Source organism: Lepisosteus platostomus, chromosome 6, assembly GCF_059453375.1.
Source record: "Lepisosteus platostomus isolate fLepPlt1 chromosome 6, fLepPlt1.hap1, whole genome shotgun sequence".
NCBI classification, from domain to species: Eukaryota; Metazoa; Chordata; class Actinopteri; order Semionotiformes; family Lepisosteidae; genus Lepisosteus; species Lepisosteus platostomus.
In genome coordinates this window covers 46,301,755-46,590,112 of record NC_142616.1, presented here as the reverse complement: position 1 = coordinate 46,590,112, position 288,358 = coordinate 46,301,755, and positions in this window count along the sequence as shown.

Sequence of the window (288,358 nt, the reverse complement as noted above, 5' to 3'; positions counted from 1 at the left end):
TATTTCTGCTGAAAAACACGTTCTGACACTTTCTGCACACTGGGGTTAAGATCTGAGTGTGTGGGCTCTTCTGAGCCTTGCTGTTACATGGGGATTCAGTTGTCTGAAAAAACGCGTTTATTTCGGGCTGAAAAACACGTTTTGAAAAGTGTGCATTTACTGACCCATAACTTACATGGGGTTGACCAAACTTGCAGAAACATGTTTATTTCTGCTGAAAAACACGTTTTGACACTTTCTGCACACTGGGGTTAAGATCTGAGTGTCTGGGCTCTTCTGAGCCTTGATGTTACATGGGGATTCAGTTGTCTGAAAAAACGCGTTTATTTCGGGCTGAAAAACACGTTTTGAAAAGTGTGCATTTACTGCCCCATAACTTACATGGGGTTGACCAAACTTGCAGAAACATGTTTATTTCTGCAGAAAAACACGTTCTGACACTTTCTGCACACTGGGGTTAAGAGCTGAGTGTGTGGGCTCTTCTGAGCCTTGATGTTACATGGGGATTCAGTTGTCTGAAAAAACGCGTTTATTTCGGGCTGAAAAACACGTTTTGAAAAGTGTGCATTTACTGCCCCATAACTTACATGGGGTTGACCAAACTTGCAGAAACATGTTTATTTCTGCTGAAAAACACGTTTTGACACTTTCTGCACACTGGGGTTAAGAGCTGAGTGTGTGGGCTCTTCTGAGCCTTGATGTTACATGGGGATTCAGTTGTCTGAAAAAACGCGTTTATTTCGGGCTGAAAAACACGTTTTGAAAAGTGTGCATTTACTGCCCCATAACTTACATGGGGTTGACCAAACTTGCAGAAACATGTTTATTTCTGCTGAAAAACACGTTTTGACACTTTCTGCACACTGGGGTTAAGAGCTGAGTGTGTGGGCTCTTCTGAGCTTTGCTGTTACATGGGGATTCAGTTGTCTGAAAAAACACGTTTATTTCGGTCTGAAAAACACGTTTTGAAAAGTGTGCATTTACTGCCCCATAACTTAGATGGGGTTGACCAAACTTGCAGAAACATGTTTATTTCTGCTGAAAAACACGTTTTGACACTTTCTGCACACTGGGGTTAAGAGCTGAGTGTGTGGGCTCTTCTGAGCCTTGCTGTTACATGGGGATTCAGTTGTCTGAAAAAACGCGTTTATTTCGGGCTGAAAAACACGTTTTGAAAAGTGTGCATTTACTGCCCCATAACTTTCATGGGGTTGACCAAACTTGCAGAAACATGTTTATTTCTGCTGAAAAACACGTTCTGACACTTTCTGCACAATGGGGTTAAGATCTGAGTGTGTGGGCTCTTCTGAGCCTTGCTGTTACATGGGGATTCAGTTGTCTGAAAAAACGCGTTTATTTCGGGCTGAAAAACACGTTTTGAAAAGTGTGCATTTACTGCCCCATAACTTACATGGGGTTGACCAAACTTGCAGAAACATGTTTATTTCTGCTGAAAAACACATTTTGACACTTTCTGCACACTGGGGTTAAGAGCTGAGTGTGTGGGCTCTTCTGAGCCTTGATGTTACATGGGGATTCAGTTGTCTGAAAAAACGCGTTTATTTCGGGCTGAAAAACACGTTTTGAAAAGTGTGCATTTACTGCCCCATAACTTACATGGGGTTGACCAAACTTGCAGAAACATGTTTGTTTCTGCTGAAAAAAACGTTTTGACACTTTCTGCACACTGGGGTTAAGAGCTGAGTGTGTGGGCTCTTCTGAGCTTTGCTGTTACATGGGGATTCAGTTGTCTGAAAAAACGCGTTTATTTCGGGCTGAAAAACACGTTTTGAAAAGTGTGCATTTACTGCCCCATAACTTACATGGGGTTGACCAAACTTGCAGAAACATGTTTATTTCTGCTGAAAAACACGTTTTGACACTTTCTGCACACTGGGGTTAAGAGCTGAGTGTGTGGGCTCTTCTGAGCCTTGCTGTTACATGGAGATTCAGTTGTCTGAAAAAACGCGTTTATTTCGGGCTGAAAAACACGTTTTGAAAAGTGTGCATTTACTGCCCCATAACTTACATGGGGTTGACCAAACTTGCAGAAACATGTTTATTTCTGCTGAAAAACACATTTTGACACTTTCTGCACACTAGGGTTAAGAGCTGAGTGTGTGGGCTCTTCTGAGCCTTGATGTTACATGGGGATTCAGTTGTCTGAAAAAACGCGTTTATTTCGGGCTGAAAAACACGTTTTGAAAAGTGTGCATTTACTGCCCCATAACTTACATGGGGTTGACCAAACTTGCAGAAACATATTTATTTCTGCTGAAAAACACGTTTTGACACTTTCTGCACACTGGGGTTAAGAGCTGAGTGTGTGGGCTCTTCTGAGCTTTGCTGTTACATGGAGATTCAGTTGTCTAAAAAAACGCGTTTATTTCGTGCTGTAAAACACGTTTTGAAAAGTGTGCATTTACTGCCCCATAACTTACATGGGGTTGACCAAACTTGCAGAAACATGTTTATTTCTGCTGAAAAACACATTTTGACACTTTCTGCACACTGGGGTTAAGAGCTGAGTGTGTGGGCTCTTCTGAGCCTTGATGTTACATGGGGATTCAGTTGTCTGAAAAAACGCGTTTATTTCGGGCTGAAAAACACGTTTTGAAAAGTGTGCATTTACTGCCCCATAACTTACATGGGGTTGACCAAACTTGCAGAAACATGTTTGTTTCTGCTGAAAAAAACGTTTTGACACTTTCTGCACACTGGGGTTAAGAGCTGAGTGTGTGGGCTCTTCTGAGCTTTGCTGTTACATGGGGATTCAGTTGTCTGAAAAAACGCGTTTATTTCGGGCTGAAAAACACGTTTTGAAAAGTGTGCATTTACTGCCCCATAACTTACATGGGGTTGACCAAACTTGCAGAAACATGTTTATTTCTGCTGAAAAACACGTTTTGACACTTTCTGCACACTGGGGTTAAGAGCTGAGTGTGTGGGCTCTTCTGAGCCTTGCTGTTACATGGAGATTCAGTTGTCTGAAAAAACGCGTTTATTTCGGGCTGAAAAACACGTTTTGAAAAGTGTGCATTTACTGCCCCATAACTTACATGGGGTTGACCAAACTTGCAGAAACATGTTTATTTCTGCTGAAAAACACATTTTGACACTTTCTGCACACTAGGGTTAAGAGCTGAGTGTGTGGGCTCTTCTGAGCCTTGATGTTACATGGAGATTCAGTTGTCTGAAAAAACGCGTTTATTTCGGGCTGAAAAACACGTTTTGAAAAGTGTGCATTTACTGCCCCATAACTTACATGGGGTTGACCAAACTTGCAGAAACATGTTTATTTCTGCTGAAAAACACGTTCTGACACTTTCTGCACACTGGGGTTAAGATCTGAGTGTGTGGGCTCTTCTGAGCCTTGCTGTTACATGGGGATTCAGTTGTCTGAAAAAACGCGTTTATTTCGGGCTGAAAAACACGTTTTGAAAAGTGTGCATTTACTGACCCATAACTTACATGGGGTTGACCAAACTTGCAGAAACATGTTTATTTCTGCTGAAAAACACGTTTTGACACTTTCTGCACACTGGGGTTAAGATCTGAGTGTCTGGGCTCTTCTGAGCCTTGATGTTACATGGGGATTCAGTTGTCTGAAAAAACGCGTTTATTTCGGGCTGAAAAACACGTTTTGAAAAGTGTGCATTTACTGCCCCATAACTTACATGGGGTTGACCAAACTTGCAGAAACATGTTTATTTCTGCAGAAAAACACGTTCTGACACTTTCTGCACACTGGGGTTAAGAGCTGAGTGTGTGGGCTCTTCTGAGCCTTGATGTTACATGGGGATTCAGTTGTCTGAAAAAACGCGTTTATTTCGGGCTGAAAAACACGTTTTGAAAAGTGTGCATTTACTGCCCCATAACTTACATGGGGTTGACCAAACTTGCAGAAACATGTTTATTTCTGCTGAAAAACACGTTTTGACACTTTCTGCACACTGGGGTTAAGAGCTGAGTGTGTGGGCTCTTCTGAGCCTTGATGTTACATGGGGATTCAGTTGTCTGAAAAAACGCGTTTATTTCGGGCTGAAAAACACGTTTTGAAAAGTGTGCATTTACTGCCCCATAACTTACATGGGGTTGACCAAACTTGCAGAAACATGTTTATTTCTGCTGAAAAACACGTTTTGACACTTTCTGCACACTGGGGTTAAGAGCTGAGTGTGTGGGCTCTTCTGAGCTTTGCTGTTACATGGGGATTCAGTTGTCTGAAAAAACACGTTTATTTCGGTCTGAAAAACACGTTTTGAAAAGTGTGCATTTACTGCCCCATAACTTAGATGGGGTTGACCAAACTTGCAGAAACATGTTTATTTCTGCTGAAAAACACGTTTTGACACTTTCTGCACACTGGGGTTAAGAGCTGAGTGTGTGGGCTCTTCTGAGCCTTGCTGTTACATGGGGATTCAGTTGTCTGAAAAAACGCGTTTATTTCGGGCTGAAAAACACGTTTTGAAAAGTGTGCATTTACTGCCCCATAACTTTCATGGGGTTGACCAAACTTGCAGAAACATGTTTATTTCTGCTGAAAAACACGTTCTGACACTTTCTGCACAATGGGGTTAAGATCTGAGTGTGTGGGCTCTTCTGAGCCTTGCTGTTACATGGGGATTCAGTTGTCTGAAAAAACGCGTTTATTTCGGGCTGAAAAACACGTTTTGAAAAGTGTGCATTTACTGCCCCATAACTTACATGGGGTTGACCAAACTTGCAGAAACATGTTTATTTCTGCTGAAAAACACATTTTGACACTTTCTGCACACTGGGGTTAAGAGCTGAGTGTGTGGGCTCTTCTGAGCCTTGATGTTACATGGGGATTCAGTTGTCTGAAAAAACGCGTTTATTTCGGGCTGAAAAACACGTTTTGAAAAGTGTGCATTTACTGCCCCATAACTTACATGGGGTTGACCAAACTTGCAGAAACATGTTTGTTTCTGCTGAAAAAAACGTTTTGACACTTTCTGCACACTGGGGTTAAGAGCTGAGTGTGTGGGCTCTTCTGAGCTTTGCTGTTACATGGGGATTCAGTTGTCTGAAAAAACGCGTTTATTTCGGGCTGAAAAACACGTTTTGAAAAGTGTGCATTTACTGCCCCATAACTTACATGGGGTTGACCAAACTTGCAGAAACATGTTTATTTCTGCTGAAAAACACGTTTTGACACTTTCTGCACACTGGGGTTAAGAGCTGAGTGTGTGGGCTCTTCTGAGCCTTGCTGTTACATGGAGATTCAGTTGTCTGAAAAAACGCGTTTATTTCGGGCTGAAAAACACGTTTTGAAAAGTGTGCATTTACTGCCCCATAACTTACATGGGGTTGACCAAACTTGCAGAAACATGTTTATTTCTGCTGAAAAACACATTTTGACACTTTCTGCACACTAGGGTTAAGAGCTGAGTGTGTGGGCTCTTCTGAGCCTTGATGTTACATGGGGATTCAGTTGTCTGAAAAAACGCGTTTATTTCGGGCTGAAAAACACGTTTTGAAAAGTGTGCATTTACTGCCCCATAACTTACATGGGGTTGACCAAACTTGCAGAAACATGTTTATTTCTGCTGAAAAACACGTTTTGACACTTTCTGCACACTGGGGTTAAGAGCTGAGTGTGTGGGCTCTTATGAGCCTTGCTGTTACATGGAGATTCAGTTGTCTAAAAAAACGCGTTTATTTCGGGCTGAAAAACACGTTTTGAAAAGTGTGCATTTACTGCCCCATAACTTACATGGGGTTGACCAAACTTGCAGAAACATGTTTATTTCTGCTGAAAAACACATTTTGACACTTTCTGCACACTGGGGTTAAGAGCTGAGTGTGTGGGCTCTTCTGAGCCTTGATGTTACATGGGGATTCAGTTGTCTGAAAAAACGCGTTTATTTCGGGCTGAAAAACACGTTTTGAAAAGTGTGCATTTACTGCCCCATAACTTACATGGGGTTGACCAAACTTGCAGAAACATGTTTATTTCTGCTGAAAAACACGTTTTGACACTTTCTGCACACTGGGGTTAAGATCTGAGTGTGTGGGCTCTTCTGAGCCTTGATGTTACATGGGAATTCAGTTGTCTGAAAAAACGCGTTTATTTCGGGCTGAAAAACACGTTTTGAAAAGTGTGCATTTACTGCCCCATAACTTACATGGGGTTGACCAAACTTGCAGAAACATGTTTATTTCTGCTGAAAAACACGTTCTGACACTTTCTGCACACTGGGGTTAAGATCTGAGTGTGTGGGCTCTTCTGAGCCTTGCTGTTACATGGGGATTCAGTTGTCTGAAAAAACGCGTTTATTTCGGGCTGAAAAACACGTTTTGAAAGTGTGCATTTACTGCCCCATAACTTACATGGGGTTGACCAAACTTGCAGAAACATGTTTATTTCTGCTGAAAAACACATTTTGACACTTTCTGCACACTGGGGTTAAGAGCTGAGTGTGTGGGCTCTTCTGAGCCTTGCTGTTACATGGAGATTCAGTTGTCTGAAAAAACGCGTTTATTTCGGGCTGAAAAACACGTTTTGAAAAGTGTGCATTTACTGCCCCATAACTTACATGGGGTTGACCAAACTTGCAGAAACATGTTTATTTCTGCTGAAAAACACATTTTGACACTTTCTGCACACTGGGGTTAAGAGCTGAGTGTGTGGGCTCTTCTGAGCCTTGATGTTACATGGGGATTCAGTTGTCTGAAAAAACGCGTTTATTTCGGGCTGGAAAACACGTTTTGAAAAGTGTGCATTTACTGCCCCATAACTTACATGGGGTTGACCAAACTTGCAGAAACATGTTTATTTCTGCTGAAAAACACGTTTTGACACTTTCTGCACACTGGGGTTAAGAGCTGAGTGTGTGGGCTCTTCTGAGCCTTGCTGTTACATGGAGATTCAGTTGTCTAAAAAAACGCGTTTATTTCGGGCTGAAAAACACGTTTTGAAAAGTGTGCATTTACTGCCCCATAACTTACATGGGGTTGAACAAACTTGCAGAAACATGTTTATTTCTGCTGAAAAACACATTTTGACACTTTCTGCACACTGGGGTTAAGAGCTGAGTGTGTGGGCTCTTCTGAGCCTTGATGTTACATGGGGATTCAGTTGTCTGAAAAAACGCGTTTATTTCGGGCTGAAAAACACGTTTTGAAAAGTGTGCATTTACTGACCCATAACTTACATGGGGTTGACAAAACTTGCAGAAACATGTTTATTTCTGCTGAAAAACACGTTTTGACACTTTCTGCACACTGGGGTTAAGATCTGAGTGTCTGGGCTCTTCTGAGCCTTGATGTTACATGGGAATTCAGTTGTCTGAAAAAACGCGTTTATTTCGGGCTGAAAAACACGTTTTGAAAAGTGTGCATTTACTGCCCCATAACTTACATGGGGTTGACCAAACTTGCAGAAACATGTTTATTTCTGCTGAAAAACACGTTCTGACACTTTCTGCACACTGGGGTTAAGATCTGAGTGTGTGGGCTCTTCTGAGCCTTGCTGTTACATGGGGATTCAGTTGTCTGAAAAAACGCGTTTATTTCGGGCTGAAAAACACGTTTTGAAAAGTGTGCATTTACTGACCCATAACTTACATGGGGTTGACCAAACTTGCAGAAACATGTTTATTTCTGCTGAAAAACACGTTTTGACACTTTCTGCACACTGGGGTTAAGAGCTGAGTGTGTGGGCTCTTCTGAGCCTTGATGTTACATGGGGATTCAGTTGTCTGAAAAAACGCGTTTATTTCGGGCTGAAAAACACGTTTTGAAAAGTGTGCATTTACTGCCCCATAACTTACATGGGGTTGACCAAACTTGCAGAAACATGTTTATTTCTGCTGAAAAACACGTTCTGACACTTTCTGCACACTGGGGTTAAGATCTGAGTGTGTGGGCTCTTCTGAGCCTTGCTGTTACATGGGGATTCAGTTGTCTGAAAAAACGCGTTTATTTCGGGCTGAAAAACACGTTTTGAAAAGTGTGCATTTACTGCCCCATAACTTAAATGGGGTTGACCAAACTTGCAGAAACATGTTTATTTCTGCTGAAAAACACGTTTTGACACTTTCTGCACACTGGGGTTAAGAGCTGAGTGTGTGGGCTCTTCTGAGCCTTGATCTTACATGGGGATTCAGTTGTCTGAAAAAACGCGTTTATTTCGGGCTGAAAAACACGTTTTGAAAAGTGTGCATTTACTGCCCCATAACTTACATGGGGTTGACCAAACTTGCAGAAACATGTTTATTTCTGCTGAAAAACACGTTTTGACACTTTCTGCACACTGGGGTTAAGAGCTGAGTGTGTGGGCTCTTCTGAGCCTTGCTGTTACATGGGGATTCAGTTGTCTGAAAAAACGCGTTTATTTCGGGCTGAAAAACACGTTTTGAAAAGTGTGCATTTACTGCCCCATAACTTACATGGGGTTGACCAAACTTGCAGAAACATGTTTATTTCTGCTGAAAAACACGTTTTGACACTTTCTGCACACTGGGGTTAAGAGCTGAGTGTGTGGGCTCTTCTGAGCCTTGCTGTTACATGGGGATTCAGTTGTCTGAAAAAACGCGTTTATTTCGGGCTGAAAAACACGTTTTGAAAAGTGTGCATTTACTGCCCCATAACTTACATGGGGTTGACCAAACTTGCAGAAACATGTTTATTTCTGCTGAAAAACACGTTCTGACACTTTCTGCACACTGGGGTTAAGATCTGAGTGTGTGGGCTCTTCTGAGCCTTGCTGTTACATGGGGATTCAGTTGTCTGAAAAAACGCGTTTATTTCGGGCTGAAAAACACGTTTTGAAAAGTGTGCATTTACTGACCCATAACTTACATGGGGTTGACCAAACTTGCAGAAACATGTTTATTTCTGCTGAAAAACACGTTTTGACACTTTCTGCACACTGGGGTTAAGATCTGAGTGTCTGGGCTCTTCTGAGCCTTGATGTTACATGGGGATTCAGTTGTCTGAAAAAACGCGTTTATTTCGGGCTGAAAAACACGTTTTGAAAAGTGTGCATTTACTGCCCCATAACTTACATGGGGTTGACCAAACTTGCAGAAACATGTTTATTTCTGCAGAAAAACACGTTCTGACACTTTCTGCACACTGGGGTTAAGAGCTGAGTGTGTGGGCTCTTCTGAGCCTTGATGTTACATGGGGATTCAGTTGTCTGAAAAAACGCGTTTATTTCGGGCTGAAAAACACGTTTTGAAAAGTGTGCATTTACTGCCCCATAACTTACATGGGGTTGACCAAACTTGCAGAAACATGTTTATTTCTGCTGAAAAACACGTTTTGACACTTTCTGCACACTGGGGTTAAGAGCTGAGTGTGTGGGCTCTTCTGAGCCTTGATGTTACATGGGGATTCAGTTGTCTGAAAAAACGCGTTTATTTCGGGCTGAAAAACACGTTTTGAAAAGTGTGCATTTACTGCCCCATAACTTACATGGGGTTGACCAAACTTGCAGAAACATGTTTATTTCTGCTGAAAAACACGTTTTGACACTTTCTGCACACTGGGGTTAAGAGCTGAGTGTGTGGGCTCTTCTGAGCTTTGCTGTTACATGGGGATTCAGTTGTCTGAAAAAACACGTTTATTTCGGTCTGAAAAACACGTTTTGAAAAGTGTGCATTTACTGCCCCATAACTTAGATGGGGTTGACCAAACTTGCAGAAACATGTTTATTTCTGCTGAAAAACACGTTTTGACACTTTCTGCACACTGGGGTTAAGAGCTGAGTGTGTGGGCTCTTCTGAGCCTTGCTGTTACATGGGGATTCAGTTGTCTGAAAAAACGCGTTTATTTCGGGCTGAAAAACACGTTTTGAAAAGTGTGCATTTACTGCCCCATAACTTTCATGGGGTTGACCAAACTTGCAGAAACATGTTTATTTCTGCTGAAAAACACGTTCTGACACTTTCTGCACAATGGGGTTAAGATCTGAGTGTGTGGGCTCTTCTGAGCCTTGCTGTTACATGGGGATTCAGTTGTCTGAAAAAACGCGTTTATTTCGGGCTGAAAAACACGTTTTGAAAAGTGTGCATTTACTGCCCCATAACTTACATGGGGTTGACCAAACTTGCAGAAACATGTTTATTTCTGCTGAAAAACACATTTTGACACTTTCTGCACACTGGGGTTAAGAGCTGAGTGTGTGGGCTCTTCTGAGCCTTGATGTTACATGGGGATTCAGTTGTCTGAAAAAACGCGTTTATTTCGGGCTGAAAAACACGTTTTGAAAAGTGTGCATTTACTGCCCCATAACTTACATGGGGTTGACCAAACTTGCAGAAACATGTTTGTTTCTGCTGAAAAAAACGTTTTGACACTTTCTGCACACTGGGGTTAAGAGCTGAGTGTGTGGGCTCTTCTGAGCTTTGCTGTTACATGGGGATTCAGTTGTCTGAAAAAACGCGTTTATTTCGGGCTGAAAAACACGTTTTGAAAAGTGTGCATTTACTGCCCCATAACTTACATGGGGTTGACCAAACTTGCAGAAACATGTTTATTTCTGCTGAAAAACACGTTTTGACACTTTCTGCACACTGGGGTTAAGAGCTGAGTGTGTGGGCTCTTCTGAGCCTTGCTGTTACATGGAGATTCAGTTGTCTGAAAAAACGCGTTTATTTCGGGCTGAAAAACACGTTTTGAAAAGTGTGCATTTACTGCCCCATAACTTACATGGGGTTGACCAAACTTGCAGAAACATGTTTATTTCTGCTGAAAAACACATTTTGACACTTTCTGCACACTAGGGTTAAGAGCTGAGTGTGTGGGCTCTTCTGAGCCTTGATGTTACATGGGGATTCAGTTGTCTGAAAAAACGCGTTTATTTCGGGCTGAAAAACACGTTTTGAAAAGTGTGCATTTACTGCCCCATAACTTACATGGGGTTGACCAAACTTGCAGAAACATATTTATTTCTGCTGAAAAACACGTTTTGACACTTTCTGCACACTGGGGTTAAGAGCTGAGTGTGTGGGCTCTTCTGAGCTTTGCTGTTACATGGAGATTCAGTTGTCTAAAAAAACGCGTTTATTTCGTGCTGTAAAACACGTTTTGAAAAGTGTGCATTTACTGCCCCATAACTTACATGGGGTTGACCAAACTTGCAGAAACATGTTTATTTCTGCTGAAAAACACATTTTGACACTTTCTGCACACTGGGGTTAAGAGCTGAGTGTGTGGGCTCTTCTGAGCCTTGATGTTACATGGGGATTCAGTTGTCTGAAAAAACGCGTTTATTTCGGGCTGAAAAACACGTTTTGAAAAGTGTGCATTTACTGCCCCATAACTTACATGGGGTTGACCAAACTTGCAGAAACATGTTTGTTTCTGCTGAAAAAAACGTTTTGACACTTTCTGCACACTGGGGTTAAGAGCTGAGTGTGTGGGCTCTTCTGAGCTTTGCTGTTACATGGGGATTCAGTTGTCTGAAAAAACGCGTTTATTTCGGGCTGAAAAACACGTTTTGAAAAGTGTGCATTTACTGCCCCATAACTTACATGGGGTTGACCAAACTTGCAGAAACATGTTTATTTCTGCTGAAAAACACGTTTTGACACTTTCTGCACACTGGGGTTAAGAGCTGAGTGTGTGGGCTCTTCTGAGCCTTGCTGTTACATGGAGATTCAGTTGTCTGAAAAAACGCGTTTATTTCGGGCTGAAAAACACGTTTTGAAAAGTGTGCATTTACTGCCCCATAACTTACATGGGGTTGACCAAACTTGCAGAAACATGTTTATTTCTGCTGAAAAACACATTTTGACACTTTCTGCACACTAGGGTTAAGAGCTGAGTGTGTGGGCTCTTCTGAGCCTTGATGTTACATGGAGATTCAGTTGTCTGAAAAAACGCGTTTATTTCGGGCTGAAAAACACGTTTTGAAAAGTGTGCATTTACTGCCCCATAACTTACATGGGGTTGACCAAACTTGCAGAAACATGTTTATTTCTGCTGAAAAACACGTTCTGACACTTTCTGCACACTGGGGTTAAGATCTGAGTGTGTGGGCTCTTCTGAGCCTTGCTGTTACATGGGGATTCAGTTGTCTGAAAAAACGCGTTTATTTCGGGCTGAAAAACACGGTTTGAAAAGTGTGCATTTACTGACCCATAACTTACATGGGGTTGACCAAACTTGCAGAAACATGTTTATTTCTGCTGAAAAACACGTTTTGACACTTTCTGCACACTGGGGTTAAGATCTGAGTGTCTGGGCTCTTCTGAGCCTTGATGTTACATGGGGATTCAGTTGTCTGAAAAAACGCGTTTATTTCGGGCTGAAAAACACGTTTTGAAAAGTGTGCATTTACTGCCCCATAACTTACATGGGGTTGACCAAACTTGCAGAAACATGTTTATTTCTGCAGAAAAACACGTTCTGACACTTTCTGCACACTGGGGTTAAGAGCTGAGTGTGTGGGCTCTTCTGAGCCTTGATGTTACATGGGGATTCAGTTGTCTGAAAAAACGCGTTTATTTCGGGCTGAAAAACACGTTTTGAAAAGTGTGCATTTACTGCCCCATAACTTACATGGGGTTGACCAAACTTGCAGAAACATGTTTATTTCTGCTGAAAAACACGTTTTGACACTTTCTGCACACTGGGGTTAAGAGCTGAGTGTGTGGGCTCTTCTGAGCCTTGATGTTACATGGGGATTCAGTTGTCTGAAAAAACGCGTTTATTTCGGGCTGAAAAACACGTTTTGAAAAGTGTGCATTTACTGCCCCATAACTTACATGGGGTTGACCAAACTTGCAGAAACATGTTTATTTCTGCTGAAAAACACGTTTTGACACTTTCTGCACACTGGGGTTAAGAGCTGAGTGTGTGGGCTCTTCTGAGCTTTGCTGTTACATGGGGATTCAGTTGTCTGAAAAAACACGTTTATTTCGGTCTGAAAAACACGTTTTGAAAAGTGTGCATTTACTGCCCCATAACTTAGATGGGGTTGACCAAACTTGCAGAAACATGTTTATTTCTGCTGAAAAACACGTTTTGACACTTTCTGCACACTGGGGTTAAGAGCTGAGTGTGTGGGCTCTTCTGAGCCTTGCTGTTACATGGGGATTCAGTTGTCTGAAAAAACGCGTTTATTTCGGGCTGAAAAACACGTTTTGAAAAGTGTGCATTTACTGCCCCATAACTTTCATGGGGTTGACCAAACTTGCAGAAACATGTTTATTTCTGCTGAAAAACACGTTCTGACACTTTCTGCACAATGGGGTTAAGATCTGAGTGTGTGGGCTCTTCTGAGCCTTGCTGTTACATGGGGATTCAGTTGTCTGAAAAAACGCGTTTATTTCGGGCTGAAAAACACGTTTTGAAAAGTGTGCATTTACTGCCCCATAACTTACATGGGGTTGACCAAACTTGCAGAAACATGTTTATTTCTGCTGAAAAACACATTTTGACACTTTCTGCACACTGGGGTTAAGAGCTGAGTGTGTGGGCTCTTCTGAGCCTTGATGTTACATGGGGATTCAGTTGTCTGAAAAAACGCGTTTATTTCGGGCTGAAAAACACGTTTTGAAAAGTGTGCATTTACTGCCCCATAACTTACATGGGGTTGACCAAACTTGCAGAAACATGTTTGTTTCTGCTGAAAAAAACGTTTTGACACTTTCTGCACACTGGGGTTAAGAGCTGAGTGTGTGGGCTCTTCTGAGCTTTGCTGTTACATGGGGATTCAGTTGTCTGAAAAAACGCGTTTATTTCGGGCTGAAAAACACGTTTTGAAAAGTGTGCATTTACTGCCCCATAACTTACATGGGGTTGACCAAACTTGCAGAAACATGTTTATTTCTGCTGAAAAACACGTTTTGACACTTTCTGCACACTGGGGTTAAGAGCTGAGTGTGTGGGCTCTTCTGAGCCTTGCTGTTACATGGAGATTCAGTTGTCTGAAAAAACGCGTTTATTTCGGGCTGAAAAACACGTTTTGAAAAGTGTGCATTTACTGCCCCATAACTTACATGGGGTTGACCAAACTTGCAGAAACATGTTTATTTCTGCTGAAAAACACATTTTGACACTTTCTGCACACTAGGGTTAAGAGCTGAGTGTGTGGGCTCTTCTGAGCCTTGATGTTACATGGGGATTCAGTTGTCTGAAAAAACGCGTTTATTTCGGGCTGAAAAACACGTTTTGAAAAGTGTGCATTTACTGCCCCATAACTTACATGGGGTTGACCAAACTTGCAGAAACATATTTATTTCTGCTGAAAAACACGTTTTGACACTTTCTGCACACTGGGGTTAAGAGCTGAGTGTGTGGGCTCTTCTGAGCCTTGCTGTTACATGGAGATTCAGTTGTCTAAAAAAACGCGTTTATTTCGTGCTGTAAAACACGTTTTGAAAAGTGTGCATTTACTGCCCCATAACTTACATGGGGTTGACCAAACTTGCAGAAACATGTTTATTTCTGCTGAAAAACACATTTTGACACTTTCTGCACACTGGGGTTAAGAGCTGAGTGTGTGGGCTCTTCTGAGCCTTGATGTTACATGGGGATTCAGTTGTCTGAAAAAACGCGTTTATTTCGGGCTGAAAAACACGTTTTGAAAAGTGTGCATTTACTGCCCCATAACTTACATGGGGTTGACCAAACTTGCAGAAACATGTTTGTTTCTGCTGAAAAAAACGTTTTGACACTTTCTGCACACTGGGGTTAAGAGCTGAGTGTGTGGGCTCTTCTGAGCTTTGCTGTTACATGGGGATTCAGTTGTCTGAAAAAACGCGTTTATTTCGGGCTGAAAAACACGTTTTGAAAAGTGTGCATTTACTGCCCCATAACTTACATGGGGTTGACCAAACTTGCAGAAACATGTTTATTTCTGCTGAAAAACACGTTTTGACACTTTCTGCACACTGGGGTTAAGAGCTGAGTGTGTGGGCTCTTCTGAGCCTTGCTGTTACATGGAGATTCAGTTGTCTGAAAAAACGCGTTTATTTCGGGCTGAAAAACACGTTTTGAAAAGTGTGCATTTACTGCCCCATAACTTACATGGGGTTGACCAAACTTGCAGAAACATGTTTATTTCTGCTGAAAAACACATTTTGACACTTTCTGCACACTAGGGTTAAGAGCTGAGTGTGTGGGCTCTTCTGAGCCTTGATGTTACATGGGGATTCAGTTGTCTGAAAAAACGCGTTTATTTCGGGCTGAAAAACACGTTTTGAAAAGTGTGCATTTACTGCCCCATAACTTACATGGGGTTGACCAAACTTGCAGAAACATATTTATTTCTGCTGAAAAACACGTTTTGACACTTTCTGCACACTGGGGTTAAGAGCTGAGTGTGTGGGCTCTTCTGAGCCTTGCTGTTACATGGAGATTCAGTTGTCTAAAAAAACGCGTTTATTTCGTGCTGTAAAACACGTTTTGAAAAGTGTGCATTTACTGCCCCATAACTTACATGGGGTTGACCAAACTTGCAGAAACATGTTTATTTCTGCTGAAAAACACATTTTGACACTTTCTGCACACTGGGGTTAAGAGCTGAGTGTGTGGGCTCTTCTGAGCCTTGATGTTACATGGGGATTCAGTTGTCTGAAAAAACGCGTTTATTTCGGGCTGAAAAACACGTTTTGAAAAGTGTGCATTTACTGCCCCATAACTTACATGGGGTTGACCAAACTTGCAGAAACATGTTTATTTCTGCTGAAAAACACGTTTTGACACTTTCTGCACACTGGGGTTAAGATCTGAGTGTCTGGGCTCTTCTGAGCCTTGATGTTACATGGGGATTCAGTTGTCTGAAAAAACGCGTTTATTTCGGGCTGAAAAACACGTTTTGAAAAGTGTGCATTTACTGCCCCATAACTTACATGGGGTTGACCAAACTTGCAGAAACATGTTTATTTCTGCAGAAAAACACGTTCTGACACTTTCTGCACACTGGGGTTAAGAGCTGAGTGTGTGGGCTCTTCTGAGCCTTGATGTTACATGGGGATTCAGTTGTCTGAAAAAACGCGTTTATTTCGGGCTGAAAAACACGTTTTGAAAAGTGTGCATTTACTGCCCCATAACTTACATGGGGTTGACCAAACTTGCAGAAACATGTTTATTTCTGCTGAAAAACACGTTTTGACACTTTCTGCACACTGGGGTTAAGAGCTGAGTGTGTGGGCTCTTCTGAGCCTTGATGTTACATGGGGATTCAGTTGTCTGAAAAAACGCGTTTATTTCGGGCTGAAAAACACGTTTTGAAAAGTGTGCATTTACTGCCCCATAACTTACATGGGGTTGACCAAACTTGCAGAAACATGTTTATTTCTGCTGAAAAACACGTTTTGACACTTTCTGCACACTGGGGTTAAGAGCTGAGTGTGTGGGCTCTTCTGAGCCTTGCTGTTACATGGGGATTCAGTTGTCTGAAAAAACGCGTTTATTTCGGGCTGAAAAACACGTTTTGAAAAGTGTGCATTTACTGCCCCATAACTTACATGGGGTTGACCAAACTTGCAGAAACATGTTTATTTCTGCTGTAAAACACGTTTTGACACTTTCTGCACACTGGGGTTAAGATCTGAGTGTGTGGGCTCTTCTGAGCCTTGATGTTACATGGGGATTCAGTTGTCTGAAAAAACGCGTTTATTTCGGGCTGAAAAACACGTTTTGAAAAGTGTGCATTTACTGCCCCATAACTTACATGGGGTTGACCAAACTTGCAGAAACATGTTTATTTCTGCTGAAAAACACGTTCTGACACTTTCTGCACACTAGGGTTAAGATCTGAGTGTGTGGGCTCTTCTGAGCCTTGCTGTTACATGGGGATTCAGTTGTCTGAAAAAACGCGTTTATTTCGGGCTGAAAAACACGTTTTGAAAAGTGTGCATTTACTGACCCATAACTTACATGGGGTTGACCAAACTTGCAGAAACATGTTTATTTCTGCTGAAAAACACGTTTTGACACTTTCTGCACACTGGGGTTAAGAGCTGAGTGTGTGGGCTCTTCTGAGCCTTGATGTTACATGGGGATTCAGTTGTCTGAAAAAACGCGTTTATTTCGGGCTGAAAAACACGTTTTGAAAAGTGTGCATTTACTGCCCCATAACTTACATGGGGTTGACCAAACTTGCAGAAACATGTTTATTTCTGCTGAAAAACACGTTCTGACACTTTCTGCACACTGGGGTTAAGATCTGAGTGTGTGGGCTCTTCTGAGCCTTGCTGTTACATGGGGATTCAGTTGTCTGAAAAAACGCGTTTATTTCGGGCTGAAAAACACGTTTTGAAAAGTGTGCATTTACTGACCCATAACTTACATGGGGTTGACCAAACTTGCAGAAACATGTTTATTTCTGCTGAAAAACACGTTTTGACACTTTCTGCACACTGGGGTTAAGAGCTGAGTGTGTGGGCTCTTCTGAGCCTTGATGTTACATGGGGATTCAGTTGTCTGAAAAAACGCGTTTATTTCGGGCTGAAAAACACGTTTTGAAAAGTGTGCATTTACTGCCCCATAACTTACATGGGGTTGACCAAACTTGCAGAAACATGTTTATTTCTGCAGAAAAACACGTTCTGACACTTTCTGCACACTGGGGTTAAGAGCTGAGTGTGTGGGCTCTTCTGAGCCTTGATGTTACATGGGGATTCAGTTGTCTGAAAAAACGCGTTTATTTCGGGCTGAAAAACACGTTTTGAAAAGTGTGCATTTACTCCCCCATAACTTACATGGGGTTGACCAAACTTGCAGAAACATGTTTATTTCTGCTGAAAAACACGTTTTGACACTTTCTGCACACTGGGGTTAAGAGCTGAGTGTGTGGGCTCTTCTGAGCCTTGCTGTTACATGGGGATTCAGTTGTCTGAAAAAACGCGTTTATTTCGGGCTGAAAAACACGTTTTGAAAAGTGTGCATTTACTGCCCCATAACTTACATGGGGTTGACCAAACTTGCAGAAACATGTTTATTTGTGCTGAAAAACACGTTTTGACACTTTCTGCACACTGGGGTTAAGAGCTGAGTGTGTGGGCTCTTCTGAGCCTTGATGTTACATGGGGATTCAGTTGTCTGAAAAAACGCGTTTATTTCGGGCTGAAAAACACGTTTTGAAAAGTGTGCATTTACTGCCCCATAACTTACATGGGGTTGACCAAACTTGCAGAAACATGTTTATTTCTGCTGAAAAACACGTTCTGACACTTTCTGCACAATGGGGTTGAGATCTGAGTGTGTGGGCTCTTCTGAGCCTTGCTGTTACATGGGGATTCAGTTGTCTGAAAAAACGCGTTTATTTCGGGCTGAAAAACACGTTTTGAAAAGTGTGCATTTACTGCCCCATAACTTACATGGGGTTGACCAAACTTGCAGAAACATGTTTATTTCTGCTGAAAAACACGTTTTGACACTTTCTGCACACTGGGGTTAAGAGCTGAGTGTGTGGGCTCTTCTGAGCCTTGCTGTTACATGGAGATTCAGTTGTCTGAAAAAACGCGTTTATTTCGGGCTGAAAAACACGTTTTGAAAAGTGTGCATTTACTGCCCCATAACTTACATGGGGTTGACCAAACTTGCAGAAACATGTTTATTTCTGCTGAAAAACACATTTTGACACTTTCTGCACACTGGGGTTAAGAGCTGAGTGTGTGGGCTCTTCTGAGCCTTGATGTTACATGGGGATTCAGTTGTCTGAAAAAACGCGTTTATTTCGGGCTGAAAAACACGTTTTGAAAAGTGTGCATTTACTGCCCCATAACTTACATGGGGTTGACCAAACTTGCAGAAACATGTTTATTTCTGCTGAAAAACACGTTTTGACACTTTCTGCACACTGGGGTTAAGAGCTGAGTGTGTGGGCTCTTCTGAGCCTTGCTGTTACATGGAGATTCAGTTGTCTAAAAAAACGCGTTTATTTCGGGCTGAAAAACACGTTTTGAAAAGTGTGCATTTACTGCCCCATAACTTACATGGGGTTGACCAAACTTGCAGAAACATGTTTATTTCTGCTGAAAAACACATTTTGACACTTTCTGCACACTGGGGTTAAGAGCTGAGTGTGTGGGCTCTTCTGAGCCTTGATGTTACATGGGGATTCAGTTGTCTGAAAAAACGCGTTTATTTCGGGCTGAAAAACACGTTTTGAAAAGTGTGCATTTACTGCCCCATAACTTACATGGGGTTGACCAAACTTGCAGAAACATGTTTATTTCTGCTGAAAAACACGTTTTGACACTTTCTGCACACTGGGGTTAAGATCTGAGTGTGTGGGCTCTTCTGAGCCTTGATGTTACATGGGAATTCAGTTGTCTGAAAAAACGCGTTTATTTCGGGCTGAAAAACACGTTTTGAAAAGTGTGCATTTACTGCCCCATAACTTACATGGGGTTGACCAAACTTGCAGAAACATGTTTATTTCTGCTGAAAAACACGTTCTGACACTTTCTGCACACTGGGGTTAAGATCTGAGTGTGTGGGCTCTTCTGAGCCTTGCTGTTACATGGGGATTCAGTTGTCTGAAAAAACGCGTTTATTTCGGGCTGAAAAACACGTTTTGAAAAGTGTGCATTTACTGACCCATAACTTACATGGGGTTGACCAAACTTGCAGAAACATGTTTATTTCTGCTGAAAAACACATTTTGACACTTTCTGCACACTGGGGTTAAGAGCTGAGTGTGTGGGCTCTTCTGAGCCTTGATGTTACATGGGGATTCAGTTGTCTGAAAAAACGCGTTTATTTCGGGCTGAAAAACACGTTTTGAAAAGTGTGCATTTACTGCCCCATAACTTACATGGGGTTGACCAAACTTGCAGAAACATGTTTATTTCTGCTGAAAAACACGTTTTGACACTTTCTGCACACTGGGGTTAAGAGCTGAGTGTGTGGGCTCTTCTGAGCTTTGCTGTTATATGGGGATTCAGTTGTCTGAAAAAACGCGTTTATTTCGGGCTGAAAAACACGTTTTGAAAGTGTGCATTTACTGCCCCATAACTTACATGGGGTTGACCAAACTTGCAGAAACATGTTTATTTCTGCTGAAAAACACGTTTTGACACTTTCTGCACACTGGGGTTAAGAGCTGAGTGTGTGGGCTCTTCTGAGCCTTGCTGTTACATGGAGATTCAGTTGTCTGAAAAAACGCGTTTATTTCGGGCTGAAAAACACGTTTTGAAAAGTGTGCATTTACTGCCCCATAACTTACATGGGGTTGACCAAACTTGCAGAAACATGTTTATTTCTGCTGAAAAACACATTTTGACACTTTCTGCACACTGGGGTTAAGAGCTGAGTGTGTGGGCTCTTCTGAGCCTTGATGTTACATGGGGATTCAGTTGTCTGAAAAAACGCGTTTATTTCGGGCTGGAAAACACGTTTTGAAAAGTGTGCATTTACTGCCCCATAACTTACATGGGGTTGACCAAACTTGCAGAAACATGTTTATTTCTGCTGAAAAACACGTTTTGACACTTTCTGCACACTGGGGTTAAGAGCTGAGTGTGTGGGCTCTTCTGAGCCTTGCTGTTACATGGAGATTCAGTTGTCTAAAAAAACGCGTTTATTTCGGGCTGAAAAACACGTTTTGAAAAGTGTGCATTTATTGCCCCATAACTTACATGGGGTTGACCAAACTTGCAGAAACATGTTTATTTCTGCTGAAAAACACATTTTGACACTTTCTGCACACTGGGGTTAAGAGCTGAGTGTGTGGGCTCTTCTGAGCCTTGATGTTACATGGGGATTCAGTTGTCTGAAAAAACGCGTTTATTTCGGGCTGAAAAACACGTTTTGAAAAGTGTGCATTTACTGACCCATAACTTACATGGGGTTGACAAAACTTGCAGAAACATGTTTATTTCTGCTGAAAAACACGTTTTGACACTTTCTGCACACTGGGGTTAAGATCTGAGTGTCTGGGCTCTTCTGAGCCTTGATGTTACATGGGAATTCAGTTGTCTGAAAAAACGCGTTTATTTCGGGCTGAAAAACACGTTTTGAAAAGTGTGCATTTACTGCCCCATAACTTACATGGGGTTGACCAAACTTGCAGAAACATGTTTATTTCTGCTGAAAAACACGTTCTGACACTTTCTGCACACTGGGGTTAAGATCTGAGTGTGTGGGCTCTTCTGAGCCTTGCTGTTACATGGGGATTCAGTTGTCTGAAAAAACGCGTTTATTTCGGGCTGAAAAACACGTTTTGAAAAGTGTGCATTTACTGACCCATAACTTACATGGGGTTGACCAAACTTGCAGAAACATGTTTATTTCTGCTGAAAAACACGTTTTGACACTTTCTGCACACTGGGGTTAAGAGCTGAGTGTGTGGGCTCTTCTGAGCCTTGATGTTACATGGGGATTCAGTTGTCTGAAAAAACGCGTTTATTTCGGGCTGAAAAACACGTTTTGAAAAGTGTGCATTTACTGCCCCATAACTTACATGGGGTTGACCAAACTTGCAGAAACATGTTTATTTCTGCTGAAAAACACGTTCTGACACTTTCTGCACACTGGGGTTAAGATCTGAGTGTGTGGGCTCTTCTGAGCCTTGCTGTTACATGGGGATTCAGTTGTCTGAAAAAACGCGTTTATTTCGGGCTGAAAAACACGTTTTGAAAAGTGTGCATTTACTGCCCCATAACTTAAATGGGGTTGACCAAACTTGCAGAAACATGTTTATTTCTGCTGAAAAACACGTTTTGACACTTTCTGCACACTGGGGTTAAGAGCTGAGTGTGTGGGCTCTTCTGAGCCTTGATGTTACATGGGGATTCAGTTGTCTGAAAAAACGCGTTTATTTCGGGCTGAAAAACACGTTTTGAAAAGTGTGCATTTACTGCCCCATAACTTACATGGGGTTGACCAAACTTGCAGAAACATGTTTATTTCTGCTGAAAAACACGTTTTGACACTTTCTGCACACTGGGGTTAAGAGCTGAGTGTGTGGGCTCTTCTGAGCCTTGCTGTTACATGGGGATTCAGTTGTCTGAAAAAACGCGTTTATTTCGGGCTGAAAAACACGTTTTGAAAAGTGTGCATTTACTGCCCCATAACTTACATGGGGTTGACCAAACTTGCAGAAACATGTTTATTTCTGCTGAAAAACACGTTTTGACACTTTCTGCACACTGGGGTTAAGATCTGAGTGTGTGGGCTCTTCTGAGCCTTGATGTTACATGGGAATTCAGTTGTCTGAAAAAACGCGTTTATTTCGGGCTGAAAAACACGTTTTGAAAAGTGTGCATTTACTGCCCCATAACTTACATGGGGTTGACCAAACTTGCAGAAACATGTTTATTTCTGCTGAAAAACACGTTCTGACACTTTCTGCACACTGGGGTTAAGATCTGAGTGTGTGGGCTCTTCTGAGCCTTGCTGTTACATGGGGATTCAGTTGTCTGAAAAAACGCGTTTATTTCGGGCTGAAAAACACGTTTTGAAAAGTGTGCATTTACTGACCCATAACTTACATGGGGTTGACCAAACTTGCAGAAACATGTTTATTTCTGCTGAAAAACACGTTTTGACACTTTCTGCACACTGGGGTTAAGAGCTGAGTGTGTGGGCTCTTCTGAGCCTTGATGTTACATGGGGATTCAGTTGTCTGAAAAAACGCGTTTATTTCGGGCTGAAAAACACGTTTTGAAAAGTGTGCATTTACTGCCCCATAACTTACATGGGGTTGACCAAACTTGCAGAAACATGTTTATTTCTGCTGAAAAACACGTTCTGACACTTTCTGCACACTGGGGTTAAGATCTGAGTGTGTGGGCTCTTCTGAGCCTTGCTGTTACATGGGGATTCAGTTGTCTGAAAAAACGCGTTTATTTCGGGCTGAAAAACACGTTTTGAAAAGTGTGCATTTACTGCCCCATAACTTAAATGGGGTTGACCAAACTTGCAGAAACATGTTTATTTCTGCTGAAAAACACGTTTTGACACTTTCTGCACACTGGGGTTAAGAGCTGAGTGTGTGGGCTCTTCTGAGCCTTGATGTTACATGGGGATTCAGTTGTCTGAAAAAACGCGTTTATTTCGGGCTGAAAAACACGTTTTGAAAAGTGTGCATTTACTGCCCCATAACTTACATGGGGTTGACCAAACTTGCAGAAACATGTTTATTTCTGCTGAAAAACACGTTTTGACACTTTCTGCACACTGGGGTTAAGAGCTGAGTGTGTGGGCTCTTCTGAGCCTTGCTGTTACATGGGGATTCAGTTGTCTGAAAAAACGCGTTTATTTCGGGCTGAAAAACACGTTTTGAAAAGTGTGCATTTACTGCCCCATAACTTACATGGGGTTGACCAAACTTGCAGAAACATGTTTATTTCTGCTGAAAAACACGTTTTGACACTTTCTGCACACTGGGGTTAAGATCTGAGTGTGTGGGCTCTTCTGAGCCTTGATGTTACATGGGAATTCAGTTGTCTGAAAAAACGCGTTTATTTCGGGCTGAAAAACACGTTTTGAAAAGTGTGCATTTACTGCCCCATAACTTACATGGGGTTGACCAAACTTGCAGAAACATGTTTATTTCTGCTGAAAAACACGTTCTGACACTTTCTGCACACTGGGGTTAAGATCTGAGTGTGTGGGCTCTTCTGAGCCTTGCTGTTACATGGGGATTCAGTTGTCTGAAAAAACGCGTTTATTTCGGGCTGAAAAACACGTTTTGAAAAGTGTGCATTTACTGACCCATAACTTACATGGGGTTGACCAAACTTGCAGAAACATGTTTATTTCTGCTGAAAAACACGTTTTGACACTTTCTGCACACTGGGGTTAAGAGCTGAGTGTGTGGGCTCTTCTGAGCCTTGATGTTACATGGGGATTCAGTTGTCTGAAAAAACGCGTTTATTTCGGGCTGAAAAACACGTTTTGAAAAGTGTGCATTTACTGCCCCATAACTTACATGGGGTTGACCAAACTTGCAGAAACATGTTTATTTCTGCTGAAAAACACGTTCTGACACTTTCTGCACACTGGGGTTAAGATCTGAGTGTGTGGGCTCTTCTGAGCCTTGCTGTTACATGGGGATTCAGTTGTCTGAAAAAACGCGTTTATTTCGGGCTGAAAAACACGTTTTGAAAAGTGTGCATTTACTGACCCATAACTTACATGGGGTTGACCAAACTTGCAGAAACATGTTTATTTCTGCTGAAAAACACGTTTTGACACTTTCTGCACACTGGGGTTAAGAGCTGAGTGTGTGGGCTCTTCTGAGCCTTGATGTTACATGGGGATTCAGTTGTCTGAAAAAACGCGTTTATTTCGGGCTGAAAAACACGTTTTGAAAAGTGTGCATTTACTGCCCCATAACTTACATGGGGTTGACCAAACTTGCAGAAACATGTTTATTTCTGCAGAAAAACACGTTCTGACACTTTCTGCACACTGGGGTTAAGAGCTGAGTGTGTGGGCTCTTCTGAGCCTTGATGTTACATGGGGATTCAGTTGTCTGAAAAAACGCGTTTATTTCGGGCTGAAAAACACGTTTTGAAAAGTGTGCATTTACTGCCCCATAACTTACATGGGGTTGACCAAACTTGCAGAAACATGTTTATTTCTGCTGAAAAACACGTTCTGACACTTTCTGCACAATGGGGTTAAGATCTGAGTGTGTGGGCTCTTCTGAGCCTTGCTGTTACATGGGGATTCAGTTGTCTGAAAAAACGCGTTTATTTCGGGCTGAAAAACACGTTTTGAAAAGTGTGCATTTACTGCCCCATAACTTACATGGGGTTGACCAAACTTGCAGAAACATGTTTATTTCTGCTGAAAAACACGTTTTGACACTTTCTGCACACTGGGGTTAAGAGCTGAGTGTGTGGGCTCTTCTGAGCCTTGCTGTTACATGGGGATTCAGTTGTCTGAAAAAACGCGTTTATTTCGGGCTGAAAAACACGTTTTGAAAAGTGTGCATTTACTGCCCCATAACTTTCATGGGGTTGACCAAACTTGCAGAAACATGTTTATTTCTGCTGAAAAACACGTTCTGACACTTTCTGCACAATGGGGTTAAGATCTGAGTGTGTGGGCTCTTCTGAGCCTTGCTGTTACATGGGGATTCAGTTGTCTGAAAAAACGCGTTTATTTCGGGCTGAAAAACACGTTTTGAAAAGTGTGCATTTACTGCCCCATAACTTACATGGGGTTGACCAAACTTGCAGAAACATGTTTATTTCTGCTGAAAAACACATTTTGACACTTTCTGCACACTGGGGTTAAGAGCTGAGTGTGTGGGCTCTTCTGAGCCTTGATGTTACATGGGGATTCAGTTGTCTGAAAAAACGCGTTTATTTCGGGCTGAAAAACACGTTTTGAAAAGTGTGCATTTACTGCCCCATAACTTACATGGGGTTGACCAAACTTGCAGAAACATGTTTGTTTCTGCTGAAAAAAACGTTTTGACACTTTCTGCACACTGGGGTTAAGAGCTGAGTGTGTGGGCTCTTCTGAGCTTTGCTGTTACATGGGGATTCAGTTGTCTGAAAAAACGCGTTTATTTCGGGCTGAAAAACACGTTTTGAAAAGTGTGCATTTACTGCCCCATAACTTACATGGGGTTGACCAAACTTGCAGAAACATGTTTATTTCTGCTGAAAAACACGTTTTGACACTTTCTGCACACTGGGGTTAAGAGCTGAGTGTGTGGGCTCTTCTGAGCCTTGCTGTTACATGGAGATTCAGTTGTCTGAAAAAACGCGTTTATTTCGGGCTGAAAAACACGTTTTGAAAAGTGTGCATTTACTGCCCCATAACTTACATGGGGTTGACCAAACTTGCAGAAACATGTTTATTTCTGCTGAAAAACACATTTTGACACTTTCTGCACACTGGGGTTAAGAGCTGAGTGTGTGGGCTCTTCTGAGCCTTGATGTTACATGGGGATTCAGTTGTCTGAAAAAACGCGTTTATTTCGGGCTGAAAAACACGTTTTGAAAAGTGTGCATTTACTGCCCCATAACTTACATGGGGTTGACCAAACTTGCAGAAACATGTTTATTTCTGCTGAAAAACACGTTTTGACACTTTCTGCACACTGGGGTTAAGATCTGAGTGTGTGGGCTCTTCTGAGCCTTGATGTTACATGGGAATTCAGTTGTCTGAAAAAACGCGTTTATTTCGGGCTGAAAAACACGTTTTGAAAAGTGTGCATTTACTGCCCCATAACTTACATGGGGTTGACCAAACTTGCAGAAACATGTTTATTTCTGCTGAAAAACACGTTCTGACACTTTCTGCACAGTGGGGTTAAGATCTGAGTGTGTGGGCTCTTCTGAGCCTTGCTGTTACATGGGGATTCAGTTGTCTGAAAAAACGCGTTTATTTCGGGCTGAAAAACACGTTTTGAAAAGTGTGCATTTACTGACCCATAACTTACATGGGGTTGACCAAACTTGCAGAAACATGTTTATTTCTGCTGAAAAACACATTTTGACACTTTCTGCACACTGGGGTTAAGAGCTGAGTGTGTGGGCTCTTCTGAGCCTTGATGTTACATGGGGATTCAGTTGTCTGAAAAAACGCGTTTATTTCGGGCTGAAAAACACGTTTTGAAAAGTGTGCATTTACTGCCCCATAACTTACATGGGGTTGACCAAACTTGCAGAAACATGTTTATTTCTGCTGAAAAACACGTTTTGACACTTTCTGCACACTGGGGTTAAGAGCTGAGTGTGTGGGCTCTTCTGAGCTTTGCTGTTACATGGGGATTCAGTTGTCTGAAAAAACGCGTTTATTTCGGGCTGAAAAACACGTTTTGAAAGTGTGCATTTACTGCCCCATAACTTACATGGGGTTGACCAAACTTGCAGAAACATGTTTATTTCTGCTGAAAAACACGTTTTGACACTTTCTGCACACTGGGGTTAAGAGCTGAGTGTGTGGGCTCTTCTGAGCCTTGCTGTTACATGGAGATTCAGTTGTCTGAAAAAACGCGTTTATTTCGGGCTGAAAAACACGTTTTGAAAAGTGTGCATTTACTGCCCCATAACTTACATGGGGTTGACCAAACTTGCAGAAACATGTTTATTTCTGCTGAAAAACACATTTTGACACTTTCTGCACACTGGGGTTAAGAGCTGAGTGTGTGGGCTCTTCTGAGCCTTGATGTTACATGGGGATTCAGTTGTCTGAAAAAACGCGTTTATTTCGGGCTGGAAAACACGTTTTGAAAAGTGTGCATTTACTGCCCCATAACTTACATGGGGTTGACCAAACTTGCAGAAACATGTTTATTTCTGCTGAAAAACACGTTTTGACACTTTCTGCACACTGGGGTTAAGAGCTGAGTGTGTGGGCTCTTCTGAGCCTTGCTGTTACATGGAGATTCAGTTGTCTAAAAAAACGCGTTTATTTCGGGCTGAAAAACACGTTTTGAAAAGTGTGCATTTACTGACCCATAACTTACATGGGGTTGACAAAACTTGCAGAAACATGTTTATTTCTGCTGAAAAACACGTTTTGACACTTTCTGCACACTGGGGTTAAGATCTGAGTGTCTGGGCTCTTCTGAGCCTTGATGTTACATGGGAATTCAGTTGTCTGAAAAAACGCGTTTATTTCGGGCTGAAAAACACGTTTTGAAAAGTGTGCATTTACTGCCCCATAACTTACATGGGGTTGACCAAACTTGCAGAAACATGTTTATTTCTGCTGAAAAACATGTTCTGACACTTTCTGCACACTGGGGTTAAGATCTGAGTGTGTGGGCTCTTCTGAGCCTTGCTGTTACATGGGGATTCAGTTGTCTGAAAAAACGCGTTTATTTCGGGCTGAAAAACACGTTTTGAAAAGTGTGCATTTACTGACCCATAACTTACATGGGGTTGACCAAACTTGCAGAAACATGTTTATTTCTGCTGAAAAACACGTTTTGACACTTTCTGCACACTGGGGTTAAGAGCTGAGTGTGTGGGCTCTTCTGAGCCTTGATGTTACATGGGGATTCAGTTGTCTGAAAAAACGCGTTTATTTCGGGCTGAAAAACACGTTTTGAAAAGTGTGCATTTACTGCCCCATAACTTACATGGGGTTGACCAAACTTGCAGAAACATGTTTATTTCTGCTGAAAAACACGTTCTGACACTTTCTGCACACTGGGGTTAAGATCTGAGTGTGTGGGCTCTTCTGAGCCTTGCTGTTACATGGGGATTCAGTTGTCTGAAAAAACGCGTTTATTTCGGGCTGAAAAACACGTTTTGAAAAGTGTGCATTTACTGCCCCATAACTTAAATGGGGTTGACCAAACTTGCAGAAACATGTTTATTTCTGCTGAAAAACACGTTTTGACACTTTCTGCACACTGGGGTTAAGAGCTGAGTGTGTGGGCTCTTCTGAGCCTTGATGTTACATGGGGATTCAGTTGTCTGAAAAAACGCGTTTATTTCGGGCTGAAAAACACGTTTTGAAAAGTGTGCATTTACTGCCCCATAACTTACATGGGGTTGACCAAACTTGCAGAAACATGTTTATTTCTGCTGAAAAACACGTTTTGACACTTTCTGCACACTGGGGTTAAGAGCTGAGTGTGTGGGCTCTTCTGAGCCTTGCTGTTACATGGGGATTCAGTTGTCTGAAAAAACGCGTTTATTTCGGGCTGAAAAACACGTTTTGAAAAGTGTGCATTTACTGCCCCATAACTTACATGGGGTTGACCAAACTTGCAGAAACATGTTTATTTCTGCTGAAAAACACGTTTTGACACTTTCTGCACACTGGGGTTAAGATCTGAGTGTGTGGGCTCTTCTGAGCCTTGATGTTACATGGGAATTCAGTTGTCTGAAAAAACGCGTTTATTTCGGGCTGAAAAACACGTTTTGAAAAGTGTGCATTTACTGCCCCATAACTTACATGGGGTTGACCAAACTTGCAGAAACATGTTTATTTCTGCTGAAAAACACGTTCTGACACTTTCTGCACACTGGGGTTAAGATCTGAGTGTGTGGGCTCTTCTGAGCCTTGCTGTTACATGGGGATTCAGTTGTCTGAAAAAACGCGTTTATTTCGGGCTGAAAAACACGTTTTGAAAAGTGTGCATTTACTGACCCATAACTTACATGGGGTTGACCAAACTTGCAGAAACATGTTTATTTCTGCTGAAAAACACGTTTTGACACTTTCTGCACACTGGGGTTAAGAGCTGAGTGTGTGGGCTCTTCTGAGCCTTGATGTTACATGGGGATTCAGTTGTCTGAAAAAACGCGTTTATTTCGGGCTGAAAAACACGTTTTGAAAAGTGTGCATTTACTGCCCCATAACTTACATGGGGTTGACCAAACTTGCAGAAACATGTTTATTTCTGCTGAAAACACGTTCTGACACTTTCTGCACACTGGGGTTAAGATCTGAGTGTGTGGGCTCTTCTGAGCCTTGCTGTTACATGGGGATTCAGTTGTCTGAAAAAACGCGTTTATTTCGGGCTGAAAAACACGTTTTGAAAAGTGTGCATTTACTGACCCATAACTTACATGGGGTTGACCAAACTTGCAGAAACATGTTTATTTCTGCTGAAAAACACGTTTTGACACTTTCTGCACACTGGGGTTAAGAGCTGAGTGTGTGGGCTCTTCTGAGCCTTGATGTTACATGGGGATTCAGTTGTCTGAAAAAACGCGTTTATTTCGGGCTGAAAAACACGTTTTGAAAAGTGTGCATTTACTGCCCCATAACTTACATGGGGTTGACCAAACTTGCAGAAACATGTTTATTTCTGCTGAAAAACACGTTTTGACACTTTCTGCACACTGGGGTTAAGAGCTGAGTGTGTGGGCTCTTCTGAGCCTTGATGTTACATGGGGATTCAGTTGTCTGAAAAAACGCGTTTATTTCGGGCTGAAAAACACGTTTTGAAAAGTGTGCATTTACTGCCCCATAACTTACATGGGGTTGACCAAACTTGCAGAAACATGTTTATTTCTGCTGAAAAACACGTTCTGACACTTTCTGCACACTGGGGTTAAGATCTGAGTGTGTGGGCTCTTCTGAGCCTTGCTGTTACATGGGGATTCAGTTGTCTGAAAAAACGCGTTTATTTCGGGCTGAAAAACACGTTTTGAAAAGTGTGCATTTACTGCCCCATAACTTACATGGGGTTGACCAAACTTGCAGAACATGTTTATTTCTGCTGAAAAACACGTTTTGACACTTTCTGCACACTGGGGTTAAGAGCTGAGTGTGTGGGCTCTTCTGAGCCTTGCTGTTACATGGAGATTCAGTTGTCTGAAAAAAACGCGTTTATTTCGGGCTGAAAAACACGTTTTGAAAAGTGTGCATTTACTGCCCCATAACTTACATGGGGTTGACCAAACTTGCAGAAACATGTTTATTTCTGCTGAAAAACACGTTTTGACACTTTCTGCACACTGGGGTTAAGAGCTGAGTGTGTGGGCTCTTCTGAGCTTTGCTGTTACATGGGGATTCAGTTGTCTGAAAAAACACGTTTATTTCGGTCTGAAAAACACGTTTTGAAAAGTGTGCATTTACTGCCCCATAACTTAGATGGGGTTGACCAAACTTGCAGAAACATGTTTATTTCTGCTGAAAAACACGTTTTGACACTTTCTGCACACTGGGGTTAAGAGCTGAGTGTGTGGGCTCTTCTGAGCCTTGCTGTTACATGGGGATTCAGTGTCTGAAAAAACGCGTTTATTTCGGGCTGAAAAACACGTTTGAAAAGTGTGCATTTACTGCCCCATAACTTACATGGGGGTTGACCAAACTTGCAGAAACATGTTTATTTCTGCTGAAAAACACGTTCTGACACTTTCTGCACAATGGGGTTAAGATCTGAGTGTGTGGGCTCTTCTGAGCCTTGCTGTTACATGGGGATTCAGTTGTCTGAAAAAACGCGTTTATTTCGGGCTGAAAAACACGTTTTGAAAAGTGTGCATTTACTGCCCCATAACTTACATGGGGTTGACCAAACTTGCAGAAACATGTTTATTTCTGCTGAAAAACACTTTTGACACTTTCTGCACACTGGGGTTAAGAGCTGAGTGTGTGGGCTCTTCTGAGCCTTGATGTTACATGGGGATTCAGTTGTCTGAAAAAACGCGTTTATTTCGGGCTGAAAAACACGTTTTGAAAAGTGTGCATTTACTGCCCCATAACTTACATGGGGTTGACCAAACTTGCAGAAACATGTTTGTTTCTGCTGAAAAAACGTTTTGACACTTTCTGCACACTGGGGTTAAGAGCTGAGTGTGTGGGCTCTTCTGAGCCTTTGCTGTTACATGGGGATTCAGTTGTCTGAAAAAAACGCGTTTATTTCGGGCTGAAAAACACGTTTTGAAAGTGTGCATTTACTGCCCCATAACTTACATGGGGTTGACCAAACTTGCAGAAACATGTTTATTTCTGCTGAAAAACACGTTTTGACACTTTCTGCACACTGGGGTTAAGAGCTGAGTGTGTGGGCTCTTCTGAGCCTTGCTGTTACATGGAGATTCAGTTGTCTGAAAAAACGCGTTTATTTCGGGCTGAAAAACACGTTTTGAAAAGTGTGCATTTACTGCCCCATAACTTACATGGGGTTGACCAAACTTGCAGAAACATGTTTATTTCTGCTGAAAAACACATTTTGACACTTTCTGCACACTAGGGTTAAGAGCTGAGTGTGTGGGCTCTTCTGAGCCTTGATGTTACATGGGGATTCAGTTGTCTGAAAAAACGCGTTTATTTCGGGCTGAAAACACGTTTTGAAAAGTGTGCATTTACTGCCCCATAACTTACATGGGGTTGACCAAACTTGCAGAAACATGTTTATTTCTGCTGAAAAACACGTTTTGACACTTTCTGCACACTGGGGTTAAGAGCTGAGTGTGGGGCTCTTCTGAGCCTTGCTGTTACATGGAGATTCAGTTGTCTGAAAAAACGCGTTTATTTCGGGCTGAAAAACACGTTTTGAAAAGTGTGCATTTACTGCCCCATAACTTACATGGGGTTGACCAAACTTGCAGAAACATGTTTATTTCTGCTGAAAAACACTTTTGACACTTTCTGCACACTGGGGTTAAGAGCTGAGTGTGTGGGCTCTTCTGAGCCTTGATGTTACATGGGGATTCAGTTGTCTGAAAAAACGCGTTTATTTCGGGCTGAAAAACACGTTTTGAAAAGTGTGCATTTACTGCCCCATAACTTACATGGGGTTGACCAAACTTGCAGAAACATGTTTATTTCTGCTGAAAAACACGTTTTGACACTTTCTGCACACTGGGGTTAAGAGCTGAGTGTCTGGGCTCTTCTGAGCCTTGATGTTACATGGGGATTCAGTTGTCTGAAAAAACGCGTTTATTTCGGGCTGAAAAACACGTTTTGAAAAGTGTGCATTTACTGCCCCATAACTTACATGGGGTTGACCAAACTTGCAGAAACATGTTTATTTCTGCTGAAAAACACGTTCTGACACTGTCTGCACAATGGGGTTAAGATCTGAGTGTGTGGGCTCTTCTGAGCATTGCTGTTACATGGGGATTCAGTTGTCTGAAAAAACGCGTTTATTTCGGGCTGAAAAACACGTTTTGAAAAGTGTGCATTTACTGCCCCATAACTTACATGGGGTTGACCAAACTTGCAGAAACATGTTTATTTCTGCTGAAAAACACATTTTGACACTTTCTGCACACTGGGGTTAAGAGCTGAGTGTGTGGGCTCTTCTGAGCCTTGATGTTACATGGGGATTCAGTTGTCTGAAAAAACGCGTTTATTTCGGGCTGAAAAACACGTTTTGAAAAGTGTGCATTTACTGCCCCATAACTTACATGGGGTTGACCAAACTTGCAGAAACATGTTTATTTCTGCTGAAAAACACGTTTTGACACTTTCTGCACACTGGGGTTAAGAGCTGAGTGTGTGGGCTCTTCTGAGCTTTGCTGTTACATGGGGATTCAGTTGTCTGAAAAAACGCGTTTATTTCGGTCTGAAAAACACGTTTTGAAAAGTGTGCATTTACTGCCCCATAACTTACATGGGGTTGACCAAACTTGCAGAAACATGTTTATTTCTGCTGAAAAACACGTTCTGACACTTTCTGCACACTGGGGTTAAGATCTGAGTGTGTGGGCTCTTCTGAGCCTTGCTGTTACATGGGGATTCAGTTGTCTGAAAAAACGCGTTTATTTCGGGCTGAAAAACACGTTTTGAGTTTTGAAAAGTGTGCATTTACTGCCCCATAACTTACATGGGGTTGACCAAACTTGCAGAAACATGTTTATTTCTGCTGAAAAACACGTTTTGACACTTTCTGCACACTGGGGTTAAGATCTGAGTGTGTGGGCTCTTCTGAGCCTTGATGTTACATGGGAATTCAGTTGTCTGAAAAAACGCGTTTATTTCGGGCTGAAAAACACGTTTTGAAAAGTGTGCATTTACTGCCCCATAACTTACATGGGGTTGACCAAACTTGCAGAAACATGTTTATTTCTGCTGAAAAACACGTTCTGACACTTTCTGCACACTGGGGTTAAGAGCTGAGTGTGTGGGCTCTTCTGAGCCTTGATGTTACATGGGGATTCAGTTGTCTGAAAAAACGCGTTTATTTCGGGCTGAAAAACACGTTTTGAAAAGTGTGCATTTACTGCCCCATAACTTACATGGGGTTGACCAAACTTGCAGAAACATGTTTATTTCTGCTGAAAAACACGTTTTGACACTTTCTGCACACTGGGGTTAAGAGCTGAGTGTGTGGGCTCTTCTGAGCTTTGCTGTTACATGGGGATTCAGTTGTCTGAAAAAACGCGTTTATTTCGGGCTGAAAAACACGTTTTGAAAGTGTGCATTTACTGCCCCATAACTTACATGGGGTTGACCAAACTTGCAGAAACATGTTTATTTCTGCTGAAAAACACATTTTGACACTTTCTGCACACTGGGGTTAAGAGCTGAGTGTGTGGGCTCTTCTGAGCCTTGCTGTTACATGGAGATTCAGTTGTCTGAAAAAACGCGTTTATTTCGGGCTGAAAAACACGTTTTGAAAAGTGTGCATTTACTGCCCCATAACTTACATGGGGTTGACCAAACTTGCAGAAACATGTTTATTTCTGCTGAAAAACACATTTTGACACTTTCTGCACACTGGGGTTAAGAGCTGAGTGTGTGGGCTCTTCTGAGCCTTGATGTTACATGGGGATTCAGTTGTCGGAAAAAACGCGTTTATTTCGGGCTGAAAAACACGTTTTGAAAAGTGTGCATTTACTGCCCCATAACTTACATGGGGTTGACCAAACTTGCAGAAACATGTTTATTTCTGCTGAAAAACACGTTTTGACACTTTCTGCACACTGGGGTTAAGATCTGAGTGTGTGGGCTCTTCTGAGCCTTGATGTTACATGGGAATTCAGTTGTCTGAAAAAACGCGTTTATTTCGGGCTGAAAAACACGTTTTGAAAAGTGTGCATTTACTGCCCCATAACTTACATGGGGTTGACCAAACTTGCAGAAACATGTTTATTTCTGCTGAAAAACACGTTCTGACACTTTCTGCACACTGGGGTTAAGATCTGAGTGTGTGGGCTCTTCTGAGCCTTGCTGTTACATGGGGATTCAGTTGTCTGAAAAAACGCGTTTATTTCGGGCTGAAAAACACGTTTTGAAAAGTGTGCATTTACTGACCCATAACTTACATGGGGTTGACCAAACTTGCAGAAACATGTTTATTTCTGCTGAAAAACACATTTTGACACTTTCTGCACACTGGGGTTAAGAGCTGAGTGTGTGGGCTCTTCTGAGCCTTGATGTTACATGGGGATTCAGTTGTCTGAAAAAACGCGTTTATTTCGGGCTGAAAAACACGTTTTGAAAAGTGTGCATTTACTGCCCCATAACTTACATGGGGTTGACCAAACTTGCAGAAACATGTTTATTTCTGCTGAAAAACACGTTTTGACACTTTCTGCACACTGGGGTTAAGAGCTGAGTGTGTGGGCTCTTCTGAGCTTTGCTGTTACATGGGGATTCAGTTGTCTGAAAAAACGCGTTTATTTCGGGCTGAAAAACACGTTTTGAAAGTGTGCATTTACTGCCCCATAACTTACATGGGGTTGACCAAACTTGCAGAAACATGTTTATTTCTGCTGAAAAACACATTTTGACACTTTCTGCACACTGGGGTTAAGAGCTGAGTGTGTGGGCTCTTCTGAGCCTTGCTGTTACATGGAGATTCAGTTGTCTGAAAAAACGCGTTTATTTCGGGCTGAAAAACACGTTTTGAAAAGTGTGCATTTACTGCCCCATAACTTACATGTGGTTGACCAAACTTGCAGAAACATGTTTATTTCTGCTGAAAAACACATTTTGACACTTTCTGCACACTGGGGTTAAGAGCTGAGTGTGTGGGCTCTTCTGAGCCTTGATGTTACATGGGGATTCAGTTGTCTGAAAAAACGCGTTTATTTCGGGCTGGAAAACACGTTTTGAAAAGTGTGCATTTACTGCCCCATAACTTACATGGGGTTGACCAAACTTGCAGAAACATGTTTATTTCTGCTGAAAAACACGTTTTGACACTTTCTGCACACTGGGGTTAAGAGCTGAGTGTGTGGGCTCTTCTGAGCCTTGCTGTTACATGGAGATTCAGTTGTCTAAAAAAACGCGTTTATTTCGGGCTGAAAAACACGTTTTGAAAAGTGTGCATTTACTGCCCCATAACTTACATGGGGTTGAACAAACTTGCAGAAACATGTTTATTTCTGCTGAAAAACACATTTTGACACTTTCTGCACACTGGGGTTAAGAGCTGAGTGTGTGGGCTCTTCTGAGCCTTGATGTTACATGGGGATTCAGTTGTCTGAAAAAACGCGTTTATTTCGGGCTGAAAAACACGTTTTGAAAAGTGTGCATTTACTGACCCATAACTTACATGGGGTTGACAAAACTTGCAGAAACATGTTTATTTCTGCTGAAAAACACGTTTTGACACTTTCTGCACACTGGGGTTAAGATCTGAGTGTCTGGGCTCTTCTGAGCCTTGATGTTACATGGGAATTCAGTTGTCTGAAAAAACGCGTTTATTTCGGGCTGAAAAACACGTTTTGAAAAGTGTGCATTTACTGCCCCATAACTTACATGGGGTTGACCAAACTTGCAGAAACATGTTTATTTCTGCTGAAAAACACGTTCTGACACTTTCTGCACACTGGGGTTAAGATCTGAGTGTGTGGGCTCTTCTGAGCCTTGCTGTTACATGGGGATTCAGTTGTCTGAAAAAACGCGTTTATTTCGGGCTGAAAAACACGTTTTGAAAAGTGTGCATTTACTGACCCATAACTTACATGGGGTTGACCAAACTTGCAGAAACATGTTTATTTCTGCTGAAAAACACGTTTTGACACTTTCTGCACACTGGGGTTAAGAGCTGAGTGTGTGGGCTCTTCTGAGCCTTGATGTTACATGGGGATTCAGTTGTCTGAAAAAACGCGTTTATTTCGGGCTGAAAAACACGTTTTGAAAAGTGTGCATTTACTGCCCCATAACTTACATGGGGTTGACCAAACTTGCAGAAACATGTTTATTTCTGCTGAAAAACACGTTCTGACACTTTCTGCACACTGGGGTTAAGATCTGAGTGTGTGGGCTCTTCTGAGCCTTGCTGTTACATGGGGATTCAGTTGTCTGAAAAAACGCGTTTATTTCGGGCTGAAAAACACGTTTTGAAAAGTGTGCATTTACTGCCCCATAACTTAAATGGGGTTGACCAAACTTGCAGAAACATGTTTATTTCTGCTGAAAAACACGTTTTGACACTTTCTGCACACTGGGGTTAAGAGCTGAGTGTGTGGGCTCTTCTGAGCCTTGATGTTACATGGGGATTCAGTTGTCTGAAAAAACGCGTTTATTTCGGGCTGAAAAACACGTTTTGAAAAGTGTGCATTTACTGCCCCATAACTTACATGGGGTTGACCAAACTTGCAGAAACATGTTTATTTCTGCTGAAAAACACGTTTTGACACTTTCTGCACACTGGGGTTAAGAGCTGAGTGTGTGGGCTCTTCTGAGCCTTGCTGTTACATGGGGATTCAGTTGTCTGAAAAAACGCGTTTATTTCGGGCTGAAAAACACGTTTTGAAAAGTGTGCATTTACTGCCCCATAACTTACATGGGGTTGACCAAACTTGCAGAAACATGTTTATTTCTGCTGAAAAACACGTTTTGACACTTTCTGCACACTGGGGTTAAGATCTGAGTGTGTGGGCTCTTCTGAGCCTTGATGTTACATGGGAATTCAGTTGTCTGAAAAAACGCGTTTATTTCGGGCTGAAAAACACGTTTTGAAAAGTGTGCATTTACTGCCCCATAACTTACATGGGGTTGACCAAACTTGCAGAAACATGTTTATTTCTGCTGAAAAACACGTTCTGACACTTTCTGCACACTGGGGTTAAGATCTGAGTGTGTGGGCTCTTCTGAGCCTTGCTGTTACATGGGGATTCAGTTGTCTGAAAAAACGCGTTTATTTCGGGCTGAAAAACACGTTTTGAAAAGTGTGCATTTACTGACCCATAACTTACATGGGGTTGACCAAACTTGCAGAAACATGTTTATTTCTGCTGAAAAACACGTTTTGACACTTTCTGCACACTGGGGTTAAGAGCTGAGTGTGTGGGCTCTTCTGAGCCTTGATGTTACATGGGGATTCAGTTGTCTGAAAAAACGCGTTTATTTCGGGCTGAAAAACACGTTTTGAAAAGTGTGCATTTACTGCCCCATAACTTACATGGGGTTGACCAAACTTGCAGAAACATGTTTATTTCTGCTGAAAAACACGTTCTGACACTTTCTGCACACTGGGGTTAAGATCTGAGTGTGTGGGCTCTTCTGAGCCTTGCTGTTACATGGGGATTCAGTTGTCTGAAAAAACGCGTTTATTTCGGGCTGAAAAACACGTTTTGAAAAGTGTGCATTTACTGACCCATAACTTACATGGGGTTGACCAAACTTGCAGAAACATGTTTATTTCTGCTGAAAAACACGTTTTGACACTTTCTGCACACTGGGGTTAAGAGCTGAGTGTGTGGGCTCTTCTGAGCCTTGATGTTACATGGGGATTCAGTTGTCTGAAAAAACGCGTTTATTTCGGGCTGAAAAACACGTTTTGAAAAGTGTGCATTTACTGCCCCATAACTTACATGGGGTTGACCAAACTTGCAGAAACATGTTTATTTCTGCAGAAAAACACGTTCTGACACTTTCTGCACACTGGGGTTAAGAGCTGAGTGTGTGGGCTCTTCTGAGCCTTGATGTTACATGGGGATTCAGTTGTCTGAAAAAACGCGTTTATTTCGGGCTGAAAAACACGTTTTGAAAAGTGTGCATTTACTGCCCCATAACTTACATGGGGTTGACCAAACTTGCAGAAACATGTTTATTTCTGCTGAAAAACACGTTCTGACACTTTCTGCACAATGGGGTTAAGATCTGAGTGTGTGGGCTCTTCTGAGCCTTGCTGTTACATGGGGATTCAGTTGTCTGAAAAAACGCGTTTATTTCGGGCTGAAAAACACGTTTTGAAAAGTGTGCATTTACTGCCCCATAACTTACATGGGGTTGACCAAACTGGCAGAAACATGTTTATTTCTGCTGAAAAACACGTTTTGACACTTTCTGCACACTGGGGTTAAGAGCTGAGTGTGTGGGCTCTTCTGAGCCTTGCTGTTACATGGAGATTCAGTTGTCTAAAAAAACGCGTTTATTTCGGGCTGAAAAACACGTTTTGAAAAGTGTGCATTTACTGCCCCATAACTTACATGGGGTTGACCAAACTTGCAGAAACATGTTTATTTCTGCTGAAAAACACGTTTTGACACTTTCTGCACACTGGGGTTAAGAGCTGAGTGTGTGGGCTCTTCTGAGCTTTGCTGTTACATGGGGATTCAGTTGTCTGAAAAAACACGTTTATTTCGGTCTGAAAAACACGTTTTGAAAAGTGTGCATTTACTGCCCCATAACTTAGATGGGGTTGACCAAACTTGCAGAAACATGTTTATTTCTGCTGAAAAACACGTTTTGACACTTTCTGCACACTGGGGTTAAGAGCTGAGTGTGTGGGCTCTTCTGAGCCTTGCTGTTACATGGGGATTCAGTTGTCTGAAAAAACGCGTTTATTTCGGGCTGAAAAACACGTTTTGAAAAGTGTGCATTTACTGCCCCATAACTTTCATGGGGTTGACCAAACTTGCAGAAACATGTTTATTTCTGCTGAAAAACACGTTCTGACACTTTCTGCACAATGGGGTTAAGATCTGAGTGTGTGGGCTCTTCTGAGCCTTGCTGTTACATGGGGATTCAGTTGTCTGAAAAAACGCGTTTATTTCGGGCTGAAAAACACGTTTTGAAAAGTGTGCATTTACTGCCCCATAACTTACATGGGGTTGACCAAACTTGCAGAAACATGTTTATTTCTGCTGAAAAACACATTTTGACACTTTCTGCACACTGGGGTTAAGAGCTGAGTGTGTGGGCTCTTCTGAGCCTTGATGTTACATGGGGATTCAGTTGTCTGAAAAAACGCGTTTATTTCGGGCTGAAAAACACGTTTTGAAAAGTGTGCATTTACTGCCCCATAACTTTCATGGGGTTGACCAAACTTGCAGAAACATGTTTATTTCTGCTGAAAAACACGTTCTGACACTTTCTGCACAATGGGGTTAAGAGCTGAGTGTGTGGGCTCTTCTGAGCTTTGCTGTTACATGGGGATTCAGTTGTCTGAAAAAACGCGTTTATTTCGGGCTGAAAAACACGTTTTGAAAAGTGTGCATTTACTGCCCCATAACTTACATGGGGTTGACCAAACTTGCAGAAACATGTTTATTTCTGCTGAAAAACACGTTTTGACACTTTCTGCACACTGGGGTTAAGAGCTGAGTGTGTGGGCTCTTCTGAGCCTTGCTGTTACATGGAGATTCAGTTGTCTGAAAAAACGCGTTTATTTCGGGCTGAAAAACACGTTTTGAAAAGTGTGCATTTACTGCCCCATAACTTACATGGGGTTGACCAAACTTGCAGAAACATGTTTATTTCTGCTGAAAAACACATTTTGACACTTTCTGCACACTGGGGTTAAGAGCTGAGTGTGTGGGCTCTTCTGAGCCTTGATGTTACATGGGGATTCAGTTGTCTGAAAAAACGCGTTTATTTCGGGCTGAAAAACACGTTTTGAAAAGTGTGCATTTACTGCCCCATAACTTACATGGGGTTGACCAAACTTGCAGAAACATGTTTATTTCTGCTGAAAAACACGTTTTGACACTTTCTGCACACTGGGGTTAAGAGCTGAGTGTGTGGGCTCTTCTGAGCCTTGCTGTTACATGGAGATTCAGTTGTCTAAAAAAACGCGTTTATTTCGGGCTGAAAAACACGTTTTGAAAAGTGTGCATTTACTGCCCCATAACTTACATGGGGTTGACCAAACTTGCAGAAACATGTTTATTTCTGCTGAAAAACACATTTTGACACTTTCTGCACACTGGGGTTAAGAGCTGAGTGTGTGGGCTCTTCTGAGCCTTGATGTTACATGGGGATTCAGTTGTCTGAAAAAACGCGTTTATTTCGGGCTGAAAAACACGTTTTGAAAAGTGTGCATTTACTGCCCCATAACTTACATGGGGTTGACCAAACTTGCAGAAACATGTTTATTTCTGCTGAAAAACACGTTTTGACACTTTCTGCACACTGGGGTTAAGATCTGAGTGTGTGGGCTCTTCTGAGCCTTGATGTTACATGGGAATTCAGTTGTCTGAAAAAACGCGTTTATTTCGGGCTGAAAAACACGTTTTGAAAAGTGTGCATTTACTGCCCCATAACTTACATGGGGTTGACCAAACTTGCAGAAACATGTTTATTTCTGCTGAAAAACACGTTCTGACACTTTCTGCACAGTGGGGTTAAGATCTGAGTGTGTGGGCTCTTCTGAGCCTTGCTGTTACATGGGGATTCAGTTGTCTGAAAAAACGCGTTTATTTCGGGCTGAAAAACACGTTTTGAAAAGTGTGCATTTACTGACCCATAACTTACATGGGGTTGACCAAACTTGCAGAAACATGTTTATTTCTGCTGAAAAACACATTTTGACACTTTCTGCACACTGGGGTTAAGAGCTGAGTGTGTGGGCTCTTCTGAGCCTTGATGTTACATGGGGATTCAGTTGTCTGAAAAAACGCGTTTATTTCGGGCTGAAAAACACGTTTTGAAAAGTGTGCATTTACTGCCCCATAACTTACATGGGGTTGACCAAACTTGCAGAAACATGTTTATTTCTGCTGAAAAACACATTTTGACACTTTCTGCACACTGGGGTTAAGAGCTGAGTGTGTGGGCTCTTCTGAGCCTTGATGTTACATGGGGATTCAGTTGTCTGAAAAAACGCGTTTATTTCGGGCTGGAAAACACGTTTTGAAAAGTGTGCATTTACTGCCCCATAACTTACATGGGGTTGACCAAACTTGCAGAAACATGTTTATTTCTGCTGAAAAACACGTTTTGACACTTTCTGCACACTGGGGTTAAGAGCTGAGTGTGTGGGCTCTTCTGAGCCTTGCTGTTACATGGAGATTCAGTTGTCTAAAAAAACGCGTTTATTTCGGGCTGAAAAACACGTTTTGAAAAGTGTGCATTTACTGACCCATAACTTACATGGGGTTGACAAAACTTGCAGAAACATGTTTATTTCTGCTGAAAAACACGTTTTGACACTTTCTGCACACTGGGGTTAAGATCTGAGTGTCTGGGCTCTTCTGAGCCTTGATGTTACATGGGAATTCAGTTGTCTGAAAAAACGCGTTTATTTCGGGCTGAAAAACACGTTTTGAAAAGTGTGCATTTACTGCCCCATAACTTACATGGGGTTGACCAAACTTGCAGAAACATGTTTATTTCTGCTGAAAAACACGTTCTGACACTTTCTGCACACTGGGGTTAAGATCTGAGTGTGTGGGCTCTTCTGAGCCTTGCTGTTACATGGGGATTCAGTTGTCTGAAAAAACGCGTTTATTTCGGGCTGAAAAACACGTTTTGAAAAGTGTGCATTTACTGCCCCATAACTTACATGGGGTTGACCAAACTTGCAGAAACATGTTTATTTCTGCTGAAAAACACGTTTTGACACTTTCTGCACACTGGGGTTAAGAGCTGAGTGTGTGGGCTCTTCTGAGCCTTGCTGTTACATGGAGATTCAGTTGTCTGAAAAAACGCGTTTATTTCGGGCTGAAAAACACGTTTTGAAAAGTGTGCATTTACTGCCCCATAACTTACATGGGGTTGACCAAACTTGCAGAAACATGTTTATTTCTGCTGAAAAACACATTTTGACACTTTCTGCACACTAGGGTTAAGAGCTGAGTGTGTGGGCTCTTCTGAGCCTTGATGTTACATGGGGATTCAGTTGTCTGAAAAAACGCGTTTATTTCGGGCTGAAAAACACGTTTTGAAAAGTGTGCATTTACTGCCCCATAACTTACATGGGGTTGACCAAACTTGCAGAAACATATTTATTTCTGCTGAAAAACACGTTTTGACACTTTCTGCACACTGGGGTTAAGAGCTGAGTGTGTGGGCTCTTCTGAGCCTTGCTGTTACATGGAGATTCAGTTGTCTAAAAAAACGCGTTTATTTCGTGCTGTAAAACACGTTTTGAAAAGTGTGCATTTACTGCCCCATAACTTACATGGGGTTGACCAAACTTGCAGAAACATGTTTATTTCTGCTGAAAAACACATTTTGACACTTTCTGCACACTGGGGTTAAGAGCTGAGTGTGTGGGCTCTTCTGAGCCTTGATGTTACATGGGGATTCAGTTGTCTGAAAAAACGCGTTTATTTCGGGCTGAAAAACACGTTTTGAAAAGTGTGCATTTACTGCCCCATAACTTACATGGGGTTGACCAAACTTGCAGAAACATGTTTATTTCTGCTGAAAAACACGTTTTGACACTTTCTGCACACTGGGGTTAAGATCTGAGTGTCTGGGCTCTTCTGAGCCTTGATGTTACATGGGGATTCAGTTGTCTGAAAAAACGCGTTTATTTCGGGCTGAAAAACACGTTTTGAAAAGTGTGCATTTACTGCCCCATAACTTACATGGGGTTGACCAAACTTGCAGAAACATGTTTATTTCTGCAGAAAAACACGTTCTGACACTTTCTGCACACTGGGGTTAAGAGCTGAGTGTGTGGGCTCTTCTGAGCCTTGATGTTACATGGGGATTCAGTTGTCTGAAAAAACGCGTTTATTTCGGGCTGAAAAACACGTTTTGAAAAGTGTGCATTTACTGCCCCATAACTTACATGGGGTTGACCAAACTTGCAGAAACATGTTTATTTCTGCTGAAAAACACGTTTTGACACTTTCTGCACACTGGGGTTAAGAGCTGAGTGTGTGGGCTCTTCTGAGCCTTGATGTTACATGGGGATTCAGTTGTCTGAAAAAACGCGTTTATTTCGGGCTGAAAAACACGTTTTGAAAAGTGTGCATTTACTGCCCCATAACTTACATGGGGTTGACCAAACTTGCAGAAACATGTTTATTTCTGCTGAAAAACACGTTTTGACACTTTCTGCACACTGGGGTTAAGAGCTGAGTGTGTGGGCTCTTCTGAGCCTTGCTGTTACATGGGGATTCAGTTGTCTGAAAAAACGCGTTTATTTCGGGCTGAAAAACACGTTTTGAAAAGTGTGCATTTACTGCCCCATAACTTACATGGGGTTGACCAAACTTGCAGAAACATGTTTATTTCTGCTGTAAAACACGTTTTGACACTTTCTGCACACTGGGGTTAAGATCTGAGTGTGTGGGCTCTTCTGAGCCTTGATGTTACATGGGGATTCAGTTGTCTGAAAAAACGCGTTTATTTCGGGCTGAAAAACACGTTTTGAAAAGTGTGCATTTACTGCCCCATAACTTACATGGGGTTGACCAAACTTGCAGAAACATGTTTATTTCTGCTGAAAAACACGTTCTGACACTTTCTGCACACTAGGGTTAAGATCTGAGTGTGTGGGCTCTTCTGAGCCTTGCTGTTACATGGGGATTCAGTTGTCTGAAAAAACGCGTTTATTTCGGGCTGAAAAACACGTTTTGAAAAGTGTGCATTTACTGACCCATAACTTACATGGGGTTGACCAAACTTGCAGAAACATGTTTATTTCTGCTGAAAAACACGTTTTGACACTTTCTGCACACTGGGGTTAAGAGCTGAGTGTGTGGGCTCTTCTGAGCCTTGATGTTACATGGGGATTCAGTTGTCTGAAAAAACGCGTTTATTTCGGGCTGAAAAACACGTTTTGAAAAGTGTGCATTTACTGCCCCATAACTTACATGGGGTTGACCAAACTTGCAGAAACATGTTTATTTCTGCTGAAAAACACGTTCTGACACTTTCTGCACACTGGGGTTAAGATCTGAGTGTGTGGGCTCTTCTGAGCCTTGCTGTTACATGGGGATTCAGTTGTCTGAAAAAACGCGTTTATTTCGGGCTGAAAAACACGTTTTGAAAAGTGTGCATTTACTGACCCATAACTTACATGGGGTTGACCAAACTTGCAGAAACATGTTTATTTCTGCTGAAAAACACGTTTTGACACTTTCTGCACACTGGGGTTAAGAGCTGAGTGTGTGGGCTCTTCTGAGCCTTGATGTTACATGGGGATTCAGTTGTCTGAAAAAACGCGTTTATTTCGGGCTGAAAAACACGTTTTGAAAAGTGTGCATTTACTGCCCCATAACTTACATGGGGTTGACCAAACTTGCAGAAACATGTTTATTTCTGCAGAAAAACACGTTCTGACACTTTCTGCACACTGGGGTTAAGAGCTGAGTGTGTGGGCTCTTCTGAGCCTTGATGTTACATGGGGATTCAGTTGTCTGAAAAAACGCGTTTATTTCGGGCTGAAAAACACGTTTTGAAAAGTGTGCATTTACTCCCCCATAACTTACATGGGGTTGACCAAACTTGCAGAAACATGTTTATTTCTGCTGAAAAACACGTTTTGACACTTTCTGCACACTGGGGTTAAGAGCTGAGTGTGTGGGCTCTTCTGAGCCTTGCTGTTACATGGGGATTCAGTTGTCTGAAAAAACGCGTTTATTTCGGGCTGAAAAACACGTTTTGAAAAGTGTGCATTTACTGCCCCATAACTTACATGGGGTTGACCAAACTTGCAGAAACATGTTTATTTGTGCTGAAAAACACGTTTTGACACTTTCTGCACACTGGGGTTAAGAGCTGAGTGTGTGGGCTCTTCTGAGCCTTGATGTTACATGGGGATTCAGTTGTCTGAAAAAACGCGTTTATTTCGGGCTGAAAAACACGTTTTGAAAAGTGTGCATTTACTGCCCCATAACTTACATGGGGTTGACCAAACTTGCAGAAACATGTTTATTTCTGCTGAAAAACACGTTCTGACACTTTCTGCACAATGGGGTTGAGATCTGAGTGTGTGGGCTCTTCTGAGCCTTGCTGTTACATGGGGATTCAGTTGTCTGAAAAAACGCGTTTATTTCGGGCTGAAAAACACGTTTTGAAAAGTGTGCATTTACTGCCCCATAACTTACATGGGGTTGACCAAACTTGCAGAAACATGTTTATTTCTGCTGAAAAACACGTTTTGACACTTTCTGCACACTGGGGTTAAGAGCTGAGTGTGTGGGCTCTTCTGAGCCTTGCTGTTACATGGAGATTCAGTTGTCTGAAAAAACGCGTTTATTTCGGGCTGAAAAACACGTTTTGAAAAGTGTGCATTTACTGCCCCATAACTTACATGGGGTTGACCAAACTTGCAGAAACATGTTTATTTCTGCTGAAAAACACATTTTGACACTTTCTGCACACTGGGGTTAAGAGCTGAGTGTGTGGGCTCTTCTGAGCCTTGATGTTACATGGGGATTCAGTTGTCTGAAAAAACGCGTTTATTTCGGGCTGAAAAACACGTTTTGAAAAGTGTGCATTTACTGCCCCATAACTTACATGGGGTTGACCAAACTTGCAGAAACATGTTTATTTCTGCTGAAAAACACGTTTTGACACTTTCTGCACACTGGGGTTAAGATCTGAGTGTGTGGGCTCTTCTGAGCCTTGATGTTACATGGGAATTCAGTTGTCTGAAAAAACGCGTTTATTTCGGGCTGAAAAACACGTTTTGAAAAGTGTGCATTTACTGCCCCATAACTTACATGGGGTTGACCAAACTTGCAGAAACATGTTTATTTCTGCTGAAAAACACGTTCTGACACTTTCTGCACACTGGGGTTAAGATCTGAGTGTGTGGGCTCTTCTGAGCCTTGCTGTTACATGGGGATTCAGTTGTCTGAAAAAACGCGTTTATTTCGGGCTGAAAAACACGTTTTGAAAAGTGTGCATTTACTGACCCATAACTTACATGGGGTTGACCAAACTTGCAGAAACATGTTTATTTCTGCTGAAAAACACATTTTGACACTTTCTGCACACTGGGGTTAAGAGCTGAGTGTGTGGGCTCTTCTGAGCCTTGATGTTACATGGGGATTCAGTTGTCTGAAAAAACGCGTTTATTTCGGGCTGAAAAACACGTTTTGAAAAGTGTGCATTTACTGCCCCATATCTTACATGGGGTTGACCAAACTTGCAGAAACATGTTTATTTCTGCTGAAAAACACGTTTTGACACTTTCTGCACACTGGGGTTAAGAGCTGAGTGTGTGGGCTCTTCTGAGCTTTGCTGTTATATGGGGATTCAGTTGTCTGAAAAAACGCGTTTATTTCGGGCTGAAAAACACGTTTTGAAAGTGTGCATTTACTGCCCCATAACTTACATGGGGTTGACCAAACTTGCAGAAACATGTTTATTTCTGCTGAAAAACACGTTTTGACACTTTCTGCACACTGGGGTTAAGAGCTGAGTGTGTGGGCTCTTCTGAGCCTTGATGTTACATGGGGATTCAGTTGTCTGAAAAAACGCGTTTATTTCGGGCTGAAAAACACGTTTTGAAAAGTGTGCATTTACTGACCCATAACTTACATGGGGTTGACAAAACTTGCAGAAACATGTTTATTTCTGCTGAAAAACACGTTTTGACACTTTCTGCACACTGGGGTTAAGATCTGAGTGTCTGGGCTCTTCTGAGCCTTGATGTTACATGGGAATTCAGTTGTCTGAAAAAACGCGTTTATTTCGGGCTGAAAAACACGTTTTGAAAAGTGTGCATTTACTGCCCCATAACTTACATGGGGTTGACCAAACTTGCAGAAACATGTTTATTTCTGCTGAAAAACACGTTCTGACACTTTCTGCACACTGGGGTTAAGATCTGAGTGTGTGGGCTCTTCTGAGCCTTGCTGTTACATGGGGATTCAGTTGTCTGAAAAAACGCGTTTATTTCGGGCTGAAAAACACGTTTTGAAAAGTGTGCATTTACTGACCCATAACTTACATGGGGTTGACCAAACTTGCAGAAACATGTTTATTTCTGCTGAAAAACACGTTTTGACACTTTCTGCACACTGGGGTTAAGAGCTGAGTGTGTGGGCTCTTCTGAGCCTTGATGTTACATGGGGATTCAGTTGTCTGAAAAAACGCGTTTATTTCGGGCTGAAAAACACGTTTTGAAAAGTGTGCATTTACTGCCCCATAACTTACATGGGGTTGACCAAACTTGCAGAAACATGTTTATTTCTGCTGAAAAACACGTTCTGACACTTTCTGCACACTGGGGTTAAGATCTGAGTGTGTGGGCTCTTCTGAGCCTTGCTGTTACATGGGGATTCAGTTGTCTGAAAAAACGCGTTTATTTCGGGCTGAAAAACACGTTTTGAAAAGTGTGCATTTACTGCCCCATAACTTAAATGGGGTTGACCAAACTTGCAGAAACATGTTTATTTCTGCTGAAAAACACGTTTTGACACTTTCTGCACACTGGGGTTAAGAGCTGAGTGTGTGGGCTCTTCTGAGCCTTGATGTTACATGGGGATTCAGTTGTCTGAAAAAACGCGTTTATTTCGGGCTGAAAAACACGTTTTGAAAAGTGTGCATTTACTGCCCCATAACTTACATGGGGTTGACCAAACTTGCAGAAACATGTTTATTTCTGCTGAAAAACACGTTTTGACACTTTCTGCACACTGGGGTTAAGAGCTGAGTGTGTGGGCTCTTCTGAGCCTTGCTGTTACATGGGGATTCAGTTGTCTGAAAAAACGCGTTTATTTCGGGCTGAAAAACACGTTTTGAAAAGTGTGCATTTACTGCCCCATAACTTACATGGGGTTGACCAAACTTGCAGAAACATGTTTATTTCTGCTGAAAAACACGTTTTGACACTTTCTGCACACTGGGGTTAAGATCTGAGTGTGTGGGCTCTTCTGAGCCTTGATGTTACATGGGAATTCAGTTGTCTGAAAAAACGCGTTTATTTCGGGCTGAAAAACACGTTTTGAAAAGTGTGCATTTACTGCCCCATAACTTACATGGGGTTGACCAAACTTGCAGAAACATGTTTATTTCTGCTGAAAAACACGTTCTGACACTTTCTGCACACTGGGGTTAAGATCTGAGTGTGTGGGCTCTTCTGAGCCTTGCTGTTACATGGGGATTCAGTTGTCTGAAAAAACGCGTTTATTTCGGGCTGAAAAACACGTTTTGAAAAGTGTGCATTTACTGACCCATAACTTACATGGGGTTGACCAAACTTGCAGAAACATGTTTATTTCTGCTGAAAAACACGTTTTGACACTTTCTGCACACTGGGGTTAAGAGCTGAGTGTGTGGGCTCTTCTGAGCCTTGATGTTACATGGGGATTCAGTTGTCTGAAAAAACGCGTTTATTTCGGGCTGAAAAACACGTTTTGAAAAGTGTGCATTTACTGCCCCATAACTTACATGGGGTTGACCAAACTTGCAGAAACATGTTTATTTCTGCTGAAAAACACGTTCTGACACTTTCTGCACACTGGGGTTAAGATCTGAGTGTGTGGGCTCTTCTGAGCCTTGCTGTTACATGGGGATTCAGTTGTCTGAAAAAACGCGTTTATTTCGGGCTGAAAAACACGTTTTGAAAAGTGTGCATTTACTGCCCCATAACTTAAATGGGGTTGACCAAACTTGCAGAAACATGTTTATTTCTGCTGAAAAACACGTTTTGACACTTTCTGCACACTGGGGTTAAGAGCTGAGTGTGTGGGCTCTTCTGAGCCTTGATGTTACATGGGGATTCAGTTGTCTGAAAAAACGCGTTTATTTCGGGCTGAAAAACACGTTTTGAAAAGTGTGCATTTACTGCCCCATAACTTACATGGGGTTGACCAAACTTGCAGAAACATGTTTATTTCTGCTGAAAAACACGTTTTGACACTTTCTGCACACTGGGGTTAAGAGCTGAGTGTGTGGGCTCTTCTGAGCCTTGCTGTTACATGGGGATTCAGTTGTCTGAAAAAACGCGTTTATTTCGGGCTGAAAAACACGTTTTGAAAAGTGTGCATTTACTGCCCCATAACTTACATGGGGTTGACCAAACTTGCAGAAACATGTTTATTTCTGCTGAAAAACACGTTTTGACACTTTCTGCACACTGGGGTTAAGATCTGAGTGTGTGGGCTCTTCTGAGCCTTGATGTTACATGGGAATTCAGTTGTCTGAAAAAACGCGTTTATTTCGGGCTGAAAAACACGTTTTGAAAAGTGTGCATTTACTGCCCCATAACTTACATGGGGTTGACCAAACTTGCAGAAACATGTTTATTTCTGCTGAAAAACACGTTCTGACACTTTCTGCACACTGGGGTTAAGATCTGAGTGTGTGGGCTCTTCTGAGCCTTGCTGTTACATGGGGATTCAGTTGTCTGAAAAAACGCGTTTATTTCGGGCTGAAAAACACGTTTTGAAAAGTGTGCATTTACTCCCCCATAACTTACATGGGGTTGACCAAACTTGCAGAAACATGTTTATTTCTGCTGAAAAACACGTTTTGACACTTTCTGCACACTGGGGTTAAGAGCTGAGTGTGTGGGCTCTTCTGAGCCTTGCTGTTACATGGGGATTCAGTTGTCTGAAAAAACGCGTTTATTTCGGGCTGAAAAACACGTTTTGAAAAGTGTGCATTTACTGCCCCATAACTTACATGGGGTTGACCAAACTTGCAGAAACATGTTTATTTGTGCTGAAAAACACGTTTTGACACTTTCTGCACACTGGGGTTAAGAGCTGAGTGTGTGGGCTCTTCTGAGCCTTGATGTTACATGGGGATTCAGTTGTCTGAAAAAACGCGTTTATTTCGGGCTGAAAAACACGTTTTGAAAAGTGTGCATTTACTGCCCCATAACTTACATGGGGTTGACCAAACTTGCAGAAACATGTTTATTTCTGCTGAAAAACACGTTTTGACACTTTCTGCACACTGGGGTTAAGAGCTGAGTGTGTGGGCTCTTCTGAGCCTTGCTGTTACATGGAGATTCAGTTGTCTGAAAAAACGCGTTTATTTCGGGCTGAAAAACACGTTTTGAAAAGTGTGCATTTACTGCCCCATAACTTACATGGGGTTGACCAAACTTGCAGAAACATGTTTATTTCTGCTGAAAAACACATTTTGACACTTTCTGCACACTGGGGTTAAGAGCTGAGTGTGTGGGCTCTTCTGAGCCTTGATGTTACATGGGGATTCAGTTGTCTGAAAAAACGCGTTTATTTCGGGCTGAAAAACACGTTTTGAAAAGTGTGCATTTACTGCCCCATAACTTACATGGGGTTGACCAAACTTGCAGAAACATGTTTATTTCTGCTGAAAAACACGTTTTGACACTTTCTGCACACTGGGGTTAAGAGCTGAGTGTGTGGGCTCTTCTGAGCCTTGCTGTTACATGGAGATTCAGTTGTCTAAAAAAACGCGTTTATTTCGGGCTGAAAAACACGTTTTGAAAAGTGTGCATTTACTGCCCCATAACTTACATGGGGTTGACCAAACTTGCAGAAACATGTTTATTTCTGCTGAAAAACACATTTTGACACTTTCTGCACACTGGGGTTAAGAGCTGAGTGTGTGGGCTCTTCTGAGCCTTGATGTTACATGGGGATTCAGTTGTCTGAAAAAACGCGTTTATTTCGGGCTGAAAAACACGTTTTGAAAAGTGTGCATTTACTGCCCCATAACTTACATGGGGTTGACCAAACTTGCAGAAACATGTTTATTTCTGCTGAAAAACACGTTTTGACACTTTCTGCACACTGGGGTTAAGAGCTGAGTGTGTGGGCTCTTCTGAGCCTTGCTGTTACATGGAGATTCAGTTGTCTAAAAAAACGCGTTTATTTCGGGCTGAAAAACACGTTTTGAAAAGTGTGCATTTACTGCCCCATAACTTACATGGGGTTGACCAAACTTGCAGAAACATGTTTATTTCTGCTGAAAAACACATTTTGACACTTTCTGCACACTGGGGTTAAGAGCTGAGTGTGTGGGCTCTTCTGAGCCTTGATGTTACATGGGGATTCAGTTGTCTGAAAAAACGCGTTTATTTCGGGCTGAAAAACACGTTTTGAAAAGTGTGCATTTACTGCCCCATAACTTACATGGGGTTGACCAAACTTGCAGAAACATGTTTATTTCTGCTGAAAAACACGTTCTGACACTTTCTGCACACTGGGGTTAAGATCTGAGTGTGTGGGCTCTTCTGAGCCTTGCTGTTACATGGGGATTCAGTTGTCTGAAAAAACGCGTTTATTTCGGGCTGAAAAACACGTTTTGAAAAGTGTGCATTTACTGCCCCATAACTTACATGGGGTTGACCAAACTTGCAGAAACATGTTTATTTCTGCTGAAAAACACGTTTTGACACTTTCTGCACACTGGGGTTAAGAGCTGAGTGTGTGGGCTCTTCTGAGCCTTGCTGTTACATGGGGATTCAGTTGTCTGAAAAAACGCGTTTATTTCGGGCTGAAAAACACGTTTTGAAAAGTGTGCATTTACTGCCCCATAACTTACATGGGGTTGACCAAACTTGCAGAAACATGTTTATTTCTGCTGAAAAACACGTTTTGACACTTTCTGCACACTGGGGTTAAGATCTGAGTGTGTGGGCTCTTCTGAGCCTTGATGTTACATGGGAATTCAGTTGTCTGAAAAAACGCGTTTATTTCGGGCTGAAAAACACGTTTTGAAAAGTGTGCATTTACTGCCCCATAACTTACATGGGGTTGACCAAACTTGCAGAAACATGTTTATTTCTGCTGAAAAACACGTTCTGACACTTTCTGCACACTGGGGTTAAGATCTGAGTGTGTGGGCTCTTCTGAGCCTTGCTGTTACATGGGGATTCAGTTGTCTGAAAAAACGCGTTTATTTCGGGCTGAAAAACACGTTTTGAAAAGTGTGCATTTACTCCCCCATAACTTACATGGGGTTGACCAAACTTGCAGAAACATGTTTATTTCTGCTGAAAAACACGTTTTGACACTTTCTGCACACTGGGGTTAAGAGCTGAGTGTGTGGGCTCTTCTGAGCCTTGCTGTTACATGGGGATTCAGTTGTCTGAAAAAACGCGTTTATTTCGGGCTGAAAAACACGTTTTGAAAAGTGTGCATTTACTGCCCCATAACTTACATGGGGTTGACCAAACTTGCAGAAACATGTTTATTTGTGCTGAAAAACACGTTTTGACACTTTCTGCACACTGGGGTTAAGAGCTGAGTGTGTGGGCTCTTCTGAGCCTTGATGTTACATGGGGATTCAGTTGTCTGAAAAAACGCGTTTATTTCGGGCTGAAAAACACGTTTTGAAAAGTGTGCATTTACTGCCCCATAACTTACATGGGGTTGACCAAACTTGCAGAAACATGTTTATTTCTGCTGAAAAACACGTTCTGACACTTTCTGCACAATGGGGTTGAGATCTGAGTGTGTGGGCTCTTCTGAGCCTTGCTGTTACATGGGGATTCAGTTGTCTGAAAAAACGCGTTTATTTCGGGCTGAAAAACACGTTTTGAAAAGTGTGCATTTACTGCCCCATAACTTACATGGGGTTGACCAAACTTGCAGAAACATGTTTATTTCTGCTGAAAAACACGTTTTGACACTTTCTGCACACTGGGGTTAAGAGCTGAGTGTGTGGGCTCTTCTGAGCCTTGCTGTTACATGGAGATTCAGTTGTCTGAAAAAACGCGTTTATTTCGGGCTGAAAAACACGTTTTGAAAAGTGTGCATTTACTGCCCCATAACTTACATGGGGTTGACCAAACTTGCAGAAACATGTTTATTTCTGCTGAAAAACACATTTTGACACTTTCTGCACACTGGGGTTAAGAGCTGAGTGTGTGGGCTCTTCTGAGCCTTGATGTTACATGGGGATTCAGTTGTCTGAAAAAACGCGTTTATTTCGGGCTGAAAAACACGTTTTGAAAAGTGTGCATTTACTGCCCCATAACTTACATGGGGTTGACCAAACTTGCAGAAACATGTTTATTTCTGCTGAAAAACACGTTTTGACACTTTCTGCACACTGGGGTTAAGAGCTGAGTGTGTGGGCTCTTCTGAGCCTTGCTGTTACATGGAGATTCAGTTGTCTAAAAAAACGCGTTTATTTCGGGCTGAAAAACACGTTTTGAAAAGTGTGCATTTACTGCCCCATAACTTACATGGGGTTGACCAAACTTGCAGAAACATGTTTATTTCTGCTGAAAAACACATTTTGACACTTTCTGCACACTGGGGTTAAGAGCTGAGTGTGTGGGCTCTTCTGAGCCTTGATGTTACATGGGGATTCAGTTGTCTGAAAAAACGCGTTTATTTCGGGCTGAAAAACACGTTTTGAAAAGTGTGCATTTACTGCCCCATAACTTACATGGGGTTGACCAAACTTGCAGAAACATGTTTATTTCTGCTGAAAAACACGTTTTGACACTTTCTGCACACTGGGGTTAAGATCTGAGTGTGTGGGCTCTTCTGAGCCTTGATGTTACATGGGAATTCAGTTGTCTGAAAAAACGCGTTTATTTCGGGCTGAAAAACACGTTTTGAAAAGTGTGCATTTACTGCCCCATAACTTACATGGGGTTGACCAAACTTGCAGAAACATGTTTATTTCTGCTGAAAAACACGTTCTGACACTTTCTGCACACTGGGGTTAAGATCTGAGTGTGTGGGCTCTTCTGAGCCTTGCTGTTACATGGGGATTCAGTTGTCTGAAAAAACGCGTTTATTTCGGGCTGAAAAACACGTTTTGAAAAGTGTGCATTTACTGACCCATAACTTACATGGGGTTGACCAAACTTGCAGAAACATGTTTATTTCTGCTGAAAAACACATTTTGACACTTTCTGCACACTGGGGTTAAGAGCTGAGTGTGTGGGCTCTTCTGAGCCTTGATGTTACATGGGGATTCAGTTGTCTGAAAAAACGCGTTTATTTCGGGCTGAAAAACACGTTTTGAAAAGTGTGCATTTACTGCCCCATAACTTACATGGGGTTGACCAAACTTGCAGAAACATGTTTATTTCTGCTGAAAAACACGTTTTGACACTTTCTGCACACTGGGGTTAAGAGCTGAGTGTGTGGGCTCTTCTGAGCTTTGCTGTTATATGGGGATTCAGTTGTCTGAAAAAACGCGTTTATTTCGGGCTGAAAAACACGTTTTGAAAGTGTGCATTTACTGCCCCATAACTTACATGGGGTTGACCAAACTTGCAGAAACATGTTTATTTCTGCTGAAAAACACGTTTTGACACTTTCTGCACACTGGGGTTAAGAGCTGAGTGTGTGGGCTCTTCTGAGCCTTGCTGTTACATGGAGATTCAGTTGTCTGAAAAAACGCGTTTATTTCGGGCTGAAAAACACGTTTTGAAAAGTGTGCATTTACTGCCCCATAACTTACATGGGGTTGACCAAACTTGCAGAAACATGTTTATTTCTGCTGAAAAACACATTTTGACACTTTCTGCACACTGGGGTTAAGAGCTGAGTGTGTGGGCTCTTCTGAGCCTTGATGTTACATGGGGATTCAGTTGTCTGAAAAAACGCGTTTATTTCGGGCTGGAAAACACGTTTTGAAAAGTGTGCATTTACTGCCCCATAACTTACATGGGGTTGACCAAACTTGCAGAAACATGTTTATTTCTGCTGAAAAACACGTTTTGACACTTTCTGCACACTGGGGTTAAGAGCTGAGTGTGTGGGCTCTTCTGAGCCTTGCTGTTACATGGAGATTCAGTTGTCTAAAAAAACGCGTTTATTTCGGGCTGAAAAACACGTTTTGAAAAGTGTGCATTTATTGCCCCATAACTTACATGGGGTTGACCAAACTTGCAGAAACATGTTTATTTCTGCTGAAAAACACATTTTGACACTTTCTGCACACTGGGGTTAAGAGCTGAGTGTGTGGGCTCTTCTGAGCCTTGATGTTACATGGGGATTCAGTTGTCTGAAAAAACGCGTTTATTTCGGGCTGAAAAACACGTTTTGAAAAGTGTGCATTTACTGACCCATAACTTACATGGGGTTGACAAAACTTGCAGAAACATGTTTATTTCTGCTGAAAAACACGTTTTGACACTTTCTGCACACTGGGGTTAAGATCTGAGTGTCTGGGCTCTTCTGAGCCTTGATGTTACATGGGAATTCAGTTGTCTGAAAAAACGCGTTTATTTCGGGCTGAAAAACACGTTTTGAAAAGTGTGCATTTACTGCCCCATAACTTACATGGGGTTGACCAAACTTGCAGAAACATGTTTATTTCTGCTGAAAAACACGTTCTGACACTTTCTGCACACTGGGGTTAAGATCTGAGTGTGTGGGCTCTTCTGAGCCTTGCTGTTACATGGGGATTCAGTTGTCTGAAAAAACGCGTTTATTTCGGGCTGAAAAACACGTTTTGAAAAGTGTGCATTTACTGACCCATAACTTACATGGGGTTGACCAAACTTGCAGAAACATGTTTATTTCTGCTGAAAAACACGTTTTGACACTTTCTGCACACTGGGGTTAAGAGCTGAGTGTGTGGGCTCTTCTGAGCCTTGATGTTACATGGGGATTCAGTTGTCTGAAAAAACGCGTTTATTTCGGGCTGAAAAACACGTTTTGAAAAGTGTGCATTTACTGCCCCATAACTTACATGGGGTTGACCAAACTTGCAGAAACATGTTTATTTCTGCTGAAAAACACGTTCTGACACTTTCTGCACACTGGGGTTAAGATCTGAGTGTGTGGGCTCTTCTGAGCCTTGCTGTTACATGGGGATTCAGTTGTCTGAAAAAACGCGTTTATTTCGGGCTGAAAAACACGTTTTGAAAAGTGTGCATTTACTGACCCATAACTTACATGGGGTTGACCAAACTTGCAGAAACATGTTTATTTCTGCTGAAAAACACGTTTTGACACTTTCTGCACACTGGGGTTAAGAGCTGAGTGTGTGGGCTCTTCTGAGCCTTGATGTTACATGGGGATTCAGTTGTCTGAAAAAACGCGTTTATTTCGGGCTGAAAAACACGTTTTGAAAAGTGTGCATTTACTGCCCCATAACTTACATGGGGTTGACCAAACTTGCAGAAACATGTTTATTTCTGCTGAAAAACACGTTCTGACACTTTCTGCACACTGGGGTTAAGATCTGAGTGTGTGGGCTCTTCTGAGCCTTGCTGTTACATGGGGATTCAGTTGTCTGAAAAAACGCGTTTATTTCGGGCTGAAAAACACGTTTTGAAAAGTGTGCATTTACTGACCCATAACTTACATGGGGTTGACCAAACTTGCAGAAACATGTTTATTTCTGCTGAAAAACACGTTTTGACACTTTCTGCACACTGGGGTTAAGAGCTGAGTGTGTGGGCTCTTCTGAGCCTTGATGTTACATGGGGATTCAGTTGTCTGAAAAAACGCGTTTATTTCGGGCTGAAAAACACGTTTTGAAAAGTGTGCATTTACTGCCCCATAACTTACATGGGGTTGACCAAACTTGCAGAAACATGTTTATTTCTGCAGAAAAACACGTTCTGACACTTTCTGCACACTGGGGTTAAGAGCTGAGTGTGTGGGCTCTTCTGAGCCTTGATGTTACATGGGGATTCAGTTGTCTGAAAAAACGCGTTTATTTCGGGCTGAAAAACACGTTTTGAAAAGTGTGCATTTACTGCCCCATAACTTACATGGGGTTGACCAAACTTGCAGAAACATGTTTATTTCTGCTGAAAAACACGTTCTGACACTTTCTGCACAATGGGGTTAAGATCTGAGTGTGTGGGCTCTTCTGAGCCTTGCTGTTACATGGGGATTCAGTTGTCTGAAAAAACGCGTTTATTTCGGGCTGAAAAACACGTTTTGAAAAGTGTGCATTTACTGCCCCATAACTTACATGGGGTTGACCAAACTTGCAGAAACATGTTTATTTCTGCTGAAAAACACGTTTTGACACTTTCTGCACACTGGGGTTAAGAGCTGAGTGTGTGGGCTCTTCTGAGCCTTGCTGTTACATGGAGATTCAGTTGTCTAAAAAAACGCGTTTATTTCGGGCTGAAAAACACGTTTTGAAAAGTGTGCATTTACTGCCCCATAACTTACATGGGGTTGACCAAACTTGCAGAAACATGTTTATTTCTGCTGAAAAACACGTTTTGACACTTTCTGCACACTGGGGTTAAGAGCTGAGTGTGTGGGCTCTTCTGAGCTTTGCTGTTACATGGGGATTCAGTTGTCTGAAAAAACACGTTTATTTCGGTCTGAAAAACACGTTTTGAAAAGTGTGCATTTACTGCCCCATAACTTAGATGGGGTTGACCAAACTTGCAGAAACATGTTTATTTCTGCTGAAAAACACGTTTTGACACTTTCTGCACACTGGGGTTAAGAGCTGAGTGTGTGGGCTCTTCTGAGCCTTGCTGTTACATGGGGATTCAGTTGTCTGAAAAAACGCGTTTATTTCGGGCTGAAAAACACGTTTTGAAAAGTGTGCATTTACTGCCCCATAACTTTCATGGGGTTGACCAAACTTGCAGAAACATGTTTATTTCTGCTGAAAAACACGTTCTGACACTTTCTGCACAATGGGGTTAAGATCTGAGTGTGTGGGCTCTTCTGAGCCTTGCTGTTACATGGGGATTCAGTTGTCTGAAAAAACGCGTTTATTTCGGGCTGAAAAACACGTTTTGAAAAGTGTGCATTTACTGCCCCATAACTTACATGGGGTTGACCAAACTTGCAGAAACATGTTTATTTCTGCTGAAAAACACATTTTGACACTTTCTGCACACTGGGGTTAAGAGCTGAGTGTGTGGGCTCTTCTGAGCCTTGATGTTACATGGGGATTCAGTTGTCTGAAAAAACGCGTTTATTTCGGGCTGAAAAACACGTTTTGAAAAGTGTGCATTTACTGCCCCATAACTTACATGGGGTTGACCAAACTTGCAGAAACATGTTTGTTTCTGCTGAAAAAAACGTTTTGACACTTTCTGCACACTGGGGTTAAGAGCTGAGTGTGTGGGCTCTTCTGAGCTTTGCTGTTACATGGGGATTCAGTTGTCTGAAAAAACGCGTTTATTTCGGGCTGAAAAACACGTTTTGAAAAGTGTGCATTTACTGCCCCATAACTTACATGGGGTTGACCAAACTTGCAGAAACATGTTTATTTCTGCTGAAAAACACGTTTTGACACTTTCTGCACACTGGGGTTAAGAGCTGAGTGTGTGGGCTCTTCTGAGCCTTGCTGTTACATGGAGATTCAGTTGTCTGAAAAAACGCGTTTATTTCGGGCTGAAAAACACGTTTTGAAAAGTGTGCATTTACTGCCCCATAACTTACATGGGGTTGACCAAACTTGCAGAAACATGTTTATTTCTGCTGAAAAACACATTTTGACACTTTCTGCACACTAGGGTTAAGAGCTGAGTGTGTGGGCTCTTCTGAGCCTTGATGTTACATGGGGATTCAGTTGTCTGAAAAAACGCGTTTATTTCGGGCTGAAAAACACGTTTTGAAAAGTGTGCATTTACTGCCCCATAACTTACATGGGGTTGACCAAACTTGCAGAAACATGTTTATTTCTGCTGAAAAACACGTTTTGACACTTTCTGCACACTGGGGTTAAGAGCTGAGTGTGTGGGCTCTTCTGAGCCTTGCTGTTACATGGAGATTCAGTTGTCTAAAAAAACGCGTTTATTTCGTGCTGTAAAACACGTTTTGAAAAGTGTGCATTTACTGCCCCATAACTTACATGGGGTTGACCAAACTTGCAGAAACATGTTTATTTCTGCTGAAAAACACATTTTGACACTTTCTGCACACTGGGGTTAAGAGCTGAGTGTGTGGGCTCTTCTGAGCCTTGATGTTACATGGGGATTCAGTTGTCTGAAAAAACGCGTTTATTTCGGGCTGAAAAACACGTTTTGAAAAGTGTGCATTTACTGCCCCATAACTTACATGGGGTTGACCAAACTTGCAGAAACATGTTTATTTCTGCTGAAAAACACGTTTTGACACTTTCTGCACACTGGGGTTAAGATCTGAGTGTCTGGGCTCTTCTGAGCCTTGATGTTACATGGGGATTCAGTTGTCTGAAAAAACGCGTTTATTTCGGGCTGAAAAACACGTTTTGAAAAGTGTGCATTTACTGCCCCATAACTTACATGGGGTTGACCAAACTTGCAGAAACATGTTTATTTCTGCAGAAAAACACGTTCTGACACTTTCTGCACACTGGGGTTAAGAGCTGAGTGTGTGGGCTCTTCTGAGCCTTGATGTTACATGGGGATTCAGTTGTCTGAAAAAACGCGTTTATTTCGGGCTGAAAAACACGTTTTGAAAAGTGTGCATTTACTGCCCCATAACTTACATGGGGTTGACCAAACTTGCAGAAACATGTTTATTTCTGCTGAAAAACACGTTTTGACACTTTCTGCACACTGGGGTTAAGAGCTGAGTGTGTGGGCTCTTCTGAGCCTTGATGTTACATGGGGATTCAGTTGTCTGAAAAAACGCGTTTATTTCGGGCTGAAAAACACGTTTTGAAAAGTGTGCATTTACTGCCCCATAACTTACATGGGGTTGACCAAACTTGCAGAAACATGTTTATTTCTGCTGAAAAACACGTTTTGACACTTTCTGCACACTGGGGTTAAGAGCTGAGTGTGTGGGCTCTTCTGAGCTTTGCTGTTACATGGGGATTCAGTTGTCTGAAAAAACACGTTTATTTCGGTCTGAAAAACACGTTTTGAAAAGTGTGCATTTACTGCCCCATAACTTAGATGGGGTTGACCAAACTTGCAGAAACATGTTTATTTCTGCTGAAAAACACGTTTTGACACTTTCTGCACACTGGGGTTAAGAGCTGAGTGTGTGGGCTCTTCTGAGCCTTGCTGTTACATGGGGATTCAGTTGTCTGAAAAAACGCGTTTATTTCGGGCTGAAAAACACGTTTTGAAAAGTGTGCATTTACTGCCCCATAACTTTCATGGGGTTGACCAAACTTGCAGAAACATGTTTATTTCTGCTGAAAAACACGTTCTGACACTTTCTGCACAATGGGGTTAAGATCTGAGTGTGTGGGCTCTTCTGAGCCTTGCTGTTACATGGGGATTCAGTTGTCTGAAAAAACGCGTTTATTTCGGGCTGAAAAACACGTTTTGAAAAGTGTGCATTTACTGCCCCATAACTTACATGGGGTTGACCAAACTTGCAGAAACATGTTTATTTCTGCTGAAAAACACATTTTGACACTTTCTGCACACTGGGGTTAAGAGCTGAGTGTGTGGGCTCTTCTGAGCCTTGATGTTACATGGGGATTCAGTTGTCGGAAAAAACGCGTTTATTTCGGGCTGAAAAACACGTTTTGAAAAGTGTGCATTTACTGCCCCATAACTTACATGGGGTTGACCAAACTTGCAGAAACATGTTTATTTCTGCTGAAAAACACGTTTTGACACTTTCTGCACACTGGGGTTAAGATCTGAGTGTGTGGGCTCTTCTGAGCCTTGATGTTACATGGGAATTCAGTTGTCTGAAAAAACGCGTTTATTTCGGGCTGAAAAACACGTTTTGAAAAGTGTGCATTTACTGCCCCATAACTTACATGGGGTTGACCAAACTTGCAGAAACATGTTTATTTCTGCTGAAAAACACGTTCTGACACTTTCTGCACACTGGGGTTAAGATCTGAGTGTGTGGGCTCTTCTGAGCCTTGCTGTTACATGGGGATTCAGTTGTCTGAAAAAACGCGTTTATTTCGGGCTGAAAAACACGTTTTGAAAAGTGTGCATTTACTGACCCATAACTTACATGGGGTTGACCAAACTTGCAGAAACATGTTTATTTCTGCTGAAAAACACATTTTGACACTTTCTGCACACTGGGGTTAAGAGCTGAGTGTGTGGGCTCTTCTGAGCCTTGATGTTACATGGGGATTCAGTTGTCTGAAAAAACGCGTTTATTTCGGGCTGAAAAACACGTTTTGAAAAGTGTGCATTTACTGCCCCATAACTTACATGGGGTTGACCAAACTTGCAGAAACATGTTTATTTCTGCTGAAAAACACGTTTTGACACTTTCTGCACACTGGGGTTAAGAGCTGAGTGTGTGGGCTCTTCTGAGCTTTGCTGTTACATGGGGATTCAGTTGTCTGAAAAAACGCGTTTATTTCGGGCTGAAAAACACGTTTTGAAAGTGTGCATTTACTGCCCCATAACTTACATGGGGTTGACCAAACTTGCAGAAACATGTTTATTTCTGCTGAAAAACACATTTTGACACTTTCTGCACACTGGGGTTAAGAGCTGAGTGTGTGGGCTCTTCTGAGCCTTGCTGTTACATGGAGATTCAGTTGTCTGAAAAAACGCGTTTATTTCGGGCTGAAAAACACGTTTTGAAAAGTGTGCATTTACTGCCCCATAACTTACATGGGGTTGACCAAACTTGCAGAAACATGTTTATTTCTGCTGAAAAACACATTTTGACACTTTCTGCACACTGGGGTTAAGAGCTGAGTGTGTGGGCTCTTCTGAGCCTTGATGTTACATGGGGATTCAGTTGTCGGAAAAAACGCGTTTATTTCGGGCTGAAAAACACGTTTTGAAAAGTGTGCATTTACTGCCCCATAACTTACATGGGGTTGACCAAACTTGCAGAAACATGTTTATTTCTGCTGAAAAACACGTTTTGACACTTTCTGCACACTGGGGTTAAGATCTGAGTGTGTGGGCTCTTCTGAGCCTTGATGTTACATGGGAATTCAGTTGTCTGAAAAAACGCGTTTATTTCGGGCTGAAAAACACGTTTTGAAAAGTGTGCATTTACTGCCCCATAACTTACATGGGGTTGACCAAACTTGCAGAAACATGTTTATTTCTGCTGAAAAACACGTTCTGACACTTTCTGCACACTGGGGTTAAGATCTGAGTGTGTGGGCTCTTCTGAGCCTTGCTGTTACATGGGGATTCAGTTGTCTGAAAAAACGCGTTTATTTCGGGCTGAAAAACACGTTTTGAAAAGTGTGCATTTACTGACCCATAACTTACATGGGGTTGACCAAACTTGCAGAAACATGTTTATTTCTGCTGAAAAACACATTTTGACACTTTCTGCACACTGGGGTTAAGAGCTGAGTGTGTGGGCTCTTCTGAGCCTTGATGTTACATGGGGATTCAGTTGTCTGAAAAAACGCGTTTATTTCGGGCTGAAAAACACGTTTTGAAAAGTGTGCATTTACTGCCCCATAACTTACATGGGGTTGACCAAACTTGCAGAAACATGTTTATTTCTGCTGAAAAACACGTTTTGACACTTTCTGCACACTGGGGTTAAGAGCTGAGTGTGTGGGCTCTTCTGAGCTTTGCTGTTACATGGGGATTCAGTTGTCTGAAAAAACGCGTTTATTTCGGGCTGAAAAACACGTTTTGAAAGTGTGCATTTACTGCCCCATAACTTACATGGGGTTGACCAAACTTGCAGAAACATGTTTATTTCTGCTGAAAAACACATTTTGACACTTTCTGCACACTGGGGTTAAGAGCTGAGTGTGTGGGCTCTTCTGAGCCTTGCTGTTACATGGAGATTCAGTTGTCTGAAAAAACGCGTTTATTTCGGGCTGAAAAACACGTTTTGAAAAGTGTGCATTTACTGCCCCATAACTTACATGGGGTTGACCAAACTTGCAGAAACATGTTTATTTCTGCTGAAAAACACATTTTGACACTTTCTGCACACTGGGGTTAAGAGCTGAGTGTGTGGGCTCTTCTGAGCCTTGATGTTACATGGGGATTCAGTTGTCTGAAAAAACGCGTTTATTTCGGGCTGGAAAACACGTTTTGAAAAGTGTGCATTTACTGCCCCATAACTTACATGGGGTTGACCAAACTTGCAGAAACATGTTTATTTCTGCTGAAAAACACGTTTTGACACTTTCTGCACACTGGGGTTAAGAGCTGAGTGTGTGGGCTCTTCTGAGCCTTGCTGTTACATGGAGATTCAGTTGTCTAAAAAAACGCGTTTATTTCGGGCTGAAAAACACGTTTTGAAAAGTGTGCATTTACTGCCCCATAACTTACATGGGGTTGAACAAACTTGCAGAAACATGTTTATTTCTGCTGAAAAACACATTTTGACACTTTCTGCACACTGGGGTTAAGAGCTGAGTGTGTGGGCTCTTCTGAGCCTTGATGTTACATGGGGATTCAGTTGTCTGAAAAAACGCGTTTATTTCGGGCTGAAAAACACGTTTTGAAAAGTGTGCATTTACTGACCCATAACTTACATGGGGTTGACAAAACTTGCAGAAACATGTTTATTTCTGCTGAAAAACACGTTTTGACACTTTCTGCACACTGGGGTTAAGATCTGAGTGTCTGGGCTCTTCTGAGCCTTGATGTTACATGGGAATTCAGTTGTCTGAAAAAACGCGTTTATTTCGGGCTGAAAAACACGTTTTGAAAAGTGTGCATTTACTGCCCCATAACTTACATGGGGTTGACCAAACTTGCAGAAACATGTTTATTTCTGCTGAAAAACACGTTCTGACACTTTCTGCACACTGGGGTTAAGATCTGAGTGTGTGGGCTCTTCTGAGCCTTGCTGTTACATGGGGATTCAGTTGTCTGAAAAAACGCGTTTATTTCGGGCTGAAAAACACGTTTTGAAAAGTGTGCATTTACTGACCCATAACTTACATGGGGTTGACCAAACTTGCAGAAACATGTTTATTTCTGCTGAAAAACACGTTTTGACACTTTCTGCACACTGGGGTTAAGAGCTGAGTGTGTGGGCTCTTCTGAGCCTTGATGTTACATGGGGATTCAGTTGTCTGAAAAAACGCGTTTATTTCGGGCTGAAAAACACGTTTTGAAAAGTGTGCATTTACTGCCCCATAACTTACATGGGGTTGACCAAACTTGCAGAAACATGTTTATTTCTGCTGAAAAACACGTTCTGACACTTTCTGCACACTGGGGTTAAGATCTGAGTGTGTGGGCTCTTCTGAGCCTTGCTGTTACATGGGGATTCAGTTGTCTGAAAAAACGCGTTTATTTCGGGCTGAAAAACACGTTTTGAAAAGTGTGCATTTACTGCCCCATAACTTAAATGGGGTTGACCAAACTTGCAGAAACATGTTTATTTCTGCTGAAAAACACGTTTTGACACTTTCTGCACACTGGGGTTAAGAGCTGAGTGTGTGGGCTCTTCTGAGCCTTGATGTTACATGGGGATTCAGTTGTCTGAAAAAACGCGTTTATTTCGGGCTGAAAAACACGTTTTGAAAAGTGTGCATTTACTGCCCCATAACTTACATGGGGTTGACCAAACTTGCAGAAACATGTTTATTTCTGCTGAAAAACACGTTTTGACACTTTCTGCACACTGGGGTTAAGAGCTGAGTGTGTGGGCTCTTCTGAGCCTTGCTGTTACATGGGGATTCAGTTGTCTGAAAAAACGCGTTTATTTCGGGCTGAAAAACACGTTTTGAAAAGTGTGCATTTACTGCCCCATAACTTACATGGGGTTGACCAAACTTGCAGAAACATGTTTATTTCTGCTGAAAAACACGTTTTGACACTTTCTGCACACTGGGGTTAAGATCTGAGTGTGTGGGCTCTTCTGAGCCTTGATGTTACATGGGAATTCAGTTGTCTGAAAAAACGCGTTTATTTCGGGCTGAAAAACACGTTTTGAAAAGTGTGCATTTACTGCCCCATAACTTACATGGGGTTGACCAAACTTGCAGAAACATGTTTATTTCTGCTGAAAAACACGTTCTGACACTTTCTGCACACTGGGGTTAAGATCTGAGTGTGTGGGCTCTTCTGAGCCTTGCTGTTACATGGGGATTCAGTTGTCTGAAAAAACGCGTTTATTTCGGGCTGAAAAACACGTTTTGAAAAGTGTGCATTTACTGACCCATAACTTACATGGGGTTGACCAAACTTGCAGAAACATGTTTATTTCTGCTGAAAAACACGTTTTGACACTTTCTGCACACTGGGGTTAAGAGCTGAGTGTGTGGGCTCTTCTGAGCCTTGATGTTACATGGGGATTCAGTTGTCTGAAAAAACGCGTTTATTTCGGGCTGAAAAACACGTTTTGAAAAGTGTGCATTTACTGCCCCATAACTTACATGGGGTTGACCAAACTTGCAGAAACATGTTTATTTCTGCTGAAAAACACGTTCTGACACTTTCTGCACACTGGGGTTAAGATCTGAGTGTGTGGGCTCTTCTGAGCCTTGCTGTTACATGGGGATTCAGTTGTCTGAAAAAACGCGTTTATTTCGGGCTGAAAAACACGTTTTGAAAAGTGTGCATTTACTGACCCATAACTTACATGGGGTTGACCAAACTTGCAGAAACATGTTTATTTCTGCTGAAAAACACGTTTTGACACTTTCTGCACACTGGGGTTAAGAGCTGAGTGTGTGGGCTCTTCTGAGCCTTGATGTTACATGGGGATTCAGTTGTCTGAAAAAACGCGTTTATTTCGGGCTGAAAAACACGTTTTGAAAAGTGTGCATTTACTGCCCCATAACTTACATGGGGTTGACCAAACTTGCAGAAACATGTTTATTTCTGCAGAAAAACACGTTCTGACACTTTCTGCACACTGGGGTTAAGAGCTGAGTGTGTGGGCTCTTCTGAGCCTTGATGTTACATGGGGATTCAGTTGTCTGAAAAAACGCGTTTATTTCGGGCTGAAAAACACGTTTTGAAAAGTGTGCATTTACTGCCCCATAACTTACATGGGGTTGACCAAACTTGCAGAAACATGTTTATTTCTGCTGAAAAACACGTTCTGACACTTTCTGCACAATGGGGTTAAGATCTGAGTGTGTGGGCTCTTCTGAGCCTTGCTGTTACATGGGGATTCAGTTGTCTGAAAAAACGCGTTTATTTCGGGCTGAAAAACACGTTTTGAAAAGTGTGCATTTACTGCCCCATAACTTACATGGGGTTGACCAAACTGGCAGAAACATGTTTATTTCTGCTGAAAAACACGTTTTGACACTTTCTGCACACTGGGGTTAAGAGCTGAGTGTGTGGGCTCTTCTGAGCCTTGCTGTTACATGGAGATTCAGTTGTCTAAAAAAACGCGTTTATTTCGGGCTGAAAAACACGTTTTGAAAAGTGTGCATTTACTGCCCCATAACTTACATGGGGTTGACCAAACTTGCAGAAACATGTTTATTTCTGCTGAAAAACACGTTTTGACACTTTCTGCACACTGGGGTTAAGAGCTGAGTGTGTGGGCTCTTCTGAGCTTTGCTGTTACATGGGGATTCAGTTGTCTGAAAAAACACGTTTATTTCGGTCTGAAAAACACGTTTTGAAAAGTGTGCATTTACTGCCCCATAACTTAGATGGGGTTGACCAAACTTGCAGAAACATGTTTATTTCTGCTGAAAAACACGTTTTGACACTTTCTGCACACTGGGGTTAAGAGCTGAGTGTGTGGGCTCTTCTGAGCCTTGCTGTTACATGGGGATTCAGTTGTCTGAAAAAACGCGTTTATTTCGGGCTGAAAAACACGTTTTGAAAAGTGTGCATTTACTGCCCCATAACTTTCATGGGGTTGACCAAACTTGCAGAAACATGTTTATTTCTGCTGAAAAACACGTTCTGACACTTTCTGCACAATGGGGTTAAGATCTGAGTGTGTGGGCTCTTCTGAGCCTTGCTGTTACATGGGGATTCAGTTGTCTGAAAAAACGCGTTTATTTCGGGCTGAAAAACACGTTTTGAAAAGTGTGCATTTACTGCCCCATAACTTACATGGGGTTGACCAAACTTGCAGAAACATGTTTATTTCTGCTGAAAAACACATTTTGACACTTTCTGCACACTGGGGTTAAGAGCTGAGTGTGTGGGCTCTTCTGAGCCTTGATGTTACATGGGGATTCAGTTGTCTGAAAAAACGCGTTTATTTCGGGCTGAAAAACACGTTTTGAAAAGTGTGCATTTACTGCCCCATAACTTTCATGGGGTTGACCAAACTTGCAGAAACATGTTTATTTCTGCTGAAAAACACGTTCTGACACTTTCTGCACAATGGGGTTAAGAGCTGAGTGTGTGGGCTCTTCTGAGCTTTGCTGTTACATGGGGATTCAGTTGTCTGAAAAAACGCGTTTATTTCGGGCTGAAAAACACGTTTTGAAAAGTGTGCATTTACTGCCCCATAACTTACATGGGGTTGACCAAACTTGCAGAAACATGTTTATTTCTGCTGAAAAACACGTTTTGACACTTTCTGCACACTGGGGTTAAGAGCTGAGTGTGTGGGCTCTTCTGAGCCTTGCTGTTACATGGAGATTCAGTTGTCTGAAAAAACGCGTTTATTTCGGGCTGAAAAACACGTTTTGAAAAGTGTGCATTTACTGCCCCATAACTTACATGGGGTTGACCAAACTTGCAGAAACATGTTTATTTCTGCTGAAAAACACATTTTGACACTTTCTGCACACTGGGGTTAAGAGCTGAGTGTGTGGGCTCTTCTGAGCCTTGATGTTACATGGGGATTCAGTTGTCTGAAAAAACGCGTTTATTTCGGGCTGAAAAACACGTTTTGAAAAGTGTGCATTTACTGCCCCATAACTTACATGGGGTTGACCAAACTTGCAGAAACATGTTTATTTCTGCTGAAAAACACGTTTTGACACTTTCTGCACACTGGGGTTAAGAGCTGAGTGTGTGGGCTCTTCTGAGCCTTGCTGTTACATGGAGATTCAGTTGTCTAAAAAAACGCGTTTATTTCGGGCTGAAAAACACGTTTTGAAAAGTGTGCATTTACTGCCCCATAACTTACATGGGGTTGACCAAACTTGCAGAAACATGTTTATTTCTGCTGAAAAACACATTTTGACACTTTCTGCACACTGGGGTTAAGAGCTGAGTGTGTGGGCTCTTCTGAGCCTTGATGTTACATGGGGATTCAGTTGTCTGAAAAAACGCGTTTATTTCGGGCTGAAAAACACGTTTTGAAAAGTGTGCATTTACTGCCCCATAACTTACATGGGGTTGACCAAACTTGCAGAAACATGTTTATTTCTGCTGAAAAACACGTTTTGACACTTTCTGCACACTGGGGTTAAGATCTGAGTGTGTGGGCTCTTCTGAGCCTTGATGTTACATGGGAATTCAGTTGTCTGAAAAAACGCGTTTATTTCGGGCTGAAAAACACGTTTTGAAAAGTGTGCATTTACTGCCCCATAACTTACATGGGGTTGACCAAACTTGCAGAAACATGTTTATTTCTGCTGAAAAACACGTTCTGACACTTTCTGCACAGTGGGGTTAAGATCTGAGTGTGTGGGCTCTTCTGAGCCTTGCTGTTACATGGGGATTCAGTTGTCTGAAAAAACGCGTTTATTTCGGGCTGAAAAACACGTTTTGAAAAGTGTGCATTTACTGACCCATAACTTACATGGGGTTGACCAAACTTGCAGAAACATGTTTATTTCTGCTGAAAAACACATTTTGACACTTTCTGCACACTGGGGTTAAGAGCTGAGTGTGTGGGCTCTTCTGAGCCTTGATGTTACATGGGGATTCAGTTGTCTGAAAAAACGCGTTTATTTCGGGCTGAAAAACACGTTTTGAAAAGTGTGCATTTACTGCCCCATAACTTACATGGGGTTGACCAAACTTGCAGAAACATGTTTATTTCTGCTGAAAAACACATTTTGACACTTTCTGCACACTGGGGTTAAGAGCTGAGTGTGTGGGCTCTTCTGAGCCTTGATGTTACATGGGGATTCAGTTGTCTGAAAAAACGCGTTTATTTCGGGCTGGAAAACACGTTTTGAAAAGTGTGCATTTACTGCCCCATAACTTACATGGGGTTGACCAAACTTGCAGAAACATGTTTATTTCTGCTGAAAAACACGTTTTGACACTTTCTGCACACTGGGGTTAAGAGCTGAGTGTGTGGGCTCTTCTGAGCCTTGCTGTTACATGGAGATTCAGTTGTCTAAAAAAACGCGTTTATTTCGGGCTGAAAAACACGTTTTGAAAAGTGTGCATTTACTGACCCATAACTTACATGGGGTTGACAAAACTTGCAGAAACATGTTTATTTCTGCTGAAAAACACGTTTTGACACTTTCTGCACACTGGGGTTAAGATCTGAGTGTCTGGGCTCTTCTGAGCCTTGATGTTACATGGGAATTCAGTTGTCTGAAAAAACGCGTTTATTTCGGGCTGAAAAACACGTTTTGAAAAGTGTGCATTTACTGCCCCATAACTTACATGGGGTTGACCAAACTTGCAGAAACATGTTTATTTCTGCTGAAAAACACGTTCTGACACTTTCTGCACACTGGGGTTAAGATCTGAGTGTGTGGGCTCTTCTGAGCCTTGCTGTTACATGGGGATTCAGTTGTCTGAAAAAACGCGTTTATTTCGGGCTGAAAAACACGTTTTGAAAAGTGTGCATTTACTGACCCATAACTTACATGGGGTTGACCAAACTTGCAGAAACATGTTTATTTCTGCTGAAAAACACGTTTTGACACTTTCTGCACACTGGGGTTAAGAGCTGAGTGTGTGGGCTCTTCTGAGCCTTGATGTTACATGGGGATTCAGTTGTCTGAAAAAACGCGTTTATTTCGGGCTGAAAAACACGTTTTGAAAAGTGTGCATTTACTGCCCCATAACTTACATGGGGTTGACCAAACTTGCAGAAACATGTTTATTTCTGCTGAAAAACACGTTCTGACACTTTCTGCACACTGGGGTTAAGATCTGAGTGTGTGGGCTCTTCTGAGCCTTGCTGTTACATGGGGATTCAGTTGTCTGAAAAAACGCGTTTATTTCGGGCTGAAAAACACGTTTTGAAAAGTGTGCATTTACTGCCCCATAACTTAAATGGGGTTGACCAAACTTGCAGAAACATGTTTATTTCTGCTGAAAAACACGTTTTGACACTTTCTGCACACTGGGGTTAAGAGCTGAGTGTGTGGGCTCTTCTGAGCCTTGATGTTACATGGGGATTCAGTTGTCTGAAAAAACGCGTTTATTTCGGGCTGAAAAACACGTTTTGAAAAGTGTGCATTTACTGCCCCATAACTTACATGGGGTTGACCAAACTTGCAGAAACATGTTTATTTCTGCTGAAAAACACGTTTTGACACTTTCTGCACACTGGGGTTAAGAGCTGAGTGTGTGGGCTCTTCTGAGCCTTGCTGTTACATGGGGATTCAGTTGTCTGAAAAAACGCGTTTATTTCGGGCTGAAAAACACGTTTTGAAAAGTGTGCATTTACTGCCCCATAACTTACATGGGGTTGACCAAACTTGTAGAAACATGTTTATTTCTGCTGAAAAACACGTTTTGACACTTTCTGCACACTGGGGTTAAGATCTGAGTGTGTGGGCTCTTCTGAGCCTTGATGTTACATGGGAATTCAGTTGTCTGAAAAAACGCGTTTATTTCGGGCTGAAAAACACGTTTTGAAAAGTGTGCATTTACTGCCCCATAACTTACATGGGGTTGACCAAACTTGCAGAAACATGTTTATTTCTGCTGAAAAACACGTTCTGACACTTTCTGCACACTGGGGTTAAGATCTGAGTGTGTGGGCTCTTCTGAGCCTTGCTGTTACATGGGGATTCAGTTGTCTGAAAAAACGCGTTTATTTCGGGCTGAAAAACACGTTTTGAAAAGTGTGCATTTACTGACCCATAACTTACATGGGGTTGACCAAACTTGCAGAAACATGTTTATTTCTGCTGAAAAACACGTTTTGACACTTTCTGCACACTGGGGTTAAGAGCTGAGTGTGTGGGCTCTTCTGAGCCTTGATGTTACATGGGGATTCAGTTGTCTGAAAAAACGCGTTTATTTCGGGCTGAAAAACACGTTTTGAAAAGTGTGCATTTACTGCCCCATAACTTACATGGGGTTGACCAAACTTGCAGAAACATGTTTATTTCTGCTGAAAAACACGTTCTGACACTTTCTGCACACTGGGGTTAAGATCTGAGTGTGTGGGCTCTTCTGAGCCTTGCTGTTACATGGGGATTCAGTTGTCTGAAAAAACGCGTTTATTTCGGGCTGAAAAACACGTTTTGAAAAGTGTGCATTTACTGACCCATAACTTACATGGGGTTGACCAAACTTGCAGAAACATGTTTATTTCTGCTGAAAAACACGTTTTGACACTTTCTGCACACTGGGGTTAAGAGCTGAGTGTGTGGGCTCTTCTGAGCCTTGATGTTACATGGGGATTCAGTTGTCTGAAAAAACGCGTTTATTTCGGGCTGAAAAACACGTTTTGAAAAGTGTGCATTTACTGCCCCATAACTTACATGGGGTTGACCAAACTTGCAGAAACATGTTTATTTCTGCAGAAAAACACGTTCTGACACTTTCTGCACACTGGGGTTAAGAGCTGAGTGTGTGGGCTCTTCTGAGCCTTGATGTTACATGGGGATTCAGTTGTCTGAAAAAACGCGTTTATTTCGGGCTGAAAAACACGTTTTGAAAAGTGTGCATTTACTGCCCCATAACTTACATGGGGTTGACCAAACTTGCAGAAACATGTTTATTTCTGCTGAAAAACACATTTTGACACTTTCTGCACACTGGGGTTAAGAGCTGAGTGTGTGGGCTCTTCTGAGCCTTGATGTTACATGGGGATTCAGTTGTCTGAAAAAACGCGTTTATTTCGGGCTGAAAAACACGTTTTGAAAAGTGTGCATTTACTGCCCCATAACTTACATGGGGTTGACCAAACTTGCAGAAACATGTTTGTTTCTGCTGAAAAAAACGTTTTGACACTTTCTGCACACTGGGGTTAAGAGCTGAGTGTGTGGGCTCTTCTGAGCTTTGCTGTTACATGGGGATTCAGTTGTCTGAAAAAACGCGTTTATTTCGGGCTGAAAAACACGTTTTGAAAAGTGTGCATTTACTGCCCCATAACTTACATGGGGTTGACCAAACTTGCAGAAACATGTTTATTTCTGCTGAAAAACACGTTTTGACACTTTCTGCACACTGGGGTTAAGAGCTGAGTGTGTGGGCTCTTCTGAGCCTTGCTGTTACATGGAGATTCAGTTGTCTGAAAAAACGCGTTTATTTCGGGCTGAAAAACACGTTTTGAAAAGTGTGCATTTACTGCCCCATAACTTACATGGGGTTGACCAAACTTGCAGAAACATGTTTATTTCTGCTGAAAAACACATTTTGACACTTTCTGCACACTAGGGTTAAGAGCTGAGTGTGTGGGCTCTTCTGAGCCTTGATGTTACATGGGGATTCAGTTGTCTGAAAAAACGCGTTTATTTCGGGCTGAAAAACACGTTTTGAAAAGTGTGCATTTACTGCCCCATAACTTACATGGGGTTGACCAAACTTGCAGAAACATGTTTATTTCTGCTGAAAAACACGTTCTGACACTTTCTGCACACTGGGGTTAAGATCTGAGTGTGTGGGCTCTTCTGAGCCTTGCTGTTACATGGGGATTCAGTTGTCTGAAAAAACGCGTTTATTTCGGGCTGAAAAACACGTTTTGAAAAGTGTGCATTTACTGCCCCATAACTTACATGGGGTTGACCAAACTTGCAGAAACATGTTTATTTCTGCTGAAAAACACATTTTGACACTTTCTGCACACTGGGGTTAAGAGCTGAGTGTGTGGGCTCTTCTGAGCCTTGATGTTACATGGGGATTCAGTTGTCGGAAAAAACGCGTTTATTTCGGGCTGAAAAACACGTTTTGAAAAGTGTGCATTTACTGCCCCATAACTTACATGGGGTTGACCAAACTTGCAGAAACATGTTTATTTCTGCTGAAAAACACGTTTTGACACTTTCTGCACACTGGGGTTAAGATCTGAGTGTGTGGGCTCTTCTGAGCCTTGATGTTACATGGGAATTCAGTTGTCTGAAAAAACGCGTTTATTTCGGGCTGAAAAACACGTTTTGAAAAGTGTGCATTTACTGCCCCATAACTTACATGGGGTTGACCAAACTTGCAGAAACATGTTTATTTCTGCTGAAAAACACGTTCTGACACTTTCTGCACACTGGGGTTAAGATCTGAGTGTGTGGGCTCTTCTGAGCCTTGCTGTTACATGGGGATTCAGTTGTCTGAAAAAACGCGTTTATTTCGGGCTGAAAAACACGTTTTGAAAAGTGTGCATTTACTGCCCCATAACTTACATGGGGTTGACCAAACTTGCAGAAACATGTTTATTTCTGCTGAAAAACACATTTTGACACTTTCTGCACACTGGGGTTAAGAGCTGAGTGTGTGGGCTCTTCTGAGCCTTGATGTTACATGGGGATTCAGTTGTCTGAAAAAACGCGTTTATTTCGGGCTGAAAAACACGTTTTGAAAAGTGTGCATTTACTGCCCCATAACTTACATGGGGTTGACCAAACTTGCAGAAACATGTTTGTTTCTGCTGAAAAAAACGTTTTGACACTTTCTGCACACTGGGGTTAAGAGCTGAGTGTGTGGGCTCTTCTGAGCTTTGCTGTTACATGGGGATTCAGTTGTCTGAAAAAACGCGTTTATTTCGGGCTGAAAAACACGTTTTGAAAAGTGTGCATTTACTGCCCCATAACTTACATGGGGTTGACCAAACTTGCAGAAACATGTTTATTTCTGCTGAAAAACACGTTTTGACACTTTCTGCACACTGGGGTTAAGAGCTGAGTGTGTGGGCTCTTCTGAGCCTTGCTGTTACATGGAGATTCAGTTGTCTGAAAAAACGCGTTTATTTCGGGCTGAAAAACACGTTTTGAAAAGTGTGCATTTACTGCCCCATAACTTACATGGGGTTGACCAAACTTGCAGAAACATGTTTATTTCTGCTGAAAAACACATTTTGACACTTTCTGCACACTAGGGTTAAGAGCTGAGTGTGTGGGCTCTTCTGAGCCTTGATGTTACATGGGGATTCAGTTGTCTGAAAAAACGCGTTTATTTCGGGCTGAAAAACACGTTTTGAAAAGTGTGCATTTACTGCCCCATAACTTACATGGGGTTGACCAAACTTGCAGAAACATGTTTATTTCTGCAGAAAAACACGTTCTGACACTTTCTGCACACTGGGGTTAAGAGCTGAGTGTGTGGGCTCTTCTGAGCCTTGATGTTACATGGGGATTCAGTTGTCTGAAAAAACGCGTTTATTTCGGGCTGAAAAACACGTTTTGAAAAGTGTGCATTTACTGCCCCATAACTTACATGGGGTTGACCAAACTTGCAGAAACATGTTTATTTCTGCTGAAAAACACATTTTGACACTTTCTGCACACTGGGGTTAAGAGCTGAGTGTGTGGGCTCTTCTGAGCCTTGATGTTACATGGGGATTCAGTTGTCTGAAAAAACGCGTTTATTTCGGGCTGAAAAACACGTTTTGAAAAGTGTGCATTTACTGCCCCATAACTTACATGGGGTTGACCAAACTTGCAGAAACATGTTTGTTTCTGCTGAAAAAAACGTTTTGACACTTTCTGCACACTGGGGTTAAGAGCTGAGTGTGTGGGCTCTTCTGAGCTTTGCTGTTACATGGGGATTCAGTTGTCTGAAAAAACGCGTTTATTTCGGGCTGAAAAACACGTTTTGAAAAGTGTGCATTTACTGCCCCATAACTTACATGGGGTTGACCAAACTTGCAGAAACATGTTTATTTCTGCTGAAAAACACGTTTTGACACTTTCTGCACACTGGGGTTAAGAGCTGAGTGTGTGGGCTCTTCTGAGCCTTGCTGTTACATGGAGATTCAGTTGTCTGAAAAAACGCGTTTATTTCGGGCTGAAAAACACGTTTTGAAAAGTGTGCATTTACTGCCCCATAACTTACATGGGGTTGACCAAACTTGCAGAAACATGTTTATTTCTGCTGAAAAACACATTTTGACACTTTCTGCACACTAGGGTTAAGAGCTGAGTGTGTGGGCTCTTCTGAGCCTTGATGTTACATGGGGATTCAGTTGTCTGAAAAAACGCGTTTATTTCGGGCTGAAAAACACGTTTTGAAAAGTGTGCATTTACTGCCCCATAACTTACATGGGGTTGACCAAACTTGCAGAAACATGTTTATTTCTGCTGAAAAACACGTTTTGACACTTTCTGCACACTGGGGTTAAGAGCTGAGTGTGTGGGCTCTTCTGAGCCTTGCTGTTACATGGAGATTCAGTTGTCTAAAAAAACGCGTTTATTTCGTGCTGTAAAACACGTTTTGAAAAGTGTGCATTTACTGCCCCATAACTTACATGGGGTTGACCAAACTTGCAGAAACATGTTTATTTCTGCTGAAAAACACATTTTGACACTTTCTGCACACTGGGGTTAAGAGCTGAGTGTGTGGGCTCTTCTGAGCCTTGATGTTACATGGGGATTCAGTTGTCTGAAAAAACGCGTTTATTTCGGGCTGAAAAACACGTTTTGAAAAGTGTGCATTTACTGCCCCATAACTTACATGGGGTTGACCAAACTTGCAGAAACATGTTTATTTCTGCTGAAAAACACGTTTTGACACTTTCTGCACACTGGGGTTAAGATCTGAGTGTCTGGGCTCTTCTGAGCCTTGATGTTACATGGGGATTCAGTTGTCTGAAAAAACGCGTTTATTTCGGGCTGAAAAACACGTTTTGAAAAGTGTGCATTTACTGCCCCATAACTTACATGGGGTTGACCAAACTTGCAGAAACATGTTTATTTCTGCAGAAAAACACGTTCTGACACTTTCTGCACACTGGGGTTAAGAGCTGAGTGTGTGGGCTCTTCTGAGCCTTGATGTTACATGGGGATTCAGTTGTCTGAAAAAATGCGTTTATTTCGGGCTGAAAAACACGTTTTGAAAAGTGTGCATTTACTGCCCCATAACTTACATGGGGTTGACCAAACTTGCAGAAACATGTTTATTTCTGCTGAAAAACACGTTTTGACACTTTCTGCACACTGGGGTTAAGAGCTGAGTGTGTGGGCTCTTCTGAGCCTTGATGTTACATGGGGATTCAGTTGTCTGAAAAAACGCGTTTATTTCGGGCTGAAAAACACGTTTTGAAAAGTGTGCATTTACTGCCCCATAACTTACATGGGGTTGACCAAACTTGCAGAAACATGTTTATTTCTGCTGAAAAACACGTTTTGACACTTTCTGCACACTGGGGTTAAGAGCTGAGTGTGTGGGCTCTTCTGAGCTTTGCTGTTACATGGGGATTCAGTTGTCTGAAAAAACACGTTTATTTCGGTCTGAAAAACACGTTTTGAAAAGTGTGCATTTACTGCCCCATAACTTAGATGGGGTTGACCAAACTTGCAGAAACATGTTTATTTCTGCTGAAAAACACGTTTTGACACTTTCTGCACACTGGGGTTAAGAGCTGAGTGTGTGGGCTCTTCTGAGCCTTGCTGTTACATGGGGATTCAGTTGTCTGAAAAAACGCGTTTATTTCGGGCTGAAAAACACGTTTTGAAAAGTGTGCATTTACTGCCCCATAACTTTCATGGGGTTGACCAAACTTGCAGAAACATGTTTATTTCTGCTGAAAAACACGTTCTGACACTTTCTGCACAATGGGGTTAAGATCTGAGTGTGTGGGCTCTTCTGAGCCTTGCTGTTACATGGGGATTCAGTTGTCTGAAAAAACGCGTTTATTTCGGGCTGAAAAACACGTTTTGAAAAGTGTGCATTTACTGCCCCATAACTTACATGGGGTTGACCAAACTTGCAGAAACATGTTTATTTCTGCTGAAAAACACATTTTGACACTTTCTGCACACTGGGGTTAAGAGCTGAGTGTGTGGGCTCTTCTGAGCCTTGCTGTTACATGGAGATTCAGTTGTCTAAAAAAACGCGTTTATTTCGGGCTGAAAAACACGTTTTGAAAAGTGTGCATTTACTGACCCATAACTTACATGGGGTTGACAAAACTTGCAGAAACATGTTTATTTCTGCTGAAAAACACGTTTTGACACTTTCTGCACACTGGGGTTAAGATCTGAGTGTCTGGGCTCTTCTGAGCCTTGATGTTACATGGGAATTCAGTTGTCTGAAAAAACGCGTTTATTTCGGGCTGAAAAACACGTTTTGAAAAGTGTGCATTTACTGCCCCATAACTTACATGGGGTTGACCAAACTTGCAGAAACATGTTTATTTCTGCTGAAAAACACGTTCTGACACTTTCTGCACACTGGGGTTAAGATCTGAGTGTGTGGGCTCTTCTGAGCCTTGCTGTTACATGGGGATTCAGTTGTCTGAAAAAACGCGTTTATTTCGGGCTGAAAAACACGTTTTGAAAAGTGTGCATTTACTGACCCATAACTTACATGGGGTTGACCAAACTTGCAGAAACATGTTTATTTCTGCTGAAAAACACGTTTTGACACTTTCTGCACACTGGGGTTAAGAGCTGAGTGTGTGGGCTCTTCTGAGCCTTGCTGTTACATGGGGATTCAGTTGTCTGAAAAAACGCGTTTATTTCGGGCTGAAAAACACGTTTTGAAAAGTGTGCATTTACTGCCCCATAACTTACATGGGGTTTACCAAACTTGCAGAAACATGTTTATTTCTGCTGAAAAACACGTTTTGACACTTTCTGCACACTGGGGTTAAGATCTGAGTGTGTGGGCTCTTCTGAGCCTTGATGTTACATGGGAATTCAGTTGTCTGAAAAAACGCGTTTATTTCGGGCTGAAAAACACGTTTTGAAAAGTGTGCATTTACTGCCCCATAACTTACATGGGGTTGACCAAACTTGCAGAAACATGTTTATTTCTGCTGAAAAACACGTTCTGACACTTTCTGCACACTGGGGTTAAGATCTGAGTGTGTGGGCTCTTCTGAGCCTTGCTGTTACATGGGGATTCAGTTGTCTGAAAAAACGCGTTTATTTCGGGCTGAAAAACACGTTTTGAAAAGTGTGCATTTACTGACCCATAACTTACATGGGGTTGACCAAACTTGCAGAAACATGTTTATTTCTGCTGAAAAACACGTTTTGACACTTTCTGCACACTGGGGTTAAGAGCTGAGTGTGTGGGCTCTTCTGAGCCTTGATGTTACATGGGGATTCAGTTGTCTGAAAAAACGCGTTTATTTCGGGCTGAAAAACACGTTTTGAAAAGTGTGCATTTACTGCCCCATAACTTACATGGGGTTGACCAAACTTGCAGAAACATGTTTATTTCTGCTGAAAAACACGTTCTGACACTTTCTGCACACTGGGGTTAAGATCTGAGTGTGTGGGCTCTTCTGAGCCTTGCTGTTACATGGGGATTCAGTTGTCTGAAAAAACGCGTTTATTTCGGGCTGAAAAACACGTTTTGAAAAGTGTGCATTTACTGACCCATAACTTACATGGGGTTGACCAAACTTGCAGAAACATGTTTATTTCTGCTGAAAAACACGTTTTGACACTTTCTGCACACTGGGGTTAAGAGCTGAGTGTGTGGGCTCTTCTGAGCCTTGATGTTACATGGGGATTCAGTTGTCTGAAAAAACGCGTTTATTTCGGGCTGAAAAACACGTTTTGAAAAGTGTGCATTTACTGCCCCATAACTTACATGGGGTTGACCAAACTTGCAGAAACATGTTTATTTCTGCAGAAAAACACGTTCTGACACTTTCTGCACACTGGGGTTAAGAGCTGAGTGTGTGGGCTCTTCTGAGCCTTGATGTTACATGGGGATTCAGTTGTCTGAAAAAACGCGTTTATTTCGGGCTGAAAAACACGTTTTGAAAAGTGTGCATTTACTGCCCCATAACTTACATGGGGTTGACCAAACTTGCAGAAACATGTTTATTTCTGCTGAAAAACACGTTCTGACACTTTCTGCACAATGGGGTTAAGATCTGAGTGTGTGGGCTCTTCTGAGCCTTGCTGTTACATGGGGATTCAGTTGTCTGAAAAAACGCGTTTATTTCGGGCTGAAAAACACGTTTTGAAAAGTGTGCATTTACTGCCCCATAACTTACATGGGGTTGACCAAACTTGCAGAAACATGTTTATTTCTGCTGAAAAACACGTTCTGACACTTTCTGCACAATGGGGTTAAGATCTGAGTGTGTGGGCTCTTCTGAGCCTTGCTGTTACATGGGGATTCAGTTGTCTGAAAAAACGCGTTTATTTCGGGCTGAAAAACACGTTTTGAAAAGTGTGCATTTACTGCCCCATAACTTACATGGGGTTGACCAAACTTGCAGAAACATGTTTATTTCTGCTGAAAAACACATTTTGACACTTTCTGCACACTGGGGTTAAGAGCTGAGTGTGTGGGCTCTTCTGAGCCTTGATGTTACATGGGGATTCAGTTGTCTGAAAAAACGCGTTTATTTCGGGCTGAAAAACACGTTTTGAAAAGTGTGCATTTACTGCCCCATAACTTACATGGGGTTGACCAAACTTGCAGAAACATGTTTGTTTCTGCTGAAAAAAACGTTTTGACACTTTCTGCACACTGGGGTTAAGAGCTGAGTGTGTGGGCTCTTCTGAGCTTTGCTGTTACATGGGGATTCAGTTGTCTGAAAAAACGCGTTTATTTCGGGCTGAAAAACACGTTTTGAAAAGTGTGCATTTACTGCCCCATAACTTACATGGGGTTGACCAAACTTGCAGAAACATGTTTATTTCTGCTGAAAAACACGTTTTGACACTTTCTGCACACTGGGGTTAAGAGCTGAGTGTGTGGGCTCTTCTGAGCCTTGCTGTTACATGGAGATTCAGTTGTCTGAAAAAACGCGTTTATTTCGGGCTGAAAAACACGTTTTGAAAAGTGTGCATTTACTGCCCCATAACTTACATGGGGTTGACCAAACTTGCAGAAACATGTTTATTTCTGCTGAAAAACACATTTTGACACTTTCTGCACACTAGGGTTAAGAGCTGAGTGTGTGGGCTCTTCTGAGCCTTGATGTTACATGGGGATTCAGTTGTCTGAAAAAACGCGTTTATTTCGGGCTGAAAAACACGTTTTGAAAAGTGTGCATTTACTGCCCCATAACTTACATGGGGTTGACCAAACTTGCAGAAACATGTTTATTTCTGCAGAAAAACACGTTCTGACACTTTCTGCACACTGGGGTTAAGAGCTGAGTGTGTGGGCTCTTCTGAGCCTTGATGTTACATGGGGATTCAGTTGTCTGAAAAAACGCGTTTATTTCGGGCTGAAAAACACGTTTTGAAAAGTGTGCATTTACTGCCCCATAACTTACATGGGGTTGACCAAACTTGCAGAAACATGTTTATTTCTGCTGAAAAACACATTTTGACACTTTCTGCACACTGGGGTTAAGAGCTGAGTGTGTGGGCTCTTCTGAGCCTTGATGTTACATGGGGATTCAGTTGTCTGAAAAAACGCGTTTATTTCGGGCTGAAAAACACGTTTTGAAAAGTGTGCATTTACTGCCCCATAACTTACATGGGGTTGACCAAACTTGCAGAAACATGTTTGTTTCTGCTGAAAAAAACGTTTTGACACTTTCTGCACACTGGGGTTAAGAGCTGAGTGTGTGGGCTCTTCTGAGCTTTGCTGTTACATGGGGATTCAGTTGTCTGAAAAAACGCGTTTATTTCGGGCTGAAAAACACGTTTTGAAAAGTGTGCATTTACTGCCCCATAACTTACATGGGGTTGACCAAACTTGCAGAAACATGTTTATTTCTGCTGAAAAACACGTTTTGACACTTTCTGCACACTGGGGTTAAGAGCTGAGTGTGTGGGCTCTTCTGAGCCTTGCTGTTACATGGAGATTCAGTTGTCTGAAAAAACGCGTTTATTTCGGGCTGAAAAACACGTTTTGAAAAGTGTGCATTTACTGCCCCATAACTTACATGGGGTTGACCAAACTTGCAGAAACATGTTTATTTCTGCTGAAAAACACATTTTGACACTTTCTGCACACTAGGGTTAAGAGCTGAGTGTGTGGGCTCTTCTGAGCCTTGATGTTACATGGGGATTCAGTTGTCTGAAAAAACGCGTTTATTTCGGGCTGAAAAACACGTTTTGAAAAGTGTGCATTTACTGCCCCATAACTTACATGGGGTTGACCAAACTTGCAGAAACATGTTTATTTCTGCTGAAAAACACGTTTTGACACTTTCTGCACACTGGGGTTAAGAGCTGAGTGTGTGGGCTCTTCTGAGCCTTGCTGTTACATGGAGATTCAGTTGTCTAAAAAAACACGTTCTGACACTTTCTGCACAATGGGGTTAAGATCTGAGTGTGTGGGCTCTTCTGAGCCTTGCTGTTACATGGAGATTCAGTTGTCTGAAAAAACGCGTTTATTTCGGGCTGAAAAACACGTTTTGAAAAGTGTGCATTTACTGCCCCATAACTTACATGGGGTTGACCAAACTTGCAGAAACATGTTTATTTCTGCTGAAAAACACATTTTGACACTTTCTGCACACTAGGGTTAAGAGCTGAGTGTGTGGGCTCTTCTGAGCCTTGATGTTACATGGGGATTCAGTTGTCTGAAAAAACGCGTTTATTTCGGGCTGAAAAACACGTTTTGAAAAGTGTGCATTTACTGACCCATAACTTACATGGGGTTGACCAAACTTGCAGAAACATGTTTATTTCTGCTGAAAAACACGTTTTGACACTTTCTGCACACTGGGGTTAAGAGCTGAGTGTGTGGGCTCTTCTGAGCCTTGATGTTACATGGGGATTCAGTTGTCTGAAAAAACGCGTTTATTTCGGGCTGAAAAACACGTTTTGAAAAGTGTGCATTTACTGCCCCATAACTTACATGGGGTTGACCAAACTTGCAGAAACATGTTTATTTCTGCTGAAAAACACGTTCTGACACTTTCTGCACACTGGGGTTAAGATCTGAGTGTGTGGGCTCTTCTGAGCCTTGCTGTTACATGGGGATTCAGTTGTCTGAAAAAACGCGTTTATTTCGGGCTGAAAAACACGTTTTGAAAAGTGTGCATTTACTGACCCATAACTTACATGGGGTTGACCAAACTTGCAGAAACATGTTTATTTCTGCTGAAAAACACGTTTTGACACTTTCTGCACACTGGGGTTAAGAGCTGAGTGTGTGGGCTCTTCTGAGCCTTGCTGTTACATGGGGATTCAGTTGTCTGAAAAAACGCATTTATTTCGGGCTGAAAAACACGTTTTGAAAAGTGTGCATTTACTGCCCCATAACTTACATGGGGTTGACCAAACTTGCAGAAACATGTTTATTTCTGCTGAAAAACACATTTTGACACTTTCTGCACACTGGGGTTAAGAGCTGAGTGTGTGGGCTCTTCTGAGCCTTGATGTTACATGGGGATTCAGTTGTCGGAAAAAACGCGTTTATTTCGGGCTGAAAAACACGTTTTGAAAAGTGTGCATTTACTGCCCCATAACTTACATGGGGTTGACCAAACTTGCAGAAACATGTTTATTTCTGCTGAAAAACACGTTTTGACACTTTCTGCACACTGGGGTTAAGATCTGAGTGTGTGGGCTCTTCTGAGCCTTGATGTTACATGGGAATTCAGTTGTCTGAAAAAACGCGTTTATTTCGGGCTGAAAAACACGTTTTGAAAAGTGTGCATTTACTGCCCCATAACTTACATGGGGTTGACCAAACTTGCAGAAACATGTTTATTTCTGCTGAAAAACACGTTCTGACACTTTCTGCACACTGGGGTTAAGATCTGAGTGTGTGGGCTCTTCTGAGCCTTGCTGTTACATGGGGATTCAGTTGTCTGAAAAAACGCGTTTATTTCGGGCTGAAAAACACGTTTTGAAAAGTGTGCATTTACTGACCCATAACTTACATGGGGTTGACCAAACTTGCAGAAACATGTTTATTTCTGCTGAAAAACACGTTTTGACACTTTCTGCACACTGGGGTTAAGAGCTGAGTGTGTGGGCTCTTCTGAGCCTTGATGTTACATGGGGATTCAGTTGTCTGAAAAAACGCGTTTATTTCGGGCTGAAAAACACGTTTTGAAAAGTGTGCATTTACTGCCCCATAACTTACATGGGGTTGACCAAACTTGCAGAAACATGTTTATTTCTGCTGAAAAACACGTTCTGACACTTTCTGCACACTGGGGTTAAGATCTGAGTGTGTGGGCTCTTCTGAGCCTTGCTGTTACATGGGGATTCAGTTGTCTGAAAAAACGCGTTTATTTCGGGCTGAAAAACACGTTTTGAAAAGTGTGCATTTACTGACCCATAACTTACATGGGGTTGACCAAACTTGCAGAAACATGTTTATTTCTGCTGAAAAACACGTTTTGACACTTTCTGCACACTGGGGTTAAGAGCTGAGTGTGTGGGCTCTTCTGAGCCTTGATGTTACATGGGGATTCAGTTGTCTGAAAAAACGCGTTTATTTCGGGCTGAAAAACACGTTTTGAAAAGTGTGCATTTACTGCCCCATAACTTACATGGGGTTGACCAAACTTGCAGAAACATGTTTATTTCTGCTGAAAAACACGTTCTGACACTTTCTGCACACTGGGGTTAAGATCTGAGTGTGTGGGCTCTTCTGAGCCTTGCTGTTACATGGGGATTCAGTTGTCTGAAAAAACGCGTTTATTTCGGGCTGAAAAACACGTTTTGAAAAGTGTGCATTTACTGACCCATAACTTACATGGGGTTGACCAAACTTGCAGAAACATGTTTATTTCTGCTGAAAAACACGTTTTGACACTTTCTGCACACTGGGGTTAAGAGCTGAGTGTGTGGGCTCTTCTGAGCCTTGATGTTACATGGGGATTCAGTTGTCTGAAAAAACGCGTTTATTTCGGGCTGAAAAACACGTTTTGAAAAGTGTGCATTTACTGCCCCATAACTTACATGGGGTTGACCAAACTTGCAGAAACATGTTTATTTCTGCAGAAAAACACGTTCTGACACTTTCTGCACACTGGGGTTAAGAGCTGAGTGTGTGGGCTCTTCTGAGCCTTGATGTTACATGGGGATTCAGTTGTCTGAAAAAACGCGTTTATTTCGGGCTGAAAAACACGTTTTGAAAAGTGTGCATTTACTGCCCCATAACTTACATGGGGTTGACCAAACTTGCAGAAACATGTTTATTTCTGCTGAAAAACACGTTCTGACACTTTCTGCACAATGGGGTTAAGATCTGAGTGTGTGGGCTCTTCTGAGCCTTGCTGTTACATGGGGATTCAGTTGTCTGAAAAAACGCGTTTATTTCGGGCTGAAAAACACGTTTTGAAAAGTGTGCATTTACTGCCCCATAACTTACATGGGGTTGACCAAACTTGCAGAAACATGTTTATTTCTGCTGAAAAACACGTTCTGACACTTTCTGCACAATGGGGTTAAGATCTGAGTGTGTGGGCTCTTCTGAGCCTTGCTGTTACATGGGGATTCAGTTGTCTGAAAAAACGCGTTTATTTCGGGCTGAAAAACACGTTTTGAAAAGTGTGCATTTACTGCCCCATAACTTACATGGGGTTGACCAAACTTGCAGAAACATGTTTATTTCTGCTGAAAAACACATTTTGACACTTTCTGCACACTGGGGTTAAGAGCTGAGTGTGTGGGCTCTTCTGAGCCTTGATGTTACATGGGGATTCAGTTGTCTGAAAAAACGCGTTTATTTCGGGCTGAAAAACACGTTTTGAAAAGTGTGCATTTACTGCCCCATAACTTACATGGGGTTGACCAAACTTGCAGAAACATGTTTGTTTCTGCTGAAAAAAACGTTTTGACACTTTCTGCACACTGGGGTTAAGAGCTGAGTGTGTGGGCTCTTCTGAGCTTTGCTGTTACATGGGGATTCAGTTGTCTGAAAAAACGCGTTTATTTCGGGCTGAAAAACACGTTTTGAAAAGTGTGCATTTACTGCCCCATAACTTACATGGGGTTGACCAAACTTGCAGAAACATGTTTATTTCTGCTGAAAAACACGTTTTGACACTTTCTGCACACTGGGGTTAAGAGCTGAGTGTGTGGGCTCTTCTGAGCCTTGCTGTTACATGGAGATTCAGTTGTCTGAAAAAACGCGTTTATTTCGGGCTGAAAAACACGTTTTGAAAAGTGTGCATTTACTGCCCCATAACTTACATGGGGTTGACCAAACTTGCAGAAACATGTTTATTTCTGCTGAAAAACACATTTTGACACTTTCTGCACACTAGGGTTAAGAGCTGAGTGTGTGGGCTCTTCTGAGCCTTGATGTTACATGGGGATTCAGTTGTCTGAAAAAACGCGTTTATTTCGGGCTGAAAAACACGTTTTGAAAAGTGTGCATTTACTGCCCCATAACTTACATGGGGTTGACCAAACTTGCAGAAACATGTTTATTTCTGCTGAAAAACACGTTTTGACACTTTCTGCACACTGGGGTTAAGAGCTGAGTGTGTGGGCTCTTCTGAGCCTTGCTGTTACATGGAGATTCAGTTGTCTAAAAAAACGCGTTTATTTCGTGCTGTAAAACACGTTTTGAAAAGTGTGCATTTACTGCCCCATAACTTACATGGGGTTGACCAAACTTGCAGAAACATGTTTATTTCTGCTGAAAAACACATTTTGACACTTTCTGCACACTGGGGTTAAGAGCTGAGTGTGTGGGCTCTTCTGAGCCTTGATGTTACATGGGGATTCAGTTGTCTGAAAAAACGCGTTTATTTCGGGCTGAAAAACACGTTTTGAAAAGTGTGCATTTACTGCCCCATAACTTACATGGGGTTGACCAAACTTGCAGAAACATGTTTATTTCTGCTGAAAAACACGTTTTGACACTTTCTGCACACTGGGGTTAAGATCTGAGTGTCTGGGCTCTTCTGAGCCTTGATGTTACATGGGGATTCAGTTGTCTGAAAAAACGCGTTTATTTCGGGCTGAAAAACACGTTTTGAAAAGTGTGCATTTACTGCCCCATAACTTACATGGGGTTGACCAAACTTGCAGAAACATGTTTATTTCTGCAGAAAAACACGTTCTGACACTTTCTGCACACTGGGGTTAAGAGCTGAGTGTGTGGGCTCTTCTGAGCCTTGATGTTACATGGGGATTCAGTTGTCTGAAAAAACGCGTTTATTTCGGGCTGAAAAACACGTTTTGAAAAGTGTGCATTTACTGCCCCATAACTTACATGGGGTTGACCAAACTTGCAGAAACATGTTTATTTCTGCTGAAAAACACGTTTTGACACTTTCTGCACACTGGGGTTAAGAGCTGAGTGTGTGGGCTCTTCTGAGCCTTGATGTTACATGGGGATTCAGTTGTCTGAAAAAACGCGTTTATTTCGGGCTGAAAAACACGTTTTGAAAAGTGTGCATTTACTGCCCCATAACTTACATGGGGTTGACCAAACTTGCAGAAACATGTTTATTTCTGCTGAAAAACACGTTTTGACACTTTCTGCACACTGGGGTTAAGAGCTGAGTGTGTGGGCTCTTCTGAGCTTTGCTGTTACATGGGGATTCAGTTGTCTGAAAAAACACGTTTATTTCGGTCTGAAAAACACGTTTTGAAAAGTGTGCATTTACTGCCCCATAACTTAGATGGGGTTGACCAAACTTGCAGAAACATGTTTATTTCTGCTGAAAAACACGTTTTGACACTTTCTGCACACTGGGGTTAAGAGCTGAGTGTGTGGGCTCTTCTGAGCCTTGCTGTTACATGGGGATTCAGTTGTCTGAAAAAACGCGTTTATTTCGGGCTGAAAAACACGTTTTGAAAAGTGTGCATTTACTGCCCCATAACTTTCATGGGGTTGACCAAACTTGCAGAAACATGTTTATTTCTGCTGAAAAACACGTTCTGACACTTTCTGCACAATGGGGTTAAGATCTGAGTGTGTGGGCTCTTCTGAGCCTTGCTGTTACATGGGGATTCAGTTGTCTGAAAAAACGCATTTATTTCGAGCTGAAAAACACGTTTTGAAAAGTGTGCATTTACTGCCCCATAACTTACATGGGGTTGACCAAACTTGCAGAAACATGTTTATTTCTGCTGAAAAACACATTTTGACACTTTCTGCACACTGGGGTTAAGAGCTGAGTGTGTGGGCTCTTCTGAGCCTTGATGTTACATGGGGATTCAGTTGTCGGAAAAAACGCGTTTATTTCGGGCTGAAAAACACGTTTTGAAAAGTGTGCATTTACTGCCCCATAACTTACATGGGGTTGACCAAACTTGCAGAAACATGTTTATTTCTGCTGAAAAACACGTTTTGACACTTTCTGCACACTGGGGTTAAGATCTGAGTGTGTGGGCTCTTCTGAGCCTTGATGTTACATGGGAATTCAGTTGTCTGAAAAAACGCGTTTATTTCGGGCTGAAAAACACGTTTTGAAAAGTGTGCATTTACTGCCCCATAACTTACATGGGGTTGACCAAACTTGCAGAAACATGTTTATTTCTGCTGAAAAACACGTTCTGACACTTTCTGCACACTGGGGTTAAGAGCTGAGTGTGTGGGCTCTTCTGAGCCTTGCTGTTACATGGAGATTCAGTTGTCTGAAAAAACGCGTTTATTTCGGGCTGAAAAACACGTTTTGAAAAGTGTGCATTTACTGCCCCATAACTTACATGGGGTTGACCAAACTTGCAGAAACATGTTTATTTCTGCTGAAAAACACATTTTGACACTTTCTGCACACTAGGGTTAAGAGCTGAGTGTGTGGGCTCTTCTGAGCCTTGATGTTACATGGGGATTCAGTTGTCTGAAAAAACGCGTTTATTTCGGGCTGAAAAACACGTTTTGAAAAGTGTGCATTTACTGCCCCATAACTTACATGGGGTTGACCAAACTTGCAGAAACATGTTTATTTCTGCTGAAAAACACGTTTTGACACTTTCTGCACACTGGGGTTAAGAGCTGAGTGTGTGGGCTCTTCTGAGCCTTGCTGTTACATGGAGATTCAGTTGTCTAAAAAAACGCGTTTATTTCGTGCTGTAAAACACGTTTTGAAAAGTGTGCATTTACTGCCCCATAACTTAGATGGGGTTGACCAAACTTGCAGAAACATGTTTATTTCTGCTGAAAAACACGTTTTGACACTTTCTGCACACTGGGGTTAAGAGCTGAGTGTGTGGGCTCTTCTGAGCCTTGCTGTTACATGGGGATTCAGTTGTCTGAAAAAACGCGTTTATTTCGGGCTGAAAAACACGTTTTGAAAAGTGTGCATTTACTGCCCCATAACTTTCATGGGGTTGACCAAACTTGCAGAAACATGTTTATTTCTGCTGAAAAACACGTTCTGACACTTTCTGCACAATGGGGTTAAGATCTGAGTGTGTGGGCTCTTCTGAGCCTTGCTGTTACATGGGGATTCAGTTGTCTGAAAAAACGCATTTATTTCGGGCTGAAAAACACGTTTTGAAAAGTGTGCATTTACTGCCCCATAACTTACATGGGGTTGACCAAACTTGCAGAAACATGTTTATTTCTGCTGAAAAACACATTTTGACACTTTCTGCACACTGGGGTTAAGAGCTGAGTGTGTGGGCTCTTCTGAGCCTTGATGTTACATGGGGATTCAGTTGTCGGAAAAAACGCGTTTATTTCGGGCTGAAAAACACGTTTTGAAAAGTGTGCATTTACTGCCCCATAACTTACATGGGGTTGACCAAACTTGCAGAAACATGTTTATTTCTGCTGAAAAACACGTTTTGACACTTTCTGCACACTGGGGTTAAGATCTGAGTGTGTGGGCTCTTCTGAGCCTTGATGTTACATGGGAATTCAGTTGTCTGAAAAAACGCGTTTATTTCGGGCTGAAAAACACGTTTTGAAAAGTGTGCATTTACTGCCCCATAACTTACATGGGGTTGACCAAACTTGCAGAAACATGTTTATTTCTGCTGAAAAACACGTTCTGACACTTTCTGCACACTGGGGTTAAGATCTGAGTGTGTGGGCTCTTCTGAGCCTTGCTGTTACATGGGGATTCAGTTGTCTGAAAAAACGCGTTTATTTCGGGCTGAAAAACACGTTTTGAAAAGTGTGCATTTACTGACCCATAACTTACATGGGGTTGACCAAACTTGCAGAAACATGTTTATTTCTGCTGAAAAACACGTTTTGACACTTTCTGCACACTGGGGTTAAGAGCTGAGTGTGTGGGCTCTTCTGAGCCTTGATGTTACATGGGGATTCAGTTGTCTGAAAAAACGCGTTTATTTCGGGCTGAAAAACACGTTTTGAAAAGTGTGCATTTACTGCCCCATAACTTACATGGGGTTGACCAAACTTGCAGAAACATGTTTATTTCTGCTGAAAAACACGTTCTGACACTTTCTGCACACTGGGGTTAAGATCTGAGTGTGTGGGCTCTTCTGAGCCTTGCTGTTACATGGGGATTCAGTTGTCTGAAAAAACGCGTTTATTTCGGGCTGAAAAACACGTTTTGAAAAGTGTGCATTTACTGACCCATAACTTACATGGGGTTGACCAAACTTGCAGAAACATGTTTATTTCTGCTGAAAAACACGTTTTGACACTTTCTGCACACTGGGGTTAAGAGCTGAGTGTGTGGGCTCTTCTGAGCCTTGATGTTACATGGGGATTCAGTTGTCTGAAAAAACGCGTTTATTTCGGGCTGAAAAACACGTTTTGAAAAGTGTGCATTTACTGCCCCATAACTTACATGGGGTTGACCAAACTTGCAGAAACATGTTTATTTCTGCTGAAAAACACGTTCTGACACTTTCTGCACACTGGGGTTAAGATCTGAGTGTGTGGGCTCTTCTGAGCCTTGCTGTTACATGGGGATTCAGTTGTCTGAAAAAACGCGTTTATTTCGGGCTGAAAAACACGTTTTGAAAAGTGTGCATTTACTGACCCATAACTTACATGGGGTTGACCAAACTTGCAGAAACATGTTTATTTCTGCTGAAAAACACGTTTTGACACTTTCTGCACACTGGGGTTAAGAGCTGAGTGTGTGGGCTCTTCTGAGCCTTGATGTTACATGGGGATTCAGTTGTCTGAAAAAACGCGTTTATTTCGGGCTGAAAAACACGTTTTGAAAAGTGTGCATTTACTGCCCCATAACTTACATGGGGTTGACCAAACTTGCAGAAACATGTTTATTTCTGCAGAAAAACACGTTCTGACACTTTCTGCACACTGGGGTTAAGAGCTGAGTGTGTGGGCTCTTCTGAGCCTTGATGTTACATGGGGATTCAGTTGTCTGAAAAAACGCGTTTATTTCGGGCTGAAAAACACGTTTTGAAAAGTGTGCATTTACTGCCCCATAACTTACATGGGGTTGACCAAACTTGCAGAAACATGTTTATTTCTGCTGAAAAACACGTTCTGACACTTTCTGCACAATGGGGTTAAGATCTGAGTGTGTGGGCTCTTCTGAGCCTTGCTGTTACATGGGGATTCAGTTGTCTGAAAAAACGCGTTTATTTCGGGCTGAAAAACACGTTTTGAAAAGTGTGCATTTACTGCCCCATAACTTACATGGGGTTGACCAAACTTGCAGAAACATGTTTATTTCTGCTGAAAAACACGTTCTGACACTTTCTGCACAATGGGGTTAAGATCTGAGTGTGTGGGCTCTTCTGAGCCTTGCTGTTACATGGGGATTCAGTTGTCTGAAAAAACGCGTTTATTTCGGGCTGAAAAACACGTTTTGAAAAGTGTGCATTTACTGCCCCATAACTTACATGGGGTTGACCAAACTTGCAGAAACATGTTTATTTCTGCTGAAAAACACATTTTGACACTTTCTGCACACTGGGGTTAAGAGCTGAGTGTGTGGGCTCTTCTGAGCCTTGATGTTACATGGGGATTCAGTTGTCTGAAAAAACGCGTTTATTTCGGGCTGAAAAACACGTTTTGAAAAGTGTGCATTTACTGCCCCATAACTTACATGGGGTTGACCAAACTTGCAGAAACATGTTTGTTTCTGCTGAAAAAAACGTTTTGACACTTTCTGCACACTGGGGTTAAGAGCTGAGTGTGTGGGCTCTTCTGAGCTTTGCTGTTACATGGGGATTCAGTTGTCTGAAAAAACGCGTTTATTTCGGGCTGAAAAACACGTTTTGAAAAGTGTGCATTTACTGCCCCATAACTTACATGGGGTTGACCAAACTTGCAGAAACATGTTTATTTCTGCTGAAAAACACGTTTTGACACTTTCTGCACACTGGGGTTAAGAGCTGAGTGTGTGGGCTCTTCTGAGCCTTGCTGTTACATGGAGATTCAGTTGTCTGAAAAAACGCGTTTATTTCGGGCTGAAAAACACGTTTTGAAAAGTGTGCATTTACTGCCCCATAACTTACATGGGGTTGACCAAACTTGCAGAAACATGTTTATTTCTGCTGAAAAACACATTTTGACACTTTCTGCACACTAGGGTTAAGAGCTGAGTGTGTGGGCTCTTCTGAGCCTTGATGTTACATGGGGATTCAGTTGTCTGAAAAAACGCGTTTATTTCGGGCTGAAAAACACGTTTTGAAAAGTGTGCATTTACTGCCCCATAACTTACATGGGGTTGACCAAACTTGCAGAAACATGTTTATTTCTGCTGAAAAACACGTTTTGACACTTTCTGCACACTGGGGTTAAGAGCTGAGTGTGTGGGCTCTTCTGAGCCTTGCTGTTACATGGAGATTCAGTTGTCTAAAAAAACGCGTTTATTTCGTGCTGTAAAACACGTTTTGAAAAGTGTGCATTTACTGCCCCATAACTTACATGGGGTTGACCAAACTTGCAGAAACATGTTTATTTCTGCTGAAAAACACATTTTGACACTTTCTGCACACTGGGGTTAAGAGCTGAGTGTGTGGGCTCTTCTGAGCCTTGATGTTACATGGGGATTCAGTTGTCTGAAAAAACGCGTTTATTTCGGGCTGAAAAACACGTTTTGAAAAGTGTGCATTTACTGCCCCATAACTTACATGGGGTTGACCAAACTTGCAGAAACATGTTTATTTCTGCTGAAAAACACGTTTTGACACTTTCTGCACACTGGGGTTAAGATCTGAGTGTCTGGGCTCTTCTGAGCCTTGATGTTACATGGGGATTCAGTTGTCTGAAAAAACGCGTTTATTTCGGGCTGAAAAACACGTTTTGAAAAGTGTGCATTTACTGCCCCATAACTTACATGGGGTTGACCAAACTTGCAGAAACATGTTTATTTCTGCAGAAAAACACGTTCTGACACTTTCTGCACACTGGGGTTAAGAGCTGAGTGTGTGGGCTCTTCTGAGCCTTGATGTTACATGGGGATTCAGTTGTCTGAAAAAACGCGTTTATTTCGGGCTGAAAAACACGTTTTGAAAAGTGTGCATTTACTGCCCCATAACTTACATGGGGTTGACCAAACTTGCAGAAACATGTTTATTTCTGCTGAAAAACACGTTTTGACACTTTCTGCACACTGGGGTTAAGAGCTGAGTGTGTGGGCTCTTCTGAGCCTTGATGTTACATGGGGATTCAGTTGTCTGAAAAAACGCGTTTATTTCGGGCTGAAAAACACGTTTTGAAAAGTGTGCATTTACTGCCCCATAACTTACATGGGGTTGACCAAACTTGCAGAAACATGTTTATTTCTGCTGAAAAACACGTTTTGACACTTTCTGCACACTGGGGTTAAGAGCTGAGTGTGTGGGCTCTTCTGAGCTTTGCTGTTACATGGGGATTCAGTTGTCTGAAAAAACACGTTTATTTCGGTCTGAAAAACACGTTTTGAAAAGTGTGCATTTACTGCCCCATAACTTAGATGGGGTTGACCAAACTTGCAGAAACATGTTTATTTCTGCTGAAAAACACGTTTTGACACTTTCTGCACACTGGGGTTAAGAGCTGAGTGTGTGGGCTCTTCTGAGCCTTGCTGTTACATGGGGATTCAGTTGTCTGAAAAAACGCGTTTATTTCGGGCTGAAAAACACGTTTTGAAAAGTGTGCATTTACTGCCCCATAACTTTCATGGGGTTGACCAAACTTGCAGAAACATGTTTATTTCTGCTGAAAAACACGTTCTGACACTTTCTGCACAATGGGGTTAAGATCTGAGTGTGTGGGCTCTTCTGAGCCTTGCTGTTACATGGGGATTCAGTTGTCTGAAAAAACGCATTTATTTCGGGCTGAAAAACACGTTTTGAAAAGTGTGCATTTACTGCCCCATAACTTACATGGGGTTGACCAAACTTGCAGAAACATGTTTATTTCTGCTGAAAAACACATTTTGACACTTTCTGCACACTGGGGTTAAGAGCTGAGTGTGTGGGCTCTTCTGAGCCTTGATGTTACATGGGGATTCAGTTGTCGGAAAAAACGCGTTTATTTCGGGCTGAAAAACACGTTTTGAAAAGTGTGCATTTACTGCCCCATAACTTACATGGGGTTGACCAAACTTGCAGAAACATGTTTATTTCTGCTGAAAAACACGTTTTGACACTTTCTGCACACTGGGGTTAAGATCTGAGTGTGTGGGCTCTTCTGAGCCTTGATGTTACATGGGAATTCAGTTGTCTGAAAAAACGCGTTTATTTCGGGCTGAAAAACACGTTTTGAAAAGTGTGCATTTACTGCCCCATAACTTACATGGGGTTGACCAAACTTGCAGAAACATGTTTATTTCTGCTGAAAAACACGTTCTGACACTTTCTGCACACTGGGGTTAAGATCTGAGTGTGTGGGCTCTTCTGAGCCTTGCTGTTACATGGGGATTCAGTTGTCTGAAAAAACGCGTTTATTTCGGGCTGAAAAACACGTTTTGAAAAGTGTGCATTTACTGACCCATAACTTACATGGGGTTGACCAAACTTGCAGAAACATGTTTATTTCTGCTGAAAAACACGTTTTGACACTTTCTGCACACTGGGGTTAAGAGCTGAGTGTGTGGGCTCTTCTGAGCCTTGATGTTACATGGGGATTCAGTTGTCTGAAAAAACGCGTTTATTTCGGGCTGAAAAACACGTTTTGAAAAGTGTGCATTTACTGCCCCATAACTTACATGGGGTTGACCAAACTTGCAGAAACATGTTTATTTCTGCTGAAAAACACGTTCTGACACTTTCTGCACACTGGGGTTAAGATCTGAGTGTGTGGGCTCTTCTGAGCCTTGCTGTTACATGGGGATTCAGTTGTCTGAAAAAACGCGTTTATTTCGGGCTGAAAAACACGTTTTGAAAAGTGTGCATTTACTGCCCCATAACTTACATGGGGTTGACCAAACTTGCAGAAACATGTTTATTTCTGCTGAAAAACACGTTTTGACACTTTCTGCACACTGGGGTTAAGAGCTGAGTGTGTGGGCTCTTCTGAGCCTTGCTGTTACATGGAGATTCAGTTGTCTGAAAAAACGCGTTTATTTCGGGCTGAAAAACACGTTTTGAAAAGTGTGCATTTACTGCCCCATAACTTACATGGGGTTGACCAAACTTGCAGAAACATGTTTATTTCTGCTGAAAAACAAATTTTGACACTTTCTGCACACTGGGGTTAAGAGCTGAGTGTGTGGGCTCTTCTGAGCCTTGCTGTTACATGGGGATTCAGTTGTCTGAAAAAACGCGTTTATTTCGGGCTGAAAAACACGTTTTGAAAAGTGTGCATTTACTGCCCCATTACTTACATGGGGTTGACCAAACTTGCAGAAACATGTTTATTTCTGCTGAAAAACACGTTTTGACACTTTCTGCACACTGGGGTTAAGAGCTGAGTGTGTGGGCTCTTCTGAGCCTTGATGTTACATGGGGATTCAGTTGTCTGAAAAAACGCGTTTATTTCGGGCTGAAAAACACGTTTTGAAAAGTGTGCATTTACTGACCCATAACTTACATGGGGTTGACCAAACTTGCAGAAACATGTTTATTTCTGCTGAAAAACACGTTCTGACACTTTCTGCACACTGGGGTTAAGAGCTGAGTGTGTGGGCTCTTCTGAGCCTTGCTGTTACATGGGGATTCAGTTGTCTGAAAAAACGCGTTTATTTCGGGCTGAAAAACACGTTTTGAAAAGTGTGCATTTACTGCCCCATAACTTACATGGGGTTGACCAAACTTGCAGAAACATGTTTATTTCTGCTGAAAAACACGTTTTGACACTTTCTGCACACTGGGGTTAAGATCTGAGTGTGTGGGCTCTTCTGAGCCTTGATGTTACATGGGGATTCAGTTGTCTGAAAAAACGCGTTTATTTCGGGCTGAAAAACACGTTTTGAAAAGTGTGCATTTACTGCCCCATAACTTACATGGGGTTGACCAAACTTGCAGAAACATGTTTATTTCTGCTGAAAAACACGTTCTGACACTTTCTGCACACTGGGGTTAAGATCTGAGTGTGTGGGCTCTTCTGAGCCTTGCTGTTACATGGGGATTCAGTTGTCTGAAAAAACGCGTTTATTTCGGGCTGAAAAACACGTTTTGAAAAGTGTGCATTTACTGCCCCATAACTTACATGGGGTTGACCAAACTTGCAGAAACATGTTTATTTCTGCTGAAAAACACGTTTTGACATTTTCTGCACACTGGGGTTAAGAGCTGAGTGTGTGGGCTCTTCTGAGCCTTGCTGTTACATGGGGATTCAGTTGTCTGAAAAAACGCGTTTATTTCGGGCTGAAAAACACGTTTTGAAAAGTGTGCATTTACTGCCCCATAACTTTCATGGGGTTGACCAAACTTGCAGAAACATGTTTATTTCTGCTGAAAAACACGTTTTGACACTTTCTGCACACTGGGGTTAAGAGCTGAGTGTGTGGGCTCTTCTGAGCCTTGATGTTACATGGGGATTCAGTTGTCTGAAAAAACGCGTTTATTTCGGGCTGAAAAACACGTTTTGAAAAGTGTGCATTTACTGCCCCATAACTTACATGGGGTTGACCAAACTTGCAGAAACATGTTTATTTCTGCTGAAAAACACGTTCTGACACTTTCTGCACAATGGGGTTAAGATCTGAGTGTGTGGGCTCTTCTGAACCTTGCTGTTACATGGGGATTCAGTTGTCTGAAAAAACGCGTTTATTTCGGGCTGAAAAACACGTTTTGAAAAGTGTGCATTTACTGCCCCATAACTTACATGGGGTTGACCAAACTTGCAGAAACATGTTTATTTCTGCTGAAAAACACATTTTGACACTTTCTGCACACTGGGGTTAAGAGCTGAGTGTGTGGGCTCTTCTGAGCCTTGATGTTACATGGGGATTCAGTTGTCTGAAAAAACGCGTTTATTTCGGGCTGAAAAACACGTTTTGAAAAGTGTGCATTTACTGCCCCATAACTTACATGGGGTTGACCAAACTTGCAGAAACATGTTTATTTCTGCTGAAAAACACGTTTTGACACTTTCTGCACACTGGGGTTAAGAGCTGAGTGTGTGGGCTCTTCTGAGCTTTGCTGTTACATGGGGATTCAGTTGTCTGAAAAAACGCGTTTATTTCGGGCTGAAAAACACGTTTTGAAAAGTGTGCATTTACTGCCCCATAACTTACATGGGGTTGACCAAACTTGCAGAAACATGTTTATTTCTGCTGAAAAACACGTTTTGACACTTTCTGCACACTGGGGTTAAGAGCTGAGTGTGTGGGCTCTTCTGAGCCTTGCTGTTACATGGAGATTCAGTTGTCTGAAAAAACGCGTTTATTTCGGGCTGAAAAACACGTTTTGAAAAGTGTGCATTTACTGCCCCATAACTTACATGGGGTTGACCAAACTTGCAGAAACATGTTTATTTCTGCTGAAAAACACATTTTGACACTTTCTGCACACTGGGGTTAAGAGCTGAGTGTGTGGGCTCTTCTGAGCCTTGCTGTTACATGGAGATTCAGTTGTCTGAAAAAACGCGTTTATTTCGGGCTGAAAAACACGTTTTGAAAAGTGTGCATTTACTGCCCCATAACTTACATGGGGTTGACCAAACTTGCAGAAACATGTTTATTTCTGCTGAAAAACACATTTTGACACTTTCTGCACACTAGGGTTAAGAGCTGAGTGTGTGGGCTCTTCTGAGCCTTGATGTTACATGGGGATTCAGTTGTCTGAAAAAACGCGTTTATTTCGGGCTGAAAAACACGTTTTGAAAAGTGTGCATTTACTGCCCCATAACTTACATGGGGTTGACCAAACTTGCAGAAACATGTTTATTTCTGCTGAAAAACACGTTTTGACACTTTCTGCACACTGGGGTTAAGAGCTGAGTGTGTGGGCTCTTCTGAGCCTTGCTGTTACATGGAGATTCAGTTGTCTAAAAAAACGCGTTTATTTCGTGCTGTAAAACACGTTTTGAAAAGTGTGCATTTACTGCCCCATAACTTACATGGGGTTGACCAAACTTGCAGAAACATGTTTATTTCTGCTGAAAAACACATTTTGACACTTTCTGCACACTGGGGTTAAGAGCTGAGTGTGTGGGCTCTTCTGAGCCTTGATGTTACATGGGGATTCAGTTGTCTGAAAAAACGCGTTTATTTCGGGCTGAAAAACACATTTTGAAAAGTGTGCATTTACTGCCCCATAACTTACATGGGGTTGACCAAACTTGCAGAAACATGTTTATTTCTGCTGAAAAACACGTTTTGACACTTTCTGCACACTGGGGTTAAGATCTGAGTGTCTGGGCTCTTCTGAGCCTTGATGTTACATGGGGATTCAGTTGTCTGAAAAAACGCGTTTATTTCGGGCTGAAAAACACGTTTTGAAAAGTGTGCATTTACTGCCCCATAACTTACATGGGGTTGACCAAACTTGCAGAAACATGTTTATTTCTGCAGAAAAACACGTTCTGACACTTTCTGCACACTGGGGTTAAGAGCTGAGTGTGTGGGCTCTTCTGAGCCTTGATGTTACATGGGGATTCAGTTGTCTGAAAAAACGCGTTTATTTCGGGCTGAAAAACACGTTTTGAAAAGTGTGCATTTACTGCCCCATAACTTACATGGGGTTGACCAAACTTGCAGAAACATGTTTATTTCTGCTGAAAAACACGTTTTGACACTTTCTGCACACTGGGGTTAAGAGCTGAGTGTGTGGGCTCTTCTGAGCCTTGATGTTACATGGGGATTCAGTTGTCTGAAAAAACGCGTTTATTTCGGGCTGAAAAACACGTTTTGAAAAGTGTGCATTTACTGCCCCATAACTTACATGGGGTTGACCAAACTTGCAGAAACATGTTTATTTCTGCTGAAAAACACGTTTTGACACTTTCTGCACACTGGGGTTAAGAGCTGAGTGTGTGGGCTCTTCTGAGCTTTGCTGTTACATGGGGATTCAGTTGTCTGAAAAAACACGTTTATTTCGGTCTGAAAAACACGTTTTGAAAAGTGTGCATTTACTGCCCCATAACTTAGATGGGGTTGACCAAACTTGCAGAAACATGTTTATTTCTGCTGAAAAACACGTTTTGACACTTTCTGCACACTGGGGTTAAGAGCTGAGTGTGTGGGCTCTTCTGAGCCTTGCTGTTACATGGGGATTCAGTTGTCTGAAAAAACGCGTTTATTTCGGGCTGAAAAACACGTTTTGAAAAGTGTGCATTTACTGCCCCATAACTTTCATGGGGTTGACCAAACTTGCAGAAACATGTTTATTTCTGCTGAAAAACACGTTCTGACACTTTCTGCACAATGGGGTTAAGATCTGAGTGTGTGGGCTCTTCTGAGCCTTGCTGTTACATGGGGATTCAGTTGTCTGAAAAAACGCATTTATTTCGGGCTGAAAAACACGTTTTGAAAAGTGTGCATTTACTGCCCCATAACTTACATGGGGTTGACCAAACTTGCAGAAACATGTTTATTTCTGCTGAAAAACACATTTTGACACTTTCTGCACAATGGGGTTAAGAGCTGAGTGTGTGGGCTCTTCTGAGCCTTGATGTTACATGCGGATTCAGTTGTCGGAAAAAACGCGTTTATTTCGGGCTGAAAAACACGTTTTGAAAAGTGTGCATTTACTGCCCCATAACTTACATGGGGTTGACCAAACTTGCAGAAACATGTTTATTTCTGCTGAAAAACACGTTTTGACACTTTCTGCACACTGGGGTTAAGATCTGAGTGTGTGGGCTCTTCTGAGCCTTGATGTTACATGGGAATTCAGTTGTCTGAAAAAACGCGTTTATTTCGGGCTGAAAAACACGTTTTGAAAAGTGTGCATTTACTGCCCCATAACTTACATGGGGTTGACCAAACTTGCAGAAACATGTTTATTTCTGCTGAAAAACACGTTCTGACACTTTCTGCACACTGGGGTTAAGATCTGAGTGTGTGGGCTCTTCTGAGCCTTGCTGTTACATGGGGATTCAGTTGTCTGAAAAAACGCGTTTATTTCGGGCTGAAAAACACGTTTTGAAAAGTGTGCATTTACTGACCCATAACTTACATGGGGTTGACCAAACTTGCAGAAACATGTTTATTTCTGCTGAAAAACACGTTTTGACACTTTCTGCACACTGGGGTTAAGAGCTGAGTGTGTGGGCTCTTCTGAGCCTTGATGTTACATGGGGATTCAGTTGTCTGAAAAAACGCGTTTATTTCGGGCTGAAAAACACGTTTTGAAAAGTGTGCATTTACTGCCCCATAACTTACATGGGGTTGACCAAACTTGCAGAAACATGTTTATTTCTGCTGAAAAACACGTTCTGACACTTTCTGCACACTGGGGTTAAGATCTGAGTGTGTGGGCTCTTCTGAGCCTTGCTGTTACATGGGGATTCAGTTGTCTGAAAAAACGCGTTTATTTCGGGCTGAAAAACACGTTTTGAAAAGTGTGCATTTACTGCCCCATAACTTACATGGGGTTGACCAAACTTGCAGAAACATGTTTATTTCTGCTGAAAAACACGTTTTGACACTTTCTGCACACTGGGGTTAAGAGCTGAGTGTGTGGGCTCTTCTGAGCCTTGCTGTTACATGGAGATTCAGTTGTCTGAAAAAACGCGTTTATTTCGGGCTGAAAAACACGTTTTGAAAAGTGTGCATTTACTGCCCCATAACTTACATGGGGTTGACCAAACTTGCAGAAACATGTTTATTTCTGCTGAAAAACAAATTTTGACACTTTCTGCACACTGGGGTTAAGAGCTGAGTGTGTGGGCTCTTCTGAGCCTTGCTGTTACATGGGGATTCAGTTGTCTGAAAAAACGCGTTTATTTCGGGCTGAAAAACACGTTTTGAAAAGTGTGCATTTACTGCCCCATTACTTACATGGGGTTGACCAAACTTGCAGAAACATGTTTATTTCTGCTGAAAAACACGTTTTGACACTTTCTGCACACTGGGGTTAAGAGCTGAGTGTGTGGGCTCTTCTGAGCCTTGATGTTACATGGGGATTCAGTTGTCTGAAAAAACGCGTTTATTTCGGGCTGAAAAACACGTTTTGAAAAGTGTGCATTTACTGACCCATAACTTACATGGGGTTGACCAAACTTGCAGAAACATGTTTATTTCTGCTGAAAAACACGTTCTGACACTTTCTGCACACTGGGGTTAAGAGCTGAGTGTGTGGGCTCTTCTGAGCCTTGCTGTTACATGGGGATTCAGTTGTCTGAAAAAACGCGTTTATTTCGGGCTGAAAAACACGTTTTGAAAAGTGTGCATTTACTGCCCCATAACTTACATGGGGTTGACCAAACTTGCAGAAACATGTTTATTTCTGCTGAAAAACACGTTTTGACACTTTCTGCACACTGGGGTTAAGATCTGAGTGTGTGGGCTCTTCTGAGCCTTGATGTTACATGGGGATTCAGTTGTCTGAAAAAACGCGTTTATTTCGGGCTGAAAAACACGTTTTGAAAAGTGTGCATTTACTGCCCCATAACTTACATGGGGTTGACCAAACTTGCAGAAACATGTTTATTTCTGCTGAAAAACACGTTCTGACACTTTCTGCACACTGGGGTTAAGATCTGAGTGTGTGGGCTCTTCTGAGCCTTGCTGTTACATGGGGATTCAGTTGTCTGAAAAAACGCGTTTATTTCGGGCTGAAAAACACGTTTTGAAAAGTGTGCATTTACTGCCCCATAACTTACATGGGGTTGACCAAACTTGCAGAAACATGTTTATTTCTGCTGAAAAACACGTTTTGACATTTTCTGCACACTGGGGTTAAGAGCTGAGTGTGTGGGCTCTTCTGAGCCTTGCTGTTACATGGGGATTCAGTTGTCTGAAAAAACGCGTTTATTTCGGGCTGAAAAACACGTTTTGAAAAGTGTGCATTTACTGCCCCATAACTTTCATGGGGTTGACCAAACTTGCAGAAACATGTTTATTTCTGCTGAAAAACACGTTTTGACACTTTCTGCACACTGGGGTTAAGAGCTGAGTGTGTGGGCTCTTCTGAGCCTTGATGTTACATGGGGATTCAGTTGTCTGAAAAAACGCGTTTATTTCGGGCTGAAAAACACGTTTTGAAAAGTGTGCATTTACTGCCCCATAACTTACATGGGGTTGACCAAACTTGCAGAAACATGTTTATTTCTGCTGAAAAACACGTTCTGACACTTTCTGCACAATGGGGTTAAGATCTGAGTGTGTGGGCTCTTCTGAACCTTGCTGTTACATGGGGATTCAGTTGTCTGAAAAAACGCGTTTATTTCGGGCTGAAAAACACGTTTTGAAAAGTGTGCATTTACTGCCCCATAACTTACATGGGGTTGACCAAACTTGCAGAAACATGTTTATTTCTGCTGAAAAACACATTTTGACACTTTCTGCACACTGGGGTTAAGAGCTGAGTGTGTGGGCTCTTCTGAGCCTTGATGTTACATGGGGATTCAGTTGTCTGAAAAAACGCGTTTATTTCGGGCTGAAAAACACGTTTTGAAAAGTGTGCATTTACTGCCCCATAACTTACATGGGGTTGACCAAACTTGCAGAAACATGTTTATTTCTGCTGAAAAACACGTTTTGACACTTTCTGCACACTGGGGTTAAGAGCTGAGTGTGTGGGCTCTTCTGAGCTTTGCTGTTACATGGGGATTCAGTTGTCTGAAAAAACGCGTTTATTTCGGGCTGAAAAACACGTTTTGAAAAGTGTGCATTTACTGCCCCATAACTTACATGGGGTTGACCAAACTTGCAGAAACATGTTTATTTCTGCTGAAAAACACGTTTTGACACTTTCTGCACACTGGGGTTAAGAGCTGAGTGTGTGGGCTCTTCTGAGCCTTGCTGTTACATGGAGATTCAGTTGTCTGAAAAAACGCGTTTATTTCGGGCTGAAAAACACGTTTTGAAAAGTGTGCATTTACTGCCCCATAACTTACATGGGGTTGACCAAACTTGCAGAAACATGTTTATTTCTGCTGAAAAACACGTTTTGACACTTTCTGCACACTGGGGTTAAGATCTGAGTGTCTGGGCTCTTCTGAGCCTTGATGTTACATGGGAATTCAGTTGTCTGAAAAAACGCGTTTATTTCGGGCTGAAAAACACGTTTTGAAAAGTGTGCATTTACTGCCCCATAACTTACATGGGGTTGACCAAACTTGCAGAAACATGTTTATTTCTGCTGAAAAACACGTTCTGACACCTTCTGCACACTGGGGTTAAGATCTGAGTGTGTGGGCTCTTCTGAGCCTTGCTGTTACATTGGGATTCAGTTGTCTGAAAAAACGCGTTTATTTCGGGCTGAAAAACACGTTTTGAAAAGTGTGCATTTACTGACCCATAACTTACATGGGGTTGACCAAACTTGCAGAAACATGTTTATTTCTGCTGAAAAACACGTTTTGACACTTTCTGCACACTGGGGTTAAGAGCTGAGTGTGTGGGCTCTTCTGAGCCTTGATGTTACATGGGGATTCAGTTGTCTGAAAAAACGCGTTTATGTCGGGCTGAAAAACACGTTTTGAAAAGTGTGCATTTACTGCCCCATAACTTACATGGGGTTGACCAAACTTGCAGAAACATGTTTATTTCTGCTGAAAAACACGTTCTGACACTTTCTGCACACTGGGGTTAAGATCTGAGTGTGTGGGCTCTTCTGAGCCTTGCTGTTACATGGGGATTCAGTTGTCTGAAAAAACGCGTTTATTTCGGGCTGAAAAACACGTTTTGAAAAGTGTGCATTTACTGCCCCATAACTTACATGGGGTTGACCAAACTTGCAGAAACATGTTTATTTCTGCTGAAAAACACGTTTTGACACTTTCTGCACACTGGGGTTAAGAGCTGAGTGTGTGGGCTCTTCTGAGCCTTGCTGTTACATGGGGATTCAGTTGTCTGAAAAAACGAGTTTATTTCGGGCTGAAAAACACGTTTTGAAAAGTGTGCATTTACTGCCCCATAACTTACATGGGGTTGACCAAACTTGCAGAAACATGTTTATTTCTGCTGAAAAACACGTTTTGACACTTTCTGCACACTGGGGTTAAGAGCTGAGTGTGTGGGCTCTTCTGAGCCTTGCTGTTACATGGGGATTCAGTTGTCTGAAAAAACGCGTTTATTTCGGGCTGAAAAACACGTTTTGAAAAGTGTGCATTTACTGCCCCATAACTTACATGGGGTTGACCAAACTTGCAGAAACATGTTTATTTCTGCTGAAAAACACGTTTTGACACTTTCTGCACACTGGGGTTAAGAATTGAGTGTGTGGGCTCTTCTGAGCCTTGATGTTACATGGGAATTCAGTTGTCTGAAAAAACGCATTTATTTCGGGCTGAAAAACACGTTTTGAAAAGTGTGCATTTCCTGCCCCATAACTTACATGGGGTTGACCAAACTTGCAGAAACATGTTTATTTCTGCTGAAAAACACGTTCTGACACTTTCTGCACACTGGGGTTAAGATCTGAGTGTGTGGGCTCTTCTGACCCTTGCTGTTACATGGGGATTCAGTTGTCTGAAAAAACGCGTTTATTTCGGGCTGAAAAACACGTTTTGAAAAGTGTGCATTTACTGACCCATAACTTACATGGGGTTGACCAAACTTGCAGAAACATGTTTATTTCTGCTGAAAAACACGTTTTGACACTTTCTGCACACTGGGGTTAAGAGCTGAGTGTGTGGGCTCTTCTGAGCCTTGATGTTACATGGGGATTCAGTTGTCTGAAAAAACGCGTTTATTTCGGGCTGAAAAACACGTTTTGAAAAGTGTGCATTTACTGCCCCATAACTTACATGGGGTTGACCAAACTTGCAGAAACATGTTTATTTCTGCTGAAAAACACGTTTTGACACTTTCTGCACACTGGGGTTAAGAGCTGAGTGTGTGGGCTCTTCTGAGCCTTGCTGTTACATGGAGATTCAGTTGTCTGAAAAAACGCGTTTATTTCGGGCTGAAAAACACGTTTTGAAAAGTGTGCATTTACTGCCCCATAACTTACATGGGGTTGACCAAACTTGCAGAAACATGTTTATTTCTGCTGAAAAACACGTTTTGACACTTTCTGCACACTGGGGTTAAGATCTGAGTGTCTGGGCTCTTCTGAGCCTTGATGTTACATGGGAATTCAGTTGTCTGAAAAAACGCGTTTATTTCGGGCTGAAAAACACGTTTTGAAAAGTGTGCATTTACTGCCCCATAACTTACATGGGGTTGACCAAACTTGCAGAAACATGTTTATTTCTGCTGAAAAACACGTTCTGACACCTTCTGCACACTGGGGTTAAGATCTGAGTGTGTGGGCTCTTCTGAGCCTTGCTGTTACATGGGGATTCAGTTGTCTGAAAAAACGCGTTTATTTCGGGCTGAAAAACACGTTTTGAAAAGTGTGCATTTACTGACCCATAACTTACATGGGGTTGACCAAACTTGCAGAAACATGTTTATTTCTGCTGAAAAACACGTTTTGACACTTTCTGCACACTGGGGTTAAGAGCTGAGTGTGTGGGCTCTTCTGAGCCTTGATGTTACATGGGGATTCAGTTGTCTGAAAAAACGCGTTTATGTCGGGCTGAAAAACACGTTTTGAAAAGTGTGCATTTACTGCCCCATAACTTACATGGGGTTGACCAAACTTGCAGAAACATGTTTATTTCTGCTGAAAAACACGTTCTGACATTTTCTGCACACTGGGGTTAAGATCTGAGTGTGTGGGCTCTTCTGAGCCTTGCTGTTACATGGGGATTCAGTTGTCTGAAAAAACGCGTTTATTTCGGGCTGAAAAACACGTTTTGAAAAGTGTGCATTTACTGCCCCATAACTTACATGGGGTTGACCAAACTTGCAGAAACATGTTTATTTCTGCTGAAAAACACGTTTTGACATTTTCTGCACACTGGGGTTAAGAGCTGAGTGTGTGGGCTCTTCTGAGCCTTGCTGTTACATGGGGATTCAGTTGTCTGAAAAAACGCGTTTATTTCGGGCTGAAAAACACGTTTTGAAAAGTGTGCATTTACTGCCCCATAACTTTCATGGGGTTGACCAAACTTGCAGAAACATGTTTATTTCTGCTGAAAAACACGTTTTGACACTTTCTGCACACTGGGGTTAAGAGCTGAGTGTGTGGGCTCTTCTGAGCCTTGATGTTACATGGGGATTCAGTTGTCTGAAAAAACGCGTTTATTTCGGGCTGAAAAACACGTTTTGAAAAGTGTGCATTTACTGCCCCATAACTTACATGGGGTTGACCAAACTTGCAGAAACATGTTTATTTCTGCTGAAAAACACGTTCTGACACTTTCTGCACAATGGGGTTAAGATCTGAGTGTGTGGGCTCTTCTGAACCTTGCTGTTACATGGGGATTCAGTTGTCTGAAAAAACGCGTTTATTTCGGGCTGAAAAACACGTTTTGAAAAGTGTGCATTTACTGCCCCATAACTTACATGGGGTTGACCAAACTTGCAGAAACATGTTTATTTCTGCTGAAAAACACATTTTGACACTTTCTGCACACTGGGGTTAAGAGCTGAGTGTGTGGGCTCTTCTGAGCCTTGATGTTACATGGGGATTCAGTTGTCTGAAAAAACGCGTTTATTTCGGGCTGAAAAACACGTTTTGAAAAGTGTGCATTTACTGCCCCATAACTTACATGGGGTTGACCAAACTTGCAGAAACATGTTTATTTCTGCTGAAAAACACGTTTTGACACTTTCTGCACACTGGGGTTAAGAGCTGAGTGTGTGGGCTCTTCTGAGCTTTGCTGTTACATGGGGATTCAGTTGTCTGAAAAAACGCGTTTATTTCGGGCTGAAAAACACGTTTTGAAAAGTGTGCATTTACTGCCCCATAACTTACATGGGGTTGACCAAACTTGCAGAAACATGTTTATTTCTGCTGAAAAACACGTTTTGACACTTTCTGCACACTGGGGTTAAGAGCTGAGTGTGTGGGCTCTTCTGAGCCTTGCTGTTACATGGAGATTCAGTTGTCTGAAAAAACGCGTTTATTTCGGGCTGAAAAACACGTTTTGAAAAGTGTGCATTTACTGCCCCATAACTTACATGGGGTTGACCAAACTTGCAGAAACATGTTTATTTCTGCTGAAAAACACGTTTTGACACTTTCTGCACACTGGGGTTAAGATCTGAGTGTCTGGGCTCTTCTGAGCCTTGATGTTACATGGGAATTCAGTTGTCTGAAAAAACGCGTTTATTTCGGGCTGAAAAACACGTTTTGAAAAGTGTGCATTTACTGCCCCATAACTTACATGGGGTTGACCAAACTTGCAGAAACATGTTTATTTCTGCTGAAAAACACGTTCTGACACCTTCTGCACACTGGGGTTAAGATCTGAGTGTGTGGGCTCTTCTGAGCCTTGCTGTTACATTGGGATTCAGTTGTCTGAAAAAACGCGTTTATTTCGGGCTGAAAAACACGTTTTGAAAAGTGTGCATTTACTGACCCATAACTTACATGGGGTTGACCAAACTTGCAGAAACATGTTTATTTCTGCTGAAAAACACGTTTTGACACTTTCTGCACACTGGGGTTAAGAGCTGAGTGTGTGGGCTCTTCTGAGCCTTGATGTTACATGGGGATTCAGTTGTCTGAAAAAACGCGTTTATGTCGGGCTGAAAAACACGTTTTGAAAAGTGTGCATTTACTGCCCCATAACTTACATGGGGTTGACCAAACTTGCAGAAACATGTTTATTTCTGCTGAAAAACACGTTCTGACACTTTCTGCACACTGGGGTTAAGATCTGAGTGTGTGGGCTCTTCTGAGCCTTGCTGTTACATGGGGATTCAGTTGTCTGAAAAAACGCGTTTATTTCGGGCTGAAAAACACGTTTTGAAAAGTGTGCATTTACTGCCCCATAACTTACATGGGGTTGACCAAACTTGCAGAAACATGTTTATTTCTGCTGAAAAACACGTTTTGACACTTTCTGCACACTGGGGTTAAGAGCTGAGTGTGTGGGCTCTTCTGAGCCTTGCTGTTACATGGGGATTCAGTTGTCTGAAAAAACGAGTTTATTTCGGGCTGAAAAACACGTTTTGAAAAGTGTGCATTTACTGCCCCATAACTTACATGGGGTTGACCAAACTTGCAGAAACATGTTTATTTCTGCTGAAAAACACGTTTTGACACTTTCTGCACACTGGGGTTAAGAGCTGAGTGTGTGGGCTCTTCTGAGCCTTGCTGTTACATGGGGATTCAGTTGTCTGAAAAAACGCGTTTATTTCGGGCTGAAAAACACGTTTTGAAAAGTGTGCATTTACTGCCCCATAACTTACATGGGGTTGACCAAACTTGCAGAAACATGTTTATTTCTGCTGAAAAACACGTTTTGACACTTTCTGCACACTGGGGTTAAGAATTGAGTGTGTGGGCTCTTCTGAGCCTTGATGTTACATGGGAATTCAGTTGTCTGAAAAAACGCATTTATTTCGGGCTGAAAAACACGTTTTGAAAAGTGTGCATTTCCTGCCCCATAACTTACATGGGGTTGACCAAACTTGCAGAAACATGTTTATTTCTGCTGAAAAACACGTTCTGACACTTTCTGCACACTGGGGTTAAGATCTGAGTGTGTGGGCTCTTCTGACCCTTGCTGTTACATGGGGATTCAGTTGTCTGAAAAAACGCGTTTATTTCGGGCTGAAAAACACGTTTTGAAAAGTGTGCATTTACTGACCCATAACTTACATGGGGTTGACCAAACTTGCAGAAACATGTTTATTTCTGCTGAAAAACACGTTTTGACACTTTCTGCACACTGGGGTTAAGAGCTGAGTGTGTGGGCTCTTCTGAGCCTTGATGTTACATGGGGATTCAGTTGTCTGAAAAAACGCGTTTATTTCGGGCTGAAAAACACGTTTTGAAAAGTGTGCATTTACTGCCCCATAACTTACATGGGGTTGACCAAACTTGCAGAAACATGTTTATTTCTGCTGAAAAACACGTTTTGACACTTTCTGCACACTGGGGTTAAGAGCTGAGTGTGTGGGCTCTTCTGAGCCTTGCTGTTACATGGAGATTCAGTTGTCTGAAAAAACGCGTTTATTTCGGGCTGAAAAACACGTTTTGAAAAGTGTGCATTTACTGCCCCATAACTTACATGGGGTTGACCAAACTTGCAGAAACATGTTTATTTCTGCTGAAAAACACGTTTTGACACTTTCTGCACACTGGGGTTAAGATCTGAGTGTCTGGGCTCTTCTGAGCCTTGATGTTACATGGGAATTCAGTTGTCTGAAAAAACGCGTTTATTTCGGGCTGAAAAACACGTTTTGAAAAGTGTGCATTTACTGCCCCATAACTTACATGGGGTTGACCAAACTTGCAGAAACATGTTTATTTCTGCTGAAAAACACGTTCTGACACCTTCTGCACACTGGGGTTAAGATCTGAGTGTGTGGGCTCTTCTGAGCCTTGCTGTTACATGGGGATTCAGTTGTCTGAAAAAACGCGTTTATTTCGGGCTGAAAAACACGTTTTGAAAAGTGTGCATTTACTGACCCATAACTTACATGGGGTTGACCAAACTTGCAGAAACATGTTTATTTCTGCTGAAAAACACGTTTTGACACTTTCTGCACACTGGGGTTAAGAGCTGAGTGTGTGGGCTCTTCTGAGCCTTGATGTTACATGGGGATTCAGTTGTCTGAAAAAACGCGTTTATGTCGGGCTGAAAAACACGTTTTGAAAAGTGTGCATTTACTGCCCCATAACTTACATGGGGTTGACCAAACTTGCAGAAACATGTTTATTTCTGCTGAAAAACACGTTCTGACATTTTCTGCACACTGGGGTTAAGATCTGAGTGTGTGGGCTCTTCTGAGCCTTGCTGTTACATGGGGATTCAGTTGTCTGAAAAAACGCGTTTATTTCGGGCTGAAAAACACGTTTTGAAAAGTGTGCATTTACTGCCCCATAACTTACATGGGGTTGACCAAACTTGCAGAAACATGTTTATTTCTGCTGAAAAACACATTTTGACACTTTCTGCACACTGGGGTTAAGAGCTGAGTGTGTGTGCTCTTCTGAGCCTTGCTGTTACATGGGGATTCAGTTGTCTGAAAAAACGCGTTTATTTCGGGCTGAAAAACACGTTTTGAAAAGTGTGCATTTACTGCCCCATAACTTACATGGGGTTGACCAAACTTGCAGAAACATGTTTATTTCTGCTGAAAAACACGTTTTGACACTTTCTGCACACTGGGGTTAAGATCTGAGTGTGTGGGCTCTTCTGAGCCTTGATGTTACATGGGAATTCAGTTGTCTGAAAAAACGCGTTTATTTCGGGCTGAAAAACACGTTTTGAAAAGTGTGCATTTCCTGCCCCATAACTTACATGGGGTTGACCAAACTTGCAGAAACATGTTTATTTCTGCTGAAAAACACGTTCTGACACTTTCTGCACACTGGGGTTAAGATCTGAGTGTGTGGGCTCTTCTGAGCCTTGCTGTTACATGGGGATTCAGTTGTCTGAAAAAACGCGTTTATTTCGGGCTGAAAAACACGTTTTGAAAAGTGTGCATTTACTGACCCATAACTTACATGGGGTTGACCAAACTTGCAGAAACATGTTTATTTCTGCTGAAAAACACGTTTTGACACTTTCTGCACACTGGGGTTAAGAGCTGAGTGTGTGGGCTCTTCTGAGCCTTGATGTTACATGGGGATTCAGTTGTCTGAAAAAACGCGTTTATTTCGGGCTGAAAAACACGTTTTGAAAAGTGTGCATTTACTGCCCCATAACTTACATGGGGTTGACCAAACTTGCAGAAACATGTTTATTTCTGCTGAAAAACACGTTCTGACACTTTCTGCACACTGGGGTTAAGATCTGAGTGTGTGGGCTCTTCTGAGCCTTGATGTTACATGGGGATTCAGTTGTCTGAAAAAACGCGTTTATTTCGGGCTGAAAAACACGTTTTGAAAAGTGTGCATTTACTGCCCCATAACTTACATGGGGTTGACCAAACTTGCAGAAACATGTTTATTTCTGCTGAAAAACACGTTCTGACACTTTCTGCACACTGGGGTTAAGATCTGAGTGTGTGGGCTCTTCTGAGCCTTGCTGTTACATGGGGATTCAGTTGTCTGAAAAAACGCGTTTATTTCGGGCTGAAAAACACGTTTTGAAAAGTGTGCATTTAATGCCCGATAACTTACATGGGGTTGACCAAACTTGCAGAAACATGTTTATTTCTGCTGAAAAACACGTTTTGACACTTTCTGCACACTGGGGTTAAGAGCTGAGTGTGTGGGCTCTTCTGAGCCTTGCTGTTACATGGGGATTCAGTTGTCTGAAAAAACGAGTTTATTTCGGGCTGAAAAACACGTTTTGAAAAGTGTGCATTTACTGCCCCATAACTTACATGGGGTTGACCAAACTTGCAGAAACATGTTTATTTCTGCTGAAAAACACGTTTTGACACTTTCTGCACACTGGGGTTAAGAGCTGAGTGTGTGGGCTCTTCTGAGCCTTGCTGTTACATGGGGATTCAGTTGTCTGAAAAAACGCGTTTATTTCGGGCTGAAAAACACGTTTTGAAAAGTGTGCATTTACTGCCCCATAACTTACATGGGGTTGACCAAACTTGCAGAAACATGTTTATTTCTGCTGAAAAACACGTTTTGACACTTTCTGCGCACTGGGGTTAAGATCTGAGTGTGTGGGCTCTTCTGAGCCTTGATGTTACATGGGAATTCAGTTGTCTGAAAAAACGCGTTTATTTCGGGCTGAAAAACACGTTTTGAAAAGTGTGCATTTCCTGCCCCATAACTTACATGGGGTTGACCAAACTTGCAGAAACATGTTTATTTCTGCTGAAAAACACGTTCTGACACCTTCTGCACACTGGGGTTAAGATCTGAGTGTGTGGGCTCTTCTGAGCCTTGCTGTTACATGGGGATTCAGTTGTCTAAAAAAACGCGTTTATTTCGGGCTGAAAAACACGTTTTGAAAAGTGTGCATTTACTGACCCATAACTTACATGGGGTTGACCAAACTTGCAGAAACATGTTTATTTCTGCTGAAAAACACGTTTTGACACTTTCTGCACACTGGGGTTAAGAGCTGAGTGTGTGGGCTCTTCTGAGCCTTGATGTTACGTGGGGATTCAGTTGTCTGAAAAAACGCGTTTATGTCGGGCTGAAAAACACGTTTTGAAAAGTGTGCATTTACTGCCCCATAACTTACATGGGGTTGACCAAACTTGCAGAAACATGTTTATTTCTGCTGAAAAACACGTTCTGACACTTTCTGCACACTGGGGTTAAGATCTGAGTGTGTGGGCTCTTCTGAGCCTTGCTGTTACATGGGGATTCAGTTGTCTGAAAAAACGCGTTTATTTCGGGCTGAAAAACACGTTTTGAAAAGTGTGCATTTACTGCCCCATAACTTACATGGGGTTGACCAAACTTGCAGAAACATGTTTATTTCTGCTGAAAAACACGTTTTGACACTTTCTGCACACTGGGGTTAAGAGCTGAGTGTGTGGGCTCTTCTGAGCCTTGCTGTTACATGGGGATTCAGTTGTCTGAAAAAACGAGTTTATTTCGGGCTGAAAAACACGTTTTGAAAAGTGTGCATTTACTGCCCCATAACTTACATGGGGTTGACCAAACTTGCAGAAACATGTTTATTTCTGCTGAAAAACACGTTTTGACACTTTCTGCACACTGGGGTTAAGAGCTGAGTGTGTGGGCTCTTCTGAGCCTTGCTGTTACATGGGGATTCAGTTGTCTGAAAAAACGCGTTTATTTCGGGCTGAAAAACACGTTTTGAAAAGTGTGCATTTACTGCCCCATAACTTACATGGGGTTGACCAAACTTGCAGAAACATGTTTATTTCTGCTGAAAAACACGTTTTGACACTTTCTGCACACTGGGGTTAAGATCTGAGTGTGTGGGCTCTTCTGAGCCTTGATGTTACATGGGAATTCAGTTGTCTGAAAAAACGCGTTTATTTCGGGCTGAAAAACACGTTTTGAAAAGTGTGCATTTCCTGCCCCATAACTTACATGGGGTTGACCAAACTTGCAGAAACATGTTTATTTCTGCTGAAAAACACGTTCTGACACTTTCTGCACACTGGGGTTAAGATCTGAGTGTGTGGGCTCTTCTGAGCCTTGCTGTTACATGGGGATTCAGTTGTCTGAAAAAACGCGTTTATTTCGGGCTGAAAAACACGTTTTGAAAAGTGTGCATTTACTGACCCATAACTTACATGGGGTTGACCAAACTTGCAGAAACATGTTTATTTCTGCTGAAAAACACGTTTTGACACTTTCTGCACACTGGGGTTAAGAGCTGAGTGTGTGGGCTCTTCTGAGCCTTGATGTTACATGGGGATTCAGTTGTCTGAAAAAACGCGTTTATTTCGGGCTGAAAAACACGTTTTGAAAAGTGTGCATTTACTGCCCCATAACTTACATGGGGTTGACCAAACTTGCAGAAACATGTTTATTTCTGCTGAAAAACACGTTCTGACACTTTCTGCACACTGGGGTTAAGATCTGAGTGTGTGGGCTCTTCTGAGCCTTGATGTTACATGGGGATTCAGTTGTCTGAAAAAACGCGTTTATTTCGGGCTGAAAAACACGTTTTGAAAAGTGTGCATTTACTGCCCCATAACTTACATGGGGTTGACCAAACTTGCAGAAACATGTTTATTTCTGCTGAAAAACACGTTCTGACACTTTCTGCACACTGGGGTTAAGATCTGAGTGTGTGGGCTCTTCTGAGCCTTGCTGTTACATGGGGATTCAGTTGTCTGAAAAAACGCGTTTATTTCGGGCTGAAAAACACGTTTTGAAAAGTGTGCATTTAATGCCCCATAACTTACATGGGGTTGACCAAACTTGCAGAAACATGTTTATTTCTGCTGAAAAACACGTTTTGACACTTTCTGCACACTGGGGTTAAGAGCTGAGTGTGTGGGCTCTTTAGAGCCTTGCTGTTACATGGAGATTCAGTTGTCTAAAAAAACGCGTTTATTTCGGGCTGAAAAACACGTTTTGAAAAGTGTGCATTTACTGCCCCATAACTTACATGGGGTTGACCAAACGTGCAGAAACATGTTTATTTCTGCTGAAAAACACATTTTGACACTTTCTGCACACTGGGGTTAAGAGCTGAGTGTGTGGGCTCTTCTGAGCCTTGCTGTTACATGGGGATTCAGTTGTCTGAAAAAACGCGTTTATTTCGGGCTGAAAAACACGTTTTGAAAAGTGTGCATTTACTGCCCCATAACTTACATGGGGTTGACCAAACTTGCAGAAACATGTTTATTTCTGCTGAAAAACACGTTTTGACACTTTCTGCACACTGGGGTTAAGATCTGAGTGTGTGGGCTCTTCTGAGCCTTGATGTTACATGGGAATTCAGTTGTCTGAAAAAACGCGTTTATTTCGGGCTGAAAAACACATTTTGAAAAGTGTGCATTTACTGCCCCATAACTTACATGGGGTTGACCAAACTTGCAGAAACATGTTTATTTCTGCTGAAAAACACGTTCTGACACTTTCTGCACACTGGGGTTAAGATCTGAGTGTGTGGGCTCTTCTGAGCCTTGATGTTACATGGGGATTCAGTTGTCTGAAAAAACGCGTTTATTTCGGGCTGAAAAACACGTTTTGAAAAGTGTGCATTTACTGCCCCATAACTTACATGGGGTTGACCAAACTTGCAGAAACATGTTTATTTCTGCTGAAAAACACGTTTTGACACTTTCTGCACACTGGGGTTAAGAGCTGAGTGTGTGGGCTCTTCTGAGCCTTGCTGTTACATGGAGATTCAGTTGTCTGAAAAAACGCGTTTATTTCGGGCTGAAAAACACGTTTTGAAAAGTGTGCATTTACTGCCCCATAACTTACATGGGGTTGACCAAACTTGCAGAAACATGTTTATTTCTGCTGAAAAACACGTTTTGAAAAGTGTGCATTTACTGCCCCATAACTTACATGGGGTTGACCAAACTTGCAGAAACATGTTTATTTCTGCTGAAAAACACGTTTTGACACTTTCTGCACACTAGGGTTAAGAGCTGAGTGTGTGGGCTCTTCTGAGCCTTGATGTTACATGGGGATTCAGTTGTCTGAAAAAACGCGTTTATTTCGGGCTGAAAAACACGTTTTGAAAAGTGTGCTGTTACTGCCCCATAACTTACATGGGGTTGACCAAACTTGCAGAAACATGTTTATTTCTGCTGAAAAACACGTTTTGACATTTTCTGCACACTGGGGTTAAGAGCTGAGTGTGTGGGCTCTTCTGAGCCTTGCTGTTACATGGGGATTCAGTTGTCTGAAAAAACGCGTTTATTTCGGGCTGAAAAACACGTTTTGAAAAGTGTGCATTTACTGCCCCATAACTTTCATGGGGTTGACCAAACTTGCAGAAACATGTTTATTTCTGCTGAAAAACACGTTTTGACACTTTCTGCACACTGGGGTTAAGAGCTGAGTGTGTGGGCTCTTCTGAGCCTTGATGTTACATGGGGATTCAGTTGTCTGAAAAAACGCGTTTATTTCGGGCTGAAAAACACGTTTTGAAAAGTGTGCATTTACTGCCCCATAACTTACATGGGGTTGACCAAACTTGCAGAAACATGTTTATTTCTGCTGAAAAACACGTTCTGACACTTTCTGCACAATGGGGTTAAGATCTGAGTGTGTGGGCTCTTCTGAACCTTGCTGTTACATGGGGATTCAGTTGTCTGAAAAAACGCGTTTATTTCGGGCTGAAAAACACGTTTTGAAAAGTGTGCATTTACTGCCCCATAACTTACATGGGGTTGACCAAACTTGCAGAAACATGTTTATTTCTGCTGAAAAACACATTTTGACACTTTCTGCACACTGGGGTTAAGAGCTGAGTGTGTGGGCTCTTCTGAGCCTTGATGTTACATGGGGATTCAGTTGTCTGAAAAAACGCGTTTATTTCGGGCTGAAAAACACGTTTTGAAAAGTGTGCATTTACTGCCCCATAACTTACATGGGGTTGACCAAACTTGCAGAAACATGTTTATTTCTGCTGAAAAACACGTTTTGACACTTTCTGCACACTGGGGTTAAGAGCTGAGTGTGTGGGCTCTTCTGAGCTTTGCTGTTACATGGGGATTCAGTTGTCTGAAAAAACGCGTTTATTTCGGGCTGAAAAACACGTTTTGAAAAGTGTGCATTTACTGCCCCATAACTTACATGGGGTTGACCAAACTTGCAGAAACATGTTTATTTCTGCTGAAAAACACGTTTTGACACTTTCTGCACACTGGGGTTAAGAGCTGAGTGTGTGGGCTCTTCTGAGCCTTGCTGTTACATGGAGATTCAGTTGTCTGAAAAAACGCGTTTATTTCGGGCTGAAAAACACGTTTTGAAAAGTGTGCATTTACTGCCCCATAACTTACATGGGGTTGACCAAACTTGCAGAAACATGTTTATTTCTGCTGAAAAACACGTTTTGACACTTTCTGCACACTGGGGTTAAGATCTGAGTGTCTGGGCTCTTCTGAGCCTTGATGTTACATGGGAATTCAGTTGTCTGAAAAAACGCGTTTATTTCGGGCTGAAAAACACGTTTTGAAAAGTGTGCATTTACTGCCCCATAACTTACATGGGGTTGACCAAACTTGCAGAAACATGTTTATTTCTGCTGAAAAACACGTTCTGACACCTTCTGCACACTGGGGTTAAGATCTGAGTGTGTGGGCTCTTCTGAGCCTTGCTGTTACATGGGGATTCAGTTGTCTGAAAAAACGCGTTTATTTCGGGCTGAAAAACACGTTTTGAAAAGTGTGCATTTACTGACCCATAACTTACATGGGGTTGACCAAACTTGCAGAAACATGTTTATTTCTGCTGAAAAACACGTTTTGACACTTTCTGCACACTGGGGTTAAGAGCTGAGTGTGTGGGCTCTTCTGAGCCTTGATGTTACATGGGGATTCAGTTGTCTGAAAAAACGCGTTTATGTCGGGCTGAAAAACACGTTTTGAAAAGTGTGCATTTACTGCCCCATAACTTACATGGGGTTGACCAAACTTGCAGAAACATGTTTATTTCTGCTGAAAAACACGTTCTGACACTTTCTGCACACTGGGGTTAAGATCTGAGTGTGTGGGCTCTTCTGAGCCTTGCTGTTACATGGGGATTCAGTTGTCTGAAAAAACGCGTTTATTTCGGGCTGAAAAACACGTTTTGAAAAGTGTGCATTTACTGCCCCATAACTTACATGGGGTTGACCAAACTTGCAGAAACATGTTTATTTCTGCTGAAAAACACGTTTTGACACTTTCTGCACACTGGGGTTAAGAGCTGAGTGTGTGGGCTCTTCTGAGCCTTGCTGTTACATGGGGATTCAGTTGTCTGAAAAAACGAGTTTATTTCGGGCTGAAAAACACGTTTTGAAAAGTGTGCATTTACTGCCCCATAACTTACATGGGGTTGACCAAACTTGCAGAAACATGTTTATTTCTGCTGAAAAACACGTTTTGACACTTTCTGCACACTGGGGTTAAGAGCTGAGTGTGTGGGCTCTTCTGAGCCTTGCTGTTACATGGGGATTCAGTTGTCTGAAAAAACGCGTTTATTTCGGGCTGAAAAACACGTTTTGAAAAGTGTGCATTTACTGCCCCATAACTTACATGGGGTTGACCAAACTTGCAGAAACATGTTTATTTCTGCTGAAAAACACGTTTTGACACTTTCTGCACACTGGGGTTAAGATCTGAGTGTGTGGGCTCTTCTGAGCCTTGATGTTACATGGGAATTCAGTTGTCTGAAAAAACGCGTTTATTTCGGGCTGAAAAACACGTTTTGAAAAGTGTGCATTTCCTGCCCCATAACTTACATGGGGTTGACCAAACTTGCAGAAACATGTTTATTTCTGCTGAAAAACACGTTCTGACACTTTCTGCACACTGGGGTTAAGATCTGAGTGTGTGGGCTCTTCTTAGCCTTGCTGTTACATGGGGATTCAGTTGTCTGAAAAAACGCGTTTATTTCGGGCTGAAAAACACGTTTTGAAAAGTGTGCATTTACTGACCCATAACTTACATGGGGTTGACCAAACTTGCAGAAACATGTTTATTTCTGCTGAAAAACACGTTTTGACACTTTCTGCACACTGGGGTTAAGAGCTGAGTGTGTGGGCTCTTCTGAGCCTTGCTGTTACATGGAGATTCAGTTGTCTGAAAAAACGCGTTTATTTCGGGCTGAAAAACACGTTTTGAAAAGTGTGCATTTACTGCCCCATAACTTACATGGGGTTGACCAAACTTGCAGAAACATGTTTATTTCTGCTGAAAAACACGTTTTGACACTTTCTGCACACTGGGGTTAAGATCTGAGTGTCTGGGCTCTTCTGAGCCTTGATGTTACATGGGAATTCAGTTGTCTGAAAAAACGCGTTTATTTCGGGATGAAAAACACGTTTTGAAAAGTGTGCATTTACTGCCCCATAACTTACATGGGGTTGACCAAACTTGCAGAAACATGTTTATTTCTGCTGAAAAACACGTTCTGACACCTTCTGCACACTGGGGTTAAGATCTGAGTGTGTGGGCTCTTCTGAGCCTTGCTGTTACATGGGGATTCAGTTGTCTGAAAAAACGCGTTTATTTCGGGCTGAAAAACACGTTTTGAAAAGTGTGCATTTACTGACCCATAACTTACATGGGGTTGACCAAACTTGCAGAAACATGTTTATTTCTGCTGAAAAACACGTTTTGACACTTTCTGCACACTGGGGTTAAGAGCTGAGTGTGTGGGCTCTTCTGAGCCTTGATGTTACATGGGGATTCAGTTGTCTGAAAAAACGCGTTTATGTCGGGCTGAAAAACACGTTTTGAAAAGTGTGCATTTACTGCCCCATAACTTACATGGGGTTGACCAAACTTGCAGAAACATGTTTATTTCTGCTGAAAAACACGTTCTGACACTTTCTGCACACTGGGGTTAAGATCTGAGTGTGTGGGCTCTTCTGAGCCTTGCTGTTACATGGGGATTCAGTTGTCTGAAAAAACACGTTTATTTCGGGATGAAAAACACGTTTTGAAAAGTGTGCATTTACTGCCCCATAACTTACATGGGGTTGACCAAACTTGCAGAAACATGTTTATTTCTGCTGAAAAACACGTTTTGACACTTTCTGCACACTGGGGTTAAGAGCTGAGTGTGTGGGCTCTTCTGAGCCTTGCTGTTACATGGGGATTCAGTTGTCTGAAAAAACGAGTTTATTTCGGGCTGAAAAACACGTTTTGAAAAGTGTGCATTTACTGCCCCATAACTTACATGGGGTTGACCAAACTTGCAGAAACATGTTTATTTCTGCTGAAAAACACGTTTTGACACTTTCTGCACACTGGGGTTAAGATCTGAGTGTGTGGGCTCTTCTGAGCCTTGATGTTACATGGGAATTCAGTTGTCTGAAAAAACGCGTTTATTTCGGGCTGAAAAACACGTTTTGAAAAGTGTGCATTTCCTGCCCCATAACTTACATGGGGTTGACCAAACTTGCAGAAACATGTTTATTTCTGCTGAAAAACACGTTCTGACACTTTCTGCACACTGGGGTTAAGATCTGAGTGTGTGGGCTCTTCTGAGCCTTGCTGTTACATGGGGATTCAGTTGTCTGAAAAAACGCGTTTATTTCGGGCTGAAAAACACGTTTTGAAAAGTGTGCATTTACTGACCCATAACTTACATGGGGTTGACCAAACTTGCAGAAACATGTTTATTTCTGCTGAAAAACACGTTTTGACACTTTCTGCACACTGGGGTTAAGAGCTGAGTGTGTGGGCTCTTCTGAGCCTTGATGTTACATGGGGATTCAGTTGTCTGAAAAAACGCGTTTATTTCGGGCTGAAAAACACGTTTTGAAAAGTGTGCATTTACTGCCCCATAACTTACATGGCGTTGACCAAACTTGCAGAAACATGTTTATTTCTGCTGAAAAACACGTTCTGACACTTTCTGCACACTGGGGTTAAGATCTGAGTGTGTGGGCTCTTCTGAGCCTTGATGTTACATGGGGATTCAGTTGTCTGAAAAAACGCGTTTATTTCGGGCTGAAAAACACGTTTTGAAAAGTGTGCATTTACTGCCCCATAACTTACATGGGGTTGACCAAACTTGCAGAAACATGTTTATTTCTGCTGAAAAACACGTTCTGACACTTTCTGCACACTGGGGTTAAGATCTGAGTGTGTGGGCTCTTCTGAGCCTTGCTGTTACATGGGGATTCAGTTGTTTGAAAAAACGCGTTTATTTCGGGCTGAAAAACACGTTTTGAAAAGTGTGCATTTAATGCCCCATAACTTACATGGGGTTGACCAAACTTGCAGAAACATGTTTATTTCTGCTGAAAAACACGTTTTGACACTTTCTGCACACTGGGGTTAAGAGCTGAGTGTGTGGGCTCTTTAGAGCCTTGCTGTTACATGGAGATTCAGTTGTCTAAAAAAACGCGTTTATTTCGGGCTGAAAAACACGTTTTGAAAAGTGTGCATTTACTGCCCCATAACTTACATGGGGTTGACCAAACTTGCAGAAACATGTTTATTTCTGCTGAAAAACACGTTTTGACACTTTCTGCACACTGGGGTTAAGAGCTGAGTGTGTGGGCTCTTCTGAGCTTTGCTGTTACATGGGGATTCAGTTGTCTGAAAAAACGCGTTTATTTCGGGCTGAAAAACACGTTTTGAAAAGTGTGCATTTACTGCCCCATAACTTACATGGGGTTGACCAAACTTGCAGAAACATGTTTATTTCTGCTGAAAAACACGTTTTGACACTTTCTGCACACTGGGGTTAAGAGCTGAGTGTGTGGGCTCTTCTGAGCCTTGCTGTTACATGGAGATTCAGTTGTCTGAAAAAACGCGTTTATTTCGGGCTGAAAAACACGTTTTGAAAAGTGTGCATTTACTGCCCCATAACTTACATGGGGTTGACCAAACTTGCAGAAACATGTTTATTTCTGCTGAAAAACACGTTTTGACACTTTCTGCACACTGGGGTTAAGATCTGAGTGTCTGGGCTCTTCTGAGCCTTGATGTTACATGGGAATTCAGTTGTCTGAAAAAACGCGTTTATTTCGGGCTGAAAAACACGTTTTGAAAAGTGTGCATTTACTGCCCCATAACTTACATGGGGTTGACCAAACTTGCAGAAACATGTTTATTTCTGCTGAAAAACACGTTCTGACACCTTCTGCACACTGGGGTTAAGATCTGAGTGTGTGGGCTCTTCTGAGCCTTGCTGTTACATGGGGATTCAGTTGTCTGAAAAAACGCGTTTATTTCGGGCTGAAAAACACGTTTTGAAAAGTGTGCATTTACTGACCCATAACTTACATGGGGTTGACCAAACTTGCAGAAACATGTTTATTTCTGCTGAAAAACACGTTTTGACACTTTCTGCACACTGGGGTTAAGAGCTGAGTGTGTGGGCTCTTCTGAGCCTTGATGTTACATGGGGATTCAGTTGTCTGAAAAAACGCGTTTATGTCGGGCTGAAAAACACGTTTTGAAAAGTGTGCATTTACTGCCCCATAACTTACATGGGGTTGACCAAACTTGCAGAAACATGTTTATTTCTGCTGAAAAACACGTTTTGACACTTTCTGCACACTGGGGTTAAGAGCTGAGTGTGTGGGCTCTTCTGAGCCTTGCTGTTACATGGGGATTCAGTTGTCTGAAAAAACGAGTTTATTTCGGGCTGAAAAACACGTTTTGAAAAGTGTGCATTTACTGCCCCATAACTTACATGGGGTTGACCAAACTTGCAGAAACATGTTTATTTCTGCTGAAAAACACGTTTTGACACTTTCTGCACACTGGGGTTAAGAGCTGAGTGTGTGGGCTCTTCTGAGCCTTGCTGTTACATGGGGATTCAGTTGTCTGAAAAAACGCGTTTATTTCGGGCTGAAAAACACGTTTTGAAAAGTGTGCATTTACTGCCCCATAACTTACATGGGGTTGACCAAACTTGCAGAAACATGTTTATTTCTGCTGAAAAACACGTTTTGACACTTTCTGCACACTGGGGTTAAGATCTGAGTGTGTGGGCTCTTCTGAGCCTTGATGTTACATGGGAATTCAGTTGTCTGAAAAAACGCGTTTATTTCGGGCTGAAAAACACGTTTTGAAAAGTGTGCATTTACTGCCACATAACTTACATGGGGTTGACCAAACTTGCAGAAACATGTTTATTTCTGCTGAAAAACACGTTCTGACACTTTCTGCACACTGGGGTTAAGATCTGAGTGTGTGGGCTCTTCTGAGCCTTGCTGTTACATGGGGATTCAGTTGTCTGAAAAAACGCGTTTATTTCGGGCTGAAAAACACGTTTTGAAAAGTGTGCATTTACTGACCCATAACTTACATGGGGTTGACCAAACTTGCAGAAACATGTTTATTTCTGCTGAAAAACACGTTTTGACACTTTCTGCACACTGGGGTTAAGATCTGAGTGTCTGGGCTCTTCTGAGCCTTGATGTTACATGGGAATTCAGTTGTCTGAAAAAACGCGTTTATTTCGGGCTGAAAAACACGTTTTGAAAAGTGTGCATTTACTGCCCCATTACTTACATGGGGTTGACCAAACTTGCAGAAACATGTTTATTTCTGCTGAAAAACACGTTCTGACACCTTCTGCACACTGGGGTTAAGATCTGAGTGTGTGGGCTCTTCTGAGCCTTGCTGTTACATGGGGATTCAGTTGTCTGAAAAAACGCGTTTATTTCGGGCTGAAAAACACGTTTTGAAAAGTGTGCATTTACTGACCCATAACTTACATGGGGTTGACCAAACTTGCAGAAACATGTTTATTTCTGCTGAAAAACACGTTTTGACACTTTCTGCACACTGGGGTTAAGAGCTGAGTGTGTGGGCTCTTCTGAGCCTTGATGTTACATGGGGATTCAGTTGTCTGAAAAAACGCGTTTATGTCGGGCTGAAAAACACGTTTTGAAAAGTGTGCATTTACTGCCCCATAACTTACATGGGGTTGACCAAACTTGCAGAAACATGTTTATTTCTGCTGAAAAACACGTTCTGACACTTTCTGCACACTGGGGTTAAGATCTGAGTGTGTGGGCTCTTCTGAGCCTTGCTGTTACATGGGGATTCAGTTGTCTGAAAAAACGCGTTTATTTCGGGATGAAAAACACGTTTTGAAAAGTGTGCATTTACTGCCCCATAACTTACATGGGGTTGACCAAACTTGCAGAAACATGTTTATTTCTGCTGAAAAACACGTTTTGACACTTTCTGCACACTGGGGTTAAGAGCTGAGTGTGTGGGCTCTTCTGAGCCTTGCTGTTACATGGGGATTCAGTTGTCTGAAAAAACGAGTTTATTTCGGGCTGAAAAACACGTTTTGAAAAGTGTGCATTTACTGCCCCATAACTTACATGGGGTTGACCAAACTTGCAGAAACATGTTTATTTCTGCTGAAAAACACGTTTTGACACTTTCTGCACACTGGGGTTAAGAGCTGAGTGTGTGGGCTCTTCTGAGCCTTGCTGTTACATGGGGATTCAGTTGTCTGAAAAAACGCGTTTATTTCGGGCTGAAAAACACGTTTTGAAAAGTGTGCATTTACTGCCCCATAACTTACATGGGGTTGACCAAACTTGCAGAAACATGTTTATTTCTGCTGAAAAACACGTTTTGACACTTTCTGCACACTGGGGTTAAGATCTGAGTGTGTGGGCTCTTCTGAGCCTTGATGTTACATGGGAATTCAGTTGTCTGAAAAAACGCGTTTATTTCGGGCTGAAAAACACGTTTTGAAAAGTGTGCATTTCCTGCCCCATAACTTACATGGGGTTGACCAAACTTGCAGAAACATGTTTATTTCTGCTGAAAAACACGTTCTGACACTTTCTGCACACTGGGGTTAAGATCTGAGTGTGTGGGCTCTTCTGAGCCTTGCTGTTACATGGGGATTCAGTTGTCTGAAAAAACGCGTTTATTTCGGGCTGAAAAACACGTTTTGAAAAGTGTGCATTTACTGACCCATAACTTACATGGGGTTGACCAAACTTGCAGAAACATGTTTATTTCTGCTGAAAAACACGTTTTGACACTTTCTGCACACTGGGGTTAAGAGCTGAGTGTGTGGGCTCTTCTGAGCCTTGATGTTACATGGGGATTCAGTTGTCTGAAAAAACGCGTTTATTTCGGGCTGAAAAACACGTTTTGAAAAGTGTGCATTTACTGCCCCATAACTTACATGGGGTTGACCAAACTTGCAGAAACATGTTTATTTCTGCTGAAAAACACGTTCTGACACTTTCTGCACACTGGGGTTAAGATCTGAGTGTGTGGGCTCTTCTGAGCCTTGATGTTACATGGGGATTCAGTTGTCTGAAAAAACGCGTTTATTTCGGGCTGAAAAACACGTTTTGAAAAGTGTGCATTTACTGCCCCATAACTTACATGGGGTTGACCAAACTTGCAGAAACATGTTTATTTCTGCTGAAAAACACGTTCTGACACTTTCTGCACACTGGGGTTAAGATCTGAGTGTGTGGGCTCTTCTGAGCCTTGCTGTTACATGGGGATTCAGTTGTCTGAAAAAACGCGTTTATTTCGGGCTGAAAAACACGTTTTGAAAAGTGTGCATTTAATGCCCCATAACTTACATGGGGTTGACCAAACTTGCAGAAACATGTTTATTTCTGCTGAAAAACACGTTTTGACACTTTCTGCACACTGGGGTTAAGAGCTGAGTGTGTGGGCTCTTTAGAGCCTTGCTGTTACATGGAGATTCAGTTGTCTGAAAAAACGCGTTTATTTCGGGCTGAAAAACACGTTTTGAAAAGTGTGCATTTACTGCCCCATAACTTACATGGGGTTGACCAAACTTGCAGAAACATGTTTATTTCTGCTGAAAAACACGTTTTGACACTTTCTGCACACTGGGGTTAAGATCTGAGTGTCTGGGCTCTTCTGAGCCTTGATGTTACATGGGAATTCAGTTGTCTGAAAAAACGCGTTTATTTCGGGCTGAAAAACACGTTTTGAAAAGTGTGCATTTACTGCCCCATAACTTACATGGGGTTGACCAAACTTGCAGAAACATGTTTATTTCTGCTGAAAAACACGTTCTGACACCTTCTGCACACTGGGGTTAAGATCTGAGTGTGTGGGCTCTTCTGAGCCTTGCTGTTACATGGGGATTCAGTTGTCTGAAAAAACGCGTTTATTTCGGGCTGAAAAACACGTTTTGAAAAGTGTGCATTTACTGACCCATAACTTACATGGGGTTGACCAAACTTGCAGAAACATGTTTATTTCTGCTGAAAAACACGTTTTGACACTTTCTGCACACTGGGGTTAAGAGCTGAGTGTGTGGGCTCTTCTGAGCCTTGATGTTACATGGGGATTCAGTTGTCTGAAAAAACGCGTTTATGTCGGGCTGAAAAACACGTTTTGAAAAGTGTGCATTTACTGCCCCATAACTTACATGGGGTTGACCAAACTTGCAGAAACATGTTTATTTCTGCTGAAAAACACGTTCTGACACTTTCTGCACACTGGGGTTAAGATCTGAGTGTGTGGGCTCTTCTGAGCCTTGCTGTTACATGGGGATTCAGTTGTCTGAAAAAACGCGTTTATTTCGGGATGAAAAACACGTTTTGAAAAGTGTGCATTTACTGCCCCATAACTTACATGGGGTTGACCAAACTTGCAGAAACATGTTTATTTCTGCTGAAAAACACGTTTTGACACTTTCTGCACACTGGGGTTAAGAGCTGAGTGTGTGGGCTCTTCTGAGCCTTGCTGTTACATGGGGATTCAGTTGTCTGAAAAAACGAGTTTATTTCGGGCTGAAAAACACGTTTTGAAAAGTGTGCATTTACTGCCCCATAACTTACATGGGGTTGACCAAACTTGCAGAAACATGTTTATTTCTGCTGAAAAACACGTTTTGACACTTTCTGCACACTGGGGTTAAGAGCTGAGTGTGTGGGCTCTTCTGAGCCTTGCTGTTACATGGGGATTCAGTTGTCTGAAAAAACGCGTTTATTTCGGGCTGAAAAACACGTTTTGAAAAGTGTGCATTTACTGCCCCATAACTTACATGGGGTTGACCAAACTTGCAGAAACATGTTTATTTCTGCTGAAAAACACGTTTTGACACTTTCTGCACACTGGGGTTAAGATCTGAGTGTGTGGGCTCTTCTGAGCCTTGATGTTACATGGGAATTCAGTTGTCTGAAAAAACGCGTTTATTTCGGGCTGAAAAACACGTTTTGAAAAGTGTGCATTTCCTGCCCCATAACTTACATGGGGTTGACCAAACTTGCAGAAACATGTTTATTTCTGCTGAAAAACACGTTCTGACACTTTCTGCACACTGGGGTTAAGATCTGAGTGTGTGGGCTCTTCTGAGCCTTGCTGTTACATGGGGATTCAGTTGTCTGAAAAAACGCGTTTATTTCGGGCTGAAAAACACGTTTTGAAAATTGTGCATTTACTGACCCATAACTTACATGGGGTTGACCAAACTTGCAGAAACATGTTTATTTCTGCTGAAAAACACGTTTTGACACTTTCTGCACACTGGGGTTAAGAGCTGAGTGTGTGGGCTCTTCTGAGCCTTGATGTTACATGGGGATTCAGTTGTCTGAAAAAACGCGTTTATTTCGGGCTGAAAAACACGTTTTGAAAAGTGTGCATTTACTGCCCCATAACTTACATGGGGTTGACCAAACTTGCAGAAACATGTTTATTTCTGCTGAAAAACACGTTCTGACACTTTCTGCACACTGGGGTTAAGATCTGAGTGTGTGGGCTCTTCTGAGCCTTGATGTTACATGGGGATTCAGTTGTCTGAAAAAACGCGTTTATTTCGGGCTGAAAAACACGTTTTGAAAAGTGTGCATTTACTGCCCCATAACTTACATGGGGTTGACCAAACTTGCAGAAACATGTTTATTTCTGCTGAAAAACACGTTCTGACACTTTCTGCACACTGGGGTTAAGAGCTGAGTGTGTGGGCTCTTTAGAGCCTTGCTGTTACATGGAGATTCAGTTGTCTAAAAAAACGCGTTTATTTCGGGCTGAAAAACACGTTTTGAAAAGTGTGCATTTACTGCCCCATAACTTACATGGGGTTGACCAAACTTGCAGAAACATGTTTATTTCTGCTGAAAAACACATTTTGACACTTTCTGCACACTGGGGTTAAGAGCTGAGTGTGTGGGCTCTTCTGAGCCTTGCTGTTACATGGGGATTCAGTTGTCTGAAAAAACGCGTTTATTTCGGGCTGAAAAACACGTTTTGAAAAGTGTGCATTTACTGCCCCATAACTTACATGGGGTTGACCAAACTTGCAGAAACATGTTTATTTCTGCTGAAAAACACGTTTTGACACTTTCTGCACACTGGGGTTAAGATCTGAGTGTGTGGGCTCTTCTGAGCCTTGATGTTACATGGGAATTCAGTTGTCTGAAAAAACGCGTTTATTTCGGGCTGAAAAACACGTTTTGAAAAGTGTGCATTTACTGCCCCATAACTTACATGGGGTTGACCAAACTTGCAGAAACATGTTTATTTCTGCTGAAAAACACGTTCTGACACTTTCTGCACACTGGGGTTAAGATCTGAGTGTGTGGGCTCTTCTGAGCCTTGCTGTTACATGGGGATTCAGTTGTCTGAAAAAACGCGTTTATTTCGGGCTGAAAAACACGTTTTGAAAAGTGTGCATTTACTGCCCCATAACTTACATGGGGTTGACCAAACTTGCAGAAACATGTTTATTTCTGCTGAAAAACACGTTTTGACACTTTCTGCACACTGGGGTTAAGAGCTGAGTGTGTGGGCTCTTCTGAGCCTTGCTGTTACATGGAGATTCAGTTGTCTGAAAAAACGCGTTTATTTCGGGCTGAAAAACACGTTTTGAAAAGTGTGCATTTACTGCCCCATAACTTACATGGGGTTGACCAAACTTGCAGAAACATGTTTATTTCTGCTGAAAAACACATTTTGACACTTTCTGCACACTGGGGTTAAGAGCTGAGTGTGTGGGCTCTTCTGAGCCTTGCTGTTACATGGGGATTCAGTTGTCTGAAAAAACGCGTTTATTTCGGGCTGAAAAACACGTTTTGAAAAGTGTGCATTTACTGCCCCATTACTTACATGGGGTTGACCAAACTTGCAGAAACATGTTTATTTCTGCTGAAAAACACGTTTTGACACTTTCTGCACACTGGGGTTAAGAGCTGAGTGTGTGGGCTCTTCTGAGCCTTGATGTTACATGGGGATTCAGTTGTCTGAAAAAACGCGTTTATTTCGGGCTGAAAAACACGTTTTGAAAAGTGTGCATTTACTGACCCATAACTTACATGGGGTTGACCAAACTTGCAGAAAAATGTTTATTTCTGCTGAAAAACACGTTTTGACACTTTCTGCACACTGGGGTTAAGAGCTGAGTGTGTGGGCTCTTCTGAGCCTTGCTGTTACATGGGGATTCAGTTGTCTGAAAAAACGCGTTTATTTCGGGCTGAAAAACACGTTTTGAAAAGTGTGCATTTACTGCCACATAACTTACATGGGGTTGACCAAACTTGCAGAAACATGTTTATTTCTGCTGAAAAACACGTTCTGACACTTTCTGCACACTGGGGTTAAGAGCTGAGTGTGTGGGCTCTTCTGAGCCTTGCTGTTACATGGGGATTCAGTTGTCTGAAAAAACGCGTTTATTTCGGGCTGAAAAACACGTTTTGAAAAGTGTGCATTTACTGCCCCATAACTTACATGGGGTTGACCAAACTTGCAGAAACATGTTTATTTCTGCTGAAAAACACGTTTTGACACTTTCTGCACACTGGGGTTAAGATCTGAGTGTGTGGGCTCCTCTGAGCCTTGATGTTACATGGGGATTCAGTTGTCTGAAAAAACGCGTTTATTTCGGGCTGAAAAACACGTTTTGAAAAGTGTGCATTTACTGCCCCATAACTTACATGGGGTTGACCAAACTTGCAGAAACATGTTTATTTCTGCTGAAAAACACGTTCTGACACTTTCTGCACACTGGGGTTAAGATCTGAGTGTGTGGGCTCTTCTGAGCCTTGCTGTTACATGGGGATTCAGTTGTCTGAAAAAACGCGTTTATTTCGGGCTGAAAAACACGTTTTGAAAAGTGTGCATTTACTGCCCCATAACTTACATGGGGTTGACCAAACTTGCAGAAACATGTTTATTTCTGCTGAAAAACACGTTTTGACACTTTCTGCACACTAGGGTTAAGAGCTGAGTGTGTGGGCTCTTCTGAGCCTTGATGTTACATGGGGATTCAGTTGTCTGAAAAAACGCGTTTATTTCGGGCTGAAAAACACGTTTTGAAAAGTGTGCTGTTACTGCCCCATAACTTACATGGGGTTGACCAAACTTGCAGAAACATGTTTATTTCTGCTGAAAAACACGTTTTGACACTTTCTGCACACTGGGGTTAAGAGCTGAGTGTGTGGGCTCTTCTGAGCCTTGCTGTTACATGGGGATTCAGTTGTCTGAAAAAACGCGTTTATTTCGGGCTGAAAAACACGTTTTGAAAAGTGTGCATTTACTGCCCCATAACTTTCATGGGGTTGACCAAACTTGCAGAAACATGTTTATTTCTGCTGAAAAACACGTTTTGACACTTTCTGCACACTGGGGTTAAGAGCTGAGTGTGTGGGCTCTTCTGAGCCTTGATGTTACATGGGGATTCAGTTGTCTGAAAAAACGCGTTTATTTCGGGCTGAAAAACACGTTTTGAAAAGTGTGCATTTACTGCCCCATAACTTACATGGGGTTGACCAAACTTGCAGAAACATGTTTATTTCTGCTGAAAAACACGTTCTGACACTTTCTGCACAATGGGGTTAAGATCTGAGTGTGTGGGCTCTTCTGAACCTTGCTGTTACATGGGGATTCAGTTGTCTGAAAAAACGCGTTTATTTCGGGCTGAAAAACACGTTTTGAAAAGTGTGCATTTACTGCCCCATAACTTACATGGGGTTGACCAAACTTGCAGAAACATGTTTATTTCTGCTGAAAAACACGTTTTGACACTTTCTGCACACTGGGGTTAAGAGCTGAGTGTGTGGGCTCTTCTGAGCCTTGCTGTTACATGGGGATTCAGTTGTCTGAAAAAACGCGTTTATTTCGGGCTGAAAAACACGTTTTGAAAAGTGTGCATTTACTGCCCCTTAACTTACATGGGGTTGACCAAACTTGCAGAAACATGTTTATTTCTGCTGAAAAACACGTTTTGACACTTTCTGCACACTGGGGTTAAGATCTGAGTGTGTGGGCTCTTCTGAGCCTTGATGTTACATGGGAATTCAGTTGTCTGAAAAAACGCGTTTATTTCGGGCTGAAAAACACGTTTTGAAAAGTGTGCATTTCCTGCCCCATAACTTACATGGGGTTGACCAAACTTGCAGAAACATGTTTATTTCTGCTGAAAAACACGTTCTGACACTTTCTGCACACTGGGGTTAAGATCTGAGTGTGTGGGCTCTTCTGAGCCTTGCTGTTACATGGGGATTCAGTTGTCTGAAAAAACGCGTTTATTTCGGGCTGAAAAACACGTTTTGAAAATTGTGCATTTACTGACCCATAACTTACATGGGGTTGACCAAACTTGCAGAAACATGTTTATTTCTGCTGAAAAACACGTTTTGACACTTTCTGCACACTGGGGTTAAGAGCTGAGTGTGTGGGCTCTTCTGAGCCTTGATGTTACATGGGGATTCAGTTGTCTGAAAAAACGCGTTTATTTCGGGCTGAAAAACACGTTTTGAAAAGTGTGCATTTACTGCCCCATAACTTACATGGGGTTGACCAAACTTGCAGAAACATGTTTATTTCTGCTGAAAAACACGTTCTGACACTTTCTGCACACTGGGGTTAAGATCTGAGTGTGTGGGCTCTTCTGAGCCTTGATGTTACATGGGGATTCAGTTGTCTGAAAAAACGCGTTTATTTCGGGCTGAAAAACACGTTTTGAAAAGTGTGCATTTACTGCCCCATAACTTACATGGGGTTGACCAAACTTGCAGAAACATGTTTATTTCTGCTGAAAAACACGTTCTGACACTTTCTGCACACTGGGGTTAAGAGCTGAGTGTGTGGGCTCTTTAGAGCCTTGCTGTTACATGGAGATTCAGTTGTCTAAAAAAACGCGTTTATTTCGGGCTGAAAAACACGTTTTGAAAAGTGTGCATTTACTGCCCCATAACTTACATGGGGTTGACCAAACTTGCAGAAACATGTTTATTTCTGCTGAAAAACACGTTTTGACACTTTCTGCACACTGGGGTTAAGATCTGAGTGTGTGGGCTCTTCTGAGCCTTGATGTTACATGGGAATTCAGTTGTCTGAAAAAACGCGTTTATTTCGGGCTGAAAAACACGTTTTGAAAAGTGTGCATTTACTGCCCCATAACTTACATGGGGTTGACCAAACTTGCAGAAACATGTTTATTTCTGCTGAAAAACACGTTCTGACACTTTCTGCACACTGGGGTTAAGATCTGAGTGTGTGGGCTCTTCTGAGCCTTGCTGTTACATGGGGATTCAGTTGTCTGAAAAAACGCGTTTATTTCGGGCTGAAAAACACGTTTTGAAAAGTGTGCATTTACTGCCCCATAACTTACATGGGGTTGACCAAACTTGCAGAAACATGTTTATTTCTGCTGAAAAACACGTTTTGACACTTTCTGCACACTGGGGTTAAGAGCTGAGTGTGTGGGCTCTTCTGAGCCTTGCTGTTACATGGAGATTCAGTTGTCTGAAAAAACGCGTTTATTTCGGGCTGAAAAACACGTTTTGAAAAGTGTGCATTTACTGCCCCATAACTTACATGGGGTTGACCAAACTTGCAGAAACATGTTTATTTCTGCTGAAAAACACATTTTGACACTTTCTGCACACTGGGGTTAAGAGCTGAGTGTGTGGGCTCTTCTGAGCCTTGCTGTTACATGGGGATTCAGTTGTCTGAAAAAACGCGTTTATTTCGGGCTGAAAAACACGTTTTGAAAAGTGTGCATTTACTGCCCCATTACTTACATGGGGTTGACCAAACTTGCAGAAACATGTTTATTTCTGCTGAAAAACACGTTTTGACACTTTCTGCACACTGGGGTTAAGAGCTGAGTGTGTGGGCTCTTCTGAGCCTTGATGTTACATGGGGATTCAGTTGTCTGAAAAAACGCGTTTATTTCGGGCTGAAAAACACGTTTTGAAAAGTGTGCATTTACTGACCCATAACTTACATGGGGTTGACCAAACTTGCAGAAAAATGTTTATTTCTGCTGAAAAACACGTTTTGACACTTTCTGCACACTGGGGTTAAGAGCTGAGTGTGTGGGCTCTTCTGAGCCTTGCTGTTACATGGGGATTCAGTTGTCTGAAAAAACGCGTTTATTTCGGGCTGAAAAACACGTTTTGAAAAGTGTGCATTTACTGCCACATAACTTACATGGGGTTGACCAAACTTGCAGAAACATGTTTATTTCTGCTGAAAAACACGTTCTGACACTTTCTGCACACTGGGGTTAAGAGCTGAGTGTGTGGGCTCTTCTGAGCCTTGCTGTTACATGGGGATTCAGTTGTCTGAAAAAACGCGTTTATTTCGGGCTGAAAAACACGTTTTGAAAAGTGTGCATTTACTGCCCCATAACTTACATGGGGTTGACCAAACTTGCAGAAACATGTTTATTTCTGCTGAAAAACACGTTTTGACACTTTCTGCACACTGGGGTTAAGATCTGAGTGTGTGGGCTCCTCTGAGCCTTGATGTTACATGGGGATTCAGTTGTCTGAAAAAACGCGTTTATTTCGGGCTGAAAAACACGTTTTGAAAAGTGTGCATTTACTGCCCCATAACTTACATGGGGTTGACCAAACTTGCAGAAACATGTTTATTTCTGCTGAAAAACACGTTCTGACACTTTCTGCACACTGGGGTTAAGATCTGAGTGTGTGGGCTCTTCTGAGCCTTGCTGTTACATGGGGATTCAGTTGTCTGAAAAAACGCGTTTATTTCGGGCTGAAAAACACGTTTTGAAAAGTGTGCATTTACTGCCCCATAACTTACATGGGGTTGACCAAACTTGCAGAAACATGTTTATTTCTGCTGAAAAACACGTTTTGACACTTTCTGCACACTAGGGTTAAGAGCTGAGTGTGTGGGCTCTTCTGAGCCTTGATGTTACATGGGGATTCAGTTGTCTGAAAAAACGCGTTTATTTCGGGCTGAAAAACACGTTTTGAAAAGTGTGCTGTTACTGCCCCATAACTTACATGGGGTTGACCAAACTTGCAGAAACATGTTTATTTCTGCTGAAAAACACGTTTTGACACTTTCTGCACACTGGGGTTAAGAGCTGAGTGTGTGGGCTCTTCTGAGCCTTGCTGTTACATGGGGATTCAGTTGTCTGAAAAAACGCGTTTATTTCGGGCTGAAAAACACGTTTTGAAAAGTGTGCATTTACTGCCCCATAACTTTCATGGGGTTGACCAAACTTGCAGAAACATGTTTATTTCTGCTGAAAAACACGTTTTGACACTTTCTGCACACTGGGGTTAAGAGCTGAGTGTGTGGGCTCTTCTGAGCCTTGATGTTACATGGGGATTCAGTTGTCTGAAAAAACGCGTTTATTTCGGGCTGAGAAACACGTTTTGAAAAGTGTGCATTTACTGCCCCATAACTTACATGGGGTTGACCAAACTTGCAGAAACATGTTTATTTCTGCTGAAAAACACGTTCTGACACTTTCTGCACAATGGGGTTAAGATCTGAGTGTGTGGGCTCTTCTGAACCTTGCTGTTACATGGGGATTCAGTTGTCTGAAAAAACGCGTTTATTTCGGGCTGAAAAACACGTTTTGAAAAGTGTGCATTTACTGCCCCATAACTTACATGGGGTTGACCAAACTTGCAGAAACATGTTTATTTCTGCTGAAAAACACATTTTGACACTTTCTGCACACTGGGGTTAAGAGCTGAGTGTGTGGGCTCTTCTGAGCCTTGATGTTACATGGGGATTCAGTTGTCTGAAAAAACGCGTTTATTTCGGGCTGAAAAACACGTTTTGAAAAGTGTGCATTTACTGCCCCATAACTTACATGGGGTTGACCAAACTTGCAGAAACATGTTTATTTCTGCTGAAAAACACGTTTTGACACTTTCTGCACACTGGGGTTAAGAGCTGAGTGTGTGGGCTCTTCTGAGCTTTGCTGTTACATGGGGATTCAGTTGTCTGAAAAAACGCGTTTATTTCGGGCTGAAAAACACGTTTTGAAAAGTGTGCATTTACTGCCCCATAACTTACAAGGGGTTGACCAAACTTGCAGAAACATGTTTATTTCTGCTGAAAAACACGTTTTGACACTTTCTGCACACTAGGGTTAAGAGCTGAGTGTGTGGGCTCTTCTGAGCCTTGCTGTTACATGGAGATTCAGTTGTCTGAAAAAACGCGTTTATTTCGGGCTGAAAAACACGTTTTGAAAAGTGTGCATTTACTGCCCCATAACTTACATGGGGTTGACCAAACTTGCAGAAACATGTTTATTTCTGCTGAAAAACACGTTTTGACACTTTCTGCACACTGGGGTTAAGATCTGAGTGTGTGGGCTCTACTGAGCCTTGCTGTTACATGGGGATTCAGTTGTCTGAAAAAACGCTTTTATTTCGGGCTGAAAAACACGTTTTGAAAAGTGTGCATTTACTGCCCCATAACTTACATGGGGTTGACCAAACTTGCAGAAACATGTTTATTTCTGCTGAAAAACACGTTTTGACACTTTCTGCACACTGGGGTTAAGAGCTGAGTGTGTGGGCTCTTCTGAGCCTTGTTGTTACATGGAGATTCAGTTGTCTGAAAAAACGCGTTTATTTCGGGCTGAAAAACACGTTTTGAAAAGTGTGCATTTACTGCCCCATAACTTACATGGGGTTGACCAAACTTGCAGAAACATGTTTATTTCTGCTGAAAAACACGTTCTGACACTTTCTGCACACTGGGGTTAAGATCTGAGTGTGTGGGCTCTTCTGAGCCTTGATGTTACATGGGGATTCAGTTGTCTGAAAAAACGCGTTTATTTCGGGCTGAAAAACACGTTTTGAAAAGTGTGCATTTACTGCCCCATAACTTACATGGGGTTGACCAAACTTGCAGAAACATGTTTATTTCTGCTGAAAAACACGTTCTGACACTTTCTGCACACTGGGGTTAAGATCTGAGTGTGTGGGCTCTTCTGAGCCTTGCTGTTACATGGGGATTCAGTTGTCTGAAAAAACGCGTTTATTTCGGGCTGAAAAACACGTTTTGAAAAGTGTGCATTTAATGCCCCATAACTTACATGGGGTTGACCAAACTTGCAGAAACATGTTTATTTCTGCTGAAAAACACGTTTTGACACTTTCTGCACACTGGGGTTAAGAGCTGAGTGTGTGGGCTCTTTAGAGCCTTGCTGTTACATGGAGATTCAGTTGTCTGAAAAAACGCGTTTATTTCGGGCTGAAAAACACGTTTTGAAAAGTGTGCATTTACTGCCCCATAACTTACATGGGGTTGACCAAACTTGCAGAAACATGTTTATTTCTGCTGAAAAACACGTTTTGACACTTTCTGCACACTGGGGTTAAGATCTGAGTGTCTGGGCTCTTCTGAGCCTTGATGTTACATGGGAATTCAGTTGTCTGAAAAAACGCGTTTATTTCGGGCTGAAAAACACGTTTTGAAAAGTGTGCATTTACTGCCCCATAACTTACATGGGGTTGACCAAACTTGCAGAAACATGTTTATTTCTGCTGAAAAACACGTTCTGACACCTTCTGCACACTGGGGTTAAGATCTGAGTGTGTGGGCTCTTCTGAGCCTTGCTGTTACATGGGGATTCAGTTGTCTGAAAAAACGCGTTTATTTCGGGCTGAAAAACACGTTTTGAAAAGTGTGCATTTACTGACCCATAACTTACATGGGGTTGACCAAACTTGCAGAAACATGTTTATTTCTGCTGAAAAAATCGTTTTGACACTTTCTGCACACTGGGGTTAAGAGCTGAGTGTGTGGGCTCTTCTGAGCCTTGATGTTACATGGGGATTCAGTTGTCTGAAAAAACGCGTTTATGTCGGGCTGAAAAACACGTTTTGAAAAGTGTGCATTTACTGCCCCATAACTTACATGGGGTTGACCAAACTTGCAGAAACATGTTTATTTCTGCTGAAAAACACGTTCTGACACTTTCTGCACACTGGGGTTAAGATCTGAGTGTGTGGGCTCTTCTGAGCCTTGCTGTTACATGGGGATTCAGTTGTCTGAAAAAACGCGTTTATTTCGGGATGAAAAACACGTTTTGAAAAGTGTGCATTTACTGCCCCATAACTTACATGGGGTTGACCAAACTTGCAGAAACATGTTTATTTCTGCTGAAAAACACGTTTTGACACTTTCTGCACACTGGGGTTAAGAGCTGAGTGTGTGGGCTCTTCTGAGCCTTGCTGTTACATGGGGATTCAGTTGTCTGAAAAAACGAGTTTATTTCGGGCTGAAAAACACGTTTTGAAAAGTGTGCATTTACTGCCCCATAACTTACATGGGGTTGACCAAACTTGCAGAAACATGTTTATTTCTGCTGAAAAACACGTTTTGACACTTTCTGCACACTGGGGTTAAGAGCTGAGTGTGTGGGCTCTTCTGAGCCTTGCTGTTACATGGGGATTCAGTTGTCTGAAAAAACGCGTTTATTTCGGGCTGAAAAACACGTTTTGAAAAGTGTGCATTTACTGCCCCATAACTTACATGGGGTTGACCAAACTTGCAGAAACATGTTTATTTCTGCTGAAAAACACGTTTTGACACTTTCTGCACACTGGGGTTAAGATCTGAGTGTGTGGGCTCTTCTGAGCCTTGATGTTACATGGGAATTCAGTTGTCTGAAAAAACGCGTTTATTTCGGGCTGAAAAACACGTTTTGAAAAGTGTGCATTTCCTGCCCCATAACTTACATGGGGTTGACCAAACTTGCAGAAACATGTTTATTTCTGCTGAAAAACACGTTCTGACACTTTCTGCACACTGGGGTTAAGATCTGAGTGTGTGGGCTCTTCTGAGCCTTGCTGTTACATGGGGATTCAGTTGTCTGAAAAAACGCGTTTATTTCGGGCTGAAAAACACGTTTTGAAAAGTGTGCATTTACTGACCCATAACTTACATGGGGTTGACCAAACTTGCAGAAACATGTTTATTTCTGCTGAAAAACACGTTTTGACACTTTCTGCACACTGGGGTTAAGAGCTGAGTGTGTGGGCTCTTCTGAGCCTTGATGTTACATGGGGATTCAGTTGTCTGAAAAAACGCGTTTATTTCGGGCTGAAAAACACGTTTTGAAAAGTGTGCATTTACTGCCCCATAACTTACATGGGGTTGACCAAACTTGCAGAAACATGTTTATTTCTGCTGAAAAACACGTTCTGACACTTTCTGCACACTGGGGTTAAGATCTGAGTGTGTGGGCTCTTCTGAGCCTTGATGTTACATGGGGATTCAGTTGTCTGAAAAAACGCGTTTATTTCGGGCTGAAAAACACGTTTTGAAAAGTGTGCATTTACTGCCCCATAACTTACATGGGGTTGACCAAACTTGCAGAAACATGTTTATTTCTGCTGAAAAACACGTTCTGACACTTTCTGCACACTGGGGTTAAGATCTGAGTGTGTGGGCTCTTCTGAGCCTTGCTGTTACATGGGGATTCAGTTGTCTGAAAAAACGCGTTTATTTCGGGCTGAAAAACACGTTTTGAAAAGTGTGCATTTAATGCCCCATAACTTACATGGGGTTGACCAAACTTGCAGAAACATGTTTATTTCTGCTGAAAAACACGTTTTGACACTTTCTGCACACTGGGGTTAAGAGCTGAGTGTGTGGGCTCTTTAGAGCCTTGCTGTTACATGGAGATTCAGTTGTCTAAAAAAACGCGTTTATTTCGGGCTGAAAAACACGTTTTGAAAAGTGTGCATTTACTGCCCCATAACTTACATGGGGTTGACCAAACTTGCAGAAACATGTTTATTTCTGCTGAAAAACACATTTTGACACTTTCTGCACACTGGGGTTAAGAGCTGAGTGTGTGGGCTCTTCTGAGCCTTGCTGTTACATGGGGATTCAGTTGTCTGAAAAAACGCGTTTATTTCGGGCTGAAAAACACGTTTTGAAAAGTGTGCATTTACTGCCCCATAACTTACATGGGGTTGACCAAACTTGCAGAAACATGTTTATTTCTGCTGAAAAACACGTTTTGACACTTTCTGCACACTGGGGTTAAGATCTGAGTGTGTGGGCTCTTCTGAGCCTTGATGTTACATGGGAATTCAGTTGTCTGAAAAAACGCGTTTATTTCGGGCTGAAATACACGTTTTGAAAAGTGTGCATTTACTGCCCCATAACTTACATGGGGTTGACCAAACTTGCAGAAACATGTTTATTTCTGCTGAAAAACACGTTCTGACACTTTCTGCACACTGGGGTTAAGATCTGAGTGTGTGGGCTCTTCTGAGCCTTGCTGTTACATGGGGATTCAGTTGTCTGAAAAAACGCGTTTATTTCGGGCTGAAAAACACGTTTTGAAAAGTGTGCATTTACTGCCCCATAACTTACATGGGGTTGACCAAACTTGCAGAAACATGTTTATTTCTGCTGAAAAACACGTTTTGACACTTTCTGCACACTGGGGTTAAGAGCTGAGTGTGTGGGCTCTTCTGAGCCTTGCTGTTACATGGAGATTCAGTTGTCTGAAAAAACGCGTTTATTTCGGGCTGAAAAACACGTTTTGAAAAGTGTGCATTAACTGCCCCATAACTTACATGGGGTTGACCAAACTTGCAGAAACATGTTTATTTCTGCTGAAAAACACATTTTGACACTTTCTGCACACTGGGGTTAAGAGCTGAGTGTGTGGGCTCTTCTGAGCCTTGCTGTTACATGGGGATTCAGTTGTCTGAAAAAACGCGTTTATTTCGGGCTGAAAAACACGTTTTGAAAAGTGTGCATTTACTGCCCCATTACTTACATGGGGTTGACCAAACTTGCAGAAACATGTTTATTTCTGCTGAAAAACACGTTTTGACACTTTCTGCACACTGGGGTTAAGAGCTGAGTGTGTGGGCTCTTCTGAGCCTTGATGTTACATGGGGATTCAGTTGTCTGAAAAAACGCGTTTATTTCGGGCTGAAAAACACGTTTTGAAAAGTGTGCATTTACTGACCCATAACTTACATGGGGTTGACCAAACTTGCAGAAAAATGTTTATTTCTGCTGAAAAACACGTTTTGACACTTTCTGCACACTGGGGTTAAGAGCTGAGTGTGTGGGCTCTTCTGAGCCTTGCTGTTACATGGGGATTCAGTTGTCTGAAAAAACGCGTTTATTTCGGGCTGAAAAACACGTTTTGAAAAGTGTGCATTTACTGCCCCATAACTTACATGGGGTTGACCAAACTTGCAGAAACATGTTTATTTCTGCTGAAAAACACGTTCTGACACTTTCTGCACACTGGGGTTAAGATCTGAGTGTGTGGGCTCTTCTGAGCCTTGCTGTTACATGGGGATTCAGTTGTCTGAAAAAACGCGTTTATTTCGGGCTGAAAAACACGTTTTGAAAAGTGTGCATTTACTGCCCCATAACTTACATGGGGTTGACCAAACTTGCAGAAACATGTTTTTTTCTGCTGAAAAACACGTTCTGACACCTTCTGCACACTGGGGTTAAGATCTGAGTGTGTGGGCTCTTCTGAGCCTTGCTGTTACATGGGGATTCAGTTGTCTGAAAAAACGCGTTTATTTCGGGCTGAAAAACACGTTTTGAAAAGTGTGCATTTACTGACCCATAACTTACATGGGGTTGACCAAACTTGCAGAAACATGTTTATTTCTGCTGAAAAAATCGTTTTGACACTTTCTGCACACTGGGGTTAAGAGCTGAGTGTGTGGGCTCTTCTGAGCCTTGATGTTACATGGGGATTCAGTTGTCTGAAAAAACGCGTTTATGTCGGGCTGAAAAACACGTTTTGAAAAGTGTGCATTTACTGCCCCATAACTTACATGGGGTTGACCAAACTTGCAGAAACATGTTTATTTCTGCTGAAAAACACGTTCTGACACTTTCTGCACACTGGGGTTAAGATCTGAGTGTGTGGGCTCTTCTGAGCCTTGCTGTTACATGGGGATTCAGTTGTCTGAAAAAACGCGTTTATTTCGGGATGAAAAACACGTTTTGAAAAGTGTGCATTTACTGCCCCATAACTTACATGGGGTTGACCAAACTTGCAGAAACATGTTTATTTCTGCTGAAAAACACGTTTTGACACTTTCTGCACACTGGGGTTAAGAGCTGAGTGTGTGGGCTCTTCTGAGCCTTGCTGTTACATGGGGATTCAGTTGTCTGAAAAAACGAGTTTATTTCGGGCTGAAAAACAGGTTTTGAAAAGTGTGCATTTACTGCCCCATAACTTACATGGGGTTGACCAAACTTGCAGAAACATGTTTATTTCTGCTGAAAAACACGTTTTGACACTTTCTGCACACTGGGGTTAAGAGCTGAGTGTGTGGGCTCTTCTGAGCCTTGCTGTTACATGGGGATTCAGTTGTCTGAAAAAACGCGTTTATTTCGGGCTGAAAAACACGTTTTGAAAAGTGTGCATTTACTGCCCCATAACTTACATGGGGTTGACCAAACTTGCAGAAACATGTTTATTTCTGCTGAAAAACACGTTTTGACACTTTCTGCACACTGGGGTTAAGATCTGAGTGTGTGGGCTCTTCTGAGCCTTGATGTTACATGGGAATTCAGTTGTCTGAAAAAACGCGTTTATTTCGGGCTGAAAAACACGTTTTGAAAAGTGTGCATTTCCTGCCCCATAACTTACATGGGGTTGACCAAACTTGCAGAAACATGTTTATTTCTGCTGAAAAACACGTTCTGACACTTTCTGCACACTGGGGTTAAGATCTGAGTGTGTGGGCTCTTCTGAGCCTTGCTGTTACATGGGGATTCAGTTGTCTGAAAAAACGCGTTTATTTCGGGCTGAAAAACACGTTTTGAAAAGTGTGCATTTACTGACCCATAACTTACATGGGGTTGACCAAACTTGCAGAAACATGTTTATTTCTGCTGAAAAACACGTTTTGACACTTTCTGCACACTGGGGTTAAGAGCTGAGTGTGTGGGCTCTTCTGAGCCTTGATGTTACATGGGGATTCAGTTGTCTGAAAAAACGCGTTTATTTCGGGCTGAAAAACACGTTTTGAAAAGTGTGCATTTACTGCCCCATAACTTACATGGGGTTGACCAAACTTGCAGAAACATGTTTATTTCTGCTGAAAAACACGTTCTGACACTTTCTGCACACTGGGGTTAAGATCTGAGTGTGTGGGCTCTTCTGAGCCTTGATGTTACATGGGGATTCAGTTGTCTGAAAAAACGCGTTTATTTCGGGCTGAAAAACACGTTTTGAAAAGTGTGCATTTACTGCCCCATAACTTACATGGGGTTGACCAAACTTGCAGAAACATGTTTATTTCTGCTGAAAAACACGTTCTGACACTTTCTGCACACTGGGGTTAAGATCTGAGTGTGTGGGCTCTTCTGAGCCTTGCTGTTACATGGGGATTCAGTTGTCTGAAAAAACGCGTTTATTTCGGGCTGAAAAACACGTTTTGAAAAGTGTGCATTTAATGCCCCATAACTTACATGGGGTTGACCAAACTTGCAGAAACATGTTTATTTCTGCTGAAAAACACGTTTTGACACTTTCTGCACACTGGGGTTAAGAGCTGAGTGTGTGGGCTCTTTAGAGCCTTGCTGTTACATGGAGATTCAGTTGTCTAAAAAAACGCGTTTATTTCGGGCTGAAAAACACGTTTTGAAAAGTGTGCATTTACTGCCCCATAACTTACATGGGGTTGACCAAACTTGCAGAAACATGTTTATTTCTGCTGAAAAACACATTTTGACACTTTCTGCACACTGGGGTTAAGAGCTGAGTGTGTGGGCTCTTCTGAGCCTTGCTGTTACATGGGGATTCAGTTGTCTGAAAAAACGCGTTTATTTCGGGCTGAAAAACACGTTTTGAAAAGTGTGCATTTACTGCCCCATAACTTACATGGGGTTGACCAAACTTGCAGAAACATGTTTATTTCTGCTGAAAAACACGTTTTGACACTTTCTGCACACTGGGGTTAAGATCTGAGTGTGTGGGCTCTTCTGAGCCTTGATGTTACATGGGAATTCAGTTGTCTGAAAAAACGCGTTTATTTCGGGCTGAAAAACACGTTTTGAAAAGTGTGCATTTACTGCCCCATAACTTACATGGGGTTGACCAAACTTGCAGAAACATGTTTATTTCTGCTGAAAAACACGTTCTGACACTTTCTGCACACTGGGGTTAAGATCTGAGTGTGTGGGCTCTTCTGAGCCTTGCTGTTACATGGGGATTCAGTTGTCTGAAAAAACGCGTTTATTTCGGGCTGAAAAACACGTTTTGAAAAGTGTGCATTTACTGCCCCATAACTTACATGGGGTTGACCAAACTTGCAGAAACATGTTTATTTCTGCTGAAAAACACGTTTTGACACTTTCTGCACACTGGGGTTAAGAGCTGAGTGTGTGGGCTCTTCTGAGCCTTGCTGTTACATGGAGATTCAGTTGTCTGAAAAAACGCGTTTATTTCGGGCTGAAAAACACGTTTTGAAAAGTGTGCATTTACTGCCCCATAACTTACATGGGGTTGACCAAACTTGCAGAAACATGTTTATTTCTGCTGAAAAACACATTTTGACACTTTCTGCACACTGGGGTTAAGAGCTGAGTGTGTGGGCTCTTCTGAGCCTTGCTGTTACATGGGGATTCAGTTGTCTGAAAAAACGCGTTTATTTCGGGCTGAAAAACACGTTTTGAAAAGTGTGCATTTACTGCCCCATTACTTACATGGGGTTGACCAAACTTGCAGAAACATGTTTATTTCTGCTGAAAAACACGTTTTGACACTTTCTGCACACTGGGGTTAAGAGCTGAGTGTGTGGGCTCTTCTGAGCCTTGATGTTACATGGGGATTCAGTTGTCTGAAAAAACGCGTTTATTTCGGGCTGAAAAACACGTTTTGAAAAGTGTGCATTTACTGACCCATAACTTACATGGGGTTGACCAAACTTGCAGAAAAATGTTTATTTCTGCTGAAAAACACGTTTTGACACTTTCTGCACACTGGGGTTAAGAGCTGAGTGTGTGGGCTCTTCTGAGCCTTGCTGTTACATGGGGATTCAGTTGTCTGAAAAAACGCGTTTATTTCGGGCTGAAAAACACGTTTTGAAAAGTGTGCATTTACTGCCACATAACTTACATGGGGTTGACCAAACTTGCAGAAACATGTTTATTTCTGCTGAAAAACACGTTCTGACACTTTCTGCACACTGGGGTTAAGAGCTGAGTGTGTGGGCTCTTCTGAGCCTTGCTGTTACATGGGGATTCAGTTGTCTGAAAAAACGCGTTTATTTCGGGCTGAAAAACACGTTTTGAAAAGTGTGCATTTACTGCCCCATAACTTACATGGGGTTGACCAAACTTGCAGAAACATGTTTATTTCTGCTGAAAAACACGTTTTGACACTTTCTGCACACTGGGGTTAAGATCTGAGTGTGTGGGCTCCTCTGAGCCTTGATGTTACATGGGGATTCAGTTGTCTGAAAAAACGCGTTTATTTCGGGCTGAAAAACACGTTTTGAAAAGTGTGCATTTACTGCCCCATAACTTACATGGGGTTGACCAAACTTGCAGAAACATGTTTATTTCTGCTGAAAAACACGTTCTGACACTTTCTGCACACTGGGGTTAAGATCTGAGTGTGTGGGCTCTTCTGAGCCTTGCTGTTACATGGGGATTCAGTTGTCTGAAAAAACGCGTTTATTTCGGGCTGAAAAACACGTTTTGAAAAGTGTGCATTTACTGCCCCATAACTTACATGGGGTTGACCAAACTTGCAGAAACATGTTTATTTCTGCTGAAAAACACGTTTTGACACTTTCTGCACACTAGGGTTAAGAGCTGAGTGTGTGGGCTCTTCTGAGCCTTGATGTTACATGGGGATTCAGTTGTCTGAAAAAACGCGTTTATTTCGGGCTGAAAAACACGTTTTGAAAAGTGTGCTGTTACTGCCCCATAACTTACATGGGGTTGACCAAACTTGCAGAAACATGTTTATTTCTGCTGAAAAACACGTTTTGACACTTTCTGCACACTGGGGTTAAGAGCTGAGTGTGTGGGCTCTTCTGAGCCTTGCTGTTACATGGGGATTCAGTTGTCTGAAAAAACGCGTTTATTTCGGGCTGAAAAACACGTTTTGAAAAGTGTGCATTTACTGCCCCATAACTTTCATGGGGTTGACCAAACTTGCAGAAACATGTTTATTTCTGCTGAAAAACACGTTTTGACACTTTCTGCACACTGGGGTTAAGAGCTGAGTGTGTGGGCTCTTCTGAGCCTTGATGTTACATGGGGATTCAGTTGTCTGAAAAAACGCGTTTATTTCGGGCTGAAAAACACGTTTTGAAAAGTGTGCATTTACTGCCCCATAACTTACATGGGGTTGACCAAACTTGCAGAAACATGTTTATTTCTGCTGAAAAACACGTTCTGACACTTTCTGCACAATGGGGTTAAGATCTGAGTGTGTGGGCTCTTCTGAACCTTGCTGTTACATGGGGATTCAGTTGTCTGAAAAAACGCGTTTATTTCGGGCTGAAAAACACGTTTTGAAAAGTGTGCATTTACTGCCCAATAACTTACATGGGGTTGACCAAACTTGCAGAAACATGTTTATTTCTGCTGAAAAACACATTTTGACACTTTCTGCACACTGGGGTTAAGAGCTGAGTGTGTGGGCTCTTCTGAGCCTTGATGTTACATGGGGATTCAGTTGTCTGAAAAAACGCGTTTATTTCGGGCTGAAAAACACGTTTTGAAAAGTGTGCATTTACTGCCCCATAACTTACATGGGGTTGACCAAACTTGCAGAAACATGTTTATTTCTGCTGAAAAACACGTTTTGACACTTTCTGCACACTGGGGTTAAGAGCTGAGTGTGTGGGCTCTTCTGAGCTTTGCTGTTACATGGGGATTCAGTTGTCTGAAAAAACGCGTTTATTTCGGGCTGAAAAACACGTTTTGAAAAGTGTGCATTTACTGCCCCATAACTTACAAGGGGTTGACCAAACTTGCAGAAACATGTTTATTTCTGCTGAAAAACACGTTTTGACACTTTCTGCACACTAGGGTTAAGAGCTGAGTGTGTGGGCTCTTCTGAGCCTTGCTGTTACATGGATATTCAGTTGTCTGAAAAAACGCGTTTATTTCGGGCTGAAAAACACGTTTTGAAAAGTGTGCATTTACTGCCCCATAACTTACATGGGGTTGACCAAACTTGCAGAAACATGTTTATTTCTGCTGAAAAACACGTTTTGACACTTTCTGCACACTGGGGTTAAGATCTGAGTGTGTGGGCTCTTCTGAGCCTTGCTGTTACATGGGGATTCAGTTGTCTGAAAAAACGCTTTTATTTCGGGCTGAAAAACACGTTTTGAAAAGTGTGCATTTACTGCCCCATAACTTACATGGGGTTGACCAAACTTGCAGAAACATGTTTATTTCTGCTGAAAAACACGTTTTGACACTTTCTGCACACTGGGGTTAAGAGCTGAGTGTGTGGGCTCTTCTGAGCCTTGTTGTTACATGGAGATTCAGTTGTCTGAAAAAACGCGTTTATTTCGGGCTGAAAAACACGTTTTGAAAAGTGTGCATTTACTGCCCCATAACTTACATGGGGTTGACCAAACTTGCAGAAACATGTTTATTTCTGCTGAAAAACAAATTTTGACACTTTCTGCACACTGGGGTTAAGAGCTGAGTGTGTGGGCTCTTCTGAGCCTTGCTGTTACATGGGGATTCAGTTGTCTGAAAAAACGCGTTTATTTCGGGCTGAAAAACACGTTTTGAAAAGTGTGCATTTACTGCCCCATTACTTACATGGGGTTGACCAAACTTGCAGAAACATGTTTATTTCTGCTGAAAAACACGTTTTGACACTTTCTGCACACTGGGGTTAAGAGCTGAGTGTGTGGGCTCTTCTGAGCCTTGCTGTTACATGGGGATTCAGTTGTCTGAAAAAACGCGTTTATTTCGGGCTGAAAAACACGTTTTGAAAAGTGTGCATTTACTGCCCCATAACTTACATGGGGTTGACCAAACTTGCAGAAACATGTTTATTTCTGCTGAAAAACACGTTCTGACACTTTCTGCACACTGGGGTTAAGAGCTGAGTGTGTGGGCTCTTCTGAGCCTTGCTGTTACATGGGGATTCAGTTGTCTGAAAAAACGCGTTTATTTCGGGCTGAAAAACACGTTTTGAAAAGTGTGCATTTACTGCCCCATAACTTACATGGGGTTGACCAAACTTGCAGAAACATGTTTATTTCTGCTGAAAAACACGTTTTGACACTTTCTGCACACTGGGGTTAAGATCTGAGTGTGTGGGCTCTTCTGAGCCTTGCTGTTACATGGGGATTCAGTTGTCTGAAAAAACGCTTTTATTTCGGGCTGAAAAACACGTTTTGAAAAGTGTGCATTTACTGCCCCATTACTTACATGGGGTTGACCAAACTTGCAGAAACATGTTTATTTCTGCTGAAAAACACGTTTTGACACTTTCTGCACACTGGGGTTAAGAGCTGAGTGTGTGGGCTCTTCTGAGCCTTGCTGTTACATGGGGATTCAGTTGTCTGAAAAAACGTGTTTATTTCGGGCTGAAAAACACGTTTTGAAAAGTGTGCATTTACTGCCCCATAACTTACAAGGGGTTGACCAAACTTGCAGAAACATGTTTATTTCTGCTGAAAAACACGTTTTGACACTTTCTGCACACTAGGGTTAAGAGCTGAGTGTGTGGGCTCTTCTGAGCCTTGCTGTTACATGGAGATTCAGTTGTCTGAAAAAACGCGTTTATTTCGGGCTGAAAAACACGTTTTGAAAAGTGTGCATTTACTGCCCCATAACTTACATGGGGTTGACCAAACTTGCAGAAACATGTTTATTTCTGCTGAAAAACACGTTTTGACACTTTCTGCACACTGGGGTTAAGATCTGAGTGTGTGGGCTCTTCTGAGCCTTGCTGTTACATGGGGATTCAGTTGTCTGAAAAAACGCTTTTATTTCGGGCTGAAAAACACGTTTTGAAAAGTGTGCATTTACTGCCCCATAACTTACATGGGGTTGACCAAACTTGCAGAAACATGTTTATTTCTGCTGAAAAACACGTTTTGACACTTTCTGCACACTGGGGTTAAGAGCTGAGTGTGTGGGCTCTTCTGAGCCTTGTTGTTACATGGAGATTCAGTTGTCTGAAAAAACGCGATTATTTCGGGCTGAAAAACACGTTTTGAAAAGTGTGCATTTACTGCCCCATAACTTACATGGGGTTGACCAAACTTGCAGAAACATGTTTATTTCTGCTGAAAAACAAATTTTGACACTTTCTGCACACTGGGGTTAAGAGCTGAGTGTGTGGGCTCTTCTGAGCCTTGCTGTTACATGGGGATTCAGTTGTCTGAAAAAACGTGTTTATTTCGGGCTGAAAAACACGTTTTGAAAAGTGTGCATTTACTGCCCCATAACTTACAAGGGGTTGACCAAACTTGCAGAAACATGTTTATTTCTGCTGAAAAACACGTTTTGACACTTTCTGCACACTAGGGTTAAGAGCTGAGTGTGTGGGCTCTTCTGAGCCTTGCTGTTACATGGAGATTCAGTTGTCTGAAAAAACGCGTTTATTTCGGGCTGAAAAACACGTTTTGAAAAGTGTGCATTTACTGCCCCATAACTTACATGGGGTTGACCAAACTTGCAGAAACATGTTTATTTCTGCTGAAAAACACGTTTTGACACTTTCTGCACACTGGGGTTAAGATCTGAGTGTGTGGGCTCTTCTGAGCCTTGCTGTTACATGGGGATTCAGTTGTCTGAAAAAACGCTTTTATTTCGGGCTGAAAAACACGTTTTGAAAAGTGTGCATTTACTGCCCCATAACTTACATGGGGTTGACCAAACTTGCAGAAACATGTTTATTTCTGCTGAAAAACACGTTTTGACACTTTCTGCACACTGGGGTTAAGAGCTGAGTGTGTGGGCTCTTCTGAGCCTTGTTGTTACATGGAGATTCAGTTGTCTGAAAAAACGCGTTTATTTCGGGCTGAAAAACACGTTTTGAAAAGTGTGCATTTACTGCCCCATAACTTACATGGGGTTGACCAAACTTGCAGAAACATGTTTATTTCTGCTGAAAAACAAATTTTGACACTTTCTGCACACTGGGGTTAAGAGCTGAGTGTGTGGGCTCTTCTGAGCCTTGCTGTTACATGGGGATTCAGTTGTCTGAAAAAACGCGTTTATTTCGGGCTGAAAAACACGTTTTGAAAAGTGTGCATTTACTGCCCCATTACTTACATGGGGTTGACCAAACTTGCAGAAACATGTTTATTTCTGCTGAAAAACACGTTTTGACACTTTCTGCACACTGGGGTTAAGAGCTGAGTGTGTGGGCTCTTCTGAGCCTTGCTGTTACATGGGGATTCAGTTGTCTGAAAAAACGCGTTTATTTCGGGCTGAAAAACACGTTTTGAAAGGTGTGCATTTACTGCCCCATAACTTACATGGGGTTGACCAAACTTGCAGAAACATGTTTATTTCTGCTGAAAAACACGTTCTGACACTTTCTGCACACTGGGGTTAAGAGCTGAGTGTGTGGGCTCTTCTGAGCCTTGCTGTTACATGGGGATTCAGTTGTCTGAAAAAACGCGTTTATTTCGGGCTGAAAAACACGTTTTGAAAAGTGTGCATTTACTGCCCCATAACTTACATGGGGTTGACCAAACTTGCAGAAACATGTTTATTTCTGCTGAAAAACACGTTTTGACACTTTCTGCACACTGGGGTTAAGATCTGAGTGTGTGGGCTCTTCTGAGCCTTGATGTTACATGGGGATTCAGTTGTCTGAAAAAACGCGTTTATTTCGGGCTGAAAAACACGTTTTGAAAAGTGTGCATTTACTGCCCCATAACTTACATGGGGTTGACCAAACTTGCAGAAACATGTTTATTTCTGCTGAAAAACACGTTCTGACACTTTCTGCACACTGGGGTTAAGATCTGAGTGTGTGGGCTCTTCTGAGCCTTGCTGTTACATGGGGATTCAGTTGTCTGAAAAAACGCGTTTATTTCGGGCTGAAAAACACGTTTTGAAAAGTGTGCATTTACTGCCCCATAACTTACATGGGGTTGACCAAACTTGCAGAAACATGTTTATTTCTGCTGAAAAACACGTTTTGACACTTTCTGCACACTAGGGTTAAGAGCTGAGTGTGTGGGCTCTTCTGAGCCTTGCTGTTACATGGGGATTCAGTTGTCTGAAAAAACGCGTTTATTTCGGGCTGAAAAACACGTTTTGAAAAGTGTGCATTTACTGCCCCATAACTTTCATGGGGTTGACCAAACTTGCAGAAACATGTTTATTTCTGCTGAAAAACACGTTTTGACACTTTCTGCACACTGGGGTTAAGAGCTGAGTGTGTGGGCTCTTCTGAGCCTTGATGCTACATGGGGATTCAGTTGTCTGAAAAAACGCGTTTATTTCGGGCTGAAAAACACGTTTTGAAAAGTGTGCATTTACTGCCCCATAACTTACATGGGGTTGACCAAACTTGCAGAAACATGTTTATTTCTGCTGAAAAACACGTTCTGACACTTTCTGCACAATGGGGTTAAGATCTGAGTGTGTGGGCTCTTCTGAACCTTGCTGTTACATGGGGATTCAGTTGTCTGAAAAAACGCGTTTATTTCGGGCTGAAAAACACGTTTTGAAAAGTGTGCATTTACTGCCCCATAACTTACATGGGGTTGACCAAACTTGCAGAAACATGTTTATTTCTGCTGAAAAACACATTTTGACACTTTCTGCACACTGGGGTTAAGAGCTGAGTGTGTGGGCTCTTCTGAGCCTTGATGTTACATGGGGATTCAGTTGTCTGAAAAAACGCGTTTATTTCGGGCTGAAAAACACGTTTTGAAAAGTGTGCATTTACTGCCCCATAACTTACATGGGGTTGACCAAACTTGCAGAAACATGTTTATTTCTGCTGAAAAACACGTTTTGACACTTTCTGCACACTGGGGTTAAGAGCTGAGTGTGTGGGCTCTTCTGAGCTTTGCTGTTACATGGGGATTCAGTTGTCTGAAAAAACGCGTTTATTTCGGGCTGAAAAACACGTTTTGAAAAGTGTGCATTTACTGCCCCATAACTTACATGGGGTTGACCAAACTTGCAGAAACATGTTTATTTCTGCTGAAAAACACGTTCTGACACTTTCTGCACACTGGGGTTAAGATCTGAGTGTGTGGGCTCTTCTGAGCCTTGCTGTTACATGGGGATTCAGTTGTCTGAAAAAACGCGTTTATTTCGGGCTGAAAAACACGTTTTGAAAAGTGTGCATTTACTGACCCATAACTTACATGGGGTTGACCAAACTTGCAGAAACATGTTTATTTCTGCTGAAAAACACGTTTTGACACTTTCTGCACACTAGGGTTAAGAGCTGAGTGTGTGGGCTCTTCTGAGCCTTGCTGTTACATGGGGATTCAGTTGTCTGAAAAAACGCGTTTATTTCGGGCTGAAAAACACGTTTTGAAAAGTGTGCATTTACTGCCCCATAACTTTCATGGGGTTGACCAAACTTGCAGAAACATGTTTATTTCTGCTGAAAAACACGTTTTGACACTTTCTGCACACTGGGGTTAAGAGCTGAGTGTGTGGGCTCTTCTGAGCCTTGATGCTACATGGGGATTCAGTAGTCTGAAAAAACGCGTTTATTTCGGGCTGAAAAACACGTTTTGAAAAGTGTGCATTTACTGCCCCATAACTTACATGGGGTTGACCAAACTTGCAGAAACATGTTTATTTCTGCTGAAAAACACGTTCTGACACTTTCTGCACAATGGGGTTAAGATCTGAGTGTGTGGGCTCTTCTGAACCTTGCTGTTACATGGGGATTCAGTTGTCTGAAAAAACGCGTTTATTTCGGGCTGAAAAACACGTTTTGAAAAGTGTGCATTTACTGCCCCATAACTTACATGGGGTTGACCAAACTTGCAGAAACATGTTTATTTCTGCTGAAAAACACATTTTGACACTTTCTGCACACTGGGGTTAAGAGCTGAGTGTGTGGGCTCTTCTGAGCCTTGATGTTACATGGGGATTCAGTTGTCTGAAAAAACGCGTTTATTTCGGGCTGAAAAACACGTTTTGAAAAGTGTGCATTTACTGCCCCATAACTTACATGGGGTTGACCAAACTTGCAGAAACATGTTTATTTCTGCTGAAAAACACGTTTTGACACTTTCTGCACACTGGGGTTAAGAGCTGAGTGTGTGGGCTCTTCTGAGCTTTGCTGTTACATGGGGATTCAGTTGTCTGAAAAAACGCGTTTATTTCGGGCTGAAAAACACGTTTTGAAAAGTGTGCATTTACTGCCCCATAACTTACATGGGGTTGACCAAACTTGCAGAAACATGTTTATTTCTGCTGAAAAACACGTTCTGACACTTTCTGCACACTGGGGTTAAGATCTGAGTGTGTGGGCTCTTCTGAGCCTTGCTGTTACATGGGGATTCAGTTGTCTGAAAAAACGCGTTTATTTCGGGCTGAAAAACACGTTTTGAAAAGTGTGCATTTACTGACCCATAACTTACATGGGGTTGACCAAACTTGCAGAAACATGTTTATTTCTGCTGAAAAACACGTTTTGACACTTTCTGCACACTGGGGTTAAGAGCTGAGTGTGTGGGCTCTTCTGAGCCTTGATGTTACATGGGGATTCAGTTGTCTGAAAAAACGCGTTTATTTCGGGCTGAAAAACACGTTTTGAAAAGTGTGCATTTACTGCCCCATAACTTACATGGGGTTGACCAAACTTGCAGAAACATGTTTATTTCTGCTGAAAAACACGTTCTGACACTTTCTGCACACTGGGGTTAAGATCTGAGTGTGTGGGCTCTTCTGAGCCTTGCTGTTACATGGGGATTCAGTTGTCTGAAAAAACGCGTTCATTTCGGGCTGAAAAACACGTTTTGAAAAGTGTGCATTTACTGACCCATAACTTACATGGGGTTGACCAAACTTGCAGAAACATGTTTATTTCTGCTGAAAAACACGTTTTGACACTTTCTGCACACTGGGGTTAAGAGCTGAGTGTGTGGGCTCTTCTGAGCCTTGATGTTACATGGGGATTCAGTTGTCTGAAAAAACTCGTTTATTTCGGGCTGAAAAACACGTTTTGAGAAGTGTGCATTTACTGCCCCATAACTTACATGGGGTTGACCAAACTTGCAGAAACATGTTTATTTCTGCTGAAAAACACGTTCTGACACTTTCTGCACACTGGGGTTAAGAGCTGAGTGTGTGGGCTCTTCTGAGCCTTGCTGTTACATGGAGATTCAGTTGTCTGAAAAAACGCGTTTATTTCGGGCTGAAAAACACGTTTTGAAAAGTGTGCATTTACTGCCCCATAACTTACATGGGGTTGACCAAACTTGCAGAAACATGTTTATTTCTGCTGAAAAACACATTTTGACACTTTCTGCACACTGGGGTTAAGAGCTGAGTGTGTGGGCTCTTCTGAGCCTTGCTGTTACATGGGGATTCAGTTGTCTGAAAAAAACGCGTTTATTTCGAGCTGAAAAACACGTTTTGAAAAGTGTGCATTTACTGCCCCATTACTTACATGGGGTTGACCAAACTTGCAGAAACATGTTTATTTCTGCTGAAAAACACGTTTTGACACTTTCTGCACACTGGGGTTAAGAGCTGAGTGTGTGGGCTCTTCTGAGCCTTGATGTTACATGGGGATTCAGTTGTCTGAAAAAACGCGTTTATTTCGGGCTGAAAAACACGTTTTGAAAAGTGTGCATTTACTGACCCATAACTTACATGGGGTTGACCAAACTTGCAGAAACATGTTTATTTCTGCTGAAAAACACGTTTTGACACTTTCTGCACACTGGGGTTAAGAGCTGAGTGTGTGGGCTCTTCTGAGCCTTGCTGTTACATGGGGATTCAGTTGTCTGAAAAAACGCGTTTATTTCGGGCTGAAAAACACGTTTTGAAAAGTGTGCATTTACTGCCCCATAACTTACATGGGGTTGACCAAACTTGCAGAAACATGTTTATTTCTGCTGAAAAACACGTTCTGACACTTTCTGCACACTGGGGTTAAGAGCTGAGTGTGTGGGCTCTTCTGAGCCTTGCTGTTACATGGGGATTCAGTTGTCTGAAAAAACGCGTTTATTTCGGGCTGAAAAACACGTTTTGAAAAGTGTGCATTTACTGCCCCATAACTTACATGGGGTTGACCAAACTTGCAGAAACATGTTTATTTCTGCTGAAAAACACATTTTGACACTTTCTGCACACTGGGGTTAAGAGCTGAGTGTGTGGGCTCTTCTGAGCCTTGCTGTTACATGGGGATTCAGTTGTCTGAAAAAACGCGTTTATTTCGGGCTGAAAAACACGTTTTGAAAAGTGTGCATTTACTGCCCCATTACTTACATGGGGTTGACCAAACTTGCAGAAACATGTTTATTTCTGCTGAAAAACACGTTTTGACACTTTCTGCACACTGGGGTTAAGAGCTGAGTGTGTGGGCTCTTCTGAGCCTTGATGTTACATGGGGATTCAGTTGTCTGAAAAAACGCGTTTATTTCGGGCTGAAAAACACGTTTTGAAAAGTGTGCATTTACTGACCCATAACTTACATGGGGTTGACCAAACTTGCAGAAACATGTTTATTTCTGCTGAAAAACACGTTTTGACACTTTCTGCACACTGGGGTTAAGAGCTGAGTGTGTGGGCTCTTCTGAGCCTTGCTGTTACATGGGGATTCAGTTGTCTGAAAAAACGCGTTTATTTCGGGCTGAAAAACACGTTTTGAAAAGTGTGCATTTACTGCCCCATAACTTACATGGGGTTGACCAAACTTGCAGAAACATGTTTATTTCTGCTGAAAAACACGTTCTGACACTTTCTGCACACTGGGGTTAAGAGCTGAGTGTGTGGGCTCTTCTGAGCCTTGCTGTTACATGGGGATTCAGTTGTCTGAAAAAACGCGTTTATTTCGGGCTGAAAAACACGTTTTGAAAAGTGTGCATTTACTGCCCCATAACTTACATGGGGTTGACCAAACTTGCAGAAACATGTTTATTTCTGCTGAAAAACACGTTTTGACACTTTCTGCACACTGGGGTTAAGATCTGAGTGTGTGGGCTCTTCTGAGCCTTGATGTTACATGGGGATTCAGTTGTCTGAAAAAACGCGTTTATTTCGGGCTGAAAAACACATTTTGAAAAGTGTGCATTTACTGCCCCATAACTTACATGGGGTTGACCAAACTTGCAGAAACATGTTTATTTCTGCTGAAAAACACGTTCTGACACTTTCTGCACACTGGGGTTAAGATCTGAGTGTGTGGGCTCTTCTGAGCCTTGCTGTTACATGGGGATTCAGTTGTCTGAAAAAACGCGTTTATTTCGGGCTGAAAAACACGTTTTGAAAAGTGTGCATTTACTGCCCCATAACTTACATGGGGTTGACCAAACTTGCAGAAACATGTTTATTTCTGCTGAAAAACACGTTTTGACACTTTCTGCACACTAGGGTTAAGAGCTGAGTGTGTGGGCTCTTCTGAGCCTTGATGTTACATGGGGATTCAGTTGTCTGAAAAAACGCGTTTATTTCGGGCTGAAAAACACGTTTTGAAAAGTGTGCTGTTACTGCCCCATAACTTACATGGGGTTGACCAAACTTGCAGAAACATGTTTATTTCTGCTGAAAAACACGTTTTGACACTTTCTGCACACTGGGGTTAAGAGCTGAGTGTGTGGGCTCTTCTGAGCCTTGCTGTTACATGGGGATTCAGTTGTCTGAAAAAACGCGTTTATTTCGGGCTGAAAAACACGTTTTGAAAAGTGTGCATTTACTGCCCCATAACTTTTATGGGGTTGACCAAACTTGCAGAAACATGTTTATTTCTGCTGAAAAACACGTTTTGACACTTTCTGCACACTGGGGTTAAGAGCTGAGTGTGTGGGCTCTTCTGAGCCTTGATGTTACATGGGGATTCAGTTGTCTGAAAAAACGCGTTTATTTCGGGCTGAAAAACACGTTTTGAAAAGTGTGCATTTACTGCCCCATAACTTACATGGGGTTGACCAAACTTGCAGAAACATGTTTATTTCTGCTGAAAAACACGTTCTGACACTTTCTGCACAATGGGGTTAAGATCTGAGTGTGTGGGCTCTTCTGAACCTTGCTGTTACATGGGGATTCAGTTGTCTGAAAAAACGCGTTTATTTCGGGCTGAAAAACACGTTTTGAAAAGTGTGCATTTACTGCCCAATAACTTACATGGGGTTGACCAAACTTGCAGAAACATGTTTATTTCTGCTGAAAAACACATTTTGACACTTTCTGCACACTGGGGTTAAGAGCTGAGTGTGTGGGCTCTTCTGAGCCTTGATGTTACATGGGGATTCAGTTGTCTGAAAAAACGCGTTTATTTCGGGCTGAAAAACACGTTTTGAAAAGTGTGCATTTACTGCCCCATAACTTACATGGGGTTGACCAAACTTGCAGAAACATGTTTATTTCTGCTGAAAAACACGTTTTGACACTTTCTGCACACTGGGGTTAAGAGCTGAGTGTGTGGGCTCTTCTGAGCTTTGCTGTTACATGGGGATTCAGTTGTCTGAAAAAACGCGTTTATTTCGGGCTGAAAAACACGTTTTGAAAAGTGTGCATTTACTGCCCCATAACTTACATGGGGTTGACCAAACTTGCAGAAACATGTTTATTTCTGCTGAAAAACACGTTTTGACACTTTCTGCACACTGGGGTTAAGAGCTGAGTGTGTGGGCTCTTCTGAGCCTTGCTGTTACATGGAGATTCAGTTGTCTGAAAAAACGCGTTTATTTCGGGCTGAAAAACACGTTTTGAAAAGTGTGCATTTACTGCCCCATAACTTACATGGGGTTGACCAAACTTGCAGAAACATGTTTATTTCTGCTGAAAAACACGTTCTGACACTTTCTGCACACTGGGGTTAAGATCTGAGTGTGTGGGCTCTTCTGAGCCTTGCTGTTACATGGGGATTCAGTTGTCTGAAAAAACGCGTTTATTTCGGGCTGAAAAACACGTTTTGAAAAGTGTGCATTTACTGCCCCATAACTTTCATGGGGTTGACCAAACTTGCAGAAACATGTTTATTTCTGCTGAAAAACACGTTTTGACACTTTCTGCACACTGGGGTTAAGAGCTGAGTGTGTGGGCTCTTCTGAGCCTTGATGTTACATGGGGATTCAGTTGTCTGAAAAAACGCGTTTATTTCGGGCTGAAAAACACGTTTTGAAAAGTGTGCATTTACTGCCCCATAACTTACATGGGGTTGACCAAACTTGCAGAAACATGTTTATTTCTGCTGAAAAACACGTTCTGACACTTTCTGCACACTGGGGTTAAGATCTGAGTGTGTGGGCTCTTCTGAGCCTTGCTGTTACATGGGGATTCAGTTGTCTGAAAAAACGCGTTTATTTCGGGCTGAAAAACACGTTTTGAAAAGTGTGCATTTACTGACCCATAACTTACATGGGGTTGACCAAACTTGCAGAAACATGTTTATTTCTGCTGAAAAACACGTTTTGACACTTTCTGCACACTGGGGTTAAGAGCTGAGTGTGTGGGCTCTTCTGAGCCTTGATGTTACATGGGGATTCAGTTGTCTGAAAAAACGCGTTTATTTCGGGCTGAAAAACACGTTTTGAAAAGTGTGCATTTACTGCCCCATAACTTACATGGGGTTGACCAAACTTGCAGAAACATGTTTATTTCTGCAGAAAAACACGTTCTGACACTTTCTGCACACTGGGGTTAAGAGCTGAGTGTGTGGGCTCTTCTGAGCCTTGATGTTACATGGGGATTCAGTTGTCTGAAAAAACGTGTTTATTTCGGGCTGAAAAACACGTTTTGAAAAGTGTGCATTTACTGCCCCATAACTTACATGGGGTTGACCAAACTTGCAGAAACATGTTTATTTCTGCTGAAAAACACGTTTTGACACTTTCTGCACACTGGGGTTAAGAGCTGAGTGTGTGGGCTCTTCTGAGCCTTGATGTTACATGGGGATTCAGTTGTCTGAAAAAACGAGTTTATTTCGGGCTGAAAAACACGTTTTGAAAAGTGTGCATTTACTGCCCCATAACTTACATGGGGTTGACCAAACTTGCAGAAACATGTTTATTTCTGCTGAAAAACACGTTTTGACACTTTCTGCACACTTGGGTTAAGAGCTGAGTGTGTGGGCTCTTCTGAGCCTTGCTGTTACATGGGGATTCAGTTGTCTGAAAAAACGCGTTTATTTCGGGCTGAAAAACACGTTTTGAAAAGTGTGCATTTACTGCCCCATAACTTACATGGGGTTGACCAAACTTGCAGAAACATGTTTATTTCTGCTGAAAAACACGTTTTGACACTTTCTGCACACTGGGGTTAAGATCTGAGTGTGTGGGCTCTTCTGAGCCTTGATGTTACATGGGAATTCAGTTGTCTGAAAAAACGCGTTTATTTCGGGCTGAAAAACACGTTTTGAAAAGTGTGCATTTACTGCCCCATAACTTACATGGGGTTGACCAAACTTGCAGAAACATGTTTATTTCTGCTGAAAAACACGTTCTGACACTTTCTGCACACTGGGGTTAAGATCTGAGTGTGTGGGCTCTTCTGAGCCTTGCTGTTACATGGGGATTCAGTTGTCTGAAAAAACGCGTTTATTTCGGGCTGAAAAACACGTTTTGAAAAGTGTGCATTTACTGACCCATAACTTACATGGGGTTGACCAAACTTGCAGAAACATGTTTATTTCTGCTGAAAAACACGTTTTGACACTTTCTGCACACTGGGGTTAAGAGCTGAGTGTGTGGGCTCTTCTGAGCCTTGATGTTACATGGGGATTCAGTTGTCTGAAAAAACGCGTTTATTTCGGGCTGAAAAACACGTTTTGAAAAGTGTGCATTTACTGCCCCATAACTTACATGGGGTTGACCAAACTTGCAGAAACATGTTTATTTCTGCTGAAAAACACGTTCTGACACTTTCTGCACACTGGGGTTAAGATCTGAGTGTGTGGGCTCTTCTGAGCCTTGCTGTTACATGGGGATTCAGTTGTCTGAAAAAACGCGTTTATTTCGGGCTGAAAAACACGTTTTGAAAAGTGTGCATTTACTGACCCATAACTTACATGGGGTTGACCAAACTTGCAGAAACATGTTTATTTCTGCTGAAAAACACGTTTTGACACTTTCTGCACACTGGGGTTAAGAGCTGAGTGTGTGGGCTCTTCTGAGCCTTGATGTTACATGGGGATTCAGTTGTCTGAAAAAACTCGTTTATTTCGGGCTGAAAAACACGTTTTGAGAAGTGTGCATTTACTGCCCCATAACTTACATGGGGTTGACCAAACTTGCAGAAACATGTTTATTTCTGCAGAAAAACACGTTCTGACACTTTCTGCACACTGGGGTTAAGAGCTGAGTGTGTGGGCTCTTCTGAGCCTTGATGTTACATGGGGATTCAGTTGTCTGAAAAAACGCGTTTATTTCGGGCTGAAAAACACGTTTTGAAAAGTGTGCATTTACTGCCCCATAACTTACATGGGGTTGACCAAACTTGCAGAAACATGTTTATTTCTGCTGAAAAACACGTTTTGACACTTTCTGCACACTGGGGTTAAGAGCTGAGTGTGTGGGCTCTTCTGAGCCTTGATGTTACATGGGGATTCAGTTGTCTGAAAAAACGCGTTTATTTCGGGCTGAAAAACACGTTTTGAAAAGTGTGCATTTACTGCCCCATAACTTACATGGGGTTGACCAAACTTGCAGAAACATGTTTATTTCTGCTGAAAAACACGTTCTGACACTTTCTGCACAATGGGGTTAAGATCTGAGTGTGTGGGCTCTTCTGAACCTTGCTGTTACATGGGGATTCAGTTGTCTGAAAAAACGCGTTTATTTCGGGCTGAAAAACACGTTTTGAAAAGTGTGCATTTACTGACCCATAACTTACATGGGGTTGACCAAACTTGCAGAAACATGTTTATTTCTGCTGAAAAACACGTTTTGACACTTTCTGCACACTGGGGTTAAGAGCTGAGTGTGTGGGCTCTTCTGAGCCTTGATGTTACATGGGGATTCAGTTGTCTGAAAAAACGCGTTTATTTCGGGCTGAAAAACACGTTTTGAAAAGTGTGCATTTACTGCCCCATAACTTACATGGGGTTGACCAAACTTGCAGAAACATGTTTATTTCTGCAGAAAAACACGTTCTGACACTTTCTGCACACTGGGGTTAAGAGCTGAGTGTGTGGGCTCTTCTGAGCCTTGATGTTACATGGGGATTCAGTTGTCTGAAAAAACGTGTTTATTTCGGGCTGAAAAACACGTTTTGAAAAGTGTGCATTTACTGCCCCATAACTTACATGGGGTTGACCAAACTTGCAGAAACATGTTTATTTCTGCTGAAAAACACGTTTTGACACTTTCTGCACACTGGGGTTAAGAGCTGAGTGTGTGGGCTCTTCTGAGCCTTGATGTTACATGGGGATTCAGTTGTCTGAAAAAACGAGTTTATTTCGGGCTGAAAAACACGTTTTGAAAAGTGTGCATTTACTGCCCCATAACTTACATGGGGTTGACCAAACTTGCAGAAACATGTTTATTTCTGCTGAAAAACACGTTTTGACACTTTCTGCACACTTGGGTTAAGAGCTGAGTGTGTGGGCTCTTCTGAGCCTTGCTGTTACATGGGGATTCAGTTGTCTGAAAAAACGCGTTTATTTCGGGCTGAAAAACACGTTTTGAAAAGTGTGCATTTACTGCCCCATAACTTACATGGGGTTGACCAAACTTGCAGAAACATGTTTATTTCTGCTGAAAAACACGTTTTGACACTTTCTGCACACTGGGGTTAAGATCTGAGTGTGTGGGCTCTTCTGAGCCTTGATGTTACATGGGAATTCAGTTGTCTGAAAAAACGCGTTTATTTCGGGCTGAAAAACACGTTTTGAAAAGTGTGCATTTACTGCCCCATAACTTACATGGGGTTGACCAAACTTGCAGAAACATGTTTATTTCTGCTGAAAAACACGTTCTGACACTTTCTGCACACTGGGGTTAAGATCTGAGTGTGTGGGCTCTTCTGAGCCTTGCTGTTACATGGGGATTCAGTTGTCTGAAAAAACGCGTTTATTTCGGGCTGAAAAACACGTTTTGAAAAGTGTGCATTTACTGACCCATAACTTACATGGGGTTGACCAAACTTGCAGAAACATGTTTATTTCTGCTGAAAAACACGTTTTGACACTTTCTGCACACTGGGGTTAAGAGCTGAGTGTGTGGGCTCTTCTGAGCCTTGATGTTACATGGGGATTCAGTTGTCTGAAAAAACGCGTTTATTTCGGGCTGAAAAACACGTTTTGAAAAGTGTGCATTTACTGCCCCATAACTTACATGGGGTTGACCAAACTTGCAGAAACATGTTTATTTCTGCTGAAAAACACGTTTTGACACTTTCTGCACACTGGGGTTAAGAGCTGAGTGTGTGGGCTCTTCTGAGCTTTGCTGTTACATGGGGATTCAGTTGTCTGAAAAAACGCGTTTATTTCGGGCTGAAAAACACGTTTTGAAAAGTGTGCATTTACTGCCCCATAACTTACATGGGGTTGACCAAACTTGCAGAAACATGTTTATTTCTGCTGAAAAACACGTTTTGACACTTTCTGCACACTGGGGTTAAGAGCTGAGTGTGTGGGCTCTTCTGAGCCTTGCTGTTACATGGAGATTCAGTTGTCTGAAAAAACGCGTTTATTTCGGGCTGAAAAACACGTTTTGAAAAGTGTGCATTTACTGCCCCATAACTTACATGGGGTTGACCAAACTTGCAGAAACATGTTTATTTCTGCTGAAAAACACGTTTTGACACTTTCTGCACACTGGGGTTAAGATCTGAGTGTCTGGGCTCTTCTGAGCCTTGATGTTACATGGGAATTCAGTTGTCTGAAAAAACGCGTTTATTTCGGGCTGAAAAACACGTTTTGAAAAGTGTGCATTTACTGCCCCATAACTTACATGGGGTTGACCAAACTTGCAGAAACATGTTTATTTCTGCTGAAAAACACGTTCTGACACTTTCTGCACACTGGGGTTAAGATCTGAGTGTGTGGGCTATTCTGAGCCTTGCTGTTACATGGGGATTCAGTTGTCTGAAAAAACGCGTTTATTTCGGGCTGAAAAACACGTTTTGAAAAGTGTGCATTTACTGCCCCATAACTTTCATGGGGTTGACCAAACTTGCAGAAACATGTTTATTTCTGCTGAAAAACACGTTTTGACACTTTCTGCACACTGGGGTTAAGAGCTGAGTGTGTGGGCTCTTCTGAGCCTTGATGTTACATGGGGATTCAGTTGTCTGAAAAAACGCGTTTATTTCGGGCTGAAAAACACGTTTTGAAAAGTGTGCATTTACTGCCCCATAACTTACATGGGGTTGACCAAACTTGCAGAAACATGTTTATTTCTGCTGAAAAACACGTTCTGACACTTTCTGCACACTGGGGTTAAGATCTGAGTGTGTGGGCTCTTCTGAGCCTTGCTGTTACATGGGGATTCAGTTGTCTGAAAAAACGCGTTTATTTCGGGCTGAAAAACACGTTTTGAAAAGTGTGCATTTACTGCCCCATAACTTACATGGGGTTGACCAAACTTGCAGAAACATGTTTATTTCTGCTGAAAAACACGTTTTGACACTTTCTGCACACTAGGGTTAAGAGCTGAGTGTGTGGGCTCTTCTGAGCCTTGATGTTACATGGGGATTCAGTTGTCTGAAAAAACGCGTTTATTTCGGGCTGAAAAACACGTTTTGAAAAGTGTGCTGTTACTGCCCCATAACTTACATGGGGTTGACCAAACTTGCAGAAACATGTTTATTTCTGCTGAAAAACACGTTTTGACACTTTCTGCACACTGGGGTTAAGAGCTGAGTGTGTGGGCTCTTCTGAGCCTTGATGTTACATGGGGATTCAGTTGTCTGAAAAAACGCGTTTATTTCGGGCTGAAAAACACGTTTTGAAAAGTGTGCTGTTACTGCCCCATAACTTACATGGGGTTGACCAAACTTGCAGAAACATGTTTATTTCTGCTGAAAAACACGTTCTGACACTTTCTGCACAATGGGGTTAAGATCTGAGTGTGTGGGCTCTTCTGAACCTTGCTGTTACATGGGGATTCAGTTGTCTGAAAAAACGCGTTTATTTCGGGCTGAAAAACACGTTTTGAAAAGTGTGCATTTACTGCCCAATAACTTACATGGGGTTGACCAAACTTGCAGAAACATGTTTATTTCTGCTGAAAAACACATTTTGACACTTTCTGCACACTGGGGTTAAGAGCTGAGTGTGTGGGCTCTTCTGAGCCTTGATGTTACATGGGGATTCAGTTGTCTGAAAAAACGCGTTTATTTCGGGCTGAAAAACACGTTTTGAAAAGTGTGCATTTACTGCCCCATAACTTACATGGGGTTGACCAAACTTGCAGAAACATGTTTATTTCTGCTGAAAAACACGTTCTGACACTTTCTGCACACTGGGGTTAAGATCTGAGTGTGTGGGCTCTTCTGAGCCTTGCTGTTACATGGGGATTCAGTTGTCTGAAAAAACGCGTTTATTTCGGGCTGAAAAACACGTTTTGAAAAGTGTGCATTTACTGACCCATAACTTACATGGGGTTGACCAAACTTGCAGAAACATGTTTATTTCTGCTGAAAAACACGTTTTGACACTTTCTGCACACTGGGGTTAAGAGCTGAGTGTGTGGGCTCTTCTGAGCCTTGATGTTACATGGGGATTCAGTTGTCTGAAAAAACTCGTTTATTTCGGGCTGAAAAACACGTTTTGAGAAGTGTGCATTTACTGCCCCATAACTTACATGGGGTTGACCAAACTTGCAGAAACATGTTTATTTCTGCAGAAAAACACGTTCTGACACTTTCTGCACACTGGGGTTAAGAGCTGAGTGTGTGGGCTCTTCTGAGCCTTGATGTTACATGGGGATTCAGTTGTCTGAAAAAACGCGTTTATTTCGGGCTGAAAAACACGTTTTGAAAAGTGTGCATTTACTGCCCCATAACTTACATGGGGTTGACCAAACTTGCAGAAACATGTTTATTTCTGCTGAAAAACACGTTTTGACACTTTCTGCACACTGGGGTTAAGAGCTGAGTGTGTGGGCTCTTCTGAGCCTTGATGTTACATGGGGATTCAGTTGTCTGAAAAAACGCGTTTATTTCGGGCTGAAAAACACGTTTTGAAAAGTGTGCATTTACTGCCCCATAACTTACATGGGGTTGACCAAACTTGCAGAAACATGTTTATTTCTGCTGAAAAACACGTTCTGACACTTTCTGCACAATGGGGTTAAGATCTGAGTGTGTGGGCTCTTCTGAACCTTGCTGTTACATGGGGATTCAGTTGTCTGAAAAAACGCGTTTATTTCGGGCTGAAAAACACGTTTTGAAAAGTGTGCATTTACTGCCCAATAACTTACATGGGGTTGACCAAACTTGCAGAAACATGTTTATTTCTGCTGAAAAACACATTTTGACACTTTCTGCACACTGGGGTTAAGAGCTGAGTGTGTGGGCTCTTCTGAGCCTTGATGTTACATGGGGATTCAGTTGTCTGAAAAAACGCGTTTATTTCGGGCTGAAAAACACGTTTTGAAAAGTGTGCATTTACTGCCCCATAACTTACATGGGGTTGACCAAACTTGCAGAAACATGTTTATTTCTGCTGAAAAACACGTTTTGACACTTTCTGCACACTGGGGTTAAGAGCTGAGTGTGTGGGCTCTTCTGAGCTTTGCTGTTACATGGGGATTCAGTTGTCTGAAAAAACGCGTTTATTTCGGGCTGAAAAACACGTTTTGAAAAGTGTGCATTTACTGCCCCATAACTTACATGGGGTTGACCAAACTTGCAGAAACATGTTTATTTCTGCTGAAAAACACGTTTTGACACTTTCTGCACACTGGGGTTAAGATCTGAGTGTCTGGGCTCTTCTGAGCCTTGATGTTACATGGGAATTCAGTTGTCTGAAAAAACGCGTTTATTTCGGGCTGAAAAACACGTTTTGAAAAGTGTGCATTTACTGCCCCATAACTTACATGGGGTTGACCAAACTTGCAGAAACATGTTTATTTCTGCTGAAAAACACGTTCTGACACTTTCTGCACACTGGGGTTAAGATCTGAGTGTGTGGGCTCTTCTGAGCCTTGCTGTTACATGGGGATTCAGTTGTCTGAAAAAACGCGTTTATTTCGGGCTGAAAAACACGTTTTGAAAAGTGTGCATTTACTGCCCCATAACTTTCATGGGGTTGACCAAACTTGCAGAAACATGTTTATTTCTGCTGAAAAACACGTTTTGACACTTTCTGCACACTGGGGTTAAGAGCTGAGTGTGTGGGCTCTTCTGAGCCTTGATGTTACATGGGGATTCAGTTGTCTGAAAAAACGCGTTTATTTCGGGCTGAAAAACACGTTTTGAAAAGTGTGCATTTACTGCCCCATAACTTACATGGGGTTGACCAAACTTGCAGAAACATGTTTATTTCTGCTGAAAAACACGTTCTGACACTTTCTGCACACTGGGGTTAAGATCTGAGTGTGTGGGCTCTTCTGAGCCTTGCTGTTACATGGGGATTCAGTTGTCTGAAAAAACGCGTTTATTTCGGGCTGAAAAACACGTTTTGAAAAGTGTGCATTTACTGCCCCATAACTTACATGGGGTTGACCAAACTTGCAGAAACATGTTTATTTCTGCTGAAAAACACGTTTTGACACTTTCTGCACACTAGGGTTAAGAGCTGAGTGTGTGGGCTCTTCTGAGCCTTGATGTTACATGGGGATTCAGTTGTCTGAAAAAACGCGTTTATTTCGGGCTGAAAAACACGTTTTGAAAAGTGTGCTGTTACTGCCCCATAACTTACATGGGGTTGACCAAACTTGCAGAAACATGTTTATTTCTGCTGAAAAACACAATTTGACACTTTCTGCACACTGGGGTTAAGAGCTGAGTGTGTGGGCTCTTCTGAGCCTTGATGTTACATGGGGATTCAGTTGTCTGAAAAAACGCGTTTATTTCGGGCTGAAAAACACGTTTTGAAAAGTGTGCTGTTACTGCCCCATAACTTACATGGGGTTGACCAAACTTGCAGAAACATGTTTATTTCTGCTGAAAAACACGTTCTGACACTTTCTGCACAATGGGGTTAAGATCTGAGTGTGTGGGCTCTTCTGAACCTTGCTGTTACATGGGGATTCAGTTGTCTGAAAAAACGCGTTTATTTCGGGCTGAAAAACACGTTTTGAAAAGTGTGCATTTACTGCCCAATAACTTACATGGGGTTGACCAAACTTGCAGAAACATGTTTATTTCTGCTGAAAAACACATTTTGACACTTTCTGCACACTGGGGTTAAGAGCTGAGTGTGTGGGCTCTTCTGAGCCTTGATGTTACATGGGGATTCAGTTGTCTGAAAAAACGCGTTTATTTCGGGCTGAAAAACACGTTTTGAAAAGTGTGCATTTACTGCCCCATAACTTACATGGGGTTGACCAAACTTGCAGAAACATGTTTATTTCTGCTGAAAAACACGTTTTGACACTTTCTGCACACTGGGGTTAAGAGCTGAGTGTGTGGGCTCTTCTGAGCTTTGCTGTTACATGGGGATTCAGTTGTCTGAAAAAACGCGTTTATTTCGGGCTGAAAAACACGTTTTGAAAAGTGTGCATTTACTGCCCCATAACTTACATGGGGTTGACCAAACTTGCAGAAACATGTTTATTTCTGCTGAAAAACACGTTTTGACACTTTCTGCACACTGGGGTTAAGAGCTGAGTGTGTGGGCTCTTCTGAGCCTTGCTGTTACATGGAGATTCAGTTGTCTGAAAAAACGCGTTTATTTCGGGCTGAAAAACACGTTTTGAAAAGTGTGCATTTACTGCCCCATAACTTACATGGGGTTGACCAAACTTGCAGAAACATGTTTATTTCTGCTGAAAAACACGTTTTGACACTTTCTGCACACTGGGGTTAAGATCTGAGTGTCTGGGCTCTTCTGAGCCTTGATGTTACATGGGAATTCAGTTGTCCGAAAAAACGCGTTTATTTCGGGCTGAAAAACACGTTTTGAAAAGTGTGCATTTACTGCCCCATAACTTACATGGGGTTGACCAAACTTGCAGAAACATGTTTATTTCTGCTGAAAAACACGTTCTGACACTTTCTGCACACTGGGGTTAAGATCTGAGTGTGTGGGCTCTTCTGAGCCTTGATGTTACATGGGGATTCAGTTGTCTGAAAAAACGCGTTTATTTCGGGCTGAAAAACACGTTTTGAAAAGTGTGCATTTACTGCCCCATAACTTTCATGGGGTTGACCAAACTTGCAGAAACATGTTTATTTCTGCTGAAAAACACGTTTTGACACTTTCTGCACACTGGGGTTAAGAGCTGAGTGTGTGGGCTCTTCTGAGCCTTGATGTTACATGGGGATTCAGTTGTCTGAAAAAACGCGTTTATTTCGGGCTGAAAAACACGTTTTGAAAAGTGTGCATTTACTGCCCCATAACTTACATGGGGTTGACCAAACTTGCAGAAACATGTTTATTTCTGCTGAAAAACACGTTCTGACACTTTCTGCACACTGGGGTTAAGATCTGAGTGTGTGGGCTCTTCTGAGCCTTGCTGTTACATGGGGATTCAGTTGTCTGAAAAAACGCGTTTATTTCGGGCTGAAAAACACGTTTTGAAAAGTGTGCATTTACTGCCCCATAACTTACATGGGGTTGACCAAACTTGCAGAAACATGTTTATTTCTGCTGAAAAACACGTTCTGACACTTTCTGCACAATGGGGTTAAGATCTGAGTGTGTGGGCTCTTCTGAACCTTGCTGTTACATGGGGATTCAGTTGTCTGAAAAAACGCGTTTATTTCGGGCTGAAAAACACGTTTTGAAAAGTGTGCATTTACTGCCCCATAACTTACATGGGGTTGACCAAACTTGCAGAAACATGTTTATTTCTGCTGAAAAACACGTTTTGACACTTTCTGCACACTGGGGTTAAGATCTGAGTGTGTGGGCTCTTCTGAGCCTTGCTGTTACATGGGGATTCAGTTGTCTGAAAAAACGCGTTTATTTCGGGCTGAAAAACACGTTTTGAAAAGTGTGCTGTTACTGCCCCATAACTTACATGGGGTTGACCAAACTTGCAGAAACATGTTTATTTCTGCTGAAAAACACGTTTTGACACTTTCTGCACACTGGGGTTAAGAGCTGAGTGTGTGGGCTCTTCTGAGCCTTGCTGTTACATGGGGATTCAGTTGTCTGAAAAAACGCGTTTATTTCGGGCTGAAAAACACGTTTTGAAAAGTGTGCATTTACTGCCCCATAACTTTCATGGGGTTGACCAAACTTGCAGAAACATGTTTATTTCTGCTGAAAAACACGTTTTGACACTTTCTGCACACTGGGGTTAAGAGCTGAGTGTGTGGGCTCTTCTGAGCTTTGCTGTTACATGGGGATTCAGGTGTCTGAAAAAACGCGTTTATTTCGGGCTGAAAAACACGTTTTGAAAAGTGTGCATTTACTGCCCCATAACTTACATGGGGTTGACCAAACTTGCAGAAACATGTTTATTTCTGCTGAAAAACACGTTTTGACACTTTCTGCACACTGGGGTTAAGAGCTGAGTGTGTGGGCTCTTCTGAGCCTTGCTGTTACATGGAGATTCAGTTGTCTGAAAAAACGTGTTTATTTCGGGCTGAAAAACACGTTTTGAAAAGTGTGCATTTACTGCCCCATAACTTACATGGGGTTGACCAAACTTGCAGAAACATGTTTATTTCTGCTGAAAAACACATTTTGACACTTTCTGCACACTGGGGTTAAGAGCTGAGTGTGTGGGCTCTTCTGAGCCTTGATGTTACATGGGGATTCAGTTGTCTGAAAAAACGCGTTTATTTCGGGCTGAAAAACACGTTTTGAAAAGTGTGCATTTACTGCCCCATAACTTACATGGGGTTGACCAAACTTGCAGAAACATGTTTATTTCTGCTGAAAAACACGTTTTGACACTTTCTGCACACTGGGGTTAAGAGCTGAGTGTGTGGGCTCTTCTGAGCTTTGCTGTTACATGGGGATTCAGTTGTCTGAAAAAACGCGTTTATTTCGGGCTGAAAAACACGTTTTGAAAAGTGTGCATTTACTGCCCCATAACTTACATGGGGTTGACCAAACTTGCAGAAACATGTTTATTTCTGCTGAAAAACACGTTTTGACACTTTCTGCACACTGGGGTTAAGAGCTGAGTGTGTGGGCTCTTCTGAGCCTTGCTGTTACATGGAGATTCAGTTGTCTGAAAAAACGCGTTTATTTCGGGCTGAAAAACACGTTTTGAAAAGTGTGCATTTACTGCCCCATAACTTACATGGGGTTGACCAAACTTGCAGAAACATGTTTATTTCTGCTGAAAAACACGTTTTGACACTTTCTGCACACTGGGGTTAAGATCTGAGTGTCTGGGCTCTTCTGAGCCTTGATGTTACATGGGAATTCAGTTGTCCGAAAAAACGCGTTTATTTCGGGCTGAAAAACACGTTTTGAAAAGTGTGCATTTACTGCCCCATAACTTACATGGGGTTGACCAAACTTGCAGAAACATGTTTATTTCTGCTGAAAAACACGTTCTGACACTTTCTGCACACTGGGGTTAAGATCTGAGTGTGTGGGCTCTTCTGAGCCTTGATGTTACATGGGGATTCAGTTGTCTGAAAAAACGCGTTTATTTCGGGCTGAAAAACACGTTTTGAAAAGTGTGCATTTACTGCCCCATAACTTTCATGGGGTTGACCAAACTTGCAGAAACATGTTTATTTCTGCTGAAAAACACGTTTTGACACTTTCTGCACACTGGGGTTAAGAGCTGAGTGTGTGGGCTCTTCTGAGCCTTGATGTTACATGGGGATTCAGTTGTCTGAAAAAACGCGTTTATTTCGGGCTGAAAAACACGTTTTGAAAAGTGTGCATTTACTGCCCCATAACTTACATGGGGTTGACCAAACTTGCAGAAACATGTTTATTTCTGCTGAAAAACACGTTCTGACACTTTCTGCACACTGGGGTTAAGATCTGAGTGTGTGGGCTCTTCTGAGCCTTGCTGTTACATGGGGATTCAGTTGTCTGAAAAAACGCGTTTATTTCGGGCTGAAAAACACGTTTTGAAAAGTGTGCATTTACTGCCCCATAACTTACATGGGGTTGACCAAACTTGCAGAAACATGTTTATTTCTGCTGAAAAACACGTTCTGACACTTTCTGCACAATGGGGTTAAGATCTGAGTGTGTGGGCTCTTCTGAACCTTGCTGTTACATGGGGATTCAGTTGTCTGAAAAAACGCGTTTATTTCGGGCTGAAAAACACGTTTTGAAAAGTGTGCATTTACTGCCCCATAACTTACATGGGGTTGACCAAACTTGCAGAAACATGTTTATTTCTGCTGAAAAACACGTTTTGACACTTTCTGCACACTGGGGTTAAGATCTGAGTGTGTGGGCTCTTCTGAGCCTTGCTGTTACATGGGGATTCAGTTGTCTGAAAAAACGCGTTTATTTCGGGCTGAAAAACACGTTTTGAAAAGTGTGCTGTTACTGCCCCATAACTTACATGGGGTTGACCAAACTTGCAGAAACATGTTTATTTCTGCTGAAAAACACGTTTTGACACTTTCTGCACACTGGGGTTAAGAGCTGAGTGTGTGGGCTCTTCTGAGCCTTGCTGTTACATGGGGATTCAGTTGTCTGAAAAAACGCGTTTATTTCGGGCTGAAAAACACGTTTTGAAAAGTGTGCATTTACTGCCCCATAACTTTCATGGGGTTGACCAAACTTGCAGAAACATGTTTATTTCTGCTGAAAAACACGTTTTGACACTTTCTGCACACTGGGGTTAAGAGCTGAGTGTGTGGGCTCTTCTGAGCTTTGCTGTTACATGGGGATTCAGGTGTCTGAAAAAACGCGTTTATTTCGGGCTGAAAAACACGTTTTGAAAAGTGTGCATTTACTGCCCCATAACTTACATGGGGTTGACCAAACTTGCAGAAACATGTTTATTTCTGCTGAAAAACACGTTTTGACACTTTCTGCACACTGGGGTTAAGAGCTGAGTGTGTGGGCTCTTCTGAGCCTTGCTGTTACATGGAGATTCAGTTGTCTGAAAAAACGTGTTTATTTCGGGCTGAAAAACACGTTTTGAAAAGTGTGCATTTACTGCCCCATAACTTACATGGGGTTGACCAAACTTGCAGAAACATGTTTATTTCTGCTGAAAAACACATTTTGACACTTTCTGCACACTGGGGTTAAGAGCTGAGTGTGTGGGCTCTTCTGAGCCTTGATGTTACATGGGGATTCAGTTGTCTGAAAAAACGCGTTTATTTCGGGCTGAAAAACACGTTTTGAAAAGTGTGCATTTACTGCCCCATAACTTACATGGGGTTGACCAAACTTGCAGAAACATGTTTATTTCTGCTGAAAAACACGTTTTGACACTTTCTGCACACTGGGGTTAAGAGCTGAGTGTGTGGGCTCTTCTGAGCCTTGATGTTACATGGGGATTCAGTTGTCTGAAAAAACGCGTTTATTTCGGGCTGAAAAACACATTTTGAAAAGTGTGCATTTACTGCCCCATAACTTACATGGGGTTGACCAAACTTGCAGAAACATGTTTATTTCTGCTGAAAAACACGTTCTGACACTTTCTGCACACTGGGGTTAAGAGCTGAGTGTGTGGGCTCTTCTGAGCCTTGCTGTTACATGGGGATTCAGTTGTCTGAAAAAACGCGTTTATTTCGGGCTGAAAAACACGTTTTGAAAAGTGTGCATTTACTGACCCATAACTTACATGGGGTTGACCAAACTTGCAGAAACATGTTTATTTCTGCTGAAAAACACGTTTTGACACTTTCTGCACACTGGGGTTAAGAGCTGAGTGTGTGGGCTCTTCTGAGCCTTGATGTTACATGGGGATTCAGTTGTCTGAAAAAACGCGTTTATTTCGGGCTGAAAAACACGTTTTGAAAAGTGTGCATTTACTGCCCCATAACTTACATGGGGTTGACCAAACTTGCAGAAACATGTTTATTTCTGCTGAAAAACACGTTCTGACACTTTCTGCACACTGGGGTTAAGATCTGAGTGTGTGGGCTCTTCTGAGCCTTGCTGTTACATGGGGATTCAGTTGTCTGAAAAAACGCGTTTATTTCGGGCTGAAAAACACGTTTTGAAAAGTGTGCTGTTACTGCCCCATAACTTACATGGGGTTGACCAAACTTGCAGAAACATGTTTATTTCTGCTGAAAAACACGTTCTGACACTTTCTGCACACTGGGGTTAAGAGCTGAGTGTGTGGGCTCTTCTGAGCCTTGCTGTTACATGGAGATTCAGTTGTCTGAAAAAACGCGTTTATTTCGGGCTGAAAAACACGTTTTGAAAAGTGTGCATTTACTGCCCCATAACTTACATGGGGTTGACCAAACTTGCAGAAACATGTTTATTTCTGCTGAAAAACACATTTTGACACTTTCTGCACACTGGGGTTAAGAGCTGAGTGTGTGGGCTCTTCTGAGCCTTGCTGTTACATGGGGATTCAGTTGTCTGAAAAAAACGTGTTTATTTCGAGCTGAAAAACACGTTTTGAAAAGTGTGCATTTACTGCCCCATTACTTACATGGGGTTGACCAAACTTGCAGAAACATGTTTATTTCTGCTGAAAAACACGTTTTGACACTTTCTGCACACTGGGGTTAAGAGCTGAGTGTGTGGGCTCTTCTGAGCCTTGATGTTACATGGGGATTCAGTTGTCTGAAAAAACGCGTTTATTTCGGGCTGAAAAACACGTTTTGAAAAGTGTGCATTTACTGACCCATAACTTACATGGGGTTGACCAAACTTGCAGAAACATGTTTATTTCTGCTGAAAAACACGTTTTGACACTTTCTGCACACTGGGGTTAAGAGCTGAGTGTGTGGGCTCTTCTGAGCCTTGCTGTTACATGGGGATTCAGTTGTCTGAAAAAACGCGTTTATTTCGGGCTGAAAAACACGTTTTGAAAAGTGTGCATTTACTGCCCCATAACTTACATGGGGTTGACCAAACTTGCAGAAACATGTTTATTTCTGCTGAAAAACACGTTCTGACACTTTCTGCACACTGGGGTTAAGAGCTGAGTGTGTGGGCTCTTCTGAGCCTTGCTGTTACATGGGGATTCAGTTGTCTGAAAAAACGCGTTTATTTCGGGCTGAAAAACACGTTTTGAAAAGTGTGCATTTACTGCCCCATAACTTACATGGGGTTGACCAAACTTGCAGAAACATGTTTATTTCTGCTGAAAAACACATTTTGACACTTTCTGCACACTGGGGTTAAGAGCTGAGTGTGTGGGCTCTTCTGAGCCTTGCTGTTACATGGGGATTCAGTTGTCTGAAAAAACGCGTTTATTTCGGGCTGAAAAACACGTTTTGAAAAGTGTGCATTTACTGCCCCATTACTTACATGGGGTTGACCAAACTTGCAGAAACATGTTTATTTCTGCTGAAAAACACGTTTTGACACTTTCTGCACACTGGGGTTAAGAGCTGAGTGTGTGGGCTCTTCTGAGCCTTGATGTTACATGGGGATTCAGTTGTCTGAAAAAACGCGTTTATTTCGGGCTGAAAAACACGTTTTGAAAAGTGTGCATTTACTGACCCATAACTTACATGGGGTTGACCAAACTTGCAGAAACATGTTTATTTCTGCTGAAAAACACGTTTTGACACTTTCTGCACACTGGGGTTAAGAGCTGAGTGTGTGGGCTCTTCTGAGCCTTGCTGTTACATGGGGATTCAGTTGTCTGAAAAAACGCGTTTATTTCGGGCTGAAAAACACGTTTTGAAAAGTGTGCATTTACTGCCCCATAACTTACATGGGGTTGACCAAACTTGCAGAAACATGTTTATTTCTGCTGAAAAACACGTTCTGACACTTTCTGCACACTGGGGTTAAGAGCTGAGTGTGTGGGCTCTTCTGAGCCTTGCTGTTACATGGGGATTCAGTTGTCTGAAAAAACGCGTTTATTTCGGGCTGAAAAACACGTTTTGAAAAGTGTGCATTTACTGCCCCATAACTTACATGGGGTTGACCAAACTTGCAGAAACATGTTTATTTCTGCTGAAAAACACGTTTTGACACTTTCTGCAGACTGGGGTTAAGATCTGAGTGTGTGGGCTCTTCTGAGCCTTGATGTTACATGGGGATTCAGTTGTCTGAAAAAACGCGTTTATTTCGGGCTGAAAAACACGTTTTGAAAAGTGTGCATTTACTGCCCCATAACTTACATGGGGTTGACCAAACTTGCAGAAACATGTTTATTTCTGCTGAAAAACACGTTCTGACACTTTCTGCACACTGGGGTTAAGATCTGAGTGTGTGGGCTCTTCTGAGCCTTGCTGTTACATGGGGATTCAGTTGTCTGAAAAAACGCGTTTATTTCGGGCTGAAAAACACGTTTTGAAAAGTGTGCATTTACTGCCCCATAACTTACATGGGGTTGACCAAACTTGCAGAAACATGTTTATTTCTGCTGAAAAACACGTTTTGACACTTTCTGCACACTAGGGTTAAGAGCTGAGTGTGTGGGCTCTTCTGAGCCTTGATGTTACATGGGGATTCAGTTGTCTGAAAAAACGCGTTTATTTCGGGCTGAAAAACACGTTTTGAAAAGTGTGCTGTTACTGCCCCATAACTTACATGGGGTTGACCAAACTTGCAGAAACATGTTTATTTCTGCTGAAAAACACGTTTTGACACTTTCTGCACACTGGGGTTAAGAGCTGAGTGTGTGGGCTCTTCTGAGCCTTGCTGTTACATGGGGATTCAGTTGTCTGAAAAAACGCGTTTATTTCGGGCTGAAAAACACGTTTTGAAAAGTGTGCATTTACTGCCCCATAACTTTTATGGGGTTGACCAAACTTGCAGAAACATGTTTATTTCTGCTGAAAAACACGTTTTGACACTTTCTGCACACTGGGGTTAAGAGCTGAGTGTGTGGGCTCTTCTGAGCCTTGATGTTACATGGGGATTCAGTTGTCTGAAAAAACGCGTTTATTTCGGGCTGAAAAACACGTTTTGAAAAGTGTGCATTTACTGCCCCATAACTTACATGGGGTTGACCAAACTTGCAGAAACATGTTTATTTCTGCTGAAAAACACGTTCTGACACTTTCTGCACAATGGGGTTAAGATCTGAGTGTGTGGGCTCTTCTGAACCTTGCTGTTACATGGGGATTCAGTTGTCTGAAAAAACGCGTTTATTTCGGGCTGAAAAACACGTTTTGAAAAGTGTGCATTTACTGCCCAATAACTTACATGGGGTTGACCAAACTTGCAGAAACATGTTTATTTCTGCTGAAAAACACATTTTGACACTTTCTGCACACTGGGGTTAAGAGCTGAGTGTGTGGGCTCTTCTGAGCCTTGATGTTACATGGGGATTCAGTTGTCTGAAAAAACGCGTTTATTTCGGGCTGAAAAACACGTTTTGAAAAGTGTGCATTTACTGCCCCATAACTTACATGGGGTTGACCAAACTTGCAGAAACATGTTTATTTCTGCTGAAAAACACGTTTTGACACTTTCTGCACACTGGGGTTAAGAGCTGAGTGTGTGGGCTCTTCTGAGCTTTGCTGTTACATGGGGATTCAGTTGTCTGAAAAAACGCGTTTATTTCGGGCTGAAAAACACGTTTTGAAAAGTGTGCATTTACTGCCCCATAACTTACATGGGGTTGACCAAACTTGCAGAAACATGTTTATTTCTGCTGAAAAACACGTTTTGACACTTTCTGCACACTGGGGTTAAGAGCTGAGTGTGTGGGCTCTTCTGAGCCTTGCTGTTACATGGAGATTCAGTTGTCTGAAAAAACGCGTTTATTTCGGGCTGAAAAACACGTTTTGAAAAGTGTGCATTTACTGCCCCATAACTTACATGGGGTTGACCAAACTTGCAGAAACATGTTTATTTCTGCTGAAAAACACGTTTTGACACTTTCTGCACAATGGGGTTAAGATCTGAGTGTCTGGGCTCTTCTGAGCCTTGATGTTACATGGGAATTCAGTTGTCTGAAAAAACGCGTTTATTTCGGGCTGAAAAACACGTTTTGAAAAGTGTGCATTTACTGCCCCATAACTTACATGGGGTTGACCAAACTTGCAGAAACATGTTTATTTCTGCTGAAAAACACGTTCTGACACTTTCTGCACACTGGGGTTAAGATCTGAGTGTGTGGGCTCTTCTGAGCCTTGCTGTTACATGGGGATTCAGTTGTCTGAAAAAACGCGTTTATTTCGGGCTGAAAAACACGTTTTGAAAAGTGTGCATTTACTGCCCCATAACTTTCATGGGGTTGACCAAACTTGCAGAAACATGTTTATTTCTGCTGAAAAACACGTTTTGACACTTTCTGCACACTGGGGTTAAGAGCTGAGTGTGTGGGCTCTTCTGAGCCTTGATGTTACATGGGGATTCAGTTGTCTGAAAAAACGCGTTTATTTCGGGCTGAAAAACACGTTTTGAAAAGTGTGCATTTACTGCCCCATAACTTACATGGGGTTGACCAAACTTGCAGAAACATGTTTATTTCTGCTGAAAAACACGTTCTGACACTTTCTGCACACTGGGGTTAAGATCTGAGTGTGTGGGCTCTTCTGAGCCTTGCTGTTACATGGGGATTCAGTTGTCTGAAAAAACGCGTTTATTTCGGGCTGAAAAACACGTTTTGAAAAGTGTGCATTTACTGACCCATAACTTACATGGGGTTGACCAAACTTGCAGAAACATGTTTATTTCTGCTGAAAAACACGTTTTGACACTTTCTGCACACTGGGGTTAAGAGCTGAGTGTGTGGGCTCTTCTGAGCCTTGATGTTACATGGGGATTCAGTTGTCTGAAAAAACGCGTTTATTTCGGGCTGAAAAACACGTTTTGAAAAGTGTGCATTTACTGCCCCATAACTTACATGGGGTTGACCAAACTTGCAGAAACATGTTTATTTCTGCAGAAAAACACGTTCTGACACTTTCTGCACACTGGGGTTAAGAGCTGAGTGTGTGGGCTCTTCTGAGCCTTGATGTTACATGGGGATTCAGTTGTCTGAAAAAACGTGTTTATTTCGGGCTGAAAAACACGTTTTGAAAAGTGTGCATTTACTGCCCCATAACTTACATGGGGTTGACCAAACTTGCAGAAACATGTTTATTTCTGCTGAAAAACACGTTTTGACACTTTCTGCACACTGGGGTTAAGAGCTGAGTGTGTGGGCTCTTCTGAGCCTTGATGTTACATGGGGATTCAGTTGTCTGAAAAAACGAGTTTATTTCGGGCTGAAAAACACGTTTTGAAAAGTGTGCATTTACTGCCCCATAACTTACATGGGGTTGACCAAACTTGCAGAAACATGTTTATTTCTGCTGAAAAACACGTTTTGACACTTTCTGCACACTTGGGTTAAGAGCTGAGTGTGTGGGCTCTTCTGAGCCTTGCTGTTACATGGGGATTCAGTTGTCTGAAAAAACGCGTTTATTTCGGGCTGAAAAACACGTTTTGAAAAGTGTGCATTTACTGCCCCATAACTTACATGGGGTTGACCAAACTTGCAGAAACATGTTTATTTCTGCTGAAAAACACGTTTTGACACTTTCTGCACACTGGGGTTAAGATCTGAGTGTGTGGGCTCTTCTGAGCCTTGATGTTACATGGGAATTCAGTTGTCTGAAAAAACGCGTTTATTTCGGGCTGAAAAACACGTTTTGAAAAGTGTGCATTTACTGCCCCATAACTTACATGGGGTTGACCAAACTTGCAGAAACATGTTTATTTCTGCTGAAAAACACGTTCTGACACTTTCTGCACACTGGGGTTAAGATCTGAGTGTGTGGGCTCTTCTGAGCCTTGCTGTTACATGGGGATTCAGTTGTCTGAAAAAACGCGTTTATTTCGGGCTGAAAAACACGTTTTGAAAAGTGTGCATTTACTGACCCATAACTTACATGGGGTTGACCAAACTTGCAGAAACATGTTTATTTCTGCTGAAAAACACGTTTTGACACTTTCTGCACACTGGGGTTAAGAGCTGAGTGTGTGGGCTCTTCTGAGCCTTGATGTTACATGGGGATTCAGTTGTCTGAAAAAACGCGTTTATTTCGGGCTGAAAAACACGTTTTGAAAAGTGTGCATTTACTGCCCCATAACTTACATGGGGTTGACCAAACTTGCAGAAACATGTTTATTTCTGCTGAAAAACACGTTCTGACACTTTCTGCACACTGGGGTTAAGATCTGAGTGTGTGGGCTCTTCTGAGCCTTGCTGTTACATGGGGATTCAGTTGTCTGAAAAAACGCGTTTATTTCGGGCTGAAAAACACGTTTTGAAAAGTGTGCATTTACTGACCCATAACTTACATGGGGTTGACCAAACTTGCAGAAACATGTTTATTTCTGCTGAAAAACACGTTTTGACACTTTCTGCACACTAGGGTTAAGAGCTGAGTGTGTGGGCTCTTCTGAGCCTTGATGTTACATGGGGATTCAGTTGTCTGAAAAAACGCGTTTATTTCGGGCTGAAAAACACGTTTTGAAAAGTGTGCTGTTACTGCCCCATAACTTACATGGGGTTGACCAAACTTGCAGAAACATGTTTATTTCTGCTGAAAAACACGTTTTGACACTTTCTGCACACTGGGGTTAAGAGCTGAGTGTGTGGGCTCTTCTGAGCCTTGCTGTTACATGGGGATTCAGTTGTCTGAAAAAACGCGTTTATTTCGGGCTGAAAAACACGTTTTGAAAAGTGTGCATTTACTGCCCCATAACTTTTATGGGGTTGACCAAACTTGCAGAAACATGTTTATTTCTGCTGAAAAACACGTTTTGACACTTTCTGCACACTGGGGTTAAGAGCTGAGTGTGTGGGCTCTTCTGAGCCTTGATGTTACATGGGGATTCAGTTGTCTGAAAAAACGCGTTTATTTCGGGCTGAAAAACACGTTTTGAAAAGTGTGCATTTACTGCCCCATAACTTACATGGGGTTGACCAAACTTGCAGAAACATGTTTATTTCTGCTGAAAAACACGTTCTGACACTTTCTGCACAATGGGGTTAAGATCTGAGTGTGTGGGCTCTTCTGAACCTTGCTGTTACATGGGGATTCAGTTGTCTGAAAAAACGCGTTTATTTCGGGCTGAAAAACACGTTTTGAAAAGTGTGCATTTACTGCCCCATAACTTACATGGGGTTGACCAAACTTGCAGAAACATGTTTATTTCTGCTGAAAAACACGTTTTGACACTTTCTGCACACTAGGGTTAAGAGCTGAGTGTGTGGGCTCTTCTGAGCCTTGATGTTACATGGGGATTCAGTTGTCTGAAAAAACGCGTTTATTTCGGGCTGAAAAACACGTTTTGAAAAGTGTGCTGTTACTGCCCCATAACTTACATGGGGTTGACCAAACTTGCAGAAACATGTTTATTTCTGCTGAAAAACACGTTTTGACACTTTCTGCACACTGGGGTTAAGAGCTGAGTGTGTGGGCTCTTCTGAGCCTTGCTGTTACATGGGGATTCAGTTGTCTGAAAAAACGCGTTTATTTCGGGCTGAAAAACACGTTTTGAAAAGTGTGCATTTACTGCCCCATAACTTTTATGGGGTTGACCAAACTTGCAGAAACATGTTTATTTCTGCTGAAAAACACGTTTTGACACTTTCTGCACACTGGGGTTAAGAGCTGAGTGTGTGGGCTCTTCTGAGCCTTGATGTTACATGGGGATTCAGTTGTCTGAAAAAACGCGTTTATTTCGGGCTGAAAAACACGTTTTGAAAAGTGTGCATTTACTGCCCCATAACTTACATGGGGTTGACCAAACTTGCAGAAACATGTTTATTTCTGCTGAAAAACACGTTTTGACACTTTCTGCACACTGGGGTTAAGAGCTGAGTGTGTGGGCTCTTCTGAGCTTTGCTGTTACATGGGGATTCAGTTGTCTGAAAAAACGCGTTTATTTCGGGCTGAAAAACACGTTTTGAAAAGTGTGCATTTACTGCCCCATAACTTACATGGGGTTGACCAAACTTGCAGAAACATGTTTATTTCTGCTGAAAAACACGTTTTGACACTTTCTGCACACTGGGGTTAAGAGCTGAGTGTGTGGGCTCTTCTGAGCCTTGCTGTTACATGGAGATTCAGTTGTCTGAAAAAACGCGTTTATTTCGGGCTGAAAAACACGTTTTGAAAAGTGTGCATTTACTGCCCCATAACTTACATGGGGTTGACCAAACTTGCAGAAACATGTTTATTTCTGCTGAAAAACACGTTTTGACACTTTCTGCACAATGGGGTTAAGATCTGAGTGTCTGGGCTCTTCTGAGCCTTGATGTTACATGGGAATTCAGTTGTCTGAAAAAACGCGTTTATTTCGGGCTGAAAAACACGTTTTGAAAAGTGTGCATTTACTGCCCCATAACTTACATGGGGTTGACCAAACTTGCAGAAACATGTTTATTTCTGCTGAAAAACACGTTCTGACACTTTCTGCACACTGGGGTTAAGATCTGAGTGTGTGGGCTCTTCTGAGCCTTGCTGTTACATGGGGATTCAGTTGTCTGAAAAAACGCGTTTATTTCGGGCTGAAAAACACGTTTTGAAAAGTGTGCATTTACTGCCCCATAACTTTCATGGGGTTGACCAAACTTGCAGAAACATGTTTATTTCTGCTGAAAAACACGTTTTGACACTTTCTGCACACTGGGGTTAAGAGCTGAGTGTGTGGGCTCTTCTGAGCCTTGATGTTACATGGGGATTCAGTTGTCTGAAAAAACGCGTTTATTTCGGGCTGAAAAACACGTTTTGAAAAGTGTGCATTTACTGCCCCATAACTTACATGGGGTTGACCAAACTTGCAGAAACATGTTTATTTCTGCTGAAAAACACGTTCTGACACTTTCTGCACACTGGGGTTAAGATCTGAGTGTGTGGGCTCTTCTGAGCCTTGCTGTTACATGGGGATTCAGTTGTCTGAAAAAACGCGTTTATTTCGGGCTGAAAAACACGTTTTGAAAAGTGTGCATTTACTGACCCATAACTTACATGGGGTTGACCAAACTTGCAGAAACATGTTTATTTCTGCTGAAAAACACGTTTTGACACTTTCTGCACACTGGGGTTAAGAGCTGAGTGTGTGGGCTCTTCTGAGCCTTGATGTTACATGGGGATTCAGTTGTCTGAAAAAACGCGTTTATTTCGGGCTGAAAAACACGTTTTGAAAAGTGTGCATTTACTGCCCCATAACTTACATGGGGTTGACCAAACTTGCAGAAACATGTTTATTTCTGCAGAAAAACACGTTCTGACACTTTCTGCACACTGGGGTTAAGAGCTGAGTGTGTGGGCTCTTCTGAGCCTTGATGTTACATGGGGATTCAGTTGTCTGAAAAAACGTGTTTATTTCGGGCTGAAAAACACGTTTTGAAAAGTGTGCATTTACTGCCCCATAACTTACATGGGGTTGACCAAACTTGCAGAAACATGTTTATTTCTGCTGAAAAACACGTTTTGACACTTTCTGCACACTGGGGTTAAGAGCTGAGTGTGTGGGCTCTTCTGAGCCTTGATGTTACATGGGGATTCAGTTGTCTGAAAAAACGAGTTTATTTCGGGCTGAAAAACACGTTTTGAAAAGTGTGCATTTACTGCCCCATAACTTACATGGGGTTGACCAAACTTGCAGAAACATGTTTATTTCTGCTGAAAAACACGTTTTGACACTTTCTGCACACTTGGGTTAAGAGCTGAGTGTGTGGGCTCTTCTGAGCCTTGCTGTTACATGGGGATTCAGTTGTCTGAAAAAACGCGTTTATTTCGGGCTGAAAAACACGTTTTGAAAAGTGTGCATTTACTGCCCCATAACTTACATGGGGTTGACCAAACTTGCAGAAACATGTTTATTTCTGCTGAAAAACACGTTTTGACACTTTCTGCACACTGGGGTTAAGATCTGAGTGTGTGGGCTCTTCTGAGCCTTGATGTTACATGGGAATTCAGTTGTCTGAAAAAACGCGTTTATTTCGGGCTGAAAAACACGTTTTGAAAAGTGTGCATTTACTGCCCCATAACTTACATGGGGTTGACCAAACTTGCAGAAACATGTTTATTTCTGCTGAAAAACACGTTCTGACACTTTCTGCACACTGGGGTTAAGAGCTGAGTGTGTGGGCTCTTCTGAGCCTTGCTGTTACATGGGGATTCAGTTGTCTGAAAAAACGCGTTTATTTCGGGCTGAAAAACACGTTTTGAAAAGTGTGCATTTACTGACCCATAACTTACATGGGGTTGACCAAACTTGCAGAAACATGTTTATTTCTGCTGAAAAACACGTTTTGACACTTTCTGCACACTGGGGTTAAGAGCTGAGTGTGTGGGCTCTTCTGAGCCTTGATGTTACATGGGGATTCAGTTGTCTGAAAAAACGCGTTTATTTCGGGCTGAAAAACACGTTTTGAAAAGTGTGCATTTACTGCCCCATAACTTACATGGGGTTGACCAAACTTGCAGAAACATGTTTATTTCTGCTGAAAAACACGTTCTGACACTTTCTGCACACTGGGGTTAAGATCTGAGTGTGTGGGCTCTTCTGAGCCTTGCTGTTACATGGGGATTCAGTTGTCTGAAAAAACGCGTTTATTTCGGGCTGAAAAACACGTTTTGAAAAGTGTGCATTTACTGACCCATAACTTACATGGGGTTGACCAAACTTGCAGAAACATGTTTATTTCTGCTGAAAAACACGTTTTGACACTTTCTGCACACTAGGGTTAAGAGCTGAGTGTGTGGGCTCTTCTGAGCCTTGATGTTACATGGGGATTCAGTTGTCTGAAAAAACGCGTTTATTTCGGGCTGAAAAACACGTTTTGAAAAGTGTGCTGTTACTGCCCCATAACTTACATGGGGTTGACCAAACTTGCAGAAACATGTTTATTTCTGCTGAAAAACACGTTTTGACACTTTCTGCACACTGGGGTTAAGAGCTGAGTGTGTGGGCTCTTCTGAGCCTTGCTGTTACATGGGGATTCAGTTGTCTGAAAAAACGCGTTTATTTCGGGCTGAAAAACACGTTTTGAAAAGTGTGCATTTACTGCCCCATAACTTTTATGGGGTTGACCAAACTTGCAGAAACATGTTTATTTCTGCTGAAAAACACGTTTTGACACTTTCTGCACACTGGGGTTAAGAGCTGAGTGTGTGGGCTCTTCTGAGCCTTGATGTTACATGGGGATTCAGTTGTCTGAAAAAACGCGTTTATTTCGGGCTGAAAAACACGTTTTGAAAAGTGTGCATTTACTGCCCCATAACTTACATGGGGTTGACCAAACTTGCAGAAACATGTTTATTTCTGCTGAAAAACACGTTCTGACACTTTCTGCACAATGGGGTTAAGATCTGAGTGTGTGGGCTCTTCTGAACCTTGCTGTTACATGGGGATTCAGTTGTCTGAAAAAACGCGTTTATTTCGGGCTGAAAAACACGTTTTGAAAAGTGTGCATTTACTGCCCCATAACTTACATGGGGTTGACCAAACTTGCAGAAACATGTTTATTTCTGCTGAAAAACACGTTTTGACACTTTCTGCACACTAGGGTTAAGAGCTGAGTGTGTGGGCTCTTCTGAGCCTTGATGTTACATGGGGATTCAGTTGTCTGAAAAAACGCGTTTATTTCGGGCTGAAAAACACGTTTTGAAAAGTGTGCTGTTACTGCCCCATAACTTACATGGGGTTGACCAAACTTGCAGAAACATGTTTATTTCTGCTGAAAAACACGTTTTGACACTTTCTGCACACTGGGGTTAAGAGCTGAGTGTGTGGGCTCTTCTGAGCCTTGCTGTTACATGGGGATTCAGTTGTCTGAAAAAACGCGTTTATTTCGGGCTGAAAAACACGTTTTGAAAAGTGTGCATTTACTGCCCCATAACTTTTATGGGGTTGACCAAACTTGCAGAAACATGTTTATTTCTGCTGAAAAACACGTTTTGACACTTTCTGCACACTGGGGTTAAGAGCTGAGTGTGTGGGCTCTTCTGAGCCTTGATGTTACATGGGGATTCAGTTGTCTGAAAAAACGCGTTTATTTCGGGCTGAAAAACACGTTTTGAAAAGTGTGCATTTACTGCCCCATAACTTACATGGGGTTGACCAAACTTGCAGAAACATGTTTATTTCTGCTGAAAAACACGTTCTGACACTTTCTGCACAATGGGGTTAAGATCTGAGTGTGTGGGCTCTTCTGAACCTTGCTGTTACATGGGGATTCAGTTGTCTGAAAAAACGCGTTTATTTCGGGCTGAAAAACACGTTTTGAAAAGTGTGCATTTACTGCCCAATAACTTACATGGGGTTGACCAAACTTGCAGAAACATGTTTATTTCTGCTGAAAAACACATTTTGACACTTTCTGCACACTGGGGTTAAGAGCTGAGTGTGTGGGCTCTTCTGAGCCTTGATGTTACATGGGGATTCAGTTGTCTGAAAAAACGCGTTTATTTCGGGCTGAAAAACACGTTTTGAAAAGTGTGCATTTACTGCCCCATAACTTACATGGGGTTGACCAAACTTGCAGAAACATGTTTATTTCTGCTGAAAAACACGTTTTGACACTTTCTGCACACTGGGGTTAAGAGCTGAGTGTGTGGGCTCTTCTGAGCTTTGCTGTTACATGGGGATTCAGTTGTCTGAAAAAACGCGTTTATTTCGGGCTGAAAAACACGTTTTGAAAAGTGTGCATTTACTGCCCCATAACTTACATGGGGTTGACCAAACTTGCAGAAACATGTTTATTTCTGCTGAAAAACACGTTTTGACACTTTCTGCACACTGGGGTTAAGAGCTGAGTGTGTGGGCTCTTCTGAGCCTTGCTGTTACATGGAGATTCAGTTGTCTGAAAAAACGCGTTTATTTCGGGCTGAAAAACACGTTTTGAAAAGTGTGCATTTACTGCCCCATAACTTACATGGGGTTGACCAAACTTGCAGAAACATGTTTATTTCTGCTGAAAAACACGTTTTGACACTTTCTGCACAATGGGGTTAAGATCTGAGTGTCTGGGCTCTTCTGAGCCTTGATGTTACATGGGAATTCAGTTGTCTGAAAAAACGCGTTTATTTCGGGCTGAAAAACACGTTTTGAAAAGTGTGCATTTACTGCCCCATAACTTACATGGGGTTGACCAAACTTGCAGAAACATGTTTATTTCTGCTGAAAAACACGTTCTGACACTTTCTGCACACTGGGGTTAAGATCTGAGTGTGTGGGCTCTTCTGAGCCTTGCTGTTACATGGGGATTCAGTTGTCTGAAAAAACGCGTTTATTTCGGGCTGAAAAACACGTTTTGAAAAGTGTGCATTTACTGCCCCATAACTTTCATGGGGTTGACCAAACTTGCAGAAACATGTTTATTTCTGCTGAAAAACACGTTTTGACACTTTCTGCACACTGGGGTTAAGAGCTGAGTGTGTGGGCTCTTCTGAGCCTTGATGTTACATGGGGATTCAGTTGTCTGAAAAAACGCGTTTATTTCGGGCTGAAAAACACGTTTTGAAAAGTGTGCATTTACTGCCCCATAACTTACATGGGGTTGACCAAACTTGCAGAAACATGTTTATTTCTGCTGAAAAACACGTTCTGACACTTTCTGCACACTGGGGTTAAGATCTGAGTGTGTGGGCTCTTCTGAGCCTTGCTGTTACATGGGGATTCAGTTGTCTGAAAAAACGCGTTTATTTCGGGCTGAAAAACACGTTTTGAAAAGTGTGCATTTACTGACCCATAACTTACATGGGGTTGACCAAACTTGCAGAAACATGTTTATTTCTGCTGAAAAACACGTTTTGACACTTTCTGCACACTGGGGTTAAGAGCTGAGTGTGTGGGCTCTTCTGAGCCTTGATGTTACATGGGGATTCAGTTGTCTGAAAAAACGCGTTTATTTCGGGCTGAAAAACACGTTTTGAAAAGTGTGCATTTACTGCCCCATAACTTACATGGGGTTGACCAAACTTGCAGAAACATGTTTATTTCTGCAGAAAAACACGTTCTGACACTTTCTGCACACTGGGGTTAAGAGCTGAGTGTGTGGGCTCTTCTGAGCCTTGATGTTACATGGGGATTCAGTTGTCTGAAAAAACGTGTTTATTTCGGGCTGAAAAACACGTTTTGAAAAGTGTGCATTTACTGCCCCATAACTTACATGGGGTTGACCAAACTTGCAGAAACATGTTTATTTCTGCTGAAAAACACGTTTTGACACTTTCTGCACACTGGGGTTAAGAGCTGAGTGTGTGGGCTCTTCTGAGCCTTGATGTTACATGGGGATTCAGTTGTCTGAAAAAACGAGTTTATTTCGGGCTGAAAAACACGTTTTGAAAAGTGTGCATTTACTGCCCCATAACTTACATGGGGTTGACCAAACTTGCAGAAACATGTTTATTTCTGCTGAAAAACACGTTTTGACACTTTCTGCACACTTGGGTTAAGAGCTGAGTGTGTGGGCTCTTCTGAGCCTTGCTGTTACATGGGGATTCAGTTGTCTGAAAAAACGCGTTTATTTCGGGCTGAAAAACACGTTTTGAAAAGTGTGCATTTACTGCCCCATAACTTACATGGGGTTGACCAAACTTGCAGAAACATGTTTATTTCTGCTGAAAAACACGTTTTGACACTTTCTGCACACTGGGGTTAAGATCTGAGTGTGTGGGCTCTTCTGAGCCTTGATGTTACATGGGAATTCAGTTGTCTGAAAAAACGCGTTTATTTCGGGCTGAAAAACACGTTTTGAAAAGTGTGCATTTACTGCCCCATAACTTACATGGGGTTGACCAAACTTGCAGAAACATGTTTATTTCTGCTGAAAAACACGTTCTGACACTTTCTGCACACTGGGGTTAAGATCTGAGTGTGTGGGCTCTTCTGAGCCTTGCTGTTACATGGGGATTCAGTTGTCTGAAAAAACGCGTTTATTTCGGGCTGAAAAACACGTTTTGAAAAGTGTGCATTTACTGACCCATAACTTACATGGGGTTGACCAAACTTGCAGAAACATGTTTATTTCTGCTGAAAAACACGTTCTGACACTTTCTGCACACTGGGGTTAAGATCTGAGTGTGTGGGCTCTTCTGAGCCTTGCTGTTACATGGGGATTCAGTTGTCTGAAAAAACGCGTTTATTTCGGGCTGAAAAACACGTTTTGAAAAGTGTGCATTTACTGACCCATAACTTACATGGGGTTGACCAAACTTGCAGAAACATGTTTATTTCTGCTGAAAAACACGTTTTGACACTTTCTGCACACTGGGGTTAAGAGCTGAGTGTGTGGGCTCTTCTGAGCCTTGATGTTACATGGGGATTCAGTTGTCTGAAAAAACTCGTTTATTTCGGGCTGAAAAACACGTTTTGAGAAGTGTGCATTTACTGCCCCATAACTTACATGGGGTTGACCAAACTTGCAGAAACATGTTTATTTCTGCAGAAAAACACGTTCTGACACTTTCTGCACACTGGGGTGAAGAGCTGAGTGTGTGGGCTCTTCTGAGCCTTGATGTTACATGGGGATTCAGTTGTCTGAAAAAACGCGTTTATTTCGGGCTGAAAAACACGTTTTGAAAAGTGTGCATTTACTGCCCCATAACTTACATGGGGTTGACCAAACTTGCAGAAACATGTTTATTTCTGCTGAAAAACACGTTTTGACACTTTCTGCACACTGGGGTTAAGAGCTGAGTGTGTGGGCTCTTCTGAGCCTTGATGTTACATGGGGATTCAGTTGTCTGAAAAAACGCGTTTATTTCGGGCTGAAAAACACGTTTTGAAAAGTGTGCATTTACTGCCCCATAACTTACATGGGGTTGACCAAACTTGCAGAAACATGTTTATTTCTGCTGAAAAACACGTTCTGACACTTTCTGCACAATGGGGTTAAGATCTGAGTGTGTGGGCTCTTCTGAACCTTGCTGTTACATGGGGATTCAGTTGTCTGAAAAAACGCGTTTATTTCGGGCTGAAAAACACGTTTTGAAAAGTGTGCATTTACTGCCCAATAACTTACATGGGGTTGACCAAACTTGCAGAAACATGTTTATTTCTGCTGAAAAACACATTTTGACACTTTCTGCACACTGGGGTTAAGAGCTGAGTGTGTGGGCTCTTCTGAGCCTTGATGTTACATGGGGATTCAGTTGTCTGAAAAAACGCGTTTATTTCGGGCTGAAAAACACGTTTTGAAAAGTGTGCATTTACTGCCCCATAACTTACATGGGGTTGACCAAACTTGCAGAAACATGTTTATTTCTGCTGAAAAACACGTTTTGACACTTTCTGCACACTGGGGTTAAGAGCTGAGTGTGTGGGCTCTTCTGAGCTTTGCTGTTACATGGGGATTCAGTTGTCTGAAAAAACGCGTTTATTTCGGGCTGAAAAACACGTTTTGAAAAGTGTGCATTTACTGCCCCATAACTTACATGGGGTTGACCAAACTTGCAGAAACATGTTTATTTCTGCTGAAAAACACGTTTTGACACTTTCTGCACACTGGGGTTAAGAGCTGAGTGTGTGGGCTCTTCTGAGCCTTGCTGTTACATGGAGATTCAGTTGTCTGAAAAAACGTGTTTATTTCGGGCTGAAAAACACGTTTTGAAAAGTGTGCATTTACTGCCCCATAACTTACATGGGGTTGACCAAACTTGCAGAAACATGTTTATTTCTGCTGAAAAACACGTTTTGACACTTTCTGCACACTGGGGTTAAGATCTGAGTGTCTGGGCTCTTCTGAGCCTTGATGTTACATGGGAATTCAGTTGTCTGAAAAAACGCGTTTATTTCGGGCTGAAAAACACGTTTTGAAAAGTGTGCATTTACTGCCCCATAACTTACATGGGGTTGACCAAACTTGCAGAAACATGTTTATTTCTGCTGAAAAACACGTTCTGACACTTTCTGCACACTGGGGTTAAGATCTGAGTGTGTGGGCTCTTCTGAGCCTTGCTGTTACATGGGGATTCAGTTGTCTGAAAAAACGCGTTTATTTCGGGCTGAAAAACACGTTTTGAAAAGTGTGCATTTACTGCCCCATAACTTTCATGGGGTTGACCAAACTTGCAGAAACATGTTTATTTCTGCTGAAAAACACGTTTTGACACTTTCTGCACACTGGGGTTAAGAGCTGAGTGTGTGGGCTCTTCTGAGCCTTGATGTTACATGGGGATTCAGTTGTCTGAAAAAACGCGTTTATTTCGGGCTGAAAAACACGTTTTGAAAAGTGTGCATTTACTGCCCCATAACTTACATGGGGTTGACCAAACTTGCAGAAACATGTTTATTTCTGCTGAAAAACACGTTCTGACACTTTCTGCACACTGGGGTTAAGATCTGAGTGTGTGGGCTCTTCTGAGCCTTGCTGTTACATGGGGATTCAGTTGTCTGAAAAAACGCGTTTATTTCGGGCTGAAAAACACGTTTTGAAAAGTGTGCATTTACTGCCCCATAACTTACATGGGGTTGACCAAACTTGCAGAAACATGTTTATTTCTGCTGAAAAACACGTTTTGACACTTTCTGCACACTAGGGTTAAGAGCTGAGTGTGTGGGCTCTTCTGAGCCTTGATGTTACATGGGGATTCAGTTGTCTGAAAAAACGCGTTTATTTCGGGCTGAAAAACACGTTTTGAAAAGTGTGCTGTTACTGCCCCATAACTTACATGGGGTTGACCAAACTTGCAGAAACATGTTTATTTCTGCTGAAAAACACGTTTTGACACTTTCTGCACACTGGGGTTAAGAGCTGAGTGTGTGGGCTCTTCTGAGCCTTGATGTTACATGGGGATTCAGTTGTCTGAAAAAACGCGTTTATTTCGGGCTGAAAAACACGTTTTGAAAAGTGTGCTGTTACTGCCCCATAACTTACATGGGGTTGACCAAACTTGCAGAAACATGTTTATTTCTGCTGAAAAACACGTTCTGACACTTTCTGCACAATGGGGTTAAGATCTGAGTGTGTGGGCTCTTCTGAACCTTGCTGTTACATGGGGATTCAGTTGTCTGAAAAAACGCGTTTATTTCGGGCTGAAAAACACGTTTTGAAAAGTGTGCATTTACTGCCCAATAACTTACATGGGGTTGACCAAACTTGCAGAAACATGTTTATTTCTGCTGAAAAACACATTTTGACACTTTCTGCACACTGGGGTTAAGAGCTGAGTGTGTGGGCTCTTCTGAGCCTTGATGTTACATGGGGATTCAGTTGTCTGAAAAAACGCGTTTATTTCGGGCTGAAAAACACGTTTTGAAAAGTGTGCATTTACTGCCCCATAACTTACATGGGGTTGACCAAACTTGCAGAAACATGTTTATTTCTGCTGAAAAACACGTTTTGACACTTTCTGCACACTGGGGTTAAGAGCTGAGTGTGTGGGCTCTTCTGAGCTTTGCTGTTACATGGGGATTCAGTTGTCTGAAAAAACGCGTTTATTTCGGGCTGAAAAACACGTTTTGAAAAGTGTGCATTTACTGCCCCATAACTTACATGGGGTTGACCAAACTTGCAGAAACATGTTTATTTCTGCTGAAAAACACGTTTTGACACTTTCTGCACACTGGGGTTAAGAGCTGAGTGTGTGGGCTCTTCTGAGCCTTGCTGTTACATGGAGATTCAGTTGTCTGAAAAAACGCGTTTATTTCGGGCTGAAAAACACGTTTTGAAAAGTGTGCATGTACTGCCCCATAACTTACATGGGGTTGACCAAACTTGCAGAAACATGTTTATTTCTGCTGAAAAACACGTTTTGACACTTTCTGCACACTGGGGTTAAGATCTGAGTGTCTGGGCTCTTCTGAGCCTTGATGTTACATGGGAATTCAGTTGTCCGAAAAAACGCGTTTATTTCGGGCTGAAAAACACGTTTTGAAAAGTGTGCATTTACTGCCCCATAACTTACATGGGGTTGACCAAACTTGCAGAAACATGTTTATTTCTGCTGAAAAACACGTTCTGACACTTTCTGCACACTGGGGTTAAGATCTGAGTGTGTGGGCTCTTCTGAGCCTTGCTGTTACATGGGGATTCAGTTGTCTGAAAAAACGCGTTTATTTCGGGCTGAAAAACACGTTTTGAAAAGTGTGCATTTACTGCCCCATAACTTTCATGGGGTTGACCAAACTTGCAGAAACATGTTTATTTCTGCTGAAAAACACGTTCTGACACTTTCTGCACACTGGGGTTAAGATCTGAGTGTGTGGGCTCTTCTGAGCCTTGCTGTTACATGGGGATTCAGTTGTCTGAAAAAACGCGTTTATTTCGGGCTGAAAAACACGTTTTGAAAAGTGTGCATTTACTGCCCCATAACTTACATGGGGTTGACCAAACTTGCAGAAACATGTTTATTTCTGCTGAAAAACACGTTCTGACACTTTCTGCACAATGGGGTTAAGATCTGAGTGTGTGGGCTCTTCTGAACCTTGCTGTTACATGGGGATTCAGTTGTCTGAAAAAACGCGTTTATTTCGGGCTGAAAAACACGTTTTGAAAAGTGTGCATTTACTGCCCCATAACTTACATGGGGTTGACCAAACTTGCAGAAACATGTTTATTTCTGCTGAAAAACACGTTTTGACACTTTCTGCACACTGGGGTTAAGATCTGAGTGTGTGGGCTCTTCAGAGCCTTGCTGTTACATGGGGATTCAGTTGTCTGAAAAAACGCGTTTATTTCGGGCTGAAAAACACGTTTTGAAAAGTGTGCTGTTACTGCCCCATAACTTACATGGGGTTGACCAAACTTGCAGAAACATGTTTATTTCTGCTGAAAAACACGTTTTGACACTTTCTGCACACTGGGGTTAAGATCTGAGTGTGTGGGCTCTTCTGAGCCTTGATGTTACATGGGAATTCAGTTGTCTGAAAAAACGCGTTTATTTCGGGCTGAAAAACACGTTTTGAAAAGTGTGCATTTACTGCCCCATAACTTACATGGGGTTGACCAAACTTGCAGAAACATGTTTATTTCTGCTGAAAAACACGTTCTGACACTTTCTGCACACTGGGGTTAAGATCTGAGTGTGTGGGCTCTTCTGAGCCTTGCTGTTACATGGGGATTCAGTTGTCTGAAAAAACGCGTTTATTTCGGGCTGAAAAACACGTTTTGAAAAGTGTGCATTTACTGACCCATAACTTACATGGGGTTGACCAAACTTGCAGAAACATGTTTATTTCTGCTGAAAAACACGTTTTGACACTTTCTGCACACTGGGGTTAAGAGCTGAGTGTGTGGGCTCTTCTGAGCCTTGATGTTACATGGGGATTCAGTTGTCTGAAAAAACGCGTTTATTTCGGGCTGAAAAACACGTTTTGAAAAGTGTGCATTTACTGCCCCATAACTTACATGGGGTTGACCAAACTTGCAGAAACATGTTTATTTCTGCTGAAAAACACGTTCTGACACTTTCTGCACACTGGGGTTAAGATCTGAGTGTGTGGGCTCTTCTGAGCCTTGCTGTTACATGGGGATTCAGTTGTCTGAAAAAACGCGTTTATTACGGGCTGAAAAACACGTTTTGAAAAGTGTGCATTTACTGACCCATAACTTACATGGGGTTGACCAAACTTGCAGAAACATGTTTATTTCTGCTGAAAAACACGTTTTGACACTTTCTGCACACTGGGGTTAAGAGCTGAGTGTGTGGGCTCTTCTGAGCCTTGATGTTACATGGGGATTCAGTTGTCTGAAAAAACTCGTTTATTTCGGGCTGAAAAACACGTTTTGAGAAGTGTGCATTTACTGCCCCATAACTTACATGGGGTTGACCAAACTTGCAGAAACACGTTTATTTCTGCAGAAAAACACGTTCTGACACTTTCTGCACACTGGGGTGAAGAGCTGAGTGTGTGGGCTCTTCTGAGCCTTGATGTTACATGGGGATTCAGTTGTCTGAAAAAACGCGTTTATTTCGGGCTGAAAAACACGTTTTGAAAAGTGTGCATTTACTGCCCCATAACTTACATGGGGTTGACCAAACTTGCAGAAACATGTTTATTTCTGCTGAAAAACACGTTTTGACACTTTCTGCACACTGGGGTTAAGAGCTGAGTGTGTGGGCTCTTCTGAGCCTTGATGTTACATGGGGATTCAGTTGTCTGAAAAAACGCGTTTATTTCGGGCTGAAAAACACGTTTTGAAAAGTGTGCATTTACTGCCCCATAACTTACATGGGGTTGACCAAACTTGCAGAAACATGTTTATTTCTGCTGAAAAACACGTTCTGACACTTTCTGCACAATGGGGTTAAGATCTGAGTGTGTGGGCTCTTCTGAACCTTGCTGTTACATGGGGATTCAGTTGTCTGAAAAAACGCGTTTATTTCGGGCTGAAAAACACGTTTTGAAAAGTGTGCATTTACTGCCCAATAACTTACATGGGGTTGACCAAACTTGCAGAAACATGTTTATTTCTGCTGAAAAACACATTTTGACACTTTCTGCACACTGGGGTTAAGAGCTGAGTGTGTGGGCTCTTCTGAGCCTTGATGTTACATGGGGATTCAGTTGTCTGAAAAAACGCGTTTATTTCGGGCTGAAAAACACGTTTTGAAAAGTGTGCATTTACTGCCCCATAACTTACATGGGGTTGACCAAACTTGCAGAAACATGTTTATTTCTGCTGAAAAACACGTTTTGACACTTTCTGCACACTGGGGTTAAGAGCTGAGTGTGTGGGCTCTTCTGAGCTTTGCTGTTACATGGGGATTCAGTTGTCTGAAAAAACGCGTTTATTTCGGGCTGAAAAACACGTTTTGAAAAGTGTGCATTTACTGCCCCATAACTTACATGGGGTTGACCAAACTTGCAGAAACATGTTTATTTCTGCTGAAAAACACGTTTTGACACTTTCTGCACACTGGGGTTAAGAGCTGAGTGTGTGGGCTCTTCTGAGCCTTGCTGTTACATGGAGATTCAGTTGTCTGAAAAAACGTGTTTATTTCGGGCTGAAAAACACGTTTTGAAAAGTGTGCATTTACTGCCCCATAACTTACATGGGGTTGACCAAACTTGCAGAAACATGTTTATTTCTGCTGAAAAACACGTTTTGACACTTTCTGCACACTGGGGTTAAGATCTGAGTGTCTGGGCTCTTCTGAGCCTTGATGTTACATGGGAATTCAGTTGTCTGAAAAAACGCGTTTATTTCGGGCTGAAAAACACGTTTTGAAAAGTGTGCATTTACTGCCCCATAACTTACATGGGGTTGACCAAACTTGCAGAAACATGTTTATTTCTGCTGAAAAACACGTTCTGACACTTTCTGCACACTGGGGTTAAGATCTGAGTGTGTGGGCTCTTCTGAGCCTTGCTGTTACATGGGGATTCAGTTGTCTGAAAAAACGCGTTTATTTCGGGCTGAAAAACACGTTTTGAAAAGTGTGCATTTACTGCCCCATAACTTTCATGGGGTTGACCAAACTTGCAGAAACATGTTTATTTCTGCTGAAAAACACGTTTTGACACTTTCTGCACACTGGGGTTAAGAGCTGAGTGTGTGGGCTCTTCTGAGCCTTGATGTTACATGGGGATTCAGTTGTCTGAAAAAACGCGTTTATTTCGGGCTGAAAAACACGTTTTGAAAAGTGTGCATTTACTGCCCCATAACTTACATGGGGTTGACCAAACTTGCAGAAACATGTTTATTTCTGCTGAAAAACACGTTCTGACACTTTCTGCACACTGGGGTTAAGATCTGAGTGTGTGGGCTCTTCTGAGCCTTGCTGTTACATGGGGATTCAGTTGTCTGAAAAAACGCGTTTATTTCGGGCTGAAAAACACGTTTTGAAAAGTGTGCATTTACTGCCCCATAACTTACATGGGGTTGACCAAACTTGCAGAAACATGTTTATTTCTGCTGAAAAACACGTTTTGACACTTTCTGCACACTAGGGTTAAGAGCTGAGTGTGTGGGCTCTTCTGAGCCTTGATGTTACATGGGGATTCAGTTGTCTGAAAAAACGCGTTTATTTCGGGCTGAAAAACACGTTTTGAAAAGTGTGCTGTTACTGCCCCATAACTTACATGGGGTTGACCAAACTTGCAGAAACATGTTTATTTCTGCTGAAAAACACGTTTTGACACTTTCTGCACACTGGGGTTAAGAGCTGAGTGTGTGGGCTCTTCTGAGCCTTGATGTTACATGGGGATTCAGTTGTCTGAAAAAACGCGTTTATTTCGGGCTGAAAAACACGTTTTGAAAAGTGTGCTGTTACTGCCCCATAACTTACATGGGGTTGACCAAACTTGCAGAAACATGTTTATTTCTGCTGAAAAACACGTTCTGACACTTTCTGCACAATGGGGTTAAGATCTGAGTGTGTGGGCTCTTCTGAACCTTGCTGTTACATGGGGATTCAGTTGTCTGAAAAAACGCGTTTATTTCGGGCTGAAAAACACGTTTTGAAAAGTGTGCATTTACTGCCCAATAACTTACATGGGGTTGACCAAACTTGCAGAAACATGTTTATTTCTGCTGAAAAACACATTTTGACACTTTCTGCACACTGGGGTTAAGAGCTGAGTGTGTGGGCTCTTCTGAGCCTTGATGTTACATGGGGATTCAGTTGTCTGAAAAAACGCGTTTATTTCGGGCTGAAAAACACGTTTTGAAAAGTGTGCATTTACTGCCCCATAACTTACATGGGGTTGACCAAACTTGCAGAAACATGTTTATTTCTGCTGAAAAACACGTTTTGACACTTTCTGCACACTGGGGTTAAGAGCTGAGTGTGTGGGCTCTTCTGAGCTTTGCTGTTACATGGGGATTCAGTTGTCTGAAAAAACGCGTTTATTTCGGGCTGAAAAACACGTTTTGAAAAGTGTGCATTTACTGCCCCATAACTTACATGGGGTTGACCAAACTTGCAGAAACATGTTTATTTCTGCTGAAAAACACGTTTTGACACTTTCTGCACACTGGGGTTAAGAGCTGAGTGTGTGGGCTCTTCTGAGCCTTGCTGTTACATGGAGATTCAGTTGTCTGAAAAAACGCGTTTATTTCGGGCTGAAAAACACGTTTTGAAAAGTGTGCATGTACTGCCCCATAACTTACATGGGGTTGACCAAACTTGCAGAAACATGTTTATTTCTGCTGAAAAACACGTTTTGACACTTTCTGCACACTGGGGTTAAGATCTGAGTGTCTGGGCTCTTCTGAGCCTTGATGTTACATGGGAATTCAGTTGTCCGAAAAAACGCGTTTATTTCGGGCTGAAAAACACGTTTTGAAAAGTGTGCATTTACTGCCCCATAACTTACATGGGGTTGACCAAACTTGCAGAAACATGTTTATTTCTGCTGAAAAACACGTTCTGACACTTTCTGCACACTGGGGTTAAGATCTGAGTGTGTGGGCTCTTCTGAGCCTTGCTGTTACATGGGGATTCAGTTGTCTGAAAAAACGCGTTTATTTCGGGCTGAAAAACACGTTTTGAAAAGTGTGCATTTACTGCCCCATAACTTTCATGGGGTTGACCAAACTTGCAGAAACATGTTTATTTCTGCTGAAAAACACGTTCTGACACTTTCTGCACACTGGGGTTAAGATCTGAGTGTGTGGGCTCTTCTGAGCCTTGCTGTTACATGGGGATTCAGTTGTCTGAAAAAACGCGTTTATTTCGGGCTGAAAAACACGTTTTGAAAAGTGTGCATTTACTGCCCCATAACTTACATGGGGTTGACCAAACTTGCAGAAACATGTTTATTTCTGCTGAAAAACACGTTCTGACACTTTCTGCACAATGGGGTTAAGATCTGAGTGTGTGGGCTCTTCTGAACCTTGCTGTTACATGGGGATTCAGTTGTCTGAAAAAACGCGTTTATTTCGGGCTGAAAAACACGTTTTGAAAAGTGTGCATTTACTGCCCCATAACTTACATGGGGTTGACCAAACTTGCAGAAACATGTTTATTTCTGCTGAAAAACACGTTTTGACACTTTCTGCACACTGGGGTTAAGATCTGAGTGTGTGGGCTCTTCAGAGCCTTGCTGTTACATGGGGATTCAGTTGTCTGAAAAAACGCGTTTATTTCGGGCTGAAAAACACGTTTTGAAAAGTGTGCTGTTACTGCCCCATAACTTACATGGGGTTGACCAAACTTGCAGAAACATGTTTATTTCTGCTGAAAAACACGTTTTGACACTTTCTGCACACTGGGGTTAAGAGCTGAGTGTGTGGGCTCTTCTGAGCCTTGCTGTTACATGGGGATTCAGTTGTCTGAAAAAACGCGTTTATTTCGGGCTGAAAAACACGTTTTGAAAAGTGTGCATTTACTGCCCCATAACTTTCATGGGGTTGACCAAACTTGCAGAAACATGTTTATTTCTGCTGAAAAACACGTTTTGACACTTTCTGCACACTGGGGTTAAGAGCTGAGTGTGTGGGCTCTTCTGAGCTTTGCTGTTACATGGGGATTCAGGTGTCTGAAAAAACGCGTTTATTTCGGGCTGAAAAACACGTTTTGAAAAGTGTGCATTTACTGCCCCATAACTTACATGGGGTTGACCAAACTTGCAGAAACATGTTTATTTCTGCTGAAAAACACGTTTTGACACTTTCTGCACACTGGGGTTAAGAGCTGAGTGTGTGGGCTCTTCTGAGCCTTGATGTTACATGGGGATTCAGTTGTCTGAAAAAACGCGTTTATTTCGGGCTGAAAAACACATTTTGAAAAGTGTGCATTTACTGCCCCATAACTTACATGGGGTTGACCAAACTTGCAGAAACATGTTTATTTCTGCTGAAAAACACGTTCTGACACTTTCTGCACACTGGGGTTAAGATCTGAGTGTGTGGGCTCTTCTGAGCCTTGCTGTTACATGGGGATTCAGTTGTCTGAAAAAACGCGTTTATTTCGGGCTGAAAAACACGTTTTGAAAAGTGTGCATTTACTGCCCCATAACTTACATGGGGTTGACCAAACTTGCAGAAACATGTTTATTTCTGCTGAAAAACACGTTCTGACACTTTCTGCACACTGGGGTTAAGAGCTGAGTGTGTGGGCTCTTCTGAGCCTTGCTGTTACATGGGGATTCAGTTGTCTGAAAAAACGCGTTTATTTCGGGCTGAAAAACACGTTTTGAAAAGTGTGCATTTACTGCCCCATAACTTACATGGGGTTGACCAAACTTGCAGAAACATGTTTATTTCTGCTGAAAAACACGTTTTGACACTTTCTGCACACTGGGGTTAAGAGCTGAGTGTGTGGGCTCTTCTGAGCCTTGATGTTACATGGGGATTCAGTTGTCTGAAAAAACGCGTTTATTTCGGGCTGAAAAACACGTTTTGAAAAGTGTGCATTTACTGCCCCATAACTTACATGGGGTTGACCAAACTTGCAGAAACATGTTTATTTCTGCTGAAAAACACGTTCTGACACTTTCTGCACACTGGGGTTAAGATCTGAGTGTGTGGGCTCTTCTGAGCCTTGCTGTTACATGGGGATTCAGTTGTCTGAAAAAACGCGTTTATTTCGGGCTGAAAAACACGTTTTGAAAAGTGTGCATTTACTGCCCCATAACTTACATGGGGTTGACCAAACTTGCAGAAACATGTTTATTTCTGCTGAAAAACACGTTTTGACACTTTCTGCACACTGGGGTTAAGAGCTGAGTGTGTGGGCTCTTCTGAGCTTTGCTGTTACATGGGGATTCAGTTGTCTGAAAAAACGCGTTTATTTCGGGCTGAAAAACACGTTTTGAAAAGTGTGCATTTACTGACCCATAACTTACATGGGGTTGACCAAACTTGCAGAAACATGTTTATTTCTGCTGAAAAACACGTTTTGACACTTTCTGCACACTGGGGTTAAGAGCTGAGTGTGTGGGCTCTTCTGAGCCTTGCTGTTACATGGAGATTCAGTTGTCTGAAAAAACGCGTTTATTTCGGGCTGAAAAACACGTTTTGAAAAGTGTGCATTTACTGCCCCATAACTTAGATGGGGTTGACCAAACTTGCAGAAACATGTTTATTTCTGCTGAAAAACACGTTTTGACACTTTTTGCACACTGGGGTTAAGAGCTGAGTGTGTGGGCTCTTCTGAGCCTTGCTGTTACATGGGGATTCAGTTGTGTGAAAAAACGCGTTTATTTCGGGCTGAAAAACACGTTTTGAAAAGTGTGCATTTACTGCCCCATAACTTACATGGGGTTGACCAAACTTGCAGAAACATGTTTATTTCTGCTGAAAAACACGTTTTGACACTTTCTGCACACTGGGGTTAAGAGCTGAGTGTGTGGGCTCTTCTGAGCCTTGCTGTTACATGGAGATTCAGTTGTCTGAAAAAACGCGTTTATTTCGGGCTGAAAAACACGTTTTGAAAAGTGTGCATTTACTGCCCCATAACTTACATGGGGTTGACCAAACTTGCAGAAACATGTTTATTTCTGCTGAAAAACACATTTTGACACTTTCTGCACACTGGGGTTAAGAGCTGAGTGTGTGGGCTCTTCTGAGCCTTGCTGTTACATGGGGATTCAGTTGTCTGAAAAAACGCGTTTATTTCGGGCTGAAAAACACGTTTTGAAAAGTGTGCATTTACTGCCCCATTACTTACATGGGGTTGACCAAACTTGCAGAAACATGTTTATTTCTGCTGAAAAACACGTTTTGACACTTTCTGCACACTGGGGTTAAGAGCTGAGTGTGTGGGCTCTTCTGAGCCTTGATGTTACATGGGGATTCAGTTGTCTGAAAAAACGCGTTTATTTCGGGCTGAAAAACACGTTTTGAAAAGTGTGCATTTACTGACCCATAACTTACATGGGGTTGACCAAACTTGCAGAAACATGTTTATTTCTGCTGAAAAACACGTTTTGACACTTTCTGCACACTGGGGTTAAGAGCTGAGTGTGTGGGCTCTTCTGAGCCTTGCTGTTACATGGGGATTCAGTTGTCTGAAAAAACGCGTTTAGTTCGGGCTGAAAAACACGTTTTGAAAAGTGTGCATTTACTGCCCCATAACTTACATGGGGTTGACCAAAGTTGCAGAAACATGTTTATTTCTGCTGAAAAACACGTTCTGACACTTTCTGCACACTGGGGTTAAGAGATGAGTGTGTGGGCTCTTCTGAGCCTTGCTGTTACATGGGGATTCAGTTGTCTGAAAACACGCGTTTATTTCGGGCTGAAAAACACGTTTTGAAAAGTGTGCATTTACTGCCCCATAACTTACATGGGGTTGACCAAACTTGCAGAAACATGTTTATTTCTGCTGAAAAACACGTTTTGACACTTTCTGCACACTGGGGTTAAGAGCTGAGTGTGTGGGCTCTTCTGAGCCTTGCTGTTACATGGGGATTCAGTTGTCTGAAAAAACGCGTTTATTTCGGGCTGAAAAACACGTTTTGAAAAGTGTGCATTTACTGCCCCATAACTTACATGGGGTTGACCAAACTTGCAGAAACATGTTTATTTCTGCTGAAAAACACGTTTTGACACTTTCTGCACACTGGGGTTAAGAGCTGAGTGTGTGGGCTCTTCTGAGCCTTGCTGTTACATGGGGATTCAGTTGTCTGAAAAAACGCGTTTATTTCGGGCTGAAAAACACGTTTTGAAAAGTGTGCATTTACTGCCCCATAACTTACATGGGGTTGACCAAACTTGCAGAAACATGTTTATTTCTGCTGAAAAACACGTTTTGACACTTTCTGCACACTGGGGTTAAGAGCTGAGTGTGTGGGCTCTTCTGAGCCTTGATGTTACATGGGGATTCAGTTGTCTGAAAAAACGCGTTTATTTCGGGCTGAAAAACACGTTTTGAAAAGTGTGCATTTACTGCCCCATAACTTACATGGGGTTGACCAAACTTGCAGAAACATGTTTATTTCTGCTGAAAAACACGTTCTGACACTTTCTGCACACTGGGGTTAAGATCTGAGTGTGTGGGCTCTTCTGAGCCTTGCTGTTACATGGGGATTCAGTTGTCTGAAAAAACGCGTTTATTTCGGGCTGAAAAACACGTTTTGAAAAGTGTGCATTTACTGCCCCATAACTTACATGGGGTTGACCAAACTTGCAGAAACATGTTTATTTCTGCTGAAAAACACGTTTTGACACTTTCTGCACACTGGGGTTAAGAGCTGAGTGTGTGGGCTCTTCTGAGCTTTGCTGTTACATGGGGATTCAGTTGTCTGAAAAAACGCGTTTATTTCGGGCTGAAAAACACGTTTTGAAAAGTGTGCATTTACTGCCCCATAACTTAGATGGGGTTGACCAAACTTGCAGAAACATGTTTATTTCTGCTGAAAAACACGTTTTGACACTTTTTGCACACTGGGGTTAAGAGCTGAGTGTGTGGGCTCTTCTGAGCCTTGCTGTTACATTGGGATTCAGTTGTCTGAAAAAACGCGTTTATTTCGGGCTGAAAAACACGTTTTGAAAAGTGTGCATTTACTGCCCCATAACTTACATGGGGTTGACCAAACTTGCAGAAACATGTTTATTTCTGCTGAAAAACATGTTTTGACACTTTCTGCACACTGGGGTTAAGAGCTGAGTGTGTGGGCTCTTCTGAGCCTTGCTGTTACATGGGGATTCAGTTGTCTGAAAAAACGCGTTTATTTCGGGCTGAAAAACACGTTTTGAAAAGTGTGCATTTACTGCCCCATAACTTACATAGGGTTGACCAAACTTGCAGAAACATGTTTATTTCTGCTGAAAAACACGTTCTGACACTTTCTGCACACTGGGGTTAAGAGCTGAGTGTGTGGGCTCTTCTGAGCCTTGCTGTTACATGGGGATTCAGTTGTCTGAAAAAACGCGTTTATTTCGGGCTGAAAAACACGTTTTGAAAAGTGTGCATTTACTGCCCCATAACTTACATGGGGTTGACCAAACTTGCAGAAACATGTTTATTTCTGCTGAAAAACACGTTTTGACACTTTCTGCACACTGGGGTTAAGATCTGAGTGTGTGGGCTCTTCTGAGCCTTGCTGTTACATGGGGATTCAGTTGTCTGAAAAAACGCGTTTATTTCGGGCTGAAAAACACGTTTTGAAAAGTGTGCTGTTACTGCCCCATAACTTACATGGGGTTGACCAAACTTGCAGAAACATGTTTATTTCTGCTGAAAAACACGTTTTGACACTTTCTGCACACTGGGGTTAAGAGCTGAGTGTGTGGGCTCTTCTGAGCCTTGCTGTTACATGGGGATTCAGTTGTCTGAAAAAACGCGTTTATTTCGGGCTGAAAAACACGTTTTGAAAAGTGTGCATTTACTGCCCCATAACTTTCATGGGGTTGACCAAACTTGCAGAAACATGTTTATTTCTGCTGAAAAACACGTTTTGACACTTTCTGCACACTGGGGTTAAGAGCTGAGTGTGTGGGCTCTTCTGAGCTTTGCTGTTACATGGGGATTCAGGTGTCTGAAAAAACGCGTTTATTTCGGGCTGAAAAACACGTTTTGAAAAGTGTGCATTTACAGCCCCATAACTTACATGGGGTTGACCAAACTTGCAGAAACATGTTTATTTCTGCTGAAAAACACGTTTTGACACTTTCTGCACACTGGGGTTAAGAGCTGAGTGTGTGGGCTCTTCTGAGCCTTGCTGTTACATGGAGATTCAGTTGTCTGAAAAAACGTGTTTATTTCGGGCTGAAAAACACGTTTTGAAAAGTATGCATTTACTGCCCCATAACTTACATGGGGTTGACCAAACTTGCAGAAACATGTTTATTTCTGCTGAAAAACACATTTTGACACTTTCTGCACACTGGGGTTAAGAGCTGAGTGTGTGGGCTCTTCTGAGCCTTGATGTTACATGGGGATTCAGTTGTCTGAAAAAACGCGTTTATTTCGGGCTGAAAAACACGTTTTGAAAAGTGTGCATTTACTGCCCCATAACTTACATGGGGTTGACCAAACTTGCAGAAACATGTTTATTTCTGCTGAAAAACACGTTTTGACACTTTCTGCACACTGGGGTTAAGAGCTGAGTGTGTGGGCTCTTCTGAGCCTTGATGTTACATGGGGATTCAGTTGTCTGAAAAAACGCGTTTATTTCGGGCTGAAAAACACGTTTTGAAAAGTGTGCATTTACTGCCCCATAACTTACATGGGGTTGACCAAACTTGCAGAAACATGTTTATTTCTGCTGAAAAACACGTTTTGACACTTTCTGCACACTGGGGTTAAGAGCTGAGTGTGTGGGCTCTTCTGAGCTTTGCTGTTACATGGGGATTCAGTTGTCTGAAAAAACGCGTTTATTTCGGGCTGAAAAACACGTTTTGAAAAGTGTGCATTTACTGCCCCATAACTTACATGGGGTTGACCAAACTTGCAGAAACATGTTTATTTCTGCTGAAAAACACGTTTTGACACTTTCTGCACACTGGGGTTAAGAGCTGAGTGTGTGGGCTCTTCTGAGCCTTGCTGTTACATGGAGATTCAGTTGTCTGAAAAAACGTGTTTATTTCGGGCTGAAAAACACGTTTTGAAAAGTGTGCATTTACTGCCCCATAACTTACATGGGGTTGACCAAACTTGCAGAAACATGTTTATTTCTGCTGAAAAACACGTTTTGACACTTTCTGCACACTGGGGTTAAGATCTGAGTGTCTGGGCTCTTCTGAGCCTTGATGTTACATGGGAATTCAGTTGTCTGAAAAAACGCGTTTATTTCGGGCTGAAAAACACGTTTTGAAAAGTGTGCATTTACTGCCCCATAACTTACATGGGGTTGACCAAACTTGCAGAAACATGTTTATTTCTGCTGAAAAACACGTTCTGACACTTTCTGCACACTGGGGTTAAGATCTGAGTGTGTGGGCTCTTCTGAGCCTTGCTGTTACATGGGGATTCAGTTGTCTGAAAAAACGCGTTTATTTCGGGCTGAAAAACACGTTTTGAAAAGTGTGCATTTACTGCCCCATAACTTTCATGGGGTTGACCAAACTTGCAGAAACATGTTTATTTCTGCTGAAAAACACGTTTTGACACTTTCTGCACACTGGGGTTAAGAGCTGAGTGTGTGGGCTCTTCTGAGCCTTGATGTTACATGGGGATTCAGTTGTCTGAAAAAACGCGTTTATTTCGGGCTGAAAAACACGTTTTGAAAAGTGTGCATTTACTGCCCCATAACTTACATGGGGTTGACCAAACTTGCAGAAACATGTTTATTTCTGCTGAAAAACACGTTCTGACACTTTCTGCACACTGGGGTTAAGATCTGAGTGTGTGGGCTCTTCTGAGCCTTGCTGTTACATGGGGATTCAGTTGTCTGAAAAAACGCGTTTATTTCGGGCTGAAAAACACGTTTTGAAAAGTGTGCATTTACTGCCCCATAACTTACATGGGGTTGACCAAACTTGCAGAAACATGTTTATTTCTGCTGAAAAACACGTTTTGACACTTTCTGCACACTAGGGTTAAGAGCTGAGTGTGTGGGCTCTTCTGAGCCTTGATGTTACATGGGGATTCAGTTGTCTGAAAAAACGCGTTTATTTCGGGCTGAAAAACACGTTTTGAAAAGTGTGCTGTTACTGCCCCATAACTTACATGGGGTTGACCAAACTTGCAGAAACATGTTTATTTCTGCTGAAAAACACGTTTTGACACTTTCTGCACACTGGGGTTAAGAGCTGAGTGTGTGGGCTCTTCTGAGCCTTGATGTTACATGGGGATTCAGTTGTCTGAAAAAACGCGTTTATTTCGGGCTGAAAAACACGTTTTGAAAAGTGTGCTGTTACTGCCCCATAACTTACATGGGGTTGACCAAACTTGCAGAAACATGTTTATTTCTGCTGAAAAACACGTTCTGACACTTTCTGCACAATGGGGTTAAGATCTGAGTGTGTGGGCTCTTCTGAACCTTGCTGTTACATGGGGATTCAGTTGTCTGAAAAAACGCGTTTATTTCGGGCTGAAAAACACGTTTTGAAAAGTGTGCATTTACTGCCCAATAACTTACATGGGGTTGACCAAACTTGCAGAAACATGTTTATTTCTGCTGAAAAACACATTTTGACACTTTCTGCACACTGGGGTTAAGAGCTGAGTGTGTGGGCTCTTCTGAGCCTTGATGTTACATGGGGATTCATTTGTCTGAAAAAACGCGTTTATTTCGGGCTGAAAAACACGTTTTGAAAAGTGTGCATTTACTGCCCCATAACTTACATGGGGTTGACCAAACTTGCAGAAACATGTTTATTTCTGCTGAAAAACACGTTTTGACACTTTCTGCACACTGGGGTTAAGAGCTGAGTGTGTGGGCTCTTCTGAGCTTTGCTGTTACATGGGGATTCAGTTGTCTGAAAAAACGCGTTTATTTCGGGCTGAAAAACACGTTTTGAAAAGTGTGCATTTACTGCCCCATAACTTACATGGGGTTGACCAAACTTGCAGAAACATGTTTATTTCTGCTGAAAAACACGTTTTGACACTTTCTGCACACTGGGGTTAAGAGCTGAGTGTGTGGGCTCTTCTGAGCCTTGCTGTTACATGGAGATTCAGTTGTCTGAAAAAACGCGTTTATTTCGGGCTGAAAAACACGTTTTGAAAAGTGTGCATGTACTGCCCCATAACTTACATGGGGTTGACCAAACTTGCAGAAACATGTTTATTTCTGCTGAAAAACACGTTTTGACACTTTCTGCACACTGGGGTTAAGATCTGAGTGTCTGGGCTCTTCTGAGCCTTGATGTTACATGGGAATTCAGTTGTCCGAAAAAACGCGTTTATTTCGGGCTGAAAAACACGTTTTGAAAAGTGTGCATTTACTGCCCCATAACTTACATGGGGTTGACCAAACTTGCAGAAACATGTTTATTTCTGCTGAAAAACACGTTCTGACACTTTCTGCACACTGGGGTTAAGATCTGAGTGTGTGGGCTCTTCTGAGCCTTGCTGTTACATGGGGATTCAGTTGTCTGAAAAAACGCGTTTATTTCGGGCTGAAAAACACGTTTTGAAAAGTGTGCATTTACTGCCCCATAACTTTCATGGGGTTGACCAAACTTGCAGAAACATGTTTATTTCTGCTGAAAAACACGTTCTGACACTTTCTGCACACTGGGGTTAAGATCTGAGTGTGTGGGCTCTTCTGAGCCTTGCTGTTACATGGGGATTCAGTTGTCTGAAAAAACGCGTTTATTTCGGGCTGAAAAACACGTTTTGAAAAGTGTGCATTTACTGCCCCATAACTTACATGGGGTTGACCAAACTTGCAGAAACATGTTTATTTCTGCTGAAAAACACGTTCTGACACTTTCTGCACAATGGGGTTAAGATCTGAGTGTGTGGGCTCTTCTGAACCTTGCTGTTACATGGGGATTCAGTTGTCTGAAAAAACGCGTTTATTTCGGGCTGAAAAACACGTTTTGAAAAGTGTGCATTTACTGCCCCATAACTTACATGGGGTTGACCAAACTTGCAGAAACATGTTTATTTCTGCTGAAAAACACGTTTTGACACTTTCTGCACACTGGGGTTAAGATCTGAGTGTGTGGGCTCTTCAGAGCCTTGCTGTTACATGGGGATTCAGTTGTCTGAAAAAACGCGTTTATTTCGGGCTGAAAAACACGTTTTGAAAAGTGTGCTGTTACTGCCCCATAACTTACATGGGGTTGACCAAACTTGCAGAAACATGTTTATTTCTGCTGAAAAACACGTTTTGACACTTTCTGCACACTGGGGTTAAGATCTGAGTGTGTGGGCTCTTCTGAGCCTTGATGTTACATGGGAATTCAGTTGTCTGAAAAAACGCGTTTATTTCGGGCTGAAAAACACGTTTTGAAAAGTGTGCATTTACTGCCCCATAACTTACATGGGGTTGACCAAACTTGCAGAAACATGTTTATTTCTGCTGAAAAACACGTTCTGACACTTTCTGCACACTGGGGTTAAGATCTGAGTGTGTGGGCTCTTCTGAGCCTTGCTGTTACATGGGGATTCAGTTGTCTGAAAAAACGCGTTTATTTCGGGCTGAAAAACACGTTTTGAAAAGTGTGCATTTACTGACCCATAACTTACATGGGGTTGACCAAACTTGCAGAAACATGTTTATTTCTGCTGAAAAACACGTTTTGACACTTTCTGCACACTGGGGTTAAGAGCTGAGTGTGTGGGCTCTTCTGAGCCTTGATGTTACATGGGGATTCAGTTGTCTGAAAAAACGCGTTTATTTCGGGCTGAAAAACACGTTTTGAAAAGTGTGCATTTACTGCCCCATAACTTACATGGGGTTGACCAAACTTGCAGAAACATGTTTATTTCTGCTGAAAAACACGTTCTGACACTTTCTGCACACTGGGGTTAAGATCTGAGTGTGTGGGCTCTTCTGAGCCTTGCTGTTACATGGGGATTCAGTTGTCTGAAAAAACGCGTTTATTACGGGCTGAAAAACACGTTTTGAAAAGTGTGCATTTACTGACCCATAACTTACATGGGGTTGACCAAACTTGCAGAAACATGTTTATTTCTGCTGAAAAACACGTTTTGACACTTTCTGCACACTGGGGTTAAGAGCTGAGTGTGTGGGCTCTTCTGAGCCTTGATGTTACATGGGGATTCAGTTGTCTGAAAAAACTCGTTTATTTCGGGCTGAAAAACACGTTTTGAGAAGTGTGCATTTACTGCCCCATAACTTACATGGGGTTGACCAAACTTGCAGAAACACGTTTATTTCTGCAGAAAAACACGTTCTGACACTTTCTGCACACTGGGGTGAAGAGCTGAGTGTGTGGGCTCTTCTGAGCCTTGATGTTACATGGGGATTCAGTTGTCTGAAAAAACGCGTTTATTTCGGGCTGAAAAACACGTTTTGAAAAGTGTGCATTTACTGCCCCATAACTTACATGGGGTTGACCAAACTTGCAGAAACATGTTTATTTCTGCTGAAAAACACGTTTTGACACTTTCTGCACACTGGGGTTAAGAGCTGAGTGTGTGGGCTCTTCTGAGCCTTGATGTTACATGGGGATTCAGTTGTCTGAAAAAACGCGTTTATTTCGGGCTGAAAAACACGTTTTGAAAAGTGTGCATTTACTGCCCCATAACTTACATGGGGTTGACCAAACTTGCAGAAACATGTTTATTTCTGCTGAAAAACACGTTCTGACACTTTCTGCACAATGGGGTTAAGATCTGAGTGTGTGGGCTCTTCTGAACCTTGCTGTTACATGGGGATTCAGTTGTCTGAAAAAACGCGTTTATTTCGGGCTGAAAAACACGTTTTGAAAAGTGTGCATTTACTGCCCAATAACTTACATGGGGTTGACCAAACTTGCAGAAACATGTTTATTTCTGCTGAAAAACACATTTTGACACTTTCTGCACACTGGGGTTAAGAGCTGAGTGTGTGGGCTCTTCTGAGCCTTGATGTTACATGGGGATTCAGTTGTCTGAAAAAACGCGTTTATTTCGGGCTGAAAAACACGTTTTGAAAAGTGTGCATTTACTGCCCCATAACTTACATGGGGTTGACCAAACTTGCAGAAACATGTTTATTTCTGCTGAAAAACACGTTTTGACACTTTCTGCACACTGGGGTTAAGAGCTGAGTGTGTGGGCTCTTCTGAGCTTTGCTGTTACATGGGGATTCAGTTGTCTGAAAAAACGCGTTTATTTCGGGCTGAAAAACACGTTTTGAAAAGTGTGCATTTACTGCCCCATAACTTACATGGGGTTGACCAAACTTGCAGAAACATGTTTATTTCTGCTGAAAAACACGTTTTGACACTTTCTGCACACTGGGGTTAAGAGCTGAGTGTGTGGGCTCTTCTGAGCCTTGCTGTTACATGGAGATTCAGTTGTCTGAAAAAACGTGTTTATTTCGGGCTGAAAAACACGTTTTGAAAAGTGTGCATTTACTGCCCCATAACTTACATGGGGTTGACCAAACTTGCAGAAACATGTTTATTTCTGCTGAAAAACACGTTTTGACACTTTCTGCACACTGGGGTTAAGATCTGAGTGTCTGGGCTCTTCTGAGCCTTGATGTTACATGGGAATTCAGTTGTCTGAAAAAACGCGTTTATTTCGGGCTGAAAAACACGTTTTGAAAAGTGTGCATTTACTGCCCCATAACTTACATGGGGTTGACCAAACTTGCAGAAACATGTTTATTTCTGCTGAAAAACACGTTCTGACACTTTCTGCACACTGGGGTTAAGATCTGAGTGTGTGGGCTCTTCTGAGCCTTGCTGTTACATGGGGATTCAGTTGTCTGAAAAAACGCGTTTATTTCGGGCTGAAAAACACGTTTTGAAAAGTGTGCATTTACTGCCCCATAACTTTCATGGGGTTGACCAAACTTGCAGAAACATGTTTATTTCTGCTGAAAAACACGTTTTGACACTTTCTGCACACTGGGGTTAAGAGCTGAGTGTGTGGGCTCTTCTGAGCCTTGATGTTACATGGGGATTCAGTTGTCTGAAAAAACGCGTTTATTTCGGGCTGAAAAACACGTTTTGAAAAGTGTGCATTTACTGCCCCATAACTTACATGGGGTTGACCAAACTTGCAGAAACATGTTTATTTCTGCTGAAAAACACGTTCTGACACTTTCTGCACACTGGGGTTAAGATCTGAGTGTGTGGGCTCTTCTGAGCCTTGCTGTTACATGGGGATTCAGTTGTCTGAAAAAACGCGTTTATTTCGGGCTGAAAAACACGTTTTGAAAAGTGTGCATTTACTGCCCCATAACTTACATGGGGTTGACCAAACTTGCAGAAACATGTTTATTTCTGCTGAAAAACACGTTTTGACACTTTCTGCACACTAGGGTTAAGAGCTGAGTGTGTGGGCTCTTCTGAGCCTTGATGTTACATGGGGATTCAGTTGTCTGAAAAAACGCGTTTATTTCGGGCTGAAAAACACGTTTTGAAAAGTGTGCTGTTACTGCCCCATAACTTACATGGGGTTGACCAAACTTGCAGAAACATGTTTATTTCTGCTGAAAAACACGTTTTGACACTTTCTGCACACTGGGGTTAAGAGCTGAGTGTGTGGGCTCTTCTGAGCCTTGATGTTACATGGGGATTCAGTTGTCTGAAAAAACGCGTTTATTTCGGGCTGAAAAACACGTTTTGAAAAGTGTGCTGTTACTGCCCCATAACTTACATGGGGTTGACCAAACTTGCAGAAACATGTTTATTTCTGCTGAAAAACACGTTCTGACACTTTCTGCACAATGGGGTTAAGATCTGAGTGTGTGGGCTCTTCTGAACCTTGCTGTTACATGGGGATTCAGTTGTCTGAAAAAACGCGTTTATTTCGGGCTGAAAAACACGTTTTGAAAAGTGTGCATTTACTGCCCAATAACTTACATGGGGTTGACCAAACTTGCAGAAACATGTTTATTTCTGCTGAAAAACACATTTTGACACTTTCTGCACACTGGGGTTAAGAGCTGAGTGTGTGGGCTCTTCTGAGCCTTGATGTTACATGGGGATTCAGTTGTCTGAAAAAACGCGTTTATTTCGGGCTGAAAAACACGTTTTGAAAAGTGTGCATTTACTGCCCCATAACTTACATGGGGTTGACCAAACTTGCAGAAACATGTTTATTTCTGCTGAAAAACACGTTTTGACACTTTCTGCACACTGGGGTTAAGAGCTGAGTGTGTGGGCTCTTCTGAGCTTTGCTGTTACATGGGGATTCAGTTGTCTGAAAAAACGCGTTTATTTCGGGCTGAAAAACACGTTTTGAAAAGTGTGCATTTACTGCCCCATAACTTACATGGGGTTGACCAAACTTGCAGAAACATGTTTATTTCTGCTGAAAAACACGTTTTGACACTTTCTGCACACTGGGGTTAAGAGCTGAGTGTGTGGGCTCTTCTGAGCCTTGCTGTTACATGGAGATTCAGTTGTCTGAAAAAACGCGTTTATTTCGGGCTGAAAAACACGTTTTGAAAAGTGTGCATGTACTGCCCCATAACTTACATGGGGTTGACCAAACTTGCAGAAACATGTTTATTTCTGCTGAAAAACACGTTTTGACACTTTCTGCACACTGGGGTTAAGATCTGAGTGTCTGGGCTCTTCTGAGCCTTGATGTTACATGGGAATTCAGTTGTCCGAAAAAACGCGTTTATTTCGGGCTGAAAAACACGTTTTGAAAAGTGTGCATTTACTGCCCCATAACTTACATGGGGTTGACCAAACTTGCAGAAACATGTTTATTTCTGCTGAAAAACACGTTCTGACACTTTCTGCACACTGGGGTTAAGATCTGAGTGTGTGGGCTCTTCTGAGCCTTGCTGTTACATGGGGATTCAGTTGTCTGAAAAAACGCGTTTATTTCGGGCTGAAAAACACGTTTTGAAAAGTGTGCATTTACTGCCCCATAACTTTCATGGGGTTGACCAAACTTGCAGAAACATGTTTATTTCTGCTGAAAAACACGTTCTGACACTTTCTGCACACTGGGGTTAAGATCTGAGTGTGTGGGCTCTTCTGAGCCTTGCTGTTACATGGGGATTCAGTTGTCTGAAAAAACGCGTTTATTTCGGGCTGAAAAACACGTTTTGAAAAGTGTGCATTTACTGCCCCATAACTTACATGGGGTTGACCAAACTTGCAGAAACATGTTTATTTCTGCTGAAAAACACGTTCTGACACTTTCTGCACAATGGGGTTAAGATCTGAGTGTGTGGGCTCTTCTGAACCTTGCTGTTACATGGGGATTCAGTTGTCTGAAAAAACGCGTTTATTTCGGGCTGAAAAACACGTTTTGAAAAGTGTGCATTTACTGCCCCATAACTTACATGGGGTTGACCAAACTTGCAGAAACATGTTTATTTCTGCTGAAAAACACGTTTTGACACTTTCTGCACACTGGGGTTAAGATCTGAGTGTGTGGGCTCTTCAGAGCCTTGCTGTTACATGGGGATTCAGTTGTCTGAAAAAACGCGTTTATTTCGGGCTGAAAAACACGTTTTGAAAAGTGTGCTGTTACTGCCCCATAACTTACATGGGGTTGACCAAACTTGCAGAAACATGTTTATTTCTGCTGAAAAACACGTTTTGACACTTTCTGCACACTGGGGTTAAGAGCTGAGTGTGTGGGCTCTTCTGAGCCTTGCTGTTACATGGGGATTCAGTTGTCTGAAAAAACGCGTTTATTTCGGGCTGAAAAACACGTTTTGAAAAGTGTGCATTTACTGCCCCATAACTTTCATGGGGTTGACCAAACTTGCAGAAACATGTTTATTTCTGCTGAAAAACACGTTTTGACACTTTCTGCACACTGGGGTTAAGAGCTGAGTGTGTGGGCTCTTCTGAGCTTTGCTGTTACATGGGGATTCAGGTGTCTGAAAAAACGCGTTTATTTCGGGCTGAAAAACACGTTTTGAAAAGTGTGCATTTACTGCCCCATAACTTACATGGGGTTGACCAAACTTGCAGAAACATGTTTATTTCTGCTGAAAAACACGTTTTGACACTTTCTGCACACTGGGGTTAAGAGCTGAGTGTGTGGGCTCTTCTGAGCCTTGATGTTACATGGGGATTCAGTTGTCTGAAAAAACGCGTTTATTTCGGGCTGAAAAACACATTTTGAAAAGTGTGCATTTACTGCCCCATAACTTACATGGGGTTGACCAAACTTGCAGAAACATGTTTATTTCTGCTGAAAAACACGTTCTGACACTTTCTGCACACTGGGGTTAAGATCTGAGTGTGTGGGCTCTTCTGAGCCTTGCTGTTACATGGGGATTCAGTTGTCTGAAAAAACGCGTTTATTTCGGGCTGAAAAACACGTTTTGAAAAGTGTGCATTTACTGCCCCATAACTTACATGGGGTTGACCAAACTTGCAGAAACATGTTTATTTCTGCTGAAAAACACGTTCTGACACTTTCTGCACACTGGGGTTAAGAGCTGAGTGTGTGGGCTCTTCTGAGCCTTGCTGTTACATGGGGATTCAGTTGTCTGAAAAAACGCGTTTATTTCGGGCTGAAAAACACGTTTTGAAAAGTGTGCATTTACTGCCCCATAACTTACATGGGGTTGACCAAACTTGCAGAAACATGTTTATTTCTGCTGAAAAACACGTTTTGACACTTTCTGCACACTGGGGTTAAGAGCTGAGTGTGTGGGCTCTTCTGAGCCTTGATGTTACATGGGGATTCAGTTGTCTGAAAAAACGCGTTTATTTCGGGCTGAAAAACACGTTTTGAAAAGTGTGCATTTACTGCCCCATAACTTACATGGGGTTGACCAAACTTGCAGAAACATGTTTATTTCTGCTGAAAAACACGTTCTGACACTTTCTGCACACTGGGGTTAAGATCTGAGTGTGTGGGCTCTTCTGAGCCTTGCTGTTACATGGGGATTCAGTTGTCTGAAAAAACGCGTTTATTTCGGGCTGAAAAACACGTTTTGAAAAGTGTGCATTTACTGCCCCATAACTTACATGGGGTTGACCAAACTTGCAGAAACATGTTTATTTCTGCTGAAAAACACGTTTTGACACTTTCTGCACACTGGGGTTAAGAGCTGAGTGTGTGGGCTCTTCTGAGCTTTGCTGTTACATGGGGATTCAGTTGTCTGAAAAAACGCGTTTATTTCGGGCTGAAAAACACGTTTTGAAAAGTGTGCATTTACTGACCCATAACTTACATGGGGTTGACCAAACTTGCAGAAACATGTTTATTTCTGCTGAAAAACACGTTTTGACACTTTCTGCACACTGGGGTTAAGAGCTGAGTGTGTGGGCTCTTCTGAGCCTTGCTGTTACATGGAGATTCAGTTGTCTGAAAAAACGCGTTTATTTCGGGCTGAAAAACACGTTTTGAAAAGTGTGCATTTACTGCCCCATAACTTAGATGGGGTTGACCAAACTTGCAGAAACATGTTTATTTCTGCTGAAAAACACGTTTTGACACTTTTTGCACACTGGGGTTAAGAGCTGAGTGTGTGGGCTCTTCTGAGCCTTGCTGTTACATGGGGATTCAGTTGTGTGAAAAAACGCGTTTATTTCGGGCTGAAAAACACGTTTTGAAAAGTGTGCATTTACTGCCCCATAACTTACATGGGGTTGACCAAACTTGCAGAAACATGTTTATTTCTGCTGAAAAACACGTTTTGACACTTTCTGCACACTGGGGTTAAGAGCTGAGTGTGTGGGCTCTTCTGAGCCTTGCTGTTACATGGAGATTCAGTTGTCTGAAAAAACGCGTTTATTTCGGGCTGAAAAACACGTTTTGAAAAGTGTGCATTTACTGCCCCATAACTTACATGGGGTTGACCAAACTTGCAGAAACATGTTTATTTCTGCTGAAAAACACATTTTGACACTTTCTGCACACTGGGGTTAAGAGCTGAGTGTGTGGGCTCTTCTGAGCCTTGCTGTTACATGGGGATTCAGTTGTCTGAAAAAACGCGTTTATTTCGGGCTGAAAAACACGTTTTGAAAAGTGTGCATTTACTGCCCCATTACTTACATGGGGTTGACCAAACTTGCAGAAACATGTTTATTTCTGCTGAAAAACACGTTTTGACACTTTCTGCACACTGGGGTTAAGAGCTGAGTGTGTGGGCTCTTCTGAGCCTTGATGTTACATGGGGATTCAGTTGTCTGAAAAAACGCGTTTATTTCGGGCTGAAAAACACGTTTTGAAAAGTGTGCATTTACTGACCCATAACTTACATGGGGTTGACCAAACTTGCAGAAACATGTTTATTTCTGCTGAAAAACACGTTTTGACACTTTCTGCACACTGGGGTTAAGAGCTGAGTGTGTGGGCTCTTCTGAGCCTTGCTGTTACATGGGGATTCAGTTGTCTGAAAAAACGCGTTTAGTTCGGGCTGAAAAACACGTTTTGAAAAGTGTGCATTTACTGCCCCATAACTTACATGGGGTTGACCAAAGTTGCAGAAACATGTTTATTTCTGCTGAAAAACACGTTCTGACACTTTCTGCACACTGGGGTTAAGAGATGAGTGTGTGGGCTCTTCTGAGCCTTGCTGTTACATGGGGATTCAGTTGTCTGAAAACACGCGTTTATTTCGGGCTGAAAAACACGTTTTGAAAAGTGTGCATTTACTGCCCCATAACTTACATGGGGTTGACCAAACTTGCAGAAACATGTTTATTTCTGCTGAAAAACACGTTTTGACACTTTCTGCACACTGGGGTTAAGAGCTGAGTGTGTGGGCTCTTCTGAGCCTTGCTGTTACATGGGGATTCAGTTGTCTGAAAAAACGCGTTTATTTCGGGCTGAAAAACACGTTTTGAAAAGTGTGCATTTACTGCCCCATAACTTACATGGGGTTGACCAAACTTGCAGAAACATGTTTATTTCTGCTGAAAAACACGTTTTGACACTTTCTGCACACTGGGGTTAAGAGCTGAGTGTGTGGGCTCTTCTGAGCCTTGCTGTTACATGGGGATTCAGTTGTCTGAAAAAACGCGTTTATTTCGGGCTGAAAAACACGTTTTGAAAAGTGTGCATTTACTGCCCCATAACTTACATGGGGTTGACCAAACTTGCAGAAACATGTTTATTTCTGCTGAAAAACACGTTTTGACACTTTCTGCACACTGGGGTTAAGAGCTGAGTGTGTGGGCTCTTCTGAGCCTTGATGTTACATGGGGATTCAGTTGTCTGAAAAAACGCGTTTATTTCGGGCTGAAAAACACGTTTTGAAAAGTGTGCATTTACTGCCCCATAACTTACATGGGGTTGACCAAACTTGCAGAAACATGTTTATTTCTGCTGAAAAACACGTTCTGACACTTTCTGCACACTGGGGTTAAGATCTGAGTGTGTGGGCTCTTCTGAGCCTTGCTGTTACATGGGGATTCAGTTGTCTGAAAAAACGCGTTTATTTCGGGCTGAAAAACACGTTTTGAAAAGTGTGCATTTACTGCCCCATAACTTACATGGGGTTGACCAAACTTGCAGAAACATGTTTATTTCTGCTGAAAAACACGTTTTGACACTTTCTGCACACTGGGGTTAAGAGCTGAGTGTGTGGGCTCTTCTGAGCTTTGCTGTTACATGGGGATTCAGTTGTCTGAAAAAACGCGTTTATTTCGGGCTGAAAAACACGTTTTGAAAAGTGTGCATTTACTGCCCCATAACTTAGATGGGGTTGACCAAACTTGCAGAAACATGTTTATTTCTGCTGAAAAACACGTTTTGACACTTTTTGCACACTGGGGTTAAGAGCTGAGTGTGTGGGCTCTTCTGAGCCTTGCTGTTACATTGGGATTCAGTTGTCTGAAAAAACGCGTTTATTTCGGGCTGAAAAACACGTTTTGAAAAGTGTGCATTTACTGCCCCATAACTTACATGGGGTTGACCAAACTTGCAGAAACATGTTTATTTCTGCTGAAAAACATGTTTTGACACTTTCTGCACACTGGGGTTAAGAGCTGAGTGTGTGGGCTCTTCTGAGCCTTGCTGTTACATGGGGATTCAGTTGTCTGAAAAAACGCGTTTATTTCGGGCTGAAAAACACGTTTTGAAAAGTGTGCATTTACTGCCCCATAACTTACATAGGGTTGACCAAACTTGCAGAAACATGTTTATTTCTGCTGAAAAACACGTTCTGACACTTTCTGCACACTGGGGTTAAGAGCTGAGTGTGTGGGCTCTTCTGAGCCTTGCTGTTACATGGGGATTCAGTTGTCTGAAAAAACGCGTTTATTTCGGGCTGAAAAACACGTTTTGAAAAGTGTGCATTTACTGCCCCATAACTTACATGGGGTTGACCAAACTTGCAGAAACATGTTTATTTCTGCTGAAAAACACGTTTTGACACTTTCTGCACACTGGGGTTAAGATCTGAGTGTGTGGGCTCTTCTGAGCCTTGCTGTTACATGGGGATTCAGTTGTCTGAAAAAACGCGTTTATTTCGGGCTGAAAAACACGTTTTGAAAAGTGTGCTGTTACTGCCCCATAACTTACATGGGGTTGACCAAACTTGCAGAAACATGTTTATTTCTGCTGAAAAACACGTTTTGACACTTTCTGCACACTGGGGTTAAGAGCTGAGTGTGTGGGCTCTTCTGAGCCTTGCTGTTACATGGGGATTCAGTTGTCTGAAAAAACGCGTTTATTTCGGGCTGAAAAACACGTTTTGAAAAGTGTGCATTTACTGCCCCATAACTTTCATGGGGTTGACCAAACTTGCAGAAACATGTTTATTTCTGCTGAAAAACACGTTTTGACACTTTCTGCACACTGGGGTTAAGAGCTGAGTGTGTGGGCTCTTCTGAGCTTTGCTGTTACATGGGGATTCAGGTGTCTGAAAAAACGCGTTTATTTCGGGCTGAAAAACACGTTTTGAAAAGTGTGCATTTACAGCCCCATAACTTACATGGGGTTGACCAAACTTGCAGAAACATGTTTATTTCTGCTGAAAAACACGTTTTGACACTTTCTGCACACTGGGGTTAAGAGCTGAGTGTGTGGGCTCTTCTGAGCCTTGCTGTTACATGGAGATTCAGTTGTCTGAAAAAACGTGTTTATTTCGGGCTGAAAAACACGTTTTGAAAAGTATGCATTTACTGCCCCATAACTTACATGGGGTTGACCAAACTTGCAGAAACATGTTTATTTCTGCTGAAAAACACATTTTGACACTTTCTGCACACTGGGGTTAAGAGCTGAGTGTGTGGGCTCTTCTGAGCCTTGATGTTACATGGGGATTCAGTTGTCTGAAAAAACGCGTTTATTTCGGGCTGAAAAACACGTTTTGAAAAGTGTGCATTTACTGCCCCATAACTTACATGGGGTTGACCAAACTTGCAGAAACATGTTTATTTCTGCTGAAAAACACGTTTTGACACTTTCTGCACACTGGGGTTAAGAGCTGAGTGTGTGGGCTCTTCTGAGCCTTGATGTTACATGGGGATTCAGTTGTCTGAAAAAACGCGTTTATTTCGGGCTGAAAAACACGTTTTGAAAAGTGTGCATTTACTGCCCCATAACTTAGATGGGGTTGACCAAACTTGCAGAAACATGTTTATTTCTGCTGAAAAACACGTTTTGACACTTTTTGCACACTGGGGTTAAGAGCTGAGTGTGTGGGCTCTTCTGAGCCTTGCTGTTACATGGGGATTCAGTTGTCTGAAAAAACGTGTTTATTTCGGGCTGAAAAACACGTTTTGAAAAGTGTGCATTTACTGCCCCATAACTTACATGGGGTTGACCAAACTTGCAGAAACATGTTTATTTCTGCTGAAAAACACGTTTTGACACTTTCTGCACACTGGGGTTAAGAGCTGAGCGTGTGGGCTCTTCTGAGCCTTGCTGTTACATGGAGATTCAGTTGTCTGAAAAAAAGCGTTTATTTCGGGCTGAAAAACACGTTTTGAAAAGTGTGCATTTACTGCCCCATAACTTACATGGGGTTGACCAAACTTGCAGAAACATGTTTATTTCTGCTGAAAAACACATTTTGACACTTTCTGCACACTGGGGTTAAGAGCTGAGTGTGTGGGCTCTTCTGAGCCTTGCTGTTACATGGGGATTCAGTTGTCTGAAAAAACGCGTTTATTTCGGGCTGAAAAACACGTTTTGAAAAGTGTGCATTTACTGCCCCATAACTTACATGGGGTTGACCAAACTTGCAGAAACATGTTTATTTCTGCTGAAAAACACGTTTTGACACTTTCTGCACACTGGGGTTAAGAGCTGAGTGTGTGGGCTCTTCTGAGCCTTGATGTTACATGGGGATTCAGTTGTCTGAAAAAACGCGTTTATTTCGGGCTGAAAAACACGTTTTGAAAAGTGTGCATTTACTGCCCCATAACTTACATGGGGTTGACCAAACTTGCAGAAACATGTTTATTTCTGCTGAAAAACACGTTTTGACACTTTCTGCACACTGGGGTTAAGAGCTGAGTGTGTGGGCTCTTCTGAGCCTTGATGTTACATGGGGATTCAGTTGTCTGAAAAAACGCGTTTATTTCGGGCTGAAAAACACGTTTTGAAAAGTGTGCATTTACTGCCCCATAACTTACATGGGGTTGACCAAACTTGCAGAAACATGTTTATTTCTGCTGAAAAACACGTTTTGACACTTTCTGCACACTGGGGTTAAGAGCTGAGTGTGTGGGCTCTTCTGAGCCTTGCTGTTACATGGGGATTCAGTTGTCTGAAAAAACGCGTTTATTTCGGGCTGAAAAACACGTTTTGAAAAGTGTGCATTTACTGCCCCATAACTTACATGGGGTTGACCAAACTTGCAGAAACATGTTTATTTCTGCTGAAAAACACGTTCTGACACTTTCTGCACACTGGGGTTAAGAGCTGAGTGTGTGGGCTCTTCTGAGCCTTGCTGTTACATGGGGATTCAGTTGTCTGAAAAAACGCGTTTATTTCGGGCTGAAAAACACGTTTTGAAAAGTGTGCATTTACTGCCCCATAACTTACATGGGGTTGACCAAACTTGCAGAAACATGTTTATTTCTGCTGAAAAACACGTTTTGACACTTTCTGCACACTGGGGTTAAGAGCTGAGTGTGTGGGCTCTTCTGAGCCTTGATGTTACATGGGGATTCAGTTGTCTGAAAAAACGCGTTTATTTCGGGCTGAAAAACACGTTTTGAAAAGTGTGCTGTTACTGCCCCATAACTTACATGGGGTTGACCAAACTTGCAGAAACATGTTTATTTCTGCTGAAAAACACGTTTTGACACTTTCTGCACACTGGGGTTAAGATCTGAGTGTGTGGGCTCTTCTGAGCCTTGCTGTTACATGGGGATTCAGTTGTCTGAAAAAACGCGTTTATTTCGGGCTGAAAAACACGTTTTGAAAAGTGTGCATTTACTGCCCCTTAACTTTCATGGGGTTGACCAAACTTGCAGAAACATGTTTATTTCTGCTGAAAAACACATTTTGACACTTTCTGCACACTGGGGTTAAGAGCTGAGTGTGTGGGCTCTTCTGAGCCTTGATGTTACATGGGGATTCAGTTGTCTGAAAAAACGCGTTTATTTCGGGCTGAAAAACACGTTTTGAAAAGTGTGCATTTACTGCCCCATAACTTACATGGGGTTGACCAAACTTGCAGAAACATGTTTATTTCTGCTGAAAAACACGTTTTGACACTTTCTGCACACTGGGGTTAAGAGCTGAGTGTGTGGGCTCTTCTGAGCCTTGATGTTACATGGGGATTCAGTTGTCTGAAAAAACGCGTTTATTTCGGGCTGAAAAACACGTTTTGAAAAGTGTGCATTTACTGCCCCATAACTTACATGGGGTTGACCAAACTTGCAGAAACATGTTTATTTCTGCTGAAAAACACGTTCTGACACTTTCTGCACACTGGGGTTAAGATCTGAGTGTGTGGGCTCTTCTGAGCCTTGCTGTTACATGGGGATTCAGTTGTCTGAAAAAACGCGTTTATTTCGGGCTGAAAAACACGTTTTGAAAAGTGTGCATTTACTGCCCCATAACTTACATGGGGTTGACCAAACTTGCAGAAACATGTTTATTTCTGCTGAAAAACACGTTTTGACACTTTCTGCACACTGGGGTTAAGAGCTGAGTGTGTGGGCTCTTCTGAGCTTTGCTGTTACATGGGGATTCAGTTGTCTGAAAAAACGCGTTTATTTCGGGCTGAAAAACACGTTTTGAAAAGTATGCTGTTACTGCCCCATAACTTACATGGGGTTGACCAAACTTGCAGAAATATGTTTATTTCTGCTGAAAAACACGTTTTGACACTTTCTGCACACTGGGGTTAAGATCTGAGTGTGTGGGCTCTTCTGAGCCTTGCTGTTACATGGGAATTCAGTTGTCTGAAAAAACGCGTTTATTTCGGGCTGAAAAACACGTTTTGAAAAGTGTGCTGTTACTGCCCCATAACTTACATGGGGTTGACCAAACTTGCAGAAACATGTTTATTTCTGCTGAAAAACACATTTTGACCCTTTCTGCACACTGGGGTTAAGATCTGAGTGTGTGGGCTCTTCTGAGCCTTGCTGTTACATGGGGATTCAGTTGTCTGAAAAAACGCGTTTGTTTCGGGCTGAAAAACACGTTTTGAAAAGTGTGCTGTTACTGCCCCATAACTTACATGGGGTTGACCAAACTTGCAGAAACATGTTTATTTCTGCTGAAAAACACATTTTGACCCTTTCTGCACACTGGGGTTAAGAGCTGAGTGTGTGGGCTCTTCTGAGCCTTGCTGTTACATGGGGATTCAGTTGTCTGAAAAAACGCGTTTGTTTCGGGCTGAAAAACACGTTTTGAAAAGTGTGCATTTACTGCCCCATAACTTACATGGGGTTGACCAAACTTGCAGAAACATGTTTATTTCTGCTGAAAAACACGTTCTGACACTTTCTGCACACTGGGGTTAAGATCTGAGTGTGTGGGCTCTTCTGAGCTTTGCTGTTACATGGGGATTCAGTTGTCTGAAAAAACGCGTTTATTTCGGGCTGAAAAACACGTTTTGAAAAGTGTGCATTTACTGCCCCATAACTTACATGGGGTTGACCAAACTTGCAGAAACATGTTTATTTCTGCTGAAAAACACGTTTTGACACTTTCTGCACAATGGGGTTAAGAGCTGAATGTGTGGGCTCTTCTGAGCCTTGATGTTACATGGGGATTCAGTTGTCTGAAAAAACGCGTTTATTTCGGGCTGAAAAACACATTTTGAAAAGTGTGCATTTACTGCCCCATAACTTACATGGGGTTGACCAAACTTGCAGAAACATGTTTATTTCTGCTGAAAAACACGTTCTGACACTTTCTGCACACTGGGGTTAAGATCTGAGTGTGTGGGCTCTTCTGAGCCTTGCTGTTACATGGGGATTCAGTTGTCTGAAAAAACGCGTTTATTTCGGGCTGAAAAACACGTTTTGAAAAGTGTGCATTTACTGCCCCATAACTTACATGGGGTTGACCAAACTTGCAGAAACATGTTTATTTCTGCTGAAAAACACGTTTTGACACTTTCTGCACACTGGGGTTAAGAGCTGAGTGTGTGGGCTCTTCTGAGCCTTGCTGTTACATGGGGATTCAGTTGTCTGAAAAAACGCGTTTATTTCGGGCTGAAAAACACGTTTTGAAAAGTGTGCATTTACTGCCCCATAACTTACATGGGGTTGACCAAACTTGCAGAAACATGTTTATTTCTGCTGAAAAACACGTTTTGACACTTTCTGCACACTGGGGTTAAGAGCTGAGTGTGTGGGCTCTTCTGAGCTTTGCTGTTACATGGGGATTCAGTTGTCTGAAAAAACGCGTTTATTTCGGGCTGAAAAACACGTTTTGAAAAGTGTGCATTTACTGCCCCATAACTTAGATGGGGTTGACCAAACTTGCAGAAACATGTTTATTTCTGCTGAAAAACACGTTTTGACACTTTTTGCACACTGGGGTTAAGAGCTGAGTGTGTGGGCTCTTCTGAGCCTTGCTGTTACATGGGGATTCAGTTGTCTGAAAAAACGCGTTTATTTCGGGCTGAAAAACACGTTTTGAAAAGTGTGCATTTACTGCCCCATAACTTAGATGGGGTTGACCAAACTTGCAGAAACATGTTTATTTCTGCTGAAAAACACATTTTGACACTTTTTGCACACTGGGGTTAAGAGCTGAGTGTGTGGGCTCTTCTGAGCCTTGCTGTTACATGGGGATTCAGTTGTCTGAAAAAACGCGTTTATTTCGGGCTGAAAAACACGTTTTGAAAAGTGTGCATTTACTGCCCCATAACTTACATGGGGTTGACCAAACTTGCAGAAACATGTTTATTTCTGCTGAAAAACACGTTTTGACACTTTCTGCACACTGGGGTTAAGAGCTGAGCGTGTGGGCTCTTCTGAGCCTTGCTGTTACATGGAGATTCAGTTGTCTGAAAAAAAGCGTTTATTTCGGGCTGAAAAACACGTTTTGAAAAGTGTGCATTTACTGCCCCATAACTTACATGGGGTTGACCAAACTTGCAGAAACATGTTTATTTCTGCTGAAAAACACGTTTTGACACTTTTTGCACACTGGGGTTAAGAGCTGAGTGTGTGGGCTCTTCTGAGCCTTGCTGTTACATGGGGATTCAGTTGTCTGAAAAAACGTGTTTATTTCGGGCTGAAAAACACGTTTTGAAAAGTGTGCATTTACTGCCCCATAACTTACATGGGGTTGACCAAACTTGCAGAAACATGTTTATTTCTGCTGAAAAACACGTTTTGACACTTTCTGCACACTGGGGTTAAGAGCTGAGCGTGTGGGCTCTTCTGAGCCTTGCTGTTACATGGAGATTCAGTTGTCTGAAAAAAAGCGTTTATTTCGGGCTGAAAAACACGTTTTGAAAAGTGTGCATTTACTAACCCATAACTTACATGGGGTTGACCAAACTTGCAGAAACATGTTTATTTCTGCTGAAAAACACGTTTTGACACTTTCTGCACACTGGGGTTAAGAGCTGAGTGTGTGGGCTCTTCTGAGCCTTGATGTTACATGGGGATTCAGTTGTCTGAAAAAACGCGTTTATTTCGGGCTGAAAAACACGTTTTGAAAAGTGTGCATTTACTGCCCCATAACTTACATGGGGTTGACCAAACTTGCAGAAACATGTTTATTTCTGCTGAAAAACACGTTTTGACACTTTCTGCACACTGGGGTTAAGAGCTGAGTGTGTGGGCTCTTCTGAGCCTTGATGTTACATGGGGATTCAGTTGTCTGAAAAAACGCGTTTATTTCGGGCTGAAAAACACGTTTTGAAAAGTGTGCATTTACTGCCCCATAACTTAGATGGGGTTGACCAAACTTGCAGAAACATGTTTATTTCTGCTGAAAAACACGTTTTGACACTTTTTGCACACTGGGGTTAAGAGCTGAGTGTGTGGGCTCTTCTGAGCCTTGCTGTTACATGGGGATTCAGTTGTCTGAAAAAACGTGTTTATTTCGGGCTGAAAAACACGTTTTGAAAAGTGTGCATTTACTGCCCCATAACTTACATGGGGTTGACCAAACTTGCAGAAACATGTTTATTTCTGCTGAAAAACACGTTTTGACACTTTCTGCACACTGGGGTTAAGAGCTGAGCGTGTGGGCTCTTCTGAGCCTTGCTGTTACATGGAGATTCAGTTGTCTGAAAAAACGCGTTTATTTCGGGCTGAAAAACACGTTTTGAAAAGTGTGCATTTACTGCCCCATAACTTACATGGGGTTGACCAAACTTGCAGAAACATGTTTATTTCTGCTGAAAAACACGTTTTGACACTTTCTGCACACTGGGGTTAAGAGCTGAGTGTGTGGGCTCTTCTGAGCCTTGCTGTTACATGGGGATTCAGTTGTCTGAAAAAACGCGTTTATTTCGGGCTGAAAAACACGTTTTGAAAAGTGTGCATTTACTGCCCCATAACTTACATGGGGTTGACCAAACTTGCAGAAACATGTTTATTTCTGCTGAAAAACACGTTTTGACACTTTCTGCACACTGGGGTTAAGAGCTGAGTGTGTGGGCTCTTCTGAGCTTTGCTGTTACATGGGGATTCAGTTGTCTGAAAAAACGCGTTTATTTCGGGCTGAAAAACACGTTTTGAAAAGTGTGCATTTACTGCCCCATAACTTAGATGGGGTTGACCAAACTTGCAGAAACATGTTTATTTCTGCTGAAAAACACGTTTTGACACTTTTTGCACACTGGGGTTAAGAGCTGAGTGTGTGGGCTCTTCTGAGCCTTGCTGTTACATGGGGATTCAGTTGTCTGAAAAAACGCGTTTATTTCGGGCTGAAAAACACGTTTTGAAAAGTGTGCATTTACTGCCCCATAACTTAGATGGGGTTGACCAAACTTGCAGAAACATGTTTATTTCTGCTGAAAAACACATTTTGACACTTTTTGCACACTGGGGTTAAGAGCTGAGTGTGTGGGCTCTTCTGAGCCTTGCTGTTACATGGGGATTCAGTTGTCTGAAAAAACGCGTTTATTTCGGGCTGAAAAACACGTTTTGAAAAGTGTGCATTTACTGCCCCATAACTTACATGGGGTTGACCAAACTTGCAGAAACATGTTTATTTCTGCTGAAAAACACGTTTTGACACTTTCTGCACACTGGGGTTAAGAGCTGAGCGTGTGGGCTCTTCTGAGCCTTGCTGTTACATGGAGATTCAGTTGTCTGAAAAAAAGCGTTTATTTCGGGCTGAAAAACACGTTTTGAAAAGTGTGCATTTACTGCCCCATAACTTACATGGGGTTGACCAAACTTGCAGAAACATGTTTATTTCTGCTGAAAAACACGTTTTGACACTTTTTGCACACTGGGGTTAAGAGCTGAGTGTGTGGGCTCTTCTGAGCCTTGCTGTTACATGGGGATTCAGTTGTCTGAAAAAACGTGTTTATTTCGGGCTGAAAAACACGTTTTGAAAAGTGTGCATTTACTGCCCCATAACTTACATGGGGTTGACCAAACTTGCAGAAACATGTTTATTTCTGCTGAAAAACACGTTTTGACACTTTCTGCACACTGGGGTTAAGAGCTGAGCGTGTGGGCTCTTCTGAGCCTTGCTGTTACATGGAGATTCAGTTGTCTGAAAAAAAGCGTTTATTTCGGGCTGAAAAACACGTTTTGAAAAGTGTGCATTTACTAACCCATAACTTACATGGGGTTGACCAAACTTGCAGAAACATGTTTATTTCTGCTGAAAAACACGTTTTGACACTTTCTGCACACTGGGGTTAAGAGCTGAGTGTGTGGGCTCTTCTGAGCCTTGATGTTACATGGGGATTCAGTTGTCTGAAAAAACGCGTTTATTTCGGGCTGAAAAACACGTTTTGAAAAGTGTGCATTTACTGCCCCATAACTTACATGGGGTTGACCAAACTTGCAGAAACATGTTTATTTCTGCTGAAAAACACGTTTTGACACTTTCTGCACACTGGGGTTAAGAGCTGAGTGTGTGGGCTCTTCTGAGCCTTGATGTTACATGGGGATTCAGTTGTCTGAAAAAACGCGTTTATTTCGGGCTGAAAAACACGTTTTGAAAAGTGTGCATTTACTGCCCCATAACTTAGATGGGGTTGACCAAACTTGCAGAAACATGTTTATTTCTGCTGAAAAACACGTTTTGACACTTTTTGCACACTGGGGTTAAGAGCTGAGTGTGTGGGCTCTTCTGAGCCTTGCTGTTACATGGGGATTCAGTTGTCTGAAAAAACGTGTTTATTTCGGGCTGAAAAACACGTTTTGAAAAGTGTGCATTTACTGCCCCATAACTTACATGGGGTTGACCAAACTTGCAGAAACATGTTTATTTCTGCTGAAAAACACGTTTTGACACTTTCTGCACACTGGGGTTAAGAGCTGAGCGTGTGGGCTCTTCTGAGCCTTGCTGTTACATGGAGATTCAGTTGTCTGAAAAAAAGCGTTTATTTCGGGCTGAAAAACACGTTTTGAAAAGTGTGCATTTACTGCCCCATAACTTACATGGGGTTGACCAAACTTGCAGAAACATGTTTATTTCTGCTGAAAAACACATTTTGACACTTTCTGCACACTGGGGTTAAGAGCTGAGTGTGTGGGCTCTTCTGAGCCTTGCTGTTACATGGGGATTCAGTTGTCTGAAAAAACGCGTTTATTTCGGGCTGAAAAACACGTTTTGAAAAGTGTGCATTTACTGCCCCATAACTTACATGGGGTTGACCAAACTTGCAGAAACATGTTTATTTCTGCTGAAAAACACGTTTTGACACTTTCTGCACACTGGGGTTAAGAGCTGAGTGTGTGGGCTCTTCTGAGCCTTGATGTTACATGGGGATTCAGTTGTCTGAAAAAACGCGTTTATTTCGGGCTGAAAAACACGTTTTGAAAAGTGTGCATTTACTGCCCCATAACTTACATGGGGTTGACCAAACTTGCAGAAACATGTTTATTTCTGCTGAAAAACACGTTCTGACACTTTCTGCACACTGGGGTTAAGAGCTGAGTGTGTGGGCTCTTCTGAGCCTTGCTGTTACATGGGGATTCAGTTGTCTGAAAAAACGCGTTTATTTCGGGCTGAAAAACACGTTTTGAAAAGTGTGCATTTACTGCCCCATAACTTACATGGGGTTGACCAAACTTGCAGAAACATGTTTATTTCTGCTGAAAAACACGTTTTGACACTTTCTGCACACTGGGGTTAAGAGCTGAGTGTGTGGGCTCTTCTGAGCCTTGATGTTACATGGGGATTCAGTTGTCTGAAAAAACGCGTTTATTTCGGGCTGAAAAACACGTTTTGAAAAGTGTGCTGTTACTGCCCCATAACTTACATGGGGTTGACCAAACTTGCAGAAACATGTTTATTTCTGCTGAAAAACACGTTTTGACACTTTCTGCACACTGGGGTTAAGATCTGAGTGTGTGGGCTCTTCTGAGCCTTGCTGTTACATGGGGATTCAGTTGTCTGAAAAAACGCGTTTATTTCGGGCTGAAAAACACGTTTTGAAAAGTATGCTGTTACTGCCCCATAACTTACATGGGGTTGACCAAACTTGCAGAAATATGTTTATTTCTGCTGAAAAACACGTTTTGACACTTTCTGCACACTGGGGTTAAGATCTGAGTGTGTGGGCTCTTCTGAGCCTTGCTGTTACATGGGAATTCAGTTGTCTGAAAAAACGCGTTTATTTCGGGCTGAAAAACACGTTTTGAAAAGTGTGCTGTTACTGCCCCATAACTTACATGGGGTTGACCAAACTTGCAGAAACATGTTTATTTCTGCTGAAAAACACATTTTGACCCTTTCTGCACACTGGGGTTAAGAGCTGAGTGTGTGGGCTCTTCTGAGCCTTGCTGTTACATGGGGATTCAGTTGTCTGAAAAAACGCGTTTGTTTCGGGCTGAAAAACACGTTTTGAAAAGTGTGCATTTACTGCCCCATAACTTACATGGGGTTGACCAAACTTGCAGAAACATGTTTATTTCTGCTGAAAAACACGTTCTGACACTTTCTGCACACTGGGGTTAAGATCTGAGTGTGTGGGCTCTTCTGAGCTTTGCTGTTACATGGGGATTCAGTTGTCTGAAAAAACGCGTTTATTTCGGGCTGAAAAACACGTTTTGAAAAGTGTGCATTTACTGCCCCATAACTTACATGGGGTTGACCAAACTTGCAGAAACATGTTTATTTCTGCTGAAAAACACGTTTTGACACTTTCTGCACACTGGGGTTAAGAGCTGAGTGTGTGGGCTCTTCTGAGCCTTGCTGTTACATGGAGATTCAGTTGCCTGAAAAAACGCGTTTATTTCGGGCTGAAAAACACGTTTTGAAAAGTGTGCATTTACTGCCCCATAACTTACATGGGGTTGACCAAACTTGCAGAAACATGTTTATTTCTGCTGAAAAACACATTTTGACACTTTCTGCACACTGGGGTTAAGAGCTGAGTGTGTGGGCTCTTCTGAGCCTTGATGTTACATGGAGATTCAGTTGTCTGAAAAAACGCGTTTATTTCGGGCTGAAAAACACATTTTGAAAAGTGTGCATTTACTGCCCCATAACTTACATGGGGTTGACCAAACTTGCAGAAACATATTTATTTCTGCTGAAAAACACATTTTGACACTTTCTGCACACTGGGGTTAAGAGCTGAGTGTGTGGGCTCTTCTGAGCCTTGATGTTACATGGGGATTCAGTTGTCTGAAAAAACGCGTTTATTTCGGGCTGAAAAACACGTTTTGAAAAGTGTGCATTTACTGCCCCATAACTTACATGGGGTTGACCAAACTTGCAGAAACATGTTTATTTCTGCTGAAAAACACGTTCTGACACTTTCTGCACACTGGGGTTAAGATCTGAGTGTGTGGGCTCTTCTGAGCCTTGCTGTTACATGGGGATTCAGTTGTCTGAAAAAACGCGTTTATTTCGGGCTGAAAAACACGTTTTGAAAAGTGTGCATTTACTGCCCCATAACTTACATGGGGTTGACCAAACTTGCAGAAACATGTTTATTTCTGCTGAAAAACACGTTTTGACACTTTCTGCACACTGGGGTTAAGAGCTGAGTGTGTGGGCTCTTCTGAGCCTTGCTGTTACATGGGGATTCAGTTGTCTGAAAAAACGCGTTTATTTCGGGCTGAAAAACACGTTTTGAAAAGTGTGCATTTACTGCCCCATAACTTACATGGGGTTGACCAAACTTGCAGAAACATGTTTATTTCTGCTGAAAAACACGTTTTGACACTTTCTGCACACTGGGGTTAAGAGCTGAGTGTGTGGGCTCTTCTGAGCTTTGCTGTTACATGGGGATTCAGTTGTCTGAAAAAACGCGTTTATTTCGGGCTGAAAAACACGTTTTGAAAAGTGTGCATTTACTGCCCCATAACTTAGATGGGGTTGACCAAACTTGCAGAAACATGTTTATTTCTGCTGAAAAACACGTTTTGACACTTTTTGCACACTGGGGTTAAGAGCTGAGTGTGTGGGCTCTTCTGAGCCTTGCTGTTACATGGGGATTCAGTTGTCTGAAAAAACGCGTTTATTTCGGGCTGAAAAACACGTTTTGAAAAGTGTGCATTTACTGCCCCATAACTTAGATGGGGTTGACCAAACTTGCAGAAACATGTTTATTTCTGCTGAAAAACACGTTTTGACACTTTTTGCACACTGGGATTAAGAGCTGAGTGTGTGGGCTCTTCTGAGCCTTGCTGTTACATGGGGATTCAGTTGTCTGAAAAAACGCGTTTATTTCGGGCTGAAAAACACGTTTTGAAAAGTGTGCATTTACTGCCCCATAACTTACATGGGGTTGACCAAACTTGCAGAAACATGTTTATTTCTGCTGAAAAACACGTTTTGACACTTTTTGCACACTGGGGTTAAGAGCTGAGTGTGTGGGCTCTTCTGAGCCTTGCTGTTACATGGGGATTCAGTTGTCTGAAAAAACGTGTTTATTTCGGGCTGAAAAACACGTTTTGAAAAGTGTGCATTTACTGCCCCATAACTTACATGGGGTTGACCAAACTTGCAGAAACATGTTTATTTCTGCTGAAAAACACGTTTTGACACTTTCTGCACACTGGGGTTAAGAGCTGAGCATGTGGGCTCTTCTGAGCCTTGCTGTTACATGGAGATTCAGTTGTCTGAAAAAAAGCGTTTATTTCGGGCTGAAAAACACGTTTTGAAAAGTGTGCATTTACTAACCCATAACTTACATGGGGTTGACCAAACTTGCAGAAACATGTTTATTTCTGCTGAAAAACACATTTTGACACTTTCTGCACACTGGGGTTAAGAGCTGAGTGTGTGGGCTCTTCTGAGCCTTGCTGTTACATGGGGATTCAGTTGTCTGAAAAAACGCGTTTATTTCGGGCTGAAAAACACGTTTTGAAAAGTGTGCATTTACTGCCCCATAACTTACATGGGGTTGACCAAACTTGCAGAAACATGTTTATTTCTGCTGAAAAACACGTTTTGACACTTTCTGCACACTGGGGTTAAGAGCTGAGTGTGTGGGCTCTTCTGAGCCTTGATGTTACATGGGGATTCAGTTGTCTGAAAAAACGCGTTTATTTCGGGCTGAAAAACACGTTTTGAAAAGTGTGCTGTTACTGCCCCATAACTTACATGGGGTTGACCAAACTTGCAGAAACGTTTATTTCTGCTGAAAAACACGTTTTGACACTTTCTGCACACTGGGGTTAAGATCTGAGTGTGTGGGCTCTTCTGAGCCTTGCTGTTACATGGGGATTCAGTTGTCTGAAAAAACGCGTTTATTTCGGGCTGAAAAACACGTTTTGAAAAGTGTGCATTTACTGCCCCATAACTTTCATGGGGTTGACCAAACTTGCAGAAACATGTTTATTTCTGCTGAAAAACACATTTTGACACTTTCTGCACACTGGAGTTAAGAGCTGAGTGTGTGGGCTCTTCTGAGCCTTGATGTTACATGGGGATTCAGTTGTCTGAAAAAACGCGTTTATTTCGGGCTGAAAAACACGTTTTGAAAAGTGTGCATTTACTGCCCCATAACTTACATGGGGTTGACCAAACTTGCAGAAACATGTTTATTTCTGCTGAAAAACACGTTTTGACACTTTCTGCACACTGGGGTTAAGAGCTGAGTGTGTGGGCTCTTCTGAGCTTTGCTGTTACATGGGGATTCAGTTGTCTGAAAAAACGCGTTTATTTCGGGCTGAAAAACACGTTTTGAAAAGTGTGCATTTACTGCCCCATAACTTACATGGGGTTGACCAAACTTGCAGAAACATGTTTATTTCTGCTGAAAAACACGTTTTGACACTTTCTGCACACTGGGGTTAAGAGCTGAGTGTGTGGGCTCTTCTGAGCCTTGCTGTTACATGGAGATTCAGTTGTCTGAAAAAACGCGTTTATTTCGGGCTGAAAAACACGTTTTGAAAAGTGTGCATTTACTGCCCCATAACTTACATGGGGTTGACCAAACTTGCAGAAACATGTTTATTTCTGCTGAAAAACACATTTTGACACTTTCTGCACACTGGGGTTAAGAGCTGAGTGTGTGGGCTCTTCTGAGCCTTGATGTTACATGGGGATTCAGTTGTCTGAAAAAACGCGTTTATTTCGGGCTGAAAAACACGTTTTGAAAAGTGTGCATTTACTGCCCCATAACTTACATGGGGTTGACCAAACTTGCAGAAACATGTTTATTTCTGCTGAAAAACACGTTTTGACACTTTCTGCACACTGGGGTTAAGAGCTGAGTGTGTGGGCTCTTCTGAGCCTTGATGTTACATGGGGATTCAGTTGTCTGAAAAAACGCGTTTATTTCGGGCTGAAAAACACATTTTGAAAAGTGTGCATTTACTGCCCCATAACTTACATGGGGTTGACCAAACTTGCAGAAACATGTTTATTTCTGCTGAAAAACACGTTCTGACACTTTCTGCACACTGGGGTTAAGATCTGAGTGTGTGGGCTCTTCTGAGCCTTGCTGTTACATGGGGATTCAGTTGTCTGAAAAAACGCGTTTATTTCGGGCTGAAAAACACGTTTTGAAAAGTGTGCATTTACTGCCCCATAACTTACATGGGGTTGACCAAACTTGCAGAAACATGTTTATTTCTGCTGAAAAACACGTTTTGACACTTTCTGCACACTGGGGTTAAGAGCTGAGTGTGTGGGCTCTTCTGAGCTTTGCTGTTACATGGGGATTCAGTTGTATGAAAAAACGCGTTTATTTCGGGCTGAAAAACACGTTTTGAAAAGTATGCTGTTACTGCCCCATAACTTACATGGGGTTGACCAAACTTGCAGAAATATGTTTATTTCTGCTGAAAAACACGTTTTGACACTTTCTGCACACTGGGGTTAAGATCTGAGTGTGTGGGCTCTTCTGAGCCTTGCTGTTACATGGGAATTCAGTTGTCTGAAAAAACGCGTTTATTTCGGGCTGAAAAACACGTTTTGAAAAGTGTGCTGTTACTGCCCCATAACTTACATGGGGTTGACCAAACTTGCAGAAACATGTTTATTTCTGCTGAAAAACACATTTTGACCCTTTCTGCACACTGGGGTTAAGAGCTGAGTGTGTGGGCTCTTCTGAGCCTTGCTGTTACATGGGGATTCAGTTGTCTGAAAAAACGCGTTTGTTTCGGGCTGAAAAACACGTTTTGAAAAGTGTGCATTTACTGCCCCATAACTTACATGGGGTTGACCAAACTTGCAGAAACATGTTTATTTCTGCTGAAAAACACGTTCTGACACTTTCTGCACACTGGGGTTAAGATCTGAGTGTGTGGGCTCTTCTGAGCTTTGCTGTTACATGGGGATTCAGTTGTCTGAAAAAACGCGTTTATTTCGGGCTGAAAAACACGTTTTGAAAAGTGTGCATTTACTGCCCCATAACTTACATGGGGTTGACCAAACTTGCAGAAACATGTTTATTTCTGCTGAAAAACACGTTTTGACACTTTCTGCACACTGGGGTTAAGAGCTGAGTGTGTGGGCTCTTCTGAGCTTTGCTGTTACATGGGGATTCAGTTGTCTGAAAAAACGCGTTTATTTCGGGCTGAAAAACACGTTTTGAAAAGTGTGCATTTACTGCCCCATAACTTACATGGGGTTGACCAAACTTGCAGAAACATATTTATTTCTGCTGAAAAACACATTTTGACACTTTCTGCACACTGGGGTTAAGAGCTGAGTGTGTGGGCTCTTCTGAGCCTTGATGTTACATGGGGATTCAGTTGTCTGAAAAAACGCGTTTATTTCGGGCTGAAAAACACGTTTTGAAAAGTGTGCATTTACTGCCCCATAACTTACATGGGGTTGACCAAACTTGCAGAAACATGTTTATTTCTGCTGAAAAACACGTTTTGACACTTTCTGCACACTGGGGTTAAGAGCTGAGTGTGTGGGCTCTTCTGAGCTTTGCTGTTACATGGGGATTCAGTTGTCTGAAAAAACGCGTTTATTTCGGGCTGAAAAACACGTTTTGAAAAGTGTGCATTTACTGCCCCATAACTTACATGGGGTTGACCAAACTTGCAGAAACATGTTTATTTCTGCTGAAAAACACGTTTTGACACTTTCTGCACACTGGGGTTAAGAGCTGAGTGTGTGGGCTCTTCTGAGCCTTGCTGTTACATGGAGATTCAGTTGTCTGAAAAAACGCGTTTATTTCGGGCTGAAAAACACGTTTTGAAAAGTGTGCATTTACTGCCCCATAACTTACATGGGGTTGACCAAACTTGCAGAAACATGTTTATTTCTGCTGAAAAACACATTTTGACACTTTCTGCACACTGGGGTTAAGAGCTGAGTGTGTGGGCTCTTCTGAGCCTTGATGTTACATGGGGATTCAGTTGTCTGAAAAAACGCGTTTATTTCGGGCTGAAAAACACGTTTTGAAAAGTGTGCATTTACTGCCCCATAACTTACATGGGGTTGACCAAACTTGCAGAAACATGTTTATTTCTGCTGAAAAACACGTTTTGACACTTTCTGCACACTGGGGTTAAGAGCTGAGTGTGTGGGCTCTTCTGAGCCTTGATGTTACATGGGGATTCAGTTGTCTGAAAAAACGCGTTTATTTCGGGCTGAAAAACACATTTTGAAAAGTGTGCATTTACTGCCCCATAACTTACATGGGGTTGACCAAACTTGCAGAAACATGTTTATTTCTGCTGAAAAACACGTTCTGACACTTTCTGCACACTGGGGTTAAGATCTGAGTGTGTGGGCTCTTCTGAGCCTTGCTGTTACATGGGGATTCAGTTGTCTGAAAAAACGCGTTTATTTCGGGCTGAAAAACACGTTTTGAAAAGTGTGCATTTACTGCCCCATAACTTACATGGGGTTGACCAAACTTGCAGAAACATGTTTATTTCTGCTGAAAAACACGTTTTGACACTTTCTGCACACTGGGGTTAAGAGCTGAGTGTGTGGGCTCTTCTGAGCTTTGCTGTTACATGGGGATTCAGTTGTCTGAAAAAACGCGTTTATTTCGGGCTGAAAAACACGTTTTGAAAAGTATGCTGTTACTGCCCCATAACTTACATGGGGTTGACCAAACTTGCAGAAATATGTTTATTTCTGCTGAAAAACACGTTTTGACACTTTCTGCACACTGAGGTTAAGATCTGAGTGTGTGGGCTCTTCTGAGCCTTGCTGTTACATGGGAATTCAGTTGTCTGAAAAAACGCGTTTATTTCGGGCTGAAAAACACGTTTTGAAAAGTGTGCTGTTACTGCCCCATAACTTACATGGGGTTGACCAAACTTGCAGAAACATGTTTATTTCTGCTGAAAAACATATTTTGACCCTTTCTGCACACTGGGGTTAAGAGCTGAGTGTGTGGGCTCTTCTGAGCCTTGCTGTTACATGGGGATTCAGTTGTCTGAAAAAACGCGTTTATTTCGGGCTGAAAAACACGTTTTGAAAAGTGTGCATTTACTGCCCCATAACTTACATGGGGTTGACCAAACTTGCAGAAACATGTTTATTTCTGCTGAAAAACACATTTTGACCCTTTCTGCACACTGGGGTTAAGAGCTGAGTGTGTGGGCTCTTCTGAGCCTTGCTGTTACATGGGGATTCAGTTGTCTGAAAAAACGCGTTTGTTTCGGGCTGAAAAACACGTTTTGAAAAGTGTGCATTTACTGCCCCATAACTTACATGGGGTTGACCAAACTTGCAGAAACATGTTTATTTCTGCTGAAAAACACGTTCTGACACTTTCTGCACAATGGGGTTAAGATCTGAGTGTGTGGGCTCTTCTGAGCCTTGCTGTTACATGGGGATTCAGTTGTCTGAAAAAACGCGTTTATTTCGGGCTGAAAAACACGTTTTGAGAAGTGTGCATTTACTGCCCCATAACTTACATGGGGTTGACCAAACTTGCAGAAACATGTTTATTTCTGCTGAAAAACACGTTTTGACACTTTCTGCACACTGGGGTTAAGAGCTGAGTGTGTGGGCTCTTCTGAGCTTTGCTGTTACATGGGGATTCAGTTGTCTGAAAAAACGCGTTTATTTCGGGCTGAAAAACACGTTTTGAAAAGTATGCTGTTACTGCCCCATAACTTACATGGGGTTGACCAAACTTGCAGAAATATGTTTATTTCTGCTGAAAAACACGTTTTGACACTTTCTGCACACTGGGGTTAAGATCTGAGTGTGTGGGCTCTTCTGAGCCTTGCTGTTACATGGGAATTCAGTTGTCTGAAAAAACGCGTTTATTTCGGGCTGAAAAACACGTTTTGAAAAGTGTGCTGTTACTGCCCCATAACTTACATGGGGTTGACCAAACTTGCAGAAACATGTTTATTTCTGCTGAAAAACACATTTTGACCCTTTCTGCACACTGGGGTTAAGAGCTGAGTGTGTGGGCTCTTCTGAGCCTTGCTGTTACATGGGGATTCAGTTGTCTGAAAAAACGCGTTTGTTTCGGGCTGAAAAACACGTTTTGAAAAGTGTGCATTTACTGCCCCATAACTTACATGGGGTTGACCAAACTTGCAGAAACATGTTTATTTCTGCTGAAAAACACATTTTGACCCTTTCTGCACACTGGGGTTAAGAGCTGAGTGTGTGGGCTCTTCTGAGCCTTGCTGTTACATGGGGATTCAGTTGTCTGAAAAAACGCGTTTGTTTCGGGCTGAAAAACACGTTTTGAAAAGTGTGCATTTACTGCCCCATAACTTACATGGGGTTGACCAAACTTGCAGAAACATGTTTATTTCTGCTGAAAAACACGTTCTGACACTTTCTGCACAATGGGGTTAAGATCTGAGTGTGTGGGCTCTTCTGAGCCTTGCTGTTACATGGGGATTCAGTTGTCTGAAAAAACGCGTTTATTTCGGGCTGAAAAACACGTTTTGAAAAGTGTGCATTTACTGCCCCATAACTTACATGGGGTTGACCAAACTTGCAGAAACATGTTTATTTCTGCTGAAAAACACGTTTTGACACTTTCTGCACACTGGGGTTAAGAGCTGAGTGTGTGGGCTCTTCTGAGCCTTGATGTTACATGGGGATTCAGTTGTCTGAAAAAACGCGTTTATTTCGGGCTGAAAAACACGTTTTGAAAAGTGTGCTGTTACTGCCCCATAACTTACATGGGGTTGACCAAACTTGCAGAATAATGTTTGTTTCTGCTGAAAAACACGTTTTGACACTTTCTGCACACTGGGGTTAAGAGCTGAGTGTGTGGGCTCTTCTGAGCCTTGATGTTACATGGGGATTCAGTTGTCTGAAAAAACGCGTTTATTTCGGGCTGAAAAACACGTTTTGAGAAGTGTGCATTTACTGCCCCATAACTTACATGGGGTTGACCAAACTTGCAGAAACATGTTTATTTCTGCTGAAAAACACGTTCTGACACTTTCTGCACACTGGGGTTAAGATCTGAGTGTGTGGGCTCTTCTGAGCCTTGCTGTTACATGGGGATTCAGTTGTCTGAAAAAACGCGTTTATTTCGGGCTGAAAAACACGTTTTGAGAAGTGTGCATTTACTGCCCCATAACTTACATGGGGTTGACCAAACTTGCAGAAACATGTTTATTTCTGCTGAAAAACACGTTTTGACACTTTCTGCACACTGGGGTTAAGAGCTGAGTGTGTGGGCTCTTCTGAGCTTTGCTGTTACATGGGGATTCAGTTGTCTGAAAAAACGCGTTTATTTCGGGCTGAAAAACACGTTTTGAAAAGTATGCTGTTACTGCCCCATAACTTACATGGGGTTGACCAAACTTGCAGAAATATGTTTATTTCTGCTGAAAAACACGTTTTGACACTTTCTGCACACTGGGGTTAAGATCTGAGTGTGTGGGCTCTTCTGAGCCTTGCTGTTACATGGGAATTCAGTTGTCTGAAAAAACGCGTTTATTTCGGGCTGAAAAACACGTTTTGAAAAGTGTGCTGTTACTGCCCCATAACTTACATGGGGTTGACCAAACTTGCAGAAACATGTTTATTTCTGCTGAAAAACACATTTTGACCCTTTCTGCACACTGGGGTTAAGAGCTGAGTGTGTGGGCTCTTCTGAGCCTTGCTGTTACATGGGGATTCAGTTGTCTGAAAAAACGCGTTTGTTTCGGGCTGAAAAACACGTTTTGAAAAGTGTGCATTTACTGCCCCATAACTTACATGGGGTTGACCAAACTTGCAGAAACATGTTTATTTCTGCTGAAAAACACATTTTGACCCTTTCTGCACACTGGGGTTAAGAGCTGAGTGTGTGGGCTCTTCTGAGCCTTGCTGTTACATGGAGATTCAGTTGTCTAAAAAAACGCGTTTATTTCGGGCTGAAAAACACGTTTTGAAAAGTGTGCATTTACTGCCCCATAACTTACATGGGGTTGACCAAACTTGCAGAAACATGTTTATTTCTGCTGAAAAACACGTTTTGACACTTTCTGCACACTGGGGTTAAGAGCTGAGTGTGTGGGCTCTTCTGAGCCTTGCTGTTACATGGAGATTCAGTTGTCTGAAAAAACGCGTTTATTTCGGGCTGAAAAACACGTTTTGAAAAGTGTGCATTTACTGCCCCATAACTTACATGGGGTTGACCAAACTTGCAGAAACATGTTTATTTCTGCTGAAAAACACATTTTGACACTTTCTGCACACTGGGGTTAAGAGCTGAGTGTGTGGGCTCTTCTGAGCCTTGATGTTACATGGGGATTCAGTTGTCTGAAAAAACGCGTTTATTTCGGGCTGAAAAACACGTTTTGAAAAGTGTGCATTTACTGCCCCATAACTTACATGGGGTTGACCAAACTTGCAGAAACATGTTTATTTCTGCTGAAAAACACGTTTTGACACTTTCTGCACACTGGGGTTAAGAGCTGAGTGTGTGGGCTCTTCTGAGCCTTGATGTTACATGGGGATTCAGTTGTCTGAAAAAACGCGTTTATTTCGGGCTGAAAAACACATTTTGAAAAGTGTGCATTTACTGCCCCATAACTTACATGGGGTTGACCAAACTTGCAGAAACATATTTATTTCTGCTGAAAAACACATTTTGACACTTTCTGCACACTGGGGTTAAGAGCTGAGTGTGTGGGCTCTTCTGAGCCTTGATGTTACATGGGGATTCAGTTGTCTGAAAAAACGCGTTTATTTCGGGCTGAAAAACACGTTTTGAAAAGTGTGCATTTACTGCCCCATAACTTACATGGGGTTGACCAAACTTGCAGAAACATGTTTATTTCTGCTGAAAAACACGTTTTGACACTTTCTGCACACTGGGGTTAAGAGCTGAGTGTGTGGGCTCTTCTGAGCTTTGCTGTTACATGGGGATTCAGTTGTCTGAAAAAACGCGTTTATTTCGGGCTGAAAAACACGTTTTGAAAAGTGTGCATTTACTGCCCCATAACTTACATGGGGTTGACCAAACTTGCAGAAACATGTTTATTTCTGCTGAAAAACACGTTTTGACACTTTCTGCACACTGGGGTTAAGAGCTGAGTGTGTGGGCTCTTCTGAGCCTTGCTGTTACATGGAGATTCAGTTGTCTGAAAAAACGCGTTTATTTCGGGCTGAAAAACACGTTTTGAAAAGTGTGCATTTACTGCCCCATAACTTACATGGGGTTGACCAAACTTGCAGAAACATGTTTATTTCTGCTGAAAAACACGTTTTGACACTTTCTGCACACTGGGGTTAAGAGCTGAGTGTGTGGGCTCTTCTGAGCTTTGCTGTTACATGGGGATTCAGTTGTCTGAAAAAACGCGTTTATTTCGGGCTGAAAAACACGTTTTGAAAAGTGTGCATTTACTGCCCCATAACTTACATGGGGTTGACCAAACTTGCAGAAACATGTTTATTTCTGCTGAAAAACACGTTTTGACACTTTCTGCACACTGGGGTTAAGAGCTGAGTGTGTGGGCTCTTCTGAGCCTTGATGTTACATGGGGATTCAGTTGTCTGAAAAAACGCGTTTATTTCGGGCTGAAAAACACATTTTGAAAAGTGTGCATTTACTGCCCCATAACTTACATGGGGTTGACCAAACTTGCAGAAACATATTTATTTCTGCTGAAAAACACATTTTGACACTTTCTGCACACTGGGGTTAAGAGCTGAGTGTGTGGGCTCTTCTGAGCCTTGATGTTACATGGGGATTCAGTTGTCTGAAAAAACGCGTTTATTTCGGGCTGAAAAACACGTTTTGAAAAGTGTGCATTTACTGCCCCATAACTTACATGGGGTTGACCAAACTTGCAGAAACATGTTTATTTCTGCTGAAAAACACGTTTTGACACTTTCTGCACACTGGGGTTAAGAGCTGAGTGTGTGGGCTCTTCTGAGCTTTGCTGTTACATGGGGATTCAGTTGTCTGAAAAAACGCGTTTATTTCGGGCTGAAAAACACGTTTTGAAAAGTGTGCATTTACTGCCCCATAACTTACATGGGGTTGACCAAACTTGCAGAAACATGTTTATTTCTGCTGAAAAACACGTTTTGACACTTTCTGCACACTGGGGTTAAGAGCTGAGTGTGTGGGCTCTTCTGAGCCTTGATGTTACATGGGGATTCAGTTGTCTGAAAAAACGCGTTTATTTCGGGCTGAAAAACACATTTTGAAAAGTGTGCATTTACTGCCCCATAACTTACATGGGGTTGACCAAACTTGCAGAAACATATTTATTTCTGCTGAAAAACACATTTTGACACTTTCTGCACACTGGGGTTAAGAGCTGAGTGTGTGGGCTCTTCTGAGCCTTGATGTTACATGGGGATTCAGTTGTCTGAAAAAACGCGTTTATTTCGGGCTGAAAAACACGTTTTGAAAAGTGTGCATTTACTGCCCCATAACTTACATGGGGTTGACCAAACTTGCAGAAACATGTTTATTTCTGCTGAAAAACACGTTTTGACACTTTCTGCACACTGGGGTTAAGAGCTGAGTGTGTGGGCTCTTCTGAGCTTTGCTGTTACATGGGGATTCAGTTGTCTGAAAAAACGCGTTTATTTCGGGCTGAAAAACACGTTTTGAAAAGTGTGCATTTACTGCCCCATAACTTACATGGGGTTGACCAAACTTGCAGAAACATGTTTATTTCTGCTGAAAAACACGTTTTGACACTTTCTGCACACTGGGGTTAAGAGCTGAGTGTGTGGGCTCTTCTGAGCCTTGCTGTTACATGGAGATTCAGTTGTCTGAAAAAACGCGTTTATTTCGGGCTGAAAAACACGTTTTGAAAAGTGTGCATTTACTGCCCCATAACTTACATGGGGTTGACCAAACTTGCAGAAACATGTTTATTTCTGCTGAAAAACACATTTTGACACTTTCTGCACACTGGGGTTAAGAGCTGAGTGTGTGGGCTCTTCTGAGCCTTGATGTTACATGGGGATTCAGTTGTCTGAAAAAACGCGTTTATTTCGGGCTGAAAAACACGTTTTGAAAAGTGTGCATTTACTGCCCCATAACTTACATGGGGTTGACCAAACTTGCAGAAACATGTTTATTTCTGCTGAAAAACACGTTTTGACACTTTCTGCACACTGGGGTTAAGAGCTGAGTGTGTGGGCTCTTCTGAGCCTTGATGTTACATGGGGATTCAGTTGTCTGAAAAAACGCGTTTATTTCGGGCTGAAAAACACATTTTGAAAAGTGTGCATTTACTGCCCCATAACTTACATGGGGTTGACCAAACTTGCAGAAACATGTTTATTTCTGCTGAAAAACACGTTCTGACACTTTCTGCACACTGGGGTTAAGATCTGAGTGTGTGGGCTCTTCTGAGCCTTGCTGTTACATGGGGATTCAGTTGTCTGAAAAAACGCGTTTATTTCGGGCTGAAAAACACGTTTTGAAAAGTGTGCATTTACTGCCCCATAACTTACATGGGGTTGACCAAACTTGCAGAAACATGTTTATTTCTGCTGAAAAACACGTTTTGACACTTTCTGCACACTGGGGTTAAGAGCTGAGTGTGTGGGCTCTTCTGAGCTTTGCTGTTACATGGGGATTCAGTTGTCTGAAAAAACGCGTTTATTTCGGGCTGAAAAACACGTTTTGAAAAGTATGCTGTTACTGCCCCATAACTTACATGGGGTTGACCAAACTTGCAGAAATATGTTTATTTCTGCTGAAAAACACGTTTTGACACTTTCTGCACACTGAGGTTAAGATCTGAGTGTGTGGGCTCTTCTGAGCCTTGCTGTTACATGGGAATTCAGTTGTCTGAAAAAACGCGTTTATTTCGGGCTGAAAAACACGTTTTGAAAAGTGTGCTGTTACTGCCCCATAACTTACATGGGGTTGACCAAACTTGCAGAAACATGTTTATTTCTGCTGAAAAACATATTTTGACCCTTTCTGCACACTGGGGTTAAGAGCTGAGTGTGTGGGCTCTTCTGAGCCTTGCTGTTACATGGGGATTCAGTTGTCTGAAAAAACGCGTTTATTTCGGGCTGAAAAACACGTTTTGAAAAGTGTGCATTTACTGCCCCATAACTTACATGGGGTTGACCAAACTTGCAGAAACATGTTTATTTCTGCTGAAAAACACGTTTTGACACTTTCTGCACACTGGGGTTAAGAGCTGAGTGTGTGGGCTCTTCTGAGCCTTGATGTTACATGGGGATTCAGTTGTCTGAAAAAACGCGTTTATTTCGGGCTGAAAAACACATTTTGAAAAGTGTGCATTTACTGCCCCATAACTTACATGGGGTTGACCAAACTTGCAGAAACATGTTTATTTCTGCTGAAAAACACGTTCTGACACTTTCTGCACACTGGGGTTAAGATCTGAGTGTGTGGGCTCTTCTGAGCCTTGCTGTTACATGGGGATTCAGTTGTCTGAAAAAACGCGTTTATTTCGGGCTGAAAAACACGTTTTGAAAAGTGTGCATTTACTGCCCCATAACTTACATGGGGTTGACCAAACTTGCAGAAACATGTTTATTTCTGCTGAAAAACACGTTTTGACACTTTCTGCACACTGGGGTTAAGAGCTGAGTGTGTGGGCTCTTCTGAGCTTTGCTGTTACATGGGGATTCAGTTGTATGAAAAAACGCGTTTATTTCGGGCTGAAAAACACGTTTTGAAAAGTATGCTGTTACTGCCCCATAACTTACATGGGGTTGACCAAACTTGCAGAAATATGTTTATTTCTGCTGAAAAACACGTTTTGACACTTTCTGCACACTGGGGTTAAGATCTGAGTGTGTGGGCTCTTCTGAGCCTTGCTGTTACATGGGAAATCAGTTGTCTGAAAAAACGCGTTTATTTCGGGCTGAAAAACACGTTTTGAAAAGTGTGCTGTTACTGCCCCATAACTTACATGGGGTTGACCAAACTTGCAGAAACATGTTTATTTCTGCTGAAAAACACATTTTGACCCTTTCTGCACACTGGGGTTAAGAGCTGAGTGTGTGGGCTCTTCTGAGCCTTGCTGTTACATGGGGATTCAGTTGTCTGAAAAAACGCGTTTGTTTCGGGCTGAAAAACACGTTTTGAAAAGTGTGCATTTACTGCCCCATAACTTACATGGGGTTGACCAAACTTGCAGAAACATGTTTATTTCTGCTGAAAAACACGTTCTGACACTTTCTGCACACTGGGGTTAAGATCTGAGTGTGTGGGCTCTTCTGAGCTTTGCTGTTACATGGGGATTCAGTTGTCTGAAAAAACGCGTTTATTTCGGGCTGAAAAACACGTTTTGAAAAGTGTGCATTTACTGCCCCATAACTTACATGGGGTTGACCAAACTTGCAGAAACATGTTTATTTCTGCTGAAAAACACGTTTTGACACTTTCTGCACACTGGGGTTAAGAGCTGAGTGTGTGGGCTCTTCTGAGCTTTGCTGTTACATGGAGATTCAGTTGTCTGAAAAAACGCGTTTATTTCGGGCTGAAAAACACGTTTTGAAAAGTGTGCATTTACTGCCCCATAACTTACATGGGGTTGACCAAACTTGCAGAAACATGTTTATTTCTGCTGAAAAACACATTTTGACACTTTCTGCACACTGGGGTTAAGAGCTGAGTGTGTGGGCTCTTCTGAGCCTTGATGTTACATGGAGATTCAGTTGTCTGAAAAAACGCGTTTATTTCGGGCTGAAAAACACATTTTGAAAAGTGTGCATTTACTGCCCCATAACTTACATGGGGTTGACCAAACTTGCAGAAACATATTTATTTCTGCTGAAAAACACATTTTGACACTTTCTGCACACTGGGGTTAAGAGCTGAGTGTGTGGGCTCTTCTGAGCCTTGATGTTACATGGGGATTCAGTTGTCTGAAAAAACGCGTTTATTTCGGGCTGAAAAACACGTTTTGAAAAGTGTGCATTTACTGCCCCATAACTTACATGGGGTTGACCAAACTTGCAGAAACATGTTTATTTCTGCTGAAAAACACGTTTTGACACTTTCTGCACACTGGGGTTAAGAGCTGAGTGTGTGGGCTCTTCTGAGCTTTGCTGTTACATGGGGATTCAGTTGTCTGAAAAAACGCGTTTATTTCGGGCTGAAAAACACGTTTTGAAAAGTGTGCATTTACTGCCCCATAACTTACATGGGGTTGACCAAACTTGCAGAAACATGTTTATTTCTGCTGAAAAACACGTTTTGACACTTTCTGCACACTGGGGTTAAGAGCTGAGTGTGTGGGCTCTTCTGAGCCTTGCTGTTACATGGAGATTCAGTTGTCTGAAAAAACGCGTTTATTTCGGGCTGAAAAACACGTTTTGAAAAGTGTGCATTTACTGCCCCATAACTTACATGGGGTTGACCAAACTTGCAGAAACATGTTTATTTCTGCTGAAAAACACATTTTGACACTTTCTGCACACTGGGGTTAAGAGCTGAGTGTGTGGGCTCTTCTGAGCCTTGATGTTACATGGGGATTCAGTTGTCTGAAAAAACGCGTTTATTTCGGGCTGAAAAACACGTTTTGAAAAGTGTGCATTTACTGCCCCATAACTTACATGGGGTTGACCAAACTTGCAGAAACATGTTTATTTCTGCTGAAAAACACGTTTTGACACTTTCTGCACACTGGGGTTAAGAGCTGAGTGTGTGGGCTCTTCTGAGCCTTGATGTTACATGGGGATTCAGTTGTCTGAAAAAACGCGTTTATTTCGGGCTGAAAAACACATTTTGAAAAGTGTGCATTTACTGCCCCATAACTTACATGGGGTTGACCAAACTTGCAGAAACATGTTTATTTCTGCTGAAAAACACGTTCTGACACTTTCTGCACACTGGGGTTAAGATCTGAGTGTGTGGGCTCTTCTGAGCCTTGCTGTTACATGGGGATTCAGTTGTCTGAAAAAACGCGTTTATTTCGGGCTGAAAAACACGTTTTGAAAAGTGTGCATTTACTGCCCCATAACTTACATGGGGTTGACCAAACTTGCAGAAACATGTTTATTTCTGCTGAAAAACACGTTTTGACACTTTCTGCACACTGGGGTTAAGAGCTGAGTGTGTGGGCTCTTCTGAGCTTTGCTGTTACATGGGGATTCAGTTGTCTGAAAAAACGCGTTTATTTCGGGCTGAAAAACACGTTTTGAAAAGTGTGCATTTACTGCCCCATAACTTACATGGGGTTGACCAAACTTGCAGAAACATGTTTATTTCTGCTGAAAAACACATTTTGACACTTTCTGCACACTGGGGTTAAGAGCTGAGTGTGTGGGCTCTTCTGAGCCTTGATGTTACATGGAGATTCAGTTGTCTGAAAAAACGCGTTTATTTCGGGCTGAAAAACACATTTTGAAAAGTGTGCATTTACTGCCCCATAACTTACATGGGGTTGACCAAACTTGCAGAAACATATTTATTTCTGCTGAAAAACACATTTTGACACTTTCTGCACACTGGGGTTAAGAGCTGAGTGTGTGGGCTCTTCTGAGCCTTGATGTTACATGGGGATTCAGTTGTCTGAAAAAACGCGTTTATTTCGGGCTGAAAAACACGTTTTGAAAAGTGTGCATTTACTGCCCCATAACTTACATGGGGTTGACCAAACTTGCAGAAACATGTTTATTTCTGCTGAAAAACACGTTTTGACACTTTCTGCACACTGGGGTTAAGAGCTGAGTGTGTGGGCTCTTCTGAGCTTTGCTGTTACATGGGGATTCAGTTGTCTGAAAAAACGCGTTTATTTCGGGCTGAAAAACACGTTTTGAAAAGTGTGCATTTACTGCCCCATAACTTACATGGGGTTGACCAAACTTGCAGAAACATGTTTATTTCTGCTGAAAAACACGTTTTGACACTTTCTGCACACTGGGGTTAAGAGCTGAGTGTGTGGGCTCTTCTGAGCCTTGCTGTTACATGGAGATTCAGTTGTCTGAAAAAACGCGTTTATTTCGGGCTGAAAAACACGTTTTGAAAAGTGTGCATTTACTGCCCCATAACTTACATGGGGTTGACCAAACTTGCAGAAACATGTTTATTTCTGCTGAAAAACACATTTTGACACTTTCTGCACACTGGGGTTAAGAGCTGAGTGTGTGGGCTCTTCTGAGCCTTGATGTTACATGGGGATTCAGTTGTCTGAAAAAACGCGTTTATTTCGGGCTGAAAAACACGTTTTGAAAAGTGTGCATTTACTGCCCCATAACTTACATGGGGTTGACCAAACTTGCAGAAACATGTTTATTTCTGCTGAAAAACACGTTTTGACACTTTCTGCACACTGGGGTTAAGAGCTGAGTGTGTGGGCTCTTCTGAGCCTTGATGTTACATGGGGATTCAGTTGTCTGAAAAAACGCGTTTATTTCGGGCTGAAAAACACATTTTGAAAAGTGTGCATTTACTGCCCCATAACTTACATGGGGTTGACCAAACTTGCAGAAACATGTTTATTTCTGCTGAAAAACACGTTCTGACACTTTCTGCACACTGGGGTTAAGATCTGAGTGTGTGGGCTCTTCTGAGCCTTGCTGTTACATGGGGATTCAGTTGTCTGAAAAAACGCGTTTATTTCGGGCTGAAAAACACGTTTTGAAAAGTGTGCATTTACTGCCCCATAACTTACATGGGGTTGACCAAACTTGCAGAAACATGTTTATTTCTGCTGAAAAACACGTTTTGACACTTTCTGCACACTGGGGTTAAGAGCTGAGTGTGTGGGCTCTTCTGAGCTTTGCTGTTACATGGGGATTCAGTTGTCTGAAAAAACGCGTTTATTTCGGGCTGAAAAACACGTTTTGAAAAGTATGCTGTTACTGCCCCATAACTTACATGGGGTTGACCAAACTTGCAGAAATATGTTTATTTCTGCTGAAAAACACGTTTTGACACTTTCTGCACACTGAGGTTAAGATCTGAGTGTGTGGGCTCTTCTGAGCCTTGCTGTTACATGGGAATTCAGTTGTCTGAAAAAACGCGTTTATTTCGGGCTGAAAAACACGTTTTGAAAAGTGTGCTGTTACTGCCCCATAACTTACATGGGGTTGACCAAACTTGCAGAAACATGTTTATTTCTGCTGAAAAACATATTTTGACCCTTTCTGCACACTGGGGTTAAGAGCTGAGTGTGTGGGCTCTTCTGAGCCTTGCTGTTACATGGGGATTCAGTTGTCTGAAAAAACGCGTTTGTTTCGGGCTGAAAAACACGTTTTGAAAAGTGTGCATTTACTGCCCCATAACTTACATGGGGTTGACCAAACTTGCAGAAACATGTTTATTTCTGCTGAAAAACACATTTTGACCCTTTCTGCACACTGGGGTTAAGAGCTGAGTGTGTGGGCTCTTCTGAGCCTTGCTGTTACATGGGGATTCAGTTGTCTGAAAAAACGCGTTTGTTTCGGGCTGAAAAACACGTTTTGAAAAGTGTGCATTTACTGCCCCATAACTTACATGGGGTTGACCAAACTTGCAGAAACATGTTTATTTCTGCTGAAAAACACGTTCTGACACTTTCTGCACAATGGGGTTAAGATCTGAGTGTGTGGGCTCTTCTGAGCCTTGCTGTTACATGGGGATTCAGTTGTCTGAAAAAACGCGTTTATTTCGGGCTTTAAAAACACGTTTTGAGAAGTGTGCATTTACTGCCCCATAACTTACATGGGGTTGACCAAACTTGCAGAAACATGTTTATTTCTGCTGAAAAACACGTTTTGACACTTTCTGCACACTGGGGTTAAGAGCTGAGTGTGTGGGCTCTTCTGAGCTTTGCTGTTACATGGGGATTCAGTTGTCTGAAAAAACGCGTTTATTTCGGGCTGAAAAACACGTTTTGAAAAGTATGCTGTTACTGCCCCATAACTTACATGGGGTTGACCAAACTTGCAGAAATATGTTTATTTCTGCTGAAAAACACGTTTTGACACTTTCTGCACACTGGGGTTAAGATCTGAGTGTGTGGGCTCTTCTGAGCCTTGCTGTTACATGGGAATTCAGTTGTCTGAAAAAACGCGTTTATTTCGGGCTGAAAAACACGTTTTGAAAAGTGTGCTGTTACTGCCCCATAACTTACATGGGGTTGACCAAACTTGCAGAAACATGTTTATTTCTGCTGAAAAACACATTTTGACCCTTTCTGCACACTGGGGTTAAGAGCTGAGTGTGTGGGCTCTTCTGAGCCTTGCTGTTACATGGGGATTCAGTTGTCTGAAAAAACGCGTTTGTTTCGGGCTGAAAAACACGTTTTGAAAAGTGTGCATTTACTGCCCCATAACTTACATGGGGTTGACCAAACTTGCAGAAACATGTTTATTTCTGCTGAAAAACACATTTTGACCCTTTCTGCACACTGGGGTTAAGAGCTGAGTGTGTGGGCTCTTCTGAGCCTTACTGTTACATGGGGATTCAGTTGTCTGAAAAAACGCGTTTGTTTCGGGCTGAAAAACACGTTTTGAAAAGTGTGCATTTACTGCCCCATAACTTACATGGGGTTGACCAAACTTGCAGAAACATGTTTATTTCTGCTGAAAAACACGTTCTGACACTTTCTGCACAATGGGGTTAAGATCTGAGTGTGTGGGCTCTTCTGAGCCTTGCTGTTACATGGGGATTCAGTTGTCTGAAAAAACGCGTTTATTTCGGGCTGAAAAACACGTTTTGAAAAGTGTGCATTTACTGCCCCATAACTTACATGGGGTTGACCAAACTTGCAGAAACATGTTTATTTCTGCTGAAAAACACGTTTTGACACTTTCTGCACACTGGGGTTAAGAGCTGAGTGTGTGGGCTCTTCTGAGCCTTGATGTTACATGGGGATTCAGTTGTCTGAAAAAACGCGTTTATTTCGGGCTGAAAAACACGTTTTGAAAAGTGTGCTGTTACTGCCCCATAACTTACATGGGGTTGACCAAACTTGCAGAATAATGTTTGTTTCTGCTGAAAAACACGTTTTGACACTTTCTGCACACTGGGGTTAAGATCTGAGTGTGTGGGCTCTTCTGAGCCTTGCTGTTACATTTGGATTCAGTTGTCTGAAAAAACGCGTTTATTTCGGGCTGAAAAACACGTTTTGAGAAGTGTGCATTTACTGCCCCATAACTTACATGGGGTTGACCAAACTTGCAGAAACATGTTTATTTCTGCTGAAAAACACGTTTTGACACTTTCTGCACACTGGGGTTAAGAGCTGAGTGTGTGGGCTCTTCTGAGCTTTGCTGTTACATGGGGATTCAGTTGTCTGAAAAAACGCGTTTATTTCGGGCTGAAAAACACGTTTTGAAAAGTATGCTGTTACTGCCCCATAACTTACATGGGGTTGACCAAACTTGCAGAAATATGTTTATTTCTGCTGAAAAACACGTTTTGACACTTTCTGCACACTGGGGTTAAGATCTGAGTGTGTGGGCTCTTCTGAGCCTTGCTGTTACATGGGAATTCAGTTGTCTGAAAAAACGCGTTTATTTCGGGCTGAAAAACACGTTTTGAAAAGTGTGCTGTTACTGCCCCATAACTTACATGGGGTTGACCAAACTTGCAGAAACATGTTTATTTCTGCTGAAAAACACATTTTGACACTTTCTGCACACTGGGGTTAAGAGCTGAGTGTGTGGGCTCTTCTGAGCCTTGCTGTTACATGGGGATTCAGTTGTCTGAAAAAACGCGTTTGTTTCGGGCTGAAAAACACGTTTTGAAAAGTGTGCATTTACTGCCCCATAACTTACATGGGGTTGACCAAACTTGCAGAAACATGTTTATTTCTGCTGAAAAACACATTTTGACCCTTTCTGCACACTGGGGTTAAGAGCTGAGTGTGTGGGCTCTTCTGAGCCTTGCTGTTACATGGAGATTCAGTTGTCTAAAAAAACGCGTTTATTTCGGGCTGAAAAACACGTTTTGAAAAGTGTGCATTTACTGCCCCATAACTTACATGGGGTTGACCAAACTTGCAGAAACATGTTTATTTCTGCTGAAAAACACGTTTTGACACTTTCTGCACACTGGGGTTAAGAGCTGAGTGTGTGGGCTCTTCTGAGCCTTGCTGTTACATGGAGATTCAGTTGTCTGAAAAAACGCGTTTATTTCGGGCTGAAAAACACGTTTTGAAAAGTGTGCATTTACTGCCCCATAACTTACATGGGGTTGACCAAACTTGCAGAAACATGTTTATTTCTGCTGAAAAACACATTTTGACACTTTCTGCACACTGGGGTTAAGAGCTGAGTGTGTGGGCTCTTCTGAGCCTTGATGTTACATGGGGATTCAGTTGTCTGAAAAAACGCGTTTATTTCGGGCTGAAAAACACGTTTTGAAAAGTGTGCATTTACTGCCCCATAACTTACATGGGGTTGACCAAACTTGCAGAAACATGTTTATTTCTGCTGAAAAACACGTTTTGACACTTTCTGCACACTGGGGTTAAGAGCTGAGTGTGTGGGCTCTTCTGAGCCTTGATGTTACATGGGGATTCAGTTGTCTGAAAAAACGCGTTTATTTCGGGCTGAAAAACACATTTTGAAAAGTGTGCATTTACTGCCCCATAACTTACATGGGGTTGACCAAACTTGCAGAAACATATTTATTTCTGCTGAAAAACACATTTTGACACTTTCTGCACACTGGGGTTAAGAGCTGAGTGTGTGGGCTCTTCTGAGCCTTGATGTTACATGGGGATTCAGTTGTCTGAAAAAACGCGTTTATTTCGGGCTGAAAAACACGTTTTGAAAAGTGTGCATTTACTGCCCCATAACTTACATGGGGTTGACCAAACTTGCAGAAACATGTTTATTTCTGCTGAAAAACACGTTTTGACACTTTCTGCACACTGGGGTTAAGAGCTGAGTGTGTGGGCTCTTCTGAGCTTTGCTGTTACATGGGGATTCAGTTGTCTGAAAAAACGCGTTTATTTCGGGCTGAAAAACACGTTTTGAAAAGTGTGCATTTACTGCCCCATAACTTACATGGGGTTGACCAAACTTGCAGAAACATGTTTATTTCTGCTGAAAAACACGTTTTGACACTTTCTGCACACTGGGGTTAAGAGCTGAGTGTGTGGGCTCTTCTGAGCCTTGCTGTTACATGGAGATTCAGTTGTCTGAAAAAACGCGTTTATTTCGGGCTGAAAAACACGTTTTGAAAAGTGTGCATTTACTGCCCCATAACTTACATGGGGTTGACCAAACTTGCAGAAACATGTTTATTTCTGCTGAAAAACACGTTTTGACACTTTCTGCACACTGGGGTTAAGAGCTGAGTGTGTGGGCTCTTCTGAGCTTTGCTGTTACATGGGGATTCAGTTGTCTGAAAAAACGCGTTTATTTCGGGGTGAAAAACACGTTTTGAAAAGTGTGCATTTACTGCCCCATAACTTACATGGGGTTGACCAAACTTGCAGAAACATGTTTATTTCTGCTGAAAAACACGTTTTGACACTTTCTGCACACTGGGGTTAAGAGCTGAGTGTGTGGGCTCTTCTGAGCCTTGATGTTACATGGGGATTCAGTTGTCTGAAAAAACGCGTTTATTTCGGGCTGAAAAACACATTTTGAAAAGTGTGCATTTACTGCCCCATAACTTACATGGGGTTGACCAAACTTGCAGAAACATATTTATTTCTGCTGAAAAACACATTTTGACACTTTCTGCACACTGGGGTTAAGAGCTGAGTGTGTGGGCTCTTCTGAGCCTTGATGTTACATGGGGATTCAGTTGTCTGAAAAAACGCGTTTATTTCGGGCTGAAAAACACGTTTTGAAAAGTGTGCATTTACTGCCCCATAACTTACATGGGGTTGACCAAACTTGCAGAAACATGTTTATTTCTGCTGAAAAACACGTTTTGACACTTTCTGCACACTGGGGTTAAGAGCTGAGTGTGTGGGCTCTTCTGAGCTTTGCTGTTACATGGGGATTCAGTTGTCTGAAAAAACGCGTTTATTTCGGGCTGAAAAACACGTTTTGAAAAGTGTGCATTTACTGCCCCATAACTTACATGGGGTTGACCAAACTTGCAGAAACATGTTTATTTCTGCTGAAAAACACGTTTTGACACTTTCTGCACACTGGGGTTAAGAGCTGAGTGTGTGGGCTCTTCTGAGCCTTGATGTTACATGGGGATTCAGTTGTCTGAAAAAACGCGTTTATTTCGGGCTGAAAAACACATTTTGAAAAGTGTGCATTTACTGCCCCATAACTTACATGGGGTTGACCAAACTTGCAGAAACATATTTATTTCTGCTGAAAAACACATTTTGACACTTTCTGCACACTGGGGTTAAGAGCTGAGTGTGTGGGCTCTTCTGAGCCTTGATGTTACATGGGGATTCAGTTGTCTGAAAAAACGCGTTTATTTCGGGCTGAAAAACACGTTTTGAAAAGTGTGCATTTACTGCCCCATAACTTACATGGGGTTGACCAAACTTGCAGAAACATGTTTATTTCTGCTGAAAAACATATTTTGACCCTTTCTGCACACTGGGGTTAAGAGCTGAGTGTGTGGGCTCTTCTGAGCCTTGCTGTTACATGGGGATTCAGTTGTCTGAAAAAACGCGTTTGTTTCGGGCTGAAAAACACGTTTTGAAAAGTGTGCATTTACTGCCCCATAACTTACATGGGGTTGACCAAACTTGCAGAAACATGTTTATTTCTGCTGAAAAACACATTTTGACCCTTTCTGCACACTGGGGTTAAGAGCTGAGTGTGTGGGCTCTTCTGAGCCTTGCTGTTACATGGGGATTCAGTTGTCTGAAAAAACGCGTTTGTTTCGGGCTGAAAAACACGTTTTGAAAAGTGTGCATTTACTGCCCCATAACTTACATGGGGTTGACCAAACTTGCAGAAACATGTTTATTTCTGCTGAAAAACACGTTCTGACACTTTCTGCACAATGGGGTTAAGATCTGAGTGTGTGGGCTCTTCTGAGCCTTGCTGTTACATGGGGATTCAGTTGTCTGAAAAAACGCGTTTATTTCGGGCTGAAAAACACATTTTGAAAAGTGTGCATTTACTGCCCCATAACTTACATGGGGTTGACCAAACTTGCAGAAACATGTTTATTTCTGCTGAAAAACACGTTCTGACACTTTCTGCACACTGGGGTTAAGATCTGAGTGTGTGGGCTCTTCTGAGCCTTGCTGTTACATGGGGATTCACTTGTCTGAAAAAACGCGTTTATTTCGGGCTGAAAAACACGTTTTGAGAAGTGTGCATTTACTGCCCCATAACTTACATGGGGTTGACCAAACTTGCAGAAACATGTTTATTTCTGCTGAAAAACACGTTTTGACACTTTCTGCACACTGGGGTTAAGAGCTGAGTGTGTGGGCTCTTCTGAGCTTTGCTGTTACATGGGGATTCAGTTGTCTGAAAAAACGCGTTTATTTCGGGCTGAAAAACACGTTTTGAAAAGTATGCTGTTACTGCCCCATAACTTACATGGGGTTGACCAAACTTGCAGAAATATGTTTATTTCTGCTGAAAAACACGTTTTGACACTTTCTGCACACTGGGGTTAAGATCTGAGTGTGTGGGCTCTTCTGAGCCTTGCTGTTACATGGGAATTCAGTTGTCTGAAAAAACGCGTTTATTTCGGGCTGAAAAACACGTTTTGAAAAGTGTGCTGTTACTGCCCCATAACTTACATGGGGTTGACCAAACTTGCAGAAACATGTTTATTTCTGCTGAAAAACACATTTTGACCCTTTCTGCACACTGGGGTTAAGAGCTGAGTGTGTGGGCTCTTCTGAGCCTTGCTGTTACATGGGGATTCAGTTGTCTGAAAAAACGCGTTTGTTTCGGGCTGAAAAACACGTTTTGAAAAGTGTGCATTTACTGCCCCATAACTTACATGGGGTTGACCAAACTTGCAGAAACATGTTTATTTCTGCTGAAAAACACGTTCTGACACTTTCTGCACACTGGGGTTAAGATCTGAGTGTGTGGGCTCTTCTGAGCTTTGCTGTTACATGAGGATTCAGTTGTCTGAAAAAACGCGTTTATTTCGGGCTGAAAAACACGTTTTGAAAAGTGTGCATTTACTGCCCCATAACTTACATGGGGTTGACCAAACTTGCAGAAACATGTTTATTTCTGCTGAAAAACACGTTCTGACACTTTCTGCACAATGGGGTAGATCTGAGTGTGTGGGCTCTTCTGAGCCTTGCTGTTACATGGGGATTCAGTTGTCTGAAAAAACGCGTTTATTTCGGGCTGAAAAACACGTTTTGAAAAGTGTGCATTTACTGCCCCATAACTTACATGGGGTTGACCAAACTTGCAGAAACATGTTTATTTCTGCTGAAAAACACGTTTTGACACTTTCTGCACACTGGGGTTAAGAGCTGAGTGTGTGGGCTCTTCTGAGCCTTGATGTTACATGGGGATTCAGTTGTCTGAAAAAACGCGTTTATTTCGGGCTGAAAAACACGTTTTGAAAAGTGTGCTGTTACTGCCCCATAACTTACATGGGGTTGACCAAACTTGCAGAATAATGTTTGTTTCTGCTGAAAAACACGTTTTGACACTTTCTGCACACTGGGGTTAAGAGCTGAGTGTGTGGGCTCTTCTGAGCCTTGATGTTACATGGGGATTCAGTTGTCTGAAAAAACGCGTTTATTTCGGGCTGAAAAACACGTTTTGAAAAGTGTGCATTTACTGCCCCATAACTTACATGGGGTTGACCAAACTTGCAGAAACATGTTTATTTCTGCTGAAAAACACGTTTTGACACTTTCTGCACACTGGGGTTAAGAGCTGAGTGTGTGGGCTCTTCTGAGCTTTGCTGTTACATGGGGATTCAGTTGTCTGAAAAAACGCGTTTATTTCGGGCTGAAAAACACGTTTTGAAAAGTGTGCATTTACTGCCCCATAACTTACATGGGGTTGACCAAACTTGCAGAAACATGTTTATTTCTGCTGAAAAACACGTTTTGACACTTTCTGCACACTGGGGTTAAGAGCTGAGTGTGTGGGCTCTTCTGAGCCTTGCTGTTACATGGAGATTCAGTTGTCTGAAAAAACGCGTTTATTTCGGGCTGAAAAACACGTTTTGAAAAGTGTGCATTTACTGCCCCATAACTTACATGGGGTTGACCAAACTTGCAGAAACATGTTTATTTCTGCTGAAAAACACATTTTGACACTTTCTGCACACTGGGGTTAAGAGCTGAGTGTGTGGGCTCTTCTGAGCCTTGATGTTACATGGGGATTCAGTTGTCTGAAAAAACGCGTTTATTTCGGGCTGAAAAACACGTTTTGAAAAGTGTGCATTTACTGCCCCATAACTTACATGGGGTTGACCAAACTTGCAGAAACATGTTTATTTCTGCTGAAAAACACGTTTTGACACTTTCTGCACACTGGGGTTAAGAGCTGAGTGTGTGGGCTCTTCTGAGCCTTGATGTTACATGGGGATTCAGTTGTCTGAAAAAACGCGTTTATTTCGGGCTGAAAAACACATTTTGAAAAGTGTGCATTTACTGCCCCATAACTTACATGGGGTTGACCAAACTTGCAGAAACATGTTTATTTCTGCTGAAAAACACGTTCTGACACTTTCTGCACACTGGGGTTAAGATCTGAGTGTGTGGGCTCTTCTGAGCCTTGCTGTTACATGGGGATTCAGTTGTCTGAAAAAACGCGTTTATTTCGGGCTGAAAAACACGTTTTGAAAAGTGTGCATTTACTGCCCCATAACTTACATGGGGTTGACCAAACTTGCAGAAACATGTTTATTTCTGCTGAAAAACACGTTTTGACACTTTCTGCACACTGGGGTTAAGAGCTGAGTGTGTGGGCTCTTCTGAGCTTTGCTGTTACATGGGGATTCAGTTGTCTGAAAAAACGCGTTTATTTCGGGCTGAAAAACAAGTTTTGAAAAGTATGCTGTTACTGCCCCATAACTTACATGGGGTTGACCAAACTTGCAGAAACATGTTTATTTCTGCTGAAAAACACGTTTTGACACTTTCTGCACACTGGGGTTAAGAGCTGAGCGTGTGGGCTCTTCTGAGCCTTGCTGTTACATGGAGATTCAGTTGTCTGAAAAAAAGTGTTTATTTCGGGCTGAAAAACACGTTTTGAAAAGTGTGCATTTACTGCCCCATAACTTACATGGGGTTGACCAAACTTGCAGAAACATGTTTATTTCTGCTGAAAAACACATTTTGACACTTTCTGCACACTGGGGTTAAGAGCTGAGTGTGTGGGCTCTTCTGAGCCTTGATGTTACATGGGGATTCAGTTGTCTGAAAAAACGCGTTTATTTCGGGCTGAAAAACACGTTTTGAAAAGTGTGCATTTACTGCCCCATAACTTACATGGGGTTGACCAAACTTGCAGAAACATGTTTATTTCTGCTGAAAAACACGTTTTGACACTTTCTGCACACTGGGGTTAAGAGCTGAGTGTGTGGGCTCTTCTGAGCTTTGCTGTTACATGGGGATTCAGTTGTCTGAAAAAACGCGTTATTTCGGGCTGAAAAACACGTTTTGAAAAGTGTGCATTTACTGCCCCATAACTTACATGGGGTTGACCAAATTTGCAGAAACATGTTTATTTCTGCTGAAAAACACGTTTTGACACTTTCTACACACTGGGGTTAAGAGCTGAGTGTGTGGGCTCTTCTGAGCCTTGATGTTACATGGGGATTCAGTTGTCTGAAAAAACGCGTTTATTTCGGGCTGAAAAACACGTTTTGAAAAGTGTGCATTTACTGCCCCATAACTTACATGGGGTTGACCAAACTTGCAGAAATATGTTTATTTCTGCTGAAAAACACGTTTTGACACTTTCTGCACACTGGGGTTAAGATCTGAGTGTGTGGGCTCTTCTGAGCCTTGCTGTTACATGGGAATTCAGTTGTCTGAAAAAACGCGTTTATTTCGGGCTGAAAAACACGTTTTGAAAAGTGTGCTGTTACTGCCCCATAACTTACATGGGGTTGACCAAACTTGCAGAAACATGTTTATTTCTGCTGAAAAACACGTTCTGACACTTTCTGCACACTGGGGTTAAGATCTGAGTGTGTGGGCTCTTCTGAGCTTTGCTGTTACATGGGGATTCAGTTGTCTGAAAAAACGCGTTTATTTCGGGCTGAAAAACACGTTTTGAAAAGTGTGCATTTACTGCCCCATAACTTACATGGGGTTGACCAAACTTGCAGAAACATGTTTATTTCTGCTGAAAAAAACGTTCTGACACTTTCTGCACACTGGGGTTAAGATCTGAGTGTGTGGGCTCTTCTGAGCCTTGCTGTTACATGGGGATTCAGTTGTCTGAAAAAACGCGTTTATTTCGGGCTGAAAAACACGTTTTGAAAAGTGTGCATTTACTGCCCCATAACTTACATGGGGTTGACCAAACTTGCAGAAACATGTTTATTTCTGCTGAAAAACACGTTTTGACACTTTCTGCACACTGGGGTTAAGAGCTGAGTGTGTGGGCTCTTCTGAGCTTTGCTGTTACATGGGGATTCAGTTGTCTGAAAAAACGCGTTTATTTCGGGCTGAAAAACACGTTTTGAAAAGTATGCTGTTACTGCCCCATAACTTACATGGGGTTGACCAAACTTGCAGAAATATGTTTATTTCTGCTGAAAAACACGTTTTGACACTTTCTGCACACTGGGGTTAAGATCTGAGTGTGTGGGCTCTTCTGAGCCTTGCTGTTACATGGGAATTCAGTTGTCTGAAAAAACGCGTTTATTTCGGGCTGAAAAACACGTTTTGAAAAGTGTGCTGTTACTGCCCCATAACTTACATGGGGTTGACCAAACTTGCAGAAACATGTTTATTTCTGCTGAAAAACACATTTTGACCCTTTCTGCACACTGGGGTTAAGAGCTGAGTGTGTGGGCTCTTCTGAGCCTTGCTGTTACATGGGGATTCAGTTGTCTGAAAAAACGCGTTTGTTTCGGGCTGAAAAACACGTTTTGAAAAGTGTGCATTTACTGCCCCATAACTTACATGGGGTTGACCAAACTTGCAGAAACATGTTTATTTCTGCTGAAAAACACATTTTGACCCTTTCTGCACACTGGGGTTAAGAGCTGAGTGTGTGGGCTCTTCTGAGCCTTGCTGTTACATGGGGATTCAGTTGTCTGAAAAAACGCGTTTGTTTCGGGCTGAAAAACACGTTTTGAAAAGTGTGCATTTACTGCCCCATAACTTACATGGGGTTGACCAAACTTGCAGAAACATGTTTATTTCTGCTGAAAAACACGTTCTGACACTTTCTGCACACTGGGGTTAAGATCTGAGTGTGTGGGCTCTTCTGAGCTTTGCTGTTACATGAGGATTCAGTTGTCTGAAAAAACGCGTTTATTTCGGGCTGAAAAACACGTTTTGAAAAGTGTGCATTTACTGCCCCATAACTTACATGGGGTTGACCAAACTTGCAGAAACATGTTTATTTCTGCTGAAAAACACGTTCTGACACTTTCTGCACAATGGGGTTAAGATCTGAGTGTGTGGGCTCTTCTGAGCCTTGCTGTTACATGGGGATTCAGTTGTCTGAAAAAACGCGTTTATTTCGGGCTGAAAAACACGTTTTGAAAAGTGTGCATTTACTGCCCCATAACTTACATGGGGTTGACCAAACTTGCAGAAACATGTTTATTTCTGCTGAAAAACACGTTTTGACACTTTCTGCACACTGGGGTTAAGAGCTGAGTGTGTGGGCTCTTCTGAGCCTTGATGTTACATGGGGATTCAGTTGTCTGAAAAAACGCGTTTATTTCGGGCTGAAAAACACGTTTTGAAAAGTGTGCTGTTACTGCCCCATAACTTACATGGGGTTGACCAAACTTGCAGAATAATGTTTATTTCTGCTGAAAAACACGTTTTGACACTTTCTGCACACTGGGGTTAAGAGCTGAGTGTGTGGGCTCTTCTGAGCCTTGATGTTACATGGGGATTCAGTTGTCTGAAAAAACGCGTTTATTTCGGGCTGAAAAACACGTTTTGAAAAGTGTGCATTTACTGCCCCATAACTTACATGGGGTTGACCAAACTTGCAGAAACATGTTTATTTCTGCTGAAAAACACGTTTTGACACTTTCTGCACACTGGGGTTAAGAGCTGAGTGTGTGGGCTCTTCTGAGCTTTGCTGTTACATGGGGATTCAGTTGTCTGAAAAAACGCGTTTATTTCGGGCTGAAAAACACGTTTTGAAAAGTGTGCATTTACTGCCCCATAACTTACATGGGGTTGACCAAACTTGCAGAAACATGTTTATTTCTGCTGAAAAACACGTTTTGACACTTTCTGCACACTGGGGTTAAGAGCTGAGTGTGTGGGCTCTTCTGAGCCTTGCTGTTACATGGAGATTCAGTTGTCTGAAAAAACACGTTTATTTCGGGCTGAAAAACACGTTTTGAAAAGTGTGCATTTACTGCCCCATAACTTACATGGGGTTGACCAAACTTGCAGAAACATGTTTATTTCTGCTGAAAAACACATTTTGACACTTTCTGCACACTGGGGTTAAGAGCTGAGTGTGTGGGCTCTTCTGAGCCTTGATGTTACATGGGGATTCAGTTGTCTGAAAAAACGCGTTTATTTCGGGCTGAAAAACACGTTTTGAAAAGTGTGCATTTACTGCCCCATAACTTACATGGGGTTGACCAAACTTGCAGAAACATGTTTATTTCTGCTGAAAAACACGTTTTGACACTTTCTGCACACTGGGGTTAAGAGCTGAGTGTGTGGGCTCTTCTGAGCTTTGCTGTTACATGGGGATTCAGTTGTCTGAAAAAACGCGTTTATTTCGGGCTGAAAAACAAGTTTTGAAAAGTATGCTGTTACTGCCCCATAACTTACATGGGGTTGACCAAACTTGCAGAAATATGTTTATTTCTGCTGAAAAACACGTTTTGACACTTTCTGCACACTGGGGTTAAGATCTGAGTGTGTGGGCTCTTCTGAGCCTTGCTGTTACATGGGAATTCAGTTGTCTGAAAAAACGCGTTTATTTCGGGCTGAAAAACACGTTTTGAAAAGTGTGCTGTTACTGCCCCATAACTTACATGGGGTTGACCAAACTTGCAGAAACATGTTTATTCCTGCTGAAAAACACATTTTGACCCTTTCTGCACACTGGGGTTAAGAGCTGAGTGTGTGGGCTCTTCTGAGCCTTGCTGTTACATGGGGATTCAGTTGTCTGAAAAAACGCGTTTGTTTCGGGCTGAAAAACACGTTTTGAAAAGTGTGCATTTACTGCCCCATAACTTACATGGGGTTGACCAAACTTGCAGAAACATGTTTATTTCTGCTGAAAAACACATTTTGACCCTTTCTGCACACTGGGGTTAAGAGCTGAGTGTGTGGGCTCTTCTGAGCCTTGCTGTTACATGGGGATTCAGTTGTCTGAAAAAACGCGTTTGTTTCGGGCTGAAAAACACGTTTTGAAAAGTGTGCATTTACTGCCCCATAACTTACATGGGGTTGACCAAACTTGCAGAAACATGTTTATTTCTGCTGAAAAACACGTTCTGACACTTTCTGCACACTGGGGTTAAGATCTGAGTGTGTGGGCTCTTCTGAGCTTTGCTGTTACATGGGGATTCAGTTGTCTGAAAAAACGCGTTTATTTCGGGCTGAAAAACACGTTTTGAAAAGTGTGCATTTACTGCCCCATAACTTACATGGGGTTGACCAAACTTGCAGAAACATGTTTATTTCTGCTGAAAAACACGTTCTGACACTTTCTGCACACTGGGGTTAAGATCTGAGTGTGTGGGCTCTTCTGAGCCTTGCTGTTACATGGGGATTCAGTTGTCTGAAAAAACGCGTTTATTTCGGGCTGAAAAACACGTTTTGAAAAGTGTGCATTTACTGCCCCATAACTTACATGGGGTTGACCAAACTTGCAGAAACATGTTTATTTCTGCTGAAAAACACGTTTTGACACTTTCTGCACACTGGGGTTAAGAGCTGAGTGTGTGGGCTCTTCTGAGCTTTGCTGTTACATGGGGATTCAGTTGTCTGAAAAAACGCGTTTATTTCGGGCTGAAAAACACGTTTTGAAAAGTATGCTGTTACTGCCCCATAACTTACATGGGGTTGACCAAACTTGCAGAAATATGTTTATTTCTGCTGAAAAACACGTTTTGACACTTTCTGCACACTGGGGTTAAGATCTGAGTGTGTGGGCTCTTCTGAGCCTTGCTGTTACATGGGAATTCAGTTGTCTGAAAAAACGCGTTTATTTCGGGCTGAAAAACACGTTTTGAAAAGTGTGCTGTTACTGCCCCATAACTTACATGGGGTTGACCAAACTTGCAGAAACATGTTTATTTCTGCTGAAAAACACATTTTGACCCTTTCTGCACACTGGGGTTAAGAGCTGAGTGTGTGGGCTCTTCTGAGCCTTGCTGTTACATGGGGATTCAGTTGTCTGAAAAAACGCGTTTGTTTCGGGCTGAAAAACACATTTTGAAAAGTGTGCATTTACTGCCCCATAACTTACATGGGGTTGACCAAACTTGCAGAAACATGTTTATTTCTGCTGAAAAACACGTTCTGACACTTTCTGCACACTGGGGTTAAGATCTGAGTGTGTGGGCTCTTCTGAGCTTTGCTGTTACATGGGGATTCAGTTGTCTGAAAAAACGCGTTTATTTCGGGCTGAAAAACACGTTTTGAAAAGTGTGCATTTACTGCCCCATAACTTACATGGGGTTGACCAAACTTGCAGAAACATGTTTATTTCTGCTGAAAAACACGTTCTGACACTTTCTGCACAATGGGGTTAAGATCTGAGTGTGTGGGCTCTTCTGAGCCTTGCTGTTACATGGGGATTCAGTTGTCTGAAAAAACGCGTTTATTTCGGGCTGAAAAACACGTTTTGAAAAGTGTGCATTTACTGCCCCATAACTTACATGGGGTTGACCAAACTTGCAGAAACATGTTTATTTCTGCTGAAAAACACGTTTTGGCACTTTCTGCACACTGGGGTTAAGAGCTGAGTGTGTGGGCTCTTCTGAGCCTTGATATTACATGGGGATTCAGTTGTCTGAAAAAACGCGTTTATTTCGGGCTGAAAAACACGTTTTGAAAAGTGTGCTGTTACTGCCCCATAACTTACATGGGGTTGACCAAACTTGCAGAATAATGTTTATTTCTGCTGAAAAACACGTTTTGACACTTTCTGCACACTGGGGTTAAGAGCTGAGTGTGTGGGCTCTTCTGAGCCTTGCTGTTACATGGGGATTCAGTTGTCTGAAAAAACGCTTTTATTTCGGGCTGAAAAACACGTTTTGAAAAGTGTGCATTTACTGCCCCATAACTTACATGGGGTTGACCAAACTTGCAGAAACATGTTTATTTCTGCTGAAAAGCACGTTTTGACACTTTCTGCACACTGGGGTTAAGAGCTGAGTGTGTGGGCTCTTCTGAGCCTTGATGTTACATGGGGATTCAGTTGTCTGAAAAAACGCGTTTATTTCGGGCTGAAAAACACGTTTTGAAAAGTGTGCTGTTACTGCCCCATAACTTACATGGGGTTGACCAAACTTGCAGAAACATGTTTATTTCTGCTGAAAAACACGTTTTGACACTTTCTGCACACTGGGGTTAAGAGCTGAGTGTGTGGGCTCTTCTGAGCCTTGCTGTTACATGGGGATTCAGTTGTCTGAAAAAACGCGTTTGTTTCGGGCTGAAAAACACGTTTTGAAAAGTGTGCATTTACTGCCCCATAACTTACATGGGGTTGACCAAACTTGCAGAAACATGTTTATTTCTGCTGAAAAACACGTTCTGACACTTTCTGCACACTGGGGTTAAGATCTGAGTGTGTGGGCTCTTCTGAGCTTTGCTGTTACATGGGGATTCAGTTGTCTGAAAAAACGCGTTTATTTCGGGCTGAAAAACACGTTTTGAAAAGTGTGCATTTACTGCCCCATAACTTACATGGGGTTGACCAAACTTGCAGAAACATGTTTATTTCTGCTGAAAAACACGTTCTGACACTTTCTGCACAATGGGGTTAAGATCTGAGTGTGTGGGCTCTTCTGAGCTTTGCTGTTACATGGGGATTCAGTTGTCTGAAAAAACGCGTTTATTTCGGGCTGAAAAACACGTTTTGAAAAGTGTGCATTTACTGCCCCATAACTTACATGGGGTTGACCAAACTTGCAGAAACATGTTTATTTCTGCTGAAAAAAACGTTCTGACACTTTCTGCACACTGGGGTTAAGATCTGAGTGTGTGGGCTCTTCTGAGCCTTGCTGTTACATGGGGATTCAGTTGTCTGAAAAAACGCGTTTATTTCGGGCTGAAAAACACGTTTTGAAAAGTGTGCATTTACTGCCCCATAACTTACATGGGGTTGACCAAACTTGCAGAAACATGTTTATTTCTGCTGAAAAACACGTTTTGACACTTTCTGCACACTGGGGTTAAGAGCTGAGTGTGTGGGCTCTTCTGAGCTTTGCTGTTACATGGGGATTCAGTTGTCTGAAAAAACGCGTTTATTTCGGGCTGAAAAACACGTTTTGAAAAGTATGCTGTTACTGCCCCATAACTTACATGGGGTTGACCAAACTTGCAGAAATATGTTTATTTCTGCTGAAAAACACGTTTTGACACTTTCTGCACACTGGGGTTAAGATCTGAGTGTGTGGGCTCTTCTGAGCCTTGCTGTTACATGGGAATTCAGTTGTCTGAAAAAACGCGTTTATTTCGGGCTGAAAAACACGTTTTGAAAAGTGTGCTGTTACTGCCCCATAACTTACATGGGGTTGACCAAACTTGCAGAAACATGTTTATTTCTGCTGAAAAACACATTTTGACCCTTTCTGCACACTGGGGTTAAGAGCTGAGTGTGTGGGCTCTTCTGAGCCTTGCTGTTACATGGGGATTCAGTTGTCTGAAAAAACGCGTTTGTTTCGGGCTGAAAAACACGTTTTGAAAAGTGTGCATTTACTGCCCCATAACTTACATGGGGTTGACCAAACTTGCAGAAACATGTTTATTTCTGCTGAAAAACACATTTTGACCCTTTCTGCACACTGGGGTTAAGAGCTGAGTGTGTGGGCTCTTCTGAGCCTTGCTGTTACATGGGGATTCAGTTGTCTGAAAAAACGCGTTTGTTTCGGGCTGAAAAACACGTTTTGAAAAGTGTGCATTTACTGCCCCATAACTTACATGGGGTTGACCAAACTTGCAGAAACATGTTTATTTCTGCTGAAAAACACGTTCTGACACTTTCTGCACACTGGGGTTAAGATCTGAGTGTGTGGGCTCTTCTGAGCTTTGCTGTTACATGAGGATTCAGTTGTCTGAAAAAACGCGTTTATTTCGGGCTGAAAAACACGTTTTGAAAAGTGTGCATTTACTGCCCCATAACTTACATGGGGTTGACCAAACTTGCAGAAACATGTTTATTTCTGCTGAAAAACACGTTCTGACACTTTCTGCACAATGGGGTTAAGATCTGAGTGTGTGGGCTCTTCTGAGCCTTGCTGTTACATGGGGATTCAGTTGTCTGAAAAAACGCGTTTATTTCGGGCTGAAAAACACGTTTTGAAAAGTGTGCATTTACTGCCCCATAACTTACATGGGGTTGACCAAACTTGCAGAAACATGTTTATTTCTGCTGAAAAACACGTTTTGACACTTTCTGCACACTGGGGTTAAGAGCTGAGTGTGTGGGCTCTTCTGAGCCTTGATGTTACATGGGGATTCAGTTGTCTGAAAAAACGCGTTTATTTCGGGCTGAAAAACACGTTTTGAAAAGTGTGCTGTTACTGCCCCATAACTTACATGGGGTTGACCAAACTTGCAGAATAATGTTTATTTCTGCTGAAAAACACGTTTTGACACTTTCTGCACACTGGGGTTAAGAGCTGAGTGTGTGGGCTCTTCTGAGCCTTGATGTTACATGGGGATTCAGTTGTCTGAAAAAACGCGTTTATTTCGGGCTGAAAAACACGTTTTGAAAAGTGTGCATTTACTGCCCCATAACTTACATGGGGTTGACCAAACTTGCAGAAACATGTTTATTTCTGCTGAAAAACACGTTTTGACACTTTCTGCACACTGGGGTTAAGAGCTGAGTGTGTGGGCTCTTCTGAGCTTTGCTGTTACATGGGGATTCAGTTGTCTGAAAAAACGCGTTTATTTCGGGCTGAAAAACACGTTTTGAAAAGTGTGCATTTACTGCCCCATAACTTACATGGGGTTGACCAAACTTGCAGAAACATGTTTATTTCTGCTGAAAAACACGTTTTGACACTTTCTGCACACTGGGGTTAAGAGCTGAGTGTGTGGGCTCTTCTGAGCCTTGCTGTTACATGGAGATTCAGTTGTCTGAAAAAACACGTTTATTTCGGGCTGAAAAACACGTTTTGAAAAGTGTGCATTTACTGCCCCATAACTTACATGGGGTTGACCAAACTTGCAGAAACATGTTTATTTCTGCTGAAAAACACATTTTGACACTTTCTGCACACTGGGGTTAAGAGCTGAGTGTGTGGGCTCTTCTGAGCCTTGATGTTACATGGGGATTCAGTTGTCTGAAAAAACGCGTTTATTTCGGGCTGAAAAACACGTTTTGAAAAGTGTGCATTTACTGCCCCATAACTTACATGGGGTTGACCAAACTTGCAGAAACATGTTTATTTCTGCTGAAAAACACGTTTTGACACTTTCTGCACACTGGGGTTAAGAGCTGAGTGTGTGGGCTCTTCTGAGCTTTGCTGTTACATGGGGATTCAGTTGTCTGAAAAAACGCGTTTATTTCGGGCTGAAAAACAAGTTTTGAAAAGTATGCTGTTACTGCCCCATAACTTACATGGGGTTGACCAAACTTGCAGAAATATGTTTATTTCTGCTGAAAAACACGTTTTGACACTTTCTGCACACTGGGGTTAAGATCTGAGTGTGTGGGCTCTTCTGAGCCTTGCTGTTACATGGGAATTCAGTTGTCTGAAAAAACGCGTTTATTTCGGGCTGAAAAACACGTTTTGAAAAGTGTGCTGTTACTGCCCCATAACTTACATGGGGTTGACCAAACTTGCAGAAACATGTTTATTCCTGCTGAAAAACACATTTTGACCCTTTCTGCACACTGGGGTTAAGAGCTGAGTGTGTGGGCTCTTCTGAGCCTTGCTGTTACATGGGGATTCAGTTGTCTGAAAAAACGCGTTTGTTTCGGGCTGAAAAACACGTTTTGAAAAGTGTGCATTTACTGCCCCATAACTTACATGGGGTTGACCAAACTTGCAGAAACATGTTTATTTCTGCTGAAAAACACATTTTGACCCTTTCTGCACACTGGGGTTAAGAGCTGAGTGTGTGGGCTCTTCTGAGCCTTGCTGTTACATGGGGATTCAGTTGTCTGAAAAAACGCGTTTGTTTCGGGCTGAAAAACACGTTTTGAAAAGTGTGCATTTACTGCCCCATAACTTACATGGGGTTGACCAAACTTGCAGAAACATGTTTATTTCTGCTGAAAAACACGTTCTGACACTTTCTGCACACTGGGGTTAAGATCTGAGTGTGTGGGCTCTTCTGAGCTTTGCTGTTACATGGGGATTCAGTTGTCTGAAAAAACGCGTTTATTTCGGGCTGAAAAACACGTTTTGAAAAGTGTGCATTTACTGCCCCATAACTTACATGGGGTTGACCAAACTTGCAGAAACATGTTTATTTCTGCTGAAAAACACGTTCTGACACTTTCTGCACACTGGGGTTAAGATCTGAGTGTGTGGGCTCTTCTGAGCCTTGCTGTTACATGGGGATTCAGTTGTCTGAAAAAACGCGTTTATTTCGGGCTGAAAAACACGTTTTGAAAAGTGTGCATTTACTGCCCCATAACTTACATGGGGTTGACCAAACTTGCAGAAACATGTTTATTTCTGCTGAAAAACACGTTTTGACACTTTCTGCACACTGGGGTTAAGAGCTGAGTGTGTGGGCTCTTCTGAGCTTTGCTGTTACATGGGGATTCAGTTGTCTGAAAAAACGCGTTTATTTCGGGCTGAAAAACACGTTTTGAAAAGTATGCTGTTACTGCCCCATAACTTACATGGGGTTGACCAAACTTGCAGAAATATGTTTATTTCTGCTGAAAAACACGTTTTGACACTTTCTGCACACTGGGGTTAAGATCTGAGTGTGTGGGCTCTTCTGAGCCTTGCTGTTACATGGGAATTCAGTTGTCTGAAAAAACGCGTTTATTTCGGGCTGAAAAACACGTTTTGAAAAGTGTGCTGTTACTGCCCCATAACTTACATGGGGTTGACCAAACTTGCAGAAACATGTTTATTTCTGCTGAAAAACACATTTTGACCCTTTCTGCACACTGGGGTTAAGAGCTGAGTGTGTGGGCTCTTCTGAGCCTTGCTGTTACATGGGGATTCAGTTGTCTGAAAAAACGCGTTTGTTTCGGGCTGAAAAACACATTTTGAAAAGTGTGCATTTACTGCCCCATAACTTACATGGGGTTGACCAAACTTGCAGAAACATGTTTATTTCTGCTGAAAAACACGTTCTGACACTTTCTGCACACTGGGGTTAAGATCTGAGTGTGTGGGCTCTTCTGAGCTTTGCTGTTACATGGGGATTCAGTTGTCTGAAAAAACGCGTTTATTTCGGGCTGAAAAACACGTTTTGAAAAGTGTGCATTTACTGCCCCATAACTTACATGGGGTTGACCAAACTTGCAGAAACATGTTTATTTCTGCTGAAAAACACGTTCTGACACTTTCTGCACAATGGGGTTAAGATCTGAGTGTGTGGGCTCTTCTGAGCCTTGCTGTTACATGGGGATTCAGTTGTCTGAAAAAACGCGTTTATTTCGGGCTGAAAAACACGTTTTGAAAAGTGTGCATTTACTGCCCCATAACTTACATGGGGTTGACCAAACTTGCAGAAACATGTTTATTTCTGCTGAAAAACACGTTTTGGCACTTTCTGCACACTGGGGTTAAGAGCTGAGTGTGTGGGCTCTTCTGAGCCTTGATATTACATGGGGATTCAGTTGTCTGAAAAAACGCGTTTATTTCGGGCTGAAAAACACGTTTTGAAAAGTGTGCTGTTACTGCCCCATAACTTACATGGGGTTGACCAAACTTGCAGAATAATGTTTATTTCTGCTGAAAAACACGTTTTGACACTTTCTGCACACTGGGGTTAAGAGCTGAGTGTGTGGGCTCTTCTGAGCCTTGCTGTTACATGGGGATTCAGTTGTCTGAAAAAACGCTTTTATTTCGGGCTGAAAAACACGTTTTGAAAAGTGTGCATTTACTGCCCCATAACTTACATGGGGTTGACCAAACTTGCAGAAACATGTTTATTTCTGCTGAAAAGCACGTTTTGACACTTTCTGCACACTGGGGTTAAGAGCTGAGTGTGTGGGCTCTTCTGAGCCTTGATGTTACATGGGGATTCAGTTGTCTGAAAAAACGCGTTTATTTCGGGCTGAAAAACACGTTTTGAAAAGTGTGCTGTTACTGCCCCATAACTTACATGGGGTTGACCAAACTTGCAGAAACATGTTTATTTCTGCTGAAAAACACGTTTTGACACTTTCTGCACACTGGGGTTAAGAGCTGAGTGTGTGGGCTCTTCTGAGCCTTGCTGTTACATGGGGATTCAGTTGTCTGAAAAAACGCGTTTGTTTCGGGCTGAAAAACACGTTTTGAAAAGTGTGCATTTACTGCCCCATAACTTACATGGGGTTGACCAAACTTGCAGAAACATGTTTATTTCTGCTGAAAAACACGTTCTGACACTTTCTGCACACTGGGGTTAAGATCTGAGTGTGTGGGCTCTTCTGAGCTTTGCTGTTACATGGGGATTCAGTTGTCTGAAAAAACGCGTTTATTTCGGGCTGAAAAACACGTTTTGAAAAGTGTGCATTTACTGCCCCATAACTTACATGGGGTTGACCAAACTTGCAGAAACATGTTTATTTCTGCTGAAAAACACGTTCTGACACTTTCTGCACAATGGGGTTAAGATCTGAGTGTGTGGGCTCTTCTGAGCCTTGCTGTTACATGGGGATTCAGTTGTCTGAAAAAACGCGTTTATTTCGGGCTGAAAAACACGTTTTGAAAAGTGTGCATTTACTGCCCCATAACTTACATGGGGTTGACCAAACTTGCAGAAACATGTTTATTTCTGCTGAAAAACACGTTCTGACACTTTCTGCACACTGGGGTTAAGAGCTGAGTGTGTGGGCTCTTCTGAGCCTTGCTGTTACATGGGGATTCAGTTGTCTGAAAAAACGCGTTTATTTCGGGCTGAAAAACACGTTTTGAAAAGTGTGCATTTACTGCCCCATAACTTACATGGGGTTGACCAAACTTGCAGAAACATGTTTATTTCTGCTGAAAAGCACGTTTTGACACTTTCTGCACACTGGGGTTAAGAGCTGAGTGTGTGGGCTCTTCTGAGCCTTGATGTTACATGGGGATTCAGTTGTCTGAAAAAACGCGTTTATTTCGGGCTGAAAAACACGTTTTGAAAAGTGTGCTGTTACTGCCCCATAACTTACATGGGGTTGACCAAACTTGCAGAAACATGTTTATTTCTGCTGAAAAACACGTTTTGACACTTTCTGCACACTGGGGTTAAGAGCTGAGTGTGTGGGCTCTTCTGAGCCTTGCTGTTACATGGGGATTCAGTTTTCTGAAAAAACGCGTTTGTTTCGGGCTGAAAAACACGTTTTGAAAAGTGTGCATTTACTGCCCCATAACTTACATGGGGTTGACCAAACTTGCAGAAACATGTTTATTTCTGCTGAAAAACACATTTTGACCCTTTCTGCACACTGGGGTTAAGAGCTGAGTGTGTGGGCTCTTCTGAGCCTTGCTGTTACATGGGGATTCAGTTGTCTGAAAAAACGCGTTTGTTTCGGGCTGAAAAACACGTTTTGAAAAGTGTGCATTTACTGCCCCATAACTTACATGGGGTTGACCAAACTTGCAGAAACATGTTTATTTCTGCTGAAAAACACGTTCTGACACTTTCTGCACACTGGGGTTAAGATCTGAGTGTGTGGGCTCTTCTGAGCTTTGCTGTTACATGGGGATTCAGTTGTCTGAAAAAACGCGTTTATTTCGGGCTGAAAAACACGTTTTGAAAAGTGTGCATTTACTGCCCCATAACTTACATGGGGTTGACCAAACTTGCAGAAACATGTTTATTTCTGCTGAAAAACACGTTCTGACACTTTCTGCACAATGGGGTTAAGATCTGAGTGTGTGGGCTCTTCTGAGCCTTGCTGTTACATGGGGATTCAGTTGTCTGAAAAAACGCGTTTATTTCGGGCTGAAAAACACGTTTTGAAAAGTGTGCATTTACTGCCCCATAACTTACATGGGGTTGACCAAACTTGCAGAAACATGTTTATTTCTGCTGAAAAACACGTTCTGACACTTTCTGCACAATGGGGTTAAGATCTGAGTGTGTGGGCTCTTCTGAGCCTTGCTGTTACATGGGGATTCAGTTGTCTGAAAAAACGCGTTTATTTCGGGCTGAAAAACACGTTTTGAAAAGTGTGCATTTACTGCCCCATAACTTACATGGGGTTGACCAAACTTGCAGAAACATGTTTATTTCTGCTGAAAAACACGTTTTGACACTTTCTGCACACTGGGGTTAAGATCTGAGTGTGTGGGCTCTTCTGAGCCTTGATGTTACATGGGAATTCAGTTGTCTGAAAAAACGCGTTTATTTCGGGCTGAAAAACACGTTTTGAAAAGTGTGCATTTACTGCCCCATAACTTACATGGGGTTGACCAAACTTGCAGAAACATGTTTATTTCTGCTGAAAAACACGTTCTGACACTTTCTGCACACTGGGGTTAAGATCTGAGTGTGTGGGCTCTTCTGAGCCTTGCTGTTACATGGGGATTCAGTTGTCTGAAAAAACGCGTTTATTTCGGGCTGAAAAACACGTTTTGAAAAGTGTGCATTTACTGCCCCATAACTTACATGGGGTTGACCAAACTTGCAGAAACATGTTTATTTCTGCTGAAAAACACGTTCTGACACTTTCTGCACAATGGGGTTAAGATCTGAGTGTGTGGGCTCTTCTGAGCCTTGCTGTTACATGGGGATTCAGTTGACTGAAAAAACGCGTTTATTTCGGGCTGAAAAACACGTTTTGAAAAGTGTGCATTTACTGCCCCATAACTTACATGGGGTTGACCAAACTTGCAGAAACATGTTTATTTCTGCTGAAAAACACGTTTTGACACTTTCTGCACACTGGGGTTAAGATCTGAGTGTGTGGGCTCTTCTGAGCCTTGATGTTACATGGGAATTCAGTTGTCTGAAAAAACGCGTTTATTTCGGGCTGAAAAACACGTTTTGAAAAGTGTGCATTTACTGCCCCATAACTTACATGGGGTTGACCAAACTTGCAGAAACATGTTTATTTCTGCTGAAAAACACGTTCTGACACTTTCTGCACACTGGGGTTAAGATCTGAGTGTGTGGGCTCTTCTGAGCCTTGCTGTTACATGGGGATTCAGTTGTCTGAAAAAACGCGTTTATTTCGGGCTGAAAAACACGTTTTGAAAAGTGTGCATTTACTGACCCATAACTTACATGGGGTTGACCAAACTTGCAGAAACATGTTTATTTCTGCTGAAAAACACGTTTTGACACTTTCTGCACACTGGGGTTAAGAGCTGAGTGTGTGGGCTCTTCTGAGCCTTGATGTTACATGGGGATTCAGTTGTCTGAAAAAACGCGTTTATATCGGGCTGAAAAACACGTTTTGAAAAGTGTGCATTTACTGCCCCATAACTTACATGGGGTTGACCAAACTTGCAGAAACATGTTTATTTCTGCAGAAAAACACGTTCTGACACTTTCTGCACAATGGGGTTAAGATCTGAGTGTGTGGGCTCTTCTGAGCCTTGCTGTTACATGGGGATTCAGTTGTCTGAAAAAACGCGTTTATTTCGGGCTGAAAAACACGTTTTGAAAAGTGTGCATTTACTGCCCCATAACTTACATGGGGTTGACCAAACTTGCAGAAACATGTTTATTTCTGCTGAAAAACACATTTTGACACTTTCTGCACACTGGGGTTAAGAGCTGAGTGTGTGGGCTCTTCTGAGCCTTGATGTTACATGGGGATTCAGTTGTCTGAAAAAACGCGTTTATTTCGGGCTGAAAAACACGTTTTGAAAAGTGTGCATTTACTGCCCCATAACTTACATGGGGTTGACCAAACTTGCAGAAACATGTTTATTTCTGCTGAAAAACACGTTTTGACACTTTCTGCACACTGGGGTTAAGAGCTGAGTGTGTGGGCTCTTCTGAGCCTTGATGTTACATGGGGATTCAGTTGTCTGAAAAAACGCGTTTATTTCGGGCTGAAAAACACGTTTTGAAAAGTGTGCATTTACTGCCCCATAACTTACATGGGGTTGACCAAACTTGCAGAAACATGTTTATTTCTGCTGAAAAACACGTTTTGACACTTTCTGCACACTGGGGTTAAGAGCTGAGTGTGTGGGCTCTTCTGAGCCTTGCTGTTACATGGGGATTCAGTTGTCTGAAAAAACGCGTTTATTTCGGGCTGAAAAACACGTTTTGAAAAGTGTGCATTTACTGCCCCATAACTTACATGGGGTTGACCAAACTTGCAGAAACATGTTTATTTCTGCTGAAAAACACGTTTTGACACTTTCTGCACACTGGGGTTAAGAGCTGAGTGTGTGGGCTCTTCTGAGCCTTGCTGTTACATGGGGATTCAGTTGTCTGAAAAAACGCGTTTATTTCGGGCTGAAAAACACGTTTTGAAAAGTGTGCATTTACTGCCCCATAACTTACATGGGGTTGACCAAACTTGCAGAAACATGTTTATTTCTGCTGAAAAACACGTTTTGACACTTTCTGCACACTGGGGTTAAGAGCTGAGTGTGTGGGCTCTTCTGAGCCTTGATGTTACATGGGGATTCAGTTGTCTGAAAAAACGCGTTTATTTCGGGCTGAAAAACACGTTTTGAAAAGTGTGCATTTACTGCCCCATAACTTACATGGGGTTGACCAAACTTGCAGAAACATGTTTATTTCTGCTGAAAAACACGTTTTGACACTTTCTGCACACTGGGGTTAAGAGCTGAGTGTGTGGGCTCTTCTGAGCTTTGCTGTTACATGGGGATTCAGTTGTCTGAAAAAACGCGTTTATTTAGGGCTGAAAAACACGTTTTGAAAAGTGTGCATTTACTGCCCCATAACTTATATGGGGTTGACCAAACTTGCAGAAACATGTTTATTTCTGCTGAAAAACACGTTTTGACACTTTCTGCACACTGGGGTTAAGAGCTGAGTGTGTGGGCTCTTCTGAGCCTTGCTGTTACATGGGGATTCAGTTGTCTGAAAAAACGCGTTTATTTCGGGCTGAAAAACACGTTTTGAAAAGTGTGCTGTTACTGCCCCATAACTTACATGGGGTTGACCAAACTTGCAGAAACATGTTTATTTCTGCTGAAAAACACGTTTTGACACTTTCTGCACACTGGGGTTAAGAGCTGAGTGTGTGGGCTCTTCTGAGCCTTGCTGTTACATGGGGATTCAGTTGTCTGAAAAAACGCGTTTGTTTCGGGCTGAAAAACACGTTTTGAAAAGTGTGCATTTACTGCCCCATAACTTACATGGGGTTGACCAAACTTGCAGAAACATGTTTATTTCTGCTGAAAAACACGTTCTGACACTTTCTGCACACTGGGGTTAAGATCTGAGTGTGTGGGCTCTTCTGAGCTTTGCTGTTACATGGGGATTCAGTTGTCTGAAAAAACGCGTTTATTTCGGGCTGAAAAACACGTTTTGAAAAGTGTGCATTTACTGCCCCATAACTTACATGGGGTTGACCAAACTTGCAGAAACATGTTTATTTCTGCTGAAAAACACGTTCTGACACTTTCTGCACAATGGGGTTAAGATCTGAGTGTGTGGGCTCTTCTGAGCCTTGCTGTTACATGGGGATTCAGTTGTCTGAAAAAACGCGTTTATTTCGGGCTGAAAAACACGTTTTGAAAAGTGTGCATTTACTGCCCCATAACTTACATGGGGTTGACCAAACTTGCAGAAACATGTTTATTTCTGCTGAAAAACACGTTCTGACACTTTCTGCACACTGGGGTTAAGAGCTGAGTGTGTGGGCTCTTCTGAGCCTTGCTGTTACATGGGGATTCAGTTGTCTGAAAAAACGCGTTTATTTCGGGCTGAAAAACACGTTTTGAAAAGTGTGCATTTACTGCCCCATAACTTACATGGGGTTGACCAAACTTGCAGAAACATGTTTATTTCTGCTGAAAAACACGTTTTGACACTTTCTGCACACTGGGGTTAAGAGCTGAGTGTGTGGGCTCTTCTGAGCTTTGCTGTTACATGGGGATTCAGTTGTCTGAAAAAACGCGTTTATTTCGGGCTGAAAAACACGTTTTGAAAAGTGTGCATTTACTGCCCCATAACTTACATGGGGTTGACCAAACTTGCAGAAACATGTTTATTTCTGCTGAAAAACACGTTTTGACACTTTCTGCACACTGGGGTTAAGAGCTGAGTGTGTGGGCTCTTCTGAGCCTTGCTGTTACATGGAGATTCAGTTGTCTGAAAAAACACGTTTATTTCGGGCTGAAAAACACGTTTTGAAAAGTGTGCATTTACTGCCCCATAACTTACATGGGGTTGACCAAACTTGCAGAAACATGTTTATTTCTGCTGAAAAACACATTTTGACACTTTCTGCACACTGGGGTTAAGAGCTGAGTGTGTGGGCTCTTCTGAGCCTTGATGTTACATGGGGATTCAGTTGTCTGAAAAAACGCGTTTATTTCGGGCTGAAAAACACGTTTTGAAAAGTGTGCATTTACTGCCCCATAACTTACATGGGGTTGACCAAACTTGCAGAAACATGTTTATTTCTGCTGAAAAACACGTTTTGACACTTTCTGCACACTGGGGTTAAGAGCTGAGTGTGTGGGCTCTTCTGAGCTTTGCTGTTACATGGGGATTCAGTTGTCTGAAAAAACGCGTTTATTTCGGGCTGAAAAACAAGTTTTGAAAAGTATGCTGTTACTGCCCCATAACTTACATGGGGTTGACCAAACTTGCAGAAATATGTTTATTTCTGCTGAAAAACACGTTTTGACACTTTCTGCACACTGGGGTTAAGATCTGAGTGTGTGGGCTCTTCTGAGCCTTGCTGTTACATGGGAATTCAGTTGTCTGAAAAAACGCGTTTATTTCGGGCTGAAAAACACGTTTTGAAAAGTGTGCTGTTACTGCCCCATAACTTACATGGGGTTGACCAAACTTGCAGAAACATGTTTATTCCTGCTGAAAAACACATTTTGACCCTTTCTGCACACTGGGGTTAAGAGCTGAGTGTGTGGGCTCTTCTGAGCCTTGCTGTTACATGGGGATTCAGTTGTCTGAAAAAACGCGTTTGTTTCGGGCTGAAAAACACGTTTTGAAAAGTGTGCATTTACTGCCCCATAACTTACATGGGGTTGACCAAACTTGCAGAAACATGTTTATTTCTGCTGAAAAACACATTTTGACCCTTTCTGCACACTGGGGTTAAGAGCTGAGTGTGTGGGCTCTTCTGAGCCTTGCTGTTACATGGGGATTCAGTTGTCTGAAAAAACGCGTTTGTTTCGGGCTGAAAAACACGTTTTGAAAAGTGTGCATTTACTGCCCCATAACTTACATGGGGTTGACCAAACTTGCAGAAACATGTTTATTTCTGCTGAAAAACACGTTCTGACACTTTCTGCACACTGGGGTTAAGATCTGAGTGTGTGGGCTCTTCTGAGCTTTGCTGTTACATGGGGATTCAGTTGTCTGAAAAAACGCGTTTATTTCGGGCTGAAAAACACGTTTTGAAAAGTGTGCATTTACTGCCCCATAACTTACATGGGGTTGACCAAACTTGCAGAAACATGTTTATTTCTGCTGAAAAACACGTTCTGACACTTTCTGCACACTGGGGTTAAGATCTGAGTGTGTGGGCTCTTCTGAGCCTTGCTGTTACATGGGGATTCAGTTGTCTGAAAAAACGCGTTTATTTCGGGCTGAAAAACACGTTTTGAAAAGTGTGCATTTACTGCCCCATAACTTACATGGGGTTGACCAAACTTGCAGAAACATGTTTATTTCTGCTGAAAAACACGTTTTGACACTTTCTGCACACTGGGGTTAAGAGCTGAGTGTGTGGGCTCTTCTGAGCTTTGCTGTTACATGGGGATTCAGTTGTCTGAAAAAACGCGTTTATTTCGGGCTGAAAAACACGTTTTGAAAAGTATGCTGTTACTGCCCCATAACTTACATGGGGTTGACCAAACTTGCAGAAATATGTTTATTTCTGCTGAAAAACACGTTTTGACACTTTCTGCACACTGGGGTTAAGATCTGAGTGTGTGGGCTCTTCTGAGCCTTGCTGTTACATGGGAATTCAGTTGTCTGAAAAAACGCGTTTATTTCGGGCTGAAAAACACGTTTTGAAAAGTGTGCTGTTACTGCCCCATAACTTACATGGGGTTGACCAAACTTGCAGAAACATGTTTATTTCTGCTGAAAAACACATTTTGACCCTTTCTGCACACTGGGGTTAAGAGCTGAGTGTGTGGGCTCTTCTGAGCCTTGCTGTTACATGGGGATTCAGTTGTCTGAAAAAACGCGTTTGTTTCGGGCTGAAAAACACATTTTGAAAAGTGTGCATTTACTGCCCCATAACTTACATGGGGTTGACCAAACTTGCAGAAACATGTTTATTTCTGCTGAAAAACACGTTCTGACACTTTCTGCACACTGGGGTTAAGATCTGAGTGTGTGGGCTCTTCTGAGCTTTGCTGTTACATGGGGATTCAGTTGTCTGAAAAAACGCGTTTATTTCGGGCTGAAAAACACGTTTTGAAAAGTGTGCATTTACTGCCCCATAACTTACATGGGGTTGACCAAACTTGCAGAAACATGTTTATTTCTGCTGAAAAACACGTTCTGACACTTTCTGCACAATGGGGTTAAGATCTGAGTGTGTGGGCTCTTCTGAGCCTTGCTGTTACATGGGGATTCAGTTGTCTGAAAAAACGCGTTTATTTCGGGCTGAAAAACACGTTTTGAAAAGTGTGCATTTACTGCCCCATAACTTACATGGGGTTGACCAAACTTGCAGAAACATGTTTATTTCTGCTGAAAAACACGTTTTGGCACTTTCTGCACACTGGGGTTAAGAGCTGAGTGTGTGGGCTCTTCTGAGCCTTGATATTACATGGGGATTCAGTTGTCTGAAAAAACGCGTTTATTTCGGGCTGAAAAACACGTTTTGAAAAGTGTGCTGTTACTGCCCCATAACTTACATGGGGTTGACCAAACTTGCAGAATAATGTTTATTTCTGCTGAAAAACACGTTTTGACACTTTCTGCACACTGGGGTTAAGAGCTGAGTGTGTGGGCTCTTCTGAGCCTTGCTGTTACATGGGGATTCAGTTGTCTGAAAAAACGCTTTTATTTCGGGCTGAAAAACACGTTTTGAAAAGTGTGCATTTACTGCCCCATAACTTACATGGGGTTGACCAAACTTGCAGAAACATGTTTATTTCTGCTGAAAAGCACGTTTTGACACTTTCTGCACACTGGGGTTAAGAGCTGAGTGTGTGGGCTCTTCTGAGCCTTGATGTTACATGGGGATTCAGTTGTCTGAAAAAACGCGTTTATTTCGGGCTGAAAAACACGTTTTGAAAAGTGTGCTGTTACTGCCCCATAACTTACATGGGGTTGACCAAACTTGCAGAAACATGTTTATTTCTGCTGAAAAACACGTTTTGACACTTTCTGCACACTGGGGTTAAGAGCTGAGTGTGTGGGCTCTTCTGAGCCTTGCTGTTACATGGGGATTCAGTTGTCTGAAAAAACGCGTTTGTTTCGGGCTGAAAAACACGTTTTGAAAAGTGTGCATTTACTGCCCCATAACTTACATGGGGTTGACCAAACTTGCAGAAACATGTTTATTTCTGCTGAAAAACACGTTCTGACACTTTCTGCACACTGGGGTTAAGATCTGAGTGTGTGGGCTCTTCTGAGCTTTGCTGTTACATGGGGATTCAGTTGTCTGAAAAAACGCGTTTATTTCGGGCTGAAAAACACGTTTTGAAAAGTGTGCATTTACTGCCCCATAACTTACATGGGGTTGACCAAACTTGCAGAAACATGTTTATTTCTGCTGAAAAACACGTTCTGACACTTTCTGCACAATGGGGTTAAGATCTGAGTGTGTGGGCTCTTCTGAGCCTTGCTGTTACATGGGGATTCAGTTGTCTGAAAAAACGCGTTTATTTCGGGCTGAAAAACACGTTTTGAAAAGTGTGCATTTACTGCCCCATAACTTACATGGGGTTGACCAAACTTGCAGAAACATGTTTATTTCTGCTGAAAAACACGTTCTGACACTTTCTGCACACTGGGGTTAAGAGCTGAGTGTGTGGGCTCTTCTGAGCCTTGCTGTTACATGGGGATTCAGTTGTCTGAAAAAACGCGTTTATTTCGGGCTGAAAAACACGTTTTGAAAAGTGTGCATTTACTGCCCCATAACTTACATGGGGTTGACCAAACTTGCAGAAACATGTTTATTTCTGCTGAAAAGCACGTTTTGACACTTTCTGCACACTGGGGTTAAGAGCTGAGTGTGTGGGCTCTTCTGAGCCTTGATGTTACATGGGGATTCAGTTGTCTGAAAAAACGCGTTTATTTCGGGCTGAAAAACACGTTTTGAAAAGTGTGCTGTTACTGCCCCATAACTTACATGGGGTTGACCAAACTTGCAGAAACATGTTTATTTCTGCTGAAAAACACGTTTTGACACTTTCTGCACACTGGGGTTAAGAGCTGAGTGTGTGGGCTCTTCTGAGCCTTGCTGTTACATGGGGATTCAGTTTTCTGAAAAAACGCGTTTGTTTCGGGCTGAAAAACACGTTTTGAAAAGTGTGCATTTACTGCCCCATAACTTACATGGGGTTGACCAAACTTGCAGAAACATGTTTATTTCTGCTGAAAAACACATTTTGACCCTTTCTGCACACTGGGGTTAAGAGCTGAGTGTGTGGGCTCTTCTGAGCCTTGCTGTTACATGGGGATTCAGTTGTCTGAAAAAACGCGTTTGTTTCGGGCTGAAAAACACGTTTTGAAAAGTGTGCATTTACTGCCCCATAACTTACATGGGGTTGACCAAACTTGCAGAAACATGTTTATTTCTGCTGAAAAACACGTTCTGACACTTTCTGCACACTGGGGTTAAGATCTGAGTGTGTGGGCTCTTCTGAGCTTTGCTGTTACATGGGGATTCAGTTGTCTGAAAAAACGCGTTTATTTCGGGCTGAAAAACACGTTTTGAAAAGTGTGCATTTACTGCCCCATAACTTACATGGGGTTGACCAAACTTGCAGAAACATGTTTATTTCTGCTGAAAAACACGTTCTGACACTTTCTGCACAATGGGGTTAAGATCTGAGTGTGTGGGCTCTTCTGAGCCTTGCTGTTACATGGGGATTCAGTTGTCTGAAAAAACGCGTTTATTTCGGGCTGAAAAACACGTTTTGAAAAGTGTGCATTTACTGCCCCATAACTTACATGGGGTTGACCAAACTTGCAGAAACATGTTTATTTCTGCTGAAAAACACGTTCTGACACTTTCTGCACAATGGGGTTAAGATCTGAGTGTGTGGGCTCTTCTGAGCCTTGCTGTTACATGGGGATTCAGTTGTCTGAAAAAACGCGTTTATTTCGGGCTGAAAAACACGTTTTGAAAAGTGTGCATTTACTGCCCCATAACTTACATGGGGTTGACCAAACTTGCAGAAACATGTTTATTTCTGCTGAAAAACACGTTTTGACACTTTCTGCACACTGGGGTTAAGATCTGAGTGTGTGGGCTCTTCTGAGCCTTGATGTTACATGGGAATTCAGTTGTCTGAAAAAACGCGTTTATTTCGGGCTGAAAAACACGTTTTGAAAAGTGTGCATTTACTGCCCCATAACTTACATGGGGTTGACCAAACTTGCAGAAACATGTTTATTTCTGCTGAAAAACACGTTCTGACACTTTCTGCACACTGGGGTTAAGATCTGAGTGTGTGGGCTCTTCTGAGCCTTGCTGTTACATGGGGATTCAGTTGTCTGAAAAAACGCGTTTATTTCGGGCTGAAAAACACGTTTTGAAAAGTGTGCATTTACTGCCCCATAACTTACATGGGGTTGACCAAACTTGCAGAAACATGTTTATTTCTGCTGAAAAACACGTTCTGACACTTTCTGCACAATGGGGTTAAGATCTGAGTGTGTGGGCTCTTCTGAGCCTTGCTGTTACATGGGGATTCAGTTGACTGAAAAAACGCGTTTATTTCGGGCTGAAAAACACGTTTTGAAAAGTGTGCATTTACTGCCCCATAACTTACATGGGGTTGACCAAACTTGCAGAAACATGTTTATTTCTGCTGAAAAACACGTTTTGACACTTTCTGCACACTGGGGTTAAGATCTGAGTGTGTGGGCTCTTCTGAGCCTTGATGTTACATGGGAATTCAGTTGTCTGAAAAAACGCGTTTATTTCGGGCTGAAAAACACGTTTTGAAAAGTGTGCATTTACTGCCCCATAACTTACATGGGGTTGACCAAACTTGCAGAAACATGTTTATTTCTGCTGAAAAACACGTTCTGACACTTTCTGCACACTGGGGTTAAGATCTGAGTGTGTGGGCTCTTCTGAGCCTTGCTGTTACATGGGGATTCAGTTGTCTGAAAAAACGCGTTTATTTCGGGCTGAAAAACACGTTTTGAAAAGTGTGCATTTACTGACCCATAACTTACATGGGGTTGACCAAACTTGCAGAAACATGTTTATTTCTGCTGAAAAACACGTTTTGACACTTTCTGCACACTGGGGTTAAGAGCTGAGTGTGTGGGCTCTTCTGAGCCTTGATGTTACATGGGGATTCAGTTGTCTGAAAAAACGCGTTTATATCGGGCTGAAAAACACGTTTTGAAAAGTGTGCATTTACTGCCCCATAACTTACATGGGGTTGACCAAACTTGCAGAAACATGTTTATTTCTGCAGAAAAACACGTTCTGACACTTTCTGCACAATGGGGTTAAGATCTGAGTGTGTGGGCTCTTCTGAGCCTTGCTGTTACATGGGGATTCAGTTGTCTGAAAAAACGCGTTTATTTCGGGCTGAAAAACACGTTTTGAAAAGTGTGCATTTACTGCCCCATAACTTACATGGGGTTGACCAAACTTGCAGAAACATGTTTATTTCTGCTGAAAAACACATTTTGACACTTTCTGCACACTGGGGTTAAGAGCTGAGTGTGTGGGCTCTTCTGAGCCTTGATGTTACATGGGGATTCAGTTGTCTGAAAAAACGCGTTTATTTCGGGCTGAAAAACACGTTTTGAAAAGTGTGCATTTACTGCCCCATAACTTACATGGGGTTGACCAAACTTGCAGAAACATGTTTATTTCTGCTGAAAAACACGTTTTGACACTTTCTGCACACTGGGGTTAAGAGCTGAGTGTGTGGGCTCTTCTGAGCCTTGATGTTACATGGGGATTCAGTTGTCTGAAAAAACGCGTTTATTTCGGGCTGAAAAACACGTTTTGAAAAGTGTGCATTTACTGCCCCATAACTTACATGGGGTTGACCAAACTTGCAGAAACATGTTTATTTCTGCTGAAAAACACGTTTTGACACTTTCTGCACACTGGGGTTAAGAGCTGAGTGTGTGGGCTCTTCTGAGCCTTGCTGTTACATGGGGATTCAGTTGTCTGAAAAAACGCGTTTATTTCGGGCTGAAAAACACGTTTTGAAAAGTGTGCATTTACTGCCCCATAACTTACATGGGGTTGACCAAACTTGCAGAAACATGTTTATTTCTGCTGAAAAACACGTTTTGACACTTTCTGCACACTGGGGTTAAGAGCTGAGTGTGTGGGCTCTTCTGAGCCTTGCTGTTACATGGGGATTCAGTTGTCTGAAAAAACGCGTTTATTTCGGGCTGAAAAACACGTTTTGAAAAGTGTGCATTTACTGCCCCATAACTTACATGGGGTTGACCAAACTTGCAGAAACATGTTTATTTCTGCTGAAAAACACGTTTTGACACTTTCTGCACACTGGGGTTAAGAGCTGAGTGTGTGGGCTCTTCTGAGCCTTGATGTTACATGGGGATTCAGTTGTCTGAAAAAACGCGTTTATTTCGGGCTGAAAAACACGTTTTGAAAAGTGTGCATTTACTGCCCCATAACTTACATGGGGTTGACCAAACTTGCAGAAACATGTTTATTTCTGCTGAAAAACACGTTTTGACACTTTCTGCACACTGGGGTTAAGAGCTGAGTGTGTGGGCTCTTCTGAGCTTTGCTGTTACATGGGGATTCAGTTGTCTGAAAAAACGCGTTTATTTAGGGCTGAAAAACACGTTTTGAAAAGTGTGCATTTACTGCCCCATAACTTATATGGGGTTGACCAAACTTGCAGAAACATGTTTATTTCTGCTGAAAAACACGTTTTGACACTTTCTGCACACTGGGGTTAAGAGCTGAGTGTGTGGGCTCTTCTGAGCCTTGCTGTTACATGGGGATTCAGTTGTCTGAAAAAACGCGTTTATTTCGGGCTGAAAAACACGTTTTGAAAAGTGTGCTGTTACTGCCCCATAACTTACATGGGGTTGACCAAACTTGCAGAAACATGTTTATTTCTGCTGAAAAACACGTTTTGACACTTTCTGCACACTGGGGTTAAGAGCTGAGTGTGTGGGCTCTTCTGAGCCTTGCTGTTACATGGGGATTCAGTTGTCTGAAAAAACGCGTTTGTTTCGGGCTGAAAAACACGTTTTGAAAAGTGTGCATTTACTGCCCCATAACTTACATGGGGTTGACCAAACTTGCAGAAACATGTTTATTTCTGCTGAAAAACACGTTCTGACACTTTCTGCACACTGGGGTTAAGATCTGAGTGTGTGGGCTCTTCTGAGCTTTGCTGTTACATGGGGATTCAGTTGTCTGAAAAAACGCGTTTATTTCGGGCTGAAAAACACGTTTTGAAAAGTGTGCATTTACTGCCCCATAACTTACATGGGGTTGACCAAACTTGCAGAAACATGTTTATTTCTGCTGAAAAACACGTTCTGACACTTTCTGCACAATGGGGTTAAGATCTGAGTGTGTGGGCTCTTCTGAGCCTTGCTGTTACATGGGGATTCAGTTGTCTGAAAAAACGCGTTTATTTCGGGCTGAAAAACACGTTTTGAAAAGTGTGCATTTACTGCCCCATAACTTACATGGGGTTGACCAAACTTGCAGAAACATGTTTATTTCTGCTGAAAAACACGTTCTGACACTTTCTGCACACTGGGGTTAAGAGCTGAGTGTGTGGGCTCTTCTGAGCCTTGCTGTTACATGGGGATTCAGTTGTCTGAAAAAACGCGTTTATTTCGGGCTGAAAAACACGTTTTGAAAAGTGTGCATTTACTGCCCCATAACTTACATGGGGTTGACCAAACTTGCAGAAACATGTTTATTTCTGCTGAAAAGCACGTTTTGACACTTTCTGCACACTGGGGTTAAGAGCTGAGTGTGTGGGCTCTTCTGAGCCTTGATGTTACATGGGGATTCAGTTGTCTGAAAAAACGCGTTTATTTCGGGCTGAAAAACACGTTTTGAAAAGTGTGCTGTTACTGCCCCATAACTTACATGGGGTTGACCAAACTTGCAGAAACATGTTTATTTCTGCTGAAAAACACGTTTTGACACTTTCTGCACACTGGGGTTAAGAGCTGAGTGTGTGGGCTCTTCTGAGCCTTGCTGTTACATGGGGATTCAGTTTTCTGAAAAAACGCGTTTGTTTCGGGCTGAAAAACACGTTTTGAAAAGTGTGCATTTACTGCCCCATAACTTACATGGGGTTGACCAAACTTGCAGAAACATGTTTATTTCTGCTGAAAAACACATTTTGACCCTTTCTGCACACTGGGGTTAAGAGCTGAGTGTGTGGGCTCTTCTGAGCCTTGCTGTTACATGGGGATTCAGTTGTCTGAAAAAACGCGTTTGTTTCGGGCTGAAAAACACGTTTTGAAAAGTGTGCATTTACTGCCCCATAACTTACATGGGGTTGACCAAACTTGCAGAAACATGTTTATTTCTGCTGAAAAACACGTTCTGACACTTTCTGCACACTGGGGTTAAGATCTGAGTGTGTGGGCTCTTCTGAGCTTTGCTGTTACATGGGGATTCAGTTGTCTGAAAAAACGCGTTTATTTCGGGCTGAAAAACACGTTTTGAAAAGTGTGCATTTACTGCCCCATAACTTACATGGGGTTGACCAAACTTGCAGAAACATGTTTATTTCTGCTGAAAAACACGTTCTGACACTTTCTGCACAATGGGGTTAAGATCTGAGTGTGTGGGCTCTTCTGAGCCTTGCTGTTACATGGGGATTCAGTTGTCTGAAAAAACGCGTTTATTTCGGGCTGAAAAACACGTTTTGAAAAGTGTGCATTTACTGCCCCATAACTTACATGGGGTTGACCAAACTTGCAGAAACATGTTTATTTCTGCTGAAAAACACGTTCTGACACTTTCTGCACAATGGGGTTAAGATCTGAGTGTGTGGGCTCTTCTGAGCCTTGCTGTTACATGGGGATTCAGTTGTCTGAAAAAACGCGTTTATTTCGGGCTGAAAAACACGTTTTGAAAAGTGTGCATTTACTGCCCCATAACTTACATGGGGTTGACCAAACTTGCAGAAACATGTTTATTTCTGCTGAAAAACACGTTTTGACACTTTCTGCACACTGGGGTTAAGATCTGAGTGTGTGGGCTCTTCTGAGCCTTGATGTTACATGGGAATTCAGTTGTCTGAAAAAACGCGTTTATTTCGGGCTGAAAAACACGTTTTGAAAAGTGTGCATTTACTGCCCCATAACTTACATGGGGTTGACCAAACTTGCAGAAACATGTTTATTTCTGCTGAAAAACACGTTCTGACACTTTCTGCACACTGGGGTTAAGATCTGAGTGTGTGGGCTCTTCTGAGCCTTGCTGTTACATGGGGATTCAGTTGTCTGAAAAAACGCGTTTATTTCGGGCTGAAAAACACGTTTTGAAAAGTGTGCATTTACTGCCCCATAACTTACATGGGGTTGACCAAACTTGCAGAAACATGTTTATTTCTGCTGAAAAACACGTTCTGACACTTTCTGCACAATGGGGTTAAGATCTGAGTGTGTGGGCTCTTCTGAGCCTTGCTGTTACATGGGGATTCAGTTGACTGAAAAAACGCGTTTATTTCGGGCTGAAAAACACGTTTTGAAAAGTGTGCATTTACTGCCCCATAACTTACATGGGGTTGACCAAACTTGCAGAAACATGTTTATTTCTGCTGAAAAACACGTTTTGACACTTTCTGCACACTGGGGTTAAGATCTGAGTGTGTGGGCTCTTCTGAGCCTTGATGTTACATGGGAATTCAGTTGTCTGAAAAAACGCGTTTATTTCGGGCTGAAAAACACGTTTTGAAAAGTGTGCATTTACTGCCCCATAACTTACATGGGGTTGACCAAACTTGCAGAAACATGTTTATTTCTGCTGAAAAACACGTTCTGACACTTTCTGCACACTGGGGTTAAGATCTGAGTGTGTGGGCTCTTCTGAGCCTTGCTGTTACATGGGGATTCAGTTGTCTGAAAAAACGCGTTTATTTCGGGCTGAAAAACACGTTTTGAAAAGTGTGCATTTACTGACCCATAACTTACATGGGGTTGACCAAACTTGCAGAAACATGTTTATTTCTGCTGAAAAACACGTTTTGACACTTTCTGCACACTGGGGTTAAGAGCTGAGTGTGTGGGCTCTTCTGAGCCTTGATGTTACATGGGGATTCAGTTGTCTGAAAAAACGCGTTTATATCGGGCTGAAAAACACGTTTTGAAAAGTGTGCATTTACTGCCCCATAACTTACATGGGGTTGACCAAACTTGCAGAAACATGTTTATTTCTGCAGAAAAACACGTTCTGACACTTTCTGCACAATGGGGTTAAGATCTGAGTGTGTGGGCTCTTCTGAGCCTTGCTGTTACATGGGGATTCAGTTGTCTGAAAAAACGCGTTTATTTCGGGCTGAAAAACACGTTTTGAAAAGTGTGCATTTACTGCCCCATAACTTACATGGGGTTGACCAAACTTGCAGAAACATGTTTATTTCTGCTGAAAAACACATTTTGACACTTTCTGCACACTGGGGTTAAGAGCTGAGTGTGTGGGCTCTTCTGAGCCTTGATGTTACATGGGGATTCAGTTGTCTGAAAAAACGCGTTTATTTCGGGCTGAAAAACACGTTTTGAAAAGTGTGCATTTACTGCCCCATAACTTACATGGGGTTGACCAAACTTGCAGAAACATGTTTATTTCTGCTGAAAAACACGTTTTGACACTTTCTGCACACTGGGGTTAAGAGCTGAGTGTGTGGGCTCTTCTGAGCCTTGATGTTACATGGGGATTCAGTTGTCTGAAAAAACGCGTTTATTTCGGGCTGAAAAACACGTTTTGAAAAGTGTGCATTTACTGCCCCATAACTTACATGGGGTTGACCAAACTTGCAGAAACATGTTTATTTCTGCTGAAAAACACGTTTTGACACTTTCTGCACACTGGGGTTAAGAGCTGAGTGTGTGGGCTCTTCTGAGCCTTGCTGTTACATGGGGATTCAGTTGTCTGAAAAAACGCGTTTATTTCGGGCTGAAAAACACGTTTTGAAAAGTGTGCATTTACTGCCCCATAACTTACATGGGGTTGACCAAACTTGCAGAAACATGTTTATTTCTGCTGAAAAACACGTTTTGACACTTTCTGCACACTGGGGTTAAGAGCTGAGTGTGTGGGCTCTTCTGAGCCTTGCTGTTACATGGGGATTCAGTTGTCTGAAAAAACGCGTTTATTTCGGGCTGAAAAACACGTTTTGAAAAGTGTGCATTTACTGCCCCATAACTTACATGGGGTTGACCAAACTTGCAGAAACATGTTTATTTCTGCTGAAAAACACGTTTTGACACTTTCTGCACACTGGGGTTAAGAGCTGAGTGTGTGGGCTCTTCTGAGCCTTGATGTTACATGGGGATTCAGTTGTCTGAAAAAACGCGTTTATTTCGGGCTGAAAAACACGTTTTGAAAAGTGTGCATTTACTGCCCCATAACTTACATGGGGTTGACCAAACTTGCAGAAACATGTTTATTTCTGCTGAAAAACACGTTTTGACACTTTCTGCACACTGGGGTTAAGAGCTGAGTGTGTGGGCTCTTCTGAGCTTTGCTGTTACATGGGGATTCAGTTGTCTGAAAAAACGCGTTTATTTAGGGCTGAAAAACACGTTTTGAAAAGTGTGCATTTACTGCCCCATAACTTATATGGGGTTGACCAAACTTGCAGAAACATGTTTATTTCTGCTGAAAAACACGTTTTGACACTTTCTGCACACTGGGGTTAAGAGCTGAGTGTGTGGGCTCTTCTGAGCCTTGCTGTTACATGGGGATTCAGTTGTCTGAAAAAACGCGTTTATTTCGGGCTGAAAAACACGTTTTGAAAAGTGTGCATTTACTGCCCCATAACTTACATGGGGTTGACCAAACTTGCAGAAACATGTTTATTTCTGCTGAAAAACACGTTTTGACACTTTCTGCACACTGGGGTTAAGAGCTGAGTGTGTGGGCTCTTCTGAGCCTTGCTGTTACATGGAGATTCAGTTGTCTGAAAAAACGCGTTTATTTCGGGCTGAAAAACACGTTTTGAAAAGTGTGCATTTACTGCCCCATAACTTACATGGGGTTGACCAAACTTGCAGAAACATGTTTATTTCTGCTGAAAAACACATTTTGACACTTTCTGCACACTGGGGTTAAGAGCTGAGTGTGTGGGCTCTTCTGAGCCTTGATGTTACATGGGGATTCAGTTGTCTGAAAAAACGCGTTTATTTCGGGCTGAAAAACACGTTTTGAAAAGTGTGCATTTACTGCCCCATTACTTACATGGGGTTGACCAAACTTGCAGAAACATGTTTATTTCTGCTGAAAAACACGTTTTGACACTTTCTGCACACTGGGGTTAAGAGCTGAGTGTGTGGGCTCTTCTGAGCCTTGATGTTACATGGGGATTCAGTTGTCTGAAAAAACGCGTTTATTTCGGGCTGAAAAACACGTTTTGAAAAGTGTGCATTTACTGACCCATAACTTACATGGGGTTGACCAAACTTGCAGAAACATGTTTATTTCTGCTGAAAAACACGTTTTGACACTTTCTGCACACTGGGGTTAAGAGCTGAGTGTGTGGGCTCTTCTGAGCCTTGCTGTTACATGGGGATTCAGTTGTCTGAAAAAACGCGTTTATTTCGGGCTGAAAAACACGTTTTGAAAAGTGTGCATTTACTGCCCCATAACTTACATGGGGTTGACCAAACTTGCAGAAACATGTTTATTTCTGCTGAAAAACACGTTCTGACACTTTCTGCACACTGGGGTTAAGAGCTGAGTGTGTGGGCTCTTCTGAGCCTTGCTGTTACATGGGGATTCAGTTGTCTGAAAAAACGCGTTTATTTCGGGCTGAAAAACACGTTTTGAAAAGTGTGCATTTACTGCCCCATAACTTACATGGGGTTGACCAAACTTGCAGAAACATGTTTATTTCTGCTGAAAAACACGTTTTCACACTTTCTGCACACTGGGGTTAAGATCTGAGTGTGTGGGCTCTTCTGAGCCTTGATGTTACATGGGGATTCAGTTGTCTGAAAAAACGCGTTTATTTCGGGCTGAAAAACACGTTTTGAAAAGTGTGCATTTACTGCCCCATAACTTACATGGGGTTGACCAAACTTGCAGAAACATGTTTATTTCTGCTGAAAAACACGTTCTGACACTTTCTGCACACTGGGGTTAAGATCTGAGTGTGTGGGCTCTTCTGAGCCTTGCTGTTACATGGGGATTCAGTTGTCTGAAAAAACGCGTTTATTTCGGGCTGAAAAACACGTTTTGAAAAGTGTGCATTTACTGCCCCATAACTTACATGGGGTTGACCAAACTTGCAGAAACATGTTTATTTCTGCTGAAAAACACGTTTTGACACTTTCTGCACACTAGGGTTAAGAGCTGAATTAGTGGGCTCTTCTGAGCCTTGATGTTACATGGGGATTCAGTTGTCTGAAAAAACGCGTTTATTTCGGGCTGAAAAACACGTTTTGAAAAGTGTGCTGTTACTGCCCCATAACTTACATGGGGTTGACCAAACTTGCAGAAACATGTTTATTTCTGCTGAAAAACACGTTTTGACACTTTCTGCACACTGGGGTTAAGAGCTGAGTGTGTGGGCTCTTCTGAGCCTTGCTGTTACATGGGGATTCAGTTGTCTGACAAAACGCGTTTATTTCGGGCTGAAAAACACGTTTTGAAAAGTGTGCATTTACTGCCCCATAACTTTCATGGGGTTGACCAAACTTGCAGAAACATGTTTATTTCTGCTGAAAAACACGTTTTGACTCTTTCTGCACACTGGGGTTAAGAGCTGAGTGTGTGGGCTCTTCTGAGCCTTGATGTTACATGGGGATTCAGTTGTCTGAAAAAACGCGTTTATTTCGGGCTGAAAAACACGTTTTGAAAAGTGTGCATTTACTGCCCCATAACTTACATGGGGTTGACCAAACTTGCAG